General features: G+C 39.3%; 3 protein-coding genes and 1 long non-coding RNA gene across 7 annotated transcripts; 3 read left to right on the top strand and 1 right to left on the bottom strand.

Annotated features, from left to right (window-relative positions):
- The first annotated feature begins 5,698 nt into the window (after window positions 1–5,698).
- DCBLD1 (discoidin, CUB and LCCL domain containing 1) lies at window positions 5,699–73,797 on the top strand. Of its 2 annotated transcripts, XM_031667468.1 has the most exons (15): window positions 5,699–5,982; window positions 26,992–27,204; window positions 42,982–43,116; window positions 44,691–44,742; window positions 48,549–48,621; window positions 56,154–56,287; window positions 61,219–61,259; window positions 62,639–62,854; window positions 63,278–63,402; window positions 64,672–64,819; window positions 64,928–65,035; window positions 67,128–67,215; window positions 68,531–68,580; window positions 69,485–69,604; window positions 71,918–73,797. In XM_031667468.1, exons 1-15 carry the CDS (start codon window positions 5,730–5,732, stop codon window positions 72,448–72,450), a joined length of 2,289 nt encoding a protein of 762 aa, XP_031523328.1. In that variant the 5' UTR covers window positions 5,699–5,729; the 3' UTR covers window positions 72,451–73,797. The 2 variants fall into 2 exon arrangements, with proteins under 2 accessions (XP_031523328.1, XP_031523329.1); XM_031667469.1 differs by lacking the exon at window positions 71,918–73,797 and having other exon boundaries at window positions 5,702–5,982; window positions 68,535–68,580; window positions 69,485–69,568.
- Window positions 73,798–83,610: 9,813 nt separating this feature from the next.
- GOPC (golgi associated PDZ and coiled-coil motif containing) lies at window positions 83,611–126,507 on the bottom strand. 2 transcript variants are annotated; one of them, XM_003898260.4, is made up of 9 exons: window positions 125,352–126,507; window positions 103,779–103,943; window positions 102,334–102,357; window positions 99,288–99,463; window positions 97,579–97,744; window positions 94,655–94,750; window positions 93,065–93,229; window positions 90,373–90,553; window positions 83,611–86,704 (listed from the first exon to the last, which is right to left on the bottom strand). In XM_003898260.4, the coding sequence occupies exons 1-9, from the start codon at window positions 125,634–125,636 to the stop codon at window positions 86,574–86,576; spliced, it is 1,389 nt and encodes a 462-aa protein (XP_003898309.1). In that variant the 5' UTR covers window positions 125,637–126,507; the 3' UTR covers window positions 83,611–86,573. The 2 variants fall into 2 exon arrangements, with proteins under 2 accessions (XP_003898309.1, XP_003898308.1); XM_003898259.4 differs by lacking the exon at window positions 102,334–102,357.
- Window positions 126,508–151,005: 24,498 nt separating this feature from the next.
- On the top strand, window positions 151,006–177,016 carry LOC103884083. 2 transcript variants are annotated; one of them, XR_002521801.2, is made up of 4 exons: window positions 151,006–151,691; window positions 154,595–154,742; window positions 160,570–161,466; window positions 175,365–177,016. It is a non-coding gene; the product is annotated as an uncharacterized LOC103884083 (long non-coding RNA). The 2 variants fall into 2 exon arrangements; XR_002521800.2 differs by lacking the exon at window positions 151,006–151,691 and having other exon boundaries at window positions 154,412–154,742.
- A 28,068-nt stretch (window positions 177,017–205,084) lies between these two features.
- Window positions 205,085–240,667, top strand: NUS1 (NUS1 dehydrodolichyl diphosphate synthase subunit). The gene is made up of 5 exons (XM_003898258.5): window positions 205,085–206,261; window positions 223,073–223,198; window positions 224,065–224,214; window positions 233,594–233,693; window positions 237,045–240,667. The coding sequence occupies exons 1-5, from the start codon at window positions 205,847–205,849 to the stop codon at window positions 237,133–237,135; spliced, it is 882 nt and encodes a 293-aa protein (XP_003898307.1). The 5' UTR covers window positions 205,085–205,846; the 3' UTR covers window positions 237,136–240,667.
- Window positions 240,668–243,399: the final 2,732 nt, after the last annotated feature.

Below are 243,399 nucleotides of genomic sequence, written 5' to 3'. Positions count from 1 at the left end.
TACTTTTCTGACAAAATGTTTGATTTAAGCACTTATTATTTTTAAGCTAATTAATTAGAACTCTTGTATATATAAACATCACATGCACAACACATATAAATAGAAGAAAATCCAGTAGTTGTAAGATTTTTAATTTGCCAGTGTTTCATAATTGAATTACTGGCTTCAGGGTGGAACAGGGACAGGAAAACAGGCAGTTTGTACAGCCTAATAAGCAGGCACAGCTGTAAGGCAAAACAAATCTCCCAAAATTATAATCCCCCAACTATAAAAAGGGTCCCATTTTATACCAGATCCTGAATCTCCAAAAAAAGAAATGCTACGGAAAAAAGACAGTACAATGATTTTACTATGCATTTCAATGCAAAGCAATCTAAAGCCAATCATCCAATTCTGTCATTAGCCCATCCCTCATAGAAGCCTTATCGCTGGGCGTGTGGGGGCTGGGCAGACACATCTGCATACCTTCCAGGTGGCCAAGCGCATACTTCTCTAATCCAAACACCAAAGAGCCAAGTATTCGCCCATAACTGCCATTAGCCTTTCCTAAAAGTATATTTCCTACCTAGTTATTATGCACAAAGTAGTTTTTGATACCCCCAAGAGTTAAAACATCAGATAACACAACGCAATGCAAAACAGAACAGAGCCTAAGATTTTGAAAGGGATCTGTCCACTTTCAATTCCTAGGTTCTCTGAGGAAAACAGAGGTTTTTCTCAACACTGGGTCTGTGGCATCTCCTCTGTTTTTCCCAAGGAGTCCCAGGCTGTCAGAACTTGAATATCCATTTTTAATTAAGCTGACTTTTCACCATAGCACTCTTTTTCTTTTTTTTAAGTCCTTTTAAATCTCTTACTACCACCTTTAGCCACGCCAAACTGCCAATATTTCTGGCTTTTGAACTTTACCAGAAATAACCTCACAGGTGAAACCCATAAGCCTTAACTATTAAGCTACAGCATTGGGAAGTTTCCATTGCACTTTCCAGAAGGAGCCTAGAGCAGCCAATTTTGAGCTTGCAAAGGCATAAACTTTGGGAATAACTATGACATGAACCCCCAAATTCCTGTTCCCTGGATGGCGGAGACCAAGAGAAAGTACCGCCACATGGTTACAAGGTCAAGCTCCCAAGGACATTTTTCAACATGTGGTCTCTGGGCAAGATGAAAGAGTGGACAGTTAACCTAACAGAAAAGTCAGAAAACAGAAAGAAGAGAAAGAGAAACAATTAGGAAAGAGCTGTCCGGGGGTTGTCATAAGAACCAACTCAGATCAAGTATATGAAACTTCTTTAAAACCTATTTCTTGAAAGGACACAAATGTATCGCAGGTAGTACAGAGGCAACTAGAATTTAAAAATAGGGCTGGCCCTGGAAAGCTATACCATAAATCAATGAATACTGAATCAAACACAATGACGGAATAAGGGAGAAAGCCTGGATAGGAGACAGCCTGCTTGCCTCAATAGAATGCCTAAAGAAGGAATCGCAGGACAATGGTAAGTTTTATCAGAAATGGAAGTTAGAGAAAGGCTGCTTTGGGAGGGAAGTGTTGACCGTGCCCTGCTGAGCTCTGCCACAGGGAGGGAGGGGTCTGACCTTTGTAGCCTAGCTGTTTAGTGCTTGTGGCAAAAATATCCACATGGGGGTGACAAAGACTCTCTGTGACCAAACAGTCAAGCTCCCCTGAGCCTTCTTTTTATCTAGGCCTTGTCCTTGAACCCTGTCTTTGGCCTGCCTAGTCCAGCTTTAGCAAGAATTCTGCTAAGTTAGTTCAGAGAGAATCCCCCACCCTCTATATTGGATCAAGTTTCTCCTCCCTTGTCTTTGACATATAAGTCCTTGAACCGGAATTCAGCAAGAATCCCATTAAGCCACTTTATAAGAATCCCCTCTCCTAGTGTCTCCTCCTAGTGATTTTTTGTGACGGACCCCCTCACCCTGCTTACTGGTTAGAAATCCCTGAATTCAAAGTTGAGCCTGATTGCTCCTCTATTGCCGTAATCTTGACACCTATTGCAATGCAAATCTGAACAAGTTTCTACACTTTCCCTGCTTCCCATTACCCCCGGGAACCCTCAGATTCTGCTCCTGCCTCCCACTCTGTATTCAGGCTCAAGTTCACTGATGAAGTAGGCTCAAGTTCACAGATGAACTGTTTTGTTTTGTTGTTTTTGAGGCAGAGTCTCGCTCCCGCTCTGTCGCCCAGGCTGGAGTATGATGGCATGATCTCGGCTCACTGCAACCTCTGCCTCCTGGGTTCAAGTGATTCTCCTGCCTCTGTCTCCTGAGTAGCTGGGATTACATGTGCCCACCACCATGTCTGGTTAATTTTTGTATTTTTAGTAGAGATGGGGTTTTGCCATGCTGGCCAGGCTGGTCTCGAACTCCTGACCTCAGGTGATCAGCCCGTCTTGGCCTCCCAAAATGCTGGGATTACAGGCATGAGCCACCGCACCTGGCCAGGTTCAATCTTTATAAGCACCCTGTGATCTCTGTTTCTGAGCTTTTAAAATAATATCTTTTCCTTGTCTAACAAACATTGTTTTCTTTCTAATTAATATCTTCACCTTTCTCAGGCCCTGCCAGACTTTTAAAATCTGGGTTATATGCCCTTCTTCTGTGATTCCATGGTACCCTGCACCTCTTCTATCATTGTGCTTGTCAATCTATATAATTCATTTTGTCTGTGTAATTAACTTTCTCAAATTTTTATTATCAGATCATAAATGAGGAAGAGAAGGTAACTGTATTTTTATTGTACGGTCGTCATGTTGTTTCACATATGGAAAATGTCTAAAACATTGAGAATTACAATTGAACTTGAGATTTGGGTGGGGACACAGATTGAAACCATATCAGACATCTATAAGGGCTTCAGTTTTATAGCTGAGATAGTTTTCCTCATAGAGTCTCAGGCAGGGTTACTAAATGTTAAGGATAGATTGAAGTAGGTCATTGAACTGGACTACAATCTATTTTGAAGCTATCTAACTGTTTAGAATCATACTAGGTTTGCAGTTCTGTTTAAATTCTGTCTTACCTAAGCAAGACAGAGCACATAATTTATAATATAAAATAAGGCAGCTCCTGACCAGCTGTTATGTATTTTTACAGAAGAGCTGGCAAATGTAAGCATAAATTGCAGTAAGATATGCAAAATAAAGACTGGATGGCAAGGGGGGGATGGGTTAGAAGTGAAATAACCTATGAGAGACACTTTCGTAGAGATAGTTCCCATCTCAGTATGTGAAATGTTTATAGATAGATCCTAACAAGTATAATTTTTCTTAATGGAACTTGGTTCTGGGATTCCATCATGCATCATTTAAAAAAATCAAAATGGAATCTTCTCAAGATTAAAACAAGTATGTTAATTCAACAAGGCTTATTTCATTGTATACAAAAATATACAGTAGTTCCAGCTACTCAGAAGGCTGAAGCAGCAGGATTGAGCTCAGGAGTTGGAGGCTGTAGTGCACTATGATCAGGCCTGTGAATAGACACTGCACTCTAGCTGGGCAACATGGTAAGGCCCTTTCTCTAAAAACAATACATACATATATATATATATGTGTGTATACACACACACACACCTCTCAGGTATATATATTTGATAATCTGTTGTATTTTTACATTTTCCCTTTATTATGATTTTCTTAACTAGAGATTTTATATTTCAAGGAAGGAATGGCATGATAAAACCAATAAGATCTGGCTGGTCTTTCTGTTTCTTGTTACCAGATTCTAAATCTTTCCCCTTATCTGGCTCAGGATTCAGGTGTACAGCAGATAATTCCATTCCCATCAAGGTATTGACTGAGATTTAAAAAAAGCGGGGGGGTGACCCCTGAATCCCCACCTGCCTCACATTATGAATTCCTCACTGGCAAACAATACTCCCCATTGTCTTTGCTTCATTCATAGCTCACAGTGTCAAACCTGTTAGAGCCTGGAAGCAGCTGCCCAAACTCACTTAGATTGCAGTGAGCTGAGATCCGGCCACTGCACTCCAGCCTGGGCGACACAGCGAGACTCCGTCTCGGAAAAAAAAAAAAAAAAAGAAAAAAGAAAGAAGAGAAACAAGAAAAAAGGGTAAACTGAAGTTAGGAGGAGATTCAATGTATCAAAGTATCATTTTATGTTTTTGAGTGTAAGAATACTCAATATTCTTATGGGCGTGAATTTACTTTATATTAAAAAATGGTAAAACCTACCATGTATTAGGTACTTTACATACTACAACTTATTATACACATTCAGTTAGGTACTTTCTCTACATGATAGAACTTAATATATACATTCAGTATACATTTAATATACACAAATATACCCAGTTTGATTCCCTCCATTTTTAAAGCCCAAGTTCTTTCCTCTAACATATGCTGCCTCAGAGAAAGCAAAGCCCCAAAGACAATCTCATTTGAGATTTTATCAGTTTGTTTATTTAGTTAAAAAAAGAAAAGAAAGAGGAAAAAAGGAACGCATGTATGAAATGAGTCTGTCTAGGGTATCCAAAGATCACGAGGGGCCAGTATTTGCCATTGGAGGGGCTGTTTCTTCCTCTCCGCCTCCTTGCTTCCCTGCGCTGCACCTCTAGGTGAACCTTCAGCGTGCTGCGCGGTGATGCGAAGGTGAGGGCAGTGCGCAGAGGAAGTAAATGGGGACTGCAGGGGACCAGAGACGTGAGATAGTCCTTAAAATGCATATTTAATCTGTCCTTGTCACTTTCCACAGCCACCACCCTATTCAACTACTCAGTAATAACCTTGTAATTCTCCACTCTCCAATCTGCCCTCCCCAAACCCTTCTCGGTAGGCAGCTCCTCAGAGGATCACCGGGTGGAGTCCTTGTCCCTTCTGAACCTTCCGTGGCTGCTCACTGCTCCGAGGATCAAGTTAAACATCCTTGAGGTTGTTAACTGCACGTCCTGGCCCCTACTCTGTACAGTAGCTTCTACATCTGACCGTGTATCCACCTGTTCACCGTGCTTCAGCCACCTGGCCCTTTCCTCCAGCTTCTTTGCACAACTGGTCTGTTTTGGCTCCTGCTTTAATCTCAGCTTTGATGCCACATAGGCCTTTCCTAGCTGATTCCCGCCCTCACCCCCGTTACCCGCCATCTAATTAGAGCTCTCTAAATGTGCTTCAACAGCACCCTTCATGTCACTGATTGCAATTTGCATTGAATACTTGCCTGATTATTTTCAACGTCTGCAAGTGCCACATGGGTTTAGCCCTGCTCCTGACAAGCACACTGCTGAACTGAGTAACTTTTGAATGAATGAATGAGTGAAGGTCCTACTTGGCACTGTCATCATCCTATCATCAAAATATTTCGAGTCCCTCGGTGTTGCTATCCTTGGCATGCCCATCCCCGCGGGCTGGCAAAACCCTGGAGGGGGCAGCCTTCCAAGGCACCGCCGCGGACTCAGCCCCTCCAGGAAGGACTCCCCCCGCACCATGCGGCGAGGGGCGGGTCCGGCGGCGAGGTGTCCTGCTGCCTAGCAGGTTCACGTGTACTGGTGCAGGTGGGGAGGAGGGGAAGGAAGGAGCGCAGCAGGGAGCGCCAGATACGTGGAGGGGAGCGCGGGCGGCGCCTGGCTCGCCTCCGGCCTCGCCGTCGGTCACTGCCTGGGAGCGCGACTTCCTCCTCTGGGGGCCGACGTGCGGGGCGGGGAGGGGCGGGGCGGGAGACGCCCCCGCAGGGCTGGGCTCAAAGCCGCCCCAATGGGATTCGGTGCGGGGCAGCGGCTGCGCCCCGTCCCGGCGCCGCGCTCTGCCGCGGAGGAGGCGGCGCGGCCCCGGCAGCTGCGGCGCGGGGTCCGTCGAGGGGAGGCCGAGCCTGCCAAGCTGGCGCCCAGCGGGGTCATGGTGCCCGGCGCCCGCGGCGGCGGCGCGCTGGCGCGGGCTGCCGGACCGGGCCTCCTAGCCCTGCTGCTCACGGTCTGCGCCCCGCTCCGGCTGCAGGCGGAGGAGCTGGGTGAGTGGAGAGCGTCCGGCTGGCGGCGGGCCCCGGGGCCTCGGGGGCGGGCTGCGGGCTGCGGGGCGGGCCGGGCTGGGCCTCGGGGGACGGAGCGCGGGAGGAAGTCGGGCTCGCTGCCTGCCATCCGCGGAGTCCGGCTCTGCCCGCGGGGCTGGGGGCGAAGTAGGTTACTGCATTACGTATCGCTCCCCCACCAAACTCCTTCCTTCCCCCCAAACCAGAGAATCAACCTGGCGTCTCTGCACTTTCTTCGCCGCCCCCCAGCCCATTTCACTTAGTTTCCAGACTTCCTGACTCTGCTGGCCCCGTGAGAAGTGACCTGACCCCGAGGGTCGCCTTAGGGGACAGCCGTGTTTAGGGCGGGTTCTCTCCAGCCGCCTTTTGACAAAGCCGCTCCTCTGCGGGCGCTGGGCCCTGCCCTCCCTGCCGCTGCTCCTCCCGCGCGGAGTTGGAATCCTGGCGTGTGCGTTCTGGGCTCGTGCGGAATGGCCGGGGCACGTTTGCCGAGGTTGGCCTTGGACGCGGGCGAGCAGGCGGTGCTGCCACCTCCTCCCGAGTGTCCTACTGGCGCCGCAAGTTGGAATCCTGTGGCTTCCTGTGTATCTGAGCGGGTAGACTCTCAGCCAGGCTGCTTTTTCTCTGGAGCTGGTCTTTGACTTGGAGTTAGACCTAATTAACCCACAACCGAGTTTACACTCTGTCCAGCAGATTAAAGCAGCAACCCCGTTAACCAGCCCTGGGTGTCCCTGTTTCATTCATCCTCATTAATTAGTGTTTTTTGGTTTTTTTTTTTTTTTTTTCACAGCAAGGGCCAGCTTTCTGACGAGTTGTTTCAGTGTTTCCTCTCCTCCCTTGCTCCTGGCCCTGTATGCCTGAGCTGATTTAATGGCTCTGAGTCTATCCGGAGTACTTTGACAGCTCCCCCAGCCACCGTGCTTTCTGGTGAAACAACAATCAAGACTAAAACCGGTGCTGGCATTTTTTTTTTTTTTTTTCACTGAACTATGCCTCCATTCTGAAACATTGATACTCGAGATGATGGTGGTGGTTCCTAAGTTTATGTGACATACCAGTTTGTTTAAAAAAACAAAATCCCTAAAACCCTGAAGTTATTTTGTCTGCTACTGTAGCACAGTACTAGGCAGACTGTAAAATTACAACAAATACGTAAGATTTTGTTAAATGCGTAGGACTTTTATAATGTATGTTTTAAATATTTTTATTTTTTTCTCAACTCACTGTTTGAAGGTGCACCTTTAATACTATATGTCTGTGAGAATCATTCCAACAGTATGTTCCTGTACTAATCTGGCCAAAGCTGTCACTTAATCTTTCCCAATAAAGTTTTAAATTTTGTATGGTCATCCAGGCTGTTAACTGGGCACTTTGTGAGAGCAGTTCTCTAGGAACAAGTGTGATTGCTTAGATTCTTTTTTAAAAATTATTATCATTATTATTATTTTTGAGACAGGGTCTCACTCTGTCGCCCAGGCTGCAATGCAGTGGCACAATCTCAGCTCACTGCAGCCTGAACCTCCTGGGCTCAAGCCATCCTCCCGCCTCAGCCTCCTGAGTGGCTGGGACTACAGGGGCATCCCACCACACCTGGCTAATTTTTGTATATTTTATAGAGACAGGGTTTAGCTATATTACGCAGGCTGGTTTTGAACTCCTAAGCTCAAGTGATCCGCCCACCCGGGTCTCCCAAAGTGCTGGGACAACAGGCATGTAGTTGCTTAGATTCTTACTGGGCTTCAAATCTGAAACTTTATTGCAGTTGACTGATGGAAGAAGATAGTATCATTGGAGTTTCCATGAAACATCCTATATGTTCAGGATGTTAAAAGAACCAGTGAAGGAGCAGATATTCAATCACACACACAGAGTAAAGCTTAGATTTGAGACATTTACTGAAACACATCTAGGAATTCCAGTGCTGATACTTCTTGAGTGATATATCAGTTACTTTTGAATATTATTTTTGAATATTTCTCACATCTGTGATTTTCCCAACTAGCACTTGGTCACTTATTTTTTGAGTTTTCACGGAGTTAAGCATGCACTCCTATTTTTAGATCTTGAGATATACTTTTGGCTATATAATTGGATGGTGGTCATAAATGATAGTAGTGCTTTCAGTGTTTAGGAGAGAGCAGCTTTGTCTGTTTTTGGCAAGAAGAAAATAGCAATTTTTGCATTTCAGTTTCATTGTTTTTGTAGTCAGCTTAACCTGGTGCTTCTTGGTTCTCCCAAGCTTCCCAACCTATCTGATCACGCATCTCCCTAGAGATGTATAAAGTTCCCACCCCTTATTTTGAATCAAATTCTAGTGGGTGAAGCTTGGGAATATACACTTGGAAAAAGTTACCTCAGGTAATTCTGATTCTAATCAGCTATGAGACCGTGAAAACATTTTATAATGTTAGGGTTGTGATAAAATGCTACCATCTGTGTTACAAGCAATTTCGTGTTAGACTTTTATTTATTGTATGGTTTTAGGAAACAAATGCCATAATTTAACCTCAATGTTTATAAGCCTAATCAGTACAATTAATTAAATTTTTGTGTGTCAGAGTCTAATGACCCCATAAAGCTATACTGGGTCCTTTGTAGGGCAACTGTTTGCCTATCTGGTGTTTCTCTTGAATTACATTTTTTAAAAAGTGTCCACCCCTCCCGCTGTTTGCAGCCAGCCAGCTCCCAGGCATTTGGGTTTAGTGGCCAGAGCTTGGGATTATTTCGGCTCCTTATGGCCCTGTTCCTCTGGATCCACTTAACTAAAGGTACATATTTACATAGACTGTTTCACATAATTTTGACCTTTGATAATAAGACATTAAGTTGATCATTAGTTTTTATTCAACTTGTATAAATTCATAGGTCTGGATTTAGTCCAAATTTACCCTGACATAAATTTTTGTAGCATAAAATACCCTTCATTTGTGTAATGAATTTCTGCAACCTAAAACTCTCTGCTTCTCTGTCCACCACAAGATTTGCAAATGGTTATTAGCTAAAGTTTTCCCCCTTGTGATATAAATGAAGAATCAAAATGAGCGCTTGACCTCTGAGGAAACTTCTAAGTATAGATTCAAATCTTGCATACTTAAAAATTCTTCAAAACCCTCTGCCCAACTCTTAATTTGTTATTTAGAAGGTCTGCTGTTAAATCATCTGTCATTTATTTTGGGTTAGACATAGGATCAACTGATAGATGATGTTTTAGGTGAGTGGCTTTTTCAGAAGTCAGCACAAGTTTATTCAGTCACCTTCTGTACCAGTGTGTGCACTTACCCTTCTCTTGTCTCATCTGGACAGCCAGCCTTGTAGACTCTAAGATCCTGAGGGCAGAGACTGCGACTATATAGTCTTTGTCTTCCTAGTATCTGACAAAGGTGCTCAGTGTTCCTTGAGTTGAACTGAACAATCTCTTTGTGTTTAGGATATATTTTCAAATTACTTCCTAACTAGTGGAAACCAAGTAATAAAGAGCCTACTGACATTCTTTATAAAGGTGTACATCTGCTGCTTCTACTAATTAATTTTGTTTATCAAGCCCAGCTCTCTTGGCATCCTTATTTCTGTATGTAAGGATGCCTTTTAAATGAAAATACAGCAGAAAAAAGGGAACAAGCCAGCAGAACAATATGTACAATATCTTTTGGCTCTGGTAGATATAATTTGTACACTCAGAAACAGTAAGTTATATATTAATATTTCAGAGAGGAAAGAGGTTATGTTAAAGAATTCATTAAACAAATCAAATGATATGTTTAAAGCAGAATTCGAACTCTGAATAATGTCCCAAACGGCTTTTATTAACTTTTCATGTTACAATTTGAACCCTTTAGCCTTGTGGAACTGCCACAGACTTGAAAATCATATTTAAAAAAACCACAACTTGGAAACAAGTAAGGCATCTGACATTTATGAGGAATTACGTCTTATTTTTAAGACACATGGGGGCATTAATTTAATTGCAGCATTTAGCAAAGGTTTTAGTTGTGTTAAAGCAGAAAAAAAAGTTCGTTCTGGGAAATATATCCCATGGCGTTTTAGACCTATTTCTATGTGTGTCTTAAAGCATGAAGTCAACTCTGTACATATTAGAGCAATTAGTTATTTTTCTTTATTAAAATAAATAAATCAATAAATGTTAGCTATCCTAGTATTCATTACTGTTTATTACTATTGATTTGACAAATATTGAGGCCTCTTTGTTCTGTCCCCTCCACTGCCCCTCTGACCTCATTCCCTGAAATGCTCCCCCATACTCAGGCCTCTAGCCATATTTGTTTTGGTTTTTTTTGTTTTTGTTTTTGTTTTTTTTGTTATTTCTCCAAAATGACAGGCACCATTCTACATCAGAACCTTTGCTGTTCTCTCTGCCTGGAATAGTCTTATTCCACAAATATCCACAAAGCTTGCTCCTCCTTCAGTGTTTGTTTAGATGTTGCCATCTCAGGGAGAATTTTCCTAACCACTTGAAACCCTCTCTTCATTTCCAGAACTCCATGTTCCCCTTCTTAGCTTTCAGTTTTATCTAGAGCAGGGATCCCTAAGCCCTGGGCCGCAGACTGGTACCTGTCAGTGGCCCGTTAGGAGCCGGGCCACACAGCAGGACGTGAGCAACAGGTGATGGAGCATTACCACCTGAGCTCGCCTCCTGTCAGATCAGCCAGGCATTAGATTCTCATTGGAGCTTGAACCCTATTGTGAACTGCGTGTTTGAGGCATCTAGGTTGCCATGCTCCTTATGAGAATCTAATGCCTGATGATCTGAGGTGGAGCAGTTTCATCCTGAAACCATCCCCCTCCAACCCATCCCCATAAATGGAAAAATTGTCCTTCACGAAACTGGTCTCTGTTGCCAACAAGGTTGGGGACCACTGCTCTGGAGCACTTAACGCTCTTCCAACAAAGTGTATAATTTACACTTTAAATTGTCTGCCTTCCTCCTACTAGAGTATAAGGTCCATGAGGAGTTTTGTGCCTTGAACAGTGACCATACTGGGGGCTCAATAGGGGATGGGGACTTAGTGAGGATGGGGTGAGAAGGCAGTGAAAACACAATTCCTGCCCTGTAAGACTCAAACCTCACTCTAGTTAAGAAAGCAAAACCGGCCGGAGGCGGCTCACACCTATAATCCCAGCACTTTGGAAGGTTGAGGCAGACTTGAGCTCAGGAGTTTGAGACCAGCCTGAGCAACATGGCGAAAACCCATCTCTAGCGAAAATAGAATAAAACTAGCCAGGTGTGGTGGTGTCGTGTGGTCCCAGCTACTTGGGATGCTGAGGTGGGAGGATCTCTTGAGCCCGGGAGACAGTGGTTGCAATGAGCTGAGATTGGGCCACTGTATTCCAGCCTGGAGACCCAGTCTCAAATTAAAAAAGAAAAGAAATTAAAACCTGGACACAGCAAAGTAATGAAATTGTATGTCTAATCCAACGTTGAATGTAAAAGTCTGAAAGTATGTATGTAAAATAGAGAAATTCATTCTGGCATATTAGAAATTTGGCATTGAGGGTGAAGGGAAAAATATAGCCAGAATTTCAGATTGTTTTTTTTTCATTAGACCGAGGAGTAGTTTTGCTTTTTTGCAAACTGAGGAGTCATGTGGATGTCATCTTCCAGATGTTCATTGTCTGCTTTGTATATTAAAAAAATAGTTGTTTGCTTTACTGGGTGAGGGAGACTTAATTTATGGGAAAAATAAAACAAACCCATGTGATGACTTCTTACCCGATGTGGAAATAGAGTCGTGACTGTGAGCCCTGGTATGCTGAATCTAGAACCAACTGCCAAATTTGCCTTTCAGTGGGAGTTGAAGAGGAGGGGTTTTCAGGGGTTGGGGGATAAACATTGCAGGATTCCCTAAGATCCATGAAAGCAGAGATGAATCTCAGCCTCTTCTTTCACCACTAGCACTCAGTACGGTGCCTGGCACATAGCTGGCTCCAGATAACTAGTTCCTGAGTCAGCGCATAAATGCTGTGGTTGAGATTTGAAAGAATTGAAAGGAGGATAATATTCACTATGTTATTTTAAACAGAAATTGTATATATGGCTATTGTGGAGCGTTAGGAAACACTGTGCATGTATTTAAGAAAATAACTAGGCCGGGCGGGGCGGCTAACTCCTGTAATCCCAGCACTTTAGGAGGCTGAGGTGGACAAATCACTTGAGTCCAGGAGTTCCAGACCAGCCTGGGAAACATGGCAAAACCGCTGTCTCTACAAAAAATTGCCAGGCGTGGTGGCACACGCCTGTAGTCCCAGCTACTCAGGAAGCTGAGGTGGGAGGATCCCTTGAGCCCGGGAGGCAGCTGTTGCAGTGAGCTGTGATGGTGCCACCATACTCCAGCCTGGGCAACAGAGTGAGACCTTGTCTCAAAAAGAAAAAGGAAAAAGAAAATAACTAAATTCAATTCTGAAAAGAACTGGGAATCTCCAAGAAAGACCCTTTTACAGGCAACAGCAGGAAAACTGCCATGAGTGAGGGACTGGCAGTCTTGAGATTAGAGGGAGGAGCAAATGATCCCCTGATTTAGACCAGGGGTCCCCTACGGTCTGCTAATGCTTACACATTTAGGGCATCAGGTGCCTACTTCCCCTCAAAGATCATTTGGGGACAGTGTCTAGGCATTTGTGACATCAGCACTGTGTTAAGCCATATTGTCGTGTATGACTTTACTGTTTACTGCCATTTCTACTTGATTTATTAATCTCATTAGCTGTTTCCTTAGGAGCTACATGCTGTGTAGTAATACACCTAATATTTGCAGAAATGTCTTGTGTCTTGTATAGAATTATATATGATTGCATTAGTCTGTTCTGTGTTGCTATGAGAGAATATCTGAGGCTGGGAAATTTATAAAGAAAATAGGTGTATTTGGCTCAAGCTTCTGCAGGCTGTACAGGCATAGCATAAGCATGTGGTTGGCCTCTGGTGAGGGCCTCAGGAAGCTTGCAATCATGACAGAAGGAGAAGGAGAAGCGTGTGCATCACATAGTGAGAAACAGAGCAAGAGAGATGCTCTTAACCATCCAGCTCTTGTGTGAAGTAATAGCAAGAACTCACTCATCACCAAGGGGATGGTGCCAAGCCATTCATGAGGGATCTGTCCCTATGATCCAATACCTCTCACCAGGCTCCACCTCCAGCATTGGGGATCATATTCCAACATGAGATCTGGAGGGGACAGAACATGCAAACCGTATCAACAATAATCTTAGGCTAGGTAGATCTTTTTGTAGGAAAAGCTGCAAAGGATAATACTGAAATAAGGTAACAGCTTAAGTAGCTCTGTGTTACCCCCATACCGCCTCCCTTTTAAAAATAGAGCTGTGCTTGAGCTTCTTTTTTAAAAAACAAAAAAGAATAAATTTCTCTTAGATTGGAGCTTTCTTCCCTATTTTCCCAATGATCTTCCCTAATGCTTACAACAGAAGCAGAGTAGTTGTGAAACAAAGTAGGGTGTCAATAAATAACATTGTCCTGATATATCATAATCTTGGAAACTGTTACACATAGGACCATTGAGGACATGTTTTGGTTCTATATATTCTTGTAAATACACACACACACACACACACACCCCTATAGCAAATACATGTGTGTACATACACATTTACTATTGTTTTTATTGAATATTATGTAGACACAAAATTATAGACTATAAATAAAGGTATAAAGAACAACAATAAAACTAATACCTAGGTTCCCCCCTCTGCTACCTAGTCTGTGTATGCTTTTATATTCTGCTTTTTTAAACCTATGTTTTATTGAAAGTTTTTGTTACTTGGAAAAATTGCATCTTTATATTTATTTTAGAATTTGCCTTGAAGTAAGCCAAAAACTTATTTCTAAGTCATTTATTGCTACTGAGAAATATATAATGGGAAGGTGGAATTTTTGTCTGGGCAAACTTATAATCGATGTGTCTTGTCAATGTTTTTGTTTTATGTTATTCAAATAACTCTTTCTTACTAAGGGAGTCAGAAATAATTTGCCTGTTCATACTTTATTTGAGAAAAGCACGTAAGTTTAAATATACTAAGTGTCAGAAAGTTAAGGTGTATTTTTTTATCCTTCTTTGGTGAGATTCTTCATTTGTATTGAATGGATCAGGCTTGTTCATTGCTAGACTATTTGGAGTTTATCTTTGTTGAGACCCACATTACTTTTTATAGTCAGCATCTTCAAACTCAAATTATAACTGCTATTGTGGCCTTTTTATTCAGTGTTCAACATGTTTACATTTACTGAAAAAGAATAGTCTTTATTTTCTTTCATCACAAAATTAAAATCCTTGAAAACTAGTAATATATATAGCGTCATTTTTGCATTTGAGCACATTTAGTGGCTGTGCTTAAAGGTGGTGTGTAAATGATTTTTATGAAGCACAGTATTCTTGAAAAACAAAGGAAAGAAAATCTTTATTTCACTATTTCTGACAGAAAACAAGACAAAAGGATATTAAAAGTGTGATATCCAGTTAAATTTGAATTACCAAGGCGTAAACTTTCCTACAGGGAAAATAGATAAACATCTATGCGTTTGTTGCCTAACTTTTAAATGGCTGAGTGGATTTAATTCGGCCTTTTTATTGCTTTTCACAAAAGAAAGTTTACCTCATATGAAAATGTGGTTGATTTCAGCCCAAAAGAGAAAACTGTAGAGACTTAATGACCCATGGGACCACTGGAACATGAGGTTCATGTATTGAATGCTCCCATTCTGAGGATTTTAGAATGGAGGCTGCTCATTTTGAGAATAAAATGAACCAAAGTTTGCCCCCACCCCGCCCACCATTTTTTTGGGATCCCTGAAAAGCTCTGGGCTTTGCCAAGAGACTAAAATAGGAGATGGCCTATTGCAGACAGAGAAATGGTCCTGTCCCTACTGTTGCTGCCGGCTCAGAAGGGTCTACAAGTCTTTTGAGACTCCAAAATCTGTTAATATACTAAAAATTTATTAAGGATTTCTTGACTTTTTTCCTATCTCATTTGAATCTCTAAATATTTTCTTGCATAGCCACAATGTTATGAGCACACCTAAGAACACTAATAGTTGTTCTTTAATATCATCTAATACTCAAGTCATATTCACATTTCCCAAGCTGTCCTAGACATGTCTTTTAACCTCTGGTTTGTACAAACAAGGATCCAAACAAGGTCTACATATTAGTTATTATGTCTCTTTAGTCACTTTTAATCTGTCGCTAAGCCCCACCCACATACTTTTTCTTTTCCTGCAAGGAAACCAGGTTCAGTTGTTCTGTGCCACAGCTCACATCCTACAGTGTACTCACCACTTCAGAGTAGTTTATCTTTTACTTGGTGCATTATCCGTGTATTTCTGTATAAGCCCGAAATCTGACCTAACGGCTTGATTAGATTCAGACTAAGTGTTTTTGGTAAAAGTACTCAAAGGTGCTATGTACTTCTAATTGTATCACAATAGGACGCATATATTATTATTATTGTGATTATTGCTCCACTTTTAGTGATGCTCAGAATCACCAGTGACTTTAAGAAGTGACACATTGATCTCTCCATTATAAAACTGCCATTTCTCTATGACTTACAAGTAATTTTTGGAATGTTAGTTTCTTACTCAATAAAAGCACTTCCCCATCAACAATTCACTCTATGGTTTAAGCATCCAATCACTGTTGTTGCTTGTCCAGTCTGGTTTTTCATATAGACAAATTTTAAACCTCTATCTTCATATGTATTTTGAATCATTGTATGTTTTTTACATCGAATTTAATCCCAACAATTCTGAGAGCTGTTGAGGGAACTGAGATTCAGAGAAACAATTATTTACCAAGACACATTTACTTTGTGTGTCCGAAGTGGAACCCAGGCACGTACCTTACAATTCTAAATGCCTTGAAATGGTTTCCTGCCCTTTGTCTCCAAGGATACCCATCATATGTTCCTATCCAGGGGAGAAAAAGTTAGGAAAGAAGTCATGGGGGAACACAGTTTGAGGGGGTTACTTATGCAATTAAGCCTGAAATTCACAGTCTTTGGTTTCTCTTAGAGGTGATCACATTTGCCATAGAAATACTAAGATTTTTTTAAAGTCCCAGCTGGCAGCTAACCATTGCTTTTAGAGTATTGCAATACATCCAGCAGTGCAGAATATGGAATGTGCAAAAGTAGTACAATTTTCAGGACTGGACTGTGATATGAGTTTTATGAGATTTATTTTTTCTCTCTCATGTTTCATACCTTATTAGATGTATGATAAGATACCATCTGTCTCCCTACTGAGATTTGCTATTTTCTTGTCAGTAAACCTTGATTGCTTGTTCCCTGAATATGGTGCATAAACCTACGCTTGCACAAACCTTCTCATCCTATTTCTTTGTTTATTTTCCACAGAATGCTCAAGTAATTTCTGAATTGACACTTTTATCCAGGTTTCAGAAATGTCATTTTGGCTTAACTATAGATCCTGGAACTTATTGTTGTCTGTCCTAGACATATAAATGAAATCTGGAGTGAAAATAAGTATCAGATACAGATGTGTTCCAATTGTAGGAATAGATATTAAAATTAAACCATAAAAACTTTTATCTTGAGGATTTTCTTTCACTTTAAAAAATATTCATGGCAATAGAATATATCTTACAGGATCCAATAGAATAGTCACTAATAAGAGCTTTTTGGAAATGTAGTATTTCCAGACCCTGCATTTTGACAAGATCCCCAGGTGATTTGCATACTGAAGTGTGAGAAGCAGCACTTCAATACACTGACACCTTCTTTTACAAAGCATCTTTCAGGAGCTAAGCAAAGTGAACAACTTTTGTTGGAAGTAAAATAGGCACCTCTCATTAGACCTTTCCCTTAACAGTCTAGTAAAGAGTACTTCGATGATTAAAAAAAGGGGATGATAGAACTTCTCATATCATCATTTTTACAAAAAAAGAAAAAACCTTCCTAATTAAACATGACTGTTTTTCTCATGTTAATTTTGAGACAAAAAGAGTATGACTACAAAAAACTAAATGTCAGTTATGCTGCTCAGCAGTAATGTGAGGTTGGACAATGTCTTAAATATCGCTACCTCAGTTTTGTCACCACTTAGGCAATAGTGGCCTTAGAGCATGTGATTCCATTCCATCGTCTTTGAAGTCAGACTAGTTTCAGGTTAGGATCTGATCCCAGCCCAGCCACATGGGCTGAGTTACCCCGCATCTCAGAGCCTTGACTCCTTCACACACAGAATAGAGATAATAAGAGGGATGTGTGGTGAAGAAAGGGTATTGTGGGCTTCAGTTTTGTTGTATAGGAGATGTCCTATCTTATAAGCTACTGGGTATACACTTTGATGTTTGTGAAATTACTCTTTGTATATGTATATCTGTATATATATGTATATGTGTGTGTGTATATATATGTGAAATAATTTGTAATCAATTTTTAAAAACTATCATCAGATATGGTTGTCATGAAGGCTAAATAAGGTAATATAAAGTCCTTAGAACACTGTATCTGCTACTTTTTACAACGAATTTCTGGTAAATGCTAGTTTTTAGTAAGGGCCCTTTCATCATTTTATTTTTTTCCTTTCCCAATAACTTTTTGGCTCTCAATTTTTAAAACACTATTATCTGTGAAAGTGAAGACTCACGTCTATGTGCAAAGGAGAAATGTTTACAGTTTTAATTTATAAAACTCAGTTTAACTTTGTCTTTACATGGTAATATTGGATTTTCTGGACTCCATAGAGAAAAGTCAATATCAGTATTATACTTTATCTGAATACTGGCAGTATGCATATTTAACATGAAACCAAGGTTAGAAAGATAGCGTGTTCTAGTGGCAGGAAAGATTTCTTGAGTTACCTTCAGCTGAAGCAGTGGCAGCTTGGATATTACATCAGCATCCTGACATTAGTAACAAAGGTCAGCAGCCTCTTTTCTCTGACTTCCTTATTCTAAGCATCTATTGAACAGAGATAAAACAGTTCTCTTAGAATTGTTTTGCTGTACAAACAAGTTTTTTTTCCTTAAAAGTCTTCTTTGAAATTAAGAAACTTCTCTTAACCAGTGTGTCCAATTCGTTGTAGATGCCCACAAAGCAATTATAACTTAACAACAACAGTGGGAAAAGTCTTGCTTTTGAATCGAGTCACATAATATAATTTCAGTACCATTTTTAGAACTCCAGAGGCCAGAGTCCACTTCTCCACATAAGATCTTTAATCCCAGAAGCCCTATCATAGGACGTCTCTGTGTGTCCCACTTGCGAGAGTCTAACCCAGGAGTTCACCAGTATGTCTCACAGAACACTACTCCCAGGAGATGCCCCAAGAGGAAAGAGTTTTCTGGGAAATGCTGTAAACTGCAACATGCATCAGAGCTTCACTGTGCACTCTAAGGGCTTTGAGATGTTCTGTGGTAAAGAAAAAGGTGGGATTCTGCAAGCTTACTGACCTTGCAGCTCTTTTGAGGAGGGCGAGGGCATAACCTCCTGGTAAACCGCCCAGACTAATACCACAGTGTCTACTTCAGGACATGCTGACATAGCAGTAAGTGGGCATTAGATAAATACTGGGAAATGCATTCTAATTAGACTTTCTCAGCCGATTAAAGCACACGCACACAGCCTCATTCATCTTCACCACACCCAGTTATGGTTGGTAATTTTACAGATGAGGAAAATTGATACACACTAGATGGGGGATTTCTTAGGATCATACAGCCAATGGGTAATGGCATTTGGACAAAGTCAACTAATTCAAAGCAATATTTTTGATACTTTAATAATGTGTAGAATTTTAAGATAAAAGTAGTAGCAGTTAATGTATTGAACTTTTACTATATGGTTGCCTCTTTGCTTGATACTTTGCTTTTATTAGCATTCTCCCTTTTAATGCTCATGAAATTGGGCACTATTGTTGTCTTTATATTGCAGATGATGGAATTCAGTTTTACCTTAGAGAGGTAAAAAGACTCACCCAAGGCCACAAAAACGGTGTTAGGCAGGGCTGTGCCAGAATCCAGGTTGTAACCGTTATGCTCTGTCACCTCCCAAGTATATGGAAATAATTTATGAATTAGGAAATGATAGGTGTGTCAACTCTCCTCCACCACATCCACAAGCCTTCTACTAATCTTTTGCTTTTCAGCAGAAGTCTCAAGACTGGAGAGTGACCAAGAACTGCAGTGTTCACTGATTTTACATATAGCACATTAAAGAATAGCATTGGCTAGATTTGGGGATTTTTTTCCATTGGCAGCAAATTAGGAATCTTTTAAATATTTTAACATGGTAATCATCGATGTCTTTGGACACTGATGGAAGTAATCCCACATTATTTAGGGAATCAGAGAGGAATCATAGATAGGACCTCTTGAAATGATTTGGTTCATTTTCATACATTCAGATTGATTTATTTTAAGTGATACTTTTAGCTGATAGGAATGTTGAAAGTTTCCACGGAGAGACTTTTGACAGATTCCTTGTGTTTCCTTTTATTTTACTTTCAAATGTTTCATCTGCTGAGTCAACAGCATTATCAACCTCATTAGATCACTAGTCATATCATTAGCATCTATTTTATATGTGGTGAGAATAAAGTTGAAAGAGATTGTCAGTTTTATAAAACATGGCCATGTGTTTCTAGTCTATAGCTGTAACTTCTTTCAGCATAGTATTATTATCTTTATTCCTTTCAGAAAAACTAAATATTTTGAATAATTATTTGGTTTTTTCATTACAAGTTCTGTTTTGCCTTTGTTCATCCTCACATAGCAACTGAGGCCCTTTTGCCCCTGTTTTTCTTTTGCTTCTGACAGCATACAAGGTAAAAAGCTAAGCACAATTGAAGAAGAGCAAAGTTTCTAAGGCTGAGAATGGAATTAATGATACCTTGGAAAATCTGTTTGCCCTACCATCAGACAAAACTCTGTAATAACTGCAAGCTCTCCTTTGTGGTTGAAAAGATAGTAGTCATCAAGAGCTCACTTGATCTTAGACATGGGAAGAAATTTTCTCACACCCACACATGGATGATTGTATATGTGTTGAGACTTGTTGTAACTTGAATATTAGAAGAGCAAGGATACAACTAATGAAATCATGTTTCTAGAAATGGTTTTACTCTTGTGATATTTTAGAGCACTCTTTCCTAAGTTGCAGGTTGAGACCCATTAATAGGTGATGAAATCACTTCAGTAGGCACAACCAGTATGCTTTAACAAAAACAAAAATGAAACCTAATAGAATAGGAAATAATCACAGTGCATTACATATAATAAAATAATTGTATCACTTAATTTTTGTTCATTGTTTATGCATGTGTATGCATATGTGATTACTTGGGGTGTGATAAAAAAAATCTGTTTTAACTATAGGCCATAATAATAATTTTTTTAAAAAGCTTGAGTTTTCTGTCTTACTCTAGGGACTAGTTAATAATCAATCTAAAAAGTGTATTTGCACTATTCATTTTACTCCACCCAAATCATTCTCCAAGAAGTACAATTCAGTTACAAGTTTTCTTTTAAAGTCTAATCATGCTTTCTAGTATTGCAGAACTTAGTCCATACCAGGTATATCTTACTTTTTGCTTTTCTTTTAGTGGAACATGATTTCTTATCAAAGGGAAGTAGTTTTTTAGGGAAGTTATTGTTTTCCTTTCGTAGTGGATGGAATCAAAGTAGACTAAATAAAGGATTGGCTTGTGTATACAGGCATCTAGGATTTGTTCTAAGCTTATTTAGAAAGTAGCATGTATATCCACAATCCCTGAATAGCGGATGTTAAAGGCTAAAAGGTAGAGACCTATCCATTAATTTCAGGCATTTGGAGAATAGATATTGAGTCCATATCTCTATATTTGTACATGTCAAGTTAGTCTCAATAATTTACTTGTTAATATATGTTTCTCCTCTTGACTGTGGACTTCTTGAAGTGAGAACTACAGTATACTAAGTTCCTAGTTGTTTGTTTCCTGAAATTTTAATGACAGTCCGAGACTTTTTCCTATCTGTATTATGAGGCTAATGTTGAAAGTAGCCTTTAGTGTTACAAAGAATGTTAGGTGAATTTGGTAGGTTTAATTTTATTATTTTTCTGCTTTATATGTATTCATATTATAGAAAATTCAGAAGATAAATGTATAAATAAAATGAAAATCACTTGTAAACTTATACCATAGAAGTAAACACTTTAAATATTACATATCTATGCGTGGACAATATATTCTGTTTTAAAGTGTTTTTATGTTAAATATTCTTCTAAAACATGAGTAACTTCCTTAACATCACATTGCTTGGAGATATCAGTTTGGCTGTTCTTTTCTAATTTAGATTGTTTCCAAATGTTCAGTATTAAAATCTGTATACTTAAATTCTATACATAGATCACTTTGGGAATTCTAAAATATTCATGAATACTTGCACCTTTTTCCAGAATCTAAGCTTCATACATCAGTTTTATTCTTGTACATTGTTTTGAGGAAGTGGTGGTCAGTGTCACAAACCAGCTGTGGCTCCAAACAGACACCAGGATTTAGGCCCATTACAGAGAGACCACCCTGGAAGTATTCTATAGTCGAGAGGAGCTTTCAGTCTAGAAGAGGAGGAAATGATACTTAGTTTAGTCATCATGTGCTTTGGCAAGAAATTACAGTCGAAAGGAAGGAACAGATAAACATTGTGTAGTAGCCACTTTGAAGAGTGGTCAGATTCCGTATGGCAAAACTTCCTCCTCCCCTTTTCATTGCCCGTTCCCCCTATTTTGATGTTAGATAGGTGGCACTTTACTGTGTCACTGCCCACAACCCTACTTGGAGTTTAGTCATAAGACCGTGGTTTTATTTTTTTCCCTTAAAGATGGATCTTTATTTCTTTTAATTTTTAATATTTTAATTTAATATTTCTTTTAATTTTTAATTTTAATATTCTTAGAACCGTGAGCCCTCATCATTCAGCTATAGCAACTGTCAACATTTCTCCATATTTTTTCATTTATTCTGCTTCTCCCCTTTTTTTCCAGGTGTTTTAAGGCAAATCCCAGACCTTATGTCATTTCAGCCCTACATATGTCAGTAGGCATCTCTCAAAAAAATGGCATTTTCTTATGTAGCCTCGATACTACTATCTCACCTAATAAAATTAATAATTATCTGAAATTATTTAATATCCCAATTATCTATTTAAAAGATTTTATAAGGCTGGTTTTTCAAATCAGGATTCAAGCAAGTCTCACTTAATTGTTATGGCACATAAGTGTCTTTTAAATCTAAAATAAACACTTCTTTATGTGTGCCTCTTCATTTAATTCAATCCTGAAGAAACTAGGTCAACTGTATTTCATAGAGATCTTTTTATTGCAGATCTGTTTAAATGCTTTAATTAAAAAAAAATTAGGCCAGGTGCAGTGGCACACACCTGTAATCCCAGCATTTTGGGAGGCCAAGGCGAGAGGATCGCTTGAGCCTAGGAGTTCCAGACCAGCCTGGGCAGCATAGTGTAGCCCCTGTCTCTACCAAAACAAAAACAATCAGCTGGGTGTGGTGGTGTGCGCCTGTAGTTCCAGCTACTTGGAAGGCTGAAGTGGGAAGATTGCTTGAGCCCCAGAGGTCGAGGGTGCAGGGAGCAGTGATTGTGCCACTGCATTCCAGCCTGGGTAACAGAATGAGACCCTGTCTCAAAAAAAAAAAAAAAAAAAGAAAAAAAGAAAAAAGAAAAAGCATACAGGATAACAAAATACAAAGAGTATAAAAAAGTATAAAATAGAAAAAGTAAAAGCCTCCTCACTTCCATCCCCAGCCAGGCAAACTTGATTTACATTCTTTTTTCAATTCTTTAATTAGCCTTTTTATTTTCAGATCATTGTAGATCACATGCAATTGGAAGAACACAGAGAGATATTGTATACCTTTTACCCAGTTTCCCTCAATTAAAACATCTTTACAAACTACAATACCATATCACAACCAGGATACTGACATTGATACATAAGACAAAGAAGATAAACAAATCGATTTTTAAGTAACTTTTGTCTTCTTTGTCAGTTATTGTCAATTAGAGAGTCAGGCTATGAGAGATAGGCTACCTGAGTGTCAGAATGAGGTCATAAGAATAATGCTTCTCCCCATCTCTACTAAAAATATAATTAGCTGGGCACGGTGGTGCCTGCCTGTAATCCCAGCTACTCAGGAGGCTGAGGCAGGAGAATCACTTGAACCTAGGAGGCGGAGGTTGCAGTGAGATGAGATTGCATTCCAACCTGGGCAACAAGAGCGAAAATCCATCTCAAAAGTAAATAAATAATGCTTCTCTATTGGTTTTCATGTGTATGCATCTCCCTTCTTCAACACATGACATTGTAGGCATTTTGTCTCCCTAGCAGTTTTTCATTTTACCCTTTGGCATCTTTCTACCTAATCGTTTGAAATCACCCAAACTGTGGGAAATTCCTGATGTGGTTAATACCCATGGAATAAACTTATTATATTAGTCTTGCCACAGAAAACTCCATAAATAGTCTACTTCCATAGGTTAGAGTGATATTAGAACTTCTGATGACAGTTTGCTTTTTAATAAATTAGGACTCAGCACTTATTTTGCGATTCAGGTCTTTGGCAGAACAAAGACTCATGGGGTTTTGTTCTGATAGTTAATGGAAGAGAGAAATTTTCCCAAGGAAGTACAGATCCCCAGGCAAAGTAACGATGGAAATGTTGACGATTTGAACTTGCCTGCCTTGTGCCAGCATTGCTGGGTAAAGAAGTTTCCTCTTGGGCCTTAGAGTGGAAGTGGTGGAAGAGAAATATAATTACAGGGCTGAATAAAAGTGATACCCTGGCCGGGTGCAGTGGCTCACACCTGTAATCCCAGCACTTTGGGAGGCCGAGGTGGGCGGATCACAAGGTCAGGAGATCGAGACCATCCTGGCTAACACAGTGAAACCCCGTCTCTACTAAAAATACAAAAAATTAGTCCGGCGTGGTGGCGGGCGCCTGTAATCCCAGCTACTCAGGAGGCTGAGGCAGGAGAATGGCTTGAACCCAGGAAGCAGAGGTTGCAGTGAGCTGAGATCCTGCCACTGCACTCCAGCCTGGGCGACAGAGCGAGACTCCGTCTCAAAGAAAAAAGTGACACCCTAAGATTTTCCTTTGCTGACACATGTTACTTTAAAAAAATAAAATTTAGAATATGATAGTCACATGTAGGTTGATTCATATAATTGCTCCTTATTTTATTTAACTGTGTTTTCTGGAAAAAAAAAGTTTTTCTCTTCTTTTATGAAAGGAGAATTTCATAGTCCTAAGAAAAGTGACATTTATATATTTGAACAGGAGATTTCTTGGTGGCCTGGAGAGGTTGTGTTGTGTTTATATTTAGATGCATATTCGTTTGTACTAATTACCCTAGGATTGCTTTATGGGAGTGCTCAAAATACATGCTTACAAAGGTAGGGCAGGTAATAGAAGTAACAAGGACCTGGTGAAGAACTAAGGTGTTTGGCTCCTTTTAAGGGACAGCCACTATATCACTAGCCCTGTGAGAATGCCCAATCATGTGGTTGCCACGTCTTTCAGTTTTTTTTGTTGTTGTTGTTGAGATGGAATCTCACTCTGTCACCCAGGCTGGAGTGCAGTGGCAGGATCTCAGCTCACTGCAACCTCTGCCTCCTGGGTTCAAGCGATTCTCCAGCCTCAGCTTCCCAAGTAGCTGAGATTACAGGCTCGCACTACCACGCCTGGCTAATTTTTGTATTTTTAGTAGACACAGGGTTTCACCACGTTGGCCAGGCTGGTTTCGAATTCCTGACTTCTGGTGATTCGCCCACCTTGGCCTCCCAAAATGCTGGGATTACAGGCATGAGCCACCACTCACAGTTTGTCCTTCAGTTTTAAAGAGAAACTATAATTGTATTTTTTATTAAAGCCCTTTAAAGTCAACAAATAATTCAGATTTTAAATCAAAGCCCTGTGCACTGTGTGCTCCTGCACAGTATGCTTCTCTCTAGTATCATTTTCATTTAATTCTTGGCAATTTTATGTTTACCAACTGCCAGGGAGCCCAAGGAATTTAGCTGTCACCTCACACTTAACCAAACTTACAACCTTTATCCCTAAACCTGCTCCCTCTCTGGACTCTTTTTGCTGTTTATATTGGCCTCGGTGTTCCAGTCATTTCTGAACTGAACAAGGCCTTGGTGTTTTTTCTTCTCTTGTCCTTCCCACTATAATTCCCCAAAACCTGAGTCTGTTGATTTTGTCTCAAGAATTTCCCTGTTTTCTATTGTATTCCTTCCTGTTCCAGCCACCCCCGTTGCTAGCCCGCCTACTGCTCCTCTGTTCCAGATTCTGTACCCATTCTAGTTCCTGTAGCATTGTCCAGCCAGGTTGATCATCTTTTTCTAATACCTCTTTTGTTATCTTCCTACTCCAAAAATTCCATGTGTCCTTGTTGCCTACTATGTAAATTTCACTAATTCTGCCTAGATCTCAGGGCTTCATAGTAGTTTTATCTTGGCTGTCTAAATTTCCCCCCCGGCACTCCTTAACCCATTGATCCATTAAAGCCAACTCTACTTCCCCAATTCAGCCCCCTTTCAGGGGCTGCCAGGAATCTTGTGGGAGTTTCTGGATAATGGGTAGATCCTTTCCCTAGGCCTTGGCTGTTGAGATGACGTAGATTCTGGAGTTTTTATTTATTTATTTATTTATTTTGATAAACCTCTATTACCATTTGGCCCCGACACCTCAAGGCAAGAAGGAAGTGGAATAAAGGAAGACTCCAGGTGAATCCAACTCTAACTGGGGAAGATGCTGAGAGGGAAGAAGGCTGCTTTGAAGTCCTCAGATTCCCAGTATACCCAAGTTGAGGCTTCTCCATCAGAGACTTTGGGATGGAGAGGTCTTATTTTACTACCTTTGAGAGTTCCTACTTCAGCAGCTTTCTGCCTCTCTCCCTCCAGCTGAGACCAGAAATTTTTGCTTTGAAACATGAAGCTCTACTAACCACAGGCATTTTGCAACCTAAATGCAGCGTATGCTCATTCTCCTTGCAGCCCACCTAGTTGTGCATGTCCTTAGATAGTTGTGTGATCGACTTGGTCACTTTAATCAACTAGAACAACTTGTAGGTTAATAGGTGAACTTCCCTATTCAGAAAAGTCTTCAGATAATGTCTTGTTTTGATGAAATGCTGGTAATTTGCTGAAACATTCTTTCTTGCCTCTCTCCTTTGCATTTTGTTTAGACCCCTGATGTATATAACACATAGCACCTAGAATTATAGTTATCTGAATGTGTGACTATTTGCCATTTTACTCTGAGTTCTATGAGGTAACAAGTGCTGCTTTTGTGTTCCCAGCTTTTAACACCATGTCTGGTTATGAAAAGCACTCAACAGAGTAGATCCTTGACGTTTTCTGATTGTACATCCCAAGTCTATGAGGAACCTTAGAATCTGTGACTGTCATTAACTACGACATACATTTCAAATGATTATTAGGCCCAGTCCCCAGCTAAATAACTTGCAGCTAAACCGAGTTATGTCAGCTTAAGCCTCAGATTCTGACAGGAGCATTTTCTGTACTTTATCTCATTTAATCAGCACAACCACCTTCTACAGTGAATAATATTTTTTCTCCATTGTAAATTATTATATGACATTGACTTTGGGAGTGGCTTGGCAAATGCATGCAAGGCCTGCTTAGCAAGTTTGGATGGGTGAATAGATTATTAGAAAAAAATAATGATTAAATGATTTGTTTCCTAAGGGCTTTCCATTCTAATATGTGAAACATTTTGATCAACAAGAAGATAAAACTGGAAAACAAGAGATGAAATAACAATAGATATTGTTTTAATAATTCAATCTTCTTTTTTGTTTTTTGGTTTTCCTTCTCCCCCAAAACAATAAAATACGTAGCTTGGAGATTGTATTGGACTCTCAGTCCTCAGTAAGAATTAATTACCTTTTCTTCTTTTATTCCCCCCCGCCTTTTTTTCTTTACCAGGTGATGGCTGTGGACACCTAGTGACTTATCAGGATAGTGGTACAATGACATCTAAGAATTATCCCGGGACCTACCCCAATCACACTGTTTGTGAAAAGACAATTACAGTACCAAAGGGGAAAAGACTGATTCTGAGGTTGGGAGATTTGGATATCGAATCCCAGACCTGTGCTTCTGACTATCTTCTCTTCACCAGCTCTTCAGATCAATATGGTAAGAAAAGAGACCGGGGTTTCTCTGAGCATCAAAATTTTCGATATTTGCAGAGAAGGGCAAGTGGTTTGTTAATGAACAGTATATCCCGAGAAGATTAGAAGAGAAACTTGCTTGTGTAAGCTCTTGGGGGGAACTTAGAAGAATACATTTACTTCCTAAGCTGAAATAGCAAAAGACATCTAAGGAGATGTCAACCTTGTGTGTGTCTCAGAACCTTTGAGTGAGTGTCAGTGCTGCTGGGGAGAGAATTGGAGATACGTGACATTTGGTAAACCATCTACAGTTCATTATTCATTTGACAAATATTTATTGAATAGAAGAGTGACTATGTTTCAGGTACTCTGTCAGGAACTGGAGTGTAACAGTGAAAAAACAAAGTTCCTTTATGAAACTTGCATCTGCGGGGAGAGGAAGGTAGAAAATAAGCAAATATATCTGTAGTATGAGAGATGGTGAGAAAGAAAAGGAATAACAAAAACGAAGGCATCCAAAGGTGATGTAGAGCCTGCCTTTGTTTTTGTGCCACTTCCAATGGGATGGTAGGGAGGCATCATCAGTAAGTGGACATTTGAGCAGAGACCCAAAACGAGGTAAGGGAATGGACTGTTTAGGTATGACTGGGTTCAGAGTTTTCTGGGGAAGAAAACGGCAAGTGCAAAGCTCAGTTTCCTGAGTAGCCTTTGAAATTTAGTGTTTTGTGCTGTGAGATGTGCTGTTAGCCCTCTGGAACCTGAAATCACAGTCACAATGACCCTTTGATCCTAAGCCCAAGGAAATTGGGCAGTTCGAAAACGATAACAAAATCTTGCATACATTCTTTTGAGTATAGAGATTTTGTGAAATTCTCTGTGCACACAACTTTAAAAATGATACACGTTTTAGGTAAAATCCTGTCTGCCTGCTAGCTCTACTGATAATTTCTCAGACACTCACAGCTTTCTCACCTGTCTTGATCTTTGCACTCAGAGTTGCTTCCTCACTCCTGCTGCCTCTTCCTACAGTTTAGAAGCCCAGACAAGCCTTGTGACAATTCAGAGATCTAAACCAGCTCCCATGGGATAAAAAGATCTAAGATCGATTTTTAAACCCTAGGAACATTGTCTGTTTAATGATGGTTGAGTTACTCCGACAGAGTCAAGATGGTAATTTCCATATAATTGTTGGTAACTTTTTAACTGTAGTTTGACTCAAATGGGCAGGATGACACTTCCAGGGATGCTGAAGGCCCCTGGGAACACTTATTGTTCCATTACCTCTGGTAATCTAATGTGTGTTAACTTATGGAGGCATTTGTCAGGGAGTCCCTCAATAGCCAGGAGGTTTCTTTCAGATTTTGAGGAGGGGGTGAGTGTCAGAGACGCAGTGTGAAAAGTGGTGCAAAGTGCTGCAGGGCCGGAAGCAGCTTTTCCACACGGGTCTCTTTGGGGAAGCATCTGCCTTGCCCGGAAGATGAGCATTTCATTCCACCTGCTGACATAACAGTGGAGGAATCATTCTGTTGCATAAGACTGTCACGTCAGAGGCTGAAGTGAGAGCAACTAAGGGAAGCAAATCCTCCCAAAGCAGGATGTGGAGAATGGATGTGGCTTTCCCACACCAGGGAGTTTCCTCCATCATCTTTGAGGTATGTTCATAAATATACACAAAGGCAGAAAAGGTCAGGGGCGGTGGCTTATGCCTGTAATCCTAACGCTGGGAGGCCTAGGAGGAATGATGGCTTGAGCTCAGGAGTTCAAGCAATCTAGCCTGGGTAACATGGTGAGACCCCCATCTCTATATTATAAGAGAAAAAAGACAGAAAATAATGGAATTAACTACATATCTCAAGCCAGCTTGCAAGGTGATCATGATCTGCCTCCTCATTTCTAGATTCTTGAGCTTTCAAGCTTAGATGCCTCACTAGAAAATGAATAATGAATTGCAATTCATTCATAGCAATAAAGCCAAGTAATTTTTCTCCTTGAATTTTTTTCTATATAAATTGAATGTTTGTCTTTTGGAAATAAAATGTATACTCATTATAGAAATAAATATATTCAGTGCCTATTGTATGCCAGGCACCTGCTTGGCTCTTACATATATTGTCTAGAATCCCCTAATCCACCTTCCAAGGTAAATAATCAATGCCTTCCACAGATAGGGAAACTGAGGCACAGTGTGATTAGGTTAACATGCCCAAGATCCCAAGAGTGTACGACTGGGGTGAAAGAGAGATTTATATCTGTGTCTCTGTGGCTGCAAGACACCTACTCCCACTGCTGTTGTCTCCTGGTTTCACCATCACCAAAAAACCACATTGCACTATCATCCTTCCCGGGTGGACTAGCCCATTATTACACTATGCGGCAATTTCGTCTAAAACACAAGAAGTCAGTAGTATTTTTGATTGAGGATGTGCTTAAGATAAACTATGTAATGATGCTCAGAATTTCTCTCTTTTGTGGCTACTTTAAAGATTTCCGGTGACCAAAAACACTAACCCGACCTATATTTTAACTTAGTTAAATAAACCCCTGGTCTGTTTGAACATCCTCCAGGAATGCAGAAGGAGGAGGAGACAGAAGTGCTTTGTCTTTCAGTTGCTGGCGCTCAGAGAGTGGACATTCCTGTGCAGCTGTTGCCCAGCTTCCTGGAAGCGTGGAAGGGTGGGAGGCACCTCTGCAAGCTGATGTGGCCACAGGATCTGGCATGGCTGCGGAAGCAGGGCCCTAGTACCCTTGCAGACTCCCAAGGATCTAGAGCTATATTGCCTGAACCAGTGAGAGAGGGGAATGTCTGCTGAAATTCAGCAGGGAGAGAAGGCGTGTTATGGAATACCACCTTTAATTCCAAAATATGATGGCTTCTAATGATTATATGTGTGGCAGAAACAGCAGAATCGTTTTAGTTTATCCTGCCCGATATTTTTTATTAACCAACTAATTGTTAAAACCCACTGCCAAAGGATTTTAAAACTTAAAACTATCAGAATTTGAATGTGGAGTAAATGTTTTGAAAAAGAATAATGTTTCCTGGCATTAATGTTTGCAAGCTCTGCCAAGAGTGGACATACTTGTGATAACACTAACCATTGTGAATATGCTAAAGTTGTATAGTGTTCATCATTATGCAGTTAATGTTTAATGGTTCCCCACCATGTCAATTTTGTTTTAAATATTTGGTTTATATACTTTGGGTATTTTGATAATTCACATTCTTGCTAGCAAAAATGCGTTGTAAACAAGTGTAAACACCCACAACAACTTTCACAGTAATCTAGCAAAATATGCACTTGATCTCACTGTTTCCTAATACAGACAAAATGGGATTATTCTTCTGTTTGTCATATGATTACGGCTGATCTTTCAGATTCAAGAATCCATTAGAAGAATGTACTTGTATGCCTATGACTGAATTAAGACACTAAGATATGTGTGCTATTAATATTATGCTGGCCAAAACAAAACAAAAAAATCTTTAAGAAGTATCATGCTTTTCTTAGTAGACATCATTTTCACTATAGCTAGGGGAATTCTAGGTTTTTGTTTAACAGACCAAAGTAACTGAGACTCCCTTTGAAAAAATGCTAATATCCGTTTTCCAGTCTGTGGTCCAATTCAGGATCATAAAGCAGTTACTTGTCCTGACTTCTCAGTCTTCCTTTATCTTTTGAGAATACTGACCAGTTATTTTACAGAATGTCTGTCAATTCAGTTGGTTTGATGTTTCCTCGTGATTGAATTCAGATTATGTATTCTGGGCAGACATAATACTACTACTTTTTAAAGAAATCTTTAAAAGGCTTGCTTATGACAGTTTCTAACATTAGAAATTATGAGGTCATGTGTCCCTTCAAGAATGAGAACTAAATCTGCATTAAATTTCTTTGCTTCCCTCTTGACTATTTGATTACATGACTCTTCTTTTTTCAATCAAAACTGCGTTGATTTTTAGGTTATTTCAAGCTGAAGTGTCTTCCTGGAGGAGTTCTTTGTTCTTCAGAGAGGCCCATGTCATATGAAACTTTGAAAGGACTCAAATATAAGGTGTTGCCTTTTTGTAGAAGACAATTTTGGAGAAATCTGGGCACATAAGATAATAGAAAGTTGATTAAGGTAGCCTACCCAGGCTGTTCTAGGATTGAACACACTTTGAAACCTGGAATTTGAAGATTCAGACAAGTAGTTTATTAAAGAACATCTCTTTAAATTTAAACATATTGTATAAGACATTTAAGATGACTGCCTTGGTCCTGTTCTCAGTTCCCCCCTCCCTCATTTTACATATATGTGGTAAAATAACAGAAGGTTAGTTATATAAAACACTGAAATATCTTAAACTTTGAGGAAAAATAGCTGCTGATTCAGGCGTTGTGTCACACTAATATACACAGATTTAAAATATTAAATATATAATGTTGTATTTATTTAGAAGACTGAAGAGGGAAGGCTTTGCCTTCATACTGAAGATACTACTCTTAATTTTACAGCCCTTTAGTGAGCTTGTAACCTTGACTTCCCCTCTGGGTAAATTCCATTTCTAGTCTTACTGACTAGAATGGACTTAGACTGGAATATTCGCTCAGAGGTTTGTTTTTGCCCCCACTGCCGGTAGGGACCTCAGAGGAGGTCATTTCTGTTTTCCTGATCTTTCAAGAAGGTTGAGTCTGAGTTTCCCCCTGAAAGGTGACCTCCAGACTGGATGGAGTTCGGGGTGGTTCGGGGACTGCCTGAAGAGCTGTTGGAGCAGTCTTGGCAGGAACCAGACACTGGCCAGTCTTCATAGGCATCTCAGGGTCTCAAAGGAGCTTGTTCTGATGGAGACTCTAGACTTTCCCACCTGGATCAGTGTGGATCAATAAAACCAGGCTGGCCTTGAAAATGAATTGAAATTTTTGTTGCTGCCTCGATATTACGTTTAGGAGCACAAACTCTGTAATTGGACTCCCTTGCCTCAAATTCCTGCCTACTCACGGGTGTGAGCCACCACGCCTGGCCTTTACTGCTTATTTCTAAATTGCTTGACCTTGAGCAAATTATTTAACCTTTCTGTGTCTCTATTCCCTCATATTTAAAATGAGCAGGCCAGGTGCGACGTCTCATGCCTGTAATCTCAGCACTTTGAGAGGCTGAGGTGGACGAATCACTTGAGCTTAGGAGTTTGAGGCTAGACTGGACAATATGGCAATCGCCTGTCTCTATGAAAAATACAAAGATTAGCTAGGCATGGTAGTGCATGCCCGTAGTCCCAGCTACTTGGGAGGTTGAGGCAAGAGGATCACTTGAATTCAGGCGATCCAGGCTACAGTGAGCCATGATCGTGCCACTACACTCCAACCTGAGTGACAGACAGAGACACTGTCTCAAAATAAAGTGGGCAAAATAATAGTATCTACCACACATAGTTGACTGGCACACTTATATATGACTTTAAAGAACGATACCTGGTACATAGTAAGCACTAAGTAAACGTTAGCCATTATTATTCCTCCTCCTCCTCCTCCCCTATCCTCTGCCCCTCTACTTTACTCTTCCTCTCCCTCTTCCCAGTCCCCTCTTCTTCTTCTTCCTCCTCCTTAGTTGTCTTGCATACTGTTTATTGTTTGTCTAAGATGCCCCTTGTTCCTCATAATACCCTGAGCACTCTGTTCACAAAACAGAGGCTGAGCTCCAGCAGCACACCCTACCCTACTCCTCCTGGTGGATTCCTGGTAATCCAAGAGTTTGCCCAAATCATGCCAAGCTGGTGGCAAGGGTTCACTGAGCCAGAACTAGCTCCATAAACAGATTTTCTACAGTCTCATGAGATGAACAGAGAACACATATTCTCCAAGCAACAGTATATTCAGTTTGGCTATTTTATTTACTTCACTGCCACTGCCAGTGTACGTCTTTGCATATCTTTCTCATTGAAGGACCTCTTGATTTTTCTCCTCTCTGCTTTCACCAGTCTCAATTCCTTCTGGGCCATTTAATGTTGTGTAATTAAATACAGTTGCAATAATTTCTTTCCTTATTTCAAAAATTGTTAATTGTGCCCCACCGTCTGTAGAAACTTGCTAGCTTAGCGTTGACGCATTGTCTTGCTTTCTTCTTCACTCTCATTTCTAGCCTCATTTCTGAGTCCTTCATCTCCATGCCGTTTCCCAAATGCATCATACAGTTTCATGGCCTAGTACATTTTTACAGTCGTTGATGTTATTCCTTCCATGTCCCCCTCTTTTTCTTCTTTTCCTGCTTTTTCTGTCCCTTCTAATACACACCCCCCCACACACACACCCACACACACATGTAAAAGTAAACCCTTCAAGTTTCAAATTCAGAGCTGTCTGCCTTAGAACCTTTTCTGATGTTCATCAGTTTGTCCCTTTTCTGTGCTCATGTTCTCTTTCTAAAGTTTCAGTAGAGCATCAGTTTCGGGTTGGGATAATTATTGTAGCTTCTCTGTCAGATATAGGGTGCCCTGAGCCAGGAATTACATTTTATTCATCCTGTTTTATTCACCTATTATTTATCATAGTCTTACAATTGCAGTTGCTCAGTCAGTGTTCAAGGACTGAGATTATAAGTAGCTTGATTTTGGCAAACATATTTAAAAATCTGGGTTTTTACAAAAGATAAATTGGAGTGTCAGTATTCACACTGTGGGGAAATTTACACTAAGATTCCTCTATAAACATTCCCTCTGCATTTAAAGAAAGCTTTGGTTTACATAAAATTTTAAAACTATGCTTATTATGTGGAAAAGACCAGGTAATGATATGGAAGGTGCCTGTGAGTGAGCATTCAACTATGTGCAATGCACTGGGCTTAGTACCTTAGCGTTACTAACTCATTTAACCCTTATAACAGCCCTGTGAGACAGGTCCTGTTACCAACCTTTACACATAAGGAAACTGAAGCTCAAAAAAGGCCAACTAACATGCTTATAAGATCACTTAGTGGGACCTGGGATTCAAGTCTGCTCAAATGCTCAGAGGCCCTGCTCTTAAGCACTGCACCATCCGATTCAGTGTTTGTGTTGAAAGCCATCTGACCTGCGGCTTGTGCATAAGAAGACCTGAGTTGTAGTTCTTGTTCGTCACTTGCTGGAAGAAATGGAAACTTCTCCAGGCCTCCCCACAGGAGTATCCGGAGAATAAAGTGGGAGTCTGAGAAATCACTTACATAGAGTTCCAGTACAAGTTTAAAGTTCAAAAAATGTTTCTTAGTCAAAATGCTAAGAGGAGGCATGGTGGCAGTGACAGAAAGAAACTCTTTACTAGGCCGGGCGCGGTGGCTCAAGCCTGTAATCCCAGCACTTTGGGAGGCCGAGACGGGCGGATCACGAGGTCAGGAGATCGAGACCAACCCGGTGAAACCTCGTCTCTACTAAAAAAATACAAAAAACTAGCCGGGCGAGATGGCGGGCGCCTGTAGTCCCAGCTACTCGGGAGGCTGAGGCAGGAGAATGGCGTAAACCCAGGACGCGGAGCTTGCAGTAAGCTGAGATCCGGCCACTGCACTCCAGCCTGGGCCACAGAGCCAGACTCCGTCTCAAAAAAAAAAAAAAAAAAAAAGAAACTCTTTACTATAGGATCCTAATTGTAGTCAGTTAAATTGGTTGTGTTCTGCATCATGATTTGTACCAGGAAGTTCAAAAATTGTTCTCCTCCATTTTCTGTACTTCCACTTCCAATCACTATCTTTTTAAGCTTTGTCAGTGACTTACAAGTACAATGATGTGAAGTCAGCTGTTAATGTTTGTGGTACACTAGCAATGAGAGAAATAGGAATAGTTGGAAATAATACTAAGTGTTTAGACTCCTAATCACAACAGGTTTCTGCATGCCATTTTTTAGAATGATACCTATCTGACATATTGCAGTAAGATCGACTCATTACATCTTATCTGTTGAAGTTTTTTAAATCCCAAGGAGGGAAAAGCCCAAGATTGACAGTCTCGGTTTTACAAATGGTTTATATGTCTCTGAGACATATTATGAAGTAGAATGAAAAATGTTTATGGCTTTTAAAGATAAAACAAATAGACTTCAAAGAAATTTCCAGCTCACAGAGAGTGTTTTGGGCTGCAAACACCCTAGAAGTGCGTCCTCCTCTATGGTTGAGGCTACTTTGGTGGAAATTATTGAGAGGGACTGCTTTATCTTTGTTTTGTTTTGCCTTTTATGCCAAGATAGAATTCAGAAAGAATCTTGAACATATAAAATGTTATATCAACCAGAATGCTTTACTCTAGGTATTTTTTAACACAACCATAAGCCTCAAGGAGAAAACGCTATTGGGTTCCTCCTCCTCTTTCCCCATAAATACTTCCCTGGAGACTCACTGTGATTCAGTTTCAGTAATTGCCATCTTTCATTGGGAGAGAAGTAATGGCTTAAGTGGGTAGTGAACTCCCTGCGTTGACACACTTCTTGACCTGGGTCCTGTAGCCCCAAGGAAAGCTGCACCTTTGTCTAAGAAGCCGCCTGGTTCATTTATCATCTGCCACTGATTTTTGTGCGGGAATGAGAGACCAAAATTCTCCAGGGATACCACTTACTGTTACGTGACTATGGTTTTAATGGCACAGTTCAGGAATATCCCTTTTTTATGCTAATTTCTCTCCTTTTCAAAGAAAATGGCCTTGACAATTCTGTAATTTTGTACAATGACCCTACTGCAATTAGCAAGCAAGGACAAATCTGCGATTTGACGGCATCAGAGAAACACATCGAAAATGGACACAAATCTAGTGGTGTTTGCAGCTTCAGCATTTCTGGAGATTGTTTTATCAGCACGCCTCTGAGCACAGATCTGGGCCACGAGGAATACCACTTTCCTGGCAGCGGAATATTCCATGTGGCTGGCTCCACCCACATGTACTACCAGGGAGGGTCACTTAGGTCAATCAAGCATGTTCTTATCTGTCGTAAGAAAGAATTGTGTGCGTCAGATGATGCTCCAGAATGTTAACGAGGGTTTTCTGGAGGTTTTGTGGTGGTGGTGGTGTTGATTTATGACAGATCTTTCAGGAGTAGGTTTTTACTTGATCTCTCAGTGGTTTTTACCACTGACAGTATGGTGGTTAAAAAAAAAAAAAATCAGAAATAATACTACTAAGAGAAAGAGGTTTCTTAATTTCTCTAATGGCATACATACTGTTCTTTAAACATGTCTCTTCTCTAGATAAAACAATAATTTAGTTCTATCAGTTTTAAGATAAAAGCCTTATACTCATCTGAAGTGACTTGGAACAGTTTTTAACCAAACCATCATTGCCTTGTAATGTCCAGAGTTTTGGGCACACAGTCCAGGAGAATAGAGAAGTACTATACATTGTTGTACAGACTGTCAGATTGCCAGAGAATCAAGAGGATTTCAGACTTGGCTTGTAGCAGACAGTTTATTCTTCCTTGTAGGACAGCTTTCTTTTATTCACACATGGAAAGATAAAGGGTTTCCCTTGCAGCTGCTAATGAAATAGTAGCCCCAAACAGGGAATATGCTGAGAGGAACTGGCCTACTGTGCTCAAAGAAGGCAATTCCTATAGTTCTTGGCCCTTTATTCCCTTTGTCCAAGGAATCAGCCCATTGTCTGCTGAAGCCTCATGTCTGGTGCCAAATGCCACAGGGCTGTTCCATTTGGTATCTCTGATAGTTCTTCCCACAATATAGTGCCGCCAGTTACATTCCACAAAAGATCAAAGTTTTTCTTTTTTCCTGATTTTTCTGCCTACTTGATTAACTGCTGTGCCCCAGTGTGATGGGAATTTGTGACTGCAAAGTAAGATGGAACCTGCCATGCAGACAGATAGATAGAAGTGAGAGAATGTAGGAAGTTAGATGGCAAGTCCAAGTGCTATAAAACACATAGCACTGCTGGTTCTGAAGCAAACATCCATGCAAAATTGTGCGTCCTATTTTTAGGGAGGGGTTGGATTTCAGTCTGACTGAACTGAAGTACGTTTGCCAATCTAAACACTGCCTGAGCCCAAGAATATAACCACAATCAAAGTTAGAAGTCACCGAGCTCTCATGTGGATTTCCAATGAAACTGTCTTTGTAAATATTTAAATATAGGTGTAGATCCTTTTTAAAAGTCAGGAGACCTTTGGAGAGGACCAACAGTGAAGTATATCGCGTGGGCAGGGGTGAGTCGAGAAAGATTTTCTTTTCAGAAGACGAGAGATAATCCTTAAAGGAGTCTGGCGGAACACCGAGGACATTGCTTAGGACAGACTCCCAGGATCTTTCCGTGGTTTCCCATTAATTATTTTTCCCCTCACTGCTATCATATTTTTCCATTTTTCTCTCTTGCCTTTTAACTCTAGGAATGTAATTGTTAACTTCTAGTCTATGAAAAGGAATTTTCATCTGTCAGACCTTGAGGCAGGCAATAATTTGGATGTTTTGCCCTAGGCAATACTACAGCCAGTATTCAACTCCTGTCCCCCACCCTGAATTAAAACTCACTATTCTGATGTTTGTAATCATGATGAAATGATCAAAATAACTCTTCAGGCCAGGCACTGTGTCCCATGTCTATAATCCCAGCACTTTGAGGAGGCTGAGACGGGAGGATTGCTTAAGGCCAGGAACTTGAGACCAGCCCGGGCAACATAGTGAGACCTCATCTCTACAAAAAATCAAAAAATTAGCTGGACGTGGTGGCACACACCTGTAATCCAACTTCTTGGAAGGCTGAGGTGGAAGGATTGTTTGAGCCCAGGAGGAGCCGTGATCATGCCACTGCACTCCAACCTGGGTGACAGGAGAAAGACCCTGTCTCAAAAAAAAAAGAAAAAAGAAAAACAAATATCCTCTCAATGATGATATTTATACAGAGAGGGTATCTCCTACCCCCTCTAGAATGTAGTTACAATTTTGCAGCACAGTAATAAAAATATGAAAGGGATTGATGTCTGTGTGGTAAGGGTAATTAAAGGGGTATGTGTTTACATTTTCCTTCTTTGATCTGCTTCCAGAAATATTTACATGCTTATCATAACTGGGAGGATGAAACCAAATTAGAGTTTTACTATATTTATGTTTTTGGTCTAGGAAATCATATATATTGCACAACTTAGTATGGTGGTATACACTCTTATTTGTGTAAAATATGTATACTTTTTGCAACTTTTCCTTTCAACTGTTTCCTGAAATCTAAAAAAAAAAAAAAAATCTAAACAAGTTCTCGCTGATAATCAATTTAGACTTGCTTACCTTACAGTTTGTGTTTTGTGGGGTTTTTTTTTTTTGAGATGCAGTCTTGCTCTGTCACCCAAACTAGACTGCAGTGGTGGGATTGTGGCTCACTGCAACCTCCACCCCCCAGTTTCAAGCAATCCTCCTGCTTCAGCCTCCAGAGTAGCTGGGATTACAGGCACCCACCACCATGCTTGGCTAATATTTTTTTGTATTTTTAGTAAAGATGGGGTTTCACCATGTTAACCAGGCTGGTCTTGAACTCCTGACCTCCTGACTCCGCCCACCTTGGCCTCCCAGAGTGCTGGGATTACAGGCATGAGCCACCGTACCTGGCCACCTACAATTTTCATTAGAACTTATTGGAATGCTATAGAAATGTAAGGAGAGATTACTATCATCATCACCATTTGGGGAGGGGTGTATTAGTGGGTTAATATAAAAAATGTGATTTGAAAATATTGTAACTTATTAAAAGCAACAAGTTACAGTTACTTCATAATATTCATCCTTAGGTTTACAAAGCAAGTATCTTCACCCCTCATATCTGTGCAAAGAACAGAGGAATTTCAAACATATCTAAAACAAACAGAGTAAGTTGGAAAAGTCAAGTATAGCTGTCTGACTCACCTTAACTTTGCAAAAATGCTTATCATTCTACTTATTTAGTCTGAATTGCCTATCTGCTGTGCTTGTGAGCAAGACTAAAGTTTATAAAAATCCATATTATTCATTACACGAATTTTTTTTCTTGCTTCTTTACACTTCTCTTCCTGACTTCTGCATAGTATTTCAAAGTGACAAGATTAAAAATATTTTACGAATATCTTAGTTGAATTTGGCTTTTAGAAACTGTTGTAAAAAGAGCATTTCTCTTCAATTCAAACAGTTTTTGGGAGGCTGTCACCTGCCAGGTACTATACAGTCTGTTGGAGATAAAGGGATGGATATAAAAGTTCCTTGCACTATGGAACATAGTCTAAAGAGAAAATAGGTATTACTTATTTTTTAATATATTCATTTATTTAATAAGCACTTATATAACTCTTACTATGTGCTAGGTACTATTCTAAGTAATTGGAAACTATTAACTCATGTAAGTAATTAGATATGATGAGTGCTTCTAAAGGGAAGTGAACGTTTTTATTTAGATTTCACTATAATTTAGTAATAGGAAATGCTAGAAATTTGGCATGTGAGGTCAAGCATATAGCGTTTCTTTCTTATTCTATAACATCTTCAGAATGTGAAACTTGGAACAGAGAGAAATTGGATCCTTTATACCAGGAGGGCAATGCTTAGTTGTGTAATGATCTTCTGACTCTTTAGCAAGTGTATTAGTCCATTTTCATGCTGCTGATAAAGACATACTTGAGACTGGGCAATTTACAAAAGAAAGGTTTAATTGAACTTACAGTTCCACGTGGCTGGGGAAGCCTCGAATCGTGGAAGGCAAAAGGCACGTCTCACCTGGTGGCAGACAAGAGAAAAGAACTTGTGCAGAGGAACTCCTTTTTTAAAAACCATCAGATCTCGTGAGACTTATTCGCTTTCGTGAGAACAGCATGGGAAAGACCTTCCTCCATGATTCAGTTACCTCCCACCAGGACCCTCCCACAACACATGGGAATTCAAGCTGAGATTTGGGTGGGGACACCCAAACCATATCATTTTGACCCTGGCCTCTCCCAAGTCTTATGTCCTCATATTTCAGAACCAATTATGCCTTCCCAACAGTCCCCCAAAGTCTTAACTCATTTCAGCATTAACTCAAAAGTCTGCAGTCCAAATCTCATCTGAGACAAGGCAAGTCCCTTCTGCCTATGAGCCTGTAAAATCAAAAGCAAGTTAGTTACTTCCTAGATACATTGGGGGAACTGGCATTTTCATTAGAACTCATTGGAATGCTATAGAAATGTAAGGAGAGATTACTATCATCATCACCATTTGGGGAGGGGTGTATTAGTGGGTTAATACAAAAAATGTGATTTGAAAACTGGCATTAGGTAAACACAGCCATTCCAAATGGGATAAATTAGCCAAAACAAAGGGGCTGCAGGCCCCATGCAAGTCTGAAATCCAGTGGGGCAGTCAAATCTTAAAAGCTCCAAAATGATCTCCTTTGACTCCATGTCTCACATGCAGGTCACGCTGAGGCAAGAGGTGTTCCCATGCTTGGGCAGCTCTGCCCTTGTGGCTTTGCAGGGTGCAGCCTCCCTCCCCAGTGCTTTCACAGGCTGGTGTTGAGTGTCTGCAGCTTTTTCCGGTGCAATAGATCTACCATTCTGGGGTCTGGTGGCCCCCTTCTCACAGCTCCACTGGATGGTGCCCCAGTAGGTACTCTGTGTGGGGGCTCTGACCCCACATTTCCCTTCTGCACTACCCAAGCAGAGGTTCTCTATGAGGGCCCCTGCAGCAAACATCTGCCTGGGCATCCAGGCATTTCCATATGTCTTCTGAAATCTAGGTGGAGGTTCCCAAACCCCAATTCTTGATTTCCATGCACCCACAGGCTCAACACCACACGGAAGCTGCCGAAGCTTGGGGCTTGCACCCTCTGAAGTCGTGGCCCGAGTTCTGCGTTGTCCCCTTCCAGCCATAGCTGGAGCAGCTGAGACACAAGACACCAAGTTCTAGGCTGCACACAGCACAGGGACCCTAGGCCTGGTCCAGGAAACCACTTTTTCCTCCTAGGTCTCTGGGTCTGTGATGGGAGAGGTTGCCCTGAAGACCTCTGACATGCCCTGGAGACATTTTCCTCATTGTCTTGGGGATTAACATTTGGGTTTGTCATTACTTATGTAAATTTCTGCAGCTGGCTTGAATTGCTCCTCAGAAAATGGGATTTTCTTTTCTATTGCACTGTCAGGTTGCAAATTTTCTGAACTTTTATGCTCTGCTTCCCTTATAAAACTGAATGCCTTTAACAGCACCCAAGTTACCTCATGAATGCTTTCCTATTTAGAAATGTTTTCCACATGATACCCTAAATCATCTCTGTCGAGTTCAAAGTTACACAAATCTCTAGGGCGGGGTCAAAATGCCACCAGTCTCTTTGCTAAAACAGAACAAGAGTCACCTTTGCTCCAGTTCCCAACAAGTTCTTCATTTCCATCTGACACCACCTCAGCCTGGGCATTATTGTCCATATTGCTGTCAGCATTTTGGGCAAAGCCATTCAACAGACCTCTAGGAAGTTCCACATTTTCCCGTCTTCTTAGTCCTCCAACTGTTCCAACCTCTGCCTGTTACCCAGTTCCAAAGTCACTTCCACATCTTCGGGTATCTTTTCAGCAGCGCCCCACTCTACTGGCACCAACTTAACTGTATTAGTCTGTTTTCGTGCTGCTGATAAAGACATACTTGAGACTGGGCAATTTACAAAAGAAAGGTTTAATTGGACTTACAGTCCCACATGGCTAGGGAAGCCTCAAATCATGGTGGAAGGCAAAAGGCACGTCTCACATGGTGGCAGATGAGAAATGAGCTTCTGCAGGGGACCTCCTTTTTTAAAAACTATCAGATCTCATGAGACTTATTCACTATCATGAGAGCAGCACGTGAAACACCTTCCCCCATGATTCAATTACCTCCCACCAGGTCCCTCCCACAACACATGGGAATTCAAGATGAGATTTGGGTGGGGACACAGCAAAACCATATCAAGCAGTTTTGTCCCTATTGGTTCTGGTCAATATAACCCAGGTTTTATTCATATTGACTTGGAGCTGTCTTTTTCTTTTATTCTTCTTCCTTGATCATGATTGTTGTTGCCGCTATTTCCATACTGTTTTGAGAGAAGTTAATAAATAATACCTCTCTTCAAAGTTTGTTTGCTAATCCCTGTTTCATAGAGATTGTCCTACATATGTTACTTTCAAAATGACAATGTAAAAGCTGAACTTTAGTTTGCGTAGTCTTAGGAAGAGTTTTTGTTATTTTAAGCTCCAAGTGTAATTTTGCCCTTTGAAAGTTCATTGAGTTCCTATTGCTTTTCAAGAAACTTATTTTAGAAACGTTATACCCTTAATTGTATAATTTGTACTATAATATTTCAAAACGCTTTAGAAGTTATTCCGCTTTTGTATACGTTTTATAAATCAAAATGAATTGGGGGGGTTAACCAGAAGTTACTGTAAAGGAAATATCAATGTGTATGCTGCATGTTGATAAAATTCTTACCATGCTTTGCCAAGTCTTTTAACTTTAAAACTTCCCTGAAAAAAAAAGATTTTTTTTTTAGTTTATTTGAGCAAATTTAGGAGGCCCCTAAAATAACGTTTTTGTAATAAAATTTTCTTTACTACCTAATGTGTTTAACCTTTGTCTTTTTACAAAAACCAAAACCTATCTCTTGGGTTGCTCACAGTTAACTAGTTCCAGCCTATTGCTTGTCTAGAGTAAGTCACTTTCCCCTTGGCTTAGTTCACAATCAGTCAGAAATTATGAGTCCAGGCGTCAAGCTAAATTTCAGTTGGTAAAGATTATAATCATACATATGTATTGTCTAGTAAATTTGGCCTTTAAAGGAAAAAAAAATGCTATATACTAATCATTTGTGCTGGTATAAATTTTGAAATGTGCCACAAGTGTGCTTTGTTTTTAGGTCCATACTGTGGAAGTATGACTGTTCCCAGAGAACTCCTGTTGAACACAAGTGAAGTCACCGTCCGCTTTGAGAGTGGATCCCATATTTCTGGCCGGGGTTTTTTGCTCACCTATGCGAGTAGCGACCATCCAGGTATAACGGAAGAATCAACACATATGTCTAAACCTTATCTGTGTAAGAATTCCTCTTGCTACTTATCACCATCCCTGGACATAATTGTGGTCTGGGATGCAGAATTAAGATATGAGGGAGAAGAGGAACATTGTATCTTTGTAAATGGTTAGGTCTGAACTGAATCATGTTGTAGCACAGGGGTGTCCAATCTTTTGGCTTCCCTGGGCCACATTAGAAGAAGAAGAATTGTCTTGGGACCACACATAAAATACACTAACAATAGCTGATGAGCTAAAAAAAAAAATTGCAAAAAATTTTATAATTATGTTTTAAGAAACTTTAGGAATTTGTGTTGGGCTGCATCCAAGGCCATCCTGGGCTGCATGTGACCCAAGGGGCATGGGTTGGACAAGCTTATTAGCATGTTTGATTGATCAGTTGACTTATATGGGATAGAATTCATCTCATTTTTCCTAAAAACCTTACATAGCACACCTTTGTGTTCCCCTCCTGATCTTCTGTCCTCACTATTCTCTGGAGCCCTCCCCCAACCTCCTTCCTAGCTCAGAGGCAAGCCTTTTCACCAGTGAGCCCCTCCCCAACACACACCATTACACCTGCACAGGAGGCATGCACAGTGTGTGCAGGATGAGGAAGTCAGCGTCACACAGTGTAATAACTGTAAAGCTGAAACTTGTATGGGAGAGAAGGGAAGGGAAACACGAACACTGGTGAGAGAGAGAAGCATGGGCTCCTGTCCTGGGCTCTTGTGCTTCAGAGTAATTACTGTGCAGCCCATACCATGTCTGCCTATGGTCATAGAGGTTTCTGCTCTCAGTCCTCTCTGGCAGAAAGGCTCTGGGAATGAGGTGTGCCATTCATTTTCCTCTTAGCCAGTCAGCTCTGACTAATCACAGCAGATGTCTGCATGGCCAGTGTTCACCATATACTGCCCCCAAAGAACTATTACAGTAAGTGTGGAATATTTTGGAAACCATACTATGTTGATCTAAATGCATTGAGATCCACTGTATCTTAGCCTCTATTGCTGAATATTTGTTTCATTCTGTAAATTACTCCAGAGAGCACCTTCTTTGTTAAAATGCTTGGTCCTGGTTGATGAAAGCTTATATGCTATAGGTTTTCTTGGTAAAGGTCTGCTTCTCTGTCACCAGATGCCACTGGCTAAATTATTGAATTAAAATGTTTGTGGGAACCTTCTCTATGAACTATGTTGGGCTTTTGAAATTGTTTTCTTCCTGCCAGGGGACATTATACATATGGTCTTTGTAGGCATATAGTGGGTAGCAACTAAAGAGCGTTGATGTTTTTTTTCCTGTTGACTATAGATTCTGCTATCATTTACTAGATGATTGTGTTGGAAAACTATCATTGGTGGCAGAAAAAAGAAATGAAAGCAACTCATTAAATACTGGAGATGGTGATTCTCAGTATTTATTTTTAAAAGGAAAATTCTGATAACTATGTAGTGAATAAATGCTTTTTCAAAACTCTCTTTTATTTTAAAAGAAAGCTTTGCAGCATGAGTGTCCTAGTTTTTATTCATTCTATTGCAATTATCTTTATGACAGATTTAATAACGTGTTTGGAACGAGCTAGCCATTATTTGAAGACAGAATACAGGTAAATATAGGTATCCTAACTGTGTTGCTGTAGTTGTGTATTGCTGAACATTTTGTTTTCCTTCACATTAAACCAGATACATTTGTACTTAAAGCTCTTTTTAACCATTCATGTTGTAACTAATAGGAATATTTGAAACAGTTTCTTATATAGCAGGAAGTCAGCAAACATTTTCTGTCAAGGGGTAGATAATAAATATTTCAGGTTTTCCAAGCCATACAATCTCTGTTGCATTTATACATATAATCTCTGTTGCTGTTATAGCAAAAAAAAAAGCAGCCACAGACAATGTATTCACTAACAGACATGCTGTGTTTCAGTAAAACTGTATTTACAAAAACATCAGTAGGGTGGATTTGGTCCACAGGCCATAGTTTGCTGACCCCTGAGTTCCACTATAGGGCCAGGGAATCATTACTGAGTCTAGACTGTATTTTTTTTTCCTGGCTGGTATTTGGGAGTGACTTTTACAATTCTTTCATTTGGGAGGCGGCGCATGTTGTCTTTACCACTAGAGAAAAACCTACTGCAAATAAGAAGATGAAAATTCTCAACCCAGCTTTAACCTGAAAAACTACTTAGCCACTTTGATGCACATTTCCTTATCTATCAAGTAAAACAGTCTAAAGCAGAATTTCTTAGCCTTGGCACTGTTGATATTTTGCGTCAGATAATTCTTTATATTGCAGGGCTGTCCTGCGCATTGTTAGATATTTAGCAGCATCCCTGGCCTCTGTGTCCTAGATGTCAGTTGTGATAACCAAGAATGTCTCCAGACGTTGCCAAATGTGTCATGGTGGGCAGAATCGCCCCCAGTGGAGAACCACTGTCTAGAGATCATTGTCAACAACACTAAGAAAAACTTTGACTTTTTTTTTTTTTTTTCCAAGACAGGGTCTTGCTCTCTTGCCCAGGCTGGAGTGCAGTGGTACAATTATAGCTCCCTACAGCCTCAAACTCCAGGGCTCAAAGTATGCTTCTGCCTCAGCCTCCCAAGTGGCTGGGACAACAGGTGTGCACCATCATAGCTGGCTGATTTTTAAATTTTTTAAGAAATGGGTGTCTTTCTATATTGTCCAAGCTGATCTCTGACTTCTGGACTCAGCTTCCCAAAGTGCTGGAATTACAGGTGTGAAGCATGGCCCCCACCTGTGACTCTCTAGAGTGCTTTCCTAGTGCCCAGTATAGCTCTCTGCACTTAGCACAGAGTAAGTAGCTCTTGTGAACATTTCAACATGTCTGCAAGGAAGGTTCTGTTACATCCTAAAAAACAAGGTACAAACCAATTAAGACTTGCTGAGGGCTACATACCTCATAAGTGTAGCCAGGGAGTCAGGCTTAAGAGCCCATAGTCCTATCTCAGACATTTGGACATTCTAATGAATGAGATTATTTTATGTGCAGGAACAACTCTAGTGTTAACTAATATTAAGTCTAATAGGGGGAATAATGAAAATGAGCAATAATTAAATGTTGCTTTTAAAGTTACTGTTCATCCAGTATACACATATGCCAATATTATCTATTCTAGCTCTACCTCTACAGTCCCAGCTGGTGATAGGGCCTCTGGGTATCAAATGGTCATTTCCTGTTCTCCTAAAGAAAGGGAATATATCCAAGCTTACAAGGTGGCATTATGGTGCCAGACATCTCAGCTTTAGCCCAGCCATTTTGTAGTATTTAGATTAAAGAAAAGGCCTGGTGACTAATACAGGTCCACAAGCGCTCATCTGTAATTATGAAGTGTAGAAAGTTTTGAAAGCCTTTTGTGACTCATTTGGTGGTGATTGTTGATTACTGTGACCTTAAATTAGTTTGACAGCCAAATTGGACTAGGTTAACATGAGACCATTTAATCTTTACATATGTTATTTAATATGACTATTAAGGCATTTGACACAAGTTTTTGAATGTTTTTTATTAATGTCTGCAGACCCCACCAGTGTATTACATCATATACATCATTAGAACTGTTTCACTTTTCTAGAAGCCAAGAAATTCTGAATTCTGAAATACAGCTGATTCTAAGGGAATTGGCTCTAGGGAATTGTTACCCTGTAATGGGAATTCTCACTATTTTTATTTCTTAATTCCACGAGTACTGCTGCAATGCAGGGACTCCAAAAGGTCAATGGGAAAAAATTATGGAATATTTATTTGGATAGTTTTGATAATTACTTGTTACATATATAATTTGCCAAGTCAGCAAGAGGACACTGAGAGGAAATGGAATAAAAACAACTTCTGTTCTGGAATCTGTTTGGGCTGGTACACTCTTTTTAAACAAACCAAGTAAACATTATGTAAAGTGGTATATATATAGAAGTAAGGGCACATGGCATGCATCTTCAAAGCTGACAACATTCTTATAATACTTTGGCTTCCTTTTTGTGTGTTTTTTATAGATGTTTATAACTTTCTTCATATCTTGTTGATATGTTGACACTTGAAGGGACTAGAGATGAAGAAACAATCTAAGAGAGATTATATGCAGTATCAGGGTCCCACTGCTTGCTAGATAGTGCCGGAGACTGGGCCTCTCTGCTCCTAGCACTGACACCCTTCGGCGACACCCTTCGGCTGCACCACATGCTATGACATATTTCTGGAAAGTTTCTTGAAAAATGACTGTTAAGTAAATTGAATCCTAATTTTTTTTTTTTTGAGACAGAGTTTTGCTCTTGGTCCCCAGGCTAGAGTACAGTGGTGTGATCTGGTCTCACTGCAAACTCCGCCTCCCAGGTTCAAGTGATTCTTCTGCCTCAGCCTCCCAAGCAGCTGGGATTACAAGCATCTGCCACCACACCGGCTAGTTTTTCTGTATTTTTAGTAGAAACGGGGTTTCACCATGTTGGCCAGTCTGGTCTTGAACTCCTGACCTCAGGTTATCCACCCGCCTTGGCCTCCCAAAGTGCTGAGATTACAGGCGTGGGCCAGTGCGCCAGCCTTGGAATCCTAATTTTAAAATATATACTTTTTTTCTGATTGCAAAAGTATTTCATAACTAATGTGGACCAGACCATCTAATGTGGTAGCCACTAGCCACAGGTAGCTAATGAACTCTTGAACTGTGGTGAGTGCAAATTGAGGTGTGTTGTATAAAATGCACCCCAGATTTTGGAAGTTAAATCAAAAAAAGAGAAAATATCTTACTGGTGTTTGTTTCTGTTTATTACATGTAGAAATGATAAAATTTGAACATGCTGGATTAAATAGAATATATTATTAATTTTGCATGTTTCTTTTTACTTTTTAAAAATATGACTACTTGAATATTTAAATTTGTGTGTGTGGCTCCCATTATATTTCTATCAGACTGTACTAATATAATGGCAATATTACAGTATATATAACATGGAAAGTGAAAGCTCCTTACAATCTTACTGCCAGAGAGAATCTAGGGATGTTCTTCTTTGTCTTTTTTATCCATAGAAAACAAAATTGTTACATATTTTAAACATTTCTTATAGAAACAAGATTATACTATATATAATGTTTAGAAATGTTTCTGTTTCTGAAAAATATTTGTTGGACGTCTTAGAATCAAGTAAAATGCATTAGGGAAGCTCATTGTTTAATAGACTTTATGATGAATCCTTATATAAAACAAGAAATTATTGTGTAAAAGTTGCCTTCAGATGAACATTGTAGATCAATCTGTATTTTCACAGATCAGGTTTCTAATTTGCCATTAATGCAAGATATTATATGGAGGGCAGAAAGTACTTTAAAACTTTAAGTACAGGTTAATATTTTTTGGTTGTGTAATTTAATAAAATATAAATTATTTATTTTTCTTTTTCCAGCAAATTCTGCCCAGCTGGTTGTAGAGACGTAGCAGGAGACATTTCTGGGAATATGGTAGATGGATATAGAGATGTAAGTAATTGAGGGTAATGGCAGAGAATGAATTAAAAGGAGTAAGTGCTTTACTCTGTGTAAATTAATTACTGAGTAAAGTCAAAAACAAACTCTAGATAGATGCATGAGTCTCTCTTGTCTGAGAATAAATGAAATAAGTATAAAAACCAAGGTTACCCATGCATTCATTCCTATTTCTAGCATTTCCAGCTAAGCTTATTATAAATGAAATGAAAAACAAACCTTTACCATCTGAGAGTATTATCCCATCCACTTTTTGTAAGAGGTTATGGATTTGCATCCTTTTTGTTATGGTTTATTTCTTTAACATTCCAACTGTATGTGTATGTTGGAATGTTTATTTCTTTAACATTCCAACCTGTAATAGAGCAAAGGACATGAATATTCACATCATAGAATAGTGACATTGTGTCTGAGGCCAATGAAGCCATCCACCCTGCTCTTATGCCCCTCTCTCTTTGCAAACCAAGTTCTTATGTCCAGGAAGACTGCCTGGGTTATGTAGTAATACATTGTTCCTGCATGTCCTATCTCAGATACATAATCCTCCACTTGTTTCTATTTACAGATTTCTGTTCTGGAAATCTAGTATCTGATTTGTTTAAAAATTTACATTGCTATTTGAAGTAGTTGGGTTTATAGCCTAGCTTTTGAGAAGTGCCTTAAGTTATTAGAAATCTATAGCAAAAACCTATTGTTGTGAAACTGTTCTTAAAGTTATTAACGTGTATTTTTATGCCTGTGGGAAAATAACCTTTATCTACTTGTTCCAGGTGATTGATAAATCCTCTGTGGTGTGGGGGAAAAGTTTGACTGTAATTTTCTCTTTTAGCATATTCTGATCCTGGGAACAGCAGATTTTGTTGTTACTTTGCCTTTAGTTCCACTTTTCCATATTTTTATTTACAAGATTGACATAGAATACTTACTTGACCTACAAATTGACTCTTAAAATGTTTTACACTATTTCAGTTTGAAGATTTACTTGACTCAAATGATTCTTAAATGACTACAGGGAATTAAGAGAAATAAAAAGTTGACATTTTTTCCCAGCAAAAGAAAGTTTTATTTATTATTTTCCTGTTCTATGCAAGAAATGTAAGAATTATGTACAGTAAGAGAAATAGCATAGTTTTTTCTTACTGTGGATGTTTATCTTACCTCCTGACAGAGCTATATTTTTTAGCATAACAGATAAATGATTTCCTGCATGGTAGATGGGAGTACATGATCCTTAAGTGCTGGCAAACAGGTTTCCTATTTGACTCACTAACTGATTTTGCACTGTTTGCTTTTAGAATGATTTTATCTGGAAGGAAATTTTGTGTTTCGAAAGCTACTCTCTTCGAAGAACTCGGATTAGTGCCTTTTTGTATATGTCAGTGTCATGGATGTATTAGATACTTATTGCTGCATAATAATATTACCATCAACTTAGAGGCTTAAAGTGGCACATATTTATTATCTCATTTTCTGTGGGTTAGGAGACTGGACATGGTTTAGCTGGGTTCTCTGCTTCAGGGTCTTAGAAGGGTGCAACAAATGTGTCAGCTGGGGCTGCAATCTCATTGGAGGCTCAACTGGGGAAGGATCTGCTTCTAAGCTCATGTGGTGTTGACAGCATTCAGTTACTTGTGGATTATTGGATTGAGGGCCTCGGTTTCTTCCTGGATTTTGTCTGGAGGCCATCCTCAGTTCTTGCCATGTAGACCTTCCCAACGTGGCCACTTGCATCCTCAAAGCAAACAAGGGAGTGTCTTTGAGCAAAGGCATCTCCTAGCAAGATAGATTGCACTCTTATATGATGTTATCATGGGAGTGGTATCCCCTCACTTTTGCCATACTCTTACAGACTTAGAAGAAAATCTCAGCTCCCATCCACGCTCAGGGGGATTCAGAGGAATCCCACAAGATGGGATACAGGGAGTGGGGATCAATGGGGGTTATCTTGGAGTCTGCCTCCACAGTGCCTTCATCTTGAGAAATGTATTCAGTTGTAGCAAGTCTTTTCAGAAGAATTTTGTAACATCAAAGCATATCCTGTAGGTCAGGATAACAGAATATGTAAAATAAATAACTAGAGGAGCTGTTGAAGAAGTAGGTACCCTGTCTCAGGGAAGAATATATTGTATTACAGAGCTATTGTAGAAAAGGTATTGGCTTATTCTGTGTTACTCCAAAAGACAGAACTGGAATCAATGGATAAAAGTTATAGGGATGCCAATTTCAGCTGCATATAAGGAATAATTGAACAATGCAAAATGGGATAGGCTGTCTCGAGAAACAGTGATTTCCTAGTCACTGGAAATGTCAGGTGTAGATGTTAAAACCATTTGTCAGGGATAGACTGTCTTTGTGTGGGAAGGCTGCTGTGGAGTAGAGACAGGGGTGGTCTGTCAGGAGGTGTGAGGGGGAAACTTTAAAGGCCTTTTTGAATTTTTGAGATTAGGTAGTTCTGTCTCCTACTGACAAATTGAGGCATCCAAATTGGTGTATGTTTCCAATGCCAGTGAAGGAATATGGGCTTCTCTTAAGATCTGCCTCACCTGCCCCCAGAACAGTTTTTCTTTTGGCACCTTCTCCCCAGCCTGCTAACTAAACCATCTGTTTTTAAGCAGAACACATCACTTAATTAATTTGTTTCAGCAATTCTCCTCTCCCCAGAATGTTCAAGAAGTACTGTAAAATAGAGACAGTAAACATGTAGTGCGCTGCAGTTTAGGAGGAGAAGGGGAGAAACTGGGCCTCTTGTACACACCCAGAAAAAGCCAGAAGGAAATACATCATAATGGCAAGTGATTATCTCTGGGTAGTGACAACATGAGTGAATTTTTTTTTTTATTGTTTCCAACATCTCTATAAAGAATACACGTTTTATGAAGAAAACATTGTTGATATGGTAATTAGGACTATAACAGCACAGAAATAACTCATATTATGGAAAGAGGCATATATTTGATAATTTAACATTTTGCTACCATTCCACCAACATTTTTACACATGTGCTTTATTCTACCTTACTGGTTTTGGTTCATGTTTTATTAAATGCAATCTAAAATGTTTACTTTTTTGTTACACTTCCTTTTAAAACATTGTCAACACTATTTTAATATAAGTTGATTTTTCCTAAAGGAAGAGTTAAGAAAATGCTGGGATGATTTGATAGTTGCTTGAAAGTTGTTTAGCCTTAGTTCACACTGATCTATTTGGCCATCATTTATGGCTTAGTGAGCTTCAGAGATGTTTATTGTAGATGATGCCATCCACCTCCAATTGCCTGAGCCATGCAGGTATTCTCTTCAGCTGGCCATTGCATTCCCTTTCCTAAAGAATTATTACATTTACATTATTCTGTTTAAGTATATTTTGTTTAAGATAATTTACTAATTAAAACCATTTGTCAGGGATAGCTGAATGTCTTAGTATCAAGTAAAATTCATTAGGGAAGCTCGTTGTATTTTTTGTTTGTTTGTTTGTTTGTTTTTTGAGACGGAGTCTAGCTCTGTCGCCCAGGCTGGAGTGCAGTGGTGTGATCTTGGCTCACTGCAAGTTCCACCTCCTGGGTTCACGCCATTCTCCTGCCTCAGCCTCCTGAGTAGCTGGGACTATAGGCGCCTGCCACCATGCCCGGCTAATTTTTTGTATTTTTAGTAGAGACAGGGTTTCACCGTGTTACCCAGGATGGTCTCGATCTCCTGACCTCATATCCACCTGCCTTGGCCTCCCAAAGTGCTGGGATTACAGGCGTGAGCTACTGTGCCCAGCCAGGAAGCTTATTGTTTAATAGACTTTATGGTGAATCCTTATATAAAACAAAGAATTATTGTGTAAAAGTTGCCTTCAGATGAACATTGTAGATCAATCTGTATTTTCACAAATCAGGTTCTAATTTGCCATTAAAGCAAGATATTATATGGAGGACAGAAAATACTTTAAAACTTTAAGTACAGTTTAATATTTTTTGGTTGTGTAATTTAATAAAATATAAATTATTTATTTTTCTTTTTCCAGCAAATTCTGCCCAGCTGATTGTAGAGACGGTCTGCTTCACAGAGCAGAATGTACATAGGCTAAGTACATATGCTAGGTAATATGTACCCGTGTACATAGGCTAGGTAATACGGCTTTCCAATATTTACATTTCAATGAGTCTTAGACTTCAAAATAGCTAAAAAATAAAGACATAAATTGTACCATCTCTTCAAAAGGGAATTTTCAAAAGTCAGGTTCAATAAATGTGAATTTTAAAAATCAATACCAGCCAGGCACGGTGGCTCACGCCTGTAATCCCAGCACTTTGGGAGGCCGAGGCAGGCAGATCACAAGGTCAGGAGATCGAGACCATCCTGGCTAACATGGTGAAACCCCATCTCTACTAAAAATACAAAAAATTAACTGGGCATGGTGGCGGACGCCTGTAGTCCCAGCTACTGGGGAGACTAAGGCAGGAGAATGACGTGAACCCAGGAGGTGGAGCGCGCAGTGAGCCGAGATCGCGCCACTGCACTCTAGCCTGGGTGACAGAGCGAGACTCTGTCTCAAAAAAAAAAAAAAAAAAAAAAAATTCAATACCAAAAAAGTGGCAACTTAAATAAACGTCAATTTTCTTTAAGTTGCATTGATGAGGGAGTGACTGTTTTGAAGAAAATAATCCTGGAAAATGCTGGTAATTTTATCATAATAATATGATAGTGAAACTTGATGGCTAGTCTTTTGGAGATGTATCCTATAGCCTACAATTAATATTAAAAGAAATGGCAAAAAATCACAATTACTTTTGCAGCAACCTGTTATGGAAAGCCATAGCTGCAATTAGATAAAATTTTTATAAAAAGGGTATACACCATTGAATTCCTTCAATACTGGGTACTGGGAGAAAGGATAATATTTGTTGGCCAATGATGCTGTTAGATCCTGTTGCTCGTTGGCCTGCGAACCTGTCCTCTTATAGCCAAGGAGGCTCTGGAACATTCTAAGTACATTGAGAGCTCTCTATAGGCAGGGTTCCTAGGATGAAGACCAGTGATCCCAAGGACAGTGGGAATAGCTGCCCAGCAGACCACTGAACCAATTTGGTTTTCATTCTGGGGTTTAGCAAGGAAGACAGGCCTGCATGGGTCCTATAAAAGGTGCACTGGGTACCCTTTAGAATCACAAAGTGACAGACCTTCAGAAAAGACACTAGACCAGCAGTCCCCAACCTTTTTGGCAACAGGGACTACTTTTGTGAAAGACAATTTTTCCACAGACTGGGTGGGGGATGGTTTCAGGATGAAAGTGTTCCACCTCAGATTACCAGGAATTAGATTCTCATAAGAAGCGCAGAACCTAGATTCCTCACATGCACAGTTCTCAGTAGGATTTGCACCCCTGTGAGAATCTAATGCATTTGCTGATCTGACAGGAGGTAGAGCTCAGGCTCTAATGTGTGTTCGCCCACCACTCACCTCCTGCTGTGTGGCCCGGTTCCTAACAGGCCACTGACCAGTACCAGTCCAGAGCCCGGGGGGTTGGGGACCCATGCACTAGAGAGCATCCAGTCTAGGCTTGTCGTTGTCCAGAGGAATGAGAAGCCAGGTCAGGAGCAGTGGAATGACTTGCATATACCTCGTGGAGTTAGAGGCAAAGCCAGGATGACAAGATAAATTGCTAAATTTAAATTCTGGACTTTTCCTTTTCAGTTGGCTCCTCCATTTTGTTTGGACCCAGGAGTCCAAACTGATGATAAGAAAGCTTTTTAATGAAAGAAAATTCAGGAAAAATATACAGAAAATTCAGGAAAGATAACAATGCAAGCTGCATTCTTATTAAAGAGTACATCTTAGGCCGGGCGCGGTGGCTCAAGCCTGTAATCCCAGCACTTTGGGAGGCCGAGACGGGCGGATCACAAGGTCAGGAGATCGAGACCATCCTGGCTAACACAGTGAAACCCCGTAACTACTAAAAAATACAAAAAACTAGCCGGGCGAGGTGGTGGGCGCCTGTAGTCCCAGCTACTCGGGAGGCTGAGGCAGGAGAATGGCCTGAACCCGGGAGGCGGAGCTTGCAGTGAGCTGAGATCCGGCCACTGCACTCCAGCCTGGGCGACAGAGCGAGCCTCTGTCTCAAAAAAAAAAAAAAAAAAAGAGTACATCTTTTTCTCTTCTAATTTTAATTATTTTTTTCCTCCAAAATTAGGGAGGGTAGTATTTGCATCTCTGTTTCAGCATTCTCATGTTTTTTTCTTTTTTTTTCTATCGTGAAATCTTTCCTCTCTTTTGTTATGATAGCAGTTATTGCAAAACTGACTCACTTTGCCAAACCTAATGTAGTTTGGGAAATAGGAACTCTCTAAATTGACGATCACAAAGTTCTCAACTTTATTGCAAATATATTAATTGCAAAATATTATTTGTCTCATTAGTCCTCATAGTATTGTAACTTAAGTCTAAGGGAACTTTTCCATTGTAAATAAGGTAAGCAGCATTGTCATTAACAAAAAGAGAAATTCTTGAGTCCAGTTATTGAGACACAATTTCATGAGCTGCCTTTCTATGTTGGCATTAATACTCATGAAGAAGTGGAACATAGCTAAGGTTTATTTAGGAAATTATGTTTCTTATCCCCTCACTCCTGGGTCTGAGTGCCTTTCACCCTTCCACAGAGGTCTTTGCTTGGGGACCGACAGGCCTGGGCACCCCATAGAAAGTTCTAGTCATTTCTGTAGCCCCAGTTCCTGACAGAGCCGATTCCAATCCCACAACCGCCTGTAAAGCAGAGCCGGTCTGCTGCTCCTGCTGCATCTGTCAGAACAGCCAGCAGCCTGCTGACACCTCATACTGAACATCGCAGGGCTGAGCTGGCACTGGCTTTTTGATGCCTCCTGAGGGGATTCAGGAAGTGAGATGGAGGCTGTCAGCCCTGAGTTGCTCATCATCCCTCTAGGAACTTCGTTAAGCTTTCTGTTCCATTTAATGTTCTGTGGCTGTCATTACCATTGTCATTTTGGTACCTTGATAAATCTCTAAATTAATTTAAAAATGAATATGTGGAATTGAAAGTTCAGCTTCATAAATGATAACTTGGCATGTGTGTCTAATAGCCTAAGTATAAGAAACTGGATCTGTTATCGATTTCTGCTTAACAGGCCACTCCAAAACGTAGTGGCTTGAAGTAGCAGCCATTTTATTTGCTGATGAGTTTGAGGGTGAGTAATTTGGGCTCCACCCACACTGAATTGGATTAGTAAGCTCCCTTAGCCTGGAATCGCTCTTGTGGCTACCATCATATGGCAGATTAACTGGGGCTCAGAGTCTAAGGTGGCTTCAGTCACATGTGTAGCGGTTGGCTAGGCCCTGTTCTCTGCAGCAGAACAAAGTAAGCCACATGGCCCAGAGTCAGTGAGGGAGGTGACCACTCCACATGGCCATTGGCAGGCTTTATTCATTGGGGCCACTGCTATAAATTACCACAGAAACAAAATAGAAAACGCTAACTATATTTTAACTGTGTTCTTTTAAGTTCTGCATAATAATGTTGCTGTGTTTCAGACCTCTTTATTGTGCAAAGCTGCCATCCATGCAGGAATAATTGCTGATGAACTGGGTGGCCAGATCAGTGTGCTTCAGCGCAAAGGGATCAGTCGATATGAAGGGATTCTGGCCAATGGTGTGCTTTCGAGGGAGTAAGTACTTTTTTTCAGTACCGTTTGTTCTGAGTAGAAGGTAACCCTGAAGGATAATTAATCAGCTCACAACTTTGAAAAGACAGCAGGGATGTGATAGCAAGGGTTTGTCAACTGGAAAAATATGCATGAGTGCTTAGAGCAGCATTTCTGGTCTCTGCATGGATGATAAATGTAGCACTCAGAAAGCTCACTGGTTATGCTGACATGTAAATTAAAATGGCGCACTCTGAAGCCCTGGGGCAGAGGAGTGTTTTTACTCTCGGGTGCTTTTGTGGGAGAATATAAAGGCTTAATCCTTTTTGGGTTTTTACAACTTCAGTAAATTACTGGTTGTCTCCAATATTATCATCAGCTGAAACCCTTACAGAACACCGAGCTCCCTGGAAGACTCCTAGAGACAGTCGTTCAGTGATGAGTTTGGGAAGTGAAGAAAGGTGGCCTTTGTTAACACTGTTTAAAAAGATGGCCTTTGTTAACGTTATATTCTTCATTTGTTTTTATCCTATGCTCTTTTAGCTTCATGAGAAAAAAAAATGTGTTAAGTGCTTTAAATGGTTCAACCTAAGCTTTTCATATTTTCGGATTTCCTCAGCCACTAGAAAGTGTACAACTAGAGCTGTGCAAAGCTCAGTGTCAGCCTGCCTTGTGGTCCAGACGTCCACACATATAAACAGGCAGCTCAGAATGGCCAAGTGGGAGACACTCCCAGAGTGGAAACCTAGTGAGGGAAAAGTGCTCCTTGAACCACTGTATTTCTCTCTCTCATTCTCTCCTTCTGCCTTCTGCAGCTCTGTTTCTTGGACAGGTTTTCACATGGCCTGGGTTCCAAGAATAAGGCACAAGACAGAGGTTTTAGGCGTTTTGGGATCTATCAGTCGGGGAAAAAATGTCAGGACCTATATATTCTATCACTCATTAATCTGTATGATGTTCTCCCCCAGCCCCTGCTATTTTGTCCTAGCCCCCTCATGCATCAGAAAGAACATGGTCATATTTTACTGTTCCATTTTCACAATGGATGGTGGGCCATCTTATCTTGGATAGGTTCTCAAGTTAGTCAGCGTAGATACGGTGACTCTGATGTTATTTTGATAATTGTACAGTAGTGTTTTCCTTCCCCCTCCTACTTTTTATTTAAATGTATTATAGTTAGCAATGTCATAGATCAAATAGGTATCCTGACCACAAGTTGTGACATTGCTTTTATTGGAAAATGTGTCTTAAGTTCTGCAGAACCAACTTATGAACTCACATATAAACTTTGGGCCTAACACCCATTTTATGATTGGGATTTTTGGCTCATGCTCATAGGCAGTGGCATTTGGAAGCAGTAACTGAAGTTAGGGGAGAGGTGGTTAGGTCATCTTCACGAAGAAGGTGAGTCTTGTGTTTGATGGAAGGCAGGAACAATGCTTAGGGGGATTATAGGGGTAGGGTCAAGACTGAGGAGCAATGTTAGAGAGGGGTGGTGGTTAGCATGGTGCCATTGGCACACCATGCTCACGGCCAGGAGGCTGGCTAGTGGGTGTCTATGGAGAAAAGGCAGAGCCTCTCACTGGCAATTCTGAGTTCAGGGTCAGGATGGGGGTAACTACAGAAGATGTTCCAACATAACTGTTTCACAAGCAATGCAAGTAGTACTGTACGTAATCCACAAAAGACTTCCATCCACCAAGGACAGCGGTGCATGCCGGGCACTTGGACATGCAGGCTTACCTCACAGTATTTGTGTTCTCTGCCTACCATGACCCTCCCATTTACTTTCCCCTTCTGGATAGATTTTTAGCTATGAGAGGACACAAAGTGTTCTTTTCATATTCCCTGAACATTCAAAGACAAATAAGTCTCTAAATTTGTGCCAAGGTTTAAGATCCAAAAGTTTAGTAACAGTATGCTCTTAGAAACTAACATCTTTACTCAAATGAATAAAATGATACATATATACTCACATATATGTAACATTTTTCACAAATATTTGCCACATACTTTTCAGAACATTAAAATTTATTTTAAAATGTACACCCTGATTTATAGTAAAAGTGATCACTTATGCACAGTAAATCTTTAAATGCCAACTTGACCTTGACTTTTGAGGATGTATTCTTTTTTATGTTTTTTGATGGTTTCTTCTGTTGATACAAGGGTGCTACTTCAGGAAGATAACAGGCTCTAGCCTGAATTTGTTAGGTGCTACCACCTCCAGACAGGAACAAAGAACTACTCTTTGGCTTTCAATCTGTTTTTTGGAATCATTTGTCTGTATTTGTATACATTTGAATGCTCTTTTTGTAGGAAAACAGGATAACAAAAAGTTTAACTTGGATTTTATCTTACTTTTGAACAAGCATTATTAAAACTATTGAGTAAATTAGACTTTATGTTCTCAGTTAACTTCTGCTACGTCGACTAGACTTAATACATACATATATAACATTTATATAATTTGAAAAGTGTATATTATATATTTTATAATATATAATTATATAATTTTACATATATAATTTATATAATTTTATATATTTTATATAATTTGAAGTTAAACTTCCATGCAAAAAGCAGAGTACAGAAATCTAAACCATTAATGAATTAGAAAAGGTTTTGCTTCATATTCCTTATAGTTATTTGTACTAATTGTCTGATTTTTATTTTGGGAGGAGTATAGAAAGTTCAGCATCATATCAAGCTCTCTTCTTATTTCCAGATCTGTGATTTTGCACTGACTTTTTGCACTGAGCAAATACTTAACTGTATGTTCACACAGCCTCTTCCACTCATTTAGAGTTGAAATCTTCAGGGAGCAGTTGTTTTTATCTGTGTTGTTTTGCTCTTGGGGAAACACTGTACATGCGGTCATTGAACTTATGTTCCCACACATGATTGTTTGGCATTCAGGAAAAACCAGAGAAGGAAGTATTGCAGCTGAGGAAGGAGTCCCTAAAGTAAATATCCAGGGCTCTTCTGGGATTCATCTCCGGTCAGGTCATTTCCTTGATTTGAAGAGACCAGAATGGTATCAGGAAGAGGGACTGACCTCATACAGAGGATGATGGTGCTAACCATCAGAAGCAAAAACCTTCTTTCTGTTTCCATCAGATGATTCTTGATTGCTTCTGTAGCCCTCTGGGAAGGCTCTTTACTCCTGTAATCTGATTGAATTCATTCACTCTAATGTGTGAATGCTTCAGAACCCTAACCTCCCTAGGGTGTTTTTATTTTAAAAAGAATAGGCCTATTAACCTATAGAGTTAAGTGATCTGTATTTAATTCATTCAATGGAATTAAATGGAAAAGCATTTTCCAGTTGATAATGAAGGAAAGCCAGGCAGAGAGCTGTTAGAAGCAGAGCTTCTCCTGGTTTCTTCTCAGGATTAACTCCAGAGTTATCCTTTCCATACTTTTTGGTCAACAACAAAACTAATATTTCATGGCAATGGGAGTGAGCTTAGTTTCTTAGGGTTGTCGCAGCATTATTTAGGCTTATTTTGAGCCACATTTCAAATTTAACAGCGCAGGAACATTAGAGAAAATGGAAAAAGAGACAAAAAAGAGGTTCTACATAAATCTTAATACAATTTTAATATGATTAGCGCCTTTCTCTACGTGTCAGGAGAGTTGAGTTCTCATCCAAGCTTTTTTGCTAACCGTGAACTTAGGCAAGTCCCAGGACCCGTGTGGGTCTGAGTTTTCTCATGTAAGTAATGATTGGTGCCTGCATTATATTCAGTGCAGAGATTATAGAAGAACCTATATGTAGAATACCAGGGTTTATGGAGTCTGCCAAGCATAGACAATGTGAAAGAGAAAATCTATTCTAGAGAGTTTCACTACCCATTACTTCTAAAAAGAGCTTTTGATGGGAAGGTACTTATACTCTTGGCCAGAGTACTTTTGGATTCTTCGTGGATTTCATGTTTTAGTACTCTCTGTGTCCATTATTCCCATCTCTAATTCAGAATTAAACATTTAAAATAATAAGCAGCACTCTGAGATTGTAAAATAGTTGTAAAAAGTTGGACACAACGGGGGCATCTACCTTTTGGTGTTTACCTCTAGTATCTAATACTGTGCGCATAAAGCTAATGTTGAGGCCTCCAGATTTTCCATTCGTTCTATGTATTTTTCATACCACTGACTTTGTGAGGGATTATTTTAAAGGTTGATCTGGTCTTCAAAGGTAGATAAGGACATTCCTGTGGCCTTAGGAATCTCTTCTGCACTGAAGGAGACAACTGCAGAATGGGGCTGATACGATCATTTCTCTTGTGATAGTGACAGAAGCGGCAGTGAGGCCAGCTCACTGACATGCTGTGTGTTTTCTCCAGCTGTTCCTTGTCATCCAGGAGCAGGAGCTGGTTCAAGGCTTGGTGCTGGTTGCTACAGTAGGTAGGAGTGTGGCTGTGGAGAGAGAGAGAGAGAGACAGGGCAGAGACTGTCCCAGAGTAACACTGCTGAAACAAGATCCTCAATGAGAGTCGAGAGATCTGTGGGGAAGGCAGATGGAAATGAGTGGGACACTTTAAGGTGACTGCTGAAACAAAGGGAGATTTCAGGGCAGTAATCCTTTCTGTCTTCATCATCTTGCATTAATTAATTGAGATGTAAGGTTATTCCTGAGACTGTATATCTACACATTCCTTTCCCACAAATTCAGCATGGTGGAAATAGCACGGGATTCCGATTCAAAAGCAGCATCTCAGAGTCTAGCCCCTTGTCACCTGTATGAATTTAGGAAAGTTGCTTACCTTCTGTGGGTCTAAGTTTCTCGTTCTATAAAATACTGATGATGAAGATAATACCAGTAGGTTTGCAGGGGTGTTGTGAGGATCATGTGAGGAAGCACAGGTGGGAAAGCTCTGGGATGTAGCTATATTAGTCACTAAGATCTAGGTAAGCAACTCACCTTCTCATGTTTGTCTTTATTGTTTCAGTGGTTCCCTGTCAGACAAGCGATTTCTGTTTACCTCCAATGGTAAGGATCATGTTTTCCTTAAGAATTTGATATTTTCGGTGGCTCACACCTGTAATCCCAGCACTTTGGGAGGCCGAGGCAGGTGGATCACAAGATCAGGAGATCGAGACCATCCTGGCTAACACGGTGAAACCCCATCTCTGCTAAAAATTCAAAAAATTAGTGGGCGTGGTGGCGGGCGTCTGTAGTCCCAGGTACTCAGGAGGCTGAGGCAGGAGAATGGCATGAACCCAGGAGACGGAGCTTGCAGTGAGCCGAGATTGCGCCACTGCACTCCAGCCTGGGTGACAGAGCGAGACTCCGTCTCAAAAAAAAAAAAAGAATTTGATATTTTAAAAGTCTTCAGTAGTAGTTTATTCCTCCATACCCTTCAGATTATATAGTTTAAAAGATGTTTTTTTTTTCTTTTTTCTCAGGTTACATAGCACCTTTTTTTTTTTTTTTTTCTTTGAAGCAGAGTCTCATTATGTTGCCCAGGCTGGTCTCAAACTCCTGGGCTTAAGCAATCCTCTTCCTTCAGCCACCCACACCAAATCTTGACTTAACCATCCACAGGACAATAAGCCTAATTAACATTAAGCAGAAAATATGTTTCTTTGTAATCTAAACTCTCTCTTAAACTTTTGCCAAAAGTAGTAAAAAGTGAAGTATTTATTTTAAGATAAATCCCTTTATCTTAGATTTTAAGAGAAAAAGCTTTCAAATATTGCAATTTGGTTTGTTACTATTTTGAATAAAGTTACTGAAAATGAGTATACAGAATAAAGGCTTTTTAGCTTCTCCATCATGGAATGTATTCTACATAAATATTCTATCTCAGCATAAACCATTTCAAGGAAGACACTACAGATATTTCTTCTTTGCCTTTATTTGCTGACTTCACATTGGCATATTGGGCATGGTATAGTTAAGGTCCTTTGGATGAATATTGGGTACAGCTTACTGATCTTCAGAGGACTTAGACACATCTGCTTTTCAAGTACGTAGAAAAAATGGGGTTCCCCTCTGATTCTAAATATTTTAAAGTGAGAAGGAACACAGCATTTTAAACCTTTAATACAGATTGCACTTTGCTGAAATCAGGATGAATTTAGAAGGTTAGAAAATAAAATCGACAGTGGGGAGGAAGAGGTGTCACTTACAAAGGATGTGACTCGGAGGTCTATTAAAAAGAAAAGCAGTAACAGCTTCAAGGCATGGTAGAACAAATGAGTGAAATGCAAGTCTGGAACATTTAAAAGCTGGTAATTAAACACTTGATTCCATGTCAGAATAAAAGTCAACCAGTTGAATATTTCTAGGTGAGATGGGGTACTACTTTTTTTTTGCTGTTATTTTATGTCTGTATCTCAAATATCTTACTGTACTCTTTTTTCCAGGTTGCAGCAGATCCTTGAGTTTGGATCCTGACGGGCAAATCAGAGCTTCTTCCTCATGGCAGTCGGTCAATGAGAGTGGAGACCAAGTTCACTGGTCTCCTGGCCAAGCCCGACTTCAGGACCAGGGCCCATCATGGGCTTCGGGCGACAGTAGCAGCAACCACAAACCACGAGAGTGGCTGGAGATCGATTTGGGGGAGAAAAAGAAAATAACAGGTGCAGAAAGTAACACAAGTGCAAAGTGCAGGGGTAGTTTCCTGACTGTAAATGACTTGCAGTTGAAAATACGCTTATTGTGTACATAGGTGCCTCTCTGCCTACCTCCAAGTTCTTGAAATATTTGAAAATATAACAAATCTTTACATTCTTTCTGTGAGAAGAGTCTGTATGCAAGTTGTAAATATGTATATATGGATTAGAGAGATATTTTTTTTTCAATGGTGAAACCTTTATATGGTATATTGTCAGTGTGAAAACATTAATCTGTGAACAGATTTTTAAATGCAACTAATATAAGTTGGCCTGTGAGATGATTTGAGGTTTCAAATGAGGGAGAAAAAAAATGAAGCTTGAAATTATAATACATGTTATATTTAACAAACTTTTAAAAATAGCCTGTAAATATTATTTTCTTACAAGGAATTAGGACCACAGGATCTACACAGTCGAATTTCAACTTTTATGTTAAGAGTTTTGTGATGAACTTCAAAAACAATAATTCTAAGTGGAAGACCTATAAAGGAATTGTGAATAATGAAGAAAAGGTAAGAAGTAACCCTGGAGGCAAGAGAACTGAGTAGAACAGGCCTCTACATATTTTCATCAGTGTGTTTACATTAAATATCTCATTAATAAAAGACAGTGAGACCAGGCGTGGTGGTTCATGCCTGTAATCCCCAAGCTTTGGGAGACCAAGGCAGGAGGATCATTTGAGACCATCCTGGGCAACAGAGCAAGATCCCACCACTACAAAAAAATTTTTTTTAATTACTCAAATGTGGTGGTGCACACTTGTAGTCCTAGATACTTGGAAGGCTGAGGCAGGAAGAACACTTGAGCCCAGGAGTTCAAGATTACAGTGAATAATGATTGTGCTATTGCACTACAGCCTGGGCAACAGAGTAAGATCTTGTCTCTAAAATAAAATTTAAAAAAAATTTTAAAATGATGATGGGCTGGTCGTGCTGGCTCACGCTTATAATCTCAGCACTTTGGGAGGTCAAGGCAAGGGGATCACCTGAGGTCAGGAATTCGAGACCAGCCTGGCCAACGTGGTGAAACCCTGTCTCTACTAAGAATACAAAAATTAGCCAGATGTGGTGGCTGGCGCCTGTAATCCCAGCTACTTGGGAGGCTGAGGTAGGAGAATCATTTGAACCTGGGAGGCGAAGGTTGCAGTGAGCCGATATTGCACCATTGCACTCCAGCCTGGGCGACAAGAGCGAGATTCCATCTCAAAAAAAAAAAAAAAGATGGTGCTTTCTTGGCATGCAAGAATAAGAAATGTGTCAATAAAAACCTTGAGAAATTTGTGATTTAATTCTTTTCCACTTCAGGAATGAAATACTTGTGATTTTCTTGGGAAATGATAATTGGCAATGTGAAATGGCTGCTTCAGTATAAGCATGGTGGATATTTGAGTTGGACATTTGTCTTGGGATCCTGTTAGTGGCAATGAGAATTTGGAAGGAAACAGCAAAAGTGAGAGAGCTGAAGCCTTGCACTCTTGAGGTTGCTTGTCTGTAGCACCAGCTTAATGTAGAAATATTAAGGTCAAATAATACAACAAGGCAATTTTAGCTTCTTTATCCAAAATGAAATTTAAATCAGTAAACAGATGAGCAGCATGATCTTAGTTAGATAAATTGGCCCTTGTTTACAAAGCCTCGTATCTTCAATATCGACAGTGTCTAGAAAAATGCAACAGACATAGAATTCTTGCCTTGGTTTCATATAACCAGGTATAAGTGGGATGATAAACATTTAAAAACTAACTAATAGAATCTTAAGGTAAAAATAACTTCCTTCTATAGGTGTTTCAGGGTAACTCTAACTTTCGGGACCCAGTGCAGAACAATTTCATCCCTCCTATCGTGGCCAGATATGTGCGTGTTGTCCCCCAGACATGGCACCAGAGGATAGCCTTGAAGGTGGAGCTCATTGGTTGCCAGATAACACAAGGTAGGGCTCAGGGCAAGCCAGTGAGTTACTCAAGTTTGGTCATATATTTTTTTTTTTTGGCCTATCATTGTTACTAATGTGGTTTTCCCAACATCCCTCCTCTCTCAGGTAATGATTCATTGGTGTGGCGCAAGACAAGTCAAAGCACCAGTGTTTCAAGTAAGAAAGAAGATGAGACAATCACAAGGCCCGTCCCCTCAGAAGAAACGTCCCCAGGTAGAGCAGTGATTGTTTTGTGGTTTCATAAGGAGCATAACTCGTACCCCACCCAATATCAGTAACTTCAACAGAATTTATTTTTCTCTGTCATATAAACGCTGGAGGTGGATGATCCAGTGGTATTGGCACATATTGTAAAATGATGTATGTTTACAGCTTTTCGTTGCAGTATTATGAATAGAAAAAGATTAGGAATGAACTTATGTGCCCTTCAAACACTAGGTACGTATTTTGTGGAAAAATAAAATGTTAGCACATTCATGCAATGGAACACTCTGCAGCCACAAAAGAAAGAATGTATTGGTAATATAAAAAGCTCACTGAGATGTAGAGGCAACTTAAAAAAAAATAAGCAAAATACAGAACTATCTTAAGTAGCACGCCACCCTTTCTGCAAAAAGGAGAAATAAAGAACAAATATTCATTCCGTTGTCTCTGGAAAAATGTCAAGAAACATAATGCAGCTTTCTGTGAAGGAGGAAGAGAGGTAGGAGGGACACATTCCATTCCATACTTTTGTATACTTTTTGCATTTTGAACATGTAAGTGTATAATCTGTTCAAATAGTGAACATTAAAAGTACATTTTTTTCAGAATATAAAATAATTTGCATATCAATTTTACGAGATTTGGAAAGATTAGAAAAACACAAATAAGAAAACAAAACTTAGTCATAAATCAGTATCCATAGATAATCACCAAATCTCACTGTTTCCAGTCAACTATATTTATATTTCTAACTTTAAGACAAAAATGGTAGCATATTATTCTGTTCTGCAGCATATATTTTTCATTTAACATTGTGTCATGAGCATTTTCCAATGTTATTGGAAGGTTGAAAACCCCAGTTATTAATGTTTCTTTATAGTATTTTTCACATGGGTAAACCGTTATTGACTTGACCATTTCCCTGCTGTTGGATGCTGAAGTTGTTTGATTTTCCCCAAATTTTCACTCTTAAAAATAACACCACTGCTGGGCGCAGTGGCTCACGCCTGTAATCCTCGCACTTTGGGAGGCCGAGGCGGGCGGATTGCCTGAGCTCAGGAGTTCAAGACCAGCCTGGGCAACACAGTGAAACCACGTCTCTAATAAAATACAAAAAATTAGCTGGGCTTGGCAGCATGCGCCTGTAGTCCCCGCTGCTTAGGAGGCTGAGGCAGGAGAATTGCTTGAACCCAGAAGGCGGAGGTTGCCCAAGCCGAGATCACACCACTGCACTCCAGCCTGGGTGACAGAGTGAGACGCCATCTCTAAAAAAAAAAAAAAAAAAAGAAAAAAAAATAATAACACTGCTGTTACTTATACACAAATTTTGTTTTCATCTAAGTCCCTTTTCCCCTTCTTCATGAATTGCATTTTTCCATTCCTAAGCATCCCTTTATCTTCTTCCCAGAGATCACAGAAGAGAAAGATGAAGAGCAAATATTTTTCCTTTACTTCGTGTATTTTCTACAAACTTGGGGCCTGCCTTGGTGGCTGTCAAAGTGTCCTTTTTTTAGAGCAGAAAGAGCTGTAGGAAAACATGACGTGGTGTTTCATGCAACATAGTGGAAATGCTGTTTGAGGTCATCAGGCTGCACTTCCTGTCAGTCCGCAGCCCCAGAGCTGTGTTACGAGGATCCCAGTTTTCCAGGCTACTGTTATGGTACAGGTCCAAACCCGCCTGCCATCTGGGGAAATGGGTTGCTTGAGCCAAAGTAGGAGCTCCACACTGTGCTGAAATCATTTACCTGTCTTAAATAGTTCTCACCTGAGGGGTGGGGGGGGGTTGGTTAAACTCCCCCCTCATTTCAGATTTTTGGAGTTTAATATGGGCCAAGCAACAAGCCCAGTGTACCTGTTAGTCCCTGAGGAACATTGGAAACTGTCTCTGGGGGGCTGGGGGAGAAATTTTATTTTCCCAAACTTTAGCCAAGATTTTGAATCCTTTGTTTCTGCTTTCCAATATCAGTAAATGCCTAGCATGTATTCATTTTTCCCCTGCATTAAATACTTAAAGACTTTCAATTCCATGTTCAGTTTTAGATCATGAAATGTGGTTGTCGGTCATTTATGTTGTAACGTGATGGCTTTCCCTCTTCTTTAGGAATAAACATTACAACGGTGGCTATTCCATTGGTGCTCCTTGTTGTCCTGGTGTTTGCTGGAATGGGGATCTTTGCAGCCTTTCGAAAGTATGATGACTTTACATGTTTAAATTTCTTCTCTAATTATGCAAACAAAAAACCAAAATGTTTATTCTTCAGAAATGCATACGTACAAAAGCAGCATGACTTGTTTCAAAATAAAATGTTAACTTATATTTTAAAAACAAGTTAGATAAAAGAAATGATCAAGTATTACTTTATTAATCTTTTTTTATAGACAGGGTCTCCCTGTCTTCCAGGCTGGAGTGCAGTGGTGAGATCACTCAAACTCCTGGGCTCAAGCAATCCCCCTGCCTCAACCTCCTGAGTAGCTAGGATTACTGGCATGTGCCACCATGCCCAGCTAATTTTTTATGTTTTCTAGAGATGGGATCTTGCTTTGTCACCCAGGCTGGTCTCAAACTTCTGGCCTCATTTGATCCTCCCACCTCGGCCTCCCAAAGCACTGGGATTTGAGGCATGAACCACCGCATCCCACCATGTATTACTTTATAAGCAGTTCTTGTCATTTAGAGACCTTTGGTAAAGACCTAACCTTTGAGTATTGTTGAAGTATCCTGAAACTGACATATTGCTTTAAAAGTATCTGTGCTTTTCCTCCCTGAAGAGTAAAAGGAATATTAAATAGGCTGCTTGGGGTATCACCAAGCTGCCCAATAACTCAGCCTCCCCAAGCCTCTGTTTCCTTATGTATGAAATACAGTTTACCCAGATGAGTTCTGAATCTCTTCCAGAACCCTAAAATACATGTTTATTTTCACAAATGTTAGCTGTTGGATCTAAAAAGAAATGGAAAGTATTCTGAAGTTTTCTCCTTTTATATTTTAAGCAACTTCAGAATCTATAATGTGTATATTAGTACAAATAGAATGAAGAATAGTTTCTGCCATCATGAGAGAAGGTACAAAAGTCTCTGGTTCAGGTAGATACTCATAAACTAAAGCATGCCTTAGTGTAATGTGCTTGTATGAAATGCTTTTAAAGACACCCACAGTTTTGGACTGGAGTATAGTAGAGATGAAGTGAGACCATGTGGTCATGAGGAATTGCTTCAGGATGACTGCATGAGCTAGTCATAAACTAAAGGCATCGATTTCTAATATGCAAAATAAGATTAGTATATATTCTTGTGAAATCTTGTGACCTTTCTTATAAATGAGATAAATTTATAGATAATTCTACATATTTGTATGATTTTCTAAAGCACATGGCAGCTGCCATCTCATTTAATTCTCACATCAACCCTATGAGGTAAGTACTATTATGATCCTCATGTTACATAGGGAGAAAGAGGCAGATACGGTGGCTTATAAATATTCAGTAGGACTTTCTGTTTTGATAGGAAGAAGAAGAAAGGAAGTCCATATGGATCAGCAGAGGCTCAGAAAACAGGTTGGTTGAAAATTCTATCTAAAAATTTTATCGTCTTTGAGGAAGGGACAGGATCTGCTGATTGAAAGCATAAGGAGGCCAGTGGCCTGCATTTATTTGGTTAAAAGACATAAGCCCTGTAGCCTTTAAAGTAGCATATCTATAAGGAAGGAATTTATTGTGTCCTGTTTCTTTATTTTAATGGCCACTTTACTTTTGTTCAATGTCATCCCCATCACTTGTCAACATCCTTTTTTCTTGGCCACTAGAGTTTAGGCCACGACACTGTCTGCCACCAAGGAGGTACAACAAAAGCCTTATCAGTGAACTGAAGTAGGCCCGTGTTGTTAGCATCTGCAGGCCTGTGCTGTACTTTCCACCCTGAGAAGGTGAGAAAAAGATCAGGCAGGGCTGGTGTGCAGGTTTCAGATAATCTTGCACACCAGCCCTCCCTGGTCTTTTTCTCACTTTCTCAGACACAGGCACCCAAGCAATGAGTTAGCCATGGTCCAGAGAGAGAAGGCAGTGGGGGCAGGACCCCTGAGAAAGCTCAGGGACCATTTGAGACTCCACCTCCCCAGGGTCTAAACACCAACCAGTTGCAGTGTCTCCTCTGTGTCACAGATGCCATGCCAGTGCAGGTTGTGGGAGACCATAGCCAGATGATCTCATGAAGGGAGAATCTGGGATCTGATGAGGGCAAAATACCTTTTAAAGGCACAGCGGAAAGCATGATTAGAATAGTGTTTGCTGTTGTGGTTAACAACCTTGACATGCTGTTCTTAGCACACACACCTGAGGAGGGCATTTATCACTGTCAGCTGTCAGGAGGCAGCCTGACCTCTGACTCATCAAAGAACATGTTCTGGAGGATGCGCATTACATTTCTGACATACTCATTTGTTTCATGTTACCTTTATTCCAGACTGTTGGAAGCAGATTAAATATCCCTTTGCCAGACATCAGTCAGCTGAGTTTACCATCAGCTATGATAATGAGAAGGAAATGACACAAAAGTTAGATCTCATCACAAGTGATATGGCAGGTAAGTGTCATATTTCCAGAACAGTGCTGTTAGATTGGAGGTGCCGCTTGTGGGGGAGGGAGACAGGAGAGAAATAAAGCAAAATCCTTTTCTATTTAGATAGGGTCCAATAAATCTGAAATGTATCTTTTCTGCGTTCTGTACAGAATTACAAACTGACTCTGAGATATTACTTAAAAGCCCTATTCAGCCAGTCTCTTCACCTGCAGGGGATATAGTGACATCCAAAGTGATAGCCCTGATGTACTACTAGTGTCTGGAAGCCCTGAATCTATTTTCGTTACCAAAGCTTTGATTAAGGCACTGGTAAAGAGGGACTAGAAGGAGGAATTAAATACAGTTCCTGCCCTGAGGAAGGTGAGATAGGAAATAAAGGAACCCTCTCAGTATGAGAAGAGCCTCAGTGTCCCTGACAAGCCATCATCAAGAGTCAAGCTTCCCAAACTATCTATGGGGAAATGCTTTTTGTGTCTTTTTAAAAAATTTCTACTCTATCATGAATGAATACACTGTAAAATGCAATATAAAATACTAGTAAAAAGGAAATTTTAAAGACATACAAAATACAAAACTGTAATTTTTTATCAGATTAAACAGGCATAAAATTACTCTAAGAGTGACAAAGAGTAACTTAAGAGTAGTTTCTTGACACTTAATCTCAATTTCTGCATCTGTCTCTGTGGCACTGCTAAAAACAGTTCTCAGATACGTAGGACTCTGTGGGGCATGCTCTGAGTAGCACTGTGCTCTCGCTTCTCCCTCCTCACATGCAGCCTGAGGACTTGCAGTACAGGCATCACTTGGGGGCTTGTTAGAACGGGAGGCCATAGAACCGGAAGCTCCCAGGTGATGCATGTGCACATCAATGACTGGGAGTTGTCAGCGTGTTGGTTGAGCCACTTTGTGGGCAAGGAGAGCATCCTCTGCAACCAAAATCTATCCTCTTGTTCCTTGGAAGGGACATGAAGTGAGAGCCTATTTTCTGTACTCTTACTCCTTTCATTCTCCTTCAGCTTCTAATTCAGCCTCTCCTTCTTCCTCGCTGAATGGTCCTTCTCAGGCTCCTTAAATGTGGAATGACACAGGTTCTGTCTAACCCCCACTCACCACAGTCTCTCCCCTAAACAGTCCCACACCCTCCCCAACTTCCAGCAGTGCCCTTCCATGTATGTCTGTCCATGCTGCTTCTCACACCCAGACTTCCCTCTCAGTCCCCAGTCCATCATTCTCAGCAGCCTGCTGGATGCCTCCACCTGCAGATGTCACCCGTTCCTCAGCACCCACAATCGAATCCATTGTTCCTAACCCTCAGCACACATGCTCTGTGCATTCCTTGTCTAATGGCCTCTCGACTGCACATCCCAGCCTCATCCAGGCTTACGCTCTGGAAAGGGTCCTTGCCTCCCCTCTTTCCTCACACCCCACCTCTCATTGGTAACAAATTCCTGATTCCTGTCCCAAAGAGTCACCTTTCCTCTTTCTAGTTTGTGACCTCTATGTGCATTTCTCTTTGCTTTTTTACCTCTCACTTTTCGATCTTTTCTTCTTCAGTCAACCTCCACAGTTACCTCTGAAAGTGCCAGTCTGTCGTTTCCCACAGAATTAAACCAGACTTCTAGCAAGACAATCAACGCTTTTCCATGCCCTAACGTGTGGCTAACACAATGTGTGTTCGAATCCTACTCCATCACCCCATTGTGCGACCTAGGAAAAGTTAATTAGTCTCTCCCTGCCTTGGTTTCCCATTTGTAAAATGGAGTAACAGTCCTTACCTCGGGAAATGTTTTTGAAGATTATTAACATTTTGCTCTTGGAATAGCGCCTGGCACAGAGTAGGAGCTCTATAAATGTGAGCTCCTAGCTTCATCCTCACTGTCACCACTAGGCCCTGACCTATTGCTTTGGTCCTCATATCCTGTTAAACAAACTACTCTGTGTCCCTCATACTCTGGCCATATCAAACTCTATTCTTGGGGCTGTTCTTTTCTCCATTTCCACACTGTGTGACTTCCACCTCCATAGCATCTCCAGAGCCAGTTTCAGAGCCACTTCCTCCCTGAAGTATCTCCCCATGCCCCAGGACGTGGTCATCGCCCCCATCTCTGAGAAGACCCTGTGAGGTTCCCTGAGCAAGCGGTGCGGTTGTGTACTGCCTGTGGGTGACTTCTATGGCTTTCACATCAGGGTTTTCCCGCAGTGCCTGGGACACCTGAGGGTCAGTCACCACAACCTGAAGCAGAGTATCCCCGTCTGCCACCGAAGTGCCGGCCCGTGTGCGGTGCCTGCTAACTGCCATCTGTCCTGTGGTTTCAGATTACCAGCAGCCTCTCATGATTGGCACCGGGACAGTCACGAGGAAGGGCTCCACCTTCCGGCCCATGGACACGGACACCGAGGAGTCGGGGGCGGGCACAGACGCCGGCGGCCACTATGACTGCCCGCAGCGCGCCGGCCGCCATGAGTACGCGCTGCCCCTGGCGCCCCCGGAGCCCGAGTACGCCACGCCCATCGTGGAGCGGCACCTGCTGCGCGCCCACACCTTCTCCGCGCAGAGCGGCTACCGCGTCCCCGGGCCCCAGCCGGGCCACAAACACTCCCTTTCCTCGGGCGGCTTCTCCCCCATAGCGGGTGTGGGCGCCCACGACGGAGACTATCAAAGGCCACAGAGCGTGCAACCTGCGGACAGGGGCTACGACCGGCCCAAAGCCGCCAGCGCCTTCGCCACCGAAAGCGGTCACCCTGATTCTCAGAAGCCCCCAACGCATCCCGGGACGAGTGACAGCTATTCTGCCCCCAGAGACTGCCTCACACCCCTCAACCAGACGGCCATGACTGCCCTTTTGTGAACACAATGTGAAAGAAGCCTGCTGTGGTACTGAGCGTCGGGCTGTCGCAAGGCACTGGAAAAAGGGAGCCTGCTGGCCCAGAGTGTGTGTGCGTGTGTATGTGTGTGTGTGAGATTCGGTAGGATCCTAGAGACAACCTGTCATACTGTTTACAAAATTGTACAGCTGGTTTCGTGCTGACCGTTAGGGTGCGTCTGTTGGGTTTTGTTGGACTAGAAAAATGAAAATTTTCTGATGGCTTTTTCATTCCTCTGACTGTGATACTGAGCTGCTTTGGTGTTAAAGGTGTAATCTGTACAGAGTTGTATTTAACAAGAATAAAAGTAACTTAAGTTTGCTCTATCAGATTTTAGTTCTGCACAGAGGTTAAGTGGGAAAATGCAGCTGTTGCAAAACGTATATAAATAGTATGTTCATGTTTTTCAGTATATTATCTGATACTGTGTTAGCAGCAGGTCTGCTTAAACCTAATCTTCTTGTTACTGTGAGTCATTTCCTCTCCTTTGATAACTAGAACTAAAAGCATTTTTAACATTCTTCTCCTGGAAGAAATGAATTACTTGAAGCATGAAAAGCACACCAGGGTGGTTGTTTATTTAGCAATTATGACTGTAGATTTAAAAACAAGCAAAGAAGGAACACCTCAGCAGCTGCCCGTTTCCTTAGTCTCCACTTCAGAGGGGGATGCGAAGAGGTGGACCCAGCTCCCGTGACCATGAAGGTGGCACAGGAATTAGTGTGAATGGCTGTGTCAGATGTTTTCGTACCTCAGATTAAAAATATTGCTGAGGTCAGATGCCACACTTTTCATGACTTTCTTCGGAAGTAGCACATTTTCGTGACTTCCATTGTCCTCTGAAAAACAAAGTTATTTGGAACATGTTCATACAAAAGTGACTCTGACCAAGTCTAAATCGAGCTTTTCTACTGACATGAAACTGTTGGAAACTGATCTGACTTTATAAGAAATGATTTTCCCCTCAAGGAGGCGTCTGTAATTCCAGAACAGCCCAGACCTCAGCTGTACCTCATGTTCAGTAGTTTTTATTTGGGTTTGTTTTGTGAGTTAAGTATGGGGGATTTAACCTCTTTTGCCAAAGAGGAAAATGTGTGTGCGTGTTTTTTAATAGAAAATATGGACCAAAAAATTTTTTCCCTAAAGAATGTATTATAACTCTATTTGTATGGTTATTACATCCTGTGAAATGTATATATGTTAAAATAATGGGGGTGCTGGAAGGTCGTGGCAGACTAACTGCTGGTTAGTGTGGAGGGTAAATAGTTTACTTTGTGGAGTTTACATGGTTTTATGTGCACACTAATTGTAATAAACTATGCCAAACCAAACTGCCCCTGACTCTCACTGGTCAGCCCTGCTTGCTGGGGTGTTAGAGGCACTCAAGGCTCAGCCTCCATAAAAAGGCAGGTGCCACAGTGGAAAGAGCAAGGGCTTGGTGCCAGATTAGGCCGGACCCCAATCTACCACAGAAGAATTGAGAAGTCTTTGGCTGCTTATATAATGATGAGACTCAGTTCCTCATGTTTGAAAATGGTGGTGTCATGCTTTCTTCCTCCAAAACTTACTGATAAAAATTAGTTGAAACATTTATCAAAGTGTTTATTCTATAGTAGGTCCTTTTTTCTAATGTAAAGCTTTCAGTGGGCTGTTTACAGAATTTTAATATTGGAATATTAGACCATGAGTATAGGCTTAGATCTACAGTCCTTCTTTACAATAGAGCTGTCTTCGTCTATCACGGTTCTTCTGCCACATTAGTGATCTAATCATGGCCAGCGGGAGAACAGGACTTTGTTTTGGATCAGCACTTGCTCAGGGTAGACTAATTGTGTAGAACAGGTTGGGTGAGTGGAAAGGTCTGATAAACCCTACACAGCCAAACCTAAACCAGAGGATAAAGGCAGAAAAATATGACATCTTTCTTTTTTGGTGTTTTGCAACATCAGCACATGATAAGGCGTGAATGAGACAATTCTAATTGATTTCTTTTATGTTATCAAATCCTACTTGGAGGTAAAGATTGTATTCTGCCACTTACATCTGTGGTTGAAACACATTTGCTATGACAAGCAAGACTACACGTATACAGGCTCCGGAAACTTTGCTCTGGGTTTTATCATTGTTATTTAAATTTTCATTAACGTTTATAATCAGCTTAGAAAATAGAAAGGATGTGAGAGATTGTTTTGTGTTTATTTTTTACTGCTTTGGATTCTTAACAGAACATGAAATCACATTTATAGGCACAACTGTATATACCATGAATAGCTATGAGGCCTTTCCCCACTCTGACCAGTCACAGCAGTCCAAGTGTGGCCACCAGGTTGGCCTCACTATTCCTAAAATGCTTATCTTGCATTCATTCACGTTCCAAATAGTTATTGAGGTTCTGAGAGCAGTGTTTACCCTGTACTTACTTGAGTTGAAAGAGAGGATGCCTGGTCTCTCCCCCAGATCTGAGAGCAGTTGAATCCCTCCAGTGAGAAACCACGGTGAATACAAACACTCACCCCAACCTGCAAGTATTTCCTGCCCAAAACACAGCCCATGCAGTCACCCCATGCCACATTGCACACCCACCAACACTGCTGTGTTCACATCCCACTACAAATCCCCTGTCTCCCACTGATCTCGCTCCCAGCTTCTCCCTGTTCTGGAATAAATTCCCCTAGAGGCTTTAAAGATTTTTATTTTGTCTTTGGCATTCTGCAATTTTAATACTATGTGTGTTGAGCTATGAATTTGTTTCTGTTCACATTGCTTGGGACTTGTGCCTCTTGAGTCTTAGGATTTATCAACTATGAAAATGATCAGCCCTCTTTTTTGTTTTTTTCTTTATTTTCTCCTGGAAATCCTATTGGATGCTCATTGGAGCTTCTCATTCTCTTTGATTCTGATACCTGAGTATTTCCCTTTATTTCTTATGAGATTAGCTAGGCCTTGTAAAGAATTCTGATTTATTTCATCTGACATTCCTAAGAATTCATAGTAGACAGGTTTTCTTATTTGGTCTGCCATCTTGCTGGAATGATGCCTCCCCAACAGAAACAAGAAAGCATATTTATTAAAATAGCAGGCCAGGCACGGTCTCTCACACATCCCAGCACAAGAGCCTGAGGCAGATTGATAGCATGAGCCCAGGAGTTTGAGGCCAACCTGGGCAATGTAGTGAGACCTCCTCTCTACAAAAAAAAAATTTAAATCAACCAGTTGTAGTGGTGCAAGCCTGCAGTCCCAGTTACTGGGGAGGCGGGAGGATCACTTTAGCCCAGAAGGTGGAGGTTGCAGTGAGCCAAGATCACGCCACTGCACTCCAGCCTGGGCAACAGAGCAAGACCATGTTTTTTGTTGTTGTTTTGTTTTGTTTTTTAAAAGAAGAAAATAGCACAGGTTTGGAACCATATAGAACTTGGGTCTAACTGGAGATTCAATTTTTGTAACTATGTGATTGCAAGCACATTACTGGTGCTTTCTAAATCTACTTCTTTATTCCCAGAGTGGAAATTATTATGAAAGGGCTGTTGTGCAGACTATGTTATAGAGTTTTGCATACATTAGATGATCAATAAAATTAGCTCCTTTTCTCTCTGCCCAATCTGAAGTCATCCAACACCATTTCCCTTAGAGTCCTTTTTATTTTTCAAATGGAGACTGCCTGTCCTCCCAACCAATTCACTTAACTGTGGCACACACCCTTCTCCCGATAGACCACTTCCACATCCTTTCGCACTCTTTCACTGCCGTTCAAAGCTCTCCCTTTTTTCTCACCTAGCTCTACCACCTTTTTCTTTTTGCTGTGACACCTAATATCTTCCAGGCCACTTTTTTCTATTCGTTGAGGACATTCACCTAAGTCTAGTTCTTCTTCATTCCTCCTTTGTAATCATACTAGAGAATGAAGTGCCCAACATGGTCATTTTTGTGGTTTCTTGACTTCCACTCTAGTAACCTCCACTCTATTTAAACCACTCCCACACATGTCCACATTCTTGTCGTCAGCAAGATCCCCAGCACTGTAAACCTAATCTCCAGCAATTCTCTCTTAGCTCAAAACCCCGAGTTCTTCGCCTTTCCACCTACTTAGTCACTGATCTCATTTAGATACCTAACCCCCAGATCCCATCATTTTCCTCTAGTTGTTAATCTTTTTAGGTTGCATTTCCTTCCCTATCCATCATTGAACTGTTTTGTCTCAGCATTTTCGCTCCATTTTCTTTCCAGTAACCCCAAACCATGAGACCCCAACAACATAATTCGCCTTGAGAATATCATCTCTCCATCTTCATCACAGCAGCAGGGGAACATTGCAAAACTATTCACACTGTGGCTGTTACAAAAGCTCAGCTTCCAATTTACTGGGGGCCCATCACTCCTCAATGCTTTTATTTATCTTTGATCCCTTTTTCCCTACCCCTCAGCAATTATTCCAAAGCAGTGCCACTTTTCACACTCTCCCTTACTCTGATCTTGCTACTTCCTTCACCTAAAAATAAGTCTTTAAAATCAGAACAACTTCCTGTTGATTCCTCTTCCCACAGAACCTGTATCCACTTCATTCCTTTCCTCATTCCTTCCTGTGTCAGTGGAAAAAGTGTTCTAAACCTTCACCTGTGATCTTAAATCCCACTGCCTTCCCCTTATCTCTTTGCTCCTATTCTCCCTTTTTCCTTTATCTTCTCCCTTTCATTGGAGGTCTCCCCCTCAGCCTTTAAACTTCCTCAAATCTCTCCCAAGTATAAAGAATTCTCCCTTAATATCCTAAGCCCTTCTAATTACCTGTTGTCTTTCTTCCAAGAGCGATCTCCTCTTGGAATTTTCGTATGCCTTATTTCCCATCCATTGTTTTTCTAATGTGGTTTTTAGTCAGTTATATAGGTACACAAAACATAGTATCCCTTTCCGTTTGTTCAAGCCCCTTTTGCATCCTTTCAGGGGATATTAAAGGGTGCTCACATAAGTACTGCATATTTTTTGTTTAGTTTATACTTAGGTGTTTTTTGTTGTTGCCGCCATTGTAAATTGTCCTTGTCTCCTCTTTTAAGTATCAAGAAACAGTATGGCCTAGTGGTAAAAAGCATGGATTCTGGGGCTTAGGCTGCCTGGGCTCAAATTCTGCCCAGTTGTGACCAAGAAGGACTTACTTTCTATGACTCCATTTCCTTATTTCTAAATGGAGATACTAATGGTATATACCTTATAGGGTTGTGATGAAGATTACAAGGCTTAATATACATAAAACCCTGACAACAGTGGCCCATGAGAAGTGCCATGTGGTGGTAGCTATTATATGCAATCTTCCTGTTTGATTTCTGTGACTAATTTGTATGCAAAAGGTCTTTACTAAATGTCCTTATTATTCCTAGTAGCTTTTAGTTGATTCTGTTAGGTTTTTCTGGAATTTGATCACATTGGCAAATAGTACTAGTGCTATCTCCTTTCCAATATTTATGTGTACATTTAATTCCATTGGCAATACCTCCAGTACCATATTAAATACTTCTGGTAGCTCCCACCTTAGCATGATGCAGAGATAGATTTATTACGTTGAGGTAAATCTTATTATGTTAAGAAAGCATCTAGTTATTCCTTTTCTTTTCCCCTCACAAGGAATGTGCTTAATTTTGACCAAAGCCTTTTCAGCATCTATGGAAAATATGATTTTCCTCCATAGGACTCCTCCCTAGAGCCAGTCAGATGATTAATCACATAATTAGATGTCCCAATGTTAAACACCTGGTTATAGTATATGAATCCATTACTGTATTAAATTTGCATGGATAGGATTTTACTTAGGATTTTTACATTAATATTCTTTTGTGGGTCAGGCGCGGTGGCTCACGCCTGTAATTCCAGCACTTTGGGAAGCCAGGAGGGCGGATCACGAGGTCAAGCGATCGAGACTATCCTGGCCAACATGGTGAAACCCTGTCTCTACTAAAAATACAAAACTTAGCTAGGCGTGGTGGCCTGTGCCTGGAGTCCCAGCTACTCGGCAGGCTGAGGCAGGAGAATCGCTTGAACCTGGGAGGCGGAGGTTGCAGTGAGCCGAGATCGAGTCACCGCACTCCAGCCTGGCAACAGAGCAAGACTCAGTTGCAAAAAAAAAAAAAAAAAAAAATTGTGAATCAGGGCTTTTGTTTTCTTTCTTTGTGGCAATCTCGATCAGATATTATTAGCTTGACAGAAACGATTCAGAATTTTTCTTCCCATTTTTGGTTCTCTTGCTAAGCATTAGAGTTAGCTGTTGTTTAAAAGTTTAGTAGCAATGCCCTGTGAAATCACATATTTTGGTAATTTGTGGGGAGAGCACTTTGCCAATTTCTTCTATTTTTCCTATGGAAATTGGTTTGTTTAGATTTTAAAACTTCCTTGGGAACAGTTTTGGTAAATTACATTTTCCTAGAAAAGTTTTCAAATTTATTCCTATAGAATTGAACAAAGTAGTCCATTATTATCCTTTTAGTTTTCTCTTTTATGGGTATTTCTCTCTTATTTCTTATTTTGTATATTTGCATTTACTCCCTTTTTTCATGACTAATCAGCAGTTCGCCTTTTTCCTCTGAAAAATCAGTTTTTAAATTTTTGTAGTTACTTCTACTGTTTCAGAAGCCAACAACCCGTTTGTTACTGCCTTAGGCAGAGATTAAAAATGCCCTCAACCATGGTGAACATGACAGTAGAGGGCTAGTGAGTATGACACATCCTCAAATGTCACAAAAGGACACAAATATCCTTGTTGCAGTATTGCTTCCTAAAGAATATGGGGACAGTATGCACACAAGCAGGAAATAACTTATTCCGTAAGTATTTGGTGGGGCAGAGGAATGCTATAGTCTTGACAATCTAGAAATCTACTATATAACTCTAGGAGTTCTCTCATTCTACATTACTCCACTACAGCCAAACGGTTTCTTGTGAAATTCAAACCCAGCACAGTCATCATTTTTAGAAATCAAAACTGTATCAAACCTAGGCTCCATCAAACCTTGCACCCTTTAAGAAATTTTTTTTAAAAATTCTACTGCAGTTGGCAAGCATGGAAAAAATAAAAATAATTGTTGGAACAGGAAGACTGAAAGCTGACAATTTTATCTGTATTTCCCTTTTCCTTCTTTGTGACCTATTAAAGTAGAATGAAGAGAGGAATTTGAGTCTTGGCTCAGACACTTAACTAGCTGTGTGACCCTGGAAAAATTAGCCTTCAATTTATTGATCTTCATAGGAGTATTTTATTTGATTTTCAAAAAGCCTTACACCGCTAATAAAAGTAAAATTAATAATGCACCTGGAATCTGCTACCCCCTGCTGGCAATTTACCAAATTGCAAATTCTACCTTTCCAATGCATAGACTCCAAGTTTTAGTGTTGGCCTATATTTTATCTAATTTTCTTTGTTATAGTCCATTACCTACCTTCCTTTTTAAAAATATATTTACATTTTTATAGATTTAGGGGGTAGAAGTGCAGGTTTCTTACGTGCATATATTGCGTAGTGTTGGAGTCTGGGCTTTTAGTGTAACCACCATCTGAATAGTGAACATTATACCCAATAGGTAATTTTTCAACCCTCACCCCTCTCCCACCCTCCTATCTTCTGTAGTCTCCAATGTCTGTTATTCCACTCTATATCTGTCCATGTGTACCCTTTATTTAGCCCCACAAGTGAGAACATGTGGTATTCAACTTTGTTTCTGAGTTAGTTCACTTAGGATAATGGTCTTCAGTTCCATCCATGTTGCTGCAAAAGACATAATTTCATTCTTTTTTTCATGGCTGAATAGTATTCAATGGCATACATTTACCACATTTTCTTTATCCAGTCATCCATTGATGGACACTTAGGTTGATTCCATACATATCTTTGCTATTGTGAATAGTGCTGTGATAAACATACGAGTGCCAGTATCTTTTCAATATAATGATTTCTTTCTTTTGGTATATGCCCAGTAGTGGGATTGCTGGATCAAATGGTAGTTCTATTTTTAGTTCTTTGAGAAATCTCTCTACTGTTTTCCATAAAGGTTGTACTAATTCACATTCCCACCAATAGTGTAAGTGCTCCCTTTACTCTGTAGCCTCCCCAAAATCTGTTTCTTGACTTTTTAATAATGGCCATTCTGATTGGTGTAAGATGGTATCTCATTGTGGTTTTAATTTGCATTTCTCTGATTAGTGATGTTGAACTTTTTTTTTTTTCATGTTTATCATCCATTTTTATGTTTTCTTTTGAAAAATGTCTGTTCTTTTGCTCACTTTTTATCCTCCTACTTAGACGCCAGAGGTGTTTCTTTTACAACCAAATGCCCTCTTAACTTAAAACTTTAAATCAAGCTTGTTGTTCAAATCTTCCTTCTTTCCTAATTTCCCTGAAAGTTTTGTTGCAATCTCCCACTATGATGATAGATTTAACATTGTAGTAAATTGATTCTTTAAGAAATTAAGTAACCTTTATCCCTAATGATTTTTTTTCTTCAAGTCTGTTTTTAAAAAATATTAATGTAACTGTATCCATGTTCTTTTGGAGAAAATATGCCCAGTGTATATTTTCTTCTATCACTTTCAAATTTTTTATGTCCTTATGTTTTAGTATGTTCCTTTTAAAAAACATATTGCTGGATTTTTTCCAATTTAAATTAAATGTTTTCCAATTTCAGCTCTTTCTTTTAATGAGTTTAGAACCTGATCAAGCACTCTCAAAATTCAATTCTAGACTGGACATGGTGGCTCCTGCCTGTCATCCCAGCACTTTGGGAGGCAGGTGGATCACCTGAGGTCAGGAAGTTCAAGAGCAGCCTAGCCAACATGGTGATACCCCGTCTCTACTAAAAATACAAAAATTAGCCAGGCGTGGTGGCAGGCATCTGTAATCCCAGTTACTTGTGAGGCTGAGGCAGAAGAATCACTTGAACCCAGGCAGCAGAAGTTGCAGTGAGCCAAGATTGCGCCATTGCACTCCAGTCTGGGCAACAAGAGTGAAACTCCGTCTCAAAAAAACCATATATATATATAATAAAAAATTCAGTTCTAGGAGTACTCCTTTGACTTTTGCCAGAATATGCTAGATGATTCTTACACTTTTTGTGTAGTTTCTTTTCTCCTTTATCAGGCCCAGTGCATCTCCCATTCAGGCTTTATTAGGATTTAGCCCTAGTTACAGTCCTGGCAGCAGACTAGGTAGGGGCAGGTATTGCCTTAGGGAAGTGGTTAGTAGCAGCCTCTGTAACATCTTGGAGCATAGACAAGGTACAAGGCCTTACTGGAGAAGCGTGGGCTACTTCTTAAGACCAGACAGTCCAGTAGAGACTGCAAAGTCTCTCAGGTGCATCCATCCAGATCTCCCCATGGTTCTAGGTTTTCCACACCAGGGCCTTGACTTTCACAAAATAAAAGGGGGTTGGCTGAACATTCAAGTATCTCAAACTCAGCAACTCTAACACTTAGGCATTCAGCCTGAAGCTCAGCTGTTTCAATCCCTCCATTGTAGGAGGTAAGGCCTCTTTGGGAGCCGCCCCACCCAATTTCTGTAGGTCATCAATACAATCCTGCTGTAACCGGCCAACTCTGCTATTCTTGTAGATGTTGTTCTTCCCATATTTTTTAAATGTCTGCATCATCGACCCTCCTGGAGAGTTCCCCTCTCCATAAACTACTATCTGGGTCCAGAATCTCTAAAACTCCCCCCAAGTTGAGTGATTTGCTTGGACTCATCCGATTAAGCATAGTTTTATTCACAATTATGATTTATTACAGAGAACACAAAGCAAAATGAGGAAAGGGAAAAGGCATATGAGCAAAGTCCCAAGAAAATGAGGTACAAGCTCCAAAATTCATCTCCCAATGGAGTCACACAGGACATGCTTAATTCCTCTAGCAGTAACGTGTAACAATACATCAAGTGTTGTCCACCTAGGAAGCTTGCCTGACTGAACCTAGGAGTCAAGGTTTTAGGGGAGTCAGTCCTGTAGGTACCCTCTGCCTAGCATGTACCAAAATTCTAGATTCCCAGAGGAAAGTAAGTGTTCAACAAAAATCCTATTGTTTGTACAAACATTTCAGGCACAGTAAACCACACTTACCAGCAAGAGGATGATGGGAATACTCCTGATATCCAAGTTGCTGGACGCTAGCCAAGGTCCAACCTTGCAAGCAGACCTAAAGACAACAGGTTCAGGCCTGTTAACTCTTTTCTGCACACCATTTGTGAAATAGCCACTGAGCCATGATTTTGTGTCAAGGACTAGATAAACCGTACTTACCAACTAGATATCATTGTCTTTGCCCTTTGTGTGGATTCCTAATGCCCATCTTATTACCTGTTTCCTCAAATCTCACTCATGGTCACTTGTGTTAGTCTAGGCTAAGAAGCAGACGCCAACACCAAAAAGGGATCTGCTGTGCAACAGATTTATTAAGGGCAATGCCAGTGAGGAAAAATAGGTAGGGAGCTGGGGTTGATGGGAGGCTGGAAAGCAATGAGACCACAATGGAGGTAAGACCCAAGGTGAACGAAAGGAGGAAGGAAGGTTGGGTGACAGCAACTTGGACTACAATGTAATCCTAAGGGAGTTTGGCAAGACCATCATGGAGTGCTCAGCTAAAGTTGAGGAGTCATCATATAATATCCCTGTCATAATCAGTCATTGACTGGCAGCAGCGTGGAGAAGCATAGCCTCACCATGTACACAGGGATGAATTTCAGACCACAGTAGCTGGGCTTTCAGTAAGCTACGCTCCCTCCTGCACGAGAACTGACAGACGCATTCTCATGGCTGCCACCATGGTGGTTATAACTCTCAAAACACACCTGAAAAAGGTTCACTATTAAACAAATATTCAGCACCAACAGCACATGGTAATTTGCAATACTTTTAAAGTTTTTTTTTTTTTTAACATTACAGTTATAAAACCACCTAAAATAAAACACTGATGTCAAAATGGAAGAATATCCTTTTAAATAGTATCTTAAAAACAGGATTGATTTTCTAACTTTTTTCAATGTTTTCCTCAATATTTATAACACAATATTATAACACAATATTTATAACACAAAATTAAGCCAAGTCCTTTGCACAGACTTTATGACATGTTGGTACAAATAATAGAAGCTACTATAAATAAATAATAAGCCAAAATATTTAATGTCGAGGAAACAAAATGTTTATTTAAAAAAATGAGATCAACATCATTTTAATGTAGAAGATGCCATCTTTATTTACAAGCTAATAAAAAAATATTAAACTCAACTAGATATAATACATTATCATAAATGCAATAGATTTGAGGCCAACTATAAGTGTAAGACTGGATAGATGGAATAGGGATTACATAATTAGGATGTCAAATACTGTGCATCTTACACATGAATCACATGAAACCTTTTTGTTTCTAAACATGAAAACAGAGTAAGTCCACTGTGGTGGGAAAAAAAAAACAGCACCACAGACAAGTTGTGCTAACTTTCGATAGCTGTTGACTTGTAATTATCAAGACTCACAAAATTTTCATCTTTCTCAAATTTATTTTTACAATAGTCTCACTGCCAAAATGTTGCTTTTCCATTATATTCATAACTGAGGTACTGTAGAATTTTAGAGGTTAAGTGTAAATATATACACACATACATACAACCCTCACATTCTATTAAAACGTTTTCTCAACCATTCTGTTTGTGTATACATGTGTGTATTTCTCCTTCTGTCCCTTTCTCGATGAAATGGCTTTGCAACAGTTCCCTCCTTGTTTGGTTTTGTCTTAGAAGTTTCAGGGACATATGAATTTCTTTCCTATAAATGTGAAATTATTAAAATTGGTTCTCAGTCCTTTGGAACTAATAACTAATTCTTAGTTCATCCCCAAAAACCATATATTCTAAAATGATCTTTTAACTAGTTACTTTCTAACACCTGACAGGAAGCTCACAGCAGCATCTGAGCAATGGTGCTCTCCCGTAGGCTTACAAACCACAGTGAAGCAGGAATGAAAAGGAAACTGACCTGTGGAGTTTTAAACTACCTGGAAACTTTTCATTCTATTTATCAGTCCTTAAAAGGAATTTATATCATAACCATCTCATACAATCCTTCAAATTACACAGTGACCTCATAAAAATTCCAACTTGAGGTTTTAAAAAACAAACAACCTCTTCATACACTTATTCGGTAGTTCTTGAAAATCAAAGGGTTATTTCCTAAGGATTCAGTCATAGCAGATAAAGGATGTTCTCTGAAAAAAATGCCATGGTCATTCCATCCCAGGCTGTGTTTTTAGAAGATAACAATAACATGGTTCCATGTCACAGCAAAAAGGTTTTCAGGTCTGCTACAATGGACAATTTTTTTGACTAAATAAATATAGTGGCTAAAATTCAGTTTGTAGATCTCATGTCATGCATGGAAGGTATGTGTTTGGCATAGGGGATAAGGAAAAAACAAGTTGTATTTTTTCCTTTTAAGAGGCCTACCCCTTCAAGAGCAAACAATAACATGTAACTTGCTTATTCATTTGTACAATTAAATACTAGCTCTTGCTCAGAGGCAAATGCTATAAAGTATTTTAATATCAGTAACAATATATACTATGAAGTGCACTTCTATTACAAATTAACATGGTGATATACAGATGAACACCACCACCCAAAACAAACCATAAAAGAGCAACAGTTAAAACATTAAATTTATAAATAGCAAAACCACAAAATAAAGTATATATATTTTATAGATTTACCCTTGAACAAATATATAGTGTATCTGGGAAAGACAAAAAAAAATGTGTTTTATCACATAACATCTGAATACCAGAAATGAAGATACTGATAATATTCTAAAAGCCTTATAGGCTTTCTCCCACTTAATATTCCCTTAACTGTATATTCTTTAAAACAGTGATATTAGCAAAACTATCACCTCTTTAATGCAATGTTTTGACTTTGCCTAGCAGGTTACAATGACCTGCAAAATATTAAATCAGAGAGGAAGCACTCCATGTTTAATCATAGGACAAGAGACCTAACAAATTTATAAACCTGCATGTGAAGAGAGTTTTAGTCAAACATAAACTGACATGAAAACCCAACCAAAACAATTACTGTATCAAAATGTCTTTATCTCTTCTTGCACACCTTTTAGATGATTGGAAATCATTTACTTAGAAAGAAAACTGCCATTTGATTTGAATATACTGTGTTTCATGACACAGTAATAAATCTGAACTTTTACTACCAGAAACATTTATCTTTAAGTGCCAAGACTATCACAAGACAAACTTTATGAACAACTCAAAATGTATAAAACTGTCTTTTGTGGATCCCAGAAAACAAGGATTTGAGCCTTAACATGAATGGGTAAACGCTCCAGTACCGTGCACACAGATCAACATAATTGAGAACAGATGTTTTACACTCATCTGCATTTCTTTTAAAAACCAAAAAAAGTAAAATGTTTAGTAACTTTTGAGAATCTATTTCTAGTGCAGCATTGATTGATAAAGGACTGCTTAAAGAAAACTATTTCGTACTGCATTGAATAAAGCTGAAATGCAAACTCATTACAATAAATGATCATTAATAATTGGTTTAGATTTCAGGATGCACAATCAATTTTTTTGAAGTCTAAAGCCTTTCTTTCAGTTTCAAAAATTAAGTCAAGCCTATATTTCTACAATTCATTGAGTCAAGCTCTGTCTTCTGAAACACCACGGTTAACATTCTAGAATATAAAATATGAATTCACTTACTCTCTGTAAGGGTATTTCTTATAAAATTGCAGTTAGCACTGTCCTCCTTCTAAAGGGAAAACAAACCAAATAAAACAGTAGGGTTTCATTTGGTACTTAACAGCCCAGTAATACCCCTTTGGGAACACATGCTTTGGTGCTTACATGTTCAAGAAAATCAAAATTGCTTTACATGCAATAGCTAATCATGGTCTACCACAGAAAACAGTGTGTTTTATGCATTTAGAATTGTTCACATGAAGCCCTGAGGTACCTGCCTTTCATTTAGGCAACAAACAGCCTCCTCTGATTTTGTAGTCTTTGTCACCATCTTCCCCAGTGCCCCAAATTCAGAACAGTCTGATTAACAATCTTGTCTGGAGATATGGTCAATTTAATAAGATTTTTTATGATACAGAGTGTGCAGATCATCTAATTTTGAAGCACTGTCATCTAACGGAGTTTCACTTGCAGTGCCCAGGTCTCCATTTTCATGTGTGTCAGTTACTGCCTTCTTATTAAATCCTGAAAGAAAGGAGAAAAAAAAAGCAGATACTTTCTGGTTTAAAAAGTTAGTTTTGGCCAGGTGTGGTGGCTCATGCCTGTAATCCCAGCAATTTGAGAGGCCAAGGTGGGTGGATAACCTGAGGTTAGGGGTTGAGACCAGCCTGGCCAACGTGGTGAAACCCCGTCTCTACTAAAAATACAAAAATTAGCCGGGTATGGTGGCACATGCCTGTAATCCCAGCTATCTGGGAGACTGAAGCGGGAGAATCACTTGAAGCCAGGAAGTGGAGGTTGCAGTGAGCTGAGATCGCACCACTGCACTCCAGCCTGGGCGACAGAGTGAAATTTAAAAAATAAAAATAAAAAAATAATTCATTCTATTTACCAATCCTTAAAAGGAATTTATATCATAACCATTTCATACAATCCTTCAAATTACACAGTGACCTCATAAAAATTCCAACTTGAGGTTTTAAAAAACAAACCACCTCTTCATACAATTATTCGGTAGTTCTTGAAAATCAAAGGGTTATTCCTAAGGATTCAGTCTCAATTAAAAAAAAAAAAAAGTTAGTTGTATAATTTCATTGCATGAAAAACAAAGGAATGCCCACTGTAATTAACAGTAGTAATCTGAGGCAAAAATAATGCCTTATATTAATCAAATCAGCAATTCCTAACAGGAATTCTTCCTTCTTCTCCCTTATGACAGGTATCAGATACTGTACAGATTTAAAAATACTATATTGGGCTTATCTAAAAATTGTATTAAGTTTCCTAATCAAGTTTTCTTTTCCTTTTTTTCTTTTTTGAGACAGGGTCTCACTCTATTGCCCAGGCTGGATTGCAGAGCTGCCTTTACCTCCTGGGCTCAAGCAATCCTCCCACCTCAGCTTCCTGAGTAGCTGGGGCTACAAGCATGTGCCACCATGTCCAGCTATATTTTAAAAAATGTTTTGAAGAGACAGGGTTCACTATGTTGCCCAGGTTGGTAACTCCTGGCCTCAAGCGATCCTCCTGCCTTGGCCTCCCAAAGTACGAGGGTTACAGGCATGAGCCACCATTCCTGGCCCCTATCAAGTTGTCTATAAGACTTAGAAGTAATACATATAATTGTAAAATTCAGTCAATTCTACTTATATAAATATCTACTGAACTGTGAATTATATTTTTATTTTACATTGTTACTTTCATATTACATTAACTTCACTTAATTGAGGCATATACTAGTTAACTGCTTAAAATGTAATTTGTTGGCAAGATGATGTCTAGCTAAGATTTAAAATGAATTCTGGTCATCTATAAAATAAATAATAGGCTTATAAATAAATAAGTGTTGACTATATCACCTATTTACTGAGCTATAAAGTATAGACATGTGTGAAACAATAACCAATAGATACAGTTTTTAAGTAAGTCAGTTAAACGTGATACATACACACAAATTTTTAGGTATCTGAGTCACATTTTAAGTTTCTGCAATTTGCATAAGTGACAGAGAAGCCTTTAGCCTCAGTTACAAAAAAAGGAAGAGACAAGCCTTCTAATCCTGACAGAAAACAACAAAAAGGGTAAAACACAATGAAACCATCTGGAGAGCAGCCCAACAGTATAAGTCTTTGACATATTGCCACAATAGTTTTGTTCAAGATGCACAGTGAAAACAGTAACTGCTACTGCTATCTTTGTGCAGACAGTTTACAACACACAACTTTATCAGAAGTGTAACAGTTTATCAGTTCACCATAAAACTCCATGCCAGGAGTTCAACATTTTTGTCTCAGGAGGTCTTTATACTAAGCATTGAGGACTCCAAGAAGCTTCTGTTTATGTGGATTATAGTCACTGATGTTTCCCATATTAGTAAGTAAAACTGAAAAATCTAAAAAAATTCATGTATTTGTTAAAAATGACAATAATCCAGAATGTTAATATAAATAACCTTTGTCTAATGACAAATAACTCTATGTTCCAAACAAAAAAAAATCTAGTTAGAAGAGTAGCATTATTTTACAATTTTACAAATCTCTTCAATGGCTTTATAGATGATAGCTGTATTCTCATATATCCACTTCCATTCAATCTGTTACAAATATATGAAGAAAGTTCAACCTCACACAGATATGTAGTTGCGAAATGGAAGAGTATTTTAATAGCCTTTTCAGATAACTGTCAGTATTACTCTCTGATACTATACAAAATTTGACAATGTGGAATTTGAAACCTTATCAGTGAACTTTTCACACTGTTATATTAAAATCCATTTGCCTATCTTGCATTCTGAATTGATCTTTTGCCCATGCAGAATTTTATAATATCATTTACTGGTGATTTGAAAATATTGGACCATGAAGTTATGTAGCAATTCCAAAAGTTGACACACTTCACTTTACTGTACCAAAAAAATCACATTCATTAATATCATCATCAATCTCATCCGAAAAGCTCTTAAGTGTTAGGAAGCTGTCAAGCTCATGGTGATCAGTGCATGTTTCACAAAGTTCTAACTTTTACTTGAGAGCTCACATTTTATCATTGGCAATAAATATTATCAGTTGTCTTTCTTGAAATGATGGACTTTGTTCATTTTTAAGAAAATGGCTTCCAAATAGTCCGAAAAGTCATACTTTTCAAGTGATTCTTTCAAGTAAAAATTGTCTTCCATGAAGAATAATGGCTAGTTCAGTCACTTATGTACTTTCCCTTGAGAACAGCGTCTTTGTTCAGTATGCAGAATAAGTATTTATGCATACTTCCCATCTCATCACAAAGAATATTAAAAAGACATGTACTCAAAGGTCAATATTTAAAAATTAACTGTTATTGCCATTTCATCAAAGGTATTTTTAAGCAAAATTGGTATCTTCTTCTCCTTCTTTTACTATGAATGGATGCCAAGGAAGAAAACAAAGATTACTAGTACAGTTACTGGTATTAGCAACACTGCCTTGATTAGTGCTAAGGCAGTTTTACCCCAATTGCTTTTGCACCAACCCAATACCATCAATGCAAATATCAACACAGCAAAAAAAGACAAATGATGTCTTAGTATTATTACGAAATGCTTTGACCTCATGAACTCTGCTAAAATATCTCAGAGACCCTCAGAGATCCACAGATCACAATTTGAGGACCACTACACTATGTAAAAGGAAGTGCTAGAGTTTTTCCTTATAATATGTGTAAATGATAGCAAAGGAACTAAACCAAACATCCCCAAGATAATATAAGTTGATTCTAATAGCAATCATAAGACGACAGTATGCTTCATACTTATTCATAATTAGCTTAAAATTCATTGTATTATGAGAGATGAATTTGCATCAAGCCAGAGAGACAATGTAGTCTACAAGATAGATCTACTCAAAACAGTATATTGGTATTTGTTTCAGAGTCTAGAAAAAATTTTATTTATTTTTCAAGGATCACTTGCAGTAGAGTAACTGGTAATGTACTTGTCTTAACAGTCCAAGATGAATATAGAAGAACATATGTGGTAAATAAACTGTTCGCATAATGTACAATAAAACAATAAACAAGGGAAAGCACTTCATTCCTTTGATTTCCTCACAGTTAAAACAGTTTTACTGAAGAAATTCTGAGGCCTTCACATTTTTCAACATTTAAACATTTAATAATAGTTTAATAATAATGAATATGTTAATAATTTTTAGAGTGATTTTTACCTTGTAATACTTTGATTTCCCCACTTGTGTCTTTGCAACTAGCACCAGGGTTACCACCTCCTTCTAACTCATCAAGGTACAAACGGTAACGATGTCCACTCTCATCTTCATACTCTACGTTTTCATCATCAGAATCTACTTCAGGAGCCACATAAACTACTTCAAATTCAATCTCTCCTCTCTAAAACAGGAAATGAAAATGAGAAAGTCAAGTTATTGTAATTGTACTTTAAAAAGGATTTCCAAATTCTTTGTGGGAAGGCTTAGTAAGGGTGGAGAGATCTAAGAGATAGCTCATTTCCAGAAAACAAATAATAAAGTTCTAGAATCTAAACAGGTAGTGAGGCCATCATGTCTAGATCAGCCTCATGAATCCTCTCTATAGTTCCTTTAAACATTATAGTAGCTCTTTCTACTGACCATAATCTTTTTGCTAATAGATCTAAAATTTGAAAGGATGCTTAATTATTAAATTTATAGAATTTTGGAACAAGTATTCAAAATTATTTGCTATTTTGTACTGCACACAGCAATTCAGCAAATACATCTAAATAGTCAGATATTAAATAAGGATATCATACAAACCTTTCCTTAACTAATTCAAGAAACCCCTACAAAATGATTTTGTACACTGCCATAAGGACATCATACAAACCTTTCCTTAACTAATTCAAGAAACTCCTACAAAATGATTTTTTGTTTCTTATTCAATAGGTCTTGAGTAAGAACTTACACTGAGTACCAGATGCAGACATAGTGTTAATCAAAGTATTCTGTCTCATACTAATAGTAATTACTATATATGTTTACTATAAATTATAGCCTTCAATCCGCAGAATAATCCTATTATAGTGTCTTTTAACATGAACGAGAAACCTGAATGAGTCCTGGAGAAAGGAAATAACTTTCCCTACATAATGAACAAGAATAAAGAAAAATAAAAGTTTGACTCTGAAGTCCTTGATCTTTATATTATGCTAGATTAACTGTGTAATAGTTGTAGTGCCATTCTTTAACAATGACACATTCAAGTAAAAAGTTACAGATCATGCCAGGCACGGTGACTTACACCTGTAATCCCAGCACTTTGGGAGGCTGAGGCAGGTGGATTGCTTGAGCTCAGGAATTCGAGACCAGCCTGGGCAACATGGCAAAACCCATCTCTACAAAAAAAAAAAAAAAAAAGAAAAAAAAAAATTAGTTGGCCATGGTGGTGTGCACCTGTAGTCTTAGCTACTTGGGGGGCTGAGGTTGGAGGATCTGTTTGAGCCTGGGAGATTGAGGCTGCAGTGATCTGTGATTGTGCCACTGCACTCCAGCCTGGGTGACAGAGTGAGACCCTGGCTCCAAAAAAAAACAAGAAAAAAAAAATTCCAAGTTATAATTGTCATTTAATAAGAGACTCCAACCACTACATATAAGTGTGGTGTTGGCAACCCTGAAAATTATGGTTTGCCTTTGCTCAAAAGAAAACATGCCATTTTTGATTGCTACTCACTAAGTTAGACTCATTGGTGCTCTTCTTTCCAAGCAGTTTAAGGTTATACATCAGAATTTTAATATGTGCTTAGTTAGCATTTTCTTAAAACTTATGACTGCCCATTGGTAGCTCCTTCACCAGTTATCCCACTCTTTTACTACTGGATGACAGTCAAGATGGGTTGATAAAACACTAACTTAAGAGAATAGCATAGCATTCTTAGATCTCTCTTGTCAGATAATGCTTTAAAAATGCCATTTTGCAGAAAGAGACAGATGATGCAGTGGTCTTCAGCAAAGTTTTAAATGACAGAATTAGATCTGTGAGTAGCTGTCATGGAGACACAGATTTCAGGCTTAATATGAGAAAAAGCTTTCTAAAAATCAGTACTGTATAACAATGGAACGGATTGGTTGATATCAGCAAGTCTTCCCTTTAATGTAATTATTGAAGTAGTGATGTTGCAAAGATTTATGCATCATATAGAATTGAACCAATGAACTATATTCACTTTCGACTCTGAGATTCAATTCTACAGACGCATACCACACTGATAATCCAAGAAACATCTCAATGTACTACCAATGCCTCTAATTCCCTCAACTCTATTCTTGAAAGAAATAAACAAAATAAAACAACATTTTAAGTACAACTGTATGACAAATATGACTCCTGAATATGAATCTCAATTCTCTAATTTATTTGCTCGGCAACTTTGAGTAAATCCTTTCATCTCTAAGAACTTTAGTTTACTCATTTTAAGAGTTTTGGGCTAGTTTCTGTGATTTCAATTTTAATATTCTATGACTAAAATCAATCTGCTTCTAGCACTGTCTTTTCTGTAATACCTTATATATAGTGTTTTAGGCATTAAGGATGTTGTTTTTTCAGTCTCAGGTCCTGTTCTGAGTACTTTATATGTATTAACATACTTAATCCTCACAGCTTTCTTTTAATCCCTTCCACACAGGTGAGGACACTGAGGGACAGAGGACTTAAGTAACTTGCTCAAAGTTATGAAGTAAACAAAATGGAATGGTCCATTTTCAGTACATTTGACTGAATGTCATCTACAAAAGCATTAAATCAAAGGAAACAAGATCTATGTATAAACACTTTACTACTTTAGAAACTCTGTAGGGAAGCATGCAGTGTTCAATAGATTCATAACCAATTGAAAGATACAGTTCTAATTATATGAAGGGAATTTACCTGCTGAGAAAGAATGGTTACAGCTTCTTTATGCTTTGTGTCCCTTAGGTTAACTCCATTGACTGCCAAAATAGCATCCCCAACGTGCAGCCCTCCACATCTATCAGCAGGTTGACCCGGATGGATCTCAGAGATGAGGATTGGAACACCATGTTCTTTCCCACCCTAACAACAACAACAAAGGGCAGTAAATTATTCTTTGTAAAGTACAGTTACCGATTAATCTAGAGATAAAATATTTTCTTAAAAATATCTTTCATTAAGCACCTATGCTGTCTCTATAAATGCTGGGTAAAATTTTATTTGCTACTTAAGTAATGGTAAAAATTATCAAAGAATATTGAACAGTAAATTGGCTAAATTCTTAAATTAAAAAAAAAAAACTTATGTGTTAGTACTCCATAGCACCATTCCATTTTATCAAGTCTAAATCACTACAAATGACAAGACCAATTATTTTAGGTGCCACAATTTCAGAGAAGTTAAAATATGAAAATATATGCAATGTAGAATTGAAAAAAGTGCAGTATTTGGTACCTATCACTCTCTAGCTTGTATCGTTGTGTGTGTGTGGGTGTGTGTGTGTGTGTGTGTGTGTGTGTGTGTGTCTTTTTTCTTTTTTTTTTGAGACGGAGTCTCGCTCTGTCGCCCAGGCTGGAGTGCAGTGGCCGGATCTCAGCTCATTGCAAGCTCCGCCTCCCGGGTTCACACCATTCTCCGGCCTCAGCCTCCCGAGTAGCTGGGACTACAGGCGCCCGCCACCTCGCCCGGCTAGTTTTTTTTTTTTTGTATTTCTTAACAGAGATGGGGTTTCACCGTGTTAGCCAGGATGGTCTCGATCTCCTGACCTCGTGATCCGCCCGTCTCGGCCTCCCAAAGTGCTGGGATTACAGGCTTAAGCCACCGCGCCCGGCCGTGTGTGTGTGTCTTATTTGTACTGCTAAAATGTATACTCTTTGAAGGCAGCACATTAAAAAAGGTAAGTATTCAAGAAATACAGATTAGATGAGCTTTTTATTATAAGAAACATTTCTACATCAAGCAATACTAAAAAAACAAATGAACTTGCTCAGTGCCTAAGTATTACCAAATGAAAATTAAAGTCACCTTGTTCATTAAAGCACTGAGACTACAACAAAATAACTCCTAAAGGCATTGAATTTAAAAAAAGAATATATAATATATGGACCCCAGAGCCAGTGAAATCTGACAGCTAATAAATGAGACAAGAGAAAGATATACATACTTGGAGAGAGAACAATACAATCTGAAGCCATTTAACCTAGACGAAAACAACCATATCTATTCCCAAGGGCTCCTAGAGGCATCACACTATATGGCACAGAACTATTAAGTGAGTCATAATAAAAATGTTAAACTATGCTTACTAAAGGTATACTTAATAGCTGCTAGGAAGATTTATTTCTTAAAAAAATGTTTACACAAAAGCAAACATTTATCCCCATGGGGATACATTTTAGATATTTAAAAAATATATCCAGAATATTCTGTTCCCCAGTGATGTCCAACAAAGGAATATGATTATACTAGATAACTGTAGAAAAGGAGACCGGAAGCACTACTTCTTACTGTAATTGAAATGCCAAGGCCTTCGTGATCTTCCTTAAGGAGGAGAACTTTTCTAATTGGACCAACACCTTGGCTTTTCTTTAGGGAATCTTGATCCTAATTGGGAGGAAAAAAGAAGAAAAATTAGTATCATTTAAATAGCATACCAAATAGAGTAAACTCATACTATATAACTTGCTTTTACAAATCTGTATTAACTTCCTGGAATGGATAAACAGTATATGGTTAAGAAAGTAACAGATAAAATGGAAAAATGAAAATAGCTATTCTATTGATGCAAAATGTATAGATGACATTCTCACATTTTTGCCAATAATATTTAAAATATTGATACATTTATTTTTAAATTGTAGGACATTATAAAAGAAATTATTTCCAGGAATTAATTGAGGAACAAATATCCTCAAAAAATAAAAGTGACTGTCTATCTTCACTGGATGTCTTTAAGGTATACATTGATTTTAGCTGAGTCGTAGAGCTGAAAAACAAATTTCCAGTTGGATCAAATTACTTATACATTCCTTGGTGCTCTGGAGTCTACCTCTTAAATAAAGGGCCTTGATCCACTAATAATTCTTTCTCTGGTACCCTTACTCTTTCTGTCTCTACTAAGCTGTTTTCCTACTCAGCAGATAAATGAATTACAAGCCTTTTCCAGTTTTAAAATACTGATCATGTGCAAACGCAAAACAAAACAAAAAAACCTTTCAAACCTTCACTATCTTCCTTAGCAACTATCATCCTCTCCCTTTCCTTAACCTCCACACGAAGTTCATCCTCATCATATCTACTTCCTTGCCACTCAGATTCAGTCCTCTGAGCTCCATAATTAGAGTTTTGCCCCTACATGCACAACTGGAATTTTCTTTTCTGTGCTCACTAGTAATCAATATTGTTACACACAATGAACACTTTGTCACTACCCTACTTCAAACTTGCAGAAAGTTGATACTGTTCACCAACCCCTCCTTGAAACCCACTCTTTCCGTTGGTTGTTATTACACTACTTTCCTAGATGTCCTGTATCTGACAGCTCTATCCCAGGCTCCTTCCTTTAGTGATCCTTTTCCTTCTCCCACTCCGTAAGTTTCTATCCTTGGCCTCCTATTCTTTTTACTACCTATATACTTTATATATACATATATACTTGGAACTGACTTAATCAGTTCCAAGATTTCAAGTATAATAGATGGACAGTTTCCCTAATATTTCTTCAAATCAGATTTCTCTCCTGAAATCCAGAGTCATATATCCAATTGGATGTATCTTGGACATCCCATTGTCACCTCAAACACTACTTGTCTAAAACTGATCTCATCATCTTTTCCCCAAATCCTACCTTTTCTTCTATTTCCCTTATCATTGAAGGCCAGATCTCACTCAGTTGCTCAAACTAAAAGTCCAGATTCTTCTTTTTCACTATTTAACCAAAAGCAGTTAGTCACCAATCAAGCCCTTCTGATTATAATCCTATCAAATCTGTCCTTCTTCTCAAATGCCACTTCTCCTGTCCTCATCACTTTCTCCTTGGATGACCATAGTATCTTTCTATGTCCTTGACTCCAACTTGGTCCTCTTCACTATACCAAAATAACTATTAAAAAATGTAAATTGGCCGGGCGCGGTGGCTCAAGCCTGTAATCCCAGCACTTTGGGAGGCCGAGACGGGCGGATCACGAGGTCAGGAGATCGAGACCATCCTGGCTAACACGGTGAAACCCCGTCTCTACTAAAAAATACAAAACACTAGCCGGGCAAGGTGGCGGGCGTCTGTAGTCCCAGCTACTCGGGAGGCTGAGGCAGGAGAATGGCGTAAACCTGGGAAGCGGAGCTTGCAGTGAGCTGAGATTGGGCCACTGCACTCTAGCCTGGACGACAGAGCGAGACTCCGTCTCAAACAACAACAACAAAAAAAATGTAAATTTTATGAAGTCTGCCATTTTATTTAAAACTTCCATGATTATCAGGTTAAAGTTAAAATTCCTCTATTTAGTATAAAATAATTTCTATAATCCAGCCACTACCTAAAACCCAACCTCATATTTAGCTAATTTCACAAGCATGCTTTTATCACTCAGACACATCTGATACAAACTACTTTGTCTTCCTCCTAACCGTGTTCCTCCATTTGCCAAATCTGCTGGACCTAGAAGTTAATGGGGACCACCAGTGTCCTAGAGAAAACAATGGCATAAGTGCTTATCGTTATCCCCACTTCTCTTCCACCAACTCTATGTGCATATCGATTCTTCTTATAAAAATCTTTGCAGAAGCAACAAACTATTTTACTATTTAACGCCATACATTATCTGGTACTAAGCTATGTGAACCCTTGGGAGACACGCTTTCATATATTAAGGTCTATATGATCAAGCAGCTGTTATAATAAAATTCAATAAAGATTTATCCAGATAGAAGCTTTTATACAATGGTGGCTATAGAAGCAGACAACTGGCTACAGATCTCAAATTCCATCTTAATCCACGACCAAACAGGTGTAAATGTTAGTTCAGCATCTACATTTGGATTCAGTTACGAAAAGTTCCCTTAAAAAACTACCCCAAAATATTTGCTGAATTATCAAAATGACCACACACTCTAAGCTAAGATTAAAACAAATTTAAGCATGCCCAATCATGATCCAGGAAAAACTGGAAATATGATCCAACATACTAGCAATATGCATTTGCTAACAATGGCTCACTGTCTGCAAAAATATCACTCTCAGAGCATTAGTAAGTCTGTGAAGAACTACTAAAATTTCTATGGGTGTTGAAACATTATCTACTTTGAATAAGTTGAATCCCATTTTTACTTTTTAAATAAAGGTTTCAAACAGTACTAGAATAAAGGAAAGAATGGAAAGCAATTGTGATTAAAGAAAGAAAGAGGCTGAGTGGGAAGCAGCAGCAAAGCAAACATACATGCCCTGGTGGTGCTTGCATTGGTCGTTTCAAGTCATTACGTCCTCTGCAGGCTCTGATCACAGTTTTGTGACGATGCAAATGTATTTCAGCTTCTAACTGGTTCCAAAGCTTATCATGAGCAGGTCCCTTCATATCTCGTCCTAGCAATTGTATTTGTTGGACCCTTCATATTGGGAAAAGAGTACATTGAGTTGATTTTTCATTATGTTCACTATAGTGAGAATTCAGAAAAATTACTGAACATAAGTAGCTTTTGCATGAATCTCAAATTAGTGATAAAACTAATACTCAGGAACTTCTTGATGTCTCTCAAGTATAAAAAAATATGAACACTGAAAAGAACAGGTATCTTGAAGGGAAAAACCAGTAAAAAAAAAATTTTTTTAAAGGAATTAATGTGAACTCTTTTAGTCATATACTTAATTCAAATAAATCCAAAAAACAATTGATGAGATTAATGTCAATCTGTTTTATGTCTTGCAGGCAAAGTCACTGAACTCAGATACCATTAAATGTTAGCTTTTAGATGAGATTAACTGTACAAAAATATTTCTTCTAGAGTTTCTTTTCACAAAATGATTATTTTAAATGTGGTTAAAAGTTACTAGAACCAGCCACGGCAACATGGCAAAACCTTAAAAACAATTAACCAGGCCTGGTGGCATGCCTGTGGTCCCAGCTACTTGGGAGGCTGAGGCGGGAAGACCACTTGAGCCTGAAAGGTAGACGATGCAGTGAGCCAGCGTTGCACCACTGCACTCCAACCTGAGTGACAGAGTGAGACCCCATCTTACAAAATTAAAAAAAAAAAAAAGTTACTAGAAAATGTGTACTTCAAGATGATATAGATTATTTTTTCTTTGTTTCATGTTTTTAATGTGACATTAAAAGAATATGCACAAAATGATTCAGTACTAATAAGTCACCAGAGTTAATAATTTACTTAATAAACACAAGTAGAATTCTGTGTATGATTATGATAAAATCACTGTCATTAACTAAATACCAACATGTCTTTTTGAAGGGCAAGAAAGGCTGGGTTTCAGTGATCATAAAAAGAATTCCTTATGGAAGTTCTGCTATGCACGTGAATATTGGTTGTACTGGTCTCAAGGCACAAAATAGTTGGAAAGTGCTGCTCTATAGAGCTGTTAGCATTTCACAGTAAGATACTATCAGTGTTTATGTGTGTAAACTAAACATATTTAGTATGGATAAATAGATCTGCAATACATAATGCTGTCAGTATTAATTTAACAACAGTAAGTTAAAACCAACTGTAAAACGATTCTGAGGGAAAAGATTAATGCTGCATTTACTGTAAGAAAAAAGAGTCAGCCAGGTGCAGTGGCTCACGCCTGTGATCCCAGCACTTTGGGAGGCCAAGACAGACGGATCATGAGGTCAGGAGTTTGAGACTAGCCTGGCCAACACGGTGAAACCCCATCTCTACTAAAAATACAAAAATTAGCTGGCTGTGGTGGCAGGCACCTGTAATCCCAGCTGCTCGGGAGGCTGAGGCAGGAGACTCACTTGAACCTAGGAGGCAGAGGTTGCAGTGAGCCGAGATCATGCCACTGCACTCCAGTCTGGGCAACAGAGCAAGACTCCATCTCAAAAAAATAAAAAAAGAAAAAGAAAGAGTCAACCTCATTAAATAGCCAATTTGTCACTTAAGAGTACAATAATACCCATTTTTTACACACCTTCCTGCCAGTTCCTTATCCAAGTACTTGGCAGCTAGTCTCGCCCCATATACTTCAGCCTGGAGAACAGCTATATGTCTACGAAGGGCTTCATTCTCTTTTCTCAACAATTTCACTTCAGCTTCAAGTTGCGCTTCTTTCATTTTTTCTTTTTTGTTTGCCTCAAGCTCTCTTTCCTATGTAATTTTTAAAAGTATATAATTTAATGAAAATAAAAACTCTTTAGCACTAGACCATGTTCTTGAAAATGCACAAAAGCCTACAGTTCAACAATGTATCATCTCTATAAAATGGAACACAAAGATCTGGATCTAGTTCTTTTGAACTAGTACCATAACATCTTGGAACTACTTCTAGATAAAATAATTGCATGCCATGGGTTACCCTGATATGGAGGATAGTAAGAAAAGTAGTCTACTCCAAGCTCATGTTATCACATATTAGTAAAAGTGACTTCAATGGGTAGTTAAATCTGCTATCTACTTCTAAAACTGACTTAGAAAACTAGACTAATATAAAAATAATCATTCTGATGGTTGTTCCCAAACATTTAATTAACTTTAATGCAACAAGTCTATAAAGTCGACTTGTCAGAAATTGCATGCAAAGTTATGCATGTCTGTCTTAAAGTCAGAATCATTCAGTTACACAGATACATTTTATAGCTAATTTATCTTAGAGGACCACAAGAAACTTATAAGGAATGAACTAGAGGATATACTAGTTTTCTAATAAACATTTTATAGTCATGAAAAACTGCTAGTAACAACTGCATTAAAACATTTACACATTACAAAGTTTCTATAGATTAATCAAATCTATGGAGTGGATTACCACTGAACTTTGTTATCCGGTTCATCTATTTGTCTGTATGTTAAGAGTGAATGCAGAACGTTTTTCTGAGGAAAACACTGGCCTCACTTGCCTCCTATGTTCCTCTTGGTAGATAGTCCATATATGTGAACATAAAGGTGTTAGCCAGAGACTTTAACCGCAAGATCTTCACCATCAAATTTTTATCAGAAGTTCATATATGAGAAATAAAGTTCAATTTACCTTAAAAGCATAAAGTATAATCTTTCCTACAGATCAAGGGTTGCAAATGTAAATGCCTTCAGGATCCAAGTGCAGAAACAGGCAGGTACAAGACAAAATAGAGTGCAAAATGGAAGGTACAAAAAATTCTGCCCATAGGCAGGCAAATTCAAACTCAAACACACACACAAAACTATATGGCCAAATAAAACCCTTTTGAGAGTTAAATAAGGGCCCTAACAGACATTTTAAGTGTTATTTGTAGGTCAAAAAAATCACCTAAACACTGAAAATTTGCATTTATCCTGAGCAGAACTGCTTTTACAGAATCCACAAATCCTATGAAAACATGGTTACATTTGTTCATGATATGTGGAAGACATTATTCCCTATACCACCATGTCCCTTTTGTGAGGATGTAAATAAAAACCTACCTTAGCACCAGAGAAATTGTTTCTCTTGAGGAAATGATGAATAGTATTGTTTCTATTGTCTGCACTGATTATTTTACATAATTATTTCCCTTTTTATTCTGGATATTGAGAAGCTAAGAAACAAATTTAAGCATATTTTCAGCAATTCATGGAATATATTTTGGTACTAATTTAACGTGTCTCCTTTGGTCTACTGTTTTGAACAACATCAAAATAGATATATTTGAATACTAGTCAATAAATACCATAATCCTAAAGAAAAAATTTACGTACATACACACAAACACACACACACATACAAGCTAAAACTAACGACAACTACCAAATGCTAGATATATTTGTCACTTCTTTGATTAAAAATATTTGTTATATATATGACGAACATATGAAAGATTAGCAGACTCTTTCAATTTCTGGAAAAAAAAGATTAGAACATAATTTCTAGATACTAGTTTTAAAGGATTTGAAAAACTCAATCTAGAATCCTCCTTTTAACATAATTTTGGAATTATTAAAATCTTTATTTCAGAACCTATGTCCTAAAAGGGCAAGTATCTGTTTCAAAAGAAACCAGTTTGGAGATATGAACAAAAATCTTTCTTATGACATTTTAAAGTTGATGCAACTTTTAAAAAAGCATTCCTAGAAGATCAAGATTTCTTTGGCTTATGGGCTAAATAAACTTTATGTTGACGATTACCTACTTTCAATTACTTTAATGAGTTATTTATACTACATTAATGAAACGTAGGAGACATACTAAGCTACCACCGACTGGGGTTTTAATGATTTAAATCCCTAATGAATCTGATAAACTCTCAGGCCTCAAATTAACAGAGGTAAGCAAGAATAAGACTAAGAAAACTGAAGTTAACCATTTCTAGATTTCCAGAAAAAAAATTTTTTTGATTCTTAGTTAACCTGTTTGTTACTAGGTAACATCCAACATGTTCATTTTACATTTAGATACCAAAGATTGGATCTTCAAAAGAGGTAAAGCCATAAGACAAATTGGAACTTGATTAGGTTGGGGTAATGTGAAAAATATTAAAAATGTATTGTTATTTTCAAAAATAACTTCTGCTAAAGCATTTCAAAATTCGATTGTTTCAAAGGCCACATGATTATTCTCAAGACTCTTGAAAAGCCATAACACATGCAGCAGATGAAGAAGAAACCAACATGCACATTCTTTTCTGGAAATAATTTCAAATAGAAACTTAAGGGGGTTAAAAACTAGGCCTGCTTGATATATCTTCAATACCCTGAAGTGGGAAAACCAATGGCTCTTTGAAGTAGAGGTGTGAGCAAGTTACAAGGCTCAAAAATTGTCAAAAATTGACAGGCTCTGCAAATAATGGCTATAAATCATTAATAAAAGAAAAATGTTTAACAACATGCAGTGAGAAAAGAGCAATGGGCCATCCACTGAACTTTTCAGGTACTGGAACATTTAAAAAATTGCCATCATTAATGCTATTTTCAAATACAATAAGTGACAACATATAATATGCAAATAAAACACTAAGAACACTTCAGCGTGACATATTAAAGCAAAACAGAAACAATATACTTACCAGCTCCTCCACAGAGGGGCCAGACTTCAGATATAAGAAAAAAGTTTTATAATTAGAAGAAGATCAAACAAATGATTTTATTTAGTGGTATAATCATTATAAGGAAAAACCCCACATGTTGAATATCATTTGGGTAAAGTTCATTAGAACAAATATATTTGCAATCTATCAACAACAGTAACTGTAATAGCATTAGATTAAAATTTTTTGTTTTATCAAAATTAGTCAGCATAACTAGTACAGTGTTCTTTTCACCATAGTCTTTCAAATTCTAATGTTAAAACTTCACGTAAATTCTTTTCTAGAGAAAATTTAGATTGTTTTTGAATGTTAAAGTCAAATAGCTCAAAGAAGCAGTTATGAGCTTTTATTTCAGTTAAATAAAACCCTTTTAACACAGATTCACAGACTTTGAAAACTTAAGAGTTTAACTTAAAATTATTTTCATGAATTTTAACACATCAGTATTAGGAACTACTTAACCAAATGAAATTAACTGAAAACAAGTAAAGCTTATAAATGTATTACTCTCAGCATATAATCAATATCATCTCATGTCCTGCCTCTGCCAAGCAATAGCTGTCTTATTTATTGCTGTGTTCCATATACAAACAAAATATCTGATATCTCTTACACACTTAAAACATATGTGGTACACAGTGGCAGGAAAAATGCTTACAATATATTAAGAGCAAAAGAAAAGAATGTGCTACTGGCTGGTACCCAATTCCATTTTTTATTTCTTCCTTATTAACAGACTCCAGTTTTACTGTAAGTGGCCATATGACCAATAGAAGACTGACATGCAGCTGGGGATGGTCAATGAAATGCTGGCAAAAATTACTGAGAAAGATTTCATAATAAGTTATTTAAAGAAGGCTAACACAACAGAGAAGCATCTTTTTGCCCTTTCCTTAGATTAACCCTTCTTCCTGCCTGAAATGCAGACATGAAGAAATCCTGAGGATGGAAACCATGAGCTAAAAATGGCAGAGCACAGTGATGGAAGGAATCTGGATCTCTAATATTTGTGGAGCTGCCATATCAACTCTACATTTCAGAGAAAAATAAGCACTATTCAAGAATAATCCCAATGTTACTTGGGATTTCTGTTATATGCGGCTGAATTTAATCCAACTGATACAGTAAGGCAAAAAAAAAAAAAAAAAAAAATCTTCTATGTTATAATCACAAATATCTTTTAAACATATTTATACATGTATTTTAAATAGGAAAAATTCTATCAGTTGATTGTTGATATCACTGATTATTTATAGGTGATGAGATTGTAGATTATCATAATGATCATAAACTTTATATTTCTTATATTTTCTAAATTTCCCACAATGAGCACATACATCTGATAATTTAAAAGTCTCATTCAAAACTGTCCTCTCCACCCTGTAAAATACATGCAAGGGCATGTCACTCTCTAAACTACTTACCAATTTTGCCTTAATGGTACCAGAGTCAACACTTTGACCAGTTTTAGCATGAAGCTGAAGCTGAATAGAGTGCAGCTGTAAAAGCTGATCATGTACTTCTTTCTCCAAAACAACTTTCTCTGCTTGGGTTTCTGTCAGTTCAGATTTCAGATCCACCAACTGTGCCTTATAAAGAAAACAGTAAAAGAAATTAAGGATGCTTAATTTTCTTTCTTTTGACTAATAATTGTTATTCAAGAATGACAACAGAGAGACTACCTTTGAAATAAATACATGAACATTAGAATACTATTATCTAAGATACAAGACATCCATCTAAACTGACAGAAAATCAGTAAGTCAAGATATTTCAGTAGCAAGAGAAATCTATAAGCTGTATTTTCTAATAACACAGAATGCTACTTCCATTTTACTTTGCTTACTTTACTTTACTTTTACTGTTTCACCTTTATCTTCAAAGCTTATGAAAACACACAACTATGAGGTGGTTCGCCATGTGGTAGAGACAACGTGTGCTGTGGTGGATCACTAACATTAACAGTATTACAGAAGATGCCAGTGAGTGAGTTGTGTTCTGTCTTCAATCCAACAAATACTAGCCCAAATCATCCCAATCATTATCTAGTAAAGTTATTTTAGGTGCTAAGGTATCAACTTCTGAGACTACAGTAAGCCTGAAGATCAGAGTTAACTGTTAAGTCTTCAGCTTTAGCATAGCAGAGCAACTCATCAGGACCATCTACCCATTCAGTTTGAAGTTTTCATTTTTGCACAATTGATATATTGTTTTACAGTTGTGCACAGGATGTGTCCCTTGTGTTTTTGGTTTTCCCAGCTAGCTAGCAGATTAAAGATCAAGACATGCCTTTGTTTCCTACTCAACTCAACATAATTTTGCTAAGCATCTAAGGGCCCAGAACTATGCCAGCACAATGAGAAAAAAAATTGTAGACAATATTTTTAAAAATCAGAGATCAGCCAGGCGCGGTGGCTCACGCTTGTAATCCCAGCACTTTGGGGAGCCAAGGCAGGTGGATCACCTGAGGTTGGGAGTTCAAGACCAGCCTGACCAACATGGAGAAACCCCGTCTCTACTAAAAATACAAAATTAGCCGGGGTGGTGGCACATGCCTGTAATCCCAGCTACTCGGGAGGCTGAGGCAGGAGAATCGCTTGAACCCGGGAGGCGGAGGTTGCGGTGAGCCGAGATCGCGCCATTGCATTCCAGCCTGGGCAAAAAGAGCAAAACTCTGTCTCAAAAAAAAAAAAAAAAAAATCAGAGATCATAATTTATGCCCTTGACAAGCTTTCATATCCACTGGGTTGATAAATACACATATGTGGACCAACTAAAAAATGTGGCAAGTTATATATAGAGAGAGAGAACTGACCCAGTCCCATGGAATTCAAACTGAAGGAAGGATGAAGGATCCAATTCATGGATGAAGGATGGTCAATGCAGAGAATTTTATTGAGTGAATGGAAGTGGCTCTCAGCATGAATTCACATTACCTCATTCTTCTTGGGCACCAGACAAGAATTTGGGACTCACCAAGTGCAGGTACCCAAAAAGGCTATCACACTGGCCCTCTGCCCTTACTGGCAGAGGGCAGTTGCCCCACAAAAGGCAAAAGGCCCAGTGAGCTGATAATACAGTTCTGTCCAGCAGAGCTAAGAGAACCTTGTAACATGCCCTCTGGGGCCTTGGGTCGCAGGTACCCCGACCTGGATGCTGCCACACAGCCTGCATGGAGTTTGTTCCTGCCGGTGCTAAAGCAGCTGGCCAGTTCCTACATCTGTTTGCCTACACACTCCCTCCCATGAGGGGTGGAGTGAAGCGGACCCAAGTGAACCAAGTTTGCTCCTGCCAGTGCTAAAGCTACCAGCCAGTTCTCACACTCGTTCGTTTGTGTGCTCCCTCCTGCCAGGGGTTGAGCGGGGTGGGCTGAGTAAACAGGGCACCCCTGTCATGAGTACTGTGAAGGGGTCAAGAAAATATCCTGCATCAATATGAACTCCTTTATTGGGTATGAGTTACAAATACCTTCTCCCATCCTGTGGCTTCTTTTCACTTTATAAATGTGTATTTCAATGAACAGAGTGCTTAATTTTAATGCAGCTCATTATGTTAATAGTTTTCTCCCCAACAGTAAATGCTTTTTTGGCACGAGTTCTACCTTATCTGGTATCAAGTTTGCAACTCCTAGTTTCATTTTATTTGCATTTACTCAGTATAATTTTTCTGATCTCTTATTTTTAACCTTTCATCCTATTTGCCATGTTATGTTTGTATATAACATAACACACATGTAAAGTCTTCATTGCTCTCTTTGGTGGTTTTAGAAATGTACTTTTTAATTAAATCTTCTGGAAGCTCTGTATCTTTGTTCTAATGATTACTGTGACATTATATCCTAATTTCCTCTTTTGACTGTAATTTAAGGTATTATCTTTAAGGTATTATCCCTTCTACGAGCAGTCATGAAATTAGCTAATTAACATCTCACTTCCCTCACTCTTCTCAAACATCTAACAAAATGTTACCCTTTGATTCCCAGCTAATAACTATGAGTGATCATCAAGCTTATTTCACATTTTCAGAATACTCTTCTCCCATTTTGAGAACTGAAAACAAAATCTATATTGCAATGCATATAGCATTCAATATTATTCCATCATCTTTAACTCCAATAGTCTTTGTTCTGCTATCAAATATATTCTATGCTCAGTACCAGACCTTTAACCAAAGCTACTCCAATGATTTCAGCTCACTCCCAGGAATAGATTTATCAGAAAAGTTTCTTTGGATTAGTGGGAAAACAACCACAACCTCAAAGTGTTTTTCCTATTCTCTCATTCCACAACAATTATCACAGAAACTTCTGTGACCAAGTGTGGGGGATTTCACCCCACCAACAAACAAGCAATCAATTTTGCAGCAGACATCAGTTGGGTGTCCTCCAATTCAATTTTGACACTATCTACCTGGAGATACTGTCAGATCCCACAGATTGAGGGCTCTGTCCCACAAGACTGCCCCATTCTTTTCAGACACTAGTTGCAAGTTTATGCTTCCAGAAGTCCTGACTGAATGGCTTCAAGTTGGGGTTCCCACATTTCCCTTTTTCGGTTCAATTAGTTTGCTGCAGCAGCTCACAGAACTCATGGAAGCACATTTACCATTTCATTATGAAGGATATTACAAAGGATACTGATAAAGAGATGCACAGAACAAGGACTGGGGTAAGGGACATGAAGCCTCCATGCCTTCCCTGGGGGCACCACCCTCCACGAACCTCCATGTGTTCATCTATCCAGAAGCTCTCCTAACCCTGTCCTTTCAGGTTTTTATGGAGGCTTCATTACACAGGTGATTTGGTTTGGATATCTGTCCCCTCCAAATCTCATGTTGAAATGTGATCCCCAATGTTAGAGATGGGGCCTGGTGAGAAGTGACTGGATGGATCATGGGGTAAATTCCTCATGAATGGTTTAGCACCATCCCCTTGGTAGCAACTGAATTCTCACTCAGTTCATGCAAGATCTGGTTGTTGGAAAGTCTGCAACCTCCCCCACCTCACTCCTGCTTCTTTTCTTGCATGTGATCCATCTGTTCCCCCTTCGCCTTCCACTATGACTGTAGGCTCACTGAGGACCTCACCAGAAGATGCTAGCATCATGCTGCCTATACAGCCTGCAGAACTGAGCCAATTAAAATTTTTATAAATTATCCCCGTTTGATATTTCTTTATAGTGACACAAAAACAAATTAACACAAGAGGCATAACTGGTTAAAACACTGGCTACTGGTGATCAACTTAACTCTAAGCCTTCTTCACTCCCTGGAGGTTGGGCACCAAAATCAAAGTAATTTTTTTATTCAGAGTTTCCTATTAATCCACTTGCCTAAACTTTAATCCTCTATCTGTATTCTTTTCTAAGAACACACAATAATTTTCATTTTAAATATAAGCAGGTTTTTTTTTAAACTGTCTTATGGATAAATACCCCTATTATTTTACCTTAAGCACCCCTCAAAAGCCTCATGTTTTGAAGGAGGAGCAAACTAAGCCAAGAAATTTGTGAACATCAAGTTGCACAGCAGGCAAATTGGATCCAGCTCACTCATTACTTTTAGCATGCCATAGAGCTCTTTTGATAAAGTTTTAGAAGGTCCAAGTTAACAACCTAAAACATCTTTATTTTACACATGAAGAAACTGAGACCTAAGAGATTATGTGAGATGCCCCAAATTACAAATTGCATGGTATTAAAACTCAGACCTCCTCCTGACATCCATTGTAATTCTCGCAATAATAAAAAAAAATGGGGAAGATATAGTCCATGAGCTCCAAATCAGAGCACATTCCCCAAATATCAGAACTACACAAAGCTTTAACTAAACAGGGGATTCTGAACCCCATACACACACCCCATACTCCTACACATGCACACAGATAGGCACTGGTACTCGTGAGCATACACAGGCATGAACACACAGACATACCTGCAGGCATGCAAACAGGAACAGATGCAGGTACAGATATGCAAGCAAACAAAGCACACATTCCCCAAGTTGTTTAGGAATTACAAAGAAAATAATTGACTTCACATGGCAATTTAACTATAATGAACTATAGCACAAAAAGCTGCTGATAAAGATATAAATACTATGTCACATCTACCTATAACTGCTTCTACACCTTTTGTTTTAAAGTATGTGTACAAAAAGTAATCACTTTACCTTTTAAATATCTGTATTCTCTTTATGTTTTAAAATGTAATTTAGGATGAAAGTACAGATTGGAATTTAAATCTCCAGCAATTATACAATTTAGTGCCAGTATCCCAAATTTATCATAGACATCTATCTACTTTTCTCATATAGTCAAAAAAACAAAAATGTAAAAAATAAAAATCACATAGAGATGGCAGGATCACACTATAAAAAATACTAATGTATTAGTTATTGAGTACTATATTAAATTTAATATAGTAAACTGAGCTTCCAATTAATAAGAGAATCTTTACAGATTATATAAATTCCCTTTTCTCATTAAAGGAAGCAAACAATTCCATTTTATCTGGCAAAACTGTCTTTTTTCCTGAAACTAAACTTTTAAAAGAATGCATCACAGAGACTTTTTTTTTGAGATGGAGTCTCACTCTGTCGCCCAGGCTGAAGTGCAGTGGTGTGATCTCGGCTCACTGCAAGCTCCGTCTTCCAGGTTCACGCCATTCTCCTGCCTCAGCCTCTGGACTTAGCTGGGACTACAGGCGCCCGCCACCATGCCCAGCTAATTTTTTGTATTTTTAGTAGAGGCTGGGTTTCACTGTGTTAGCCAGGATGGTCTCGATCTCCTGACCTCGTGATCTGCACGCCTCAGTCTCCCAAAGTGCTAGGAACAGAGATTCTTATATAAAAGATCCTAAGCTACCTGACAGACAACAGAGGCAGAACCATTCTTCATAAGACTTTTCTCTTGTGACAAAACTCAAGAAGAAAATGTAACTAATGAAAGCCATTTTGATCCATTCCTTTTCTTGTATACCTTCAAAATATCATTTAATTTAACTCATTCATTTTATTATAAAAAATCTCCCTCTATTTTTTCTCTCCTCTATGTGCTTGAGGTGGTCAAAATCACAAAAATCTAATGAGTCTTATTCTAAAACACAAGACTATGACCAAACAGGAAATATACTCAAAGGTCAAATTGAAAATCTCTGCCATCCTTCAAGACAGGAAATAATACTCCTCCTTACTTAAAGTCAGCTCTTGAAGCAGTCACCTGGTCTATGAAAGTTCTGTGAGAAAGCTGTATCTGTTTATATTTTCTATCCAACCATAATGACCACTAATTTCATCTGCCATTAGTTCTCCCCCAAAAAATAACATTCTACGGTCTAGACAAGCAAATGTAATCCTCATAACATACTCTGAGAGATGCACTTTTTATCCAGATATGACAACTGAAGTACAGAGAGGTTAGGTAACTTCACCATGGTCATTAAAAAGCCAGTAAACCAGGTGTACATAACTACTAGAGAAGCTAAGGCAGGAGGATCACTTGAACCCAGAGTATGAGGCCAGTCTGGGCAACACAGCAAAACCCCCATTTCTTAAAATAACCAACCCTCCCCAAACAATATATATATATAACCACAAATTGTAATGAGCTGTATGAAAGAAACTAAAATAATTAGCAGAGTGGGAGTGTATGACTATTCTTCTGGGAAGAGTTTTGGTTATTACTAAAGCAGCAGGTCCCAAGGTCTATGGGACATTTTCAGGGGATCTGAAAGGTCAAAACTATTTTCTTTTTTTTTTTTTTTTTTTTTGAGACGGAGTCTCGCGCTGTGTCACCCAGGCTGGAGTGCAGTGGCGCGTTCTCGGCTCACTGCAAGCTCCGCCTCCCAGGTTCAGGCCATTCTCCTGCCTCAGCCTCCGAGTAGCTGGGACTACAGGCGCCCGCCACCACGCCCGGCTAGTTTTTTTTGTATTTTTAGTAGAGACGGGGTTTCACCATGTTAGCCAGGATGGTCTCGATCTCCTGACCTCCTGATCCGCCCGCCTCGGCCTCCCAAAGTGCTGGGATTACAGGCTTGAGCCACCGCGCCCGGCCAACTATTTTCATTATAATAAAACATTATCTGTCTTTTTCACTATGTTGACATACTGAAAGTACAAAAGTAATGATGAGTAAAATGTTGAGATTTTAGTACAAGTCAATGCAGTGGCACCAAACTCCATCAGTAGTCATTGTAGTCTTTACTGCTATGCACTTGCAGTTTTTATTGCTGCTGATGTTTTGTTTTAGTTTATTTTTTTTTTTTTTGAGACAAGGTCTCACTGTGTTTTTCACGCTGGGCTGCAATGGCATGATCACAGCTCACTGGGGCCTTAGAACTCCTGAGTAGAAATAATCCTCCCACCTCAGCCTCCTGGGTAACTAGGACTATAGGAGTACATGGTCATTTTTAAATTTTTTTGTAAAGCTAGGTCTCGCTATGTTGCTCAGGCTAGTCTTGAACTCCTAGTCTAAAGCGATGTTCCCACCTTGGCCTCTGTATTAGTCTGCACTGCTATAAAGAAATACCTGGGACTGGGTAATTTATAAATACTATTATTTTAAATAGAAGAGGTTTAAATGGCTCATGCTTCCACAAGCTGTACAGGAAGCATGGCTGGGGAGGCCTCAGCAAACTTTTTTTTTGAGACATTGTCTTGCTCTGTCACCCAGGCCAGGCTGGAGTGCAGTGGCATGATCTTGGCTCACTGCAACCTCCACTTCCTGGATTCAAGCGATTCTCCTGCCTCAGCCTCCTGAGTAGCTGGGATTACCAGTGCCCTCCACCACGCCCAGCTAATTTTTCTATTTTTAGGAGAGATGGGGTTTCACCGTGTTGGCCAGACTGATTTTGAACTCCTGACCTCAAGTGATCTGCCCGCCTCAGCCTCCCAAAGTGCTGGATTACAGGTGAGAGTTATCCTCTATTAAGCCAGGAATTTAAAGGTTTGAAAAAATATAAAACAATGCTGTTCTTCTAAAACATTTTTTGGTTTTAGAAAATATAATTACGTTTTAATTTAAAATCATTTATATTAACATGTAATGAGTTTATTGTAGTTATTTTTAAATGATGTAATAAAGTTTTCTCAGTTTAATTTCTAATACAGTAAATTCTACATTTATACTTTTTTTATATTTTGTGTATTTATATATTTATACATATAACCCACATTTAAAAAAAAAAAAGCTCTTTGGGGTTCTTAAAATTTGTAAGAATGCAAAGGGGTCCAGGAACCAAAAAGTTTGAGAACCTTGACTTAGACCTTCTGAAAAAAGGCTCATGTGGCTACACCATATAGAGTAGGGGTAGGCAATCTTTGGCTTCCCTGGGCCACACTGGGCGAATTGTCTTGGGCCACACACAAAATACATTAACACTAATGATAGCTGTGAGTTAAAATTAAAAAGAAGAAAACAAATCATGGAAAAAAAAATCTCATAATGTTTTAAGAAAGTGTACGAATTTGTGTTGGGCTGCATTCAAAGCTGTCCTGGGCCACATGCAGCCCACAGGCTGTGGGTTGGACAAGCTTGATATAAAGTAAGATGAAAGAATGGTAAGATACATCATAGGGGCTGGGCGCGGTGGCTCACACCAGTAATCCCAGCACTTTGTGGGCGGATCACAAAGTCAGAAGATCAAGACTATCATGGCTAACATGGCAAAACCCCGTCTCTACTAACAACACAAAAAATTAGCCGGGCATGGTGGCGGGCACCTGTAGTCCCAGCTACTCGGGAGACTGAGGCAGGAGAATGGCGCAAACCCGGGAGGCAGAGCTTGCAGTGAGCCGAGATTGCACCACTGCACTCCAGCCTGGGAGACAGGGTGAGACTCTGTCTGAAAAAAAAAAAAAAAAACAGTATATCATAGGAGGGATACCCAAAGGTCAGATCATGCAGAGCCTGTCTGCCAAAATTAAGAGTTTGAATTTTATTCAAAAAGCAACTGATGAATTTATGTTTTTTAATTAATTAATTTATTTATTTTTATTTATTGTTTTGAGATGGAGTTTCGCTCTTGTTGCTCAGGCTGGAGTGCAATGGTGTGATCTCGGCTCACTGCAACCTCCACCTCCCGGGTTCAAGCGATTCTCCTGCCTCGGCCTCCCCAGGAGCTGGGATTACAGGTATGTACCACCATGCCTGGCAAATGTTTTAATTTTAGTAGAGACGGGGTTCCACCATGTTGGTCAGCCTGGTCTCGAACTCTTAACCTCAGGTGATAACGCCCGCCTTGGCCTCCCAAAGTACTGGGATTACAGGTGTGAGCCACTGCACCCGGCCCTAATGTTTTTTTTTAAAGGCAGTTATGTGTAATATGAGAGACAACATGAATGAACAGAGTTGGGGGATGTGAAATGGAAACCAGTTGATACATGTGACAAGTAATTTGCTGTAAACCTCAAATGAAGATCCAATCAATCAAAAATGTTTCCATTTTCATTTCAAAGCCCTCAGTTGCTCTATGATCAAACTGGAGATGGGATGGGGAGGAGAATCAACCTACCCAATATTTTAGGAATATCACAAGTACTAAATCCATACTCAATATTCCTATTTAATGTTTAAAGTTACTTTCAATCAGTTTCAATTTTTTCCCAAAATAAGATACCATGAAATATTAACTCACAAATTATATGCTTGTGAATTACATACCAGGGGAATAAATGAACCTGCAGATCAGTCTTTCAGCAATGGGGCAGGCACTGTACACGTCAATATAGAGTCAACAAGACAGATACCTAGCTTCATCCTAGCTCTCATGAAGCTTATATTACAGAATGATTGTGGGTAATCTTTGAAGATTTATAGCAGAACACCAGATGTGTTTCAAAAAATTCATTCATTCAAATAAACACTGAGTACTCACTGTATACCACAATCTAGGGACAAAAAGATGAATAAGACATGGATTCTAGAAGTTCCCTATCTATTAGGAAAAACTAAGAATATATTTCCAGGCTGGGCATGGTGGCTCACACCTATAATCCCAGCACTTTGGGAGCCCAAGGCTGGTGGATTGCTTGAGCTTAGGAGATCGAGACCAGCCTGGGCAACATAGTGAGACCCTGTCTCTACAAAAATTACAAAGAATTAGCTGGGCATGGTGATATATGGCTGTACTCCCAGCTACTCAGGAGGCTGAGGTCAGAAGACCACTTGAGCCCGGGAGGTCAAGGCTGCAGTAAGCCATGATCGTGTCACTGCACTCCAGCCTGGGCAACAGAGTGAGACCCTGTTTCAAAAAAAAAAAAGATAAAAAGATTACATTTCCAATTGTGATGCAAAGTGTGGTAAGCACTATTCACTATTTGAAAGACATGTGTGATGTACCAACTCAAAAAGAGGTAAAGGGAGGCAGTCAGAAAGAAGTTCTCTGAGCTTGGAATGGAGATCTGCTAATACAGGGAGTGGAAAGGGAAAGGTGAGATATGAAAACACCTGACAGGTGAGATAGGGAGTAACTAGATCAAAATGGCTGGTATTTAACACATCAGTTTCAAATTTCCAATTTTTTTTTTTTTTGAGATGGAGTCTTACTCTATTGCCCAGGATGGAGTGCAGTGGCGCGATCCCAGCTCACTGCAACCTTCACCTCCCAGGTCCAAGCGATTCTCCTGCCTCAGCCTCTCGAGCAGCTGGGATTACAGGCATGTGCCACCACACCCAGCAAATTTTGTATATTTAGTAGAGATGGAGTTTCACCACGTTAGCCAGGCTGATCTCAAACTCACGACCTCAGGTGATCTGCCCACCTCAGTCTCCCAGAGTGCTGGGATTACAGGCATGAGTCACGGCACCCGGCCCCAAATTTCTAATTTTAAAAAGGGGCCAAATACCAATTCTGTAATCCATGTATAAACCAATCTGATATCTATACCAAAGGAATTACTCAGCAATGTGTTTTGGGAGCACAGAAGCAAAAAATACAAAAAACAAACCAAAAGCTCCTAGAAACCAAAATAGGTTCACAAAAAGATAATGCTACCTTCTAAATCAGCTTCACAAAGCATTTGATGGTTCAAATTATTTCCCCTAAAACATGGTTCTAACCTTCAAACAGCTTACATTCTAGAGGTAGAAAGATGTGGTAACTGCTAATTACAGTACAATGTAACAAATCTAACAGTACAAGTAAGTTTAAGGGCTTAGGGCAGCCTCTGCCTATAAAGAGCAGAGAGGAGTAGAGTAAGGAAAGCCCTCACTGAGATGGTGATGTAAGTGGAGTCTTGAAAGATGAGTGGGTGTTTGATACCGTAGACAAAGGGTACAGAGAATACATTATACACCAAAGCCTATGTGAAAGTACAGGTGCCATAAAAGAGCAAGACCTATTTAGAGAACTGCAAATAGACCAGTTTTATTGAGGCAAAAGCAGCTTAGAAGGGGTGATAAGAGATAAGGAGACACAGACAGGCACACTGATCACCGGGCCAAAGAATTTGAATTTTAGAGAGATACAGAAAGAAGAATGACAAAATCAGATTCGTCTTTTTAAATACAAACTACTAATATGAATCACTCTAGAATGATCAGGCAACAAAAGGATGGTTTGGAGGGAATAATAATTAGGAGACTAGGTTAGGAATACGCAAAAAGCATAAGGACCTTAATTATGCAGAATATCCTAATCTTATCTCATTATCTTTCCCAGACCTGCTCCTCCTTTTCCTGTATTCCTTACTTCAGTAAATAGTAATGTATTAACTTCCTAGGGCTGTTACAAAAAATTAGCACAAGACTGGGTACGGTGGCTCACGCCTGTAATCCTAGCACTTTGGGAGGTCAAGGCAGGAGGATCACTTGAAGTCAGGAGTTCAAGATGAGCCTGGCCAACACGGTGAAACCCTGTCTCTACTAAAAATATAAAAATTGGCCAGGCATGGTGGCTGGTGCCTGTAATCCCAGCTACTTGGGAGGCTGAGGCAGGAGAACTGCATGAACCCAGGAGGTAGAGGTTGCAGTGAGTCAAGACTGTGCCACTGCACTCCAGCCTGGGCAACAGAGTGAGGCTCTGTCCAAAAAAAAAAAAAAAATTACCACAAACGTGGTGGCTTAAAACAACAAAAATTTATTCTTTCACATTTCAGGATGCCACAAGTTTGAAAGAAGGTATTGACAGGGCTGGCTCTTTCTGGAGATCCTGTGCCTCTCTCCTAGCTTTTGGTGCTGTTGGCAATCACTGGCATCCCTTGGCTTGTAGATACATCACTCCAATCTCTGCTTCTATCATCACATAGCCTTCTTTCTCTGTTTCTGTGTGAGGCCTTTTCTGTCTCCTATCAGCACACTTTCATTGGATTTAGGGCTGCCTCTTATCCACTACAATTTTATCTCCATCTTTACATAATTACACCTGCGAAGACCCTCTTTCTAAATAAGGTCACGTTCTGAGGTTTTGGGTGGATATGAATTTTGGAGGGATACGATTCAACCCACTACAGATCCTGATCAATACATTTCCCAAACAGAAATCTGGTGTTATCCTTAACCCTTTTTCTTATCTTCTGCATCTACATAATTATCAAATCCTGTCAATTCTCCTTCCTTAGTCTTCAATTTATCTCCTTTTCATAAGCCCCGTTACCACTTTTCACTTCAATAACACACTTGTCTATAACAAACTGCTTTGCTATAACATTGAATGAACCTAGTTATTACTCTCAATACTGTGCCTGTACCTAAACCAATATGCATTGCTAAAGAAAGTCACACAACAGTACAGCCCGGTTACACCATACTTTATGATAACTAAGCCCAAGCCGGTCCTCAACAATGCCTGGCAGTCCTGTTTCTCTGGCCAACTGGCTCTCCCACTCTTCCATAACTATTTCAAACCTCTTCTACTAGCCTCATGCTCTTACTCTCACCTACTTTCAGCAACTGACCTGGGCTCCTATTTTACAGAGAGAGAGAAAAAAAAAAAAGCCATCAAACAAAAACTTCCACAACCTCCTACTGTCCACTCTCATTCTCTCTGCCTTCTAAGTAGCTGTTATTACAAAATCTTACTAATATTAATTACCCCACTCTTTTTCTATATTTCACTTTTCTCTCAAGTAGATGCTTCTCAGACTTGTTTTGTTTTTATTTAAAAACAAAATGAAAACAAAACCTCCCTTGTACCCTACACTCTCACTTCTTGTATCTATTCAGCCACACTCACTCTTTCTGCCTGCTTTTCTCTCCACCTCCTCCATCCCCCATCAGACATAAATATGTGTTTGTGCAGAGACTGATTTCTCTAGCTCTGTAGCCTCAGGCCTCTTACTTAACCCCTGTAAAGTTGGAATAACCATACTAATAAACCTGTCTCACAGGACTGTCATGAGAATTGGATGAATCAGTCTATGTAAAAGACTCAGAAGAGAGCTTGGCCCATAGTAATTGATCAATAAAGTTGGCAATATTGTTATTGCTAATAATCTAACACATTCATCTATCTATTCAGGCAACCAGCTGCACAAGATTGTCACTTGGATTTCTCCTGAACTCCCTCATCCCTCTATTGCAATCCATCTCTAGGTTTTTTTTTATTTTTACCTCTCCAGTCACTCTTGTTCTGAATACTTTCCCCTACCTCCATTATCTTACTCCACACTATCATACTCTCACATAAACAGAAACCTTCTAAACAATTTTCTGCATTCATTCATGTCATTCTCCCCAACTTTCTCCATACCATAGCCAGAGCAAACTGTTCTAACTTCATATCCAAGGCTACAAACTGGTTTAAAAGCCTTCCCACAATTATGACAAAGCCCCAAATATTTTTGCATGGCCTATAAAGCCATGCAGAAACAGTCCCTCCCTGTCTGCTCAAACTTATCTTGCATCTGGCTTCTTTTGCCCTCTTCTCTTGTAACACATACCAACTGTCTCTCGAATCTTCAAATGCACTATGCGCTTGCCCATCACAGGTGCTTTTCACTTCCCATTCCCTCTACTGCAATGTTGAATGGCATTCCTATTTCTTAGCTTAATTCATTCCTATTCACATATAATTCTTTTATGTCTTAGCTCAATAACTTCCTCAGGGAAGCCTTCACTGACATCCCAAAATAGGGTCTCATTACTCTTATGTACCTTTCACAGTACTCATCAAAGTTGCAATTTCTCATTTACATGATTATTCTCCCAACAAATTCCTCCAACATAATCCAAACTCCATAAAAGCCATGACTGCAATCCTTTTTTGCTCTCCATTGTATCCCCAGTGCCCAATACAGCATCTGGCACATAATTCATGTTCATAAGTGCATACTGGATCAATACTAAACTTCAGCTTCAATGTTGCAAAACAGCCTGTTTAAAAACAGGACAGATTTAAAGCAGCAAAGGGACCAGCATATCACGAGTTCATTATCATTGTGGCTCTAGATCAAAGTTAAAAGTTTCTCTACTAATGGCATAAATAGAAAATCACTTCAAAGAGATATTAATGGAGCAATTGCTGAGGGAAAGGAGGATGTGACAGAAGGTGTATTGTGCTGTTACTTTAAAAAAAGGAGTAAAAGGCAGAACACTATTTCAAGGCAGAGGTGGGTTTTTTTAAGTATTGGTTCACAACCTTTGTATTCCAACACGCCTACTACTGCTACTATTACTATTCCTACTGTAAACCTAAAAGGAAAAGGCTGAGGCACAAAACATACTTTAGTTTACCTGAGCCAAAATGAGGACAGCTACCCAACACATATTTCCCAGATGCCTGGGGAGTGCTCTGGCACCTGAGTTACAAGCAGATTTTAAAGGGAAAAAGGAACAAGGCAGACATAAAGTCGCTTGATAAGAATTCTCACTGGTTTACAATCACTGATTAGTGACTGACTATTCATTGTTGCACTATAAGGTATGACTTATGGTGTCCAGCATATGGTATTTTATGGCTACTTGGCGTCAGTTAGTCTAAATCCTACATAGAAGGTGGCTTCAAGAGATAACTACTTAGGTCAAAAGAGAGTGCCATAACTGTGGTTTCATTCCAATGCCTCTCTGGGCCTGACAATGGAAAGGAACTCAGGTTTTTTTTGTTTGTTTTTGTTTTTTGTTTTCTTTCAATAGGTGTCTGGGGAACAGGTGGTGTTTGGTTACATGAATAAGTTATTTAGTGGTGATTTCTGAGATCCTGGTGCATCCATCACCTGAACAGTGTACACTGTATCCAATGTGTAGTCTTTTATCCCTCATCCCCTTCCCACGCTTTACTCCAGATCCCCAAAGTCCATTGTATCATTCATATGCCTTTGCATCCTCCTAGCTTAGCTCCCATGAGTGAGAACATACATTTAGTTTTCCATTCCTGAGTAACTTCACTTAGAATAATGGTCTCCAATCAATTCCACCCACGTTGCTGCAAGTGCCACTATTTCATTCCTTTTTATGGCTGAGTAGTATTCCATGGTGTCTGTATATATATATTTTTTAATCCACTCATTGATTGATGGGCATTTAGGCTGGTTCCCTATTTTTGCAATTGTGAGTTGTGCTGGTATAAACATGTGTGTGCAAGTATCTTTTTCGTATAATGACTTCTTTTCCTCTGGGTAAATACCTAGGAGTGGGATTGCTGGATCAAATGGTAGATCTACTTTTAGTTCTTTGAGGAATCTCCACACTGTCTTCCACAGTGGCTGTACTAGTTTACATTCCCACCAACAGTGTAAAAGTGTTCCCTTTTCATCACATCCGTGCCAATATCTACTATTATTATTATTACTTTATTATGGCCATTCTTGTAGGAGTAAGGTGGTATTGCATTGCAGTTTTGATTTGCATTCCCCTGATCATTAGTGATGTTGAGCATTTTTTCATGTTTGCTGGCCATTTGTATATCTTCTTTAGAGAATTATCTATTCATGTCCCTAGCCCTCTTTTTTGATGGGATTGTTTGTTTTTCCTTGAGTTCCCTGTAGATTCTGGATATTAGTCCTTTGTCAGATATACAGATTGTGAAGATTTTCTCTTACTCTGTGGGTTGTCTGTTTACTCTGATTATGTCTTTTTCTGTGCACAAAGTTTTTAGTTTAATTAAGTCCCATCTATTTATCTTTTTGTTGTGTTTGCTTTGGGTTCTTAGTCATGAAGTCTTTGCCTAAGCCTATATCTAAAAGGGTTTTTCCAATGTTATCTTCTAGAATTTTTATGGTTTCAGGTCTTAGATTTAAGTTTTTGATCCATCTTGAGTTTTTTTTCGTATATGGTGAGAGGAGGATCCAGTTTCATTTTTCTACATGTGGCTTGCCAATTGTTCCAGCACCATTTGTTGAAAAGGGTTCCTTTCCTCACTTTATGTTTTTGTTTGCTTTGTCAAAGATGAGTTGACTGTAAGTATTTGACTTTATGTCTGGATTCTCTATTCTGTTTCATTTGTCTATGTGTCTGTTTTTATACCAATATCATGCTATTTTGGTGACTTTGGCCTTATAGTACAGTTTGAAGTCGGGTAACGTAAGGCCTCCAGATTTGTTCTTTTTGCTTAGTCTTGCTTTGGCTATGTGGGCTCTTTTTGGTTCCATACGAATTTAGGATTGTTTTTTCTAGTTCTGTGAAGAATGATAGTGGTATTTTGATGGGAATTGCATTGAATTTGTAGATTGCTTTTGGCAGTATGGTCATTTTCACAATATTGATTCTACCTATTCATGAACATGGGATGTGTTTCCCTTTGTTTGTGTCACCTATGATTTCTTTCAGCAGTATTTTATAGTTTTCTTGGGTCTTTCACCTTCTTGGTTAAGTATATTCCAAAGTATTTTTTTTTTGCAGATCTTATAAAAGTGGTTGAGTTCTTGATTTTATTCTCAGTTTGGTCACTGTTGGTATATAGCAGAGCTACTGACTTGTGTACGTTAATTTTGTATCGTGAAACTTTGCTGAACTCATTTACCAGTTCTAGGAGCTCTATGGATGAGTCTTTAGGGTTTTCTAGGTATACTATCATGTCATCAGCAAACAGCAACAGTCTGACTTCCTCTTTATCCACTTGGATATCCTTTATTTCTTTCTCTTGTCTGATTGCTCTGGCTAGGACTTCTAGTACTACACTGAAGAGAAGTGGTGAAAGTGGGCACATTCTTCAGATAAAAAGTTTCTTTTCTTTTTTGTTTCTTCCACAGTGCTACTACTATTCCAGTCAATGCCTGTAATTCCAGCATAGCCATTATCAAGTGGCTAACCACAGCAAAAATTCACAAGCAGGTGGAAACTATGACAGATGTGAGCAATTTGAAATGGCCCCATGTCAAAATACACTGATATTCTCTGCTATTCCATTCTCCTCAGATATGACTCTTCCTAAATATTGCAATGGCAAAAAGCAGTCACATAGGTATCATTTATAATTTTAAGATGTAACCTATGTTCTCAAAAAACTAAAAATAGAACATATACACTAGGTATATAAGCCCCCTAAAAAGGAAATCAGTATGTTGAACAATATGTGCACTCCCATGTTTATTGTAACACTATTCACAATAGCCAAGATACAGAAGCAACCTATATTTCCACAACAGATGAACAGATTCAACAAAAAAAAAGTGGGACTGGGCATGGTGGCTGACGCCTGTAATACCAGCACTTTGGGAGGCCGAGGTGGGTGGATCACGAGGTCAGGAGATGGAGACCATCCTGACTAACACGGTGAAACCGCGTCTCTACTAAAAATACAAAAAATTAGCCAGGCGTAGTGGTGAGCGCCTGTAGTCCCAGTTACTCGGGAGGCTAAGGCAGGAGAATGGTGTGTACCTGGGACGTGAAACTTACAGTGAGTCAAGATAGTGCCACTGCACTCCAGCCTGGGCGACAGAACGAGACTCTGTCTCAAAATAAATAAATAAATAAATAATTTTAAAATAAAAATAAAAATAAAGTGGTATATGTACACAAAGGAATACTACTCAGTCATAAAAAAGAATGAAATCCTGCATTCAAGACCACATGGATGAGCATGGAGGACTTTAAGTAAAATAAGCAAGACACAGAAAGATACATAATGTATGTTCTCACTCAAATGTAGAAGTTAAAAAATTGATCCATCATGCATGGTGGCCTACACCTGTAATACCAGACTTTGAGAGGTTGAGGCAGGAGGATCTCTTGAGCCCAGGAGTTCAAGACCAGCCTAAGCAACATGGTAAACCCCATCTCTACAAAAGAAAAAATGGAAAAATTAGCTGAGTATAGTAGCTCATGCCTGTACTCCTAGCTACTTGGGAAGCTGAAGCAGCAGCATCAACGGAGCTGGGAGTTGGAGGCCACAGTGAGCTATGATCGCACCACTGCACTCCAGACTGGGTAACAGAGTGAGGCCCCGTTTCAAGAAAAGAAAAAAAAAGTTGATCTCATAGAAGTAGAGAATAGAACAGTGGTTACTCTAAGTTGGGAAGGGTGAGGCGGGTAGGAATATGTTGGTTAACACAGTGGTCACCAACCTTTTTGGCACCAGGGACTGATTTTGTGGAAGACAATTTTTCCACAGGACGGCATGGGGATGGTTTCAACAATAGACATTATACTCTCATAAGAAGCAGGCAACCTAGATACCTCGCATGTGCAGTTCACAACAGGGTTTGTGCTCCTATAAGAATCTATATGAGAATCAGTGCCACCGCTGATTTCACAGGAGCCAGAGCTCAGGCTGTAATGCTTTCTCGCCCACTGCTCACCTCCTGCTGTGCAGCCAGTTCCTAAGAAGCCAGGGACCAGTACTAGTCCACAGCCCAGGGTTGGGGACTCCAAGGTTAACAAAATTAAAGCTAAATAGGAGGAAAAAGTTCTAGCATTCTATAACACTGTAAGATGATTACAGTTAATAGTAGCTTAATGTATATTTTCAAACAGCTAGAAGAGAAGGTTTTGAATTGTTTCTAACATGAATAATGTTTGAGATGATGGACATGCTAATTACCCTAATTTGACCATTATTCATTATGTGTATCCAAATACTACACTGTGCCCCCTAAACAGGTATGATTATTATGTCAAATAAAAACAAAAAAGAATAGCCCTAATAGCCTATTCAAGTAAAAAAGTAACCTATGATTTTTTTTGCAGCAAAATTTAATATTTTAATAATAAACATAGTGTTTAATGTTAAATACATTACAAATTACCCAAATTGGAGGTGTTTCTTCATTATATAAAAATATTTTATTATAGCAATATGATTTAAGGTATTAACCTCTGAAACCACTGAACGTCACCACATTTGTCATATCAAACCATAAGTGGTCTCAAATATGTCTTAACGTCCATATAATTAAAACAATAGAACTAATTCAATCCTTTTACTAAAAAAGTAAAAAAGGGCAAGAAAATATGGAAATTGTTTCAAGATTTCAAACAATATATGGAGCAACCACTGAAATTCTATAGATGGTACAGCAGCAAGTCTGCTTTGAAAGGCACTGCTGACAATGAACCTCTTTCCACAGCAATACACAATTGATTCCATGAAAACGGCAGAAGCTGCTAAATGTGTACACAGTAACACCGAAGACAAATAAGTCGACTATAACTCAAAACACACAAACAAACAAACAAAAATCATTAGGATTTTCCCCCTCCCCGTTTTCCTAAGATCTTTAAATCAAGTGTTTCAAGCATGTTTAAAAAACATGCTCACATTGTGATATGCTAGCATTTCTTATTTTGAGAAATAATGCAACCTCCTAAATCACAACATAAGAGTCAGAATGTGCGATTTTAATTTCTGAAAAAAGAACATGCCTAATTTATTACAATTCTGAATACTCATCTACAATTTTTAAAGACAAAAAAAATGGAGCACAACCTCCTACTCAGAAAATTATCCTTCCTCCCAATTTCTATTTTTATATCTGACATAAAAAAAAAAAAAATTCCCTGTTTAAAGTTTCCTTAGGTCATTTTAAAAATAAATATTGTTTCATTAAAAAAAGTTGTTAATGCCCAGTTGATACTGCAGTTGTAAATGATATGAAATTTCTCATGTGATGTTTTAGTCCACTTTCTGTTGCTTATAACAGAATACCAGAAACTAGGTAATTTATAAAGAAAAGGAATTTATTTCTTACAGTTATGGAGACAGAGAAGTCCAAGGTCGAGGGGCCAGATCTCGAGAAGTCGAGAGCCTTCTTGCTGGCAGGGGATCTGTGCAGAGTATGGAGGCAGCATAGGGTGTCACATGGCAAGGGGGCTGAGCATGCTAACATGCTTACTCAGGTCTCTCTTCCTCTTCTTATAAGCCACCACTTTTACACTCCTATGATAACTCATTCATCCATTAATCCAATAACAAATCAATCTATGAGTGGATTAATCCATTCATAAGAACTGAGTACTCATAATCCACTCTCCTGTTAAAGGCCCCATATTGGAGATTCAGTACTGTCACATTGGGGATTAAGTTTCCCATACACGAAATTTGGGGGACACATTCAAATTATATCATGTGGCAAAAGCTACTTTTGATCTTTGTTGTTTAAAGCTAGAGAACTAATGACCAGGCACAGCGGCTCATGTCTGTAATCAAAGCACTTTGGGAGGCCGAGGCAGGAGGGTGATCACTTGAGGCCAGGAATTCAAGACCAACCTGGGCAACAAAGCACTCCATCTCTCTTTTTTTTAAATACAGTAAGATAAAATAAAATGAAATAAAGTTAAAGTACTATTTCTATAAAACATTAAATGTAATTTCACTATCAGAATGAAATCAGAAAAACAGCTTTCTTGTGAAAATTAATACTAATAAAGAAATCAAGAGATGTTTTCATTTACCTACAGTAAGAAGTGATTACCTTCATATTAGCACTTTCTAATCTTTTCAAAAAGGATAGAAGAAAGTAACAGTTCTTGCAGTGGAGAAGAGCCACAATTCTTGGATATGTACATCTATGTTAATCAAAGATTAATTATGCCACATACTTCATGGCTAATAGGAGAAAAAGAATGCTGACCACTAGGCAAGGAGAGGATGTTTATCTGACATTCATATTGATATAGATACAATGGGCACTCTCAATGACAACGAGTAATGATTTCTTAGGAAAGCTAATGTTCGAAGAGTTTTGCACATCACTGATTATCCCATTTTTATCTATTATACTTTTTGAAAAGAAAGACCCATTCTCTTAAATTGCCTAGTTAGAAAGTACTCTTTATGCAATAATGTTAATCTATCTTGATTTATAAATATTGTAATAATGCCCTTTTTAAATTTTCTGCACAACGTGACAGTTTTTTGGTTTTTTTGAATCACAGCCACTCCACCCTCACCCACACCCAGCATCAGAGATTAAAGTAAATGATGCTTTATACTCTCTCAAAAATAAATCTAGACTTTGGAAAATTACACAGTAATGTACAAGCATATAAAAACTCAATGTCAGAAGTAATTTCAATAATTGCAGGAAGCTCTCTGGAGGTATCTGCCTGTAATTTAAGGACCAACTATGGATGTAAACCGAGACAATGATACTATCGTTATGCACCACGAAATTTTCCTAAGAGCTTTGATCAGATTCCCCTAAATAGTTTATGCATGTCTCTGTATGCAGTAATAGGCGCTGACCTGAAATATTTAAAATGAAAATAATCAGGGCTGTATCTGTCTGAACATATACAAATTCGGTTTATCAATGTGAAAGTAGATCTGCAAAACTCAATTGTCAAAAGGTGGCCTACGGTATTTTCATGACAGAGAATCTTTGTTAGGTTTGTTAATGTAACACGTAAAAGGGGGGCTAGTGTATGTAATTAGTTTCCGCCTCAGAGAGATACTAGGAAGGTGGACGACAGTACCCCGGGGAGACTCACGTGTCGGTCTGGGGCCCTTTTTGTCCCCCACCCTCACCTCACTCCTCTCCTTCGCACACACAGACATGCACTCTCCCATCACATTTGGAAGCCCCGGTGGGCAGTTTTCTAGGGTCGTTTCACTGGAGCGTTAAATGGGATCTGACGCCACCGGGCAGCCCGGGGTTGGATGCCATAGCCGCCAGCGCCCACGGCTCACCTCCAGCTTGTGGTTGATTTGAGACACAGACTGGGCTTTGTGGCAAAGCTGTGCAAAGCAGGAGCTCAGGCTGGTCATCTTCTGTCGCCCCTCATAAGTGATGTCCGCCTGGTCTGGATCGATCTCGCCCAGGAGCAGATCCACATCCACAAAAGCCTTGTCGAACTCCTTCTCCAGCACCTCCAGCCACCGGAACATGGATACCCCGCCTGGGGCCCCGGCGGAGCAGGAGGCGCCCCCTGGGCCCCCTCCGGCTGCTGCTGGGCATGGACCGCCCGCCGACATGGCGCCGTCAAGGGCCTCTCCCGACTGCTGAAGACCCTCGCCGCCCCACCCGCACGAAGGGAACTGCTGGGACTGAGGGGACCCCCCGCGCGCGCGCGCGCACCTTCCGTCACCTCCCTTCACCTCGCGCCGTTAACGCCAGCAACACAGCCACAGAACCGCAGGAGTAACGAGGCCGAGGCTGAGGCTGAGGCGGCAGCGGCGGCGACACACGGAAGATTCTGTCTGTCCCACCTAACAGCTTGCCCCCGCTGCGCATGCGTAGCGAAGAGCTGGGCGGACGCAGCCTGGAGGGACAAAATGGGCGGGGCCAGGATGCGACCTTGGCCTATGAAAGGCCTCAGCTTGGGACCTGCCTGTTAGCCGCCATATTAACAACTGGCAAACTACGGCTTGAATCCCTGAGAAACGGAGCCGCGTGGTTTCTGCATCCTGGTTGGAAAGGCCCGAGGATGAGAAAGGTGTCCACGTCGCAGAAAGGAAGGATTTCCGCCGGTTTGACTTAACAGTTGGCGGGAGCTATTCCAAAGTCCTCCCAGAAAGTTGCTGCGGTGGCGTCTAGGGTCAGGGAGGGGAGAGCAAGGAAGGGCGGTGTGAGCATGCGCAATAGCCACGTTTTACCTTTTGGATTCCAGTTCCTGGTTAGGATGGAGTGGGCGTACACCCTGGCTGTTCTTGGTAAACCAACCCCAAATTCCAGGTGTGGACTGCCTAACGCTGCGCATTGAAGCGGCTGACCAGATTTTGCGGAATTAATAGAAAACTTTTTGTATTGTGATTAAGGGTCAGGTAGACCTTGTGAACGTTCAGTTCTTACCCTCTGTCACATACTACCTGTGTCACCTTACATGTCTTAGTTAACCTCGAAACCAAGTTTGCAAATTTTACTTAACTCAGTTGTAAGATAAACTCTTAGCGTCACTTCTTGGCACACGGTATTCCTCTTAATACGCCATAGGTCACACATTTCAAAAGCAACTACAGTAGTGCTTCACTTAAGATGGGGATATGTTCTTAGGAATGTGTCCTTAGGTTAATCATCCCCTAGGGAACATCCTAGAGTGTATTTAAACACAAACCTAGATAGTATAGCCTACTACACACCCAGGCTGTATGATGTAGCCTATTGCTCTTAGGCTGTAAACCTGTACAGCATGTTGCCATTCTGAATACGGTAGGCAATTACAATACAGTGGTAACTATTTGTGTATTTAAACTTATCTAAACATAGAAAAGGTACAGTAAAAACAGGGCATATACTCTTATAGGATCACCATAGTTTATGTGATCCATTCATGACTGAAGCCTTGTTATTTGGCACATTTGAAAACGTACAGCATTCCCACACGTGACATTTCAGAAAATCAAAATTGTGAATTCATATATTTACAAATATATTGAATGCAGAACTCTGTTGCGACACTGAAGACACAAAAATGAATGAGACATGACCCTTACTCAAGCTAAGACAGGCTAGTGAGGCTACTAACTCTCAACTATAACTTTAACTTGAATTTTTCATTGCCTTTAAAAGTATTCAGCAACTCCTCCCTTTACATTCTGCCTACTTCCACTGCAAGGGTAGACAATCCTAGAAAGGGAAAGAGAAACCTATGTGATTAGAGTAGGCTGGTGGAAACTCCTGCATTACCTAGAAACATGTTTAGATGAATGCAATCTGCTGTAATCTGTTCTTGGGACAGACCCTTCCAGTTAATCACCACCTAAAGCCTGCACTGTGTGCCCTTCGCCGATGCAAGGCCACTGAGGAGCAAAAAATCACAATTTTAGTTTTGCAGTCTTTGTACTATAGGGCAGACTGGTTAGCATGAAGCAATAAAGTCCTTTGGCTTGAGCAAACTTAGCTAATCAAAATGGATCATGAGATCCTGACCTTAGACTCAAGTAGGGACCTTCACACAGGTTTTAGTACACAATAAATAATGTAAAACTAAAATTTGCATCTTTCCCCATTCCATTCCAAAATTAGATTTATTTTCATCTACAATATTTGCAAAAACATCATTGCTACAGCTATCAAGCTCCCAGCCACTTTATCTAAACATAATACAGTTAGCAATGCATTTTCAGGAACTTGAAGTAAATAATTTAAAATTAGCAGGGCAGGGGGAGAATACATTGAATCACAATTATAATAGCTTTCAATTATTGAGTCCTTACTATGTGTTAGGCATTATGCTATTTTCTTTACTTCTCTGATCCTTACAAAATCCTGTGAGGTAGGTATGACCACGTCTTTTATTGTTGTTGTTGAGACAGGATCTTGCTCCGTCGCCCATGCTGCCGTGCAGTGGCACGATCACAGCTCACTGAAGCCTCACTTTGTTGACCAGGCTGGTCTGGAACTCCTGGACTCAAGCAATCCTCCTACCTAGGCCTCCAAAAGTGTTGGGATTACAGGTGAGAGCCACCACACCCAGTAATCACTTTTTAACAGATAAAGTCACAGACAGTTTAAGTGTCTTGGTAAGGTCGCAAAGCTAGAAAGTGACTGAGGTAGTATATCAATCTAGGTGTCTTTTTCTCCTAAGTTGTTGCTCTTAACCATGGAATACAGAAGAATGAAGGAATCTATTTCTTCTTGCATAAGTTAGCAGTATAATAAACTAACAAGTCAGTTCCAAAAGTTCTTTTTAATTTCTTCCTAGTTAGAAACCGTATACAAATCTATTAACATATAAGAAATATTACCAAAAAATTGTAGTAACTCATTTTCTATTACTTGTAACTCTATATGAACTACACTTGAGTATAAATTTCATTTCTTTAAAAAAATCAACTTCCAGCTACATTGTGTGGGTGCAGCTGAGCGACATTTTAAGTGTTTATATGTTTCCAGTGCTCTAATGGTTTGTGGGTACCCCCATTTTCAAGATTGCAGAACCCAGCTTGATATCTATTACAACTTTTACAACTTCAACAAGTCATAGACTCATCTATGTCTCAGACGAGTTTCATGTCATGTTGTCCCTTCTCATTACCATAGTATGGAGACATAATCTTTTGCCCACCTTGATTGAGGTTATGCAAATCTGCAAGTCACAGCAGAACATGAATGTGAAAAGGAGGGCTTATCATCAGGGCTTAATGTTCAAGTGCTGCCATCTGTTGTCGGTGTACTCTAGCTACACTTACTGCCTTATCCTTACCTACTCTGGAATTTGAGATTGTATGTAATGTCAATACTTGAGCGATTTGTTTTTCCACAGATATTAAAAGTCTTGATACTTCTATTTGCAGTTGGATAGGCAGAAGCTTCCAATCACTGTTTTATGAATCGTGCTTATGTGATTTTTAAAAAATATAACTTAAATGTGACACTCTTGTTTTAGGAACTTATCCCTACAGAGTTTTGTCACAAGGCATTACTAAGAATAAATTGGGTGGAGACTAAGGGAATTGGGGAAAGAGAGATGATGCTAAGGATTTGATAGGTACTGGTAATTAACTGTGGGGTCAGTGTATAGTTTAAATATTTATGGAGCATCATTGATTGCAAGGGCACTATAATAAAAGGGTGTATAAGACCCACCTTGGACTAGAGAGGGAGATTATCACTTACTGAACTTTGCTGTGTTCCAGGCCCTGTACTAAACTTCACGTTTCATTTAGTTTCCAGTAACCCTACCAAGAGAAAGGGTTAAGTATGCGCTGTTGGTGGCTATAACAAGTTGTATGTATGGTGAATGAAGAAAGTAAAAATCCACTAGCATTTTACTTAATCAATGTAGGAAAGTCTTGGAGTGTTGTATTCATACATATTATTTCTATTTATTAAATTTGTTATTCATATTTACTAATAGTTTAGAAATTTTCAGATACATATGCTAAAGAAGTAAGTTTAGGAATCCAAAGGGATTTATTAGCCTTATTCCCCTGATTATTTCTCTTGTATAAACAAAGGGATCTGGGTGTGGTGGTGTGTACCTGTAGTCTTAGCTACTTGAGAGGCTGAGGTGGGGGGATTTCTTGAATCTAAGAGTTTGAGACCCTCCTGGGCAACATAATGAGATCATGTCTCAAAAACAAACAAACAAAAAACAGGACAACTGTTTGCTCTCTTCTTTTTTAAACTTGAGAATTTTGGTGCAGTGATTTAGAATTAGCTGAGATACCTCCTCTTCCAGGAAGCCTTCCTTCTTTCTCCTCATAGAATGCTATGGGCTCCATCCCCAATTAGCTTCCTCAAAATATCTTTTACAGCGTTTATCATATTATATTGGAGCTTGTTAGACCGTGAGTTCCTTGGCAACAATAACTGTATCTTACTTATCTTTGTATCCCAGGTCCTATCGCAGGACCTAGAATGTGGTAGGAATGCTGTAACTATTTGTGGGATAACTTCAATAATTAAGGTATTCGAGCATTCTACCTAGGAAACTCTAACAGTCACTTCACTTTTCAAGACATACTTGTGATACATGCTAGAGAACATAGCTAAATATTAATCTATTTTTACATTGCCTCAGAGATTAGGATATCTATAAATTACATATTAGTCTTTTGAAACCTAAAGATAAAGTTTTATTTTACAATAATCTGGCTTATTTGACTAATAAATACATTATAATTTAGGCTTCAAGGATTCTTTTGCTTATTCCATTGTCAAAATTTACTAGATATTACATTTTATATAGTATATTCAACCTAAAACCAAAACATAACAAATTTTTTAAAAACCCTTGTTATTATATTTTTATTTCCTTACACCATCAAAGCTGGACTATAACTGCTTTTCCCCTTTTCCCCGATGTACATTCTTCATCTACCACTTCCCACAGCTCCAGGGTTGCTTCAGCCTTGTCTGAAACCACCATTTATCAACAGTAGTATCAGAGTTTCCTACTCATTTTGTCTTCTTCTTTCATCCACTGTCAAGTCATTGTTTATTTCTCAAGTGTCAGACTTTATGGATCAAACGTAGACTTTCCCTCATCACCCTCTGTTATGTTTTTTATAAATTAGTCTACTAAGGGCCTCCCAAACAGTTGTATTCCAAATACCCTTCAACAATAATTATTTTTCAAATTTTGACTGAAAAGTATAAATTATCTAATTAGAAATTTCAGCCAGGCGCCATGGCTCGTTCCTGTAATCCCAACACTTTGGGAGGTCAAGGCAGGCAGATCACCTGAGGTCAGGAGTTTGAGACCACCCTAGCCAATGTGGTAAAACCCTGTCTCTACTAAAAATACAAAAATGAGCCAGGCGTGGTGGCACGCATCTGTAATCCCAGCTACTCAGGAGGCTGAGGCATGAGAATCGCTTGAACCTGGGAGGCGGAGGTTGCAGGGAGCCGAGATCGCACCACTGCACTCCAGCCTGGACAATGAGAGTGAAACTACGTCTCAAAAAAAAGAAAGAAAGAAAAAGAAACTAAAAGTCAGAAAAGTGTAGTGAAACTATTACACAAAAAACCCTATCACAACAATTGTTGGAGATAGTATTTGTTTTGTCCCCAGTTGATTGTAACTCACTCAGAATTTGTTTGGCTTTTGTGGCCATGGTGAGCAGAGAGAGTTAGGACGAAAAGACTTCTATAGTGAAAATTTGTCACTACACATGGGATACTCTCCATATTTGAGCTCCCTCCCTCTAGGGAATTTCCCATTTTATGTTACTTGGTGAGAGAGAGAATCCTTCTTCCATAATAAGCTGAAAATGTCAGATAATCACTTTCCTGGCTCTGTGACAGGTATGTGACCTGGACTTAGCTAACTAGAATTATCCACCTGAAATGTTTAACATGGAGATAGTGAGACAGGATTGGGAGAATTCCTTTTGTTAGGGATTGGAGAGGGAGGGGAGATAGCAGTCTCAGTAGCAACCATGCTAGTGATGGTGTTGTGCTAGATTCAGGTTTGTGGTAGAGGCTGGTACATTCGTGTTCTGTAGTGGCAGCAGGAATGGTGTCCTCACTCAACTGAGGTGCAGTTTTGTAATTTTGCTTGTGATTTTGACTATGCAGCCTTCCTTTATTCTTGGTCATTTCCAATTCACATTCGCCAGGCATTCTTATACTTCATTGTGCTACCCAATTTTCTTTCAGTAATTCTTTTTCTGCTTTAATTGGCCAGAATTTGTTTCTGTTGCTTGCAATCCATAACTTAAACTGATACACCAACTATCATTTGTTGAGATCCTACTTTTTGCCCATCAACTTGATAAACGTTAGTTTGCTTCATCTATTCCTTTCTGTAAAGTGGAAATTATTTCCCCCATTTTATCTTGTGGAAGAACAAAAATGAGGCTTAGAGAAGTTAAGTAGTAGAAGAATTTAATTTTCTGTGGTACTTTAAACATATGCTCTTTATGCAACGTGCTTTAGAAGGAGTAAATATATTTTTTAAAAATCATATACACAATTTGTTTAATCTTTAAAATGTCTTTTATCAGAGACAGGGGTTTTCATTTTGTAAAAGTCTTCTGTTTAGCTCCTGGCCAGTTTTATTGCAGGAATAATGAGCTGATGCTTGTAATCCCAGATCAGGGAGAATTTGGGTTAGTTCGTTTCCTTTTTGGAATTCAGTTTCCTATGCACAATGGAAAAATGTGGTGTTGATTAGATTATCTCTAAAGTCCCTTCCAGTGCAGACATCCTATGAAAGCAATAAAAATGATCAACACATCAAAAACAAAGGTAAATACTCCTTCCTTCTTTTTTTTTTTTTTTTTTTTTTGGTTTGAGACTGAGTCTCACTGTGTCACCCAGGCTGGAGTGCAGTGGCACAATCTCGACTCACTGCAACTTCTGCCTCCTGGGTTCAAGCGATTCTCCCTGCCTCAGCCTCCTGAGTAGCTGGGATTACAGGTGTGCGCCACCAGGCTCAGCTAATTGTATTTTTAGCAGAGACAGGGCTTCGCCATGTTGGCCAGACTGGTCAAAATCCTGACTTCAAATCTTGACTTCAGGTGATCTGCCTGCCTCACCCTCCCAAAGTGCTGGGATTACAGGCGTGAGTACCTGGCGCGGCCAAATTCTCCTCCTAACTACAACAGAAGTTTCTGCATATTTATTTATCCTGGTATGATATGCCTTGTATGGTAATAAAATACTACATACAAGATATTAGGTAACTTCAGAGTTTAGGCCAATTATTTCTTGCCCTTTGCTTTTAATAAATCAGGGAAGGCCAGTGTCCATCTCATAGAGATACACATTTGTATGTACTGCAGCATTTTTAATGACGGCACTATTGACAGTTTGGACTCCATAATTCTTCATTGTGGGGGCTGTCCTGTGCATCGTAGCCCCCAAAATGAAGCAGCATCCCTGGCCATTACCCACTAGAGGCCGGTAACACTGCCCGTCTCCCCAGTGTTTTAATGATAATCAAAAATGTTTCCAGCCGAGAACATGATGGCACCCCTGTAGTCTCAGTTACTCTGAAGGTGTGAAGTTGGGGAGGTGAAGGTTGCAGTGAGACAAGATTACATCACTGCACTGCAGCCTGGACAACACAGAATCTGTCTCAAATAAAACAAAACAAAAAAGTTTCCGGAGAGAGAGGGAAAATAAGGATAAAGAAAGCAAGAAAGGGATATCCCAGCTACTTGGGAGGCTCAAGCATGAGAATGGCTTGAACCCAGGAGGCAGAGGTTACAGTGAGCCGAGATCCTGTCACTCCTTTCGAGCCTGGGCAAATAGAGCGAGACTCCATCTCAAAAAAAATAAAAATAGAAATAAAAAATAAAATGAGAGGGAGTATCCAGCCTAGAGAATCTGAACAAATAATCTACTCCAATCCAAATTCAAATACAAAGCATATTTCTTGAGATTGCTATCTTTCTTGTGTTGAAAGGCTAAAGCTAGATTCTGAGCTCTATTTTGAACACAGTTACTAGGCGTGTCACTGAGTTGCCATACTTGAGAGACATCCTTGTTCCTTCACTTGGTTTCCCCTTACCCAAAGGAGTCAAGTAATAACAATCATGTAAGATGTTGTTAAAATCTTTGGAAGAAAGTACTGCATGCTTCACACTTAGCCTCAGGGACCCACAAGCTCCAGAGATAAAAACACCAGAGCTTTATACTTAAGGTCCTTAGTCAATGTGTGAAAACTCCAAAAGTCAGCAGAAAGCGAACTAGAAGCTTAGCAATGGTGGCAGCTCCTGTATTGCTCCTAGCATAACAAAGATGAGACAGGCTTGCCATCTCCAGAAGAGGAACAACAAAACATGTGTGTCCTTCAAGCATGCAGGCTGTACCTTTGTTTTATATTTTTTCTGTAGTCTATAAGTATCAACAGGACTTCGCCTCCTGTCAAAAAAATAAAAATAAAAATAAAAAAATTGACTTTTCAGCTTAACCTAAATAAATAGGTATGTTCTGGGAAAAGACAGATCTTTTATTCTTCAAAACATTCTGAAACTTTTTATGATCAAAGTTATTTACATTTATAATGGTAAAATCAAAAAACAGCTTAAAACTCCAATAGTTAGAAAGTAGTTAAATTATAGACAATACTTTTGATGGACTATTATTTTAGACATTTAAGTTTTTATTTATAGAAACTGAAATAATATGGAAAAATATAATAGTGAAAAGAGGGAAATGTAAAGTTATATATGAGTATGTTTGTAACCTGAGAAAATAAAACTCTTCACAGTGTAAAATATTAGAAATAATGCCAGAATTGCAGTAAAGCTATAGAAATGCCATGGAAAAGAAGAAAAAAAATTATATAGTATAATTTCAAGGCTCAAAGAAAAGGAATCCTATGGTCAGCAACAAAGGATGAAGAATGGAACTCATCACTGTGCTGTATAATAGAAAAATTTGCTGTTATCAATGGCAGATGAGAGGACAGGATTTTGCAAGCATTTTTATTTCAAGTAACTGGATATGAATTTACCTTCATAGTAATGCAGAAACATGTGCAACAAGTATTATTCTTTGTCTTTTCAAAGCCTAAACATAGAAAAGAAGAAACTTGAAATGTAATATTTGACTTTAGGATGTGACTCAAGGTGACTATTCTTCCCTCCTTGCTGGTTTTTTTTTTTCCAAATTTTCTTTCATTGAGCATTACTTTGATCGTTAGAAATTCTAAAAATAAAAATAAATTATATTACTCAACAAAAGAAACAACAAAGTGTTCGGAAAGTCAGAATAGTGACCAAAATCTCTTTACCATTCCTTATCTGTGATAGATAAAGAAAACAGAGGAAACTTTTAGCTTCTGTGAAAGGAAAATATCCTGGGCCCCCAAAATCACTAAGCGAAAGGGAAAAGTCAAGCTGAGAACTGCTTAGGGCAAACCTACCTCCCATTCTATTCAAAGTCACCCCTGCTCACTGAGATAAATGCCTATCTGATTGCCTCCTTCGGAGAGGCTAATCAGAAACTCAAAAGAATACAACCATTTGTCTCTTATCTACCTATGACCTGAGAGCCCCCTCCCTGCTTCAAGTTGTCCCGCTTTTCCAGACTAAACCAATGTTCATCTTACATATGTTGATTGATGGCTCATATCTTCCTAAAATGTATAAAACTAAACTGTGTTCTGACCACCTTGGGCACATGTCATCAGGACCTCCTGAGGCTGTGTCATGGGTGTGTGTCCTCAACCTTGGCAAAATAAGCTTTCTAAATTAACTGAGACCTGTCTCAGAATTTGGGGGTTCACATTTTGGTAACCAAGGAGGGATTCTGGGTGTCGGTGCCCCTCACCTTTGACAAATCTCCTATGGGTGCTTGGTACCAGCTTGAACAATCTTTATGGCTCAAACCAACAGAATAATTTGCTGAGGCCTGGAAGCATCTCCTCCAGAGAATCCCTGATCTCCCAAAATTTGGTTGAGAACTAAAGTTTATTTTGCTGTACAACTTTTTTTTCTTTCTTTCTTTCTTTTTTTTTTTTTTTTGGAGTTTTACTTGTTTCCAACACAAGGAAGGCAAGTTTTTCTGCTTCCATGACGATGGTAGGCAGTGTTATATATAGTTTTGGTACCGCAAAAGAAATAGCACTCGAATATAAAATTTTCTTTTAATTCTCAGCAAGGCAAGGTACTTCTATAGAAGGGTGCACCCTTACAGATGGAGCAATGGTGAGCGCTCACCTGGACAAAGAAGGGGAAGGGGTTCTTATCCCTCACCCACGTGGCCCCTGCTCCTGTGCCGTTCCCCTATTGTCTAGGGTTAGACTGCACAGGCTAAACTAATTCTGATTGGCTGGCTAATTTAAAGAGAATGACAGAGTGAGTGCTTTGTCGGAGTCAGTGCAGAGCTGGTAGCAGGTAATCGGAAGGAGTTAGGGTGGAGCAGGTGATCAGAATGAGTCAAGGTGGAGTATGAAATCAAAAAATGTTGCTTTACAAGGAAGTTAAGTTTAAAAGTAAAAGGCAAAGAATTGAACATACTGACATATTAATTATTTGAAAAGAAATTTAGAACTGGTATCTAACAGCAGGTAACTCCTTTGGGAAGTTTGAGCTTCCTTCCAACAGGGAAGAAGAGGTTTTCTTTCCCTGCTTCTAGGGTGATAGAGAGCAGTCTTCAGCCTGAGACCCACTGCTAGATAAGTAAGTGAATTGTGGTGTTGGCTAAAGTTAGTTAAGGTTAACGACCAGCTGGTCTTAATTCTCCTTACTATTAGAGCGCTCAGTAAATATATAAGTTGTGTGATCATTTCTTTTGCTTAACTTTTTAATTTGTTGCTGTTTGTTTCTGTTTTTGTTGTTGTTTTGATCTTTTTACCACCGGGTTTGATCAGCTCTATCCGACTTGATTAAATCTGAAGGGAGTTCCAAATTATGGGGAACGAGGCCTCTGAAGTGGCTAAATTCCTACCAAAAAAAAAAAAAAAATGGTGGTGTGGTCGGGGGAAAAATATGGCCAGCAAAGGGGGGAAAAAAAGGGGAAAGATTTTTCATTTGACTACCAAGGGGCTTTATTTACAAAACAAGGCCACCTTTTTACTAGCCAGACCAAACTGAAAGAGCAATGGCTGTACGTCTGAAATTGCAACAATTTGTCCTGAGGAAAAAGAGAGACCCTCTCATATTGTTTTATACTCTACCTGTTTTAAGAAAAAATAAGGAAGAGAAACCAAAGACAGGCAGCCCGGCACCACCCCAAAACCTAGCCTGGGCCTGCCTGGCCTAAACCTACTAGTTAAAAATCAACTCATAACTTAGAAACTGATGTTATTCATAGATTCCACACATTGTATAGAAGAACACTGTGAAACTCCTTGCCCTGTTCTGTTTCTCTCTATCAGTGCATGAAACCCCTGTCACGTATCCCCTAGATTGCTCAATCGATCATGACCCTTTCATATGAAATCTTTAGTGTTGTGAGCCCTTAAAAGGGACAGAAATTGTGCACTTGGAGAGCTCGGATTTTAAGGCAGTAGTTTGCCGATGCTCCCAGCTGAATGAAGCCCTTCCTTCTACAACTTGGTGTCTGAGAGGTTTTGTCTGTGACTCGTCCTGCTACATTTCTTGGTTCCCTGACTGGGAAGTGAGATAACTGACGGATGGACAGCTGAGGCAGCCCCTTAGGTGGCTGAGGCCTGCCCTGTGGAGCATCCCTGCAGGGGACTCTAGCCAGCCTGAGTGATGCGATCCAAAGAGCTCTCCGGGTAGGCAGTTGTCCCAGTGGAACACCTCATCAGAGCAGCGCATAGCAGGCCCCCGTGGAGGATTAACACAGTGGCTGAACACCGGGAAGGAACTGGCACTTGGAGTCCGAACATCTGAAACTTGGTAAGACTAGTCTTTGGAACTTGCCCCACTCCATCTGAGTGGAAGCGTGGCCTGATCACCCACGGTGTGCCTGAATTGGCACTTTTGTTATGGTTTTGACTGACTTGATTTGGTAAGACTAGTGTTTGGAACTTGCCCCCCTCCATCTGAGTGGAAGCGTGGTCTGATCACCCACGGTGTGCCTGGATTGGCACTTTTGTTCTGGTTTTGTCTTGACTTGAATTGCTGGATACTTTGGATTTGGTTTTGACTTGGCTTAAATCTCTTGGTACTCAGATTTTGAATTTCGTGGTATTCTGATTTTGGTTTGATATAAACAATAAAAGTGTGTGTGTGCCCTCTTTACCCGTTCTTTGTTTTATGGTGAGCGTGTGTGGTGACAGCGTGGTAGTTTGTCTTGAAAAAACATGGGTCAGGCCAGGTGCGGTGGCTCACGCCTGTAATCCCAGCACTTTGGGAGGCCGAGGCGGGTGGATCACCTGAGGTCGCGAGTTCAAGACCAGCCTGACCAACATGGAGAAACTCCGTCTCTACTAAAAATACAAAATTAGCCAGGCATGGTAGCGCATGCCTGTAATCCCAGCTACTTGGGAGGCTGAGGCAGGAGAATCGCTTGAACCCAGGAGGCGGAGGTTGCGATGAGCCGAGATTGCGCCATTGCACGCCAGCCTGGGCAACAAGAGTGAAACTCCATCTCAAAAAAAAAAAAAAGAAAAGAAAAAACATGGGTCAGGTGCAAAGTAAGCCCACCCCATTGGGAACTATGTTGAAAAATTTCAAGAAAGGAAAAAAGCGGGGAGGCAGAATTTATATAAAAAGAATGTTATATGGTAAATTCTTGTCCTGAAATAAATTAACTGGTTGTTTAAAAAAAAGAAAAAGTTTGTAATAAGTCAAAAAGTTGAGATATGTCAAAAAAATTATCTGTGGAAGTTGTAAAAGAAAAAAAGTTATAAAAAAATTTGTATGCAAAAAATGTTACATAATTTAAAAGTAATAAGGCCTCCTGAGTACTCTTGAAAAAACAGTTTATGTGCAAGGTATAAAAAAGTAAAATATACCTTTAGTAAAAATATTTTAATGAGGCATAAGAATGTGGATTTTTACCTACATTAAAATGTTGGCCGGGCGCGGTGGCCCAAGCTTGTAATCCCAGCACTTTGGGAGGCCGAGACAGGCGGATCACGAGGTCAGGAGATCGAGACCATCCTGGCCTACACGGTGAACCCCGTCTCTACTAAAAAATACAAAAAAAAACTAGCCGGGTGAGGTAGCGGGTGCCTGTAGTCCCAGCTACTCGGGAGGCTGAGGCAGGAGAATGGCGTAAACCCGGGAGGCGGAGCTTGCAGTGAGCTGCGATCCGGTCACTGCACTGCAGCCTGGGCGACAGAGCGAGACTCCGTTTCAAAAAAAAAAAATGTTAAAAAATTATTGTTTTTTTTTTTTTTTTTTTTTTTTTTTTTTTTTTTTTTTTTTTGAGACGGAGTCTCGCTCTGTCGCCCGGGCTGGAGTGCAGTGGCCGGATCTCAGCTCACTGCAAGCTCCGCCTCCCAGGTTCACGCCATTCTCCTGCCTCAGCCTCCCGAGTAGCTGGGACTACAGGCGCCCGCCACCTCGCCCGGCTAGTTTTTTGTATTTTTTAGTAGAGACGGGGTTTCACCATGTTAGCCAGGATGGTCTCGATCTCCTGACCTCGTGATCCGCCCGTCTCAGCCTCCCAAAGTGCTGGGATTACAGGCTTGAGCCACCGCGCCCGGCTAAATTATTGTTTTAAAAGTTGAAGCAAGTTTTAAAACGTTAATTGTAAAAAAATTCTATGTGTGAACATATTAGCTAAAGTTAAAAAGGTATCATCCAGTTTTTCTGTAAACTAGACATTAAAGTAAAAATACAACAGGTTTTCCTTACAGCATCAATCTGCTCTTTAACAAAAATTATAAAAGGTTAAAAAGAGTCTATAAAATCTTACCTGATAGTCAAACATAAAAAATTAAATAAATATGTCTACAAGGATTTATTAAAATTAATAACACACTAATATAAAGGTAAAATTTAGCTTATCTGGTATAAAAATCATACAAGAAGCATTATTAAATAGAAAATGGTATTTAGCTTTTTTTTTGGTCTAAAAACTAATACAAATAGGTGCTAAAGAAAACATTCATTTTACTGGAAGATCATAGAAGTTAAAGACTTAAACTTTGGCAATTAAGACAGCATACCAAGATGCAAATGCCTGGTTGAAATGGATCAAATGTTCCATCTGCAAGTTAAACAAAAGCAATTGTTATGCTTGTGCACATGGCAAGCCAGAGGCACTGATTGTCCCCCTTCCACTAAGGTGGTCCTCCAGTCAACCATGCATGGGCTGCATGGTAGCTCTTTTCCAGGATTCTACAGCCTGGAGTAATAAGTCATGCCAAGCTTTCTGCTATATCCCGAAGTCCCTGCGGGTCAGCCCCCGAGGGCCATCCAGCGTCCATCTCCCAACACCAAGTTCATTTCGTGTCTTTCATGGCAAGGAGGAAACTTAGCATTCCTTGGAGACCTGAAGAGATGCAGCGAGCTTAAGAATTTTCAAGAGCTTATCAATCAGTCAGTCCTTGTTCATCCCTGAGCAGATGTGTGGTGGTATTGTGGTGGCCCTTTACTGGGCACTCTGCCAAATAACTAGAGTGGCACTTGTGCTTTAGTCCATTTGGCTAGCCCTTTCACCCTGGCATTTCATCAATCAAAATAATAATAATAAGAAGAAGAAGACATCATAAAGTGAGAGAAGACCCTTATAGGTCTTTCAACTGTCACATCTATTTAGGTGCAGTTAGAACCCCACAAGAAATACCAGATCAATTTAAAACTTGAAATCAAATAGTTACAGGATTTAAGTTAATATTTTGGTAAATGACAGTCAAAAAAATATAGATTAGATAAACTACATCTATTACAACCAACAGCAACAAGTTTTTCATGAGTTAAAAAAAAAAAAACTCATGTCGGCCCCAGCCCTGAGGCTGCCTGACCTGACAAAACTCTTTACACTCTATATGTCAAAAAAAAAAAAAAAGGCAGTTGGAGTTTTAACCCAGACTGTAGGGGCCTGGCCAAGGCCAGTGGCCCATCTCTCAAAACAATAGACCAGGTTTCCAAAGGCTGGCGGCCATGTTCAAAGGCCCTGGCAGCAACAGCCCTGTTAGCATAAGAAGCAGATAAGCTAACTCTTAGGCAAAACCTAAAGTGCCCCCATGCTGTTGTGATTTTAATAAATACCAAAGGACACCATTAGCTAGTGCTAGACTAACTAAATACCAAAGCTTGCTCTGTGAAAATCCCCGCATAACCATTGAAGTTTGCAGTACCCTAAATCTGCCACCTTGCTCCTGGTATCACAGAGCCCAGTTAAACATAACTGTATAAAAGTATTGGACTCAGGCCGGGCGCGGTGGCTCAAGCCTGTAATCCCAGCACTTTAGGAGGCCGAGACGGGCGGATCACGAGGTCAGGAGATCGAGACCATCCTGGCTAACAAGGTGAAACCCCGTCTCTACTAAAAAATACAAAAAACTAGCCGGGCGAAGTGGCAGGCGCCTGTGGTCCCAGCTACTCGGGAGGCTGAGGCAGGAGAATGGCGTGAACCCGGGAGGCGGAGCTTGCAGTGAGCTGAGATCCGGCCACCGCACTCCAGCCTGGGCGACAGAGCCAGACTCAGTCTCGTTTGTCATTTAAAAAAAAAAAAAAGTATTGGACTCAGTTTATTCTAGTGGGCCCAACCTCTGAGACCATCCTTAAACATCAGTAGACCGGGAGCTGTACATGGATGGGAGCAGCTTCGCCAACCCCTGCAAAGTGACTCTGAAAAAGACGACAAGCCCTGCTCCTGTCACACCTGCAAGCTGACTGGTCCACACATGGCCGAAGCATGAGGAAACTCATTGTGGGACTCATTTTCCTTAAAATTTGGACTTGTTGTAATCCCAGCACTTTGGGAGGCCAAGATGGGCGGATCATGAGGTCAGGAGATCGAGACCATCCTGGCTAACACGGTGAAACCCCATCTCTACTAAAAAATACAAAAAACTAGCCGGGCAAGGTGGCAGGGGCCTGTAGTCCCAGCTACTCGGGAGGCTGAGGCAGGAGAATGGCGTAAACCTGGGAGGCGGAGCTTGCAGTGAGCTGAGATCCGGTCACTGCACTCCAGCCTGGGCGACAGAGCGAGACTCCGTCTCAAAAAAAAAAAAAAAAAAATTGAACTTGTACAGTAAGGACTTCAACTGACCTTCCTCAGACTCAGGGCTGTTCCCAGTATATACATCAAGTCACTGAAGTAGGACAAAAGATTGCTACAATCCTATAATTTTATAGTTATTGTAAGTGTACTAGGACTCTAAAAGAAACGTGTTTGTATAATGCTATTCTATCCAAGGTATGTAGCCCAGGAAATAACCAGCCTGATACCTGTTATGACCCATTTTAAGCCTCCCATGATCACAGTTTTTAAAATAAAATTAAGGACTGGTCCTTGGTGACACAAGTAAAGTAATATCTAGAACAGAAGAAAGAGGGGTCCCCAAAAATGTAACCTTAAAATTTGATGCCTGTGTTGCTATTAATAGTAAGCAGCATGGGATGGGATGCAGTTCTCTAAATTAAAAAAAAGTTACACAGCAAAAATTAGTATATCTGTCAAGAATCTAATTTATGTGAAATGTGTCAATACTTGTCTTGTGTCATTTGGGCTACTTAAAAAAAAATAATAAAAAATAAATCCTGTTTGGCTCCAAAAAGGAAAAGTCAGCCTCTCCTGCATGACTGGGAGCTGCAACCCTTTAGAATTGGCAATCACAAACCCTTCAGACCCAAAAAAAAATAAAAAATAAAAAATAAAAAAAAAATAACATTAGGCAATGATTTAAAAGGACTAGATCCTAGCGTAAGCATCCTAATAAAAGGAGAGGTTCAAAGACACTCTCCAGAACCAGTATTTCAGACTTTCTATGATAAACTAAATGTGCCAGTAACAGAGACTCCAGGAAAAACCAGAAATTTGTTTTTGCAATTAGCCAAGCATGTAGCCCAGTCTCTAAATGTTACTTCATGTTATGTTTGTAAAAAAAACTGTAATAAGAGATCAATGGCCATGGAAAGCCGAAGAATTAGTTCCTATAGACCCAGTTCCTGATGAATTCCCAGCCTAAAAGAACCACCCTGACAATTTTAAGTCTCAATTATTAGACGGTATTGCACAGCTAGAGAAGGAAAAGGATTCACTCATCCTGTAAGGCAGTTTAGTTGTCTTAGGCAAAAGCTGTATAATAGCACCACAAAACAATCCCACCCAGAATTCCACCAGGACTAGACTGCCCCCACTGGGTTATACTGGACATGCAGACTTAGAGCCTACGCTAAGCTGCTTGACCAGTAGACAGGTGGTTGTGTTATTGGCACTATTAAACCATCTTTCTTCTTACTGCTCATAAAAACAGGTGAACTTCTGAGCGTCCCTGTCTATGCTTCCTGTGGAAAATGAAGCATAGTCATAGGTAATTTAAAAAATGATAAATGACCTCCTAAAAAATTATACAATACTATAGGCCTGCCACTTAGACACAAGATGGCTCATGGGAATACTGGACCCCCATTTACATGCTCAACTGAATCATACGATTGCAAGCTGTTTCAACAATCATCACTAATAAAACCGGTCAAGCCTTGACTATTCTGGCCCAGCAAGAAACTCAGATAAGAAATGCTATCTATCAAAATAGATTGGTTCTCGCTACTTGCTAGCAGCTGAAAGAGAGGTCTATAAGAAATTTAACCTTACTAATTACTGTCTATATAGAGATAATCAAAGGCAAGTAGTTAAAGACATAGTCACATGTGCCTGTACAAGTGTAGCACAAATTCAACCTGAAGCCATGTTTAAAAATTAATTCCCAGCACTAGGAGGATTTAAAACTCTTATAATAAAAGTTATAATAGTAATAAGAACCTACTTACTGGTCTCTTGTCTGATACCTGTACTTGTCCAAATGATAAAAAGCTTTGTGGCTACTTTAGTTCACCAAAATGCTTCAGCACAAGTGTACTATGTGAATCACTATCAATTTATTGCACAAAAAGACATGAGTAGCAAAAATAAGAGTGAGAACTCCCACTAATAAAAAGTGAGAGTCTCAAAAGGGGGGAATGAGGAAAGAGAGAGACCCTCTCATATTGTTTTATATTGTTTTATACTCAGTACCTGTTTTAAGGAAAAAACAATACTTCATAAAACCAAAGACAGGCAGTCTGGCGCCAGGCCCAGAACCAGGACTGGGTCTGCCTGGCCTAAACCCAGTAGTTAAAAAATCAAACTTATGACTTAGAAACCAACGTTTCTGACATTGTATAGAAGAACATTGTGAAACCCTCTGCCCTGTTCTGTTTCTGTCTGACTACCAGTGCATGAAACCCTTGTCACATATCCCCTAGATTGCTTAATGAATCATGACCCTTTCATGTGAAATCTTTAGTGTTGTGAGCCCTTAAAAGGGACAGACATTGTGCACTCGGGGAGCTTAGATTTTAAGGCAGTAGCTTGCCAGTGCTCCCAGCTGAATAAAGCCCTTCATTCTACAACTCAGTGTCTGAGAGGTTTTGTCTGCAGCTGGTCCTGCTACAGTCCTAGTTGAAATATGGTAATGAGATTTTGAAAGATTTTTTTTAAAGGAACTCAATGGTTAAAAGTCAGCTTAATTAAAAGCTAACATCCAAGATGTGTGTATGTGTATGTGTGCATATGTGTGTGTCCGTATTTAAAAGGCCTTCATGTTTTTGTTTTTGTTTTTCTCCTAAAATCATGTCTTTCTTTGAGCAAAAGGTTTTTTTTCTTTCTCTGTTGACTGAATTCTGTTTTCTTTATTTACTTCTGCTGTCTCGCCTTTCTCTTGCACCCTCTGCTGCATGAGTGACTTAAAATAGTTTATAATAGCCTGGGACTCCTTAAAGAAAATGAAGGCACCAGCCTCCCTTTGGTGAAGAAACCTGTTTTTCTTATGGAACCCCAAGAAGGTAAATAGACAAGTTCGTCTCAGTTCTTAAACTGCTTAATTTTGTATGGTGTTAACTGTTTTTTTCTTATTTTTGACTAAAATAATTACCACAAGAGAGGTTACTCTTGGGTTTTTAAGGAAGATGGTGGTTTAGACACTTGAAAGTGTCTTTAAAAAATTTTTTCAAGTGTAAAATCGTCACATGGTCTAACTTCATAATAATTTTCCCTTGTTGAAGATTCACAATTCAGTGTGGGCTCTGCCCAGAGCTCAGAGATCCATAGGTAGTCCCTATTTAAATAAAACTGGTCTCCTTATACAATCCTATGATAGATTTCTATAATTTTATGTTTGATTTGGCATCCATAGTTAATATCCCTGCAGCACTACCAAACTTACTCTTTCTGTACCTTATGATGTAAATTTTGCTATTTGAGTTTCACCTGAGTTGTTTCCTTTAATATGCAAATTTAAGGCTATTTAGCTGACTACTGCCTAGGGCTGTGAAACAGATTATCAAGAATCTGAAAGTCTCAGGGAAAAACAAAAGATTTTTATAAATCTATCAAATGTACTTCTATTGGCATGCCTAATACATCTAGGTATTTATGCATTGCGAACACAGTGTTTCACTACTGATATAAAAGAGCTCTAATTGGCTTAAGATTAAAAACATTTGAATCAGATACTTTATCAGGAAAAAAGAAAAGACTAGTCAAATACTTTTTCATTTACATAAGTAAAATCTTTAGTAAATAAGCTAGCTTTAAAATTATTGGTAGGCCGGGCGCGGTGGCTCAAGCCTGTAATCCCAGCACTTTGGGAGGCCGAGACGGGCGGATCACGAGGTCAGGAGATCGAGACCATCCTGGCTAACACGGTGAAACCCCGTCTCTACTAAAAAATACAAAACTAGCTGAAGTGATGTGGTGAGGACGCCTGTAGTCCCAGCCCAACTTCTCGAGAGACTGAGGCAGGAGAATGGTGAACCGGGGCCGGGCTGCAGTGAGAGCTGAGACCAGGCCACAGCACTCCCAGCCTGGAGGCTGACAATGAGACTCCGTCTCAAAAAAAAAAAAAAAATTATTGGTAAAGTAATATTAGAAATGTCTTAAGAATTGCCAGCATACATTTTTGTTTGCATTTATTAATCAAGCAATTTCATACTTTTCCCTGCCAAATACTACAAGGTGTCAAAATTGGTCATGGGGTTACAAAACTATAAATCTAGCCCAAGACAGAATGATCTTTGCTTGTGTAATTTTTAATAAATAAGACATTAATATTGGTTTAATAAAGATAGCTACATCTTGAATTTAGTAAGATTACCATAACTTCTAATCTTGTGGCTTTAGCCAGTCTAGTCCACAGACCTTGTAAAAAGTAAAGCAGAGGTTCCTCTTCAAAGACTTTCCTCCCCATTTAATTAGGAATAAATAGTAACTTCTCTTAGAAGCAAAATTTATTCAAAGACCTGTGCTAGCATTCTTAAATATCTGCTAGCCATGATAAAGAAATCAATGCACTTTATGTTCTTAGCTCCCACAATTTAGCCTAAATATTTGCCCTGGCATGCTTATACTGGTCCAAGCAAGCATTAGGTCATAGCCTGTTCCTCTTGCTTATTTGAAGGTGTTTTTACCTTTCTCAGCATTCCACAAGTTACTTCCTCCTTCTCTTGTTTCCCTCTACCTTTGCCTCTTTTAAAAAGTTCTAAATTGCTAGCCAATCGGGACTAATACAGAATGTAAGGTCCCATTCCAGCCAGTGGAAACTGAACACAGCAGTAGGGTGGATATGTCAGGTTATAAATGACTTGTCTCCTTCGTTTGGTGTGCTCTCATGGCAAAACTGCTGGCGAGTGTACCCTTTCTGCAGAAAGTATAAAAATGTCCTTGCTGAGTAAATTAAATTTATGTTCAAGTGCTATTTATTTATGGCACTGGGGAACAAGCATTTCAAACAATTTGGTGACAATCCATACGGAGATATATTCTCCTCCAGGGGTGGTCTCCAGTCCTCTCTCATGACGGAGTGTGCTCTTCTGCCTCCTTGCAGTGGCCTCAGGGATGAGAAATTGAGACCCACCTGGTGTGATGAATAAACTCAGACTCTCAGCAATGCAGAGACAAAAAAAAGCAGCCGGCGCGGTGGCTCAAGCCTGTAATCCCAGCACTTTGGGAGGCCGAGGCGGGTGGATCACGAGGTCAGGAGATCGAGACTATCCTGGCTAACATGGTGAAACCCCGTCTCTACTAAAAATACAAAAAACTAGCTGGGCGTGGTGGCGGGCGCCTGTAGTCTCAGCTACTTGGGAGGCTGAGGTGGGAGAATGGCGTGAACCTGGGAGGCGGAGCTTGCGGTGAGCCGAGATCACGCCACTGCACTCCAGCCTGGGAGACACAGCGAGACTCTGTCTCAAAAAAAAAAAAAAAGAAAGCAACTGGCCAGCAACCTAGCCACATACTGTGGCGACAACTCTCTGCACAGACCAAGGAAGAAGCTGCAGGGACTGGTAAAGTATTTCATTGGTGGTCAGGACTAAGGAAAAAGCTGCAGGACTGTAAAGCATTCCTTCGTTAGGACATACCAAGGAGAGAGAAACTGCAGGGGCGGTAAAGCATTCCTTAGTTGGGACTAGGGAAAGAAAGCCATGGCAGAGCGGTGAAGTATTCCTTAGTTGGGATGTCTTGCAGGTTAAAAAGAGGTAAGAAATCCCCATGGGGTGGGTTCTGTAGCAGGACGAGCTGCAGACAAAACTCCTCAGACACCGAGTTAAAGAAGGAAGGGGTTTATTCGGCCGGGGCATCAGCAAGACTCCTGTCTCAAGATCCGAGCTCCCCAAGTGAACAATTCCTGTCCCTTTTAAGGGCTCACAACTCTAAGGGGGTGCACATGAGAGGGTCATGATTGATTGAGCAATTAGATAAGAACAAAACAGGATACAGATTTTCACAGTGCTTTCTTATGCAATGTCTGTAATCTATAGATAACATAACCCAATTAGGTCAGGGGTCAATCTTTAACTACCAGGCCCAGGGTGTGGTGGCGGGCTGTCTGCTTGTGGATTTCATTTCTGCCTTACAATTTTTACTTTTTCTTTCTTTGGAGGCAGAAATTGGGCATAAGACAATATGAGGGGTGCTCTCCTCCCTTAGTTGAACCTCAGAAACAGGTGAGAAATCCTCATGAGGCAGGGTGGGGGACTGGGTTGAACCTCAGAAACTGAGGTGAGAAATCCCCATGGGGGGTTGAACCTCAGAAACAGGTGAGAAGTCCCCATGGGGGGTTGAACCTCAGAAAGAAGTGAGAAAGCCACATGGGGGGGTTGAACCTCAGAAAGAGGTGAGAAAGTCACATGGGGGGGTTGAACCTTAGAAAGAAGTGAGAAAGCCACATGGGGGAGTTGAACCTCAGAAAGAGGTGAGAAATCCCCATGGGGGGGGACTGAACATCAGAAAGAGGTGAGAAATTCCAATGAAGGGGGGTTGAATCTCAGAAAGAGGTGAGAAATCCCCATGGTGGGGGTTGAACTCCACACAAACCTCCAGTAGTAAGAAAAATATTCAGAGCCCCCCTTTCCTTTCCTCTCAGGGGAAGAAACAGTAGCTCCACTAGGGCCAGTCCCTAAGAAGAGGGGAAAACAGCAGCATAGGTGGCTGGCAAAGACAAAGGAAAGACCAGCAGAGGAAGGAAAAAGAAACTAGGAGAGGAAGTCAGAGAGAAAGAAAGCAAAAACAGCAAGCACAGCACCAAACAGCCAGGCAGGCACACCAAGAGTTAAGTCCCACTCAAGTCCCACTCCCAAGCCTGGCTCTATGTGAAAAAGAGGGCATGAACCAGTGCTAGAGGGGAGCAGAGAAGGTGAAAGGGGCATAATTCTTGCAATTTGCAGCAGGCATCTGCCAAGCCTCTGGGCTGGTGATGGGGCCCGGACTGCAGCCGCGCAAATCCCACCCAGCCCAAGAAACTAAGTAAGAAGAAAGGAAAAAAGCAAAAGGGGGAATCAGGGGAAAAAAAGTAGAAACAGATGGCAGCACATGTGGGGAGGTGGGACCCATGCCATGGCCCGGCCCTGCTGGTGGCAGGAGTGGGAGAACTCAGGAGGGGAAAGGGAAATGGGATGACAGAGAGATAGAGGAAAATAGAGTGCAAATGAGAGAGAGAGAAACAGTGGCAAAGGGTAAGGAAGAGAGAAACTGGAAGAGACAGAAATCAAAGGAAGACACAGAGGATAAAACTAGGAAAAGAAACAGTGTAAAAGGAAGGCAGAAAGTTAAGGCATGTTGAAGATTGTCTGTGAAAGTCGTAAGAAAAGCTATAGAAGGATATTTATGTAAGAAATGTTGTATAATTTAAAAATAATTAGGCCTCTTGAATGTAAAATTATTTTTAAAAACCCAGATTATGTACAAGGTATGTAAGAAAAATAAAATATACTTTTAGTAACTGGATTATCAGGAGACATAAAAATATGGATTTTTACCTACATTAAAAGGTTTAAAAAATTTTGTTTTAAAGGTTTAAACAAGTTTTAAAATGTTAATTTTAAAGGAAATTCTTTGTGTAAACATGTAAACATATTGGCTAAAGTTAAAGGGGTATCCAGTTTTTCTGTGAACTGGACATTAAAATAAAAGCACAATAAATTTTTCTTAAAGCACTAACCTGCTCTTTAACAAAAATTATAAAAAGTTTAAAAAGTCTATCAAAGTCTTACCTTATAGTCAGACATTAAAGTTGGATAAATAATGACTACAAGATTTTATGCAAATTAAGTTTCACATTAATAGTATATTAATATAAAAGTAAAATTTAACTTATCTGGTATAAAGTCATACAAAAAAACATTGTCAAATATAAAATGGCGTTTCGCTTTCTTTCTTTCTTTTTTTTTTTTTTTTGAGACAGCGTCTCACTCTGTCACCCAGACTGGAGTGCAGTGGTGTGTTCTTGGCTCACTACAAGCTCCCTCTCCCGGGTTCACACCATTCTCCTGCCTCAGCCTCCTGAGTAGCTGGAACTGACACCGTGCCCAGCTAATTTTTTTTTTTTTTTTTTTTTTTTTTGTATTTTTAGTAGAGACAGGGTTTCACTGTGTTAGCCAGGATGGTCTCGATCTCCTAAACTCATGATCCGCCCGCCTCAGCCTCCCAAAGTGCTGGGATTACAGGCATGTGCCACCGCACCTGGCCCAGTGTTTAGCTTTCTTAAGGCCCAAAAGGCAGCCAGGTAAGTCACCAGGGCCCTCATCCCCAAGGCCACAGCGTGCAGGGGCAGTGAAGGCCACAAGAAGACCAAGACATTAAGAGGCGGCAGGGCTGCAGCGTCCCCTGGGTGGCGCTGAGCAGGAATGGAGTGGGAGGCATTACCATGGGGCCTCAAGCCCCAGGAATATGCAGCAGAAATCATATACTTAATTTATCTTCTACTTTCCCTTCCCTCAGAAGTAAAAGTCTTTTAGCACAGGTATCACCCCTAGAAATTCCAGTACACAAGCACCAGCCTGAAAACCATGTCCTCATCAAAAGATAGAAAGAAAAACCTCGAGCCAGCCTGGGAAGAACCCTATTTTGTGCTGTTAATCACTGAGACTGCTGTCCACACAGCTTAGAGAAAAATGGACCCACCATACCCAAGTCAAGAAAACATCTTCCTCTCAGAATCATGCATTACTGTACTAGGATCAAGCTCTAAGTTAAAGAAAGCTTAATTTTCATATACCTTCTATATTGCTTCCTTTCCTTTCCTTATTCTGTCACTAGTTCCTTTGTTATTAATGTAACTAAGTCTGACACACCTTAGACCATTGCTTTTAACGCTTGCTCTGTCATACCTTGTGGAAATGTAAAAGATCAACAACAGCTAGGCTTTTCACACAAATATTTATGTCCCAGCCTTCTAATTGACACTGTTTCCCATAGCATTCATTGTTGTAATGACCTGAAGCCAAGACGCCAATTTTCTGCTCCTACAGCCTGGCAACTTTATAGTAAATGGGACTGCATCATTTAAACTACTCAGGAGCAAAGTTGGAATTCCAAGAAAAAGATTTGTGTAGATCTAAAACCCCTCATCTATTGCACTAAAATGACTACCCCTTGTAACTGTCAGCCTTATCAATATAACCCTGTCCTTCTCTGTATCACCACCTCCACCTTAACTAACTCTAGACCTGCCCTTAGTCACTTCTATGGTTTGGGGATTGACATAAATGTAAAAGACCCCCTAGGTATTTTTAAAATATGCATTATTGCTCCATCTTCAGTAGCCTCAGTTCTAGATCCCATACCGGTTGCTCCTACATCTAATAAAACTAGGGTGTCTACTGTAAAAATAAGAGCTCTAAGAGAGATCTTAGCCATCAAGACAAAATATCAAGATGCAAATGCCTGACTGGAATGGATTAAATACTCTGTTCACACTTTAAGTAAAAACAATTATTACACTTGTATGCATGGTAGGCACGGTGGGCCAGAGGCCCAGATTATCCCCTTTCCACTTAGATGGTCTCCTCCTCAACCAGATAAGGACTGTATGGTGGGTCTTTTTCAGAATCCCACTGCTTGGGATAATCCATCATGCTGAGCTCTCTCTGCAATTTTCTGAAATTCAACACCCTGCGGGTCAGCCCCCAAGGGCGATCCAGCTTCCACCTCTAAATGTCAAGTTTACTTCATGCCTCTCATGGCAGGGGGAAAATTTGGTGTTCCTTGGAAGCATAAAAGGATGTAAGGAGCTCAAATCTTTCCAAGAGCTTGCCCATCAATCCATGCTCAGCCATCTCCAAGCAAATGTATGGTGGTACTGTGGAGGACCTTTATTGGACACTCTGCCAAATAATTGGAGCATTACTTGGGCTCTAATCCAACTGGCTATCCCCTTCACCCTGGCATTTCATCAATCTAAAAAGGTAAAAACAAAACTGCAGGCCAAAGGAAACTCCTTATGAGTCCTTTAATCCTCAGGTTTACATAAATGCTATTAAGGTCCTGTGAGGAGTGCCAAATAAGTTTAAAGCACAAAATCAAATAGCTGCAGAATTTAAATCCATATTGTTCTGGTAGGTAACATTCTTAACTTGTGACAATACAATTAGTAGCATAAGTGCAATAAGAATCTGTTTTCATTTGTAACAGGACACAATTGGAGAACTGGTTATTTTACCAAGACTTTTACTGGAATGGTGTGTTTTCCATTTAGGAATCAAACTTACTGAGCCAATAAAACTCCTTGGAAAAACTGTCCACATACCTTTGTCCACACAGTTCCTGTACAGGGTTCCTGACCTGTGGTAAGTAAGGAATGTACTTTCTGACAAGTCCAGAACCCCAGGTTTATCTTGGAACCTCAAGAGGAGAGGAATTCACCCAAATCATAGGTATTTAATGGTATAAATACATGACTGGGCTCGACTTATTCCTTCTATGGAACAAAGTTCCATCAAGGCCAATGTAAAAGCCTATGTAAGCCAGGCATGGTAGCTCATGCCCTTAATCCCAGCACTTTGGGAGGGTGAAGTGGGTGGATCACTTGAGGTCAGGAGTTCAACACCAGCCTGGCCAACATGGTAAAACCCCATCTTTACTAAAAATACAAAAAAAATTGGCCAGGTGGAATCCCAGCTACTTAGGAGGCTGAGGTAGGAGAATCGCTTGAACCTAGGAAATGGAGGCTGTGTTGAACCAAGATCGCACCACTGTACTCCAGCCTGGGTGACAATGTGAGACTCCATCTCAAAAGAAAAAAAAAAACAGTTATGTAAAAATTAATTATTCTTGCTGCACTGTATACAAATAATTAAGCCAAATATAATAAAGCAAACTAGTCCTACTATGGTTTGTCTTTAGTAAAAATGGGAAACTGGAGAGAGAAAAATTAGTTTTCAAAAACTGTAGTACACCTGTTGTTAGATTCTAGTCTTGTCTAATGTTTTTCAATTTTTATTATCTTCTACAGTTTGGATCAAATTCTATTTTTTTCTTGGCTAGAAGACTTTAAAATAATGTTTTCATTTTTTTTCCTTTTTTTCCCATTTTTCCTAATTCAGAGTCATTGAAAACTAAGCTGTGGGCCGGGCGCGGTGGCTCAAGCCTGTAATCCCAGCACTTTGGGAGGCCGAGACGGGCAGATCACGCGAGGTCAGGAGGATCCCGAGACCATCCTGGCTGACCACGGTGAAGCCCCGTCTCTACTAAAATACAAAAAACTAGCGAGGCCGAGGTGTGAGCCTATGGTCTTTCGGAGGCTGAGGCAGGAGAATGGCATGAACCGGAGGCGGAGCTTGCAGTGAGCCAAGATCGCGCCACTGCACTCCAGCCTGGGCTGACGAAGCGAGACTCTGTCTCAAAAAAAGCAAAGCTGGCACCCGCAAAAGCCCTGCAAACTGAAGCTGAACAGCCAAACTTCAGAAATAACAGCAACCTATTTACATACATAAGCCACTTTCATACCTGCCTACTGATGTATGGGCTTCAGAGTAATGTGGCCTATATTGATTTTCCAGGATGTTCTTTGTTGTTGTTTTTCTCCCTTCCTCCCACTATTTTCTTTTCATAGTACATGACACTTCACAACCTTCTAAAAATGAGCTTTCCTAATATCTCAAGACCCACCTGACTAGGAATAAACCATCCTAACCATGAGAGATCAGATGAAACCTGAGACCAGAGACTCATTTTCTTCTAAAATGTTTTCTCCAAAAGATTTTAAAAATTAAAAGGAGGGAAATGTGAAAGGAAAATACCTTGCGGGACTGAATATCTTAGTGATTTGGCCCCCAACATCACTAAGCTAAAGGGAAAAGTCAAGATGGGAACTGCTTAAGGCAAACCTGCCTCCAATTCTATTCAAAATCACCCCTCTGTTCATTGAAATAAATACATATCTGATTGCTTTCTTTGGAGAGGCTAACAAGAAACTCTAAAGAATGCAACCATTTGTCTCTTATCTACCTTTGACCTGGAAGTCCCCTCCCCACTTTTCCAGACCGAATCAATGTTCATCGTACATATGTTGATTGATGTCTCATATCTCCCTAAAATGTATAAAACCAAAACTGCTGACCACCACTCAGGACTTCCTGAGGCTGTGCCACAGGCATGTGTTCTCAACCTTGGCAAAATAAACTTTCTAAATTAACTGAGACCTGTCTCAGATTTTCAGAGTTCACATTTCAAATGACAATTATAGCAGAGAGGTAAGGTTGAAGAGGAGACTGAAGGATCTTTTCAATATTAAGGGTTTCATTAAAGCAAACTGCTGAGGCCTGCTGGCATTAGGAAATAAAGTTCTTCATTTGTGGGTAGAGATCTTCTTTATATAATTTTTTGCATAGAATGCTTTTGAAACCCTCAACAGGTATGCTCAGAGTAACACAAAAAAGTCACATCAAAGGAGTGCCTAGACAAGTGAAGCTTTCCCCTCTGTAGTCAGTGAGGTTTCACATCTGACAACTTTCTCTGAAGTGGCCAGAGGCCCTTTCTATCATTATTAAAAATAGATGAAAATAGTTGACCCATGTTGAGGTTTTGTTTTCTGAATGAACAATATTTTTGAGTGTCAAAGTTGTTTCCCAAATATTATATTTGGGTGGATCAAGTGATAAATGAGTAAGTTATCTGTGCCTCTAAGTATCTTGCCATTGTACTGCCATTGTTTTATTTAGCAATAAAATGTTACTGAAACAGCAGTAACAAATAGAAAACCTTCCTATTTTCCCTTACTAGTTAATGTGAGAAGACAACACCTGCCTGTTTCAGTCCCACAAAAATGGTTTTAATATAGGGTCACACAAAATTCAAAGGTTTTATGGCCCATTATAAAACAGCTCTTTGTCTTTTCCCACTAATTCACTAGTGTCACATTTAACAAAACAAGGAAACTATGGATAATAGAGGTATTTGCAGATTAGCTTTCAAAACCATAAATAACATAGGGTTTTGCTCACCTATAAATATTAAGACAGCTTATTAATGTTTAATCCCCTTCCTCTTTATAATTGTTGCTAACATTTTAACCAAAATTGAGAAATTTTTCTCTACTGCTTTCTTACATTGACAGAGTACACATTCGTAAGATTTTATCATCAGACTTCATGGTATAAAGAGACATCACCTGAACACCTACCTACATCTGACAGCCCCTGTTTTGGAAGATGCATCTGCTTTATGCTTTCTTTATTTTGCTCTCTCTTAGCAATGGTTTTAATCCTAACTGTCATGGAGGACGTAACTGTGATTCTATGCAGTCAGTGTAATGCTACAGACTAACGGAGGTACCATCAAGTATTCCTTCTGCCATCAAGAGGCTCTACATTAGCCACAGAAAAATTCAACACCTCCAGGTAACTATATCATGTGGCACTCAAATTATTGCAATCTTATTTCGTGAGACAGTGTGACAGGCAAGTGTGGGATTGTTAAATTTATTTTAAATAATCATAACTTAAATGTGCTAGTTATCAAAGTAGGGTAGTTGGACTAGCTATCTGCTTGCTCTGTACTATTGAGATGGGTATATGCCTCTGGATGTTTATTTTTAGGAAAACAACAAAAGTCAGAATCTACAGTTAATGATATTCTATTTTAATATTTATTCAAAAACATTAAAAACTATGTTGCTGCAAAGTAAAAATGACTCTTGCTTAACAAAAAGTATACTGCTACGTTTTGTCCCCAGGATTAAGAATAAATCCTTTCGGGGAAAATGTAGTTTTGTTTATTCCATGGATGGAAGATGATACTTAGAGCAACATCAGACTACCAAAGCGAACCCAGTATATCAGAAGAATTCACACAAACCCTGTGTATCAGTCAGGTTTCAGTGTCTTTGTGGAAACCTATACAGAGGAAATAAATTTTTTTGTTTTGCCAAGTTACCCACAGTTCTCATTCTATGTGCTTTTAATTATGACTTTTATTTTTATGCCCACTTATGCAGACAGCACTGAAAAGAGTGCTATGGATTTGTCTGACTTATATAATATAAATGAACTTTTATTTTTGATCTCTGATATTTTGAAAGTTATCAAGAGACTAGAGTTCTCATCCCAGTTTTCCCCCTAATTAGAGATATGACTATCTTAGGCTGGCTGTTAAAAAAATCTTTGGGCAGCACCTTTATGAAGTGAGAAGGTTAGATTAGATAGGTGATCCCAGGCCCCTTCCAGATGGAAAATTCTATGGCTGTCTAATTTTCCCTTTACTATTCACTGCTTCTCCCTTAAAGATCTGAATCCTAAGATAAAGTAATGCCTCTCTGTGAGCCAGGTGCAGAGAGGCAGCAGGTGAGTGTACCTTACCTTCAAACAGAGACACCATCCCTTTAATTTGGTTAAGAAATGTTCATATGGGTGTCCCATAAACACACAGAGTTTAAAATATGTAGCATGGTATTTAGATCCTGGCTCAATAAACACAGTTGTCTCGTCTCCATCTGTTTGCTTTCCTCTTCTAACCCTGTAGTGCCTAACACCAGATAGCAAGTCTGACCCCATTAAGTGTAAATTTTCAAGCAAGACACCAGGTTAAAGGGTAAGCTACTTAAATATTTGCCCTGAGGATCTGACATGCTTATTGAAAGCAGAATGTCGCCGGGCGCGGTGGCTCAAGCCTGTAATCCCAGCACTTTGGGAGGCCGAGACGGGCGGATCACGAGGTCAGGAGATCGAGACCATCCTGGCTAGCACGGTGAAACCCCGTCTCTACTAAAAAATACAAAAAACTAGCCGGGCGAGGTGGCGGGCGCCTGTAGTCCCAGCTACTCGGGAGGCTGAGGCAGGAGAATGGCATAAACCCGGGAGGTGGAGCTTGCAGTGAGCTGAGATCCGGCCACTGCACTCCAGCCTGGGCGACAGAGCGAGACTCCGTCTAAAAAAAAAAAAAAAAAAAAAAAAAAAAGAAAGCAGAATGTCAACTAATCCTAGTAATGATTACACACTGGTACTTTGTAGCCAACAAGATAAAATTATACCTCTTATTAAATTCAGTTATTGGATGAGTCAGTTTGTCATTGGTTTAGTTTCATTGAACAGCAGCATTGCCACTTCCCTGACTTTAAGTGAGGCAATTATCTCTTGTAAGGACTGTTCACAACAGAAACAATAAAAGACAGGATGGTTTTGTTAAGGAAAATGAAAGTTCTTTTTGTTGATGAAAGTTCTGACCAATGATACTTCTCTTTTAAAAATACTTAGGTTTTAAGTTATCATATCTCACTTGCATAGGTTTTAAATGACCATATCTCATTTGCATTTGGTAAATACAATGTACATTCTGTTTATTGGGTTTGAATTTACGGAATCATTCAATATGTTCCAAAACTTCAGTAGAGTGTTGGGTTGCATACTCAATTCCTGCCATCCTAATTCTCAATGAATAGCTGGCCTCCCATTTTATTGACAAATCATGACAAGACTTGATCTCCCTCAGTCCCTGCTCACTGTGTACAAATTTGTCTCCATCCACTTTTGCAAACTCTTTTCTCCAGAGAGGACATGTCTCTCCTTGTATTCAAGGCCCTTGATTCCATCCTTCACACCTCTCCCCAGACCTTGCTCTCTCACTTTCTGTACCCCCATATATTCAACTGCTCTTTCTTTACTAGTTGCTCTTTACCTGCCTTGGCCTCCAGAGTGCTGAGAGCTACCACACCTGACTTTTTTCTTTTGTCACTCGTGTATTTGGTGTTATATCTAAGCTAGCTTTACCTAATTCAAGTTCATGAAAATGTAATGCCTATATTATATTCTAAGAGTTTTATAGTTTTAGCTTGTACATTTTGGTCTATGATCCATTTTGAGTTAATTTTTGTGTATGGCATAAGAAAGGAATTCAGCTTCATTCTTTTGTTTCCTCTGTCCTGTTCTGTTGCTATGCACTAACTCAGACTTTAGTCTCAAGCCATGATGAACTGCTTGACTGTGTTGAGTGAAATACACAATGAACAGCTGATTACATGTGATACCAAATGGACAGTGTACTAGGTGACCCAAGTCACTCCTATTTAGAGGATTGTAGGTTTGGTTCAGTACTTTGTGTCCACATATGTAAAATATCCTTAAGTTTACTTCACTATTGCCATTCAAATGGATAAGCAAAAGTGATATATTCTCTTCAGAGGTAGAAGACAAATGGGAATGTAGTTATGGTAGCAGTTAGTTATAATGATTGTACTTCTTTTGTAGAAGAGAAGAAGCTTCTTCAAATTCTTCCTAAGAAATATATAAACAAGGATTCATTACTGAATGGGGGGATTATGGGTTATTTTATACTCTCTCTATATTTTCCAGAATTTAAAAATTGTTTGGAGAGAACAAATGTTGCTTTGATGATCAGGAAAAAAATCCAGCATTGTTTTACAAACTCCTTCCTGGCTTGGTTCACACAGGTCTGAAACCATCACTTTGTGTGTATGTCAGTTTCGTTGTACATTGGCTCTATAAGGAGCAGGAAAAGGGTGTGTTCCCTTTACTACGTGGAGCAGGGTCTGCCCAGGATTGAAACCAGAAACAAAGCCTCTCCTGGGGAAGCTAGCAGGAGCTATCCTGTGCCCTACTTCATTTCACTGGCCTTGCTTTTTAAGCAATATGGGAAAAGCTGCCGGTAGCCCCAAGGTTATCTCTACGGCAAAAGTATCTCTTCCCACATAATTGTTCGAGGCCCTGCTTAAGCCATGGAAATGGAAAAATGGGTCTGGCAGAATTTTTTCCCTTTGTCAGTTCTGCAAACCCAACTGAAAAGCTAAAAGTCAGCAGGAGTCCTCCTCATTGTTATGTGGCACCATACCTCTGTTTTCTTCAGCTAAAGGATGTTATAGCAGTAAGGCTAAAAATATATGCACTGGGGTAAGATAAACCTGGGTTAGTAGCCCAACTTTTCCACTAGAAAATGATATACTTGGACAGGTTATTCCACCTTCTTGAGCCTTAGTTTCCCTCTCTGAAAATGGAATAATTATGCTTATGCCTACGGCTTTGTGAAAATTAAATATAGTAAATATTTCTAAAATTGTAGCCATTTTAATTAATAATCAAATGTAATCTCTATTGACCGTAACAAAAAAAAAAAAAAAAAAAAGGAGGAAAGAAATAAAATGCTTTCTATGCTTAATAATAGTCATTTAAGAATATGAAGTCTATTTAGGCCAATCTGTATACTTTATAAATAGAAATCAAGACAAATTGAAGCTTTGACACCATCCCTTGCCCATTCCCAAAATAAATTGCCCATTCTGATCCATGTCATCTCTGAGACTTATTGCATAGTTAGTAATCATTTTTTGTGTATAGTCACTCAGATATAAGTGGAAATATAATACCCAGTTCTTTTTTGGGAATCTCAACAGTCCAAGACATAAAGATATATGTGTAGAGACATTTCTGACTTTATATAAAAGATAAGCCTACAAAAAGACATTTCAGAATGGAATGTAAAGAACACTGAGTCTTCAGCAAGTTATTTAACTTTTTAGGCCTGAAATTCTTTATTCCTGAAATGGGAGATTTAGATTAGATAATCCCTAAAATCTCTGCTTTTCTAAAGCTCTGTGATTGGTGTCTAGATCTTGAGCCTCTTTTGAAAAACATTAATTACAGGCCAAATGCAATAGAAAATGCTTTAGAAAATGGTGTAGCTAAGGAAGAAAGGGGTTTGCAGTTCAACAGACCTTGCTGAAATTCTGAATTATTTCACATTCTAGTTCTCCTAGTCTCCTCATCTAGAAGCCAGTGTTGATAATAGTAAACTTGCTGGGTTATTAGGAGATTGGTGATAATACATCAAAAAGCACTGGGCACTCATAGATACTCAACGAATGCAAGAATAAAATCTCTATCATTATTGTGACTAGGACTATTCAATATAACTGATAAATCATTAAGAAAATATAAAATGTTAGCAGCAATATGTAACTCAAGGCAACTGCCACAACTATTATGATTAAAAATATTCATTTATGGAAATTTTAACTGGAGAGTCTCCTAATGAAGTAACATATTAGGAGACGTTTAAAAATACATGATAATTCACATCACATATCCTCCCAGAATATAAGTACCTATAATAAATATATGATACAAAATTAACTCACCTTGAAGGTGTTAACCATGTATTGGTATTATGAAAGTGCTCAACTGCATAATTAAGTCAAATATTTAAAAACTGTGTATAGTAAGACACATGAAATTGTATACTGAAAACTCCAGCTTCATTGAATTCTAAGGCAGATTGAAAATTTTGTGAAGATTCATCAACCTGAAGAAAACACAGAACAATTCCTTTTTCTGCTTAAACATAACCTTACTCCTGACACCAAATAAAGATAATGACATCATTGAGCAAAAGACATGGGTATTAAGCTGGGAGGTTGGCAGGCATGTAGGGGAACTTACAAAACACGAAGAAAGTATATCAGATTTGGCAAATATCTAAATTCTAGAGGAAGAGTGGCGTGAGGTCTGGGATATATGCACAAATGAACTCTTTGCTCTACAGAGACAGAGGGAGATAACATGTATACATTTGTTTACGATTTTTTTTTTCATTGGTGAAGTGAAAATTGGGTATAGGAAACAGGCTCATTTTCCAAAATACAATATAGTTGAAACTGTTTTCAGTAAGTGCATCCTAGTGATAACAGACTGGGACATTTACATTTTTATAGCTTTTAATGTCTTTTAAAAATATGTGATTCATAATGTTAAACAATGTAAAATGTAGCTAGTGAAAATCCTTTGTAATCTTACCCTCTAGATTTAGAAACTACTAACAATTTGATAAGAGATTTCCAGATTGTTTCAATTTATGGCTATTATGAGATGATATAACAAAGAACATCCTAGTGCATAAATCATTTTGCAATTTGTATCTCTGCCTAGAAGTAAATTTGCTGGGTCAGAGAATATGTAGTAAAAGTTGGCCAATATTATGTGTCTATCAATAATGTGTGAAAGTGCTTAGAATAATTTTCATACCTTACACTTATGTTATCAATCATAAATAAAAATATTCAGGATCTGAGTTTCAACCCTTTTCCAAGAGATAATTTAAAATAGAACCTGAAGAGAAATCTGAAGTATTATTAGTATTGTAATGACAGTGTATATGGTATTTTTAAAACAATATTAATTTATTGCTTTTTCTTCCCCTTCCCTGCCTCCACATTTTTTGTAGCTGTCTGACTTCACCCGAATGTTGGCTGTAGAAGATTCTATTCTGCTGGGCAGTGGAACAGAGTCAGTAGAAAATGACACCTTCAAAGCTCTGAGTGCTTTGAAGACCTTAGAACTCTGGAAAAAATAAGTTAAGAGAGTCCCTAGTGCTCTCCCAGACAGTCTTGAAGTGTTGAAACTAAACGATAACTCAATAAATATCATACATGGATCAGATTTTGAAGGACTGAAGAAATTAAAAATCCTTGAACTTAAAAACAACCTGATCTCTTCCTTCTCTCCCAGCACACTCTCCTCCCTTGTCAGTTTGCAAAGTTTGATGTTGGATGTAACAGTATGGAGGCTGTAGCTGGACCCCTGATACTTCCCCATCTGACACACATGAGCCTGGAGAATAATAAGGTACATCTTATACGACAGCTTCTTTATTTCTCTATAGTCTTTGCAATTTCTCAGTTTCAGTGGTAACTTTCTGACTAAAGTTCCTGTCAACTACCCAAATCCTTGCTATCTTTAAAGATGGAAAGAAACCAGCTCAGAATGGTAAGGTTTCGAGACACGAAACACTCGAAGAATCTTTGCCATCTTTACCTGTCAGAAAACTTATTCTCTTCCATCAATGGGGCACAGCTCCTTACCAATTTAACTACTCTTGAGCTGTCCCCAAACCAGCTCCAAATGTTGCCCTTCAGACTACCAGTAAAGCCACAAAAACTTCATTGTAGCGATAATCTGATTCAGAGAGTTACAGCACAAGACTTCTAGGACCTCCAAGACTTGAAACATTTGTTTCCGGACAACAACTTGTGAGTTTGTTCCAAGCTGGAGCCCTGCAGAGGCGTTCTCAGCTCTCCAACCTGGCCCTGGAGCAGAACCTGCTGTTGTCCATACCCCTAAGGTTAGTGAGTATTTTCATTTATTGTAGGTACCATATAAAATTTCTGAAGATTGTGACAATTCAGCACATCATATAAGCAAGGGAATTAGAGCAAATGTGAATTATCTGATCAAGGCTACACAAGGATTTAGGGATAGAAGTTTTAAACAGAGGTGTTGAATCTCCAGCCCCCAAACTCACTCCTGCACTAACTTTATCTGTCTTGCCTGTGGGACAAGACACCAACAGGTGATATCTCTATTAGCAAACAATATGAAGATACTGTAAAGAGTGTGTCTCTTTCTAAGTACTGTATATGGCCTAGATTATCAACAGTCAGGAGGCCTGAGCTTAGCCACTAGCAAAACAAGCACACCAGGAAAAAAGAGGGGTAAAATATACTAAGATATTTGTAATTTAAAATGCATTGAAGTAGTAGTTATTGGGGGAAAATTAAAACTTTACAATGTAATATTGTATTTATTTTGAATTACTTATTGGGGAGCCTCATATTCTTTTCAGTGCTGTGATCTTTAAAGGGCTTAAGCTGGCTTTGCTTATTTCTCTGTGTGTCTCTCTGTATGAGTAGGTGAGTCCACTAGGTTGGTCTTACCTTCTGGTTTTGGTTATCTCTTCAGTTCTCTCTCCCCCTGCCCCGCCCCGCCTTTCTCTGTCTCTCTCTCTCTCTCTCTCTCTCTCACACACACACACACACACACACAGACACACACACACACACATACACACACGCCCTCACACTCAGACAATTTCTCTTCCCAAATATCCCTCCCTCTATACCCAACCTGCTGTACCTGTTCCCCCAACTGCTCATAATTTATAACTAATGCAACATGTGTTTATATTAATTGATCCTATTTCTTAAACATTATTTTATGTTCTACATTTTACAGTAGATAAATTTTTAAAATGTAGGATGAAACACTATTATTCTCTTTAAAATGATACTATGTTTGTCTATCAGTGGATTCTTTTTTTCCTTTCAGTACTTTATTGAAAAAATAAAAGGCTTCTTGCCCTGGCTATTAGCATTATCAAATTTCTCGTAATTAATATACCAACTTCTGGTTTCTGTAGAATCCTATGGTACTCTATTTACCTAATTTTATTGTGTTTTATAATATATATATTTTTAAGACAGGGTCTCACTCTTGTCACCCAGGCTGGAGTGCAGTGGGGTGATGATGGTTCACTGCAGCCTCAACCTCCTGAGCTAAAGCAATCCTCTCTCCTCAGCCTCCTGAGTAGTTGAGACTACAGGCGTGCACCATGTCTGGCTAATTAAAATAATTTTTTTTTTAGAGATGAGGTCTCGCTACTGCCCAGGCTGGTCTCAAACTCCTGGGAGAAAGTGATCCTCCCACCTCAGCCTCTCAAAGTGCTGGGATTATAGGCATGAGCCACTAATTAGAGGCCCAGCCTATAATACATTTTTTTATCAATAAAAACGAGAAAATTATCTTTGATATATAGATATGTTCTTTTTTCTAGTTGAAAAGGGTATTTTAAAATTATGTAGTATGGTAACTGTACTCAGTGTAAAACATCAAAAAGCGATGTTTCCAAAAGAAATCAGTATTTCAAAATATATACTAAAGGTGATTTCAAAGTAATTAATTTCTTTTACTGCATAAGCATGAATATACAATTGCTTTAATTTAATCAGTACATTTTGAGCACTTACCATGTGCCAGGTATTTTACCAGACACTTGGGATACATCAATGTAATAAAAGAGATAAAACTTCCTGTTCTGTACAGTTTAAAATCTAGCAGGGGAAGACTGACAACAAACATAATACATAAGTAAAATATATAACATTCAGTCTATGTTACGTATTATAGCTTACAACAAAAAAGGGCATGATTACCAGGTTCAAGAGTGTAGTGGGTGAGGTGGCTGGTTTCAATTTCAAATAGGGTAAGAGAGGTAACCCTCATGAAAACATAACCTTTGAGCAAAGACTGGAGGAAGGTGAGGGATTTAGCTGTGAAGCTATTTGGGAGAAACAGTTTTCTAGAGAGAAGAACAGCCAATTCAAAGGCCCTGAGGCAAAAACACAATTGCAGTGTCTCAAGACTCTACTACTTGTTATTTAAATAACTTCTTGACTATGTTACAAGACTTTTTTTCTTTTTTTTCTTTGAGATGGAGTCTCGCTCTGTCGCCTAGGCTGGAGTGCAGTGGCTCTATCTCAGTTCGCTGCAAGCTCCGCCTCCCGGGTTCATGTCATTCTCCTGCCTCAGCCTCCTGAGGAGCTGGGACTACAGGCGCCTGCCACCACGCCTGGCTACTTTTGTTTTTGTATTTTTAGTGGAGACGGGTTTTCACCGTGTTAGTCAGGATGGTCTCGATCTCCTGACCTCGTGATCCACCCACCTTGGCCTCCCAAAGAGCTGGGATTATAGGCGTGAGCCACCGCGCCCAGCCACAAGCCTTATTTTTTAATTACTGACTGCCCCAACTTCAAGGAAAAAAAATAGTGTATAAAATAAAAACTCATACAACAGGTTAGACAGTAACTACATCATGTAATGTGACAGCAGGCTATGACAGCCGTGGGCAATATTGTGAACTTGGGTTTTTCTACTCAAGTGACTTTTAGAAAGCATTTTGTTGAGTAATCCTGCTAAGTTTTAAGAGTGGAAAAAGTAGCTTAATTATTTACTCTTGTTAGAGTACTTGTGTTTTAACAAGTGACTACAGAAAGCACAATGTTTTACCCAATGCAATGTGTAGTGGAATCGCAAGCATGAACTAGCCATAGTTCTCCAATCTGGCTGCACATTAGAATTATCTGGAGAAATATTTTTTAAAAGCATACTTATACCTAGGCCTCACGTCAAACCAATTAAATCAGATGCCCCTAGACTCAGGCATCACTACTTTTGAAAAGCTCCCCAGATGAATTTAATGCTCAGCTAGGGTCAAGAGCTACTTTGCAAGGACAATGGGGCCAGTAATATGAGGTGGGAGTGGGCTTTTCCTGTGAGGCTTAAATTAAGCAACACAACTGTCTGCTCTGTCAAAGTACTTGGCCAGCTATGATAGCAAAGTTCTTGTGACTTTGAAATACCCCTGTCAACACTGCCTCCACTCCTCAGCCCTTTTTTGTTTTGATTGACAACTGGGAAAGACCCAGAAAGGTTTCCCTGTGGTTCTCCTCTCATTAAAAGTTAAAACATGGTTGGGCAAAGCAGCTCATGCCTGTAATCCCAGCACTTTGGGAGGCTGAAGCAGGCAGATCACTTCAGCCCAGGAGTTCAAAACCAGTCTGGGCAACATAGTGAGACCCCCATCTCTACAAAAATTTTTTAAAAAATTAGTTGGGTGTGGTGGTACATGCCTGTGGTCCCAGCTACTCAGGAGGATGAGGTAGGAGAACTGCTTGAGCCCTGGAGGTTGAGGCTGCAGTGTGCCATGATTGTGCCACTGCACTCCAGCCTGGGTGACAAAGCAAGACCCTGCCTCAAAAAAAAAAAAAAAAAAAAGTTAAAACTTGAAACATGATAATATCTATTCCTTATATTTTAATTTAAAATTTTTTATTTATGGCTTTTAAACATTACAACTTTTAAAAATTTGCATGCTTCTTCTTCATACACAAAATCTATAATATACAATTCAGTTTTCTACAAGTAAACTATTAACACAGGCAACCTGCTTCTATCACCAATGATATTTTGGCATATCTTTTCTTTTGCCACCATCCTCCATTCCACATTTCATCAAGAAAACAGTAGTATATGAGTATATGGTTTTAGGTACACATACATTCAAAGCCCTACTACATTTGCCTCATTACACTAATTGAGATAGAAAATAATACCTAACATTTATTAAGTGCTTATTAAAACCAGCAGTGAACTTAGATACATACAATAATTCTGTGAAGGTAGGTACACTGGTTTATCTAATAATTTACAGACTAGAGCGCTAAGGCTTAGAGGTATTCAGAAACTTGGTCAACGTCATAGTCAGAATTTAAACACAGTATTTTAACTCCAGAGTCGGAGAAGTTTAGACACTGCATAGTCCTGTCTCTAGGATTTACTCTACTGTCAATAAAATAACCATACTACTTCAAATGCCCAGGAACTGGACTTCAATTGCTGCTGCTTCAGATTTCATCAATTTGCAGCTTAGTGAATAAATATAAATTAAATTATCTCTTTTTATCCACTCTTCAGATGATTGAAATCTAGAATGGCTTCTTACAACCTAATGCAGATAGCATTTTATCTTACACCCAAGTGCCATCTACTGCAAAATGGGCTGTGCCCCTTTTTACTCTAAAAAGCAATAGCTACCCAAAGAACATGATAGCATTTCTAGAAAACTGTTTATTTTAAAATCAGAGCTACTTTAAAATATAAATCAGACTTATAAAGACAAATTATATCAAAGCAATAAGTGGCTGTCAGAAAGTCACAAAACCAGGATAAATGGTGATTTCTCTTACAATGTCATTTTGGTGATGACTTCCATACAAACAAGCCAGGGAGAAAAAAAGGCAAGCCTAAGAACAGGCACAATTTTTGGATACACATCCAAGAACTGGATAATTGTATTTATTTCCTAGAAAACTTGGCTTGCTCATTTTCATTCTCTAACATTGGTTATGGGACTTACGTGTAATGAATGGTTCATCTGTAGGGTGGAAAATTAGGATCTTTAAGAAGAAAAATGACTTACCTAAAACCACATAGTAGTAAGCAGAATGGCTCAAGTTAGAACACAAGTCTTAATACATTGGGCCTTTTTGACACTTGCTTCCTCTAGCGCATCTTTCCCGGTTAGGCTTCATTGTCCTCTGCAATGGGAATGAAGTCTTGCTTACTACTACACAATCCAACAACAGTCGATTTTTCCTTGGCAGGAGGGAACTTATACATAAGAGATTTTCTGTATACCATTTAGAAATTCACCTTAGGTAAGCTGGTATGTGCACAAAATTTCATTTTCTTGGAGATTAACTTTGAATTGAATTTAATTATCAAACTGTTAGAAGGCATAAAGTGATCTTCCCTGGTAAATTAACCTACTTTATTAGGTAAAATTTATTCTATCTAGGAAGAAGACACTTTAAATGATTGAGTATTTTTACTCAAAAAGTATAAATACTTATGTATACATACTACTGCATAGTCTAGGATATGATTACAAATATAAAATGACAAATTTAGTTTAAAAAAGAAAATCCCAAAGGCAAAATGCAGGCTAAGTGGCAAAAACCCAAAAGACTGACCTTTTGGAATAAAATTCATGTAATAATAATACTATAACAAGCAAAAGGTAATATTGGCATAGGATATGGCTAAACTTATTTGTTTTCTCTTTTTGATATAATAGTTATATAACTGGGACTGCCAAAATAAACTACACTGAATACTAAAATTCATGAATATATATCCAGTATGTTCACTTTGTATAAAAATAGCATTCAGGTGGTATGTCAATTTGAAGGGCTTCTTTTCCCTATTAAACTTTCAGATGTTTTGTATTTCATAAAAAGGAAAGCACTTACTACAAAGTGTCAGTGTAGGAAAAAGAATTTCACATTCACCATTGTGATTCTCATCAATAGGCTCATGCCTATTTTTTCAATTAATAGGCATGAGCATGACATTTTTCAAATTGGTACTCACAGTTTTAAAAAATCTGTTTTGTCTTCCTGGTTATAAAGCAATAGCTGTTCAAGCTTGAATACTTAATATGCTGAAAAATTAAAAAATCATCCAGAATTGTTCAACCAGAGCCTTTGTCTGGACATAAGCACATAATTTGTTTTTACATATTTGGGATCATTCAATTTTGTATTCTACTTTTTCCACTTAACATACTGTTTTTTTTCTCTCCCTCTTCCCCTTTTCTGTTTTTTTCCGAGTATCACTATGGACCCATGGATTTTAATTTATTTGGTATGTTTTGATCATTTACAGTTACTAGTCTCTTTTGATGCCCAAATTGTCACAAATATGGCTAGTGGGAGCCCCTCCAAGGTAGTTCCTCTGTTCATGAGACATGACTCCATTAATCTTTTTTTTTTTTTTTTTTTTTTTTTTTTTTTTTAGTTGTGGTAAAATACACATAACGTAAAATCATCTTTAAGTGTACATTTCAGTGGTGTTAAGTATGGTCACATTCTTGTGCAACCAACCTACAGAAGTTTTCATCTTACAAAACTACAACTCTATACCTATTACAAAACTCTCTATATTCCCCTCCTCCTAGCCCCTGACAACCACCATTCTACTTTCTAACTTTAGGTTTCTATGAATGTGACTATTCTAGATATTTCATATAAGTGGACTCATACAGTATTTGTCTTTGTGATTGACTTCTTTCATGTAGCATAATATACTATCCTCAAGGTTTATGTATGCTGTAGCATGTGTCAAAATTTCCTTCCTTTTTAAGGGTGAATAATACTCCATTGTATGTATATACCACATTTGGTTTATTTATTTGTCTGTAAATGGACACTTGGGTTGCTTATATCTTTTGGCTATTGTGAAGAATGCTGCTATGAACATGGAGGTACAAATATCTCTTCAAGACTCTGCTTTAAGTTCTTTTGGATATATAGCCAGAAGTGGAATTGCTAAACTATAAGCTAATTCTATTTTTAGTTTTTTAAAAATAAAAAATTATTATTTTCACAGCAGCTGCACCATTTTACATTCCCACCAACAGTGCAGAAGGCTTCCAATTTCCCCACATCCTTGCCAATACTTTTTCTTTCTGTTATTTTGACAGTAGTCATCCCAATGGGTGTTCCATTAATCCTTAAACATTTTATCACATGCTGATAAATGTATCACATGGCTGACAATCTCTATGGGTTTTTTTCCCTAGACATAGAATCAGTCATTTCTCCAAGAAGCTCTGGTTCTTTCCAGTAAAGAATGGAATTCAGCAGCTAAGATCTGTGTGCTTGGTGTGCTCATGTCATTGGGGTAGCATTGATACTAGAATATAATATTGTTTCTAGGTCCTTTGAGCAAACAAGAGCTAGAAAATATATTTTTTAAAATTATGAATTCACATTAACATTTTCAATTCATATTTAACATCAGAGAGGGTTTTGTTTATTTTATTTTATATTTTTATCTTTTTCTCTTACAGTGAAAGTATAGTTTCCTTATGACATGAATGTATTTACTTATTTGTTTTGCCACATAATATTCATAAAAATTTTTAAAATTTCATTATTAACATTAGTATTAACAATAAACATGCTAAGAGAAATTTCGAGATCTTTTTGTCCTTAGAATCTAAGGCTTAAATACATCTATTAAGGATGTTCAGTCAGAGTACTTTTTCTTTTCTCTGTATGACTATGTTACAAATATAAACATTTGATTCATTAATTAGATATGCTTGTTCCTGTTTGTGTTCAGTTTTAGCACTTGATTTTGTTTTTGTGAACATGTAAAGCATTAACATGGTTGAAAATTTAAAATCACATGGAACCAACCATTCCCTATATGTAACCATTTTTATTGATTTCTGGTTTATCATTCTCCTTCAGTTGCCCCAAATAAGTAAACGTGTATATGCTTATTTCCCCTTTTCTTACACAAAAACTAGTGTACTATATATACTGCTCTGTTTTTGTTTTTTTTTTTCTCTTTAACAATACTTTCTGGAAATCACTTCATGGTAATTCATAGAGACCAGCCTATTTTTTTTTAATATTTTATTTTTTTAAGGCTGCATAGTAGTTCTTTACTAATGTACTGGGTTGCTTCCAACCTTTTGCTGTTATAAATAATATCATAATAAATGCCACATATACTGTTTATATTGGTAAGGTCATATCTTCAGGGTGTATTCCTAGAAGTGGGAATGGTGGTCTAAAGGGATAAATATGTTTTTTTTGTTGTTGTTAGGTTTTGCTAAATATTTCTCCAAAGGGGCTGTGCCATTTTAGACTCCCATTAGAAATATACCAGAATATCTGTTTCTTCATAGCTTTGCTCACAGAACAGGTTGCTAAGGCTTAGAATTTTTACCAATCTGATAAGTGTTAAGTGGCATGTCTGTGTAGCTTTCATCTAATTTCTCTGTCCTGCGTAAAGTTGATGACTTGAGGGCCCTTTGCTTTGCTTTTTATGTGAGCTTCCATTTGTTATTTTTGCCCATTTTTCTGTTTTATTTTTATAATCTTTTCTTCTCAATTTTAAGGGCTTTTTGTTAATTAAGGAGATTAATTCTTTGTTTGCTATAAAGTGCAGACATCATACTTATCCTCAGTTTATCATTTGTCTTTTGACTTTGCCTGTCTTTTGCTATACACAATTTCTTTTAAAATTCTTTTTAATGTTGAAACTTTATCAATTTTTATAGCTCCTAGATTTTTTTAGTCATAGTTACAAAAGGTTTTTCATATAACTATTATTTTAAAAATTAGTTTAAAACATCAGGCCAGGTGTGGTGGCTCACACCTGTAATCCCAGCACTTTGGGAGGGCGAGGTCGGTGGATTGTTTGAGTCCAGGAGTTCCAGACTAGCCTGGGACACATGATGAAACCCTGTCTCTACCAAAAATAGAAGAAAATTAGCCAGGTGTGGTGGTGTGTGCCTGTGGTCCCAGACACTCAGGAGGCTGAGGTGGCAGGATCACTTCAGCTGGTGAGCCAGAGGTTGCAGTGAGCCGAGATCTCACCACTGCACTGCAGCTTGGGCTACAGAGACAGACCCTGTACTAAAAAAAAAAAAATCAAGCTCCTCTGGGGATAGGGCATAGCTAAACAAAAAGCAGCAGAAACCTCGGCAGAGGTAAATGCCCCCGTCTGACAGCTTTGAAGAGAGCAGTGGATCTCCCAGCACAGAGGTTGAGATCTGAGAACGGACAGACTGCCTGCTCAAGTGGGTCCCTGACCCCTGAGTAACCTAACTGGGAGACATCCCCCACTAGGTGCAGACCGACACCTCACACCTCACATGGCAGGGTACACCCTTGAGATGAAGCTTCCAGAGCAAGAATCAGACAGCAACACTCACTGTTCAGCAATATTCTATCTTCTGCAGCCTCCGCTGCTGATACCCAGGCAAACAGGGTCTGGAGTGGACCTCAAGCAAACTCCAACAGACCTACAGCTGAGGGTCCTGATTGTTAGAAGGAAAACTAACAAACAGAAAGGACACCCACACCAAAACCCCATCAGTATGTCACCATAATCAAAGACCAAAGGCAGATAAAACCACAAAGATGGGGAAAAGGCAGTGCAGAAAAGCTGGAAATTCAAAAAATCAGAGCGCATCTCCCCCTCCAAAGGAATGCAGCTCATCACCAGCAACGGAACAAAGCTGGTCGGAGAATGACATTGACGAGTTGAGAGAAGAAGGCTTCAGTCGATCAAACTTCTCAGAGGTAAAGGAGGAACTATGTAACAAGCACAAAGAAACTAAAAACCTTGAAAAAAGATTTGACGAATGGCTAACTAGAATAACCAATGTAGAGAAGTCCTTAAAAGAACTGATAGAGATGAAAACCATAACACGAGAACTAGGTGACTAATGCACAAACTTCAGTAACTGACTTGATCATCTGGAAGAAAGAGTATCAGCAATTGAAGATCAAATGAATGAAATGAAGCGAGAAGAGAAGTGTAGAGAAAACAGAGTAAAAAGAAATGAACAAAGCCCCCCAAAAATATGGGATTATGTGAAAAGACCAAATCTACATCTGATTGGTGTGCCCGAAAGTGACAGGGAAAATGGAACCAGGTTGGAAAACACTTTGCAGGGTATCATCCAGGAGAACGTCCCCAATCTAGTAAGGCAGGCCAACATTCAAATTCAGGAAATACAGAGAACGCCACAAAGATACTCCTTGAGAAGAGCAAGTCCAAGACACATAATTGTCAGATTCACTGAAGTTGAAATGAAGGAAAAACTGTTAAGGGCAGCCAGAGAGAAAGGTCAGGTTACCCACAAATGGAAGCCCATCAGACTAACAGCAGATCTCTCAGCAGAAGTCTACAAACCAGAAGAAAGTGGGGGCCAATGTTCAACATTCTTAAAGAAAAGAATTTTCAACCCAGAATTTCATATCCAGCCAAACTAAGCTTCATAAGTGAAGGAGAAATAAAATCCTTTACAGACAAGCAAATGCTTAGAGATTTTGTCACCACTAGGCCTGCCCTACAAGAGATCCTGAAGGAAGCACTAAACATGGAAAGGAACAACAGGTACCAGCCATTGCAAAAACATGTCAAAATGTAAAGTCCATCGATGCTAGGAAGAAACTACATCAACTAGCAAGCAAAATAACCAGCTAATATCATGACAGGATCAAGTTCACACATAACAATATTAACCTTAAATGTAAATGGACTAAATGGTCCAATTAAAAGACACCGACTGGCAAATTGGATAAAGAGTCAAGACCCATCAGTTTGCTGTATTCAGGAGACCCATCTCACATGCAGAGACACACATAGGCTCAAAATAAAGGAATGGAGGACGGTCTACCAAGCAAATGGAAAACAAAAAAAAGCAGGGGTTGCAATCCTAGTCTCTGATAAAACAGACTTTAAACCATCAAAGATCAAAAGAGACAAAGAAGGCCATTACATAATGGTAAAGGGATTAATTCATCAGGAAAAACTAACTATCCTAAATATATAGGCACCCAATATAGGAGCACCCAGATTCATAAAGCAAGCCCTTAGAGACTTACAAAGAGACTTAGACTCCCATACAATAATAATGGGAGACTTTAACACCCCACTGTCAACATTAGACAGATCAACGAGACAGAAAGTCAACAAAGATATCCAGGAATTGAACTCAACTCTGCACCAAGCGTTCCTAATAGACATCTACAGAACTCTCCACCCCAAATCAACAGAATATACATTCTTCTCAGCACCACATCGTACTTACTCCAAAATTGACCACATAATTGGAAGTAAAGCACTCCTCAGCAAATGTACAAGAACAGAAATTATAACAAACTGTCTCTCAGACCACAGTGCAATCAAACTAGAACTCAGGACTAAGAAACTCAATCAAAACCGTTCAACTACATGGAAACTGAACAACCTGCTCCTGAATGACTGCTGGGTACATAACGAAATGAAGGCAGAAATAAAGATGTTCTTTGAAACCAATGAGAACAAAGATACAACATACCAGAATCTCTGGGACACATTTAAAGCAGTGTGTAGAGGGAAATTCATAGCACTAAATGCCCGCAAGAGAAAGCAGGAAAGATCTAAAGTTGACACCCTAGCATCACAATTAAAAGAACTAGAGAAGCAAGAGCAAACGCATTCAAAAGCTAGCAGAAGGCAAGAAATAACTAAGATCAGAGCAGAACTAAAGGAGATAGAGACACAAAAAACCCTCCAAAAAATCAATGAATCCAGGAGCTGGTTTTTTGAAAAGATCAACAAAATTGATAGACCTCTAGCAAGACTAATAAAGAAGAAAAGAAAGAAGAATCAAATAGATGCAATAAAAAATGATAAACGGGATATCACCACCGACCCCACAGAAATACAAACTACCATCAGAAAATACTATAAACACCTCTATGCAAATAAACTAGAAAACCTAGAAGAAATGGATAATTTCCTGGACACTTACACTCTCCCAAGACTAAACCAGGAAGAAGTTGAATCCCTGACTAGACCAATAGCAGGCTCTGAAATTGAGGCAATAATTAATAGCCTACCAACCAAAAAAAGTCCAGGACCAGGGGATTCACAGCCGAATTCTACCAGAGGTACAAGGAGGAGCTTGTACCATTCCTTCTGAAACTATTCCAATCAAAAGAAAAAGAGGGAATCCTCCCTAACTCATTTTACAAGGCCAACATCATCCTGATACAAAAGCCTGATAGTGATACAACAAAGAAAGAGAATTTTAGACCAATATCCCTGATGAACATCGATGCAAAAATCCTCAATAAAATACTGGCAAACCGAATCCAGCAGCACATCAAAAAGTTTATCCACCATGATCAAGTGGGCTTCATCCCTGGGATGCAAGGCTGGTTCAACATATGCAAATCAATAAATGTAATCCAGCATATAAACAGAACCAAAGACAAAAACCACATGATTATCTCAATAGATGCAGAAAAGGCCTTTGACAAAATTCAACAGCCCTTCATGCTAAAAACTCTCAATAAATTCGGTATTGATGGAACATATCTCAAAATAATAAGAGCTATTTATGACAAACCCACAGCCAATATCATACTGAATGGGCAAAAACTGGAAGCATTCCCTTTGAAAACTGGCAAAAGACAGGGATGCCCTCTCTCACCACTCCTATTCAACATAGTGTTGGAAGTTCTGGCTAGGGCAATCAGGCAAGAGAAAGAAATAAAGAGTATTCAGTTAGGAAAAGAAGAAGTCAAATTGTCCCTGTTTGCAGATGACATGACTGTATATTTAGAAAACCCCATCTTCTCAGCCCAAAATCTCCTTAAGCTGATAAGCAACTTCAGCAAAGTCTCAGGATACCAAATTAATGTGTGTCAGGAAACAACAGGTGCTGGAGAGGATGTGGAGAAATAGGAACACTTTTACACTGTTGGTGGGACTGTAAACTAGTTCAACCATTGTGGAAAACAGTGTGGCAATTCCTCAAGGATCTAGAACTAGAAATATCATTTGACCCAGCCATCCCATTACTGGGGATATACCCAAAGGATTATAAGTCATACTGTTATAAAGACACATGCACACATATGTTTATTGCGGCACTATTCACAATAGCAAAGACTTGGAATCAACCCAAATGTCCATCAGTGACAGACTGGATTAAGAAAATGTGGCACATATACACCATGGAATACTATGCAGCCATAAAAAAGGATGAGTTCGTGTCCTTTGTAGGGACATGGATGCAGCTGGAAACCATCATTCTCAGCAAACTATCGCAAGAACAGAAAACCAAATACCGTATGTTCTCACTCATAGGTGGGAATTGAACAATGAGATCACTTGGACACAGGAAGGGGAATGTCACATACCGGGTCCTATTGTGGGGAGAGGAGAGGGAGGAGGGATAGCATTAGGAGATATACCTAATGTAAATGACAAGTTAATCAGTGCAGTACACCAACATGACACATGTATACATATGTAGCAAACCTGCACGTTGTGCACATGTACCCTAGAACTTAAAGTATAATTTAAAAAAAATCAAAACCCATGATTTTTGTAATCACGTAATAGTTCATCATCTCATAATTTAAAATCATTGAGCATTAGTCTTTTTTTGCTGTTATAAATATCAAATATGTGACAAATATCTTTGTAAATAAATATTCACTTTTTCCATTATGTCCTAGGTCAAAAGGCATGCTGTTAATTAAATTTGATACATATTACTAAATTGTTTCCTAAACGGTACCAATTTACACTCCTACCAACAGTTTTTACTATACCCACAGCAGCAGTGTTTTAAAATTAAAGCCATGTTTTAATTTGCTATATTAAAACATTGCATCTTTTCATTTGCCTTTTATATTCATGAAGAACAACACTTTTTCATACTTTTATTTGACACTTTTACTGTTTTTTCTTGAAATCATTGATTTATGGCCTTCGCCACCTTAGAAATTGGGAACTTAGTGTTTTTCTTATCAATTTGTTTGAGTGATCTCATTTCACAAGAAAAAAACTAAAGAGTTTATGAATAGGAGCCAGAAAAATCAGAAGGTTAGAACATAAGATCTATGAGAAAAAGTTAAAGATCCATAGAATAACACTGAGATTTTTGCTTATAATTGATTTTCTCAAATAAATCTTGTTTCCTAGCTTGAGAAGAGACAGAGCTGTATGAAAAGGCAATGTTGCCCAGTCACTGTTGCCCTGACAGTTGTGGAATGATGGGCATGGCCTCCTCTCACATCCTGTTTCCATGCTTTGCAGGCTCCCAGGGACCTTAACCAGGCTGGACCTAAAAGGCAATGTCATCCAGAATATTGCTGAATGGGAGCTCAAGGACCTCAAACAGCTTCATGTTCTAAACCTGAGGAACAACAAGATCTCTGCCTTAGACCTAAAAGCCTTAGAGGATCTGCCTTGTCTCAGGCACCTGTACCCAGATGGAAATCCCTGAAATTGCACCTGCAGTCTCCTAAAAGCAAGAGAAGTCCTGATGGCCAAGGGCACAGATATAAGGGGAGGACAATGTGCAGCACCAGCTGAACAGGAAGGGAAGAGCTGGATGTCTTCCAAGATCATGAGGCAATGTGAGCATCACTTTCATCTGACCAAGAAAAGCAAAGAGACCAAAAAGTAATCAAAACCCGAAGACCCCTCCAGCATCAGAATCAACATGGATGATGATTATGACTATGAAATAGATTAAGTATGAACTTTGCTCACAGTTCAGAAAGTGTTTTTTAATGTTCAGTCTCTTAAGTAGGAATGTGCTATACACTTAGATATGCAAGACTCTCTTTTGTAGTGGTTCTTATTTTTGTTTGAAGAATGTTTTAAGAATGAGGGTTAAGATGAAATGGGGGAAGAAAACAGAAAAGAACAATAGTAAGAAGATGTAAGATTCCTTCCATTTTAAAAGTAATTTGTGTGGCTGGCAAGATGGCCGAATAGGAACAGCTCCAGTCTGCAGCTCCCAGAGAGATCAATACAGAAGGTGGGTGATTTCTACATTTCCAACTGAGGTACCTAGCTGATCTCATTGGGACTGGTTAGACAGTGGGTGTAGCCCACAGAGGACAAGCCAAAGGATGGTGGGGAGTCACCTCACCCAGGAAGCACAAGGGGTTGGGGAAATCCCTCCCCAAGCCAAGGGAAGCCGTGAGGGACTCTGCCATGAAAGACAGTGCATTCCGGTCCAGCTATTATGCTCTTCCCAGTCTTCGCAACCTGCAGACCAGGAGATTCCCTCAGGTACCTACAGCACCAGGGCCTTGAGGTTCAAGCACAAAACTGGGCAGACATTTGGACAGACACTGAGCTAGCTGCAGGACTGCAGGAGTCGTTTTTGTTTCTGTTTTTTTTTTTTTTTTTTTTTTTTTTTTCATACACCAGTGGCGCCTGAAACTCCAGTGAGACAGGGCCATTCACTTCCCCGGAAAGGGTGCTGAAGCCAGGGAGCCAAGTGGTCTAGATGAGCTGATCCCACCCCCACAAAATCCAGCAAGCTAAGATTCACTGGCTTGAAATTCTCACTTGCCAGCACAGCAGTCTGAAGTCGACCTGGGACACTGCAGCTTGGTTGGAGGAGGGGCGTCCCCCATTACTGAGGCCTGAGAAGCTGGTTTTCACCTCACAGTGTAAACAAAGCTGCCGGGAAATTCAAAGTAGCAAAGTTGCTGTAGCCAGACTGCCTCTCTAGATTCCTCCTCTCAGGGGAGGGGATCTCTGAAAGAAAGGCAGCAGCCCCAGTCAGGGACTTATAGATAAAATTCACATCTCACTGGGACAGAGCACATGGGGGAAGAGAGGACTATAGGTGCAGCTTCAGCAGACTAAAACGTTCCTGCCTGCCATCTCTGAAGAGAGCAGCAAATCTCCCAGCACAGTGCTCGAGTTCTGCTAAGGGACAGATTGCCTCCCCAAGTGGGTCCCTGACCCCTGTGCCTCCTGACTGGGAGACACCTCCCAGCAGGGAGAGTTCCAGCTGGCATCTGGCAGGTGCCCCTCTGGGATGAAGCTTCCAGAAGAAGGAACAGGCAGCAATCTTTGCTGTTCTACAGTCCCCACTGGTGATACCCAGGCAAATAGGGTCTGGAGTGGACTTCCAGCAAACTCCAGCAGACCTGCAGCAGAGGAGCCTGACCGTTAGAAGGAAAACTAACAAACAGAAAGGAATAGCATCAACATCAACAAAAAGGAGGTACACAAAAACCCCATCCGAATGTCAACAACATAAAAAAACAAAGGTAGATAAATCCATGAAGATGAGGAAAAACCAGTACCAAAAGGCTGAAAATTCCAAAAACCAAAACACCTCTTTTCTTCCAAAGTATTCCAACTCCTTGCCAGCAAGGAAACAAAACTGGACGGAGAATGACTTTGACGAATTGACAGAAGTAGGCCTCAGAAGGTGGGTAATAACAAACTCCTCCAAGCTAAAGGAGCATGTTCTAACCCAACGCAAGGAAGCTAAGAACCTTGAAAAAAGGTTAGAGGAATTGCCAACTAGAATAACCAGCTTAGAGAAGAACACAAATGACCTGATGGAGCTGAAAAACACAGCATGAGAACTTCATGAAGCATACACAGTATCAATAGCCAAATCGATCAAGTGGAATAAAGGATATCAGAGATTGAAGATCAACTTAATGAAATGAAGCATGAAGACAAGATTACAGAAATAGAATGAAAATGAATGAACAAAATCTTCAAGAAATATGGGACTATGTGAAAAGACCAAACCTACGATTGATTGGTGTACCTGAAAGTGATGGGGAGAATGAAACCAAGTTGGAAAACACACTTCAGGATATTATCCAGGAGAACTTCCCAAACCTAGCAAGACAGGTCGACATTCAAATTCAGGAAGTACAGAGAACATCACAAAGATACTCCTTGAGAAGAGCAACCCCAAGACACAGAATCATCAGATTCACCAAGGTTGAAATGAAGGAAAAAATGTTAAGGGCAGCCAGAAATAAAAATAGGGTTACCTACAAAGGGAAGCCCATCAGACTTAGAGTGGATCTCTCTGCAGAAACCCTACAAGTCAGAAAAGGGTGAGGACCAATATTCAACATTCTTAAAGAAAAGAATTTTCAACCCAAAATTTCATATCCAGCCAAACTAAGCTTCCTAAGTGAAGGAGAAATAAAATCCTTTACAAACAAGCAAATCCTGAGGGATTTAGTCACCACCAGGTCTGCCTTACAAGAGCTCCTGAAGGAAGCATTAAATATTGAAAGGAACAATCGGTACCAGCCACTGCAAAAACATACCAAATTGTAAAGACCATCAACATTATGAAGAAACTGGATTGAAAACGGGTAAAATAATTAGCTAGCATCATAATGTCAGGATCAAATTCACACATAATAATATTATCCTCAAATAGAAATGGGCTAAATGCCCCAATTAAAAGGCACAGACTGGCAAACTGGATAAAGAGTGAAGACCCATCAGGGTGCTGTATTCCAGAGATCCATCTCACATGCAAAGACACACATAGACTCAAAATAAAGGGATGGAGGAATATTTACCAAGCAAATGGAAACCAAAAAAAAAAAAAAAAAAAAAAAAAAAAGCAGAGGTTGCAATGCCAGTCTCTGAGAAAACAGACTTTAAACCAATAAAGATCAAAAAAGACATAGAAGGGCATTACATCCAGATTCATAGTGCAAGTTCTTAGAGACCTATGAAGAGACTTAGACTCCTACACAATAATAATGGGAGACTTTGACACCCCAATGTCAACATTGGACTGCTCAATAGGATAGAAAATTAACAAGGATATTCAGGACTTGAACTCAGCTCTGGACCAAGCAGACCTAAGAGACATTTACTGAACTCTCCACCCCAAATCAACAGAATATACATTCTCCTCAGCACCACATCGCACTTATTCTAAAATTGACCACATAATTGGAAGTAAAACATTCCTCAGCAAATGGAAATGAACAGAAATCATAACAAACAGTCTCTCAGATCACAGTGGAAGCAAATTAGAACTCAGGACTAAGAAACTCACAGAAAACCACACAACTACAGGGAAATTGAACAACCTGCTCTGGAATAACTACTGGGTAAATAAAGAAATGAGGTCAGAAATAAATAAGTTCTTTGAAATCAACGAGAATAAAGACACAACGTACCAAGAATCTCTGGGACACAGCTAAAGAAGTGTTTAAAGGGAAATTTATAGCACTAATGCTCACAGTAGAAAGCAGGAAAGATCTAAAATTGACACCCTACAATTAAAAGAACTACAGAAGCAAGAGCAAACAAAATCAAAAGCTAGCAGAAGACAAGAAATAACTAAGATCAGAGCAGAACTGAGGGAGATAGAGACACAAAAAACCCTTCAAAAAATCAATGAATCCAGGGGCTGGTTTTTCGAAAAGATTAACAAAATAGACCGCTAGCCAGAATAAGAAAGAAGAAAAGAGAAGAATCAAATAGACACAATAAAAAATGATAAAGGGGATATCACCACTGATCCCAAAGAAATACAAACTACTATCAGAAAATATAAATACTTCTACACAAATACTCTAGAAAATCTAGAAGAAATGGATACATTTCTGGACACATACACCCTCCCAAGTCTAAACCAGGATGAAGTTGAATGCCTGAATAGATCAATAACAAGTTTGGAAGTTGAGGCAGTAGTTAATAGCTTACCAACCAAAAAAGCCCAGGAACAGACAGATTCATAGCTGAATTTTACCAGAGGTACAAAGAGGAGCTGATACCATTCCTTCCGAAACTATTCCAAACAACAGAAAAAGAGGGACTCCTCCCTAACTCATTTTATGAGGCCAGCATCATCCTGATACCATAACCTGGCAGAGACACAACAAAAGAAAACTGCAGGCCAATATCCCTGATAAACATCGATGCAAAAATCCTCAGTACAATACTGGCAAACCTAATCCAGCAGCACTTCAAAAAGCTTACCCACCACGATCAAGTCAGCTTGATCCCTGGGATGCCAGACTGGTTCAACATATGCAGATCAATAAATGTAATCCATCACATAAACAGAACCAATGACAAAAACCTCATGTTTATCTCAATAGATGCAGAAAAGGCCTTCGATAAAATTCAACACCCCTTCATGCTAAAAACTCTAAATAAACTAAGTATTGATGGAACGTACCTCAAAATAATAAGAGCTATTTATGTCAAATCCACAGGGAATATCATACTGAATGGGCAAAAGCTGGAAGCATTCCCTTTGAAAACCTGCACAAGACAAGGATGCCCTCTCTCACCACTCCTATTCAACACAGTATTGGAAGTTCTGGCCAGGGCAAGCAGGCAAGAGAAAGAAATGAAGGGTATTCAAACAGGAAGAGAGGAAGTCAAATTGTCTCTGTTTGCAGATGACATGATTGTATATTTAGAAAACCCCATCATCTCAGTCCAAAATCTCCTTAAACTGATTAAAAAAAAAAAAAAAAAAAAAAAAACTTCAGCAAAGTCTCAGGATATAAAATCAATGTGCAAAAATCACAAGCATCCCTATACACTAATAATAGACAAACAGAGAACCAAATCGTGAGTGAACTCTCATTCACAATTGCTACAAAGAGAATAAAATACCTAGGAATACATCTTACAAGGGATGTGATGGACCTCTTCAAGGAGCACCACAAACCACTGCTCAAGGAAATAAGAGAGGACACAAACAAATGGAAAAACATTCCATGCTCATGGACAGGAAGAATGAATATGGCCATACTGCTCAAAGTAATTTATAGATTCAATGCTATCCCCATCAGGCTACCATTCACTTTCTTCACAGAATTAGAAAAACTAAATTTCATATGGAACTATAAAAAAGCCCATATAGCCAAGACAATCCTAAGCAAAAAGAACAAAGCTGGAGGCATCATGCTACCTGACTTCAAACTATACTACAAGGTTCCAGTAACCAAAACAGCATGGTACTGGTACCCCAAACAGATATATAGACTAATGGAACAGAACAGAGGCCTCAGAAATAACACCACACATCTACAATCATCTCATCTTTGATAAACCTGACAAAAAAAAGCAATGGGGAAAGGATTCCCTATTTAATAAATGGTGTTGGGAAAACTGGCTAGCCATTTATAGAAAACTGAAACTGGACCCCTTCCTTACACCTTATATAAAAATTAACTGAAGATGGATTAAAGACTTAAACTTAAGACTTAAAACCATAAAAACCTTAGAATAAAATGTAGGCAAAACCATTCAGAACATAGGCATGGGCAAAAACTTCATGTCTAAAACATTAAAAGCAATGGCAACAAAAGCCAAAATTGACAAATGGGGTCTAATTAAACTAAAGAGCTTCTGCACAGCAAAATAAACTTCATCAGAGTGAACAAGCAATCTACAGAATGGGAGAACATTTTTGCAATCTATCCATTTGACAAAGGGCCAATATCCAGAATCTACAAAGAACTTAAACAAATTTACAAGAAAAAAAGAACCCCATCAAAAAGTGGGCAAATGATATGAACAGACACTTCTCAGAAGAAGACATTTATGTGGCCAACAATCATATGAAAAAAAAAGATCATCACTGGTCATTAGAGAAATGCTCATCAAAACCACTATGAAGTACGATCTCATGCCAGTTAGAATGGTGATCATTAAAAAGTCAGGAAACAACAGATGCTGGAGAGGATGTGGAGAAATAGGAACACTTTTACACTATTGCTGGGAGTGTAAATTAGTTCAACCTTTGTGGAAGACAGTGTGGCAATTCCTCAAGGATCTAGAATCAGAAATACCATTTGACCCAGCAATCCCATTACTGGGTATATACCCAAAGGATTATAAATCATTCTACTGTAAAGACACATGGACATATATATTTATTGCAGCACTATTCACAATACCAAAGACTTGGAACCAACCCAAATGCCCATCAATGATAGACTGGTTAAAGAAAATATGGCATATGTACACCATGGAATACTATGTAGCTGTAAAAAAGGATGAATTCATGTCCTTCACAGAGACATGGATAAAGCTGGAAACCATCATTCTCAGCAAACTAACACAGGAACAGAAAATCAAACACCACATGTTATCACTCATAAGTGGGAATTGAACAATGAGAACACATGGACACAGGGAGGGGGACATTACACACTGGGGCCTGTCAGTGGGTGGGGGGCAAGGGAAGGGATAGTATTGGAGAAATATCTAATGTAGGTGATGGGTTGATGGGTGCAGCAAATCACAATGGCACATGTATACCTATGTAACCCGCATATTCTGCACATGTATCCCAGAACTTAAAGTATAATAAAAAATAAATAAATCAAAATAAATTATGAAAAAAGAGAAAAAAATAATTTGTGCTTGACAGTGAAACCTAGGTGTATTAGTGAGGGTTCTCTAAAGGGACAGGACTAATAGGATGTATGTATATACAAAGAGGAGTTTATTAAGGATAATTGACTCACAGGATCACAAGGTAAAGTCCCATGATAGGCTGTCTGCAAGCTGATGAGCAAGGAAGCCAGTCCGAGCCCCAAAACCTGAAAAGTAGGGAAGCTGACAGTGCAGCCTTTGATCTGGGGCTGAAGTCCTGAGAGCCCCTGGCAAACCACCAGTGTAAGTCCAAGAGTAAAAGCCGAAGAGCCTGGAGTGCTGAGGTTCAAGGGCAGGAAGTGTCCAGCACAGGAGAAAGATGAAGGCTGGAAGACTCAGCAAGTCTGCGCTTTCCGCTTTCCTCTGCCTGCTTTATTCTAGCTGTGCTGGCAGCTGATGGTGTACACCAGATGGTGCCCACCCAGATTGAAGGTAAGTCTGCCTCTCCCAGTCCACTGACTCAAATGTTAATTTCCTTTGGCAACACCCTCACAGACACACCCAGGAACGATACTTTGCATCCCTCAATCCAATCAAGTTGACGTTTAATATTAACCATCATACTTGGCAAATCATAATGCTAAATAGAATCATCATATGGATAACTTCCTGGAAATAGAGTAGCTGATTTTATCAAATAAGAAAAATAATTTTTGTTTATGATGCTGGTGCTATTGGCATACACTACAAGCTTTTGGTTGCAAGCAATAAAGACAGAATCTAACTGATTTAAGCATGAAAGAAGTTATTGAAAGGACTTGGGATAGCTCACAGAGTCAAAGGAAAAGATGAGGATGTTGAAAGGGCAGGGATTAAAGCTGCTCCAGGGCACCAGGCAGAAATACATCATGGAAGAGACCCTCAGGTTCTTCAGGGTTCTCCTCTTGGCAGAATGCAGTGCCTCCGGCTACTTTCATTGTTAGCTCCCTCCTCTCAACATTCATATCCTCAGAGGGAAAGATTAATTGGCTTACTTTGAGTCACACGTTTGCCAGGCTAAGGAACAGTAGGTCTTGTTTGACAGTCTTACCCAGACCAAAATGAAAACAGAAAGGGAAATGTAAACAGGCACCTTCAATCCTACAGGTATCCCTACAATGGCCTTCCTGAAGAGTTGTGCTCTGAGTTCTATGCAGTTCTCACTGAGGTGACCACAGTCCCCATCCTGCCTTTGTTTTGATTAAATGTACGCTTTTGAGAGTTGCCTGTTTGGGAATGGCCAAAGAATAATTTTGTTCTGTGAATCTACTTGTGAATACAGTCTACTTGCAAATAAATCTGAAACTCCATCCAAATTAGGTCCTATAAGATTTATTTGTTGCAGCATTTTACAACATTTTTCTGTTAAAATATCCCAGTGAAAAAGAAAGTAAATAATAGAGAATGAGTGGATGAGCAAAGATGTCCACCAGAAGCCAAACCTTTTTTCAGAATGCCATGTTTTAACTTACCATATTATTCACATTTTGCATTACTTACTTTATATTTTCCTATCTCAAAATCTTTATAAAATTGACCCTCTTGGCCGGGCGCAGTGGCTCGTGCCTGTAATCCCAGCACTTTGGGGGGCCGAGGCGGGCAGATCACGAGGTCAGGAGATCCAGACCACGGTGAAACCCCGTCTCTACTATAAATACAAAATATTAGCTGGGCGTGGTGGCAGGTGCCTGTAGTCCCAGCTACTCAGGAGGCTGAGGCAGGAGAATGGCGTGAACCCAGTAGGCGGAGCTTGCAGTGAGCCGAGATCGTGGCACTGCACGCCAGCCTGGGCGACTAAGCGAGACTCCGTCTCAAAAAAAAAAAAAAAAAAAAAAAAGACCCTCTTGCAGAAAAGCCCTACTGTATTATGGTTTTTCTTTCTCCTTGGCACACTGACATGTATCCCAAGAATATAAAGCAACAGAAGTACAGAAATAAGGGAACTCTTACATGATTTTTCTTATTATTGTGTGGGACTTCAACTCGTATGTGCTAGACCTACAGTTCTCTCTAAGGAAGACTAATAATGCATGATGAGTAATAATTTATAACCACTGACATTGCTTGGATATTTATCATCAGCATTCCCAAGTTGTGAGGGCCTTGAGAAGGAATCTAGCCTTTTACAGATAAAGGAGCTCAGGCTCATAGGGGTGAAGTAACTGTCATATTCACACCTACAGGAAGAGGCAGAGCTAGAACTTGATTGTACCTGAGTTTTCTTACTTCCATCCAACACTCTTTTGACTACAGCATTTGCAGCAATATAAGATTCACTCAGTACATTCTACTCACAAACAGTATCTAGAATAGTCATATGTCCAATAAAGTATCTGCAGTCATCTGTTCTGGTGGCCATAACTAAATGCCATAGACTGGGTGCTTAAACAACAGAAATTAATTTTGTCACAGTTCTGGAGGTTGGAATTCCAAGATTAAGGTGCTGTAGGAGGTGGTTTCTGGTGAGGCCTCTCCTCCCAGTCTCTTATCTGTGCATGCAGGGAAAAAGAGAGAGCACACAGTGCATTTTGGTTTCTCTTCTTCATCTTATAAGGACACCCAGGTTAGTGCCTCGCCCTTATAACATTATTTAACTTTACTTACTCTCCTAAAGGCCCCATCTCCACGTACAGTCACATTGGGGTTAGGCTTCAAGACATGGATTTTGGAGGGACCCAATTTACTTAAAAATAGAATGTATCTATATCTATCCATCCATCCATCTGTTCTTCATTGAGTTGATTCAATGATTCACTTCACTAGAAAAGAAAAAAAAAGGTGGGGAGAAGGACAAAGTAGAAAAGGATAAGCAAATTTTTTAAAGCCTAATTATCACCCACTTATACTTATGTAGAATCATTTTTTCTAATTAAATAATTACCTATCAATCTTGGAAAGCAGCTAGAGACCAGGATTGGGATGCAGGGCAGGTGATATATAGAAGGAAGAATGAAATACAGAATCTGAGATGTTGTATCAAGGCCCTGGATGGTAGGTGTAGGCTGAGTGTCACTTGAGTTGGAGAAGGGAGAGTCATTTTGGGCACTGAGAAAAGGGACTACTTGGGGGTAGATAGGTAAAGGGAAAATAAACTTCCAAAGACTAGTTTTTCTTGATACCTTTCAGTGTTTCTGTTTCTTCATCTGTAAATTAAGTATTATAGCAATATCTCCTAGAGTTAATTTTCTTGAGTAAAACCTATATAAAAAAAGACATTTTTCTATCTGCTCCCCATAATTTGCAAATCTGCTCCTCTCTCCCAATGGAGACATTGCTCAATATCCCAGATGCCAGTCATATGGTCACATGTAAATGGTTTCCCCCTGGTTATGCAGTGGACAGCATGTGTCTATGCTGAAGGCCCCTGTCTTTTCTTCATGGACCCCAAACATTACAAATTACGGTTGCTTAGCCCTGAAAAGAGTCAGAACTGAGCCATTGCCCGGTCGTATACAGTCTATGGGCTGCTCCCTTGGTAATACAAATTCTGGTTGGAGCCTTTAAGTTGGCCCCTGCAAGGGCTTGCTTGTTCTTAGATGGACTAATCTCCCATTCAGCCTTGGGTTAGTGGGTGAGAACGTCATCCCAGTTTGGAACCTAAGAAGCAAGAGCTGAAATAAATGAAAAGGAGCTAGTGCTTTTTTCTGGCATACACACAGTCTCACTGGAAATTACTGCTTTGATCAGAGCTGATATTTTCACTAAACAGCATTCTTAGTATCTACTCAGAATTGTTCAAAATTTATCAACTTTAAAGGGTTTCTTTGGCCAGTTTTAAAATTTCTGCTATGCAACATATACAATAGCAGGAAACGCTGTAGACTTATCTACTTCTGATGCGGGCTTTCTGCTAATGCCTTTGCAAAGGGGCTCAAAAGTCTTCTCCAAATCTGCTTAGTTGCACCTGTGAGTCTCCTCCCTTACTTCAGAGAGAGGATGTTCATGGATGTCTTGGCTGTAGAAGGGAAAGTTAACTTCAAGGCTGATGGTCAGAAAACTCTCCTTCCTTAGAAGGAATTGTTTTTTTCTCTATAGGTGTTTACTATCTCCCCTCAGCAAATAATGCTGTGGTGTTGAGGCTATAGCAGAAGAGTCTGCTCTCATTATAAAACAGCCATTCATGTGGGGGAAAGGAGGTTAGAAGGATCTGATGGTTTTTCATGATTTTTATCTGTAGATTGTATGAGTTTCACCAACACTAAGAAACTGAATAATAACAATTTTTTTTTTTTTTTGAAATGGAATCTTGCACTATTGCCCAAGCTGGAGTGCAGTGGTGTGATTTCGGCTCACTGCAACCTCCACCTCCTGGGTTCAAGTGATTCTCCAGACTCAGCCTCCCAATTAGCTAGTGTTACAGGTGCTCGCCACCATGTCCAGCTAATTTTTTGTATTTTTAGTAGAGATGAGGTTTCACCATGTTGGCCAGGCTGGTCTCGAACTTTTGACCTTGTGATTCGCCTGCCTTTGCCTCCCAAAGTGCTGGGATTACAGAATAATAATTTTCTAAAGCTCTCTTTGTCATGCGTCATGGCTCAGTTATGTCACTCATCATTTAGTTAATTTGATATTTTGCTCTTAGCTAAATTTGCTTAGCCAAATATGCACACAAATGAAATAATTGCTGTCTTTATAAGTCACCCAGAAACTCAATGTTTTTGCATCACATACCATAATTGATGGGGAATTAAATTGGATTCTTGCTGGCATATCAGTCTGAAACCCCAGGGAATGGTAAAAGTGCCCGAAGCACAGGTTTGTGAGAATAAACTTTATGGAACTGGTGTCGTCCTAGTTAATAAAAATGGATTATCTTAATGGTTTGATTCAGGGGTCTTACTAGCATAGTCTCAGCCCTAGGATTGCCTTTATTCTAGGTGGCATCTGTTTTTGACAGGACAGAGGTGGTGTAATGGATTTCCCCATCTTTTTCTGAGGCAAGATATTGTTTTAATATTCTCTATGGGTTTCCACAAAACACGTTTTTTAAGAATCCAATATAAAGGATTTTATTTAATACCTATTTTCAACATTCAAAAGTCACTGATGATTGCCTTCAGAGTGGGAGTGTTCTTAACCCAATCAATCTCCATATTAGAAAAATACTTAGTATATAGTCATTTTGCTCAATCTATTCTCTTCCACACCACACAACCCCACAACTGCCACAACCTCCCTCACCCTGGATTAAATCACTGTTATTCAGGCCTATAGTACTAATTTCTTATTTAGAATTTATCAACCACTTTTTTTTCCCTCAATTCCCAATGTCACTGAAAATTGAATAGGCAATAAATTTCCATGTATTGTATGAAAAGTAGCTCATGATTCACCTGGAAATATAATGAAATTCCAAACTGAGATCCCTGTGTTGGTTATGTGTTTGTTTTGTTTTGTTTTGTTTTGTTTTGTTTCTTCTTTGTTTGTTCATTTTTAAGAGACAGGATCTTGCTCTGTCACCCAGGCTACAGTGCAGTGGCATGATCTTGGCTCACTGCAGCCTTGAACGCCTGGGTGTCAGGCCTTTGAGCCCAAGTTAAGCCATCATATCTCCTGTGACCTGCACGTATACATCCAGATGGCCTGAAGCAAGTGAAGATCCACAAAAGAAGTGAAAACAGCCTTAACTGATGACATTCCACCATTGTGATTTTTTTCTGCCCCACCCTAACTGATCAATGTACTTTGTAATCTCCCCCACCCTTAAGAAGGTTCTTTGTAATTCTCCCTACCCTTGAGAATGTACTTTGTAAGATCCATCCCCTGCCCACAAAACATTGCTCCTAACTCCACCGCCTATCCCAAAACCAATAAGAACTAATGATAATCCCACCACCCTTTGCTGACTCTCTTTTTGGACTCAAGCCTACCTGCATCTAGGTGAAATAAACAGCCTTGTTGCTCACACAAACCTGTTTGGTGGTCTCTTCACATGGACATGTGAGACACTAGGTTTAAACTATTCTTCTGATTCAGTCTCCCAAGTAGGTGGGATTACAAACTCTCAGCACCATACCCAGCCCATTTATTTTTATTTTTATTTTTATTTTTTTGTAGAAGTGGGGGCTTGCTCTGTTGCCTAGGCTGGTCTTGAACTTGTGGCCTTAAGAGATCCTCCCACCTCAGCCACACAAAGTGCTGGGATTACAGGTGTTGTAGCAGGACGAGCCGCAGACAAAACCTCTCAGACACCTAGTTGTAGAAGGAAGGGCTTTATTCAGCTGGGAGCATTGGCAAGCTACTGCCTTAAAATCTGAGCTCTCCAAGTGCACAATTTCTATCCTTTTTAAGGGCTCACAACACTAAAGATTTCATATGAAAGGGTTGTGATCAATTGAGCAATCTAGGGGATACATGACAGGGGTTTCATGCACTGATAGAGAGAAACAGAACAGGGCAGGGAGCTTGACAATGTTCTATACAATGTCTGGAATCTACGAATAACATCAGTTTCTAAGTTATGAGTTGATTTTTAACTATTAGGTTTAGGCCAGGCAGGCTTAGGCCAGGTTTTGGGCCTGGCGCTGGGCTGTCTTTAGTTTCACTTCCTTGTTTTTTCTTAAAACAGGTACTGAGTATAAAACAATATAAAACAATATGAGAGGATCTCTCTCTTTCCTCATTTCCCCCCTTTGAGACTCTCACTTTTTATTAGTGGGAGTTCTCACTCTTATTTTTACTACTTATGTCTTTTTGTGCAATAGATTGATAGTGATTTATACAGTATACTTGTGCTGAAGCATTTTGGTGAACTAAGGTAGCAATGAAGCTTTTTATCATTTGAAGAAGTACAGGTAGCAAACAAGAGAGCAGTAAGCAGGTTCTTATTACTATTATAACTTTCATTATAAGAGTTTTAAATCCTCCTAGTGCTGGGAACTAATTTTTAAACACAGCTTCAGGGTCGAATTTGTGCTACACTTGTACGGGCACATGTGTTTGTTTTGTCATATTTTAAACTATATTTTTAACTACTTGCTTTTGATTATCTATGTGTAGACAGTAATTAGTAAGGTTACATTTCTTATAGACCTCTTTTTCAGTTGCTAGCAAGTAGTCGAGAGCCAATCTATTTTGATAGATAGCATTTTTTATCTGAGTATTTTGTCAGACCAGAATAGTCAAGGCTTGACTGGTTTTATTAGTGATGATTTTTAAAACAGCTTGCAACCATATGATTTGGTTGAGCATGTAAATGGGGGTCCAGTATCCCCATGAGCCATCTTGTGTCTAAGTGGCAGGCCTATAGTATTGTATAATTTTTTTAGGAGGTAATTTATCATCTTTCCAATTACCTATGGCTATGCTTCATTTTCCGTGGGAAGCATAGACAGGGAAGCCCAGGAGTTCGCCTGTTTTTATGGGCAGTAGGAAGAAAAATGGTTTAATAGTGTCAATAACACAACTACGTGTCCACTGGTCAGGCAGCTTAGCGTAGGCTCTATGTCTGCATATCCAGTACAACCCGGTGGGGGGCAGTCCAGTTCTGGTGGAATTCTGGGTGGGCCCAGACAGTCTGCAACCTTGGAAATTTACTGAATGGATCTCTTTCTGTGTAATTGGAACTCCACCATGTAACGGGTTTTTTTTTTTTTTTGTGTGTGTGTGTGTGTGTGTGTGGTACCATTATACAGTTTTTTGCCCCAGACAACTAAGTCATCTTATAGAATGAGTGAATTTTTTCATTTTTTAAGCTATGCAATATTGTCCAATAATTGAGACTTTTAGAACCTAGAGATGATCAAGGTGTTTTTTTTTTTGGGGGGGGGGGGCCAGGAATTCATCAGGAACTGGGTCTGTAGGCACTAATTCTTGTGTTTCTTGTGGTCACTGATCTCTTATTACAGTTTTTTCATGAACATAACATGAAGTGACATTTAGAGACTGGGCTACATGCTCGGCTAATTGCAAAAACAAATTTCTGGTTTTTCCTGGAGTCTCTGGTGCTGGCACATTTAGTTTACTATAGAAAGTCTGAAATACTGGTTCCAAATAGAGTTTACGAACCTCCTCTTTTACTAAGATATTTACTGTAGGACCTAGTCTTTTCCTATTGATGCCCAGAGATACGTGTTCTCCTTTTTTTTTTTTTTTACCTTGGGTTTAAGGGATTTGTAATTATTAATTTCAAGGGGTTGCAGCTTCCACTCATACAGGAGGGGCTGCCTTCTCCTGTTTGGAGCTAAACAGGATTTTATTCATCCTTTTTTAAAGTAGTCTAGATGACATAAGACCAGTAATTACACACATTTGCGCATGAGCTTAATTCAGGGCAGATATAATTATTTCCTGCCGTGTACCCTTTTTTTTTTTTTAATTTAAAGAACTGCATCTTATTCTATGCCGATTGCTATTGATAGTGGCAAAAGCATTAAATTTTAGGGTTATATGCTTGGAGACTCCTCTTTCTTCTGTCATAGCTATTACTTTATTTGTGTTGCCTAGAAAAGGACCAGTCTTTAATTTTATTTTAAAAACTGTGATCATGGGAGGCTTAATATGGGTCATAACAGGCATCAGGTTGGTTATTTCCTGGGCTACATACCTTGGATAGAATAGCATTATACAAACAAGTTTCTTTTAGAGTCCTGGTACACTTACAATAACTATAAAATTATAGGATTGTAGCAATCTTTTGTCCTACTTCAGTGACTTGATGTATATACTGGGAACAGCCCTGAGTCTGAGGAAGGTCAGTTGAAGTCCTTACTGTACAAGTCCAAATTTTAAGGAAAATGAGTCCTGCAATGAGTTTCCTCATGCTTCGGCCATGTGTGGACCAGTCAGCTTCCAGGTGTGACTGGAGCAGGGCTTGTCGTCTTCTTCAGAGTCACTTTGCAGGGGTTGGCGAAGCTGCTCCCATCCATGTACAGCTCCCGGTCTACTGATGTTTAAGGATGGTCTCGGAGGTTGGGCCCACTAGAATAAACTGAGTCCAATACTTTTATACAGTTATGTTTAACTGGGCTCTCTGACACCAGGAGCAAGGTGGCAGATTTAGGGTACTACAAACTTCAATGGTTATGCGGGGATTTTCACAGAGCAAGCTTTGGTATTTAGTCAGTCTAGCATTTATTAGCTAATGGTGTCCTTTGGTATTTATTAAAATCACCACAGCATGGGGGGACTTCATGTTTAGGTTTTGCCTAAGAGTTAGCTTATCTGCTTCTTATGCTAACAGGGCCGTTGCTGCCAGGGCCCTTGGACATGGGGGCCAGTCTTTGGAAACCCTGTCTAGTTGTTTTGAGAGATGGGCCACTGCCCTTGGCCAGGGCCCTACAGTCTGGGTTAAACCTCCAACTGCCATTTTTTCTCTTTTTGATACATAGAGTGTAAAGAGTTTTGTCAGGTCAGGTAGCCTTAGGGCTGGGGCCGACATGAGTTTTTCTTTTTAACTCATGAAAAGCTCATTGCTGTTGGTTGTAATAGATGTAGTTCATCTAATTTACATTTTTATTGACTGTCATTTACCAAAATATTAACTTAAATCCTGTAACTATTTGATTTCAAGCTTTAAATTGATCTGGTATTCCTTGCGGGGCTCCAGTTGCATCCTAATAGATGTGAGAGTTGAAAGACCTATAAGGGGCTTCTCTCGCTTTACGATGACGTGTTTTTATTTTTTATTTAGTTTTTCCTCTGGTTGATGAAATGCCAGAGTGAAAGGGATAGCCAAATGGACTAAAGCACAAGTGCCACTCTAGTTATTTGGCAGAGTGCCCAGTAAAGGGCCACCACAATACCACCACACATTCACTCACGGATGAAAAAGGGCTGACTGATTGATAAGCTCTTAAAAATTCTTAAGCTCACTGCATCCCTTCAGGTCTCCAAGGAATGCTAAGTTTCCTCCTTGCCATGAAAGACATGAAAGTGAACTTGGTGTTGGGAGACGGAAGCTGGATGGCCCTCGGGGGGCTGATCTGCAGGGACTTTGGGATATAGCAGAGAGAGCTTGGCATGACTTATTACTCCAGGCTGTAGAATCCTGGAAAAGAGCTACCATGCAGCCCATGCGTGGTTGACTGGAGGACCACCTTAGTGGAAGGCGGACAATCAGGGCCTCTGGCCTGCCATGTGCACAAGCATAATAATTGCTTTTGTTTAACGTGCAGATGGAACATTTGACCCATTTTAGCCAGGCATTTGCATCTTTAGCCAGGCAATTGCATCTTAATTGCCAAAGTTTGTTTTAAGTCCTTACCGTCTATGATCCTCTAGTAAAATGAACGTTTCCTTTAGGACCTATCTTTATTAGTTTTTAGACCAAAGAAAGCTAAACACCATTTTATATTTAATAATGCTTCTTGTATGATTTTTATACCAGATAAGCTAAATTTTACCTTTATATTAGTGTGTTATTAATGTTAAACTTAATTTTAATAAAACCGTGTAGACATATTTATCCAATTTTTTATGTTTGACCATAAGGTAAGATTTTATAGAGTCTTTTTATAATTTTTGTTAAAGAGCAGGTTGATGCTTTAAGAAAAACCTGTTGCATTTTTACTTTAATGTCTAGTTCACAGAAAAACTGGATACCTTTTTAACTTTAGCTAATATGTTTACACACAGAATTTTCTTTACAATTAACATTTTAAAACTTGCTTAAACTTTTAAAACAATAATTTTTTTAACCTTTTAATGTAGGTAAAAATTCACATTCTTATGCCTCCTTATAATCTTTTTACCAAAGGTATACTTTAATTGTCTTATACACTTTGCACATAAACTGTTTTTTCAATAGTACTCAGGGGGCCTTATTACTTTTAAATTATACAACATTTTTTGCATAATTTTTTTATAACTTTTTTCTTTCATGACTTTTGCAGACAATTTTTCAAGATGTCTTAACTTTCTGACTTATTACAAACATTTTTTTTTAAACAACCAGTTAATTTATTTCAGGACAAGAATTTACCATACAATATTCTTTTTATATAAATTCTGCCTCCCCTCTTTTTTTCTTTTCTTGAAATTTTTTAACATAGTTCCTAGTGGGGTGGTTTTATTTGTGCCTGACCCATGCTTCTTTGAGACAAAACACCACATTCACACCACACGCACACCACAAAACACAAAACAGGTAAAAAGGGCACACACACTTCTGCAGTTTACACCAAACCAAAATCAAAACCAAAATCAGAGTATACAGAAATCTAAGCCAGGTCAAAACCAAAACCAAAGTATCAAGCAATCCAAGTCAAGTCAAAAACAAAAACCAAGGTGCCGGTACAGGCACACCGTGGGTGATCAGGCCACGCTTCCACTCAAATGGAGTAGGCAAGTTCCTAAGACCAGTCCTGTCAAGCAATTTAAACCAAGTCAAAACCAAAACCAAAGTGCCGATAAAGGCACACCGTGGGTGATCAGGCCACGCTTCCACTCAAATGGAGTGGGCAAGTTCCCAAGACTGGTCCTGTCAAGCAATTTCAAACAAGTCAAAACCAAAACCAACACCAAAGTGCCGATAAAGGCACGCCGTGGGTGATCAGGCCACGCTTCCACTCAAATGGAGCAGGCAAGTTCCAAAGACTAGTCTTTCCAAGTTTCAGATGTCTGGAATCCAAGTGCCAGTTCCTTCCCGGTGGTCAGCCACTGTGTTAATCCTCCACGGGTGCCTGCTACGTGCTGCTCTGGTGAGGCATTCCACCGGGGCAATTGCCTACCCGGGAGTGCTCTTTGGATCATGTTACTCAGGTTGGCCGGAGTCCCCTGCAGGATGCTCCACAGGGCAGGCCTAAGCCGCCTAAGGGGCTGCCTCAGTCATCTGTCAGTTACCTCACTTCCCAGTCAGGAAACCAAGAAATGTAGCAGGAGGAGCCACAGACAAAACCTCTCAGAGTTGTAGAAGGAAGGGCTTTACTCAGCTGGGAGCATCGGCAAGCTACTGCCTTAAAATCCGAGCTCTCCAAGTGCACAATTTCTGTTCCTTTTAAGGGCTCACAACACTAAAGATTTCATAAGAAAGGGTCGTGATCCATTGAGCAATCTAGGGGATACGTGACAGGGGTTTCATGCACTGAGAGAAACAGAACAGGGCAGGGAGTTTCACAATGTTCTTCTATACAATGTCTGGAATCTATGAATAACATCGGTTTCTAAGTTATGAGTTGATTTTTAACTACTAGGTTTAGGCCAGGCCGGCCCAGGCCAGGTTTTGGGCCTGGCGCCGGGCTGCCTGTCTTTGGTTTCATGTCCTTGTTTTTTCTTAAAACAGGTACTGAGTATAAAATAATATGAGAGGGTCTGTCTCTTTCCTCAGTGTGAGCCACCGTGCTCAGCCTATTTTCAATTGTAATTAACCCCACCAGATAATTGCACAAAGATTACTTCCTCCAAATGTTGTGTTGACTCACACTCAAACTCTAACAGCAGTGTTGTGGGTCCCTGTTTATAGGCAGTCATCAGCATCTATGTACAGTCTTTACTTTCTGCCAATCCGATGGGTGAAAATAATGGTATCTCATTAATTCATTTTTTACTTTCCTGACCACCAGTAAGATTGAACAGGTTTTTACATATTTTTTAGGCTTTGCATCTCCTCTTCTGTTAATTACCTATTCATATACTTTGCCCATTAAGCAATCGAGCTCTCGTCTTTTCTAAAGATCAATTTGTAAGGTTTATTTTATAGTAGGGATATTATCTCTATTTTGTCAGATATATGAGTAGCATTTTATCCCAAAATGTTTTCCTTTTGACTTGCATTATGATGTCTTTCATCTTATAGAAAAAATTATTCCTGGCCAGGTGCAGTGGCTCACACCTATAATCCCAGCACTTTGGGAGGCCAAAGCGGGCAGATTACATGAGGTCAGGAGTTTAAGACCAGCCTGCTTAACATGGTGTAACCCCGTCTCTACTAAAAATACAAAAAATTAGTCAGGCATGGTGGCGGGCGTCTGTAATCCCAGCTACTTGGGAGGCTGAGGCAGGAGAATTGCTTGAACCCGGGAGGTGGAGGTTGCAGTGAGCCAAGATTGCACCACTGCACTCCAGCCTGGGCGACAAGAGAGAAACTCCATCTCAAAAAAAAAAAAAAAGTTATCCTGTAGCAGGACGAGCCACAGACAAAACTACTCAGACATCGAGTTAAAGAAGGAAGGGATTTATTCGGCTGGGGGCATTGGCAAGACTCCTGTCTCAAGAGCTGAGCTCCCTGAGTGAGCAATTCCTGTCCCTTTTAAGGGCTCACAATTCTAAGGGGGTGCGCGTGAGAGGGTCGTGATCGTGATCGATTGAGCAAGCAGAGGGTACATGACTGGGGGCTGCATGCACCAGTAATCAGATCAGAACAGAATAGGACAGGGATTTTTACAATGCTTTTCCATACAATTTCTGGAATCTATAGATAACATAACCGGTTAGGTCAGGGGTCGATCTTTAACTACCAGGCCCAGGGCACAGGCGCCAGGCTGTCTGCCTGTGGATTTCATTTCTGCCTTTTAGTTTTTACTTCTTTCTTTGGAGGCAGAAATTGGGCATAAGACAATATGAGGGGTGGTGTCCTCCCTTAATCCTTCAGATAATCAAATTAGTCAATCTTTTATATATAGAGCATATGCTATAAATACACAGATACATACAGTAATATATATTTGTGTGTGTATATACATTTAGTGTGTATTTATGTATGTTTATTTAGATCTGAGTTTCTAACCTATCTCATTTGCCTTCTCTCTGAATAACTTCTTTTAACATTCCTTGTAAGGCAAATCTACTGAAAACAAACACCCTCAATTTTTGTCTGTCTAAGTTTCTTTTTCCTTCACTTTTGAAGTATAATTTTGCAGGGTACACAGTTCTAGGTTGGTGGAATATATATATACACACACTGAATGTATATACATATACATATATATCAATGTGCATATATAAGAATATGACCAATGTTTCAGTATTCTATGTTACTTAGAAGTTATTGATGCAACTTATATCAATTACTCAATTAACTAACCTGATTTCATATTATTCCAGGTCTTAAAGTTAATTAAAGATTTTGGAAATTCTATTTAAGATGATACATTACAGATCACAATTAATGTTGATATAAAAAGTTTCTCAGAATTTATATAGTTCTAAACTGTTGAGTGTATAATTTTATATTTTTCCTAATTTAAAACATTATATGGGAGTAAATGTATCTGATCAGTAACTCAGTGCAAAAATTCAGGAAGTTTATACTGACTAGTTTCTTTATGTGAAGATAAATCCAGGGAATGAACTTAGACATTTTTTTAAAAACCCAAACTATCAAGCCAGTGTGATTTACCTAAGGACTTTGGATTGTTAAATAAAAATGCTTGTGACCTAGTAGTTTTTGTCAAAATGGGATTTCACCCCCTAAAAAACTAGTACATATTAATAGTTTCTTATTATCTGGGAGTTCTAGGAATATTAGATGTATATAATACTTTTTAGCCTCTAAAGCCAATAAGAATAAAGTTCTTTTACTGAAGACACTTTATAATCTAAATCAGGTGTTGGCAAACTTTTTATGGGTACAACCCAATATATATATATTTTAGACTTTGTGGGCCTTGAGTTCTCTGTTGTTACTACTCAACTCTGCCACAAACCACCGTATTCATAAATGAATGGATGTGGCTGTTTTCCAATAAAACTTTACAAAAACAGGTACCTTACAACCACATCACCAATAGTATATATACAGCAGTTCCTTTTACCCAGCACATCAAGTCTGGCTATCAACAAAAAATTGCAAGGCATACTAACAGGCAAAAAATACAGTTTGAAAAAGAGCATGAATTCAGAATCAGACTCAGATATGGCACAGATGTTGAAATTATCAGACCAGGAATTTAAAACAACTGTGATTAATATCCTAAGGACTCTCATGGATAAAGTAGACAGCATGCAAAAATAGATAGGCAATGTAAGCAGAGATGGAAACTCTAAGAAAGAATAAAAAAGAAAGGTTAGAGATCAAAATTACTGTAGCAGAAATGAAGAATGCCTTTGATGGGCTCATTAGTAGACTGCACATGGTTGAGGAAAAATATCTCTGAGCTTGAGGGTATACCACTAGAGATTCCAAAACGGAAAAGTAAACACAGAAAAGATTGAGGAGGAAAATAAACAGGATATCTAAGAACTGTTGGGACAACTAAAAACTGTGTAACTAGGTTAAATAGAGATTCCAGAAAAAGAAGAAGAGAAAAAGAAAAAAAAATATTTGAAGCAATAACAACTGAGAATTTCCCCCAAAGTAATATCAGATACCAAACTACAGGGTCAGGAGGCTCATAGAATACCAAGCAGCATAAATGCCCCCAAAACTAAACCTAGGCATATCATATTCAAACTTCAAAAAGTCAAAGATAAGGAAAATGTCTTGAAAGAAGTCAGAGAGAAAAAACACCTATGAAGGAGCAAATATAAGAATTGCATCCAGCTTCTCAGAAACTATGCAAACAAGAAAAGAGTAGAGTGAAATATATTAGTGTTGAAAGGAAAAATCCCACTAATCTAGAACTCTGTACCCTGCAAAATTATGCTTCAAAAGTGAAGGAAAAAAAACTTTCTCAGACAGACAAAAATTGAGGGTGTTTGTTGTCAGCAGATTTGCTTTATAAGAAATGTTAAAAAGAAGTTCTTCAGACAGAAGGCAAATGAGATAGGTTAGAAGCTCAGATCTAAATAAAGAAACAAAGAGCAATAAAGAATAAGTGAAGGTAAAATAAATGAATTTATTTTTCTAATTCTTAATTGATCTAACAGGTAACAGTGTGTTCAAAATGGTAACTTCAACAATGTATTCAATTATATGAGCATATATATTTGATTATGTATGCATAGATATTATATGTGTACATATGCATATGTATAAGTGAAATGAATGATAGGAATTATAAAAGGAAACAGGAAGAAGGAATTAGGAGTATTTTGTTATTACAAGGTACTTGTACTACCCATGAAGAAGTATAGTGTTATTTGAAAGTGGACCTGGATTATTTATAAATATATATTGCAAACTCTAGGACAACCATTAAAAACAGTAAAAAAAAAAAAAAAAAGAGGTATGACTGGTATGCTAAGAGAGTATATGGAATCATATAAAAGGCTCAATTTAAACCATAAGAGACAGAAAAAAGGTGGAAGACACAAATACAAACAAAAAACAAGTACAGCAAATAGACAAAAGGAACAAATACAGTAAATATTAATTCAGCTATATCAGTAATCACTTTAAACATGAATGGTCTAAATATACTAATTAAAAATCAGATAATTTGTTCCTCAGTTGGGTCAGTTAAAAAAAAAACAAACAGAGATTGTCAAAGTGAATCTAAAAACAAGATCCAATGATATGCTTTCCATAAGACCCCCACTTTAAATGTAAAATACATAAATTAAAAGTAAAAAGATGGATAAAGATATACCAGGCTAACACTAACCAAAGAAAGCAAGAGTAGCTATATTAATTTCAGACAGAGGAGACTTCTGAGCAAGGAAACTTGTCAGTAATAAAGAGAAGCACTGTATAATGATAAGGTCAATTCTTCAAGAAGATAGAAAAATCCTTCTTATGTATGTACGTAACAGCAGAATTGTTTTGTTGTTTGAGGAGAGGAGAGGGAAGAACAAAGAGGACTTTGTCTTGCAACCTGGACACCAGCTTAGCCACAGTAGAATAGAGCACTAGGTAGAGTCATGAGGCTCCATTCTAGGCCCTAGCTCCCAGATGACATTTCCAGATATACCCTGGGCCAGAGGGAACCTGCTTCCTAGAAGGAAAGGATCCAGTGCTGGCAGAATTTATTACCTATTGCCTAAAGAGCCCTTGGGGCCTGAGTCAATTAAATTTATCTCCTTTATAAATTACCCAGTCTCAGGTATGTCTTTATTAGCAGTGTGAGAACAGACTAGTAGAGTAAATTGGCACTGAGAGTGGAGTGCTGCTATAAAGATATCAAAAAATGTGAAAGCGACTTTGGAACTGGGTAACAGATGAGGATGGAACAGTTTGGAGGGCTCAGAAGAGGACAGGAAGATGTGGGAAAATTTGGAACTTCCCAGAGGCCTGTTGAATGGCTTTGACCCAAATGCTGATAGTGATATGGATAATAAAGTCCAGGCTGAGGTGGTCTCAGATGGAGATGAGGAGTTTGTTGGGAGCTGGAATAAAGGTCACTCTTGCTATGCAAAGAGTGACATGCGGCATTTCGCCCCTGCCGCAAATCTGTGGAATTATGAACTTGAGACACATGATTTAGGGTATCTGGTAGAAGAAATTTCTAAGTGGCAAAGTGTTCAAGAGGAAGCTGAGCCTAAAAGTTTGAAACGTTTGCAGCCGACAATGCAGTAGAAGAGAAAAATCCATTTTCTGGGGAGAAATTCAAGCTGGCTGCAGAAATTTGCATAAGTAACTAGGAACCAAATGCTAATCACCAAAACAAGGTGGGGGGGGGGGGCGGAAATGTCTCCAGGACATGTCAGAGAGCTTCACAGCAGCCCTTCCTATCACAGGCCAGGAGGCTTGGGAGGGAAAAATAGTTTCCTAGTCCTGGTCCAGGTCCAGGGCCCCTCTGCTGTGGGCAACCTCTGGACTTGGTGCTCCATGTCTCAGCCGTTCCAGCCCACGGCTAAAAGGGTCCAAGGTAAAAGGTTGTTACTTCAGAGGGTGCAAGCCCCAAGCCTTGGCAGCTTCCACATGGTGTTGGTCCTACAGTGTGCAGAAAACAAGAATTGAGGTTTGGGGACCTCAGTCTAGATTTTAGAGGACGTATGGAAATGTCTGAATGTCCAGGCAGAGGTGTGCTGCAGGTGCAGGGCCCTCATGGAGAACCTTTGCTAGGGCAGTGTGAAAGGGAAATGTGGGGTTGGAGTCCCCATACAGAGTTCCCACTGGGCACTGTCTGGTGGACATGTGAGAAGAGGGCCATCGTCCTCCAGACCACAGAATGGTAGATCCACTGACAGCTTGTACCATGCACCTGGAAAAGCCGCAGACACTCAACACCAGTCCATGAGAGCAGCCAGGAGCAGGGCTGTACCCTGCAAAGCCACAGAGGCGGAGCTGCCCAAGGCCATGGGAGCCAACCTCTTGCATCAGTGTGGTCTGGATGTGAGACATGGAGTCAAAGGAGATCATTTTGGAACTTTAAGATTTAACGATTGTCCTATTGGATTTCACTCTTGCATGGGGCCTGTAGCCCCTTTGTTTTGGCCAATTTCTCCCATTTGGAATGGGTGTAGGTACCCATTACCTGTACCCCTATTGTATCTAGGAAGCAATTAACTTGCTTTTGATCTTACAGGCTCAGGGGCCTTGTCACAGATGAGACTTGCGGCTGTGGACTTTTGAGTTAATGCTGAAATGAGTTAAGACTTTGGGGGGCTGTTGGGAAGGCATGATTGGTTTTGAAACGTGAGGACATGAGACTTGAGAGGGGCTGGTGTGGAACGATATGGTTTGGCTGTGTACTCACCCAAATCTCATCTTGAACTGTAATAATCCTCATGTGTCAAGAGCAGGGCTGGGTGGAAGTAATTGAACTATGGGAATGATTTCCCCCATAATGTTCTTTCGGTAGTGATTAAGTCTCACAAGATCTATGGTTTTATAAATGCGAGTTCCCTGGTGCAAGCTCTCTTACCTGCCACCATTTAAGACATGACTTTGCTCCTCATTCACCTTGTGCCATGATTATGAGGCCTCCCCAGCCATGTGGAACCATGAGTCAACTAAACCTCTTTCCTTTATAAATTACCCAGTCTCAGGTATGTCTTTATTAGCAGTGTGAGAACAGACTAATATACAACTACCAAAGGCACAATCTGTGAAAAAAAAATTGATAAGTTTGACCCTACTAAAATTTAAACTTTGGTTCTGCAAAAGATACTATCAAGAGAATGAGAAGACCAGCCACAGACTGGGACAAAATACTTGCAAAAGACATATCTGATAAAGGACTGTTATCCAAAATGTACAAAGAACTCTAAAAACTCAACAATAAGAAAACAAACAACCTCATTTTAAAATGGGGTCTTAACAGAACTGAACAGACACCTCATCAAAGAATATGGACAATGGCAAATAAGCATACAGAAAGATGCCAACATCGTAAGTCATTAGGGAATTGCAAATTCAAACAATGAAATACTGCTATACACCTATTAGAACAGCCAAAATTCAAAACACTAACAACCGAAATCCAAAACACTAACAATATAAATGCTGGCAAGGATGTGGAACAATATGAACTCATTCATTGCTGGTGGAAATGCAAAACAGTATAGACTCTTTGGAAGACATTTTGACAGTTTCTTGCAAAACTGAACATACTCTTGCTGTATGATTCAGCAATTGTGGTCCTTGGTATTTTCTTTCTTTCTTTTTTTTCCAGAGATGGGGTCTCACTCTGTCACCGAGGCAGGAGTCCAAGGGTGCGTTCCCAGCTCACTGCAACCTCAACCTCCTGGGCTCAAGTGATCCTCCCACCTCAGCCTCCCAAATAGCTGAGACCACAGGCACCTGCCACCATGCCCAGCTAATTTTTTGCATTTTTGGTAGAGACAGGTTTTCACCATGTTGCCCAGGCTGGTCTCAAATTCCTGAGCTCAAGCGCTCAGTCTGCTTTGGCCTCCCAAGGTGCTGGAATTATAGGAGTCAGCCACTGTACCTGGCCTTCTCCTTGGTACTTATCCAAATAAGTTGAAAACCTGTATCTACACAAAACCTGCACACTGATATTTATAGCAGTTTTATTTATAATTGCTAAAACTTGGAAGCCACCAAGTTGTCCTTCAGTAGGTGAACATATAAGTTCTGTGGTACATCCAGCAGTGAAATATTATTCAGCACTAAAAAGAAATGAGGTAGGAAATCATGCAAAGACATGGACAAGCTTAAATGCATATTAGTAAGTGGAATAAGGCAGTAAGGAAAGGCTATATACCGTGTGACTCCAACTGTGTAACATTCTGGAAAAAGGTAAAACTGGAAAAAGCTACTGGAGACAGTAAAAGTAGCAGTAGTTGTGAAGATTAAGATAATGTAAAGCATTTTGTAAACTGAAAAGTAAATGAAATACCGTCCCCATAATGTTTTGGGACTTAAGGGTCTGAGGCTGGATAACTCTTTCTGTATTTTTCTGTACTTTGTAAAATTTTGGGGTGGAAGGTTAAATGGTATTTAAGAAATCCAAACATTATATTCAGAACCCCTAAGTTCCTAAATGTGCCACATTTACTGCTGTTTCGAAATGACAAAAGAAGAAAATCTTTAGAAGAGAGGGGACTCCATAAACTTCAGATTCCAAGTATCTTCAGAGCAAGACATCCAGTGTGACTTTCCTGTTACTCCAGAATTATAGTCGAGAACAAAAGGCACTGAGTCCACCTCCTTCTAAGTACAGTGAAGAAGCCTGAAGTTGACAGCAACCACCAGATGCAAAGCAGGTTCTCTGTGCACTGGTTACCGGTTCAGCCCACTGCATTGTGGACTGCACTTTTCCTATATCCAGTGTCCAGTGACACAGAACACTCACACACAAGTTACATGAAGTGAGTTTATTACAGACAGGCAGCAAGGGACAAGAGAAGCATAAGTCATAATGACCATATCTCTCAAGGCCGAGGAAAACGGCTTAGGGAGGATGGCGTCTCATTGGCTCGTGCACCGCTTGCACTGCAACTAAGGGACCCCAGAAAGCAGTTTGCTCTCATTTTTTACCACAGGGCAATGGAATGTGCTGGGCTAGTACTAGTTGAAGGACATCCTATTTCTAGAAGAGACTGGAACACAGCCTAGGCTGTTCTGGTCAGTTCTTCCTTGTCTACAGTATATTGCATTCCAACACATTCTACAGTTATTCTCGAGAACTACAAGTGAGAAAAGGGGAAGAAACTGTGTTGGTTCAAGGCCACCCAGAGAACTATTCTGTATGAGAAACTTCCAACCCTAGCCTACTAACAGCTGACAAAGAAGAAAAGTGGTACCACCGCCCCACCACTCTTTAGGAGGTTGAACATCCCGGGAGCTAGGGGACCTGCTACTAGGAGGAAACTCTAGGAGGAAAACAAGCAAAGAAATGGCTTGGGAGAGATTCCAGGATCTGCATGTTGGTGTGTCAGATGGACATGTGGCCAGAATCCTTTTGCTTAAGTTTGCAATTCAAAGAAATACAGGGGCCGGGCGCAGTGGCTCACGCCTATAATCCCAGCACTTTGGGAGGCCAAGGCCGGCGGATCACCTGAGGTCAGGAGTTCATAGACCAACATGGTGAAACCCCGTCTCTACTAAAAATATAAAAAATTAGCTGGGCGTGGTGGCAGGCACCTGTAATCCCAGCTACTTGGGAGGCTGAGGCAAGAGAATCGCTTGAACCCAGGAGGTGGAGGTTGCAGTGAGCCATGATCGCGCCACTGCACTCCAGCCCGGGAAACAAGAGTGAAACTCGGTCTCGGGGAAAAAAAAAAAAAAAGAAAAGAAAAAAGAAATACAGAAGATAGAGCCTGTCTGCGCCTGCACACCTGAGAGCAGGCCACAGGAACATGAGATTGATGTCTTTAATCTTGTCAGAACCGATAGACATTGAGGCAAAGAAGTGAGTACTTTACAGAAATGTGGCAAGGTGTCAGCATGGGAGGTAGGGTGGGGTCTGCAGAATACATGGCCAAATCTCAATGGGACACCGGTGTCTAGGGAGTTTCCTTAACAAGCATCATGTAGCTGCATAAACTGCAGCAATGGGCAGTGAGGAAGAAGACTGTAGGCTTCCCTGATCGTGGCCTTTCACCTCTCCTTCTTTGTCCATCATCAGAGGAGCTACTGCAGAGGAGACCAGGAGAGAAACAAGTGTGTGAAGGGTATGCCTGGTGCCCCGCCCTCAGTTCTTCAGGCTGCACTGCCAAAGGGAGGAAAATTGCACTGCGAAAGCGAGATGGACATGAGATTCAACTTTTAAAGTAAAGTTAAATGAGTCTTAGAAACCAAAATGAGAACAGTTGAAAAAGGGACAATGTTAGAAAAATTAAGTCACATAGCCAAGACGTGAACAGATGTTTCCCAGGGGGAAAAAGAGGCTCTAGCGAACGAAGAATAGGTAGGTATTACAAAAATGCAACTGTTTGCACACACACGTGTGTAAGTATGTGTGCATACATGTGTATGTGTAAACAGCTGCGTTTTTGTAATACTTCCCCAATCTTTACATATGTACTTATAGAAATATAAATAATATAAATATTATTGCACACACACATATATATGATGATAGAGGATGTGGCATGTAGGATGAACCTTGAGAAATGGGTTGGAATGTGGGCAATATCAAGTTGGGAATAAGGAATTCAGGAGAACAGCTTGAACAAAAAGGGCAAAGACAGTACAGACTTGCCGCGGGGAAGTACAGAACCATTCTAGAGGACCACTTCGAAGTCCAGATGGACAGAAACATTAGGGTGTTAAAGGGGATGATAAGGCTTGGATGGGCAGTTTACCTCAAACAGTGGCGGTGATTGAAGTCAGGCACAATGTCTATTTTTCTCCCCACTGTAAACCCAACTCACAGCGGTTGGTCAAAGTCTTGCCAAGTAAGTGAAAAAAAAGAATGAAGTGACTGGACTACCAAGCTGTAGAGCCTTTCTTTTATGTACTAAGCAATGTACAGCCAAGAAAGGATACCTTAGATGAGAATGATATGGGTAGAGGGGTGTTTCAGGAACATGGCTAAAGAGTCTCGTTCCCAGCCTCAGCTGGGAGGCTGAATAAAAGACAGTAGCAGGTCCACTCCAGCCTTTGAGGACACTTTTGGGAACCCTGGTGGATTCCCAGCCTCAACACTTACTGAGGGCTGCTTTCCACCCCTAGGTTCTTTCCGGCATTTGTAATTTCCGGTCCACTCAGGACACTTTTACTCCTCAGAAACCGTTTCGGGGGGGGGGCCGTGAGAGGAGACACTGTAAGACGTCCTGGACCCAAGGGACGCGCAGGTCCCCTGGAAGCGTCCATCGCATGGACGACCGCATGTGCCTTGCTAGGGTTCCGTTCAGAAAATCCAGAGTCGTTGGCTCATCGCCCTCCACACGACCAGGGGGCGCCCGCGGCCTCCGCCCGGCTAGTTCGCAGGCGTGCGCCTTCTCTCACTGCGCCGGGCTGGGCCATATTCTCGGACCCAGAAGCCGCGTCAGAATTCCACGCTGGCCAATCAGAACTGTCCATGTACTAGTGGGGGCGGGGCTGCCAAGGGAGGAGGAAGATGGCGGCGGGGGCGAGGTGAGGTGTTGGCAGTGGAAAGGGGTTCGGGCTCGGGGGGCGGGGGGACGCGGAGCGATGGCCCGCGCCGGCCGCAGGGGCGGATAAAAAGCCGTCGCGCCGCGGGAGTGGGCGGGAGGGAGAGGGGGTGCCCGAGGGCCACAAGAGTATGACGGGGCTGTACGAGCTGGTGTGGCGGGTGCTGCACGCGCTGCTCTGTCTGCACCGCACGCTCACCTCCTGGCTCCGCGTTCGGTTCGGCACCTGGAACTGGATCTGGCGGCGCTGCTGCCGCGCCGCTTCTGCCGCGGTCCTAGCGCCGCTCGGCTTCACGCTCCGCAAGCCCCCGGCAGTCGGCAGGAACCGCCGTCACCACCGGCACTCGCGCGGGGGGTCTTGCCTGGCCGCCGCCCACCACCGGATGCGCTGGCGCGCGGACGGCCGGTCCTTGGAGAAGCTGCCTGTGCATATGGGCCTGGTGATCACTGAGGTGGAGCAGGAACCCAGCTTCTCGGACATCGCGAGCCTCGTGGTGTGGTGTATGGCCGTGGGCATCTCCTACATCAGCGTCTACGACCACCAAGGTGAGGCCCAGTGCGGTGGTGGGGGGTGGCCGAGGTGTCTTGGACCGCTGGACCGTCTGGCGGGTGGTGCCCAGGGCGTGAGTTGCCGCGGCCTCTGCAAATCACAGCGCTAGCGCTTTCGAGGAAGGGAGACAAGTTTATTGAACACCTACTAAGTCGCTGGATTTGACTCGGTCGGTTTTTAACGTTTTAAAAATATCCCTTGGCCGGGCGCGGTGGCTCATGCCTGTAATCCCAGCACTTTGTGAGGCCGAGGCGGGCGGGTCACCTGAGGTCGGGAGTTCGAGACCAGCCTGACCAACATGGAGAATCCTCGTCTCTACTAAAAATACAAAATTAGCCGGGCGTGGTGGCACATGCCTGTAATCACAGCTACTAAGGAGGCTGAGGCAGGAGACTCGCTTGAACCTGGGAGGCGGAGGTTGCGGTGAGCCGAGATGGCGCCATTGCACTCCAACCTGGGCAACAAGAGCGAAACTCCATCTCAAAAAATAATAATAATAATAATAACAATAAAAATTAAAATACCCCTTATTCGTTATAGTAGCTCAGTAATGTAGATGGTATTTGTATACCCTTGTCTCCCAAGAGGGAGCAAGGTTTAGAAACATTAACTGATTTGCCCAAGGCCACAAAGATGGGGCCTTGGGCAATGGGGATATTGGAATTTTAGCCATTCTGTGCTTTTTCACAATCTTTGCCTTCAGTTACACCACAGTGTTTCTTTAAGAGAGCTTCCAGGCCCTGTTCTTAAGTCGCAGTCAGGCTATAGAGGACATAGGCATGGGCTGTGTGATAGGTACTGCAAATGGGAGCGGTTGGGGTCAGGTGGTATTTGAACTGGGTTTATGAAAAATATGTGAGAGATTGGATAGGCAGAAAAGAAAATGGTCCCTTTCTGTCTTGGAAGCCTGGGATGGTTTGTGATCCTTCATCATCAGTGCCCAACACAGTACTTGATAGAATTCTCCTCTCATACGTTTTGAGTTTTTGTAAGTACAAAAATTCAATACTTATTGGGTAGCTACAAACCTAAAGCCCTGTGCTAGGCATATTCCTTGGAATCTTGCATTTAATTCCATGGACTCTCAGGCTTGTTAGGAGGTAGGCACATGCTCACATATTTGATGTGGTTAATAACAGTAAGTGTTGAGAGTAAAGTTACTACTGTGAGAAGAGAGGAGAGAAATTATGAATGAAGGAACTTGAGAAGTTCATGCAGTGGAGGTGGGATTTAAGCAGGACCTGGAAGAATAGGTAGGAGATAAGTTGAGGAATACTTAGTTTTGGGATGTCAGGTTTGGGTTTCAATCAGATCTTAAAAGCATTGGAATTTCTTTAAAGATAAAGATGTGAGAAGAATGTTTAGGAGTGTTGGTATGAACGGAAGAAAATGAAAGTTTTATTCATTTTCAATAAATTACCTGTGTGCTCTAGAAAAGCATAAATCTTTGTCAGATAGGTAAATTTAAGTGCAGGGTTTTGTCAGAAAGGGTAGGAATAGGCCAGACAGTAACTCTTACAGGGTGATCTCTGATTGCCCTATCATCTTTACTGCAGCCCGCAAGGAACGTGATGACGCAGTAGCCTGTCATCACCGAGTAATGGTTTGCCCTGTAGGGTAAAGTTTGATATATTCAGGGACTGACATTTACGGAACTTGCTAAAGAACTCAGCAGACCAATAGTAGTCATGAGACTGTTAGGAGATGACACAATCCATGCCTAAACCGATACAACCAGTATTGTCTGGCGAAAAAAAATAAGTGAAGCAAAAGTGGACATCAAAGACATTAAGCAATGTGGTGGATTGATGTATAGCCAGGTGATTTAAAGTAAGTATCTTTTAAAGCAAGTATCTTTATCTTCCAGTAGGGAAGGAAAATGTATAGCTGAATTGTTTGACTTGATGACTGTGCCTACTAGTACAGACTATAATGTTGCCACATTTCCTTGTTCCGACAATTCCTGTGTTTAAATTGCTGATGTGATTCAGAAGTATCCTGTGTCATAGTTGCTAAAAGAAAAATGATTGCTAATTAAGAGGAAGAAGTAAGCTAAGCCAAGTTTTGACTGAGAACTGAAAGGCACCTTAAGGAGCATTTTTAGTGAAAAACTGGCAGAATTTTGTGTCTTAACTGTAAAATAAGTTTTTTTTGTTTGTTTGCTTTTTAAAGGAATAAGGAATAATATTCCTGAAATAAGAGACCTTCAATTAGTCCATTCTTGGTTTTGATTCGTTCATGCATTCATTTACAGGTGACAGTCGGGGTCTGTTAAGTACCAGATACTCTTCCAGACATGGGAATGCAGCAGTGTACTCATGGAACTTAGATCTCAGTGGGAGTCTGACAAATAATATACGTGGGTAAATATGTGGTAGTGTAAGTGCAATGAGGAAAAATAAAGCAGGGAAGGGAAGATAGGAATGTTGAAAGTCAGTGGTGTAGGAAGGGGTACAGTTTTACGTAGGGAGGCCAAGGAAAGGCTCAGTAACTTTGAATGTAGACTTGAAAATATAGGCCCTGTGGATATGTAAGAATTACTCAGAGGGAGTATAGACGCATAAGTTTTATTTAGTGTTTCTTTTTCAATGTTTCTTTTTTTTTTTTTTTTTTTGAGATGGAGTCTTGCTCTGTCGCCCAGGCTGGAGTGCAGTGGTGCAATCTAGGCTCACTGCAACCTCTGTCTCCCAGATTCAAGCAGCTCTCCTGTCTCATCCTCCCTGAGTAGCTGGGACTACAGGTGTGCACCACCACACCCTGCTAATTCTTGTATTTTTAGTAGAGACAGGGTTTTGCCATATTGGCCAGGCTGGTCTCAGATTCCTGACCTCAGGTGATCTGCCCGCCTCAGCCTCCCAAAGTGCTGGGATTACAGGTGTGAGTCACTGCACCTGGCCATATTCAGTGTTTCTAAATACACGTCTATTTAAGCTTCTTTCTAGATAGATATGTAACATGTAAAAAATCCTGTTGACATAAATGCCACTGGGATACAAGAAGTACAAGAAATGGTGTTTCTTAAGGAGTTTCCACTCAAGTAATGATGTCCATTAAAAATTAACACAAGCTAATATAGAAATGCTAAGTGAATGGCAGAGACTTTATTTAAGGAGCAAAAAATGGAAAATTTCCCAGGTTACCCCCATATTTGTCTGGTAAGGATGGGAGCAACACCTGAGCTGGACCTACTCAAAAAGATAGAATTGGGATTGGCGTGAACAGTGTTCTCTCTGTGTGAATGGGGATTTCACTAATGGCAGCATTCCCATTAGACTAGCTTCAGTAATAGCGTTGAGTAGAGTGTTGGGAGCAGTGAATATAGTAGGTTGATTTATGTAATGAACAGTTGGGAAATGAGGTAGGATGAAGTCTTGGACAGTTATTCTGGTTATCTGTTGCTTTGTAGAAATCTACCCAAAGCATAGTGTTTTAAAACAACGATTTATGTATTGACTTAGTTCAGTTGGGCAGTTTTTCCTTTGGGTCACTCATAAGCTTTCATTCAGATAGAGTCTGGGACCTAAAGGTTTCTCCTTGTGTCTGGTGCCTGGTTTTCGATGGCTGAAATAGATGGGGCAGGTTTGTCATCTGGCTTCACATGGTCTGGAGGTTGTGGCTAGCTTGGGCTTTTTCTTTTAATAGTGGCTTCAGGGTAACCAGTTAGCTAACTTCCCGCAGAACGAATGTTTCCAGAGACTTAGCCAAAGGCTGAAGCTGAGAGATGTCTTAGGACCTAACCTAGGAAATCGCGCAGTGTTATTTTTTCTATGTTCTCTTGGTCAGAGAAGTCTCACGTCTGTTCAGCATCAAGAAAGTGGAGAAATGGACCTCACCTCTCAATGAGAAAATGGCTTGTGTAGAAAGGTTGGGTGAGGATTTGAAGGGGGATTGAGGGGCAACCACTTGGAAGATAAGCTTACCACCTTACATTTTCTCCTGTCCTACACCCCTTTGCCCTCAAATTTGTATTTAAATTCATTCTAATTATGGTTGAATCTAGATAATAATATTTAATCCTTAGACTAAAAGATCTATTATATTGACGTTGATTTGATTCTGCCAGCAAACTGATCTTTATGTTTTTCATTTACCTGCAATATTTCTTAATTATAATAGAGTCTGCAAGTAATTCTTCCATCTTTCAGAAATTCGAGTTGTTCTCTCAGGACAGTGATCAGGAATTTTTTGAGCTCAGAATTCTAGCAAGGTTTTGCTGTTCTGTCTATATGATTGTAATTTAAGAAATGACCGTAACTGGGATGGTACAAGAACCAGGGGTTGGGGTAAATGGATTTTGTTGTTCTAGTCTTAGCAGTGTTGTTTGCCTGTGTCTCACATGCACGTACACTTGGCTCCAAGTTATCTGGATATGTATTGTTATCTTAAGTGACGGAACTTGTTCTTATTTCCTGGCTTTATTGTGCCTTCCTGGGAACCTTGCTGTTGGTCAGTATTTTTCAAAAGCTGTCTGTGGACCATCTGTGAATTAGTCATTGGGGATGCTTATAAAAAATACAGGTTCAACACATTTAGTAATCAAACTTAATGAGGGAACTGGGACCTGGGCATCTCTCTTTTTATCAAGCTACCTATGTGATACTTCTGCACTCTGAAGTTTAACCCTAACGCAGATCAAAGGATAGTCTGCTACTTGCCTTACATTAGATTATTTGTATTTCATGTTCCTTTTCATGATCGAGGATAATTTGGGATAGGCCTTAGGATTCTTTGCTGTAAATTGGAATGAACCAGAATAAGGCATTGCCTTCTGTGTGAGAATTCAACAGTAAGACAACAGATTTTTTTTTTGTGCTGCTCTTTCTAGTGTTATTTCCTTAGTTTATTTAAATCGAAGCTAGGTTTCTTTTGAATTGGTTTTTGCATACAAGTTTCTCACAGTAACATTTTAAAAGTCTGCCCAGTGTATCCCACCTTTTCAACCTGTTTCTCAGTGCTTTGCATACCTTTTGCTACATCTGTATTTAGATTATTTAATGTTCTGTCTTCCTGGAACTCCCTCTTCTCCTTTTTTCTGGCAAATGGCTATATGCTTACCAAGAGGCTATTGTCGATCTTTTCTGAGTCAATCCTGAATATCACCTTGTATATTTTTGCCTTTCTTGAGTATTCACTCCCTTCCCTATCTTACTGTATCTCTGAATCTCCTCAGAACTTCAAACATCTCTAAAGGTACTTCTGTTCTCTGCTTTGTGTAGTCATATTTAAATGTATATGTACATAAACTTTCTTACTGGTTTATAAACTCCGCAGATACTATCCATCCTTCTCATTTTTGCTTTTCTTACAGAGTGTATCTTGGTGTTATGCATGTAATGAATAGTTAATATGTGTTCTTTGAATTCAAAGAAGGGCTGCATTTCCTGTAGATAAGAATAATGAACTGAGCTGCACTTTATGTTTCCCAACATAATACCCAGAAGCCTTAAAGTAATGGAGGAAAATGAACATAGTTTACCCTAGTTTACTTAGTTGGCACAGTGACGCAGATACTATTGAGAAGTATGATTTTCTTAAATTTATTCTCCTTATGTTGAAATACAGAGGTGCCGGAAATATAGGAAGTCTAAATATTGTGATTACATTTGACATACTGAATAGTACAACCTAGTGTTTATCTTCCCTCATGTGAAAACTCATGTAAGGGAGCAGTCTATTTTTAATCTCTACCTTTGTGTGGTTCACGTCTTGTACAGAATTTCACGTTTATCTTAACGTCCTGAAATGTCCTCTTCACCTTTTTCTGGCAAAGGGCTAGCTACCTGTCAAAAGACTGTTGATTCTTTTTTTTTTTTTTTTTTTTGCGATAGAGTCTGGCTCTGTCGCCCAGGCGGGAGTGCAGTGGCGCGATCTCGGCTCACTGTGACCTCTGTCTCCAGGGTTCAAGCTGTTCTCCTGCCTCAGCCTTCTGAGTATCTGGGATTACAGGCATACGCTACCATGCCCGCCTAATTTTTCGTATTTTTAGTAGAGATGGGGTTTCACCATGTTGGCCAGGCTGGTCTTGAATTCCTGACCTCAAGATGCACCTTCCTCAGACTCCCAAAGTGCTGGGATTACAGGTGTGAGCCATCGTGCCCAGCTTGTTGGTTCTTATAAGTCCATCTGAACTATCATCCTGAAGTAGCCTCTCTTGACTGTTCCATCCCCAGTCTTATTCTGTCTTTGAAAAATTCTATCCCGCTTTTGTTAACTTCTTAAATGACTTTATTCTGTAGGTACCCTTTTGTTTAACTGTAGTACTGGATCTGTGTATTAAAGTAAACCTTGGCTGAGTATGGTGGCTCATGCCTTTAATCCCAGCACTTTAGGAGGCTGACATGGGAGGATTGCTTGAGCCCAGGAGTTTAAGACCAGCCTGGGGAATATAGTGAGACCCCATCTCTGAAAAATAAAAATAAAAAATTAGCTAGACATGGTGCGTGCCTATAGTCCCAACTCCTCAGGAGGCTGAGGTGGGAGGATCACTTGAGTCCTGGAGGTTGGGGCTGCAGTGAACCATGGTTGCAGCACTGTACACTAGCCGGGTTGAAAAAGTGAGACCCTGCCTCAATCAATCAATCAATCAATCAATCAATCACACCTATATCTTAGTAGTAATAGTTATCCTTTGTTGAACTTTTACTCTGTGCTGGATACTATAGAAAAGTGCCTTAAGTCGTTAGCAGTTTTACAGATAAAGAAACTGAGAATTTAAAAGCCAGATTCCAAATCTAGTAAGGAGCAGATCTAGAATTTGAACCAAATTTTTATTCTGGAGCTTTTGTGCTTAACCATTACATTAGTTTGATTTCCACTGGTAAGAGAATGTGACCACAATAGTCACTTTTAGTACTATTTCTGATTGTTTTGGGTCATCTTAAAGCCTTGGTAAACAGGCACTTATCTACAGGTCATAGAAATTATTTGTAAAAGATATTTAAAGACTAATAGAAATTTCTTCATCCCACCAGTATACGTGTTCATCCTTTGAGTTATAGGATGCATTTTTTAAAAAACCAACTAAAAATTTCATGTTATGGTGCTCCAGCTTTGTGTTGAGTTGTTACTTTGTCAGGTGAGCAGATTCGGTAAATATATTCTCATTTTAAAAATGTGCAACCAGATGCCGAAAAAACCCACATGGCCTGTTCATTTTACATATCTTTTGTGCTGACAAGCTAGGACTTAAATCCAGCCCTCATTTTGTTATACTTTGTCACGATTACATATACCTGTTCTCTTGCTACAGCATTGCAGTATAATTTTCTACAGTATAATTGTTGTTCTGTGAGGTGTCCTGAAGGGCTCTCTCCTGAAATAAAATAGCTTAATGGCCTATGTATTTTGTTATGATTTATTTTCTCTTGACTACTTCAGTCATGTAAAATTTTAATGGTAGATTTTTTTCACTTTAAATTATTGCTCCATAAATATATGTTTTCTTCTCTGAAGATTGTTCTCTAGTCGTTTTATAATTGGGTTGTTAGAGGTAACTTAGGGGTCTAGTTCAAAAAGAAAAAGAGGTAGGCCAATTTTTTAGAACTGGCATTTATTTATAACCAGTGAAGTGCTTAATAATGAGGCGAGATTGTTTCAGTGCTTATCTCATTTTTTCCCTTGTTTGTTCTTGTAAGTACTTGCTATTATTTCTTAAAAAGTCTTTTTCTGTAGAAGGGAATGAATAATCACCGTAAAAATTCTAGTTTCAGATTTAAAAGAAACAGTACATGTATTTTAAAAGCCTCATTTTATAGACTTGATTATACATTTCACATACCTTTTAAAATAATCAGTATTTGAGGAATGCAGATAAAATTTACTGATGGAATACTTGTCTAATTGAACTCCTTGTTACTTGGTTCCCTTAATTTAAAGTTATGCATGTCATGACTTTATTATTCAGTTAATGTGTAAGACTGAATACACTATGTAACCTAATAGGTAGATTGGGCAAATTCCGTTCTACTCTGCTGTCTTCTAATCCGTATGTCTGGCTTCTCCTCCTCTGTTGTACTTTCAAATGTTGTGGTGTCCTAGAGTTTGGAGCTGTATGTATGCCCCTGTCTTTCTGTTATTCCCTTTATTGCAACTACTCAACTCTGCTAGTGTAGCTAAAAAGTGGCCATAAGCAAATGTGGCTGTTTTCCATAGCAGTAGTTTGCTGACCCCTGTCCTGCAGATGATCTCCCCAAAGCCATGACTTTAAATGTCATGTGTGCTGACGCGCAGGTTTGGGCTGGAAATACAGTACTGATATCTCCCATAATTCCAGACTTCTGTATCTAACTCCTTGCCTAACATCTACTTTTATTAGGTCAGTCTTATGCCTTATATGTCTAAAACAGTACTTTCGAGACCTAATCCTTGTTTTAGTCTCTATCGCGGCCACCCAAGTTTAAATTACCATTGTTCTTTCACCTGGATTACTGTAGTAGCCTCCTAATTGATCTCTAGTTTTCTATCCTGGTCCCTGTATAATCCATTCTTCACCTACCAGTGAGGTGATCTTTTTTTGATCGCATCATTTGAACTGAATAAAACCCTCCAGCAACTTCTCGTTGTAGTTGGAATGCTTTCGAAGTTCATTACCAAGGCCCACAGGCCCCTTCATGTTATGGCCACAGCTGACATCTCTGGTCTCCATATGATACTCTTCTTTCCTCGAATGTGGTGAGAAACCTGACTGCTGAGAGAATATGCAATACAGTGATTGCTATAATAGCAATCACCTGGAAGTATTGATTTTTGTATTTTAAGAACCGGAAAAAAACAGCAAAAAACTTTTTGTTTCATACAATTGTTAAAATAATCATCAGACTAGCACCAAGGAAGGATACATATTATGCAAGTAAAAAAAGCAGTATACAAAATTGCATAATCACATACACTAGGATTACATATGCATGTGGACAAAGACTAGCAAATACTGAGAAGTAGAAATAGTTGTGTTACAATGGTAAGGTTAGGACATTCCAGCAGTTATGGGGAAGGTTAGGAAATATTCCCTTATTGTCTAAACATTGAACATCTTATTTTTTAAGGCTAGAATTTAAAACAGATGTTTCTTAGAATATAAAAGGAAGTCTTCATTTGGCCCTCGAAATACATACCTGCTGTATTTAAGAAATAAAAGCATGGTAGTCTTTCCGAGGTGTAAGTTTGCTAGAATAATTTTCTTCTTTCACGGAAGTTGAAGATTTTGCGGTTTTTCTTTTATGTTTTTCAACTTTTATTGTAGATTCAAGGGATATGTATGCAGGTTCCTTACCTTGGAAATTGAAGATTTTCTTGTGTGTGTTTTGTCATAAATGGCTATCTTTTCTTTCTTGTTTTTTAGAGACAGGGTCTTACTTTTTTGCCCAGGCTGGAGTGCAGTGGTGCGATCATAGTTAACTGCAGCCTTGAACTCCTGGCCTCAAACGATCCTCCTGCCTGAGCCTCCCAAGTAGGTAGTACTACAGGCACAAGCCACCATGCCTGGCTAATCTTTTTTTTATAAAGACAGTGTCTTGCTACATTTCTCAGGCTGGTCTCAAATTCCTGACCTCAAGTGATCCTCCCATCTCAGCCTCCCAAAGTGTTTGGAATTACAGGCATGAGCCACCATGCCCAGCCCATTTAACTTTTTTCTTATATTTCATGCAGTTTACATTTGGGAAATTGAGAGTACATGAAATATAATTTTAAAGAAACAGAACATAAAGTAAAATTCTTTAAGTCGCTATTGCAAAAACTTATTTTAGATTCCCAAGTCACTCCTAAAGAATTCAAATATCTGTTTGCCCCGTGAAACCTCCTTAAAAGGCTTTTAAAAAAGAGCTGTAGAGTCAGGAGAATCACTCGAACCCAGGAGGTGGAGGCGGCAGTAAGCCGAGATTGCACCATTGCACTCCAGCCTGGGTGAGAGAGAGAGACTCCGTCTCAAAAAAATAAGCCTTAGTCCTAGTTTTTTTGAAAAATACTGCCCATTTATTAAAAGATAGGTTATATTTATTTTATATAATTCAACTTTTTTGGAAGGGAGTTCAAAATTTAATTGTACGGTGGAGTTTAGTATTGTTCCTTTATCAGAGTTAGAAATAGTAACTGAACTGAATAATTAGAGGGATACCTGGATTTCAGGCCAAATTCGTAGATGCTTGCCAAAGACAATTGTTTGACCTTTCTGGGTTTATTTCCTCACCTGTAAAAGGATGTGATAAAGTGATTCTTGAGGCGCAATACTATATAATTCTGTAAAATACTGTTTTCTTAAAAATTTGAGTATTTTCAAGTGTTTTCCCTTAATCAGTTATTTCTGAACGAATATGACCTTAGCTTCCTTTTACATAAAATAGCTTTCATAGTAGTTTATTATTTTGGCTTTAGTTTAGATTCTAGAAGGGAAACAGGATGAATTAGATGAATTATAATATGAGAAAAAGAATCTGTACATATACTATGATATTATTAGGGGAATTGCCTGTTTTAGTCAAAGCCAACCTTATATCTTGTATTTCTTGTGTATCATGTGAAGTGTGTGTGTGTGTGTGTGTGTGTGTGTGTGTGTGTAGACATTGAATCCTGAAGAAAATTGTAAGCTTCTAATATTGCTTGTGATTACGTATAATCAGATTTCTGGGTGGGGGTCAAGTTATGAGTTATTGGGAATTATCTTGTCCATAGGGTCTTATCTACACTCACAGCAATTCTCAGAAACCATACCTTTAAATTTCATTTCTGCATCCAAATCAACCAAGACAAAGATTCTGTTCCAATAACTGTATGAAAATCTTTATAAGAGACGTTTTGTAATTGTGTCTCTCTGTAATATTCTTCCTTTTTTTTTTTTTTTTTTTTTGAGACGGAGTCTTGCTCTGTCGCCCAGGCTGGAGTGAAGTGGCACAATCTCAGCTCACTGCAAGCTCCACCTCCCAGGTTCACGCCCTTCTCCTGCCTCAGCCTCCCGAGTAGCTAGGACTACAGGTGCCTGCCACCACGCCCGGCTAATTTTTTTGTATTTTTAGTAGAGATGGGGTTTCACCGTGTTAGCCAGGATGGTCTCGATCTCCTGACCTCGTGATCTGCCCACCTCGGCCTCCCAAAGTGAATATTCTTTCCTTTTAATGGAACTTTTGCCTGTGTGCAATAAGGAAGTGTCTGCTTTTTTGTGGCATGTTCCTGGAAACCTAAGAAAAATTCCATTCAGTGACATGTTCCTTTATGTTTCATTGTTGTTAAGCGGCACTTTGTACATTGGTAATTCAGTTGATTAAATAAACATTGAACTGCTATATGGAAAATATGGGAAAAGAGATGAGTAAGCCACACATTCACAAATAAGACTACAGTTTAGTCGAGGGGAGGGTGGAGAGATTTAAGCTATAATAAAAAGCAGAATATTAGTTTATTAACAATTTTAAATGAGTGTACACGGAGGAGTTGAGAGTGAGGTTAAGTCAGAGGAGGAATGGGGCACATCTGGCTGGGGAATTGGGAAAGGCCTCTTGAAGGTAAGTGACATTTCAGCTGGCCCATGAAGAATTAGGAGAATTTAATAGGCCTGGGCTTGGGGAAGTGGCATAAAGGATGGAGGTTGGAGTCACTCTATGTGTTTTTGAGGAACATAGGCAATTCTAATTTGTGGGGATAAAGTATTATTGAGAAATGGAAAACTTCATTTGATTTGTGTTCAACAAGCCTGGAAACATAGGCTGGAATGTTAATGTTGGACTGAGCAGTTTGTTCTTAATACAGTAGGCATTTTAGGAACCATTTAAGATACCGAAGTTGGAATGTGCCAGGATTGAATAAATCTGGTGTTGAAGCTAGCAGTACTTAATAGAAGGGGGCAGGAACACCCACAGAAGTTGCTTATAATATTATAAGGAAGTAGGCTGGGCTGGTTGCTCATGCCTGTAATCCCAACACTTTTTGAGGCCCGAGGAGGAAGGATCACTTGAGGGCCAGGAGTTAGAGATCAGCCTGGTCAACAAAGCAAAACCCTGTCTCTACAAAAATAAAAAACTTAGCTGGGCACAGTGATATGCACCTGTAGTCCCAGCTACTCAGAAGGCTGAGGCAGGGGAATCACTTGAGCCTAGAGGCTGGAGGCTGCAGTCAGCTGTGATAGTCCCACTGCACTCCAGCCTGGATGACAGGGTGAGACCCTGTTTCTTAAAAATATGTATGTATATATATAGTAAAGAACAGCACAATGGCTGGGAACCGTGTGAGCAATGGACAGAAAGGAATATGGATATAGGAAACATTGCTGTAAAAGAGTATATGGGCTTAGCATAATTAGTAGGGCTTTCGGGGGTGATAATGGGAGAGCAGAGAGGATGCCTGGGTGACTGGGCAGATACTCATGCCTTTTTTAGAAATAGAGTATCAAGAAGAAGAGCTTTTTTTTTTTTTTTTTTTTGTTAAATTATAAACCACTTTATAGCGGTTATGATTTTAAATCACCTGCTGTCCTACTACCCCTATACATTTACTGTTCTCCTTTTGGTTGTCCTCTTCCAGTCTTGTTCTTAAGTGCATGTAAGTTATACACTTAAAGTCCTGCTCCTTTTAATTTATTTTCTAACCTTGATGTCATGTAAGTGTTCTGAGAGCTAGCTTTATTAGATAAGCCACCAAGGTTTGGCTTTGTTCACTCTCAGGTGCCTACAGAACTTCAAGGTAGAATTAGATGTTTGAATGAACTAGGAATGTTAGGAACCAAATGATCCTGTTTCTACCTAAAATTTTAATGTTTTGTTCATCGTGGATACTTTGGCATTTTAATTTTTAAAGATACTGCATTGTTATTTGTTGTCTTAATTACTGAGCTTTTTTCGGCATCCCCTTAAATTTTTGCACCCCAAATTTTACCTCACCTATTTTTGTCTGGGCTTTTTTTGTTTTCAAGTCTTGTGAGTAACTAGGATCAGAAAAGAAGGAGCACATGGACAGAAAGAGAGGGCTGAGATGGGAGACCTGAAGAATAATCTTTATTTAGGGTGAAAAGAAGAGGATTCAGTGGAAAGTGAGAGTGGGCCATTCAAGGAGCCAGGTTACGTGTTGAATCAGGAAGAGAACATTGACACAAGGTGGGATAAAGATAGAATTTTGAGAAGGAAGCATGGTGGTCATTAATGGTAATGCTTCAGAAAAACTGAGGAGAAAGAATTTTGAGAAGGAAGCATGGTGGTCATCAATGGTAATGCTTCAGAAAAACTGAGGAGGGAAGAATAAAGATTGAGGAGAGGTAGTGAATATTCTGGTGATAAGATTGTCATCCATTGCTTTGAAGAGGGCAAGAGTTCCTGAAAAGATTTACCATTTTAATCTGGAGGCTAAGGTAAATATGAACAAATAAGTGAGAACTGAAGGCTAGGTTTTTAAAAAGAGTATCAAAGGAAGGGATTGGTGTGATGTGAATAGACAAAGCAGGCTTTCCTAGTATTACCCAACACTATTAAAATGAATAAATCTTAGTTTTTATGGGAAAGGGAGTCATTTACCATTTTATTTTTAATAAACTTACATGTCCTGGCTGGAGTGTTATGGAGATTTTTACATTTGTTTGTTCTCAAGTTGGAGTGCAGTGGCATGATCATAGCTCACTGCAGCCTTGAACTCCTGGGCTCAAGCAATCCTCCCACCTAGGCCTCCTGAATAGCTGGGACTAAGGGCGTGTGCCACCACATCCAGCTAATTTGAAAACTTTTTTTTTTGTAGAGACAAGGTCTTGCTATGTTGCCCAGGTTAGCCTCTAATTCCTGGCCTCAAGTGTTCCTCATGCCTTGGCCTCCCAAAGTGCTGGGATTACAGGTGAGAGCCACTGGCACCCAGGCCATTGTTAAATTAAGAAATTTTTGAAATTCATATGGCTTCCACAATTTATACATACAATACAGACCAAAGTGTGGTCTAACTTGTGTAGATAGTTGGAAATCTTGTAAAATTTATAAGCCGGCATCATGTATGTTATATGCTGTTTTGGAATATGTGCTTTTTCTATCATACATGTGAGTTTTATGATTGATTTGGGGATTATGATTATATCCTACACTTCTGCATTACTCCACAAGTATTACTGTTACAAAGATTGCCATTCAAATAGCTCCTGATATTAATCACCTTCCTTTAAAAATTTTGCTAATATTTAGTGATTTTTTTTTTTTTTTGCTTAATCTTGTTCTGGATATGGCTGTTTCAAAATGCTCACTTTTATATTTCCACACTTAGAGTCTTAGGATTTTAGACTTTCATAATAATTGTGGGCATTCATATGTAGTGCCATCTTAGTCTTCTACTTTTCTCTATATATACCTACTTATATTTGAAATCTTACTAATCGTGATTCTTGTGTATTTGGCTCTCCCACATTAAGAAGGATGATTCCCAAGTGTATATCTGTGTCTCAGTTTCTGAGCTCCCATATTCTTTTATTTTATTTTTTTTTATTTTTATTTTTTGAGACGGAGTCTCGCTCTGCCACCCGGGCTGGAGTGCAGTGGCCGGATCTCAGCTCACTGCAAGCTCTGCCTCCCGGGTTTACGCCATTCTCCTGCCTCAGCCTCCTGAGTAGCTGGGACTACAGGCGCCCGCCACCTCGCCTGGCTAGTTTTTTGTATTTTTTAGTAGAGACGGGGTTTCACCGTGTTAGCCAGGATGGTCTCGATCTCCTGACCTCGTGATCCGCCCGTCTCGGCCTCCCAAAGTGGTGGGATTACAGGCTTGAGCCACCGCACCCGGCCTCCCATATTCTTTTAGCAGACATTTATTTATTGTTTGCTCTGTGCCAGACACTGTGGTTGGCCCTGGTGAGCAAAACAGATAAGATCCCTACTCACATTGGTGCTTATATGACCTCTCTTGAACTCCTTCTGTATGATCCCTCTTAATCACTTCTATAGTAATCTCCACCTAAATTTTCTGTCATCAGCTGTCTAAAACCGAACTTATCCTTTCTTTCCAACCACTTCTCTTTGTTGAATTTTCAACTTTTAAAAATGTTATTGGCCAGGTGCGGTGGCTCACGCCTGTAATCCCAGCACTTTGGGAGGCCGAGGCGGGCAGATCATGAGGTCCAGAGGTCAAGACCATCCTGGCTAACACGGTGAAATCCCATCTCTCCTAAAAAAAAATACAAAAAATTAGCCGGGCATGGTGGCGCATGCCTGTAGTCCCAGCTACTCAGGAGGCTGAGGCAGGAGAATCCCATGAACCCAGGAGGTGGAGGTTGCAGTGAGCCGAGATTGCGCCACTGCACTCCAGTCTGGGCGACAGAGTGAGACTCTGTCTCATTAAGAAAAAAAAAAGGTATCATTTTCTGCTACCTAGGATAAAAGCCATGGAATTTTCTACATTCACTTCTAAGTCAGTCATGTACCATATTCTCTCAATTCTTCCTTTGTGATGAATCCTTTTTCCCCTCATCCCCTCAACAAATTATGTATGGACTAATACAGTAGTCTGCTGCTTGCCCTTCTATATGTGGTTGCCAGATTAATTCTTGTAAAGATATAAATTTTTATGTATTTCCATGTTGCTCAGAAATTGTTGCTTATCCATTTGGCAGGCAGAATGAGATAAAAACTAGGACTGTCCTCTTACCAGTTTTTTCATATCCTTTGCGTCAGCAGCATTGGTCTGTTTTTTTAACATTCCAAACTCATGCTTTTTCTTAAGCATTTTTTCCCACCTGGTACCTTCTCTAGTTTCTTCTGTTTAACCTTCTGAGTTCATCTCAGCTCATCTTATTTTATAAAGCCTTCCTCACCAAAGGAGACTACTTTTGTAAGTACTGTTACACATATACTTCTGGCTTGGCATTTGTATACAGTATATTCAGCAGGTTCTGTGCCATATAAATACACACACACACACACACACACACACACACACACATATAAAAGCTGGAAATTCTACAAAGAGAACTGGTTTGAAGGAAAAGATTTAAGCAGCTTTATATATATATGTGTGTGTGTGTGTATATTAACCTGTGTTCTCTCTCCCAGTTATTTTGTTGAACTACTTTAAAGTGAGGCCTGACTGAGAGTACAGAGTAGGAACATTTGATAAAGATTTAAAAGGCAATGGCCACTAGAAAGCTGCCTCTGCAAATTGTCAATGACTTGTTCCTTTTTTTAGTTTGAGCTCTTACTAGTTTTACATTAAATGTATGTCACACAGTTCCTTTGTCTTTCTCAATAACATGACAGTAGTTAACAGTGTTAACTTTTCCCTGCATAGAGGACCATATATTTTATGTATTTTATTTCTGTGCTTTGTTTTAATTTACTAAATTGTTACTTTTTCTGTTCTCTCTTTTTTATGTAATCCATATTACTACTTCTTATGATTTAAAAAACTAATCAAATTGAAGCAATAGTATTTAATACAAGTGGTAAATCTGCAGAAAAGGTACATTAGACTGTGAGTGAGGAACACAACAGGCTCTAGACCCCTGCTGCAATTTATAATTTCTTGGAGAAGAACCTTAAAGAGTTCTTAAAGGCCTCAGTTTCTGAATCCACAAAGATTTTAAGTAAGTGATCTCTTAAAAGTCCTTTCTAAGTCTAAATTTCTGTCATATTCACATGCCACTACTTAAGTAGTTACTTCTGTTCTTTTTTTTCCTGGAAGGCAGACTCTTTTATTGACAAAGTTTTGTTGTCATATTTTCCTTTTAGATTCTAGTTTAGGACTAGTCATTACAGCTTTGCTTGACATTTGTTCAGTACTGGATCTAGTGTTGTTTTCACAGCAAGCATTCACTTGAAGAGGAAAAATTAATCTAGTTGCGTTTTACTTGCCTTTTTCTTTTTTAAAGGTATTTTCAAAAGAAATAATTCCAGATTGATGGATGAAATTTTAAAACAACAGCAAGAACTTCTGGGCCTAGATTGTTCAAAATACTCACCAGAATTTGCAAATAGTAATGACAAAGATGATCAAGGTAAGCATGAGTGTATAATTGAACATGTGACATGGGAAGATGTGTGTTTCATGTTTCATGGCAATTTCTGTTACTCTGTCATTTATTCATTCACGTTGCTCTCGTAGTCTTTATTGTCAACATCTTTAATCATCAGATTTAGACTTTCCCATCTTAATCTTGGTAAAAAGTGAACACATTGTGAGGATTTTATTTAACCAGGCAAATTTTTTAACTGGTTCCACAGAAAATCCATGAAATGGACACATTTGTAGGGATATTGAAATGAATATATAAATAGAGGTACAACTGGTTGTTCTATGGCGTGAGGGAAGAAATTGAATCTTTGCTGGACAAGAAAGAATTTGCATGTCTATAGATAAGAATTTTGCAGTGTTATCTGAGAATCCCTATCAGTTGTAAGATAGCTCCTATGGAAGTAGAATTGATAAAAGGTGTGTATGCTGTAGGCAATGCATATTCCACTGTAACAGTTTTTTCTTAGTCTTTATTTTTTCTTTTATTCTGTGTTACTGCTAACTGTATTGCAATTATAGAGGAAATTTTAGATGCATGAAAATTTGTTAGCTAGCCTGTAAAGCTTCTGTTTTCTAGAGGATGTAGTCACAATACATAGTCATTCTGAACACTTTGAAAAGAAGGCAGTGTATAAATTTATACATGGACGTGATTTGGGGTGCATAGATCCTTTCAGAGGAGAATAGCTAAGTATGTTTTGATATTGAAATTGAAGGGCTTAAACAATTCTTGTTTACTGTAAGAACTGTATGTTTATTTTGGTCTAAACTGTATATTTCTTAAAACTGATTTTGAAATAGACTTGTAAGAGAGTGTTTTAAAAATACGTTGTTTGTTTTTTCTTCCAGTTTTAAATTGCCATTTGGCAGTGAAGGTGCTGTCCCCAGAAGATGGAAAAGCAGATATTGTGAGAGCTGCTCAGGACTTTTGCCAATTAGTAGCCCAGAAGCAAAAGAGACCCACAGATTTGGATGTAGATATGTTAGGCAGTTTACTTAGTAAGTTTTTTATATATATACATATATGTGTATATGTATGTGGTGTGTGTTTAGTTTTGTCACAGAAGGATACAGTATGAAAGGAAATATTTGTTTCTTTCATACTATAAAGCCTGATTCTTTTTGTTGCTATACCTGTTAAATTTCTGAAATTTAAAGACCTATGTGAAAATGGTTTCGAGACAATGAGATTTGTAGCCACTCACTTGCATGAGGATTTAATGGTAAAGGGGACGACCTTTGAGGATCTTTTTTGTAGTGATGACTGTTCTTGAAAATAGGACTTCTGCTTGTTAGCCTTCCTCTCCCTCTTCCCCTTTCTTTTTAGTTTGAACTTTCCCTTAACTTTGAACTTAATCTTTTTATGAGGTGATCCCAGGAATATAACCTATAATCTTACTGTTACCCTGATTCCTTTTTAATTATTCTTTCTCTTATGCTATACCAAATATACAACTGTATTTGTCATGTTACACCAAATATAACTTTTTTTCTTCAGCTGTTTAAAAAAGCCTTTGGTTTGCTTATTCTCTCTAGAGAATTCCCTCTAGGACCTTTTTGCCTTACCATCATGGTCCTTCTTGCTTACTAGCATTAGCCTTGATCCTTTTGAAGAAAGAGTCTCTCTAGTAAATTCATGTTCATTAATAGTTTCTATAGACATACAGTTTTAGACATTCATTCATTTTTTATTACTTAGAATATCCATTTACTTATTAATCATGCATTTTCAGGCTGGATGGGGTGGCTCACACTTGTAATCCCAGCACTTTGGGAGGCTGAGGCAGGTGCATCGCTTGAGCACAGGAGTTTGAGACCAACCTCGGCAACATAGCAAAACCCCATCTCTACAAAAAATAAAAAATTAGCCAGGCATGGTGGCTCATGCCTGTGGTCCCAACTACTCAGGAGGCTGAAGCAGTAGTATAGTTTGACTTCAAGAGGTAGAAGTTGCAGTGAGCCAAGATCGCATCAGTACACTCTAGCCTGGGTGACAGAGTGAGACCCTGTCTCAGAAAAAGAAAAAAAAGAAAAAGAAATGCATTTTCTGTCTAACTTACTTATTTACTTAACTCTCCATTCTTTGTTTCTTCCACTTTGACATGTGTCTATCACAGAGCAAAGTCCATATCCCACTTCTTGGTTTCGCTAACTTCCTACTTTTGTTGACTACTTGTTTCCTACCCTACTCTTTGTATTCTCTGTCATTGCCTAATTATATTCAGGCTCAGTGAGTAGTACACCATTATGAGAGCTCTCTGCTCAGATGTTACTGGGATGTTGACTGTTTCCTGCACCCTATGAGGTCCTAATAAGAGAGTAATTTCATAAGGACATTCTAAAAGTTGATGGAGATCCAAAGATGACCTTCAGGTAGTCCATGGGAAAGCGCTAATGTTTATTAAGCCCAGGTGTTTGCCTGCAGGCATTGTAGGCTTAGGGTACATGAAAATGTACACAATTCTTAACTCATTAATTTGACAGAAGCAAGCATTCTGAATACCATCACCCCCAAAGTTCCTTTGTGACTGCTTTTAGTCCCCACTCCTGCCCCCTAAACCAGCAACCACTGGTCTGGCTTCTGACTATGCTGTTGCTTTTTCTATGAATTTTATATAAAAGGAGTCATACAATATATAGTCTTTTGTGTCTTGCTTTGTTTACTTACTATAATATTTTTGAGGTTCATCTATGTAGAATGCATTAGTCATTCATTATTTTTTATTGGTGAGTAGTATTTTCTAGATATATTATATTTTACTCATGCATTCATCGGTTAATGCATATTTGGTTTGTTTCCAGTTTTTGAATAATGCCGTATGACCATTTGTGTACAAGTTTTTGTGTGGATGTTTGTGTGTTTTCAAGAATTCAGAAAGTCAGAATTCTATCAGATAAATTTAACAAAGAAAGTGAAATAATTAAAAAGAATCAAGCAGAAATTCCGGAGTTGAAAATGCAGTTGACATACTGAGAATGCATCAGAGTCTCAACAGCAGAATTGATCAAGCAGAAGAAAGTTATAAGCCTGAAGATAAACTATTTACAAATACACAGAGGAGACAAAAGAGTGAAGCACACTTAAAAATCTAGGAAAAAGCCTCTTGAGGGCAAATCTGAGTTATTGGCCTTAAAGAGGAGATAGAGAGAGATGGGGTACAAAGTTTATTCAAACGTAGAGAACTTCCCAAACCTAGAGAAAAATCTCAGCATTCAACTACAAGAAGATTATAGAACACCAAGCAGATTTAACCGAAAGATGACTACTTCAAGGCATTTAATAATCAAATTCCCAAAGGTCAAGGATTAAAAAAAAAAAGGATTCTAAAAGCAACAAGAGAAAAGAAACAACATACAATAGTGGTTCAATATATCTGGCAGCAGACTTTTCAGTAGAAACCTTACAGACTGAGAGAGTGGCATAACATATTTTAAAAAGTGCTGAAGGAAAGAAACTTTTACCCTAGAATAATAGTATGCCCACTGAAAATATCCTTCAAACATGAAGAAGAAATAGACTTTCCCAGACAAACAAAAGCCAAGAGATTTTATCAGCACCACACCTGCCCTGCAAGAAATGCTGAGGGGAATTCTTTAATCAGAGAGGAAAAGATGTTAATGAGCAACAAATCATCTGAAGGTACAACTCTCACTGGTGATAGTAAGTACACAGAATATTACAGAACTGTAACTGTGGTATATAAAACTACTGTCAAATAAAAAGACCCTGATGACCCAGTCAATAATAATAACTAAAACAACTTTTCAAGACATAGTACAATAAGATACAAATAAAAACAACAGAAAGTTTTAAAATGGGGAGATGAATGTAAAGTGTACAGTTTTTATTAGTTTTCTTTTTGCTTATTTGTTTATACAAGGAGTATTGTTATCAGCTTAAAATAATGGGTTATAAGCTGGTATTTGAAAGCCTCATGGTAATCTCCGATCAAAACACTTAAAAGAGATACACAAAAAATAAAAAGCAAGAAATTAAGTCATACCACCAGAGAAAATCACCTTCCCTAAAAGGAGGACAGGAAGGAAGTAAAGAAGGAAGAGAAGACCACAAAACAACTAGAAAACAAATAACAAAATGGCAGGAGCAAGTCCTTATCAATAATAACATTGAATGTAAGTAGACTAAACTCTTCAAAAGACATACAGTGGGCGGATGGATAAAAAACAAGACCCAATGATCTGTTGCCTACCAGAAACATACTTCACCTATAAAGACATATACAGACTGAAAATAAAGGGATGGACAAAGATATTTTATGCCAATGGAAACCCAAAAAGCAGGAGTTATTATATCAGACAAGAGATATTTCAAGACAAAAACTCTAAGAAGAGACAAAGAAGTTCACTGTCTAGTGATAAAGGGGTCATTTTAGCAAGAGGATATAACAATTGTACATACATATGCACCCAACATTGAGAACCCAGATATATAAAGCCAATATTAGTAGAGCTAAAGAGAGAGAGATAGACCCCAATACAATAATAGTTGGAGACTTTAACACTGCACTTTCAACCCTGGATAGATAAAGACAGAAAATCAACAAAGAAACGTTGAACTTAATCTGCACTGTAGACCAAATGGATCTAATAGATATTTACAGAACATTTTATCCAATGGCTGCAGAATATACATTCTGCTTGTCAGGACATGAAACATTCGCAAGGAGAGACCATATGTTAAGCCACAAAACAAGTCTAAAACATTCACAAAATTTGAAATAATATCAAGCATCTTCTCCAACCACAATGGAATAAAACTAGAAATCAATAACGAGGAATTTTGGAAACTATATAAACACATGGAAACTATATCAATATGCTCCTGGATTACCAGTGGGTAACTGAAGAAATTAAGAAGGAAATTGAAAAATTTATTGAGACAAGTGATAATAAAAATACAACATACCAAAACGTATGGGATGCAGCAAAGCAGTACTAACAGAAAAGTTTAAAGATCAGAGCAGAAATGAATGAATTTGAAATGAAAAAGTATATACAAAAGATCAAAAAATTGGTGGTGTTTTAGAAAAGATAAAATTGAGAAATCTTTAGACCAAGGAAAAAAACCAGAAGACCCAAATAAGTAAAATCAGAGATGGAAAGGAGATATTGCAGAAATTCAAAGGATCGTTAGTGGCTGCTGTGAGCAACTGTATGCCAATAAATCCCCCTTGGAAAATCTAGAAGAAATAAATAAATTCCTAGACACATACAACCCACCAAGATTGAACCATGAAGAAATCCAAATCCCAAAGAGACCAATAATAAGTGATGAGATTGAAGCTGAAGTAATAAAAAGTTTTAGAGCAATGGAAAGCTCAGGACTTGATGGCTTCATTGCTGGATTCTACCAGACATTTAAAGAAGAATTAATACCAATTCTACTCAAACTGTTCTGCACAATAGAAAGGAGGGAATGCTTTCAAATTCGTTCTATGAAGCTAGTATTGCCATGTTACCCAAACCAGACAGAGACACATCAAAAAAAGAAAACTACAAGCCAGTATCACTGATAAGTGTTCATGAAGAAATCCTCCACAAAATAATGGCAAACTAAATTCAACAATATATTAAAAAGATCATGACCAGGTGGGATTTATCCCAGGGATGCAAGGATGGTTGAACATACACAAATCAATGAATGTGATATATCAACGGTATGAAAGATAAAGATCATGATCATTTCAATTGATACTGAAGAAGCATTTGATAACATTAAACACTTGATGATAAAACCCATAAAAATCTGGCTATAGAAGGAACATACTACAACATAATAAAAGCCATATATGATGGACCCATAGCTACTATCTTTCTGAATGGGGAAAAACTAAAAGCCTTTCCTCCTAAATCTGGAACACAAGGATGCCCACTTTCACCACTGTTATTTAGCATAGTACTGGAGGTCCTAGCTAGAGCAATCAGACCAGAAAAAGAAGGAAAAGGTATCCAGATTGGAAAGGAAGAAGTCCTTCTTTGCAGATGATCTGATCTCAAATTTGGAAAAACCTAAAGATTCCACCAAACAACTATTAGAACAGATAAACACATTCAGTAAAGTTGCAGGATACAAAACCAATGTACAAAAATCAGGAGCATTTCTAGATGTCAATAGTGAACAATCTGAAAAAGAAACCAAGAAAGTAATCCCATTTACAATAGGTACAAATAAAATTAAATATCTAGGAATTAACCGAAGAAGTGAAAGATCTCTACAATGAATACTGTGAAACATTGATGAGAGAAATTAAGGACAGCGGCCAAAAAATGTAAGCCTATTTTCCGTTCATGGATTGGAAGAAGAATCAATATTGTTAAAATGTCCATACTCCCCAAAGCAATCTGCAGTCATTGCAACTTCTATCAAAATATCAAAGACATTCTTCACAGAACTAGAAAAAACAATCCGAAAATTTGTATGGAATCACAAAAAGACCCAGAATAGCCAAAGCTGTTGTGAGCAAAAAGAACAAAACTGGAGGAATCACGTTACCAGACTTCCAGTTATGCTACAGAGTCATACTGATAGTTACCAAAACAGCATGGCACTGGCATAAAAACAGACACAGACTAATGGCAGAGAATAGACAATCTAGAGACAAATGCATACATCTCCAGTGAACTCATTTTTTGACAAAGGTGCCCAGAACATACTCTGGGGAAAACCAGTATCTTCAATAAATGGTGCAGGGAAAACTGGATATCCATATGCAAAAGAATGAAACTGGAACCCTATCTCTTGTCACATACAAAAATCAAATCAAAATGCATGAAAGACTTAAATCTAAGCTCTCAAACTAAGAAACTACTACAAGAAGACATTGGGGGAAGCTCTCTAGGACATTGGACTGGGCCAAAACCCTACAAGCACAGGCAACCAAAGCAAAAATGAACAAATGGGATCACATCAAGTTAAAAAGCTGCTGCACAGCAAAGGAAACAGCAAAGTGAAGAGACAACACAGAGAATGGGAGAAAATATTTGCAAACTACCCATCTGACAAGGGATTAATAACGAGAATACATAAGAAGCTTAAGCAAATCTATAGGAAAAAAATCTAATCTGATTTTTTAAATAGGAAAAAGATCTGAATAGATATTTCTCAAAAGAATACATACAGATAGCAAATAGGTATATGCAAAGATGCTCAATATCACTGATCATTGGAGAAATGCAAATTAGACCTACAATAACATATCGTAAAATGGCTTTTTTTTTTTTTTTAACAACAGGTAATGACAAATGCTAACGAGAATGTGGAGAAAGGGAGTCCTTGTACACTGTTGGTGGGAATGTAAATTGGTACAACCAGTATGGAGAACAGTTTGGAGGTTTCTCAAAAAACTAAACATTGAGCTACCATATGATCCAGTAATCCCTCTGCTAAGTATATACCAAAAAGAAAAGAGTCTGCACTCCTATGTTTATTGCAGCACTGTTCACAATAGCCAAGATTTGGAAGCAGCTGAAGTGTCCATCAGCAGATGAATCAATAAAGAAAATGCACAAGTGGACCATAGAGTAGTATTTAGCCATAAAAAGAACAAGATCCTGTCATTTGCAGCAACACAGATGAAACTGGAGGTCATTATGTTAAATGAAATAAACCCGTCACAGAAAGACAAACATCACATGTTCTCACCTGTGGGAGCTAAAAATTAAAACAATTGAACTCATGGAGATAGAGAGTAGAAGGATGGTTGCTAGGGGCTGGGAAAGGTGATGGGGGAGTGAGCCGGAGGGAAGTGAGGCTGGCTACTGTGTACAAAAAAAAAAATTGAGTAAGATTTTTTTTTTCAAAGTTGTTGTGTCTATTCAGGGTCCTTTGCATTTTTCTACAAAGTTTGGGATTGGCTTTTTAATTTAAAAAAACTCTGCTGGGGTTTTGATATGGATTGAGTTGAATCTGTAGCTCAATTTGGGGAAAGTTGCCGTCTTAACAATATTGAGTCTTCCAGTTCATGAACATAGTGTATTTCTCCATTTGTTTGGGTTCTAATTATCTTTTTTTTTTTTTTTTTTTTTGGAGACAGAGTCTTGCTCTGTCGCCCAGGCTGGAGTGCAGTGGCACGATCTTGGCTCACTGCAGACTCCACCTCCCAGGTTCACGCCATTCTCCTGCCTCGGCCTTCCGAGTAGCAGGGACTACATACAGGCGCCGACCACCACGCCCGACTAATTTTTTGTATTTTTAGTATAGATGGGGTTTCACTGTGTTAGCCAGGGTGGTCTTGATCTTCCGACCTCGTGATCCACCCGCTTAGGCCTCCCAAAGTGCTGGGATTACAGGCGTGAGCCACCGCACCTGGCTGGGTTCTAATTTTCTTAAATAATATTTTGCAGTTTCAGGGTATAGAATTTCTACTTCTTTTGTTAAATTTACTCCTAGGTATTTTATTCTTTTTGATGCTGTTGTTAATGGAATTATTTTCTTAATTTTCAGGTTGTTTGTTAATACTTAGAAATACACTTGTTTTTTAATATTGATTTTGTATCCTGCAACCTTGCTAAGATACAAGTTCACCTAATAGTTCTAGTAGCTCTTTTCATAGAGACTTAGGATTTTCTAAATACAGGATCATGTTGTCTATAAATAAAGATTACTCCTGCTGTCTCTGCTGAGGTTATTTTTTTATTTTATTTTTTAGTCCGGCTTATGTCTATGTAGCTTAGTGGTTAGCCAGTGATTTCCACACTGGTTATGCTTAGATACCTTAAATTTGTAAGGCTTCCATGATTTCTGGTATTGGAAACTGAATTTAAAGTTGCCAGTAGTTCTCAAGTTTCCTTGGCTTTTGATTTTCACTGAACTTTCTTCCTGCCCTGTCCCCTACCCTGCTTCCCCTCCTAGTATGTATGTTATTTCCCAGTCGGCCATGGATATGTGAGAGTTTATCTGAGCCCTTATTTCCTGGATCTCACTGTTAAATTTCTTTCCATTGTACTAACTGAGGCTACAACCTCAGGCAAGTAAAGCTGTGTGTTTTCCTGTTTGTTCTCTTTTGAATTTCCCACCTTTAACTGTCAAACCATGGATTTTCATTGTTCCTTTTCCTTCTTGCCTATACCCTCCAGTTCCAAATTGAGTCCATATCTTTTGACAGCAAATAGCAAATCATCTGATTTTTCTGTCAGAGATATACTGGTAAAATGTAAGTTCCCTCCAGTTGATTGGGGTGGACATTGGGAGCAGTCCCAGGCAAGAAGGCCGTAGACCTTTGCCATTCTTACTGAAAACTCTAGCTTTTTGTTTTGCTTTGTTTTTTTAAAGAATAATTGTCTGCCTTTGGTCAGTATCTAGTGTTCTCGAATGGTTGGTTTTTTCCAATTTAACATGTTTTTTATAGAGAAGATTTGCCACCCTCTTTACATCACTATTGGTTTGCAGTTCCTTCTTGTCATTTTTTATGGAAGATAATTTATTGCTTTTTAGGTGATACAGGAATGTGTGTTCTTCTGCTTGGCCCATTCACTCTACCAGTATGGACTTTTAAAAGGACTTTGTTATGGAAGTAATTTTTTCAATATTGCTTCTGGACAGGACCACCTAATCCAGTTTCCTTATTTGACAAATGAAGGAATTTGGCACTGGAGAGATTGTATAGCAGATAAGTTAGTGGCAGAACTGAGGATATTAACTATTGGAACCTTAAAATTATAGTATCTTTTTTCTATACTCTTCAAACTTTATTTTTAAGCTATTGAAATACCCTTATCCTTTTTTTCCCCAAGTCAGGTCTCATATGGAAACCAGTTCATGAAAGAGATAAAAATTGACCCTGCCCTTGTTGAGGCAGATGCTTGGTCTCCTTTTGCTCTCTGAGGCTGCTCCGGCTCTGGGGAGCACTGTAGACATTTGTAGTATATAGCTAGGAGTTGGTCTTTTTGGGTTCATAGCTGTAAAACGAGATACATGAGGGAAGGAAGGAGAATAGATACTTTTTAAATTTCCTTTTCGTCTCTGAAGTTATTCGATTCTGTGGCCAGAATCAAGCAGTCATGCCCTTAGAACTGTAGTACCTTCCCAGGATTCCAAGAAAACACCTACGTTGAGTCTTAAAAGATACATGTGATTTTGGGGGCACCTGTTGGGTGTAGTGTGGGAGTTGGGTTACCCTTATCAGGTAATCAATCCAGTTAAATAGACTTTTGAGAAAACTTCCACATTTGGAATGAGCATAGATATTAAAGTATGTATTAGAGAGTTGGGGGTGGGGCATGGAGACATACCCGAAGAAAACAGGTAGTTTAAGAAACCAATTTGATTAATACATTTTGCCGTTGATCTGTGTGTTTCTGTGTGTGTGCATGTGGGTGCCGTGCATGTTAAGTTCATGTGTATTTCTTTATTTCCAAGGTTCAAATGGTTGTCCTGATCCTGATTTAGTATTGAAGTTTGGTCCTGTGGACAGCACATTAGGCTTTCTTCCCTGGCACATCAGATTGACTGAGATTGTGTAAGTAATTAAAAGTGTACTGACTTTGTTTAGATTCAGCAAGTGTTTCTTGAGCTCAGCACTATACTAGATCTGGTGGGGATTTCCAAAGAATTATAATACTGGATCTTTTACGTCAGTTATTTCACAGTGTCACAGGTAAAATAAAGTCATACATAAATGAGTTAGACACAAGAGAGCGTATAGTTGTGCAGATGTTTGGTATTGCCACTAATTACCTTAGGAGATCGGGAGTGAGACATCATTGTAAAGGGTGTGGCTTGATCCATGGATATATAAAATGGGTACAGTTTTCATATTTAGAGGAAAGGCGAGAAGAGGGGAAAAAAGAAAACTTGGGGCGTGTTTTTTTTTTTTTGAGGCGGAGTCTCGCTCTGTCGCCCAGGCTAGAGTGCAGTGGCCGGATCTCAGCTCACTGCAAGCTCCGCCTCCCGGGTTTACGCCATTCTCCTGCCTCAGCCTCCCTAGTAGCTGGGACTACAGGCGCCCGCCACCTCGCCCGGCTAGTTTTTTTGTATTTTTTAGTAGAGACGGGGTTTCACCGCATTAGCCAGGATGGTCTCCATCTCCTGACCTCGTGATCCGCCCGTCTCGGCCTCCCAGAGTGCTGGGATTACAAGCTTGAGCCACCGCGCCCGTGGGGCGTGTTTTAAAGAAATAAGAAACTAGCCACACCAGAGCGGACAGTGTTAGGCAGTAGCATGAGATGAAATCATAGTTCAGAGGTGTCAAGGTTCACAAATCTTTAAATGCCAGCATAAGGAATGTTTATAGTGGTAGGCAGGCAATAGGAAACCTGTTGAGCCTGTATATTATGTGGGAATGGTGATTTTGGAAGGTTTGTTTAGTAGCTTATGCACTAGAGTGGATTGGATTTGGGAAAGGATGAGATTAAAAAGACAAGTGAAGAGGCCATAACTATAATTTAAGGGAAAATACATTGAAGAGAGTGAAATTGCTTATTTAGAACAGTTTAGGCAAACTTTCTATGAAGGGCCAGATAGTAAATATTTTAGGCTTTTCAGGCTGTACAGTCACTTACAACTGCTCCTCTCTATTGCAGCTATGCAACTCTGCTGCTATAGCTAAACAACCAAGCATGATATGTGAACAAGCGTTGTGACCGTGTTCTGATAAAACTTTATTTACAAAAATAAGTATCAGGCTCCTAGGCTGTATTTGCTGACCCCTAATTTAGAATAAAGGAGAGACATAGTAGCCTTAAAATATATTTAAATGCTGGGTCTTGGAGAATACTACAAATTCTCTCTCTCATGACAAGTATTTACCCAGTATAATTGCAGGCCTAGCACTTTACTAATTGTGATAAAATTAGAGAAGAGATGAAATGACTCCTAAGTTTTTAAACTTAAGTGACTAAGTGATTACGATATTATTGAGAGGAAACCAGAAAGTAAAGGGAATATTCAGTTTTGAAGGGAAGATGCAGATGATTTTGAGGCTAGAGTCTATTTGGATGGATATGCTTAGTGTAGGACAGATAACGATGTAGAATTGATGCTTGAGTGAGAAGTCAAGGCTAAAGATGTATGTTTGGGGATCATGATAACCTAGGAAGTAGTTGAACCTATGAGAATACAGAGTATCTCTCCAGAGTGTACGAAGGGGTCCTTTAAGCTTGCGGGCAGGAGGGACAGAGTTTCAAAAAGAGGAGAGGACATGCATCATGTTAGAGTTGGAAAGGACGCTAAATCATCTGGTCCTACCTTCTCATTTTATAGGTAAGGAAAATAGGGAAGAGACGTTGTTCAAGCTTGTCACAAAGTGAGTTAGAACCCAGGTCTCCAGACTCAGAGTTTCTTTATGGTGGGAGTATGTTTCTCTTACCTGGTTTTCTCCAAGGGTTTTCAGGTCATTTCAGGTGGTCTCCAAGTATGACAACAGTGATGCCGTGGACAGTTGGGAGTGGTCTGGAGGGAAGAACAGAAGGATTTTGGTTTGAATCTTGACTATGCAGCTCAATTATGTGACTTTGGAAAGTTATTTAAACTTCTCTATATTTGTACAAAGGGCATGTTAATTTGGAGCTGAGAATTTAAATCTGATAATGGACAAGATATGAAGCACATAACAGGCTCTTCCTTTGACCTATGTACATGTCTGTGATAGCTATATCACATTATACTGAGGTTTGCTTTGTATTTGTGTACCCTTTACGAGACTGAGCACCGTGATGGCAGGGAAAATGTGTTAATCATAATACAGAGAAGGGAAGGGTGGGGTTCTGACAGAACAGACTGAGAAATAGCAACAGAGTTTCTGAGGCATTGAGGGCTAGTGGCACTATGTTTATTGAAGAGTTGTAGGAGATGAGGTTGATTGAAGGGGTAAGATGAGGAAGACTTAGGAAAGTTGAGAGTTTAAGGATGTTTGAAGCAAGCTTTAGCAAGAAGAATGCATTACATTTGTTCTTTGAGCATATTATTTCAGAGACGTGAATAAGACTTAAGGTTGATGGCAGAGATTAATAAGAGATGATGAGGAGTTAGAAGTGCGTGACTTGTTTCAGAATTTCTGGCAGTCAGAGGAAGGATAAAGAAAAGTATAGCTAAAGACAGGCAGGAGTCCTTTCAAGGTAGGTTTGTTCACTCTTTTTTTGTGGTACATGTGACTATGGGACTCTGTGACTCTTCTGTTCTGACCAGGTGTTTGACCCTGATACTATTTGGAATTCCCAGATTATATTTGGAATTCCCACATTATAAAGCTACATAAATTACAGATGTTTTTCATGTTACTTATTGAAAATTAATAGTTACTTCTAATATAAGGGAACCCTCTGATCGTGTATTCAGTCTATCTTTAAAGTGCTTATTTTCACACTGTAATTTTCCTTGAGTAATTGGAAATGGTGGAGATAAGTGTTGATTTATAGGTTGCTCACAACATGGCTACAATATTTCATCGCGTTTGGATGCTGTGTAGCCCTGCCCAACATTAAGCATGGCATATTAATTTTTTACTTGAACTCTTTCACAACGAGCTGAACAATCTTAGTAGAAATTGTTTGGCATATTCTGCTTATAATTTACCCTCAGAGCAGAGGGAATACCTATCTTCCATGAACACTCGTCAATAAACAGTGACCACTACCCCTCAGTGCCTCAGAGGCTCTCTGCTATTTCCCAGTCTGTTCTGTCAGGGTCCCACCCTTTTAATCTCCATATTATGATTAAGACATTTTCTGTGTTTGTCTTGGTGCTGTCTGGTGGAGGATAATTTGGTGTATTCTATTCTTAACTTCTTTTTGTTCCTTATCTTCTGGTTCCCCCCTACATTACATACAGTGTATATCTAATTGCTTTTTTCCCCCCTGTATTTTCTTTTCAGCTCTTTGCCTTCCCACCTAAACATCAGTTATGAGGACTTTTTCTCTGCCCTTCGTCAGTATGCAGCCTGTGAACAGCGTCTGGGAAAGTAGTGGTCATTGGTTGCATAATTTGATTTGAGGCTTATGGAGGAAAGGACCCAAGCGACTCTGATGTTTACAAAGCACCTATGAAACCCTGTACACACCTAGTTCATAATCCTCATAATTTATCAACAAACACAAAAAAGTGTCTTACTTGAGAGTGAGTGTGTGTGTGTGTGTGCGTGTGCACGTGCACACATGTGCACGTTTGTATGTATGGAAATAAACTTACAAATGGGGACGTATTGGAGAAGGAAATACATAGACCTACAACTTTGAGCAAATAGCAGCAATGTTTTAGGAACTGAAATGTCACACTTAAAGTCTTCAGCCCAGCTACTTCCCTATTTTTGTGGGGAGCAAAAGGCCTGATTAGAACTGTTCTGGTTGTGTTTGGCGGGAGGGGAATAATTTTTGTTCAGTCCTTCTTAGTGACCAAACTTTAATTTTTAAGAATAATATATTGACTTACTGAACGGGAGCATTCTGAGTTGAAAGGAGCTCCAGAGGAGTGGAGTTCTGTGTTGCTCACATGTTAAAAGCTTGCTCACCTTCAGAGCAGAGGAAATACCTGTCTTCAGATATCCGTCCATTTTCATCTCTTAATTGTAGTCAAAAGTATGACTTGAGAGTATTGCTCTGGTGTCTGTATTCTGGGTTATGAAGATTATTTGAAAAATAACTCTTACCACATTGAAATGCAGACTTTTAAAAATTTAAATATTGGATTAGGCAGTCAAAAAAACCAAACAAGCATACAAGGTCAATAAGTTGTAATCTTGATAGTAAAGGTGGAACACTAACTATAAATGGAAAGAAAGTTTTGATTTCCTTTTTTGTTTGATGGGCAGTATGCCATATTATACCCAAAGTTGGTTTAAAAAATATTTCCATCAACTATTTTTTTAAAAGTAAACATTTGAGGGAAGTTACCAAGGCAGCTTTTTTCCTCAAAAGTAACCTGTTCCTCTTTGGAATAGCACATTTTAGGGGCATGGTTAATAACTGAGATTTTTACTCAGTAAATCCTGGTGGTTACTGTGTGTAAAATATCTTTAAGTAAGATTGAAGGCCTCTGTGGGGAATAAAATATTACCAAAGTCTATAAAAATAAATTTTACATGTTCTCTTTTATGACAGAGAGCAGCACTGGTTCTGTTATTTTTAAAATGAATAATTGATTTCTTGATAGGTGTTTGATATTTCTTCCCTCACTGCTGATTCTTAGATAGAAACCATTCTTGATATTTGATAGACTGTTTTCAGAAAACCCTTATCAACAAGTGTACAATACTTATCTAAAACTGTACATTTAGAATGGAGCAGTTCAATACTATATCTCAGAAGTCTGGAAAATAGCAAAGAAGACTGGATTTGGAAAGGATGGTCTACAGTTGCTTGTCAGATTCTGAAGCTATGAAGAATAAATGTTTTAACTTTGGATTATGAAACCCCATTTATGATTTTTTAAATACACTTGAAATAAAAATGATTAAACTAAATTTTGGTCCAGTGACGTTACTTTGCACTGCATAATCCATTATACATTGTACGACTTTTTTGTTTTAATTTATTACTGAGAGTTTTGTGTGAAGCTACAGCATATCTAATCAGAGAATTTCTGATTCCTTATACTGTGATTATGTTATATTGAGGCATTTGTAATGCAGCTTAAGACTGAATTTATGCCTTTTGTAAACATGATAGGTATAAATGTCTTATAAACATTCTGGAGTATGTATAGCTTTAATGAATGAAATTTAATGGACCTGATTAAAATGAAGGGATTTAATCTTTGTTAAAGTGAAGTTAGTCAAATTACCTACTGGAATATAGCCCAAGCCACTAAAGGTTTAATATTTGCATTTTTCATGCTTTTATTTTCTCCTTCCATTCATAAGTATATACTTGAAAGTACATTTGTAGCCTATGATTTGAGTCTCTTGAAGTTCTAGGAGGAGGCAAAGTACAAACTACTAAGATTCTCTTTTCAGAGGTAGTCATTCCAGAACCTTCTCTTTATGAGTTCACCTGCTAGTACAATCTCCACAACTTGAATGGCATTGTTTGTTCTATAATTCCTGCCAAAAGCATCACAAGTTGTACATCATCAAACCTCCCTTTGCACTCCCAAGAAGAACTGGTAATTTTAAACAAAAGTATGTGTCTTTATTTATATTGGAAAATACTGTCTTTGAATAGTTTCTTGTTGACACTCCCCACAATGGAAAAATTACCAAATTTAAACCTGTTTTATGAATGGCAGCTTGGAGCATAGCAAGAAGTTGGAGGATTTGAATTCCATTCCCAGTTCTCATTGTGTTTTGTTTCTTAAAACTGTAATAATCGGTTACTGTTATAAAGTTTAAAAGGTGGTTTTAATGTGAATAGCAAATTCTGGTATATCGTGACTAACGCTTAAGAATGCCTGTCTTTGAGAGGAAGGTGTTATAATATTAATGAACAGTGCCAAATACACTGTGCATATCTACAATTTAATCTTTGAATGTATGTTACTGGATTAGCTCCCTCCTCCTTCTGTGTGATGGTACCATGCATAGAGTCAATCAAATCCTGTGATGTTTTGTATGGACTTTGACAACATGTAAATAATGTGTAAAGCAAGTTTTTATGATTAAGGAATCAAATTTATTGAATTTTATTATTGAAAGTTGAAACTTAACATGTATGAACAAAATCCAATAAAAGAATATACTCTTTTCTTTGACTATAGTATTATGTGAATGCTACATTTATTCTGAACACTTAGGGGCTGCAAAAATGTAATAAGAAATGCATATGACTAGATAGCAATACTGTTTTTTTTAGATGGTATGCTCTTGATTGAAATATATTCTCACTTTTACCAGGTTAAACATTTGAAATCTTACAATGTTACTTGCTTTTTGATAGATAATAGTGAAATAAATTCAGCTTTGCCTTTGCTAGAGTTGTCAAAATTCCACAGTAATTAAAATTTGAATTTTCACAGAATATGAAATTTCCAAATTAAAAACGTATTATGTGTACCCTTTTAAAAAGGAATGTGATAGTTCTTGTCAAATGAGGAAATTTAAAGGTAAAAGTTATGGTTTGTCTTATGCTGCATAGACTATTCACCCCCTAACTTGAAGGTCTAATCATAAGACAATTGGTTTTTTGTGCATGGTTTTCATCTAAAATTAAGTTTACCAAAGGTAAATAACTGATTACTAGGAACTGCCTTTAGCAAAAATTACTATAAAGTTCAGGACAGTTTGAAATAAAACCCAGGAAACAAGATTAATGTGAGCAGTTCTCCAAGATCCTCGCTGGTAGGACATAAACTATGATAAAATGGGTAGGAAAAGGTATTGCAAAAATAATTTCTTAAGGTTTAAAAGATATACTTTCGTTATAGGAAAAAGGATTCAGAGAAACAAAGGATTGTAACCTTATTGATTACATTTTTGGTGATCACCGAGAATTTTTTGTACTTATATTTTAAAAAATGTATTCTACTGTAACAAGTTAATAAAGAGATTTTTTTAAAAACTATAAACTAGAAATTGAGAGTCTTACATTTTCTTTTGTATTTGATTATTGTGTCTGGATATAAATTATAATAGCACATGAAAATAAAATGTTTTAAAATGATAGTCCACATTCAGTTATTAATATTTAATGTTGGTCCAAATTCTTCAAATAATTTTATGCTCATCTCTTCTCTCCCTCATCTAGTGATTCAGGGACTGTTAATTTTAGCATGACATACCCAGATGATTGCAACAAATAAAATTAAATGTACTCTGAGGACAAACAGCAATAACTGCTATTGACTGTATATAGCCCCCTTCATTAGTAATTTAAGTTGCTGTTACGAGGACAAGAAAAAAATCTGGCTTGGAAAATGCAATCCTGGAAAAAACAAAAAAATTCAGAATATGGATAAATGCTAACAGCATAGTTCTATACTTGTATAGAGTAATGTTTCCATTCTGATAAAGATTTATTTCAATTGCTATTATGGATGTGGTTCTATGCGTGCTTTATTTTAATGTGTGTTTTTCAGTGTTAATTATCAGTAACAGTTATACTTAATTAACTGCCTTAAATTTTCTTATTTCTTTTTTTTTAGAGATGAGATCTCACTATATTGCCCAGGCTAGGCTTGAATTCGGGCTCAAGTGATCATCCCGCTTCAGCTTCACAAGTAGCTGGGCTGAGAGGTTGTATGCTATCACGCCAGGCAAATTTTTTATTTTACATGAAATAGAAGTAGATACAGGTAATGATAATAGTAGCCAACTGTTGTCACCAAGTATTTTAATTAGATTTCAGACAATTAGAAAATGGGACATCAAGAAAAATGTGGAAGCTACTTAGCTGGGGATGTTTGACATGGCATTCGTTTATCTAGTGCAGTGGTTCTCACCTGGAGTGATTTTGCCCCCCAGTGGACATTTGACAACTGGAGACATTTTATGTCACAACTCAGAGAGGAGGTATATTAGTGGTATCTAGTGGGACCAGGCCAAGGATGCTGCTAAACGTGCTGCAATACACAGGACAGCCCTTGCAACAATTAGCCTCAAATGTCAGTAGTGCCAAGTCTCAGAATCTTTGGTCTAGTGTGATTTCTATAGTTTGTCACTTAATTTGTGGGAAGGTGGGGTGGTACTGGATGTTGCCTAAAATTTATCCTATAGGTTAATTTTTTAAAACATCCGATTTATTTAGAATTCATTGTAGATCCTAGAGATAAATTATGTGCATATTTTAATTGTATGAAATGATATATTAACATTTGCCCACACATTATATTCATTATGTTCACATTTATCTTTGACATTTGACCTACCAGTTTTCCAAAGTTTATTGGGTTTTTTTTGTTTGTTTTTGTTTTTGTTTTGTTTGTTTGTTTTTTTCAGGGTTTTTTTTTTTTTTATTATACTTTAAGTTCTAGGGTACATGTGCATAACGTGCAGGTTTGTTACATATGTATACTTGTGCCATGTTGCTGTGCTGCACCCATCAACTCGTCAGCACCCAACTACTCGTCATTTACGTCATGTATAACTCCCAGTGCAATCCCTCCCCTCTCCCCGCTCCCCATAATAGGCCCCGGTGTGTGATGTTCCCCTTCCCGAGTCCAAATGATCTCATTGTTCAGTTCCCACCTATGAGTGAGAACATGCGGTGTTTGGTTTTCTGTTCTTGTGATAGTTTGCTAAGAATGATGGTTTCCAGCTGCATCCATGTCCCTACAAAGGACACAAACTCATCCTTTTTTATGGCTGCATAGTATTCCATGGTGTATATGTGCCACATTTTCTTAATCCAGTCTGTCACTGATGGACATTTGGGTTGATTCCAAGTCTTTGCTATTGTGAATAGTGCCGCAATGAACATACGTGTGCATGTGTCTTTATAGCAGCATGATTTATAATCCTTTGGGTATATACCCAGTAATGGGATGGCTGGGTCATATGGTACATCTAGTTCTAGATCCTTGAGGAATCGCCATACTGTTTTCCATAATGGTTGAACTAGTTTACAATCCCACCAACAGTGTAAAAGTGTTCCTATTTCTCCACATCCTCTCCAGCACCTGTTGTTTCCTGACTTTTTAATGATTGCCATTCTAACTGGTGTGAGATGGTATCTCATTGTGGTTTTGATTTGCATTTCTCTGATGGCCAGTGATGATGAGCATTTTTTCATGTGTCTGTTGGCTGTATGAATGTCTTCTTTTGAGAAATGTCTGTTCATATCCTTTGCCCACTTTTTGATGGGGTTGTTTGTTTTTTTCTTGTAAATTTGTTTGAGTTCTTTGTAGGTTCTGGATATTAGCCCTTTGTCAGATGAGTAGATTGCAAAAATTTTCTCCCATTCTGTAGGTTGCCTGTTCACTCTGATGGTAGTTTCTTTTGCTGTGCAGAAGCTCTTTAGTTTAATTAGATCCCATTTGTCAATTTTAGCTTTTGCTGCCGTTGCTTTTGGTGTTTTAGACATGAAGTCTTTGCCCATGCCTATGTCCTGAATGGTACTACCTAGGTTTTCCTCTAGGATTTTTATGGTATTAGGTCTAACATTTAAGTCTCTAATCCATCTTGAATTAATTTTCGTATAAGGAGTAAGGAAAGGATCCAGTTTCAGCTTTCTACTTATGGCTAGCCAATTTTCCCAGCACCATTTATTAAATAGGGAATCCTTTCCCCATTTCTTGTTTTTCTCAGGTTTGTCAAAGATCAGATGGCTGTAGATGTGTGGTATTATTTCTGAGGACTCTGT

The sequence above is a fragment of the Papio anubis genome, chromosome 6 (genome assembly GCF_008728515.1).
Source record: "Papio anubis isolate 15944 chromosome 6, Panubis1.0, whole genome shotgun sequence".
Lineage (NCBI taxonomy): Eukaryota > Metazoa > Chordata > Mammalia > Primates > Cercopithecidae > Papio > Papio anubis.
The sequence above is the reverse complement of the archived record's forward strand: the minus strand, read 5'-3'. Positions and strand labels throughout refer to the sequence as shown.

Coding starts and splice junctions, on each gene's coding strand:
- DCBLD1 (XM_031667468.1), top strand. CDS start 5,730: ATGGGATTCGGTGCGGGGCAGCGGCTGCGCCCCGTCCCGGCGCCGCGC. Junction 44,743..48,548: donor TATTTGAAGACAGAATACAG/GTAAATATAGGT, acceptor TTCTTTTTCCAG/CAAATTCTGCCCAGCTGGTT. Junction 68,581..69,484: donor AGCAGAGGCTCAGAAAACAG/GTTGGTTGAAAA, acceptor CCTTTATTCCAG/ACTGTTGGAAGCAGATTAAA.
- GOPC (XM_003898260.4), bottom strand. CDS start 125,636: ATGTCGGCGGGCGGTCCATGCCCAGCAGCAGCCGGAGGGGGCCCAGGG. Junction 99,464..102,333: donor GCCCCTCTGTGGAGGAGCTG/GTAAGTATATTG, acceptor AAAATTACATAG/GAAAGAGAGCTTGAGGCAAA. Junction 90,554..93,064: donor TAACCATTCTTTCTCAGCAG/GTAAATTCCCTT, acceptor TTCCTGTTTTAG/AGAGGAGAGATTGAATTTGA.
- NUS1 (XM_003898258.5), top strand. CDS start 205,847: ATGACGGGGCTGTACGAGCTGGTGTGGCGGGTGCTGCACGCGCTGCTC. Junction 206,262..223,072: donor CAGCGTCTACGACCACCAAG/GTGAGGCCCAGT, acceptor TCTTTTTTAAAG/GTATTTTCAAAAGAAATAAT. Junction 223,199..224,064: donor TAATGACAAAGATGATCAAG/GTAAGCATGAGT, acceptor TTTTTCTTCCAG/TTTTAAATTGCCATTTGGCA.